At 42.2% G+C, this 259,145-nt stretch overlaps 4 long non-coding RNA genes across 6 annotated transcripts; 2 read left to right on the forward strand and 2 right to left on the reverse strand.

Annotated features, from left to right (window-relative positions):
- Positions 1-26,153: 26,153 nt before the first annotated feature.
- LOC141976067 (uncharacterized) lies at positions 26,154-115,086 on the forward strand. The gene is made up of 7 exons (XR_012636061.1): positions 26,154-26,355; positions 30,481-30,537; positions 94,370-94,499; positions 107,132-107,213; positions 108,711-108,819; positions 109,228-109,385; positions 113,069-115,086. It is a non-coding gene; the product is annotated as an uncharacterized LOC141976067 (long non-coding RNA).
- LOC141976070 (uncharacterized) lies at positions 63,935-67,622 on the reverse strand. The gene is made up of 3 exons (XR_012636064.1): positions 67,370-67,622; positions 66,515-66,639; positions 63,935-64,103 (listed from the first exon to the last, which is right to left on the reverse strand). It is a non-coding gene; the product is annotated as an uncharacterized LOC141976070 (long non-coding RNA).
- Positions 115,087-115,120: 34 nt separating the features above from the next.
- LOC141976064 (uncharacterized) lies at positions 115,121-242,901 on the forward strand. Of its 3 annotated transcripts, none has more exons than XR_012636056.1 (9): positions 115,121-115,251; positions 125,182-125,219; positions 147,390-147,516; positions 150,753-150,813; positions 170,000-170,080; positions 217,607-217,792; positions 232,274-232,426; positions 239,391-239,479; positions 241,750-242,901. It is a non-coding gene; the product is annotated as an uncharacterized LOC141976064 (long non-coding RNA). The 3 variants fall into 3 exon arrangements; XR_012636057.1 differs by having other exon boundaries at positions 147,407-147,516; XR_012636058.1 differs by lacking the exon at positions 217,607-217,792.
- Positions 115,165-127,388, reverse strand: LOC141976069 (uncharacterized). The gene is made up of 5 exons (XR_012636063.1): positions 127,295-127,388; positions 122,370-122,599; positions 119,572-119,650; positions 119,032-119,102; positions 115,165-115,220 (listed from the first exon to the last, which is right to left on the reverse strand). It is a non-coding gene; the product is annotated as an uncharacterized LOC141976069 (long non-coding RNA).
- Positions 242,902-259,145: the final 16,244 nt, after the last annotated feature.

Raw genomic sequence — 259,145 nt, forward strand, 5'->3', positions numbered from 1 at the left:
AAAGACACTCCCTCTGAGACTTCATTTTATACACCAGTACAAACAAGTTACGTATTGTCCCTCTGACATAGTTAGTTATTGCCCCCTAATGTGGGTTATCACCCATTACCTTGTATATATTGGTTTGATCAGAACATCTCTATCCATTATACTGTCATCCTGACTGTATCTTTGAGAGGTCAGTGTGTTCCTGGTTTGTTTTGGCAGGAGGAGTGGGGGGGGGGGGGTGTTTGTACCATACTTGGTATCGGGGTGTTCTGGCACCATCCTTCTGGAATGTGTTTTGTGAGTGTCCTGTGCCTAGCCTTTCTTAGGAATGTGTGTGTTTTTGCAATACCAGCCCTGTTCTTGCCAGGCTCTGTGAGTGTGTACGCAGGCAGAGCCCGACTCCTGCTCACAGCCTGTCTCTTGCTGACTTTGCTTTATATTAGCAAAGCTTTGACCACTACTTTAGCCCAGGCCTCAGGTCTCATACCAGGCCTCTGATATAAGGGCTTATGTCTCAGGCTCTCTTCCTACTACATTCCCCCATTTTTTGTCTTTTTATGGGGAGGATGTTTATTCATCATCCCAGAAAAGCATAATGCATGGATTGAATATGAGCCAGTGGGCTAAACACTGTTATGTGGTTACCTTACTTTACCACCCACACATTCATGCCCCATCAGTCTTTTAGTCTGCACATTCCCTCGTACGACTGATGGACAGATTTTATTTTCCAGTTGATTTTAGTCCCTTATGGTGGGCCTGGGAATGTTAGGCCCGGGACTTTGATTGAGGAATGTAGTTTTATGACTGAGCCTTAGAGGCACTCTTGGATAATTAATATATATGAGAAATATGGTTATGGTGCATATATTTGCCGTGTATATGGGCGTGTGTGTATAGTATGTATGTGTACATATGACACCGCCTTATATCCAAGCATAACAATTAGTTTCCAATTTGGTATTGTGGTTTGGCCCTTCTGGTACTGCAGATAGCAACACACTCCTATTAGGGCATTTACAGTTACCACCTGCATCATTATTGTAGTAGGCTAAGTGTTTTGAAATACTGGAATAGGTATTATAGTGTGTTTTACAGTGCTATGTATATGAGAAAAAAACCAGAAATTTGGAGTAGTTACATTACAAATGAGGCCTTTACATACAAATTTCTTGTGATTAGTTACTACACAGTACTATCCATCCATGTTATAGGTTACCCTTAGTGCTGGTTGTCACCCTCTGGTAAGCTTTACTGGGCAGGAAACAGAACAGTTAGTTTCTCTTTTCCATTGGTTGTATTGCTCTGTGATACACCAGTAGCTGATGTTGATCTAGTTATTTCTTATAGATGCTGTCTTCCAGATAATCTACTGAATGGACCAATTCATTAAATATTCCTGTGCCAGGATTTAGTATTGGTACCCAGACACTGAACAAGATTGTTTTGAGTAACATGTGCCTCACTTAGGATGCAGTGTCACTGACCCCAAATTATGACTAGTGCTAGCAAGGATTTTGTTTACCTAATTTGTAGTTACTGTGTAACTTAATGATTTCTTTACCAGTTTGTTTTTTCCTTGCCTTCATGTTGTTTGCTGCCATTTGTTTGTTGATTTTTACCTGTGTGTTGGTTAAACAGTTTAGCAATGTTATGCACATTGTAAACATTGTAGGGCAAAAATACAACAGTTGTAATCAAATGTTCTGAGTTACTCTGCTTGTGTTTTTGATCCCTGTGCTAATAAAGCCTAAATCCAGCCCTTGGGACAGGAACTTGGATGGAACTAAAGCTTGGGTCTTTGTATTTTTTCTTCCCCAGTTGCTGTCCCTGCCACTTTGCTTACAGGCGGTGATAATACATATCTCGGTGAAAAGACTCTGTGTAGTGGTGCTATGATCCCTGAACCAAACCTTCATGCCAATGTTTTTTTCTGGGCTTTGACTGAAAAGGTTAGATGCTGAACTCCCTCCTGCTCTGCGAAGTTTCCTTTTGCTGAGACTTGAAGGCTTGGTTCAGGCTCGTCTCCAGCATTAATATTGCTCCATGTAACCTCATTGAGTTTGGAAGATTTGCAGCCTTGTATGAAGTCTGTGAAGAACTGGGTGGCAAACAAATTAAGGGCTATATAAAACGGAGGTCAATTTGCCACAGAACTCTCACTGATGTCAATGGGAGTTCCGCAGGCTGGATGGAGGGCAATATTAGGCCCTTAGAGTTCATCTTGTCTTTATTTCCATTCACAGAGCCCCAGCACTTGCAATTGTTCTGTCTGCTCCAAAGCCTCTCTCCTCTATCCTCGGTGCTTGCTTCCATTATCACCCCGTTACCCAATTAGTACCTTGTTAACCATCCACACCTGCAGCATTCTCACTCTTAGACAAGTGTGCTGTTGCTTTTAACCCTTTGTCTGTACATTACTAAGCACGGACCACAACATACTGTGCAGCAATTGAAAAGGAATGTATGTCCTAGCATTTGCAAAATGCTTGCTTTAAATTCCTTCACAAATATATACAAAATAGACCACAGGTCTTTGAGAACCTGTTAAAAAAGAGGGGGAAAAGGCATTTGAATCTTCCAGGAGGCACTCCAGGGGTGGGGACCCCCATTACAGAAGACTATTCTATAAATGTCCATTATGGAGATTCTTGCACCTTTCCCAGAAGCTTCCCATCCTACCTCAGTGTTCATAGGTTGATGCTTACACAAAATTTCATGTGACTGTTCCGTGTGACTGGTAAAGAGTTATTCATGATGGGGCAGTACAAGCAGACGTCTTTTGCATTCAGAGCTCTAAACCAGAGATGATATAGAAGAGTATTTTATACACTATGATGTAGCTCCTTGGGTCCCAAAATGCTGTAATAAGGAACCCAGAAAGCACAAACAAACTACATGCGGGAATTCACCTCAGAATTGCAGCTGCTTCCAAGGTGACGCACAGCCGCTGTTTAACCACGCACAGCACCTTTACACAACAGCTTAGCACAATGGAGCCTTGGTCCACGACTGGAGCTCCTAGATGCTACCGTAATACAAGTAATAAATGGAAAAGAATACTGTGTCTCATTTAAACTGCAGGGAGGCACAGTGGAAAGAAATAGCAAGAGATAATGGAGAGCCATCAACAGGAAGCAAAGGGCACAGTTTCTAAGCCTATATCTGTGATTTAAACTAGAGGGCACAGTGAAAAGAACCTTTCCTCAGTTGTTCTATCCTAGCCATGCTTTGGAATTACCTGATCATCGTTGATTATCCTTCAAAGATTGTGTTCTCATTTTCCAACCTGCATCTGAAGGGAAAGATGCAATATCAGAAAGAGTAGCTATCCGATAAAGACGGGGTCATCCAGGAACTGAGTGCGGAGGGTGGGATGATTGTGCATGTCATTGCATTTTATTCACTGAGACACCCGCAAAGCAGTGGTGGCTGGATGTATGGTAAACTTTGACATTCCTGCACAGTGGACTGATGGAACCCAATGGAACCACTAAACACAAGTGGTTGATTAGCACAGGCAGATTCATAGATTCCAAGGCCTGAAGGGGCCATTGTGATCATTTAGTCTGACCACCTGTATAACACAAGCCATAGAACTTCTCAGAAAATAATTCCTAGAGCAGATCTCTTAGACAAAGATCCAAATTTGATTTAAATTGGTCCATGAGGAAGAATCCATCACAACCTTGGTAAGTTGTTCCAATGGTGAATACAGAGAGAGCGCACAGGAATCGGCATGCCATGGAAATGTGAAAATAGAGCAATATATGTGGCAGAGAAGAAAATATATTTTGGAGGGCTCCCCAAGGAGGATGTCTGAGACGGTGGAATGTCATCATCGCAGATGAAAGGAACTTCATCTCATTGCCAAGTACGTTGCCTTCTCCAGGCAGTGCAATGAAATGAGGCCATTTAGTTTGCATCCAGTGTGTTATACAGTGGCTGCTTCCCAGACCATCCATCCAACACACAGACAGCAACAAAACTGTAGACCACACGTTATATATATTCCACAACCATCCAATTTTCCAGTGACTTAGCTCTTGTCGTTACAGGACTTAAATATGGTGGAGTTTGGGTGTGAGAGGAACTATGATCTTGTGGTAAAGGCACTGAACTGGCACTCATGAAACCTGGATTTGCTTGCTATCTCTGGCACAGACTCTGTGTGACCTTGAGCAAATCCCTTGATCTTTCTGTCCTCCATTCCCCATCTGTGAAATGGGGATGATAATAGTTCCGGTATCCCTCCTTTGGTCTGTCTTGTTGGTTTAGATGGTAAGCTGTTTATGACAGGCTTCTTACCATGTATATATCCCTAGCACAAACTCAGTTGGGACCTGAATGCACTTCTGTAATAATAACTTTGGGGAACTGGTATATTTCAGGGGATGTAAACTTTGTGGAATGAGGGTCTCGTTTAAGTTCATAGTGGACGTAATCTTTTTCTCTCTGTCACCTAGCTACTTACATGGCTCCAGTCACTGTAGCTTGTGGATTCCTCCCAAATATTTAATCATAAAAGTACCAACAACAACTGGTATGTATTTGGCCCCTTGTTAATGTCTCTGTATAAATACCAAGGATTGAATGGGTCATGGAGATCTACTCGTTCATCCCTGGAGATGACCCCTCAAGGTCAAGAATAAGGAGGCACCGATAGGTCAATGTTGGGGGATGTTGGTGCTGCTGCCCATGCTGAGGTCTATTCCATGGATTAATGAAGGGTTTCAGTCTCCAGGGTTGTCAGCTGGCCCTTTCCACCTGCAGCAAACCTACTTAGAAATATGCCGATTCACTGTGAGGGCATGTGTTGCTGCTCTTGATCAAGCCTTGCAATTTTCACACTTAAACAGCTGATCGGTTTTCTGAACTCAAATTCTGACCCTAGTTGTCAAAGAGGAGAAGAGGGCCTGTAATGGGGTGGCCCGCCTCTTGAAGAGCCAGAGACCTGGAGCCAGCCAGCGTTAGTCCAATTAGCCTTGCCCACCACACCTGAGGGGGTTAGTTAGCAGAAACAGCTGGGTACAGAGGAGCTAATTCCCCTGTAAAGAGCAGCAAAAGGTGGAGAGAGGGCGATAGACAACCATTGTAAAACTGGTGTGAGAGATGCCAACAGATGCCTGCCAAGGCAGGGAATGGCTACTGAGAGTGCATAGACTTTATCAGGGAACCCTGAGCTATCAGGTGGGAATTGAGAGAGACTTCACAGACTGCTGGGAGCAAGTAGGCTCCAGCAGGGAACCCAGAGTTTGCAGGGGGAAAAGAGCTCCAGGAGGGGAAGGCCTGAGAGACCTGCCAGTGTGCAGAAGACTGGGAGTTTGTACTTGATGGAGATTTGAGAACTTTATTTTTGGAATGATTTTGTTATTTTAATAAATCCACTCTCAAGGGCGGGGGGTGTTAACCCAGAGTGGAGTTTGTTTTGGTAGTTTGATTGCAAGAGCCCTGAAAAGTGGGGGAACTGAGGCAACCTCTGGCCAGGAAGGGGGCGCTCAGGAGGCAGCTGACTCTGTTACAGAGCCCTTTAAATGTTAAAGTGGAAGAAAGTATTTTATTATTAGTTACCATAGCCTTATCACTTTCCCCTTTGGCTAATCGGTAAACCCAATAACTGCTCAATCCCCCTCCTCCCCCCAAAATAGTATCTCCTCACCTAATAGCTAAGATTTAATAGTAAAGCACTTTTAATGAGTTCTCGTTGCACTATTTAAAAGATTTCAGATATAGAACAGTACATTGACTGGTGTACTGTGAAGTGTCAGGATGAGAATACTGTATAAGAGGGAATGTGTTAAATGGCTAGAGCAAACCATCATTGTGGGTTACTGAACATGCCACCTTAACCTCTCTCTTCATCAGTGTTCCCATTCTTAAAATGGGGATAACAACACTGACCTACCTGGCAGAGGGCCTTATTCTCCCGTTTCAGGATTCAAGCTACTTCCATTGGGAGTTAACTGTAAGCTGCAGTGGGAAAACAGGACTCCATGGATGTCATGATTAATTAAAATGTATAAAGTGTGTTGAGATCCTCAGATGCAGGGTGCAAAAGAAGCCCCAAATATTATTATGACTTAATTATTATAGACCAGGTCTGAACTAGAACACCAAGGGTGAATCCCCTCGCGAGTTCAGATTTGGAGCCAAATCTGGATGTAAACTTAGCATCCGAGGCTCATCTCTAGTTTTAGTGATTTAATATATTAATTAAACAAGTCTGTTGGAATAAAAACCCAGCCCACGTTGTTCTGTGGCATCTTGGATTATATGTTCTTTTATCATGTTAGTGAGCATACAAACAGTGTTGCATAAATCAGCATTGTCCAATGGGCCCAGCTAGTCATTGCTCCGATTTAGCGAGGTTATACAGCCCTATGGTTTTAAATAATTTAGTGCTGTTTAAAATAGCTATGCTCTTTCCCGTATATAGCAGGCTGCTGCCAGCAGCTTGCCCAATCAGCAGTTTTCCTAAGTCTTTCGTCACCAGTCCTGCAGCCAATGAGAGCCCACCCTTGTTCCGAGACCTCTCACTGACGACCAGAGCAGTGAGGGCCTCAGACAGCTGATTGGCAAGCCATTGTCCAATCCGTGGCTTGAAAGCATCGTGTCTCAAGCACTGATTTGGCTGTGTTCAGTCCAGACTCTAAGCAGCCCCCCAAAAGCTGCAGGTATCTTAACAGCCACCCTCCCCAACCCAATAAACAGAGCAGCCTGCTGCTAACAAAGGAAGCTCTATTTCCATTCCCTAGAGAAACACACCCGTAGCCTTAGGAAACCAGTGGGAATGGCAATGCTAAAACTCACTGCATGACCACAGTGGGGTGAGAAGCTGGTGAATAGCAGCACCTTTTGCTCACATGGCCAGGAGCAAGTGGCGCCCGTTGTTGGGAGTGAACTATATAGCAGGCCCGGGCACCCACTGGTGTGATCCCACTATGTCACTATACATTAATAAGAGGATAATATCATGCACAGGTTCCTACCGTTATCTAGCCTGTTGGGTTGCAAACAGAGCTGCATCCTGCTTTAACTTCCAGCAATGCAGCATAGTGGGCTTGAGATTTGGGTAGTGGAGGGGAGACGGCCGGGGGGAGAAGAGAGGACAGTTCTGCGCATATGTCTTTACAAGCTGAGGAGCAAAAACTGTAGCCCCCGAACCTCCCACTCCCTTGACGGTTGGTTGGTGTGCCTGTCTCTGAAAGAGCTCGTCGCTTGTCCTACAAAAATGATTTGTTAGACAAGTACAGCAAGAGTTGAGAGCGGTGGGGAGGGAGAGAGGAGGCAGAAGACCTTGGGATGGATTCAGGAATGACTGATGGGCTTGACTGAGAATTCTACCCATTTGAAACCTTGCAGAGGGGAGGGAGAGGAGGGGAAAGAGGCTGGATGTCTGCTGCAGTGTCATTCTATTTTATTTCCCACCACCAAATGCAAAACTGGTTTTAAAGAGATACATGACAAGAAACACGAAGCATGCACCTTTCTCTTAAAACTCCCAAACAAAGGGATCCGAGGCGAACACCTCAAACAATGGGTAGTTCTTTCCCCTCAGGCCGTTGCCTTCCTCAGCAGCGGTTTGTTTCAGGTTTAAATAACATTCAGTAAAGGAATGAATTCAAATGATGACCTTGGAAAATGTGGCTGTTTTTTTTCTGTCTGACGAGGAATCGAGTTCAAATCATGTATCACCGGAGTTGCTGTGATCTGGGTCTCTTACTTGTTTCTTGGCAATAATAACATTCATATTAGAGTATGATATCATCCTCTCATCTTCTCCCTCCCTCTTTCTAACCCTCTCTTCCTCTTTTCTCATCCTTTCCCTTTCTCTCCCCCTCTCCCTTTTTTTTCTCTTTGCTTGCCAATTCAGGCATTCTCACATACATTACCCCTTCCTTTCATCTCCAGAATGACCTGAAATGACCTTTTGCCTGGCACTAGACGTGACTCAACTGATAATAGCAGATATTTGGGGGCCTCAAGCGGTAGATTGTCTGAGCACGTAGAGGGGGAAAAGAAAAGAAAAAGACCTTTTTTTAAAGGAAAGCATTAGTTTCTCTTTGTAGCAGCATTTCCTGCAAGGTAGTAATTAATGACACATTATGCTACTTACTGACTGTTGCATACAATCCTTCAAAAGCTCCTCTTATACTTTGTCTATCCCAAAGCTCTATTATATTTGAGGAAGGAGGGTCTGGGAGGGGGGCGGATAAATCTGTCTCTAAACGGTTAAAATGCCGTCACCGCAATACTTATGCCACCAGCTACTAGCATTCTGCATTGCGTCTCCTGTGTCTTTGTGCCTCCTGTTCCAGCCAAATACTTCTTGAAATGGCACAAATTTACTTTGGTCTGAAATAATCAGCACTTTAAGATGCCTAATCTTTGCAGCTGTTTATTTCTTTGTTGTCCTGTTGAACCTCACTTCTTTGTGTATCTCTAACCCTTCATCTTACGGACTCGCCTGCAGCCAGCTCCACTGATTTTTTTTTTTTTAATTTTAACTATTTATTTGGATACCCAGTGAGGTTGGGAGAGTTACCACAGCAACGACTCTGAGTCTTGAACATGAAAGGGCTCTTATTGTGCCATGTGCTGCCTCAGAGAGACAGAGAAAGGGAGAGAATTCCTCTTTAAAGAAACAATGGCAAGACATCATGTGAACTCTGGAGGCTTTAGTAGAAAATTTTGAATGGAAGAAGATGGTGCTACACTAAGCTGCATTTATTTTTTCTCGTAGTTATAGAACTTTGGAAATATATCTTTTACTCTCCCTTTTCTGTCTGCTCGTCCATTTGTCTAGTCTGTTTGTCCTGTACATATACTTGTCTATTAGAGGTGGACCTGGGCCAAAATTCTGGATCCAAACACCACCAGACTTGGAGAGATGTTCAAAACCCAAACCTAGGTCCCAATCCTGCAATCAGATCCATATGGGTGGACCCTCTGCACAGGCCCATGGAAATTAATGGGGCTCCACATGGCTACCCATGCACATCAGATTGCAGGATCCAGGCCCTCAATCTGAGTTTTGCAGCTTTGCTCCATCCCTTCTTTGAAGAGAAAGGGAAGGTAGAAGAGCTCAAAGGCCAAGAAATGGTAACAAACACAGTATGTGCATGCCACACTGTCAAAGTATATTTCCCATAAATATTTATTTTATGTATTATTTGTACTGTGGTGGCCCTAGGAGACTCTGTCATCGGCCAGGACCTCACTGTGCTAGGTGGTGTACAAACACAAGATATAAATATGGCTCCTGCTCCAAAAAACTTGCAATCAAAATACTGCCTACCAGTGGTCCCTGCAAAAATTTCGGGGCTTGTTAACAGGGGATGTTACTGGACCGCAAGCTAGGGTGTGACTCTACAGATCACTAGCTTGCCATGCAGTAACGTCTGCGTGGACACTGCTACAGTGCTCTAAAACTTCCATATTGTGCTCTGACATACTTCTGTTGGAAACAGGAGACCATCAAAGTGCACTGTGGAAAGTGCACATTCGCAATATCCACACAGGACGTTTCTGTGCAACAAACTACTGTGCTGTAGATTTACACTGTCCGTTACTGTGCAGGGACATCCCATGCAGACAAGCCCTAACCGTAGCTGGAGATATTCTGCATGTAGAATGGCCTTTAGAAAGTAGATTTATAATCCTTTGGATTTACATCTGAGATTCTCAAATGGATTGGAATGCTTCACTTGTATCTCACAGCATACTGTGGTGTAATTCCCGTTTAAAACCAGCCAGGTTATTTAACCAATGTTAATTTTAGCCCCATTTTTTCAGAAGTGGGGGAAAGTGTAACCTTGAACTCTGTGCCTCACAGTAGATTAGTGGCAGAGCTAGGAATAGAACCCCGGAGTTGACTTCACCCCTCATTGCCTGCTTTAACCAAAAGCCAGTGCATTTACTTTTGAAGAGTCTTTTGCAAGTGAAGTCAGTTTTTTTTAACTACTACTTTGAATTCAGAGTTTTATCACTGTTTGGGGTGAGGGGATAGAATAGCCATGGGGAGCTTGCTAAGGAAGAGCAGAGAGAGACTGGATCAAGGTGCCTTTCCAGGAATCTCCGCTCTTTCAGCTGGAAAGGTTTGGTTTTGTTTTGAATGGGTCGAATGTGAGAATTTGAATGTCGGGGTTGGATGAGCCTCAAAGCTCAATATGAAATTCCGCCAAATCCTCCAAAGTTTATGTAGTTTGTGCCGGGGAGACTAGGCAGACCCTCCCAAATTCCACATGGCTTCCACACTACGGTTGCTAGACCTGGCCAAAACGTTTTGAATTTTGCTGAAAAATTTCATAGAAACATCAAATTTTGACAACAAAATGTGGGAGGGGGCAATTTCATTGAAATTTAATGTTGTTCTTGCTGCATTAAGTCAACCGTTTGGCCCATGTATAGTATTTTCCATTCCTCTTTCCATTGTGAAACATAAACCTCACTGTTTTAATCTGTCATTAGTGTCTAATATAAAATAGGCAGGACTAGCAACATGGCTGAGTTAGCTCTGTGGGAGCAACTGTAACTTTGTGAATCCTTTGATTTCTGAGTGCTTGATCTCATAATCTTGTTACTACTCTGTGTGTGTGTGCGTGCACGTTGACACAACATCTGGGAGGTGTGATTCCCTGTTCGGGCAGACATACATGCAATAGGTCTATTCAAGGTAGTGCACTAAAAATAGTAGCTTGACTGCAGTAGCTGCGTCAGCAACTTGGGCTAGCCTGTCTGAGATCCCAGGTATGTACTCAGTCGAGGCATATGTTTTGTGTGTGTGTGAGAGAGAGAGAGAGTAGAGATGTTCCCAGAACATCAGTGTAATAAGATTACTTTTCTCCAGGGTTGTAATATATGTACTTTGAAAATGTTTAATATTTGAATAACATTGTCTTAATACTTATGAATTACTTTCTCTCTCTGAAATGCAAGTTCAAGCCCTACTCTTATTAATTACCTGGGTTTGCAGATCTTTTCTTTAAAGGACACTTACTAAACTGAGTCAAGTGGATTAAAATTACTGTTGCAGATGAAGGACAAGGCAAATCATGGTTTAGTGCCTGAAAAGCTGAAGTGATGATTGCATATCCCTAAGCATGTTAAATTGTCAGCTGTCTAAATGTCTGCTGTAGTGCTATTGTAAATGACTTCTGGTCTCTTTTTAATATTGCAGGACATCACTAGAAAGTTCGGTTCAGATCTGTTAGGAGACAATCAGAATTGAACTTTCTTCTAAAATTCAAATTAAACTTGAACCGGCAACTTTTCTTTGACTTAAATAAAAAACTTTGATTTAACTTTTATTTCTTTTTAAGTAAGCAAGTGTAGCACACTTGAAACTAAGTGTCAGATCTCCTACAGGCTGGTCCACACAGAGGATAATAGCCTACAACTGTCCACCAGCTAACGGAGCTAGTCCTTTAATTCAAGCAGCACAGGCCATGCTTTGGTGTTGAAGGTCCCAGGTTCGAATTCCTCTGATGATACGGAGGAATAATTCTGCAAGCTCTCAGTTTGTCAGGCTATATGTCAGAACAACAAAGTTCAAATCCATGCCCAAACTTCTTCAAAATTTGGGGGAGCAGGGAATGTCTGAAGATCCAGGTTTTTTTGCAGCTCATTATAAAGATAAGCACCAGATTCAGACCTGATGGGTACACTTCCTTAGAACCTATGTATGCCCTCTTGGCTCCTACCTACACCCTCCTGTAGTGGTTCCTGATGTACTCCTTTCTTCTGGTTCCTGGACATATGAGTTATACCAGTGCAGACTTCCATAGACTCAGTGGTCTGATTCAGAGGTGATGTATAATTGAGGGTTGTAAATCACACACTGGTAACTGGGAGTGGGTCTTAATCCAAGTTTGAAGGCGTTTAAAGCATGTACATGGTGGTATAACTTTGTGCTTTGAGGGAATCAGAAGAATTTGTACATTAGACCAACTCAGTCTCTGAATTTGTCTGAACGTTTGGAACTGTAGCATTTGAGGGTGCTCAAATCCAAGGCATTGGTTTGAGCCACTCTCTAATATTGTCCTTAAATGGAAATACTAAAATATAACAAGAGGCTGTTCTTACTTTTGTACCCTGGCAGAAATCAGGAGAAAGACTTCAGTGTTTCTCTCCCTTTGGAATATTAGGCTGCACAATAATCTATCCAAAAATATTGTCCACATAGATATATTTAAAAAATCAACCCTCTATTTATTTTCTTTGATAATTTCCTGGTGAAAGGCGATGGATGGGCACCCCTGGTAAGGGAAGTGCTATGGATCACATGTTCTATTAAGGTTCCATTTATAAATGGCTTATAAAGAGTAAATAATGATGGGTAGATGTTATGTGCATGTTACAGAAATGAATATTTTGACTCTAAGCTCTTTTGGAAAGGGGCCATTTTTTTTTGTCGTGTGTGTTTGTACAGCGCCTAGAACAATGGAGTCCTGACCCGTGACTGGGGCTCCTAAGTGCTATTTCAATACGAAAAATAATACTAAAGAGGTAGCATGTTGCTTGGCTCTATAAGAGTCCATAACAACTGATTAACTATTACAACATTTTTCATCATTTAACTCTTTCTATATGGAACTTAATAGGCAGAGTGACTGTCCTCTGTTTATCCAAGGAACTGAGATACCAGAGGTTGAATGTGCTTCCCCTTGCACACTGCCCCAACACATTGCCAGCCAAGAGGGAGTTCCGAAGCCTTGGCCTCTATGCTGTGATTGCCAACAAGTCCTGCAGAAAAGCCATGGTAAGTGGCCATCTGTTTGCTTGAAACTGGACTGAGACCCGCTAAGGGTATGTCGACACTGCACATAAACCTGGGTCTGTGGGATCCGGCGTGGGGACTTTTTTTCCAGGCCCATGATTGAGCATCCACATTTCATTGTAAACCTCGGCTTACAATGGCTGAACCCGGGTCTCACAGCCATGCTAATGTCTCTGTGCTGCGCTACACAAACCTTCTGACTCGGGTCTGTGGTTTGAGCTGCTCCACACGATCAAATGATAAGAGTTTGGACATAAGTTGCAGTAGGACTTGTGCTCTGACCCACCCTCCTAGCAGGGTCTTAGGACCCCGAACCTGAATGCTTGCTGACCTGAGTCAAACTGATTTGTGTAGGGTCAGAAGGGGGGGTTCAGCTCAGACCCGAGTCAGAGTCTTGGCTTAGTGTTCAGTGTAAACATTCCCTAAGGCACCAAACAGCCATCTGCTGCTAATGGTTTTTTACTACAATCACTTCAGATTCAGGCTGGATTTGAACCATTCACTCGGAGGCGAAAGGCGCTATAGACCATTACTGACGCTGAGGCATCTCGTCCTCCATAATCAAATACTTAACCTCTTAACTTCAAAATGTTTGGGGGGGCAAATTGCTGAGAGGCGCTTGGGTTATTATGATGAATTCTTTTTAGAGTCATTGAGCATATGGAAATGGCTGTTAGTAGCATTTGTATGGCTTAGTCATTTGGAAATGGAGAAACATAAAAAGGAAATTTTGTCCTCAGCGTGCTGGATTGTGTTTGTATGTTTTATGAGACATTGAGCTGGAAATGTCAGCATTACTTAAGAGTTTTGACCCTTCAAACTTGGGTCTCCTTCCAACTGGCAAGCGAACAGTGCTAACCAAACAACAGTGCTTGGGTCTGTTTAGCTGAGTTTGCAACTATTATTCTGTTTTCTTTAAGGAGAAAGAAAGAAAGGGTCGATCAGGAAGGCTTCCTCCTTCCTAATTAATTTTCTATCTTGCCCCTTCCTTGCATGCTTGACTTTAACCCTACTGTACTGACCACCTTGAGTGATAAAACTTGGAGTCTGTGTTTCTAACTGAGACCATTTTATTTGGAATGGGGAATTGGGAGTTAGGACATGTGGGTTCTGTTCTCAGCTCTGCTGTTAATTTCACTGCATGATCTTGGGCAAGTTACTCAGGTTTTTTGTGCCTTACTTTACCAATCTGTAAAATAGAGACAATGAGGGCTTCACTGCTTGTTAACTAATGCTTATGAGTAGACCGAGATCCTCAAATGGAAGAGTGACATAACTGCAAAACATACTATAATCCATCAGAGGCCCAAATCATGCCATTCTTACTGAGGCACCTCTGGGCATTGATCTTGCAAAGTGGACTGTGGGATTTGGATTTAAGAAGTTCCTTTAGAGAGCTGGTGAAAAAATGACAATTATTTAAAAATTTTCAGAGATTTTTCTGATTCCCTCCCCCCAATGAAATGATCTATAATGTAGCATTTTGTTTTTAATCAATTCAAAACAAATGAATGAAGTGTTTTCTTTTGGAACTGAATGGGATCAAAATGAAAACATTTCAGTTTTCCTTGGTTGGTTTTCTTTCCCCCTCTTTCTCTCCCTTTGGTTAGCCCCCTCCCCCAATCCTCTTTTGAAGGGGGAAAGAAAGGAAACCCCATATCAAAAACTGAAAAATGTTCATTTTGATTAATTTCATTCAAAAAGAAATTTTTTTATTTCTTGTTACATCATAAAACTAAAAAATTTCAGACATGAACATTTTTGTATTGTTGAAAAAGCCATTTTTCACGTACTTTTTTAAACTGGCCGTAGTTACTATTAAGGTAAACTGTGGTCCAGATCCTTACTGCCCATGGTCTTTCAGTGGCCTGCATGAAATGAGTTTGGTGTCTCAGTCCATTTTCCATTGGGCAGGTGTCCAAAATGAGGATAATGATACAGACTTTCTTTGTAAAGCGCTTTGAGATCTACTGATGAAGAGCACTATACAAGAGCTTGTTATTGATACTATAATAGCCCTTAAGTACTGTTGCAATTGGTGCCTTTGTTGGAAGTCTCAACAGGGAGACGAAAAAATCATCATAAATTCACCCCCAAGACTGATCTGCACTCTCTATCCCTTAAAGTCAGCGTTGAGGCACCTTTGCAGAGCATTTGAAGCGTGCATTGCTGCTTTCTGTATGCTGTAGCTGTTTTCTCGATAAAGAGAGGACTAGAGTACAGGGCTGTCGATCCTAGATCTTTCATGAACATTAAGTTCACAACAATTAATATGGTTTTGAAGCAATCATTGGGGATTCGTATATCCCCACATACAAGTGAAGGGTAAAGTTGGTACTTTGGTGTTGGCTGGGCTGGTGTGTTTAGATATAGGTAAAGATATAATATATATTGCTGAGTCAACTGTTGAGTCTGCTATGTGTGAATTGTATCTTTCAGAGCTTGTTAGGGGCGCCAGGCATAATCTCTCGTTTACATAGTTAGTGCAAATCTAAATAAATGAGTGACTAAAATAAATACTGTTTTAGGCTCCTATGAACTTCTTCAGGTTAGGTAGAAATGTAAATGTAGAGGAATTCTCATCTCAGTCACACTGATGCAACCCCAGTGAGATCTGGATCCTGCAAACTTTCATGCTTTCCAGATGTGAGTAAGCCCACTGAACCCAATGGGACTACTCACATGTGTTTGCCGGATAGGGCATGAGATGTCATCAGTGTCAGTGAGGGCAGAATATGGCCCACTATGTACTTGGAAATCGTTTTTAAAACTGCTGGGACAGATCCCCAGCTGCAGTGAATAAGCTTAGCTCCACTGACCCCTGCTGAGAGTGTGGCTGACTGCTTTTATTAAATATATTGGGGAAAAAACACTTTTTCTCTCAAAATTTACTTTTGCCTTTACCTGCTGGGTAAATTTCTATTGGAGTTCACAATGCTAGAAGCCCACTATAAGTCCCCTAGATGTGCAAACACCACTGCACGATATATGAAAGAGATCAATTGAGCCTTAATCATTTTGGTGGTTCAGTAATACAAGTAAGCTGTCTTAAAGTGTACAGGGTCATACCTTCCTGAATTCTTGAATAAGAAGAGTTGTAATGCAACGTGTATTGCCCTTGCGTCTTTGATATTTAAAAAGTAATTTACATAGTTGGCTTTTCTTCTTTTGATGCATAGGTTATTTAAGTGGGTAAGACCCATTAGTGATAATAGGCTACTTGTACAAATCTCCTGCATATTGGTAAAAGAACAGACGCTGGTCTAACAGCTCCAAACTATTTGAAGTTTTCTGCAGTGGTTTCTCTTCTGCTATTAGTGAAAGATCTGTTTTACAGCACATCAAGGTCTTTCACAAGTCAAGTGTGAACCATTTTCCCATCAGTCAGAGAGCTCCCTTTTCAGTAATATGATGCAGCAAAACACAGATTTGGCATTATGAATTGTATCCCTAAGTGATGCTTTTACAGCGTTCATGCAATCATTGATCATTGTTGTTTAAACAACAAAGAGTCCAAATTCTGCAAAGACTTACCAGTGGATTTAGCTATTAATACTGGGAGTTAATCTTACTGACTTTTAAAAAATGATGTACTTATAAAAGCAGCATTTTAAAGCATTTTAAAAACTCCTTCTCCATTGGGGCAACTTTACTGGGGTTACATTTTATAACTGAGATATGAATTTATTCCATTGCATTTACATTTCTAGTAAATGAAGGGCCACAATTCTATCCCTTGTTTTGTAGCAGTTTCATAGCTAGGTGTCTACTACTAGACCTAAAATGGAATGTGGTGATGTATGAAACCGCACAGATGTGTTAAAAATTCATCAGTGGGACTAGTCACAGTAGCAAGCATTGTACTCAGCAGTAAGGGGCACAGATACTATGGTCATGTAAGCAGTCAGAGAGAGAGAGAGAGAGAGAGAGAGAGAGAAAAGTGTTTGCAGAACTGAGCTCTTACGTGTCAACTTTAAATCCACAGGGCACTTCACATACAGTAAGACACTTACTTTGGCCCTTGGAGCTTGTAATTCAAATGGATAAGTTGCTGAACAGAAGAGAGAGGGTGTGGGGAATTATTGATGAAAAGGAGGAGGGAAAAAGGATTCCTGGAAGAAGTCAGATTTGAAGGGCAAGGGAAAAGTGTTGGATAAACAGCAGGGGATCATTCAGGTGAAATAAAAGCAACCCGGGCTGCAGACAGAAAAATTAAGAGGTGTGCGAAAGGGATAAGATTTATGGAGGAGCTCTGGAAAGACCAACATGGAGAACAGATGAGGCAGATATAATAGCAGGTCCTTCCAGATGGCAGGAGCTGCAGAGGGGGAGGCTTTCTCACTAACAGCGGGGAGGGACAGAGAAGAACAGAAGAACGGCCATACTGGGTCAGACCAAAGATCCATCTTGCCCGGTATCCTGTCTTCCGACAGTGGCCAATCCCAGGTGCCCCTGAGGGAATGAACAGAACAGCAAATCATCAAGTGATCCATCCCCTGTCGCTCATTCACAGCTTCTGGCAAACAGAGGCTGGGGACACTATTCCTGCCCATCCTGGCTAATAGCCATTGATGGACTTATCCTCCATGAATTTATCTAGTTCTTTTTTGAATCCTGTTAGAGCCTTGGCCTTCACAACATCCTCTGGCAAAGAGTTCCACAGGTTGACTATGCACTGTGTGAAGAAATACTTCCTCTTGTTTGTTTTAAACCTGCTGCCTATTGATTTCATTGGGTGACCCCTAGTTCTTGTGTTATGAGAAGGAGTAAATAACACTTCCTCATTTACTTTCTTCACATCAGTCATGATTTTATAGACCTCAATCGTATCCCTCCCTAGTCGTCTCTTTTCCAAGCTGCAAAGTCCCAGTCTTATTAATCTCTCCTCATACGGATGCCATTTTATACCCCTAATATTTTTTGTTGCCCTTTGCTGGAACTTTTCCAATTCCAATGTATCTTTTTTGAAATGGGGCGACCACATCTGCACGCAGTATTCAAGATGTGGGCGTACCATGGATTTATATAGAGGTAATATGATATTTTCTGTCTTATTATCTATCCCTTTCTTAATGATTCCTAACATTCTGTTCGCTTTTTTGACTGCCGCTGCACATTGAGTGGATGTTTTCAGAGAACTATCCACAATGACTCCAAGATCTCTTTCTTGAGTGGTAACAGCTAATTTAGACCCCCTCATTTTATATGTACAGTTGGGATTATGCTTTCCACTGTGCATTACTTTGCATTTATCAACATGGAATTTCAGCTGCTATTTTGTTGCCCAGTCACCCAGTTTTGAGAGATCCTTTTGTAGCTCTTCACAGTCTGCCTGGGACTTAACTGTCTTGAGTAGTGTTGTATCATCTGCACATTTTGCCACCTCACCATTTACCCCTTTTTGCAGATCATTTATGAATATGTCGAATAGGACTGGGCCCAGTACAGACCCCTGGGGGACGCCACTATTTACCTCTCTCCATTCTGAAAACAGATCATTTATTCTTACCCTTTGTTTCCTATTTTTTAACCAAGAAGCTGCTGGAACACAAGCGGAGGGAGCAGGAAGCAATTTTTAAATGTTCAGGAAGTAATGCACCTTTAAATGTGTAATTACAATGCATTTGCCAACGGTTTAGATGTCCTTGGTCACCTCCCTTTAAAGATATGTTGACACTGCAGTTAGGAGGGGTGATTGCAGCACAAGTAGGGATGCCCAAGCTTGCCCGCTAAAAGGAGCAGCATGAGCTAGCTGCCTGAGGACAAGCCCGCCTGGAGTGCTTGGTACGTACTCAGGTGGCTAGCCAACTCCACCAGCCATGCTGCCTGGCTTCACAGCTGGTTTTAGTGAGCTGGTTTGATCAAAACTAACTTGGGTTTGCCTACATGTGCTGAAATCATACTGCACCTGCAATACAGATGTACCCTTTATAACAAATACTGTGAAATGTATCGAGGCTCCCCAAATCAAGGCTTCAAAGGGCCGCTTTTGAAAACTTTGGCTGTAATTTCTACGCACCACAGTGGCTCCATTTGTGAAGACTAAACTCACAGGGGGGGTTGTAAGGCTAAACCAGTGAGGGCCAGATCATAACATCCCTTACTAACCTGAGTAGTTTCACTGTCTTTCATATGGCCCTTCATATTTATCCTGGGGTGCAAATGGAAAGGTAGTAGTAACATCTCAAGTAACCAACTTTTTTTTTTTTTTATTAAGGGTTGGGAAAATTCAGCCAAGTCTGATTGAAAAGAAGAGTGTTTGTGTGTATAGAAGCAATTTAGATTGCAAAATCATTGCAATAAAATCAGGGAATGGAGAATTTGGGCTGTTCAATTATTGTGCCTTTTCCCAGCTCCCTCCTCCAGAATGTGATGAGTTGAATACAGTGTTAAACTACATATGTATGAAATGTAATATGTAATTCAGGGTTAAAGCCTAATCATTTTGTAACTGCTGTAAAATTTGCTTTACAAATGTCTTTCCATTCCCCCTCTTTCCAATGTACTGTAAATGCTGGCAGTGACCATTTTCTTTTTCGTTGTTGTTGAAGTGCCAAAGTTGAACTCACCAGTGACTTAAGTGGAAAAAAATGAAATGGATCCATTTGTTTCATTAGGATGATGCATGTCCTGTGAAAAGCACTTGGAGCTGGAATGTAAGGCAGACCACACTGGCTTTGTGCTGAGAGATGACTGGGAAAATGGATGTTGCTCTTTGGTTTTTAATGTACTGGCTCTAGTTGTGAGTATATGAATGGGTGGAGAGTGTGTGTGCGACACTCTGCCCTGATATGGGACATGGTACCACCACCAGCTAAAGGGGTTCTGCTTTAGTTTAAGGCTAGAGGCATGTACATTCGGAGCTGACAGATTAGAGTTCTGTGCTCAGCTTCCCAGGTGGATGGGTGTTACCTATATAATAATGGATTTGTTATTGTTTTTGAGGCCGCTTTTAGGAAACGCACATCCTAAAAACACAAAATTCCCAGATCATATCAGACCCACGGCCCATCTAGTCTGGTATCTTGATCTCAAAAAATGGCAAGTAAGCGAAGCTTGTGAGGAAGGTATACAAATCCCCATAATGGACATTTATGGCATAGCCTTCTGTGATGGGTGGCCCCCATCTCCTGGCAGCACAGTGCAGCACTGCAATTAATTCTCTGCCTCTGCCCCATGTGGCTTTCAATAAGTCCAATGAGGCTTATGTATATGAACAGTGCCCCTTCAGGGGTCTAGTTTATTTAACCCAAAGACAGAACATTATACAAATAGGCCTCTACCCCAGTATCTTAGCTGGAGGGGGAAGGGGCTGAGTTAACCTTAGTCCATCAACCCCACTGTGTACAGGTCCCTTACCAGTGAGGCTTTCCTGATCTGGAACCCTGTTCTGGAGCCAGGGCCTCTTGTCATCAGCTGGGGAGGGGTCTCTCCTCTTGTGTCAAGGTCTCCACAGAGGTCAAACCATGACAACACAACAGCATATAATTCCTCTGATCTGGGGCTCCTGTTTCTGCCTGGTGAAGCCCTTCCATTAGAACCAAATTTTGCTGAGGCTTGGCTTTTATAGCTCTTCCCTTCTGGAGTCTCCCTAGTCTCCCTACTGTATTGTACCGCCATTTTTTGGAATGTATTTATTGTATGTACACACACCCCCTCTTGGGACACATCTTATGCCTGGAGTAGCACTGCACACTCAGTGCTCAGCTAAAATAACAAAGGTGCAGGCACCACTATCAAGTATTCCCTTGAAGAAGACACATTTGCTATGGCTTTCAGTCACCCCTCCTTCTTCATTCAGCTTTACGTTGCCTGGAGGGAAGGAGTAATAGGCTGCTGTCTCTTTCTCTATTACAGTAAATGCAATAACCTTGCAGAAAAATCACTGATAAACCACACTCTAAATACTTGTGAAATACAAGCTGAACATGATAGGTCAGATCCTCAGCTGGTGTAAAACGAGGTAGTCTCTTTCACTTTAATGGAGCGATGCCTATTTATGCTAACTGAGTATCTGGCCCTGTAATTTTGGCTAATCCCTGTGTGCGGTGGCATCCCACTTAACAATCAATAGTCTCAACAACTGGAGAGCATTCTTTAAGGGTTTTTTGAAACACCCAAACTTAAGTTGTACTTTAAAATGTTGTCTGTGGTACATCTGCACATAGACCTGCAGCACAGCCATGGCTAGCCCGGGCCAGCTGACTTGGGTTTAGGGCCATTAACTTGCAGCATAGACATTTGGGATCGGATTGGAACCCCGGGCTCTGAGGCCTTCCCACCCCATGCTCCAGCCTGAGACCAAATGTCTATTCTGCAAGTTTATAGCCCTGTGAGCCCGAGTCAGCTGACCCAGGCCAGCTGCAGGTTTTTTATTGCAGTGTCGTTGTACCCTGTATGGCAGGAAGTCCTGATTCAGCCAGGACATCGACAATTGCAAAGGCAAGAGCGGTGCCAGAGAATATTTTGTTTGCCAAGTTTCCCTTTGCATATGTAATTTATTCTCTGTTCTTGCTGTTAAAAGTTAACTTTGAATCTATTTGCTGTCTGTGGCCAGAGCTTTTTTGATTCATGTATATTGCCTTGGTGATGCGAAGTCAAATTCATCATAGCAAAACCCTTCTACTATTAATATCTGGCTCTTATACAGCACTTTTCATTAGTAAATCCCAAAGCACTTTACACTGGAGGTCAGTGTCATTATCCCCATGTTACAGATGCGGAAACAGATGCAGAGAGAAGTAAAGTGACTTGCTCAAGGTCACACAAAAGCAAAACCAGGAATAGAACCCAGCTCTCCAGAGTTCACAATCCAATGCACTATTCACTAGGCCACATACTTCTTCCCCATTGTAGCAAATCCTAAAAGAAGCTACAATAGACTTTCATTGGCGTTTGTCTGCACTTTAGCTTTCATGCATCCAGATGCATTCTGGGAATGAGGCAAATTAATGGGCTCTATATTAGTGGAAATATAGGCTCAATAAGTTAATTCAGTATTTTTTTTCTCTTGTTTGTGCACACTTTGTGTGATTTAAACAAACCATGTGGGCAGTGATAATCAGGTCTCATAAGTTAAATATGGTTGAGAGCATCTAGGGTGCTAAAGGAACTTGTCTTGGTGACTTGATAGGAAGTATTTCACCTACTGAGTTAGTAATGAACCAGTGGTGCAGCGTGTTGTGAGCAGGCACTGTGCTGTTATTAATACCCTGGCACAGTTCTTTAGCTGGTGTAAATATAAGTTACACCAGCTCAGGATCTGACCCCATGTATTAGATGAAAGATGATATTCAAAGCCAGAAGGGACAATTTTATTGTGTAGTCTGACCTCCTGTATAACACAGGCCAGTCACCCGGTTACTACTGTATTGAACCCAATAACTCATGTTTGGATGCCTTTCTGGCAGACATGCTTTAGTCAATTTTTATATGGATGTATGTCCTAGAGATTTTTTGCCATTAACAATTCCAAGGCATCTCGGTCTTCCGCCCAAATTCCAGATTGCGTGTTTTTCCTAAAATTCCTCCTGCAACTTTAATTTGGTATGATAGTCGTCGCTTCCTGTCCTGACATGGCCTCACCCACAATTCCCACCCTTCACAAAATAGCTTTAATTTTTATCTCACTAAAGAGCATAGCAACCAAAGTATCTGAGCAACCAGAACAATCTTCATAACGATGACACCAGCAGAGCCAGCGCTAGGCATAAGCCGACCAAGGCCATGTCTACAAGTTTTGCCAGCATAAGTGGTAGTGTGCACAGAGACATAGCTACTGCCACTCGTTGGGAGTGGTTTAATTATGTCGGCGGGAGAGCTCTCTCCCATTGGCATAGAGTGGCTACACGAGAGATCTTACAGTGGTGCAGCTGCATCGGTCCAGCTGTGCTGCTGTAAGGTCTCTAGTGTAGACATGGCCTAAGCAATTGCTTAGGGCCCCGAGCAGCTCAAGGGGGCCCCCCATTTGCTTTCTAGTATGTGTCATGTGGGGGAGGGGTCCAAAATATTCCTGCTTAGGGCCCCCAGTGTGAAAGCACCGCCACCAGAAATGGCATCTTGTGGGAAATATTTCATTTTTAACACCAGGCATAATTGTAGTGCCCAGCCTGGCCTCTGGTAAGCACTTACAGGTAGATAGATACAAGCTTCCCATATGGTAGTGCTGGCACGTTCAGTGGTGCCTGCTGTTTGCATATGGGAGAAAAAATCATGAAAGAACTCAAATCCCCCCGGCAAGAAGATGCTGTAAATAGTGTGGCCAAGTTTCAGACTCTCACAGTACAGTGGGACGGGATCCAGGCTTATCTGGTGTCAGGAGGAGGAAGCATTTTATGCATCCTAGACACACTGCCTCAGCTGGATTTACTAGCTCTGGAAGGGGCAGATGTTGGGCTCTCAACAGAGTGGCAACATCCGAAGCAACAATCGGTCCTTAGTGGATCTTGCTGAGTTGCGCTGGTGGGCTCTCTCACCAGCCCAGAATGAAGTGATGCCATACCAGATTCTGTTCAAGGCTCTTGCCTCAGAGCACAATTTATTGGTTAAACAGAATTTAGACATAATCTCAAAACAAAGTAGTTCCTCTGCCCAACATGGGCTGCTTTCCCCTCACCTCTCGCAGCCCTTCGGGGTCCTTGCCCTGACCCAGGGACTCCTGTTCCTTGCATTCTCACTCAGCTTGCCTGCCTGGGCGTCACATAATAGCTAGCTTCTTTCCCCAGCCACCAGTCCTAGTACAGGAACTCAGCTTCCTGCTCCCTGCAATTTCTCCAGCCCAGCTGAGTTCTTGCTGGCCTTTTTAAGGACCAGGTGCTCCTCAGGCTATCACCTGAACCCCTTGCCCCACAGGCTCAGCAGAGAGGCTGCTTATTAGTCACAGGTGGAGCTAGGCCCATTTCCCATTAATGGGCCAGTCACTGTGAAAACGAGGAGCACTTAGCTAAACTTGGGGTAGCATCACTGCCTAATTATAAACACTGCACCACTGGCCAACAGGGGGCTGGATACCTTCCAAATGCCAAATAATTCAAGAGAGAATCATTTTTTTGGACTCGAATGCCCCATGTTAGTTTTCTTTCAAGAAGAAAATTGGAGATGGAACGCATTCCACTTGGACAGAGGATTCGTCTGCAAGCTAGGCCAACGCTCTGCTGAATAGTCACCGTGCCAAGTGCTTATGGGTAATTAGGCATGAAGGGAATCGGCAGTCTGCTCCCTCCACTGTGTCTCACAGACTGCGTATTTGCAATGTGCCTTCAGAGTTGTGGCACTCAAATAGAAAATGGGCCCTGGACATACAGCCCCCACAAGGGACTCAGTTAGTTTATCGGTAACGCTACTGGAAAATCAGAGATCTTTGAGTGGCTGCGGCCTTACAGCTTGATGCCAAGGGTTTAATGGCACTATAGTAGGTGGCAACAGGAATTTCATATCGTTCTGTTGGATGGTTGCGATGCACAGCTAGGAAAAAAAAGTTGGAAAGATGGTCCAGGTATAGAATCCAGTGCATTTGTCTGCTTTTGTTGCCCTAATAAAGTCACTTGTGAAGGCAAGTTTCGTGGTGTGAAATGGAAATGTAGCAATGGGAAACCTCCTTCGTTTAGTTTTGGTGAGCAGATTGTAGATACTTCAAGCCATGTTAACATTTCTTGTTAACGTATGTTAATATTTCTTGGTTTTATACAGGCCACAAATACAGCAAGACTTGCCTTTGTTGTGGATTTTTCTCTTGGAACCGTGAACAAAACTAGGAAGTGCGGAGACATGTGAACTCAACTTCTGAAATTTAGTTCCTGTTCCAGGCAAGGGATTCAGATGAGTTCCTAGTCGATCCAAACTAGTGCACACCCAACACAACAGTGGGTAAAAGAGATCCCTAACTCTAAGCTGCAAAGTTCAGGAAGTTTTTGGATCCGAAGTTTTTGGTTCACCCAGTATAGAGTTCAGACCTGGATCCAATCTCTTCCAGAGTCTGGAGTTATTCACACACAAAGTTCAGGTTCAGGCCCATCTCCAGTTTCAAATGCAGGTCCCTATTCATTTCTAGAGAACTCCACTGAAGTTCATGGCGTTAATCAGGGATGAATTTGGACCATAGAGTTTGTAAAATCTTCCCAGCAAAGGTAGACACACATGTGTTTAGCTCTCCTTGAGCTAGCATGCTAAAAATAACAGTGTGGCTGTGGTGGCATGGCTCATGGTTTGGGCTAGTTTGCCTAAGTATGTACCCAGAGGGTTGAGCAAGGAACCACCGTCCGTGTGCTGTGGCCACACTGCTATGTTTAGTGCACTAGTTTGAACATACTTAGCACATCTGTCTTCTCATGCCTGTCCAGCTGCAGTGTAGACGTACCCTTGGTGGGAGTCTCATGCTATTTGGTGTTTTTACTAAAACCTCAGCTCCTGGAGTCATGAGAATACCAACTTTCATTTAAAAAAAGAGTAAATTTCTGGGCTTTATGGTTGTGGAGAAAAGCTGGAAAATGTGACCCAAGTGTAACCTAAAGTCTCAAAATCCAGACAGCAAATAAAAAGAACATCCCCCCCAAATATTATTTGTTTTTTTAAAATCATAATTTTAAAGTTGATTTTTTGGGGAGGGGAAGGGGTCTGATTTATGATATTTTGAACACTTGGAGATGGCAATATTGTAATTATTAAAGTGCCAGGAATGTGCTCCATCCTGTACAGGTTATTGAAGTAGACAGAGCTTGCTGTCTAAGACCCTGGTCTCATTTTCATTGAAGGTAATGGCAAACTCCCCTGGACTAAGAGAGGAGCAGGATTGGGCCCTAAATATTTAACTAAATCAGAAGGGAGTATTGTGTCTCTGGATAATCCATTACTATGCTAATTTAAGCAACGTTTGTAGGGGAACCTACAACTCTAACTCTGTATGATGCATTACAGCAGGAAATGTTTTCCTTATTTTAAAGTGAGTTTGGGAGGAATAGATTTGAAAGAAAATTGCCTTATGTTATCAGCACATTTAACCATTATTGAAATGCTGATCCAGTTTTATTTTCTTAGGGGAGAGTGTAGCTTTAGCTGAAGCATAAAAGCAAACTCTACCAAGTGTAGAAAAAAACTCACCCTGATGTGTCCTATTTGACAAACTGACCTGCGGGTCACAACCTGAGTTTATTGATCTGTGGGGCCTTGTCTGGGTATCGGGCCTGTTTTCTGGACTTTGGTTGCAGCTGCATTCCTGACTTCTGAAAGAGTAGGGGGTGTGGACTTCCACTAGGAGTAACCACTGGGAAGGAAGTAATGTTCATTAAGTGTGTTTCATGCAGAGGCAATGCAGGACCAAGCATGCTCAGTGCAAAAGCTTGTCTCCTTTGCCTGTCAAGCCCTGTGTTTGAACTCATTCCAGAATACTGGATTTACTTTTCACAAGGAAAGAATACCTGACTGGATTGCATTTTTCCTTCTTTCTTCTCTCTTGTAACCAGAAGATTGGAAACAGTATTCTTTTATGATCAGTTCAGTGTCAGTAATACAATGTGCTTGAATGCAAATATGACTATTCCAATGGAGAAAGAAGAGGAAACTTTGCTACCTGTGAAGTGAAGACTTCTTCTTAGGTCAGTAAAGAGGTTGAATAGAAACTATGTTTTCCAAGTATTTGTGGCAGTAGTTTAATGTTGTTTCCTACCCCACCTCACCCCCTCAAATACTTTAATATAAATTATATCAAACTTCTTTAAAAAGTTCATCTTCTAAGCTAAACAGCAGCTTTATTGTTGTTCAATATCTCTGATAAGATAAACCTGTTTTACATGAAATCGCTGCAACAAAAGTTTATTTTTTTGTTGGGCAAACTCCACTTTTGAAAACTTGATACTGTTGACCTTAGCAGGTTTTTTAAAAAAGTGTTTGCTAAGAGCTCTGTTCTTTGCTTCTATGCTGCATGTTTAGAGTTTTTAAAAGGCTAATCTCCCTCCCCCCGCAGCTGAAAATAGGACACATTTTTGAAGCATACACTCCGTCTTATCAAGCAATTCTTGTGGCTAGTTCATATGGTCATTTCCAATCTGAATGTAGATGTTTTACCTATTAATGTAAGGCTCTAGTTCTTTCTGTGAAATTTATTATTTGTTTTGTTGCCAGGAGGTGGGAGGAGATTTTACTTTAAAAAAACAGGTTTAGAATAGTGGATGCTTGCATTTTGAAATAATTTAAGAACTTTACACTTTTTTGTTTAAGAGCTTACTTAAAAGTTTCATCAACTGAGATTTTAAAACACTTTTAACTTTTGTAGAGGGGAAAGAACAATCTTTTTCTTGATATGTTGTACTGTCTAAGGGAGAGTTTTCTAAATATAGGCCAAGTGTTCCAGGAAGAAAATGACTATTAAATGAGAGGTAGACACAAATAATACAGAGTTTAAAAAGGTGTCTTTAGTCTATGGCTATCCTGGACAGATTAGAAACTGTGTTTTCATTTAGTTGCTCGTGCTGATAAATGCTCATTTCAAATGTACTACAAAGAGGAGATTTTTCTTACCAAAACTTAACATTAAATTTAACTGGGGAAAGTATGCACTGCACTGACTCTACAAATTATATGTTGGAAGTGTCTTTTAACTCTTGATATAATCCAGGAAATAAATGAGGACTATGCATATGCAGAAGTAAATTACTTTGTCGTAAACTATTTTTTCTGTTATCCAGTAGTACTAAGTGTGGAATTGTTTCTTCGTGGAAAAAAGCATAGCTCAGCAGAAGGAAGGTTATTGATAGATTAGGAATGGCATGTTCTGTTTTGGGGCTAGCAATGCACAGGTTTTACTACTGAGTTGATTGTAAGTGAAAACTCTGCAACTTCATGTACAATAAGTCAGCAGTTTTATTTTCCAATAGCAGGGGTGGGGTGTAGAGTGGGAATGATGGGGTTATCTGACCTGTTTCTTTTGGATCTTTCAATTGATTTGCATTGGGGTCACCTGCTACCTGCAGAACAGGAAAGAGGCAAGGATATCTGGGGCCAAACAAAAGGAATGTGAAAATGACCAGACCTGAAGCACTCTGATCCTTTCTCTTTTCTCTGTTCTTCACTTTGGCGTCAAGGAAGTGTTTGCCTGGAAGCAGGACAGGAAAACCCATCTAGATCTGCCCCCTCCTGTGGTTTAGCAAGCTACAGAGGATCATGGAGTCAGTGTGGTCTACTGGACTTATGAGACCTGGGTTCTATTGCTGTGTGGCTGAGGCAGGTCATTTCTGCCTCTTTGTGCCTCAGTTTCCCCCTCTGTAAAATGGGGATAGTGACATTTAGACAGTTTTTTGTAAAGTTCTTTGAGGCCTTTTGATGAAAGGTGTTTTATACTTGCAGAATAGAGAGAGGTTTACGATGCAAACATTCATAACCAGATTTGGATTTCAAATACCGCTAACTTTGAGGGTCTTAAGCTCCACAGATTTGGCTCAGGTCATTTTAGTGATAGGGACCATTCACAAAATTTTGATGTAGGCACAAACAGCCCCTCCGTCCCATCACCGCTCCCCCCTACAACTTGAGGGAGTTCAGATCCAAACATTCATGTTGGACCCACCTCTAGTGCAAGACAGAAACTATCTTTGGATGATTGCAACCCATCTCTCAGTCTAAGATTTAGCAACTGGTAGGGTTATAGACGTTATCAATGGAAAAGACCTATTAGAATATTGAGTCCATTCCCCCCAACAAGGGAAACCCCAACACTAGATGAGCCCCAATCTGTTTAAAGGGATACTGCCCATTTCCCATTCACCACAGTCCCCCAATGGAGGACCAATCAGCTCTTAACCTGGTCCTCCATTTGGCCTCACATCACCTTTATTTTTATCCCCAAACTTTTCTCTCTCCTGTTTTTCACACTACAAATGTGCTGGTGCTTTTATTCCGCATATGAACTTAAAGCGTCTGTTTAAAAAACGTGGCCATAATTTCGTTAGTACCCAAACCTTTCCAAGCTCTCACCCATATCCAATGCCATTCATAGCCAACAATGTATTCAATGTATGTCACTCTACTTGCCGTTCCTCTGCTCTCACACTCATGCAGTGAGTCTTGGATTGCTGAACAATTTAAAAGTGGTAAGTGCTATGATGCAGTTCTCTGCTCTGATTCCCATCTGTGATCCTGCTCATTCACCCTCCTTAAAATTTGGGACAAGTCTTTTGAAATGGCCACCCAGAACAATCAGACGTGAATGTTTGATGGAGGAAGTAGGAGTAGCAGACACACGGGACGTTCCATGCTACCCCAAAGCAGCAAGTTAGATTTGCTTCGAGAATGGTCAGCATCCTGGAGTGGAGTGGGACAGGACAGAAACACAATGGCCCAAAGTTTCAGGAGTGAGTAGCAATTGGGGGTGCCCATCCTCAGACACTTTAAAGGGACCTGATTTCAAGAAGGCCACTGCTCAGCGCTTTCTGACAATCCAGAGCCCTTTGAAGGGTCCCAAAAAGTGAGGCATCCAAAATTTCAAGTCACTTTTGAAAACCAGGCCCAACATACCTACATCTCTGGCGAGGTCCCCATGTACCACTGGTGCTTATGGAGCAGATCATGGAAAATGTCGTACTGTCAGACAATTGGAAACATACGGGAATATGGTGGAGGCTCTCAGTATCTCCAAGCATCCTGGGGGTAGACGGCATAGCTTTGCTTATTCCGTTTCGAGGCCGATACGGTGTAATCTTGAGCAGCTGTTGCAAACCGGCTCAGCAAACCTTTCTTTGTCAGCTGTGCCTACCCTCTTAAAATGGCTGGGGCAGAAATGCAGTGCAACATCTCTTATGACATCTAAAGTAGCATTGCCTTGCACAGTCCTTTTTGCAGTATTCAGGCAGGAATGTGAGATCTTGCTCTGTACTTCTGCCCTCGTTCAGAGGGCCCTTCTTAAGGCTCCTGAGCCAAGCCGCGGGAAGCATTTTTGTGTTCATTTGTATTTCCAGCCTCACTTCTGATTTTGATTGAGACTGATTATCCTCATCCTCTTTATTAAACCCATGAGTGTGCCCCTTTCCTCCATCACCCGCCCCCCGCGCCCCATAGGAATGCAATGGTCGCAATGACGGGGAGGTGGGGAAAACGTGGGAATCCGAAGCAGCAGCTTCAAGAGCATCCTTAGAAGGTTACATTGATCTATTCTGCCGCCCATTTACTACAGAGCCTAGCGTTTCCTGTGAAGGCTGCATCTCAAGTTGGAACATGTACGAGCAAAGCTTTTCTCCGAATACTGCTATGCTTATGTTATTGGCTTCCCCCACTGTAGCACATTTGTATAATTCGATTGGTAGACCAGCTTCACCGAAAGAGGAAAGAATTTATATCCCATGTCCCTCAGTTACTGAAATGAATTCCCCGAGCCAGCGGCATCAGCACCGCAGGACTAGCCAGAGCTCTAAGTGCTGCTGCAGATCAGAATAAAGTTGAGCAATCTCAGTTCATCGTGGACTAGCAGGAGCAAGGGGCATTATGGAGCCTTGTCAGAGGGAGCCTGTCCACGTTAGGAGACAGAAGGGGACAATATGGGACTAATCTCCCAGGGACATCTTTGTCTAAGCTGAAGACACTGATTTTCTTCCTGATGTTAGAGAGAGGCTGAAAGTATAGTCACATCACTGCTGTTGGGACATAGGATAGAGCGGTGACCATAACCAAAATACAAACGTTCAGTGCTTTATTTGTGTTGCTGTAAGAAGAAAATCTGTTTGTTTTTACAGGTCGCAGTGGCGATAAAGGCAATTACATTTACAGTGTTGTCCGCAGATGTCATAAATGTAAGTACCCAGTTCAGAGTTACATTATATTTCAATATGGGGAGAAGTTTAGATTCTACTTACCAAAGAACAATACACCTAAGCAGGAGATGTGCCCAGCTCCCATGGACTTTCAATGGGAGTTAGGTGTGTGACCAATTTTAGGAGCTTTTGAAAATCCCACTAGGTTCCTATCCGCATCTTTAGGTGCCCAAAGACCTTTGTAAAACTGGCCCTCAGTCTCATTGACCTTCCATAGATCTTAGACTCTTAAGTGCTTAAGTCATTTTTGAAGATGGGACTTAAGCTTCCCTAAGCCACATAGGTGATTTTCATGATTTTGCCCATCTGCTTTAAAATAACAAATTGAATGTAACACCGGTTTTGGCTGCTGTTAATGGCTTTTATGTTCAAAAAGGAGTTTGACAGAATAGTCAGTAGCACAGCAGTATAAACTAGGTACTGAAAACTAGAGCTCCAAAATTCAGGTTCCGATCTGTATTGCCAGAACCTGCAAAGTTCAGGAGTGTTTGGGATCCAGGATTATAGTTTGGCCCATTATAGCGGAGAAAAATAGTTGTGACATTTATTTCTGCCTCCACTTTGGAAATCTGAACCCCCACAAAGTTCAGGGCTCTGGGGCTTTGGTTTAGCCATTATAGAGGTAGGAACCCACTGCAAAATTTGGGACTAAATTCAATGCTGATGTTGTCCCTCTGCATCTAAAAGTTTGCAGGTATCTGAATCTGGGACTTTGATCTGGGCCATATCCCTAGCAGAAAATGAGTGGTGAAATATCCTGCATTGACACGTAAAGACTCTGAAAGAACAGGTGTCTTTGCTGAACTCCTTCTCTCATGCTCTCAGGGTTCAGGTGGTTGAATAAATGAGTATTGTGTTCACCAGGCAGCAGGGTTTAGGGTTATTCTCAAGTCCTTTGTTTGTGTGTATGTGAAGCCATCAATGCATCATTCCTTCTGCTTCAGCTGTTTGCGACTCCCATCTTCTCTATTGATTTTGCGCAGAACATAGTGCCCTGGAAGGTGTGACCTGTACCTCTGGCTAATTTATTTCTGTCATGCTTGTAGGATTTGGGGAGGGTGGCGGTGGGGAAGGGGACAACTAATTCAAGATGTGGAATATAAATCCAAGCTCTGAAACCCTCACAGACTTTCCAGTATCTCAAAGTGCCCCCTACCATCCCCAAATTCCTTAGTTTGTATTCTGTAGGGTTTGGGATAAAAAGGGAAATCAAATTCATAGAACTAATAAGGCAGATCACTCTGGGATGAACTCTTCTTGGTGACGTATGTCTGGGCTAATATTTATTCAAAGTTTGCTAGATTTCAAAACCATTTTTTAAACTGTCTAGTTTATGGGCTTGAACCAAAAGCCCGGATCTGAACTCCCTAAGCTTGCTTTAATCTGAGCATTGCTACTTGAACTCATCGGTATTTATTTCATGGAGCGTGGAGGACTTGGATTTTATTTGGTGCTGAAAATTCACTTTGGCCTAGAGTGGTGGTGGTTGAAAGATATGCAGTTGTTTTTATTTTAATATTGTAATTAGGATTGTTCATGCCATGGGCACAAATGTTAATCTTCTCTGTCCTGGCTTTCTTTTGTTTATAATCAATGAAATGACATTTGCGTTAGATATGTGAGTAAAAGCCAATGCTCCAAGTTTATAAATATTTATGGGCAGATTCTGTCCCCCTTGCTTACGTTGACTAGTGACTTTCTCTCTGAGTAGTCCCTTTGAAATAATGGCCCTTGCTCTCAGATGTAGTGCTGAATACCGCGACTTAGTCCCAGTGAGTTCCCTCAACTTTGCAAAAGAGCAGTGAACTTTTTGGCTCTGATTGAAATCATGTGACATTCATGGCAGTGTGTCATGATTTCAGCAGGCAACTGGGTGGAACTCAGCAATTTAGAGTAAGTTTTGCTTGGAGATTCTGAGTTGACTCGAACCCAGAATGCCAATAGAGGCCCCGTGAGTTTAAGAGTCAAAGTCAAAGAGTGAGCTCCATGTGAAGCAAAAGTGCTGCCTATCCGACAGCTTTAGGGACCAGTCCTGAGAACATTTGCTACCAGGCTTGGACCTTACTGCTGTGAGTTATTCCTGTGATGCCACCAATGGAGTTAAGTTTTCGATTAGATACAAAGTGATCCAGAGTTCAGGGTTGTTTGGGTCCACCACAATGCAAAGTTCTAAGCTGGCCCATGATTGCTGAAAGCTCAGTGAACCTTTCAGCAAACCTGGCGTGGGGATTAGGTTTGTAATACAAGACAAAACCAGGTGACCGTCACTTGGCTTGGGGTTCCAATGAACCCATTTCACATGGTCACATATATTTTGTTGCAAACATCTCTCACGATAAACTATCCTGTGCATTTCTAAAGAGCCTTTTGCTGTAAGGCTGACACCTGAGTGGGAAGCATGAATTTTGGGGAGAATTTTGAAGGCAAAGATGGACATTTGATGCAAGGTAAGATGGCTGTTCCTGGCATATGGGGACAAAAACAGACTCTTAGAGTAGCACAGGTCTCACTGTAGTTCTCTGCCTGCCTTGTGGCAAACATGACATACAGATACAAACTCTGTCAACACACGTAAGTTATGAGTCATATCACTAAGTGGCTAGGACCATGCATCCAAGTGGATAGGCTCCCAGTATCTCAGTATTTGTGTTCTGGGTTCCTCCTCCCCCCACCTGGTCACTGTTTAGGACCTAGTTAAAGTTGGTCTTCTCACGGTATTGCCATCATCCAGGAACAGAGGGAGGGAGGGAGAGAGAGAGAGTGACCCTGAAAAGAAAAGGTCTTTTGGTTCATCAGTGACTCCTTGGGTCACTACAAAGCCCATGAGAAAGATAAACGCACATACTTTAAATGAAAAATACTAAAACCCATGTGTGTCACTTTGTACAGCGTCTTGGGGCCGGATTCTTCTCTCCCTTTCATCAGTTCTGGATTGGTTTAATTCTCTCTTGACTGGAGTTACTCCTTGTTTACACCAGTATAACTGAGAGCAAATTCAAATTCACATTTTTCACTTAAGACCGTTGGAGAAGAGCTGCCCAAGGTTTTTCTCTCCATCAAAATATCAGTGCAAACTTTTACTGAAATTTTAAAAAATATAAAACATTGCGGGGGCAGGGGGAATAGGAGGAACTTCAGGGAAATTTTATTTTAAAAACAATTCCCAATTTTATTCCCCCTCTCAAAATCTGAAATTTCATTGAGAAAACATCAGAATTCAGAAAATTTTGGCCAGTTTTAATTGTTGTTATTTTTCAGCACTCCAGAGTGTGTTAAGCCGTTTGCCGAAACAAACTAATGGCTTCACTAAGGGCTTAATCCAATGTTCACTGAAGTCAAGGGAAAGAGTCCCAGTGACTTCAACGGGAGCTAGAACAGGCCATAAATTAGGACTGTTCTCTTTAAACAGTTATATTTGAAAGACTTGGTCTTGACAGTCCATATAGGGCAGTAAAGGCCCCTATACATGAGAGATTACTATTAATGTATTTAGTTGGGTTGCAGTTACACCCAGTACAGACACCAACTGGGGATCGGGATTCCATTGTGCTAAACACAGAACAAAAAGGCGGTGACTTCCCAAGGAGCATACACAACTTCCATTTGTTGTTGCCTCAATCTAAGCCATATGATAATACTGTCTAGCTCTTTTATAGCACTTTTCATTAGTAGTTCTCAGAGCACTTTATAAAGGGAAATAAGTAGATGGGGAAACTGAGATACAGAGCAGGGACATGACTTGCCCAGAGTCACTCAGCAGGCTAGTGGCAGGGCTGGGAACTGTCTCCTGAATACATTGTGGTTCTCGCTTCTCTAGGGTATACATGTGTGGTGCATCCAATTATTACTGTGATGGGTGTCATACTAAGGTGTATAATTATTAAATATTCTCATTTGCAGCATTTACTCAGCTCTTTTTTGTTTTTGGTGTGTGCGCTTTAAATGCATCTTGGTAATTCTTACGTACCATTCTCTTTGCAAACCCAGGCTTAGGCCAAACGTTGTGAAATGCATCTGGTTTTACTGTACAGCGTGTACTGTAATAGAAAACGATCATTCCCCATTGTGAACAAGTTGTGCTGCTTCTGGGGATGAGCTTCTTAGCAGCCTCAATGAGGCTTTTCACTGCTACAACAACAGCTGTGATTCTTGATTTTAGTCGCCATTCGTGTCAACAATGGTAGTGTACACAGTGCAGCAATCTCGCATTTGGTTGTGCTCTCTCCCTTTCCTCACCACAGGCATAACACAATGCTTGTAATGAACATAGATGCCTTGGATTACAGCAGCCTGAATCACAGATTATATAAAAGAGGTTGGGGGCGGGGGGCTGGAGCCTGATGGTGATTATGTTTACATGCCCCAGCGTAGATTGAGGTCTCAGTGTGCTGGGTGCTGTACATAGATACATAAGAGAAAGTCCCTGCCCTGAAAACCTCAAACCCTAAATAGACAAGAAAGTCAAAGGACGGAAGAGAAGAAATATTATTGTTCCCATTTTGCAGAGGGGGAACAGCGGCACAGAGATTAAGTGAGTTGCCCATGTCATATAGGAAGTCTGTGTCAGAGTCAAGAATCTCCTGAGTTCTAGTCCAGTGCATTGTCCACAAGATCAGCCTTTCTCGCAACCTACCCTGATCCAGCCTAAGTTCAGGCTCTGCTGCGTAGGAGCTTGCTAAACCATTTTATTGAACTCTCATGAATTCTGTATATATGATTGTCCATCTTCTTTCTGAGCGAATAGTGACTAGACCACAGTGAACCCTGCCAAGGTATTGTGGGTCACCATGCTGCAGGAGTTCTCCTCTTTTGAATGGGACATAAAACCAAGGTCCTGTTAAAAATCTTAGCTGTTAACTACAGTGTCTGAGTCAAATTCCAGTTTGGCCATTTACTGTCTGCCTGCCTAAATTCCACCTGTGTTTTCAGCTGAAAATGGCATTTTCCACTTCCTATCCTAAATTGATATTCATGTATCAAGTTGTAGTCTTGATGTAGCCTCATTTCAGTAATGGGGGAAGTGATTCCTAAAAAGTATGCCTTCACTAATCAAGCACTAGGAGTCTTAGAAATGCCACATATAGGTAATGCGTGTAAAGCGTGTTGAGAACTTCTGGGATGAAAGGCACTATAATAATGCAAATGATTATCATTTAATATTTTATAAACCTGAAACTTCAGCTGATTTTCTAGTGTAGATTATTTCCCTATATTAAATGTCGCTAAGAATCTAAGTCTATGAGATATATGCTTTGCAAAATTATTTATTTTACATGAGAAAGTGTGTCATATGTTTCACAGATGTACAAATCCCATATGTCTGTTTTGTAAGGCTGGTTATGAAATGCATTAATTTATGACTCGGAGACAGGGGGGAATTGGGCTGCCCACAGAATAGGGTGGATCTCACTATTTATTTGTGTTTGGTTTCAGCCAATATGTTAAAGATAATTTGCTAGATCCTCTACTAGGGTAAATAAGTGGAGCTCCATTGATGTCAGTGACTTATACCAGTTCAGGATCGCCCAATAATCTAGCCAATCAAACATTAGACATTAGGATTTTTTTGAAATAATATATTTTTTTAATCAAAGATTGTACATGGTTTAAAGCGTCTCTTGAATGTCCGAATTGTAGATGTTTTGACGATAAAGCCCCTTCGACATATTGTATTATTTCAGTTTGGATAAATTATATTAAATCATTGCAGCTTGTTCTACAGATATACCATCGGAATGGACAAGACAGACAAAGGGAATGTTATCCCTCAGGTTTAGAGATGGGAAACTGAGGCACAGAAGCATTAAATGACTTGTCCAAGGTCCCACATTGCCAACTTTGCTGATTGTATCATGGGTCTTGCAATATTTGGGGTTTTTCTTGAAGTCCCAACTCTTGGAGTTCCAAATGTGATAACTTTAGCATTCGTTCACAAACATATTCTAACCTTTGTGGTTGTGCAGAAAATCTTTGAAAATGTGAATCCAGAAGGCTCAAACTCCCACCCCACCCCCTCAAAAGTAAGAACTCAGATTTATTATGTTTAAAATATCATTATTTTTAAGCTAATCTCTTGATTGCTAGGGGCCTGACTCATGGATTGGCAAGGCTGAAAGGCCATATGGTAAGATTATGGCAGAGCCGGGAATTAAACGCTGATCTTCAGAGTAGCCAGCAGAGTGCCTCAACCCCATGACCATCCTTCCTCACTCCTTACATGAATAAAGTTGCTCCCATATGTAAGTTGTCTGTAGGGCCAGGTCCAGGGTTTAGAATTGGGTTGCATCACAGGGAGAAGTTGCGGGGCTACTGCCAAAGATTCCACAAAGTCCAGTAGGGACTTTCATAGATTCATAGATAGTAAGGTCAGAAGGGACCATTATGATCATCTAGTCTGACCTCCTGCACAACGCAGGCCACAGAATCTCACCCACCCACTCCTGCAAAAAACCTCACCTATGTCTGAGCTATTGAAGTCCTCAAATTGTGATTTAAAGACTTCAAGGAGCAGAGAATCCTCCAGCAAGTGACCCGTGCCCCATGCTACAGATTATTGATTTTTACATGGATGGTGCCCACCTACTACAGGGATGAGCAACAAAATAAAATCTTAAAATAGAGGTTGGAGCTCGGGACTAGGAAACACTCAGGACACCTGGGTTTTATGTCCAGCAGTGCCACTGACTTGCTCTGCTTCCTTGAGGGGCAAGTCATTTAACAGCTGTGTGTGTGTCTCATTTTCCTCCTTTGTCAAATGAGAACGACACTTGGTTGGCCTGTCGGCAGTATCTTTATACTGATGCTTTTACATGCTTGGTTGAAGCGGGAGAACTAACGTGTACAAGGCAAAAGGAAAAAAATAGGTGAGCCTGTCTGGGCTTGTCAGACTTATACCGTGTCAGCAAACTCAGTGAGACAAGAAAGCGGAGAGCAACAGATCAAAAGAATGCGTTAAAATGAAAGGTAAACCGACGAAGTTAAATTTACAAAGCAGCAAGTGGGGAGTCGCACAAAGAGACCCTGCTCGCAAGCAGCCTGCTCCAAAGCCCTGTTGTTCCAGCATGTGCGGGAATGTTCCCCATAATTATGCATACCGTGCTGAGCTGATCAGTGAATCCTCTCCAGCCCAGGGGAATTCCTGCAGGTAGCACTTTGTCCTGTGGTTCCAATCAGATCTCGCAAGCTAAGCAAGGTGGCATTGGCTCAACAGGTGGACAAGGGGTCCTCCAGGTGATGAATGGCTTTTTATTGGTAATTCAGAAAGTAGCACTGTTCTCTGTGAGTCGGTTTGGATCTGGAGCCCCAAACTGATGCTTGGTGGAGTATAGGTATTGCAAGAACTACATTGCAGCTCAGGTTATTACAGTCTGCTTACTTCGACACCCCCTTCAATTTCAGTTGGCCATAGGACTATTCTTTACTTCCGGCACCAGGCTGTTGTGCAGCGTTGCTGAGTGATGGTCAACAGCTGCTGTGTGTTGCAGTGATGGTTGCGTTTCTCTATATATTCCTTAGCTTCTTCACAGAGATGTTGAGAGGGTTAATTACTGCGTAAGTGGGGGAGATCCTGCTGAGAATGGTGCCAAAGCAGTGCGAAGAAGTAGTAGGTAGAAAAAGCATATAGACGACTCCGTTAGAACAAAGATTCAGTTTTAGAGGGATATACCTGTTAATTCCCTAGAATGGTGACTGCATGCCACTCTGTACCATTACTCTCATTTTACAGATGGGGAAAACTGAGGTACAAAGGGGTGACTTGTCTTCAGTCATGTAGTCAGTGACAGTTGGGAAGGGAAGCCAGGCACCCTGACTCCCCATTCCCTTTGCATCTGAAGAAGTGGGTTTTTAACCCACGAAAGCTTATACCCAAATAAATCTGTTAGTTTTTAAGGTGCCATCAGACTCCACGTTGTTTTTGTCCCCTTTTCTAACTATTAGACCTGCTGCCTCCTTAATCGGAGATGGTATAGTCCACATCAAGGCTACTAAGTCCCTTCTACGCGACTAATATAGTTTTAATGTGTAACGTAGATCCCTATTTATATAGTCACATCGCCTCTTTTCTTTTTTTTCTCTTTTTTCTTTTCTAACCACTTCTATAAAACGTGTTGATGTTTCCATGACTCAGTGACAAATGGCTCCAAGCTTGCAAGTGTTCTGGCAATTTTAGCTGGATAGCTATAACACTTATTTCAGGAGATTCACTGTCGTGTGCTAGCACGCAAGATGGGTTAATAATAATAATAATAATAGCAGTTAATGCTTCTGACAGTTTTAGGCACCTTTTGACTTTTTTATTCAGGCCAGGAACTGTCTATTACTTGGTGTTTGTGCAGTGTCTAGCATAATGGGGCCCCTTTCTTGGGTGGTCCCTTGGCACGACCATAATAAATATGATTAATAATAATAATAGATAATCAGGTGTGGGCTCCTCAGGCTTTTATTTGGTGGGGGAGGGAGCAGAAAAAATTACTTTCACTTATTCACCTCTTGTCCTAGCTTTCTACAGCTAAGCACCCACAGGTTTTTATTTCCACTGTGCCACTGGCTTGGGGCATTCGTAGCCTGATTCACCACGGGCTGGGACATTGTGTCCTCATCTGCAGCTGTGCAAATTGGGTGTAAAATGCACTGGATCATAACGGGATCTTTTGCCCAGGTGTAAGTGATGACACTGGAATGGAGACTCAGGCCCTATAGATTCACTACAGTCTAAAGTGTATGCCTTGTTAATCTTCTGCTACAGTATATCTGAGTATATTCCCTTGGAAAAGATCAGGGTATAGTTATCCTTGCTTTTCTGCCTGTTCCTTGCACAGATACATTAGTGTGGTATGTCCTCTACATTGTTTGTGCTTGGAATTAACTTACCAGAAGTTTTGAGTTATGAACGGTCAATATTATTATGATTGTTACTTGTATTTATTTGTGTTGCGATTGCACCTAGGAGCCCTAGTCATGGACAAAGACCCCATTGTGATAACACAGAACAAAAAGAGGGTCTCTGCCTCAAAGAGTTTACAATCTGTGCTTTACATTGCTACAAAACCTTTTGTCCAAGGATCTCAGCTATCCAATATCACATCAGTGGGGCAGGTACATAGCCTCATTTTACAGATAAGGCAGGAGGCGTTGAAGGATTTGCTCATGTCAACAGCAAAGCTGATATTAGAAACCAGGAGTCTGGACTCTCAGTTCTTTTTCTAGCTATTATAAATAGCAGCTTTAGAACAGGAAACTTCGGAAGAAGATTATTACTAACGATTATCATAACAAATGGCTACAGGATGATAAAGATGATGTGGCACTTAACACAAAATAGGCTGTTAAAGGGCAGCTAGTAACTCAGGTTTCAGAAATAAGTACAAACATTATACATATTGGAGAAGATAATAATTTGGCTTGTAACTCAGTAGTTACTAAGTCCTTAGTACCTACTGCACAAAGGAAAATTGGAGTTAAAATGTGAAACACTCCCTGCATCTTTTCTGTGATTATATCCATTAAAATATCTGTAATTGGTTGAATGTTAGTGATGCCATAAAACAGATGAAATCTTGAGCGATTACTGCCTTTTGTTCATTTTCAAGGTTCTCTGATTGTACTGTGTGTGTTGCTCCTCCATTTCAGTTTGTGTGTTATGCCATCACCACTTGAACAGTCTAGTTAGAGTTTGGCTTAAAAGACCTCTCTCTCCCATGTAAACCAATTAACAGCTACTTTCCATTTTACCAGTGGTGCCTAAACTGTAGGGAAGACTGGCCTCTAGCCAATTCATTAAAGACTCCAGGATAATAGTTTGCTGTCTAATGAACAGTCTGGCTTTAAGCTTCTCTTTTCAACTATGATGGTGCTTCTGAAGTTGACGGGTATTTATAAGGCAATGAGGAAAGGTCATTTGTTGGACATTAGCTTCATCGACTGGTCCAAAGAACCTTCTGTTCATTCACCTCTATGCTCCTAAGGCAGAATAGGCAAAAGCAACTGTCAAGAGGAAAAATTAAGTTTATTCTCTTATATTTGCTTAAAAATTTGCAATCAATCAGTGCTGGATGTACATTTTTCTTTGTTACCTGCAAGTCTTGGTCTGCCCAGTATTAAATATATAATATATTTGTTATGCATTACAGTAAATGAAATTGGGGGCCTTATTGTTCCAGGCTTTTTAAACATATATAGGAAGAGACACTCCCTGCCCAAAGAGCTTACAGTGTAGATAGACAAGACAGACAAAGGGTGTGAGAAAGGTTTAGTACCCCCATTTTACCGAGGGGAATTGAGGCACAGAGAGATTTAGTGACTTGCCCAAGGTCACACACTGGTTCTGTGGCAGTTAGTAATTGAACCCGGATCTCCTGAGTCCCAATCCAGTGCCTTAAACACAAGACCATCTTAATTCTTTGTCATTGGGTCTTTTGTAAGTATAACAAGAGATGCAATTTGTACAGAATGCATTATTTGATAACAGTACCTCTTCACGTATTTGCTATGGTCTATTGTACCAACAGAAAAGACAGAATATGCTCCCTTTTTTTGGTTGTTTGCATTTCACACATTAATACATTCAGCCTCACGGGTGCGTTGTGTAAGTATTTATTATTGCTGTTTTTAAATGGGGAAATTGAGGCAGCGAGTGGGTGCATTGACCAATGTCACCTGGGACACTAATGATAGATCCTGAATTGGAACCCATGACCTGACCTAAATCCCAGGTAGCTGCCAGACTGTCTTTCCTCCCAGCTGGAGTAACATTTTTATTACCCGATTTATTCCTTACTTTATCCTTGTGCCCCTTTAACAGCGAGTGCAAGATTGCCCATTTTTCCTGGCATTGGAACACAAGGAGGTCAAAAGTCTTGTCATGAAGGAGGGCTACAGTACAGAAATTGGTACTGCCAATGCCCCAGACCGTATTTTCAAATTTTTAAATAAATTGTGACATTTACTTTTCCTTTAGCTTTAAATTACTTTGTACTGAAGCCACTGTCGGGAATTGCAGGTCAGATGGTGCGTGCTCCACTCTCCTGATGCCCGAGGAAAATAAACTGAAGCCAAGAGGGACTTTCACTTATCTTAGGCCATGTTATTAGGGGATGACTCGCGTCTTCCAGCACTAAGCAGAGATGGGTTCAAGTCACTTAATTCTGGATCTGAATCTGCATTGTAAATTTATTTTTGCGGTTTAAAATAAAAAAAAAAATACAATTATCGAAAACAAATTTCCACTGAAAATTTCCTACCTGCTGGTGTCTTTGTGAGCCTATAGGAGGAGGGGAAGACAGGATTGTTCTGTGTTTGTACAGCGCCTAGCAGAATGGGAGATGGGGCTCTGGGTCTGTGATTAAGGTTGCTAGGTGCTACAATAATACAAATAGTGGATAATAATAATTAGTAGTGACCCCCATGGGGGGGATACAGTATTCCCTATGCCTAGAACAGGAGCATTTATACAAACACAGAGTCACCCTTGATAACTGTGTCCCCATGCCTGTTGGTTTGGTAGATGTCAGATCCTGAGTTATTCTCTTATATCTCCCTTTAGAAACTCATATTGCATGAGGAACGATCTTACCACCTAAGGTTGCCTGTATTGGTTCAGTTGGGTGCCTTCCTCATTGTCCTGGTCCCACAGGCTCCTGGTTGTGTCTGGGCACAGAGAGGAGAATCAGGTACTTGGCTGTTACTCCTATTTTCTTTTCACCCTGTATTCCCCTCCTCTGCCCACAAGGAGTGTAAGCTCACCCCAACCCTCACTGTTAGAGAGTGACTAGTGCAGGAATATAACTTTGCCCAGTGCAACAGGGAGAATCAAAGTTTGGAGGAGTTCACTGCTACTCTGTCTCTCCACGTTATTTGTATCTGCAGATTGGAGGATGCTGCTTCCTGAGGGTAGGAGTATTGGGACAGTGTCTGACTTCTCCAGCTCCCAGAGAACCAGCAGAGACGGGAGCGATGTGCCAGAGTGGGCCATAAAATGGACATAAATATTTCCCACTGTAGAAAAGAAGAGACTGCACCTGAGACAAAGAGCTTTCAGACTGGTGACGCTAAGTGTCTGAATTGCTGGAAGCTGGGTTGAGCACTTTGTTAGGAGAGGACTGAAGACAAGTGTGCACCCCTGCTATGACTTAGCTGGCTGATATTTAAAATGTATGCCTTTTAAGCAGAGAAGCACATAGAAGCCCCTCTTAAAAATGAAGGACCAAAACCAAATCTGTGCATATTCTCTAACAGGTGGCTGGTCAAAACAAATCTGTCAAGTGCAAGAAGTGGCTTCTGGAGGATCAACCATTTCCTGACTTTCTTTCTTGGTCTCTCTGTCACTCAGTTTATCTGAAAGCTTTAAAAGCCAAGGAGGAAATGGAACCATTTAGAGGTTTCAAAGCCCAGGAGTTATGGGATGAAACTGAGCAAAAGAAAAATTAAAATGAATAATAATACTAGATCTTTTACATAGTGCTTTTTATCAGTAGATCTCAAGGCACTTTACAAAAGAGGTCAGCATCATAATACCCATTTTACAGATGGAGAAACTGAGGCATAAAGCAGGAAAGTGACTTGCCAAGGTGACCAAGAAAATCTGGGGCAGACTCAGGAATTGAGCACAGATCTTCTGAATTTTAGACCAGTGCCCTAGCCGCTGGGCCACACGGCCTCCTCTATAGCAGGAAATGTTTCTTAAAGAGGGAGATCCATTAGACTGTGGAATTGTCTCCCATAAGAATGTGGTGAAAAACTTATCATGTGAGTCACTGAAAAGCATACTTGAGGATCTCTTGTAAGGAAACTGAGCCCTGCTCTAAAGCCCATTGAAGTCCATGGGATTCTTTCCATTGATTTCCATGGGCTTTGGGTCGGGAATGGACGCGAGAACCCCTGGTGGGCTGTTGTCCGCCTCTCACTCCTGCAATTCTGTGATAAGCATTACATTTAATTTAGGGCATATTTAGCTGTTATAGTTCCATATGCAAAACACCCAAACGACTTTTATTTTAGATTAAGGAAAAGGGCAACAACACAAAGTACACAATTGCAGTCTTCACGAATGGGGGAGCACAGCCTGAATGTCTCCTACTGCACAGCTGCATAGAAAATGGCTGCTGAACTCTACCACCTGGGAGAATTCTTGGAAACTTAAAGGCGCATTTCCCAGAAAACAAAAGGCTGCAGCCTCAGAACTATGTACATCAAGGTAGCCCTGTGGACTTAGCACAGCTCCACGCTTCTCAGTGTTTCTGTTGCATTGGACAGCCACCACCAGAAATTGAACAATTCGTAAAAATGGGACCATCCATCTATCAGATCTTGTCCTGCCGTTGGTGGTCAGCATTTTGCCTTTAGGCTGTTACAGTTTACCAGAACTTGTTCCATATTGCCATTTGATCCTGGGAGAAAGGGAAAAATCTGGTCAGTAAGGTTCTCATTAACCAAAAAAGCTGCAACATGCTGGAGTCATTAGTACTTTGTTGATTGAGTTAACCATGCAAGGCAGACTGCAATTGATCATCTGCATTCTCACTAAATATGCCACGGTTAAGGGAAGTTTGATATAAAACAGTTTGGATGATATTAAGAACCCTGGATTTAGCCAAGATCATCAGTTTCAAAACTGCCATTTGGCTTTAAACTAAAAATAAAGATTGTATTCATGCTAGAGGTGGGACCAAAGTGCAAAGCTGAATGTTAGATCTGAGCTCTCATTTTGGCTCACTGTGGAAATACGGTGCTGAAATCTGAATCCAAGTCTAAACATTTTTAACATTTGGAGGTCTTTGGATACAAGCTGTTGCCTGCTTTATTTAAAGATAATAAGCAAAAGTAAATACAAACCACCAGGTTCAGTTTAATGTTGTTATTTGTAACATAGACAAGATTCAGAGTAGCAGCCGTGTTAGTCTGTATTCGCAAAAAGAAAAGGAGTACTTGCGGCACCTTAGAGACTCACAGATTTATTTGAGCATAAGCTTTCGTGAGCTACAGCTCACTTCATCGATGAAGTGATGCATCCAATGAAGTGAGCCGTAGCTCATGAAAGCTTATGCTCAAATAAATTTGTTAGTCTCTAAGGTGCCACAAGTACTCCTTTTCTCTATAGACAAGATGTTCACCAAAGTTACATATATGGTATAATTTCTGGCTCAGAAAACGGGTGAACAGGAGTTGCTGAATGGTTGTACCTTGGAAATACATCATGATCACTTTAAACATTGTCTTTAACTTTTGAAATGCTGAAGATCACATCTTGAGGGAATTTGTTAAAGCCTTTGAAGTATTTTTATGTTATACCCCTATGGCAGAAGACGGTACAGATCAAGAAAGCACTGAGTAGATTTATTCACAGAAAATACTTTCAAATTATTCAGATCTATGGGGCATACATTCTTCATTTGTAGCCTGGTGTGTCTCAGAAACCTTCCCAAGAAATGGAGTTACAGAATTTTAAAATGAGCTTCTGTGTGCCATACTTTTGCCTTTTCAGATGTAATGCAGTATATACTGTGTGGTAAATTGGAGGGCATTCAGAGAAAAGCAACAAAAATAAGGGGCGGTAGGAACTCACACAGAAAAATTAAAAGTACTGCAAATTTATGGTTTCGTGATGCATTGACTGCAAGTCAATGGACTTTTCCTGAGCAAAGAATTCAAAATTCCTGGCCTTGTCTACACCTAGGGATTTTTATTTAAAGTAGACTTTGAGGCTGAGATCTTCGACTGGTGTAACTTGCCATAGCACCATTGAAGCCAGTGAAGAAGTTGACAGGTTACATCAGGTGAGGATGTGGCCCTTAGCCTTTTTTTACCTGGTAGGAGCAGAAATGGCAGCTCTAGTTTAGATAGGGAACCTGTGTCTTTAGCCTCGAGTTGTCTAGACCTTCTCTGAGCAAGGTTGGAATACATGATGGTTAAAATCCAGAAGGCTGCCTGGCATTTTGTCTACACTATTGTTTTCACTATTGCTAATACCTGTGGACCTACAACAATGGTAGCAAGTAGAGCCATTTGAAACATTTCAAAGTTTATACATTTCACAATATTTTTCATCTAAATCTTGATAGAAGAATTATTAAAAAATTGTGTGTGTGTGTGTGTGTTTAACCAGCTCTAGTAGAAATTTAAGGAAAAAAAGCCTAGTATAGGCATAGTCTTGTTAGGGGATGTAACAATGTGTGTGTATTGGAAGATTGCAAATGTAATCCTCTGGTGAGTGTGTGTCTTATAGTGTCCCCCTCTGTGCCACTTCTGTTGAAGGACAGGGGTTTGGTACAGTCCCAAGCAGAGAGTTTGGCTCTTTTGTTCAAGTTGTAGCAGTTAATGCTTTCAGCTTTGGAGGTCCCCAGTTCCATCCCTAGTGTGTTGGCCAAGATGGCAGCCATCACATAAACAGCAAGGAGGGGGAAGGAATTGTTTAGGGTCATTCAAGGGGACAGGATTAAGGTGAAACTGAGCAATTGAAAATATAGGCTTACTCTTTGGAAATTTCTCCTAAGAATGAAGTTTGTGGGGCTGTGGAATAATCTCAGGAAGGAAGTGATAGAATCTCCATTGCTCGGGACGTGGTACTTTTCACAAAAGTATGGCCGTTAACTGAAGTGTCCTGGCCAACTTCCAAAGGAGCAGTTAAATTCTGGTTTCAACTGAATAAGAAATTCTTCACTCACTGTCCTAAAGTATTGTGTAGCCTTGCTCTGTGGTGTTCAAAGGCTGCCTGGCACCCCAAAAGCAGCTGCATTTCAGAGATGCATGAAGCGGTCGAGGGAATACGAATCAAGTTAGGAGATTAGGATGTGGTTCCCTTCCAGTGGAAGTCACTATGTGTGTCAGTTATTGTTACTGGTTTTAGTGTTCCGACTGGACTGAGAGATTCTACTGGCTGAATATGTCCTCCTCACAATTAGCACTAATTTGCAGTCTTATTGCCAGCTGCAGCAAAGAGGCCAGATAGTGAATGTGACTCTGGTAACTGAACTCTCCTCTTACCCTTATATGTGGTCCCTCCTCGTCATGCTTGGGACAGTGCCGTGCCAGGGCCCAAACTGTCCCTCTTCTGTGGATAAACACATGAAAAATGCTGTACAATAATAAGACTGATGAGTAAAGCTTAGCCCCTCCCAACTGAATATTTGAAAGAGGCTTGGATTTTTTGGTGAGACAAACAGAGCCAGACAGGAATACTGAACATAGACGGGGGATGCCAAGGGAATCGTTTCCATAGAAACAAAAACATGGAGGATTTCAGGGCTCTCCCAGCTCTGCCTTACAAACTCGTCTGATTATCTTAATGGTCAATATCATGGATTGAAAAGATGTGGGTGACAGTGAAATGTGATCTGAATTTGCTGCAGGTGTAGAAAGCATTGCACTGAAATCTCTCTCTCATATGGGCTCTGAATGGCTCATACCCTGTGCATAATAGACCTGAGTCTGATATCATGATGGTGTAAATCAGGATTAACTCCATAGCAATCAGTGGAGTTCCATCGGTATACAACTGGGAGAGACTCCGTCCTAGTTTCTTTCATTGATGTGCAGAAAACAAGATCCTTGTCGACTTCTTTGCATCAGTCTCTCATCCATGTGGGCTGATACATATGTGCATGCATGCCTACGTACATAATCTTTTGCTTGTAAATCAACAGACAATCATGTGTTTCATGAAATATTGTTATGAAACATGCCGAATAGAGGCACATACCTTCCTGTCATTGGGCTTCTGAGGCTGTCTTGGAGAACAGCCTGCGGTTGTCTTTCTTTTGCGTGTTGGGGGAGTTCTCCCCAGCTGGGCAGTTAGGGCTCCTTTAGTCTGCTCTGACCCCTTTACCAAGAAAAGGGGCCAGAGAAGAAACTGACAGGAACTTTCTGTGCTTCTGCCCAGTGTCTCTGTTTTTAGTTTCTTTGAAGTACTATTTACCCATGATATCTGTGCACTAGGAAACTAGTGCTGCATGGCTGACCTCATGGCATGTCTGACTTCCTATTCAGAATCAGAAAGGACTGGAAATGTCATGAGAGAATCCTGTTAATAAAAAAGAATCTAATAGTTTCTATAAACTTCCAAATTTTGTATTCTTATGGGAAACATACTCCATGCTAGAGATGAGGCCAAACCAAAAATACCAGATCTGAATGCTTCCACATTTGGATCAGGTTCCAAAGTGGAGTGGAACTTTTGTGGCTTGGACTTGGCTCTTCTCTGAACCTTTCAAGACTTGGCCATCACTGGTCATTACTCATTATTATGTGTAGTGTTGGTTTAATGGCTACTTATGATGTTTTGTTTTAAGTAGGGCTGGGCAAACTTGTTCTGTCTGATTTTAAACCAGCATTGAACCTTGTGGGTTATAAAGTTCTAATTTCGTTATAATAGTTTGTGTTCCTCTTTAGAAGAGGCTGAAGGTGGGGGAGGGAATAGAAGAAGGGGAGTCAGAACTGAAGATGGGACAAATCCTAGGAAACATTCGAATGGAAAATGGGAGTGAGTGGGAAACGAATTGACAGAGGCAGGAAGTAGAACTTTCTAATAGAAAAACATTTCATATATTGTGCAGAGGCCCCCACTTGCAGTAGTTAAGCTTTTTGAGCCGTTCTCCCACTTGTAATAGAGAACACAGGTTGTTCTATAGCCAGAAAAACATAGGGTTGTTGTTATTTATTTCTGATATATTGAATCACCCTTGAGAGAGAAAAAACATACAAAATAAGTGCTTAAATTACGGGAAGATGGTTCACACCCTCCAGACTAGCTTTGCAACCCCACAGGATTCTTGGAAAATGTCTTGAGACCCTGAAAACCGCAAGCCTCTCCCATCTCAAAGGCTTGCCTCTCAACAAGCATACATAATGCTCCTGCAGTGTTTAAAGGAAAACATCACAGCTTTGAGAAGGGTCAGCCAGAGATGATATAACTGCAAATACGAAAGGAAATCAAAGAGCTGCAGGGTTCCGCCCATGAGAGAGAAGCAGAATTAGATTCTGCTAGAGCAGCCAACACTGACACAAACTGAACAGGAAGAGATGCCTGGAGAGGAATATTTTTCCTCTAGAACTTATGTGTGTGTGAATGCACAGTTAACCCTAACCAATGCTTTGAATTTTTAAGCTTCGAAATGCCCTCCCTGAACTAATTAGCAGGGCTACTATTCCGGTGTTGCTAACTCTCAGGATTTTAGTGTGAAGTGAGTGATATTTGGTGGTGTTCTTAAAGCCTCAGCTCCTGGAGTCATGTGAATATGTGATTAGAGCAATGGGCCCCCGATCTTGGTTGGGGCCCCTGGATGATACTCTAATACAAATAATAATGCTAGTAATAAAAGGAAAAAGTAAATATGTCCTAATGATTGGAACCATCAAGATGTGCACACAGCTTATTTTACTATTCTTTATCTACCCTCCCTTTTGTGTTCACTTGTGTATTGTTTCAAATTATGACAGTAACCTCTGTGGGGCATAAACTTTGTTTTCCTAGTTTTGTACAGTGCCCTGCACAATGGGGTCCTAAACCTACTGCAATACAAATAATAATAATGAATATTTTTAGCTGTAATGTTGGTTGGCAGTGTTTCTCCAACTTTTTCCAAGTGGTGATCTCCTTTTCCACACCAGAATCCACCAGAACCTCTCTCCCTGCCTTATTTAGCTGAGATCCAGGGTAAAATTTTCTAAAACACTTACGTCCCATTTTCAAAAGTGCCCAGGGACTAGATTGCGGATAATATTCAGGCACCTAAAGATGGAGACAGGCACCGGGTGCCTAATTCTCATTGATTTCAATGGGAATTAGTCACTTGGTGGAATAAGGTGCCCAGGCAATTCTTATCTGGATCTTTAGATGCCTAAATACCTTTAAAAATCTGGCCCTAAGTGACTTTCAATGAGACTTAGGCACTTAAATTTAGTTTACCCCTTCTGAATTAGCAAAATGGGAAGAGCAGATTGCAATGCCTGGCTTGAAAGCCACTGTTCAGTCTTTAATATTAACTTGCAATCCTGGCCTTCAAGCTAACCTAGTTTCCATCTGCTAAGGTGTAACATATCTTAGACCACTTCATGAAGTTCTTAATCTACAAACATTTTCAGTGGCTGAGCTGCCCCCTGATTCATGTCTGCAAAATATAATTGGACATCAACTCTCACTTTCCTGACAAATTTCCAATTTTTTTTTTCATTTGATTGTGTTTGGTCATCTTTTTTTTTATTTTAAGCTATGTCTAGATTTTTATCTGAAATCCATTGATAGTGGTTATGTACGCCCTTTCTGTGCTGTTCAATTGTTTTAATTCCAGGGAGTACTTTGAAGAGTTTAAGTGTGTATTAGATATCAACATTGATGGATCAGCCAAGCAAGAAACATTTGGAAATTCACATATTCCTTCTCTTTGACTTATGATATTTGAAATGTAAGCCTCCTGCATGCCATTAACAATTTGAACATCTATAAACATTTCTCAGTATGTTTAGATTTTGTTTTGGACTAGTTTGAATATGTGCATGTAGTTTTTTCCTTTATCCCATCCAAGAATATTAACTGCCCATTTGGTTTGCTGTTTGCCATTTATTTCATTTGTTTTTCTTCAAAGTAATATCAGAGCAGTTTGTATTGCATAATGTAGAGTAGCGGGAGGCAGCGTGGTCTAGCTGACTGTGCACAAGGCTGAAAGCCAGGAACTCCTGAGTTCCAGTACCGCCTCTGACACTAACTTGCCGTAGGGCCTTGATAAAGTCATGTAGCACGATCTCTCAGTTTCCCCAGCTGTAGAATGAAGATATTGTGAATGTGGTATGTTTGAATTAGTGCTTATGCAACACTTTGTGGCACTGAAGTAGAGTTCAGATGGCCTGGTGCTTGCGATGCTAGAGGTCATGGGTTCATTCGAATCCCCATGTGGCTGTTGTTTGGGGAGCTATGCTTTAGTTCAAACAGGAATTATTTCAGGGAAGTTCTATGGCCCGTGTAATGCAGGAGGTCGGACTAGGTTGTCACAGAGGTCTTTTCAGGCTTTAGAATCCAAGAATCTATAAAACTGAAAGTGCTAAGTTTTATTAGAGAGGAGATCAAAACTTTCAGAGGTGTGATTTGTATAAGCACTCAGATGTTTGGATCCTTATCCATACTTCTTTCTCCAAGTGATTAAATCACTTTTGAACTCAGGACTTAGACTCCTAAATAGAGCTGGGGAAATAACTGCTTTTTTTTCTGTCTATTCCAAAAAGTTGGGGAAAAAACTGTTTCCTTTTTGAGCTTTTAAAGTCCTTTTTATTTTTTTTAAAGTGACATTGAAATAAATTTCAAAAGAAAAAAATGTTTGAAACTGAAAAATCAAAATGTTTCATCTCAAAAATTTTGAAACAAAACATTTCAATTTTTTGTGGGGGGGGATTTTTGTTCAACAGAAACAATTTGGAAAATTCAGCTCAAATTCATGAAGTGTTTTGGTCAACCTGAATTTGTGTGTTTTTGTGAAAAAAAGTTTTGGGTGAAAGATTTTTCCCAGCTCTGCTCCTAAATCATTTAGATGCTTTTGAATATTTTACCTTATATCAATAATTATATTCTGCTTATCTAAACATTCCTTTTGTCGTCTTAAATGCATATGCTTTTTCATGAACTGTCCTGAATTGTTTCTTGTGTAGTGTTGCTACGTGCTGTTAAAAAGCTGGCTCGTTGCACCCCAGAGGTGTCGTCAATGCAGTGGTGGCTTAAACTGTCTCCATTACAGTATATTGCTTGGATGAAAAGCCTGTGTCTGTAGCTTAATGGCTAATTTGCAAAACTAAATAAAATCAAGCAACCTTTCAACACTGCATATGTTCTTGCAAGTTTCCCCGAAATACTTCACTGTGGATGCAAAAATGTAGCAAGCGAAGCAGGATGCTTTGCCCAGTTCTGCTGTGATTCTCTCCCATTTAAAGGAACTAGCATGTATATCGTAGTCAACAGATTGATTGGTTGTGTCAATATACAGCTGTAAATATCCGCTACACAGGAGCTGCAGCCTGTTTTTACTAGCTAGTGAGCCAAGCAGTCAGACTTTGGGAAAAGGGCTTCGTCGCTGTTTTCAATAGACAAGGAGGTCCAGATTCGTTCAATGGCACGGTTCTAATTTACACCAGAGATTTCACAATCCTGTTCTCTAGCTGTCCAGTACTTGAGCTTGCAAATGAGATTGTTGAATTAGTGCAATTCCACTGTAGTCAAAGGAGTTGCACGGGGGATGAATTTGTCCCACTGAGTCTGTTGGATTCTGTGTACAGCTCCAAAACTGGGCTGCAGTTAGAAGGGATGCCCGCTTGCTGCACGCTGCTTGGTTATGTTAACTTTACGCGCATTTGTGCGGGACTGATCCAACGCCCATTGAATTCAATTGGCGGTGGATCAGACCCTTAACCGTTGAGGAGAAGAGACGTAGACGGAAGGCCATGCCCTAAGCTAAAAGGACCTCAGCAGGACAGTTTCAACAAGGTTCTCATGCAAGTCCTCAGTTTCCCAGACTTAAATAGCTCTCAAGTGGTGACTCAGCACAAGATCCAGTCCTACGATTGATGGGAATTGGGGTGGTTCCATTGACTAACGCTGAGGACCAGACCCATTATCACTAGAAAGAATTCGACACCTCTTTGACTATTTAATTTGTTTGAAGTGAGATGGATGAAATAATGTACATCTCAAATTGGGGATTAATGGGCCTTTTCTCCAGTCTTGCTAGCGTAACTCCATTGAAGTCAGTGTCGTTATGCTCATGTGAAAATGATGTGAGTGAAAGGCGAACCAGACTCTGTCACTGTAAGGACACCGGCTGCCTCAGTCATATGTACACACAACATATAAAGAAGTTGGGGCAAGGAATCACAGAATCCAGATATGGAAAAACCTTTTAGGTCGCTGAGTTTATCCCGGTCGCACAGGATTATTCTGTAGTGTATGTTTGCTAAGAAATTTGTCCAGTCTAGTTCCAGCAAACAGGATCTCCACTTCTTCCTACTGGACACTGTTCCACAGATGTAATTGTCTAGAACTGTTGACTGGCATTCAGCTGGGTCAGGTGTACACGAGTCATTGGTTACTTTTTCTAGTTCATGCTGGACAGTGTACAATGCCAGTGTCCAGCAGGGCTCTGTTGATTTCTTTAATGAAGTGTGGCTAAAAATTCCCTAGGCCAGATCCGCTCTGTTATACTTGTGTAAACTAAATTCCACTGAAGTTAGTGGAGGTAATGCAGCTTTATACTGGTATAAATGGGAATAGAAGTTGGCCCTTAATGTTTTTTTATGGGTTGCATGGTATCACTTGGTGTCAGTAAAGATGTACAAGAATATATCCAATATCAGCTTGTGAAGGTTTTCCAATAGGCAGTTCAGAAGATTTTTAATGAGCTTTAATAGAAAAATAGAAGATTTCCAATAGAGGTCAGGATTTCTTGTTTCTATTCCTGATTGCCACTGACTTGTTTCATGATCGTGGGCAAGTAATAATATCTCTTCACCTTTTGTTTTTGCTAAAATCAAGTATGCTTTCAGTTTAATGTTGATTGCATCCTTTGATAGAGACGATAGCCTTCATTTTCAATGGGATGGACTCTATGTACCTGACTCACTACTGCGTTAGTCTAGTTTAATTTTCTTTTTGCGAATACAGACTAACACAGCTGCTACTCTGAAACCTTTAATTTGGGTGTAATTCTGTTAAAATCTGTGGAGTTACATCCTGGTAAAACTGGACAAATGCAGTGGTGAATCAGGATCTATAATCCTAGTAGATCTTGACCATCTCTAACTTGTATGAGCCATCTGTAAATGGGTCTAATGATACTTAAGCACCTTCCAGGGGTGTTATGAGGCTTAATTCACTATGTGTGTGTATCCATGATCCTTGGATGAAAACTAGAATATAAGTGTGCAGTACTTTTATGATGGTGATGAAGAATATCCCTCTCTCTGAGGAACATTAGAATTTTGAAAGCCTTTAGGGTCCCATCTAACTCCCACTGGAGTCATTAGAAAGACCCCCACTGACTGCTCCAGGAGTTGGATCGGGTCTTAAATGGAAAATTCTTCTTGGTTCTTCCAAAACACATCGCACAGGGGAAACTTTGCCTATATTTTCCCAGAAGAGTTTTCTCTTTCAGTTCAGAATTTTTATCAGCAATTCTTATGCTAACAGGGGTCAGGAGAGGAGATGTTTCTCACGTTACACTTGAAGCTTCTCATGAATAATGGCCTATATCTCTTCTATTGTCTGTCCAAAACATAAGCAACCAGACATAAGGCCAGAGGAGAAATTTAAAGAGTGCTGAATGAGCCAGCAGGATGGACCCAAGAGCTAAGATAGGGAATGAAATAAATACAAGGTAGAGCAGATGGTTATTTGGAGAAATGTTTGAGCAGATTAACTACTCAGCAACTAGAGAATTAGTCAGATTCTCTAGTTAAAAAGTACCTTGAATCTTCTGAGTGAGATTAAGAGAATTGCAGATGAAGATCACTGTATCCAAAATAAATTAGAGATCGTTATTCCCGAGAGAATTTTTTAAGTGTTAATTAGTGCTCACTGGGCTTTTTACAGAAATCTGATGGGAGTTGCTCATGCTACACTTTGGGCTGCCATTTGCTCCATTTTAGGAGCAATCTGTTTATTTCAAAGTACTATCTTTCCATCATCATTATCTTCAAGTTAATTTCTTTTCATTTTTCTGTTTCCTAAAAATTATGTGGCTAAAATAGTTGAATAGTTTCTAGTTTGAGCAGGATGAGTATTCCCACCTGAATTATATGGGATTTTGAAGGGAAATGAAATCCCCCTGAAAGCTCTCTCATTTTTGTTTGGTAAGAAAGCAACAGCCATCTGATTTTAATTTTTATGTATGCTTTTTTATTGATGTTGATGCAATAACAGAAAAATATAAAGCACCATTGGTACATGGAGTTACAATCTCAGAGCCCAATCTCGCAAACATCAATGCATATGACTAACTTTATGGATGTAAGTCGTCCATTTGAATTCAGCAGGACCACTCTCGTGCATAAAGTTTGTAATGTGTGTAAACGTTTGCTGTAACTTCAGACTCTCGCCATATGTTGATGGCAATTTGTTTTCTGGGTAGTGTTGGTTTTTGCAACAACAATGGAATATCTTCAGAAATTTCAAGTCTCTAATCAGGATTTGCATATGATTTTCAGCTAGATCCACCTCCCCCAAAGCTCATTGGGCCAGAGAACTTCAGACTGGTGTAAATGGGTAAAACTATATTGAGGTCAATGAAGCTGAACTCATTTACACCTGCTGAAGATTTGGCCTGATGGGTAGTCTGCAAGCATTTTCTTTTGGGTTTGAACAAACCCAGTTTTGACCCTTAGAACCAGCAAGTTAAATGAAGTTGCACATCAGGCGTAAACATTGGGTTCATACCCCAAAGAAATCCCTTCAGGACACTCTGTGAAGCAAACTCCCTGGGCCAGAGCTTCAGGTGGTACAAATTGGGCCCCTTTACACCAGGGGAACTCACTACTGCAGGTGGCCATTGAGTCAAAGGACAGTGGTTGGCTTTGAGATCAATAATCATAATTATGCAGGCTAAGATAAGAGTAATAAAATCATCATGCTTAGGTCCACAAGCTAACTACTGCAACGGTCAGGGAAAACGTTCACCTCCCTATGTCCAGCAGATTATATATGGCTCACTGTATTGTGCAAGTGAGATTTGCCTTCCTGTGAAATATAAATCACTGACTTAAAAGAAGAGTGGCAAGTCGGTGTTTTCTATTAAAGCTCATTAAAAATCAGCATAAAACAGCTTCTTCAGACTCACCTCAGTTCATCCTGCATCTCAATAGTTGAGTAAATAAGAATTGTTGATCAACCCGCTGAATTGTAAATATTTTTTGCTTCCGTTTATCCTTGCAAAATCTAGGATTAAGATCTTCTTTAGAAGAGTCATTTCCATACTTCTGAACCTGCCAAACCCCAAGTGTGGGTGTGTATATGGTTGGAGGGGCTTTGGGAGGGAAAGAACCAACTTAAGGGACACAAGAAAATGATTAGGCCGCTGAAAGTAAGATGGGATTCATTTCTGTAGCATAAAAAACATTTCCCATAACCTCACTTTCATGAGTTTGTGTTCCTGATGTGTATCATAGAAGTGAGACAGATTTGGGTCTAAAATGAAGGACAGCTGAGATGTCGGATAAAATTTTCAAAAGCTCCTGAGTCCCATTTTCAAAAGTAACTTAGTTACTATGCTGGGATTTTCAAAAGACCCTAGGAGTTTTAGGCTGCCAAATCCAAGTGAAAACGAATGGGAGTTGGGCACCTAGCTTCTTAGACTTCTTTGAATATCCCAGCCTAAGTCTCAGGATATTTAGGCACCTAAATGCCTAAAGACCAGATTTTTAAAGTTATCTAGGTGCCTGAAGATGTAGATAGGTGCCTAGTGGCATTTTCAAAAGAACCTAGATACCTGACTCCTAGTCAGATCAATGTAGGTTGAGCACCTACTTAGACACATTTGAAAATCCCACTAGGAGCTTATCTGCATCTGAAGGTGCTTAAATAACTGTGAAAATAAAAAATTTCCTTTAGATTCCTCAGTCACTTTGGGTAAAATTTTCAAAAGCATCTATGTCTCAATATGGCTTTTCAATATTATAGTTTTAATTAAATGGTTTAAGGGGGGCAAACATCACTGATGAGGGGACAAAAGCTAACTGCTTCTGTACGGGTGACTATGAACGTGGCTGTATTGTTGATTCCTTTCAGAGGCGCTTGGTGCCACTTTCCATCCCTTGCTGTACTCAATGCACTGCAGCAGATATTCTTACCCAAAAGATCAACCCGGTGTCAGGACGAAGGTGACGAGATAGCAACTGTTGAAAAATCGGGACCGGGAGGGTGGTAATTGCCTATGTAAGACAGAGCTCCTAATATCAGGACAGTCCCAATAATATCGGGATCTCTGATCACTCTAGTCAGGGCAATGTTTCTTCTGTCGTTTACTCAAGCTCATGATCATGTTATAGTAGAATGATGTCATGGGTGGAGCTGTGTCAAATCTCAGTGCTGGCCTAGGGGAAGGCACAAGTATTTATACTCAGTCAGTGTATTACACAAGGACCAGGTCTAATTTATACATACAATTGCATATTTTTTTCTTTGAAATTTTATGCCTCCAGTTATACGGTGCAAGGGCTGGCTTCCTTGGAGTTCAGATCAGCTGAGCTAATAGCTTCCAAATTGTATGGTGGTCTAGAGGGAGGACCTTCTGGCCTGCATCTCTGCTTTCATCTCTTACTACCTCCATGTAGATCCCCACAGTGCAGAATCAGGGCCTAAAATCATAAGCGCCTCAGAGCAAGGAGAGTCTGACTCCAGGATATGTACAGCCCTGAGCATGCTGTTGGAACTTGACCAGTGATGGATGATAATTATGACAGGTACTTGACAGGACATCAGCCGGATGACTTGAGGACGCCACTTGTGTGAAATGCAACCCTGAGGCAGCCTGTCTGGGCTATTAACACAGAACAAAGGGTGAGAGAGACAGGGGTTCTGCAACAGGGGTTCTGCCTCCTGCTATGGCAGCAGTGTCTGGGGATCATAAATGTCTTGCAAGGGGAGAATTCCCTCAGCTCAGGCACTGTGTTGAGCCTTCATAAGTGGCCGTATGCTGGCCTCCCACTGTAAGCTCTGGTGCAGAGGGTGTGCTGGAGGTAGAGCCAGGGGTGGCGTCGGCAGGGGCATAGTGAAGAGTGATCTAGGGGAATCTAAGTCTCTCTCTATGGTGGAACAGCCCATAGCAAACCCTGGGGTTGCTCTAATTTACACCAGAAGCTGAACCGGTCCCAGGAGCAGCCCAGAATCCTGAGGGTGCCAAGGAGGCATAAAATCCCCTTTCTCCTTCTTGTGCATTCTGCTTTAGACCTCCAGGAGATGCAACACAAAGCCACAGCCCATATAGCTCTTCCTGCCAAGCCTTATGTCTTAGAGAAGAGATCCCAGCAGGGGAATCAAGAGGCCAATTAATAAAACCCCTTTCTGTGTCTGCTTCTTCCGTGTGTGTTCTTGGCCTGTCTCCGATGATCCTAAAGACCAGGGCTTGGTCCTTAGAACGCCATGTGAACTAGGAGCAGCAGGTTCATATAAATTGGGAACAAAACTGGTCACCAGAGGATGAAAATCTGGCCGGCAGAGCCGATTAGACGTGCTCAGAAGAGTTCGCAATCTCCCTGCCGGGCGCCCTGTGGGCCCACAGTGGAAAACAAGCCTGTGTGCTGCCAATATTTAAATATGTGATTCTATTGTTTTATCTGCAAATGAGATCAGTTAGGAGGAAAGAGCTCAGCACATCTCAGTGTTTAATTTTTTCCCCTATGCCATCGCTAGGGATGTGAAGCATCAATCACCCCTCCTGCAAACATCTTCAGGCTGTCTCGTTCGCTGCCTCTTTGCCTTTTTCATGCCTGGAACCAATTTTCCATCCTAGGCTGCCATCCTCCCATGGGCCCCTCCTGCCCCTTAGTTGGGATGTATCCAGGACCCTCATTTAGCAATACGGCAAGGGCAGGTCACGACACACCTGGGTTGAGAACTCCTGTTCTATTCTATTCTATTTAGATTCTCTTATGCCATACCCATCATCATGGTATCTGAACACCTTCCACTAGTGCACTGAGTGATATGACTAGTATCTGGCCTGTCAGTTCTTTCTTTCCTTCTCCCAGGGGAGGGGGATTACATGTGCAATCTCTCTCTACGGCCATGTCTACACTACGAGCCAGGGGTGTGAGTCCCCTCATGTACACGTACTCACAGTAGCTCGAGGAGAGCTAGCACGAGTATAACTAGTAATGTAGCCGTGGCAGCAGAAGCAGTCACAGCGGTGGTGCAGCTTACCTGTGCCGCATACGTACCCACTGGTTTCAGGCAGGCGTTGTACTTAGCATGGCTAAGGTTGTTGGGTATAGGCTGGTGTTGGTGGCCTATGGTATGCAGGAGGTCAGACAGGATGAGCTGGTGGTCCCATATGACCTTCAATTCTAGGACTCTATGAATCACACCCCCACTGCATAATGTAGATGTAGCTTATGTATGTGTGGGTGTGTATATGAATGTGTGTATAATATCTATAGTGTATCCTTGTGTGTATAAACTCACACATGTCACAGTGAATTAATTGTATAAGTACTTGGCTAAATCACCGCTATCCTACCATCATACCCTTGATCTCCCAAGAAATTTCACCAGAGCTAAATTTGTCCCATTACATGTATTGGGGAATGAGATGAGATCATGTGTCTGATGTAGGATGCAGTGGTCCAGCCCGGTACCTGTACAACTGATTCTCCATGGTGTACCCTCTCGAGCAGTTGCCTTGCGTCTGCCATTTGGTGCTGCCTCTCCTCATCCCAGTGACTTCATCATTTATTTTAATTAAGCTCTCCCAGTTCTTGCTTGTGGGAAATCTTTAGTTTAAAACAGCGAGGGAGAGAGCTTGCTCTTCTAGCAGCTTTCTTCCCAAGCGTTTGAAGTTCTGAGATCCTCCGAAGTAGCCCAGGTGTACCATACTGTTGTTATGCTGTGAGCAGAAGAAAGGTCTCCTGGCTGGAACCCAGGAAATCTGGGTTTGATTCATAGCTTATTAACACACCTGCTTCCTGACTTTGAGCAGTCACTTAGGCCCAGATCCTCAAAGGTATTTATGTGTGTAGCTTCCAGGGAAATCATTGGGACTTAGGGTGCCTACATACCTTTTGAGGAGCTGGGCCTTTTAATCACTTTCCAGTTCCCCATCTGTAAAATGATTCTTCAAACAATGCTTCCCTGCAACTGTTGTGACGATAAATCCATAAATAATTGGATACTACCTTGATGGCAGCCATGTAACTCTCCAGCTAGGTAAAAAGTGAAAAGGTGACCTGGGGATCAAGAGGAGGAGGATGGTTTTTATTTCTAGATGGAGCTGGTTGATAGCTGTAATCTGTTTTGTGATGACCATAATTTGGATAACCCATTGCCCCTTCTTGGGGCACTGCTGCATATAGCAACGTTGACTCTACTGTACGGTGTAGTTATTGGCGGTAATGTTTCCTTTGCTTTTCACATTTATGCTGAAAGGCCAGGTGCTAAGATGTTTGCTAGGTTTGATCTAGTGATTATTAAACTACCTATTACCATTGTTGACTCAGGGGCAAATCTCCTTATTTCAGTATGGCCAGATTGTCTTTCCAAGAATGGCACTAGGGTCCCCCCCAAAAAGCATTTTCATTGCCATTGGAATGCTTTGAGTATTAAGGTGAGCGGGAAGGATATTAGATGATATGTAGGAACTGGCTAATCCCCACGCTCTGTACCAAGTTTGGAGCTACCAAATACTTCCAAGGTCCACTGTACTATACATTTCCCTTGGCCTTTTCTGGCTCACTAGCTACAATCATGCTTCTTCCCTTTTCCGCAGATGTGGGTAACTTACTAACATGGGCAGCTATGATTGCACATGGTTCTCTAGCAGAGTAGTAATTTACAGGTAGTCACAGGCTACTTCCGCATTTTAAAAGATGCATCTATTGTTGAGATTAGCATATCCCCTATTGGCTTTCCTTTTTGTTAATCTGTTAGAGTTGTTGCATCCAGGCCATTCAAGGATCCAACTTTAAAACTTGAGGGTCTGATTTCATCAAGTGCTGAGCAACAGTAACCACACTGGAAGTCAATAGCAAAGGCAGGTAGACCACATCTCTGAAAAGCAAGCTTTAAGTGTATACATATCTCATGGAATGAATGTTGGGCTCCACTAACTAGCTAAGTCCACCTGTCCTGAAAAACTCCCCACCAACAGTGATCGGAGATAAAACTGATAAAGTGTGATCTAATGGAGTGAAATTCAGGATTACTTGGTTCTGTTCTTGGCTCTGTTGTTGACCTGAGAGGGTGGTCCCCTGGTTACGGTGCTAGCCTGGGACTCTACAGAACCGCTGTGGATAATAACACTGACCTATCTTACAAGGGTGTTGTGAGGATAAATGCATTAAAGATTGTGAGGTGCTCAGATAGTACAGGAATGGGGCCATATTAATAGCCAAGATAGGCAGATAGTCTAGTGGATTGTATTTAGGAGTCCTTGGTTTTATTTCCAGTGACCTTATGCAAGTCACTTCCCCTCAATTTCCTCGTCTGTAAAATCGGGCTGAAGATACTCTCCTTGATTTATAAAGTGGTTTGAGGCCAGTGGATTAAAAGGGCTGTGTAAGAGCCAAATGCCTTTTTTGCTTCAAGGTTTGTTTATTTCAGTCTGATTCTCACACAGGTATAGCCTTCACACGACCCGCTCGGAAACGATGGCAAGAACAGCAAAGATTCTCTCAGGCTTGTGTGTATGATCTTTTCTTTTCTATCTTTTGCTTGGAGGCTCGAGAAGATTAAAGGGTTGTTGTATGAGCCCAACTCTGACCCAGGGGGGTCATAAGTAAAAGCAAGAGAAGTACACAGTGAGCACTTCAAAGTGCTTCAGAGCACAACTCTTACTTCAGTTCCATTAGAAATATCGAAATTGCCATGCCAGATTAGACCAATACTTTGTCTAGTCCTGCCCTCACAGTAGCAAAGAACTTAAGTTTCAGAAGAAGATTTAAAATCCTTCGAATGGACAGTTATGTAAATCATATTGGTGGGGGGCATTTCTTCCTAGCTGTTAGTAGTGGGCTCATGTCCCGAAGCATGAGGACTGGGGTCCTTTATAAATATTTCTCCTTGTTACTGTAACTGTCTATGATATTCTTATTACTGATATAAATATCTAAACTTTGAACCCTACTAAGAGCTTTGTCTCAATAATATTTTGCTGCAGTGAGTTCTGCAGGTTAATTATTTGTAAAATGGGGCTAAAGCTTTACCTACATTTACTTCAGTTGAAAAGTGCCATTGTAATGCTACAGTTCGATAGGGTTCTTGGAGATGCCTCTGGGTATGCTTCCTAGACAATGAAGGGGCAGAAAGGAGATTATGTAGGTGTCTGGCTGGCTGTGTCCCACTTGAGTTGACCATTTGAATGCCACTGAGATATAATTATATTGTGTTGTGTTGTGTGCTTGGGTGCCTAGAGCTTTGCATGGGCATCTTTTTAGTTATTGTTTATAATAAATGAAATAATGACGTTATTTAAACATTGTGATTGTTGGGAATTTGACCCAAGGCCCTACCTAGCTAAGAACATGAGCAAGAATAGATCCTCTAGCAGACTCCAGTCCTCTGTTGATCAGGCACAGAGGGGGATATACATAGGGGGAAAGTGTTGTTATAACTGTGATTTGTAATTATTACTTTCCAAAGCGTAGGGTTGGTCACATGTGTTTACAGCTCGGGTGGTTTTACTGTATGCCTCTTGTGACAGGGTCGGGCCAGATGGCTACAGGAGAATAATAGAAGGCAGATATATTAGCCCCATGTTAAGTAGGTCCCTTTTCCCTGGGTAAGGTAACAGGGAAGGTTCCAGAACCATCAGGAACCTTCTGGAGACAATTAAGACAGACAGGCTGATTAGAACACCTGCAGCCAATCAAGAAGCTGCTAGAATCAATTAAGGCAGGCTAATCAGGGCACCTGGGTTTAAAAAGGAGCTTACTTCAGTTTGTGGTGCGCGTGTAAGGAGCTGGGAGCAAGAGGCGCTAGGAGCTGAGAGTGAGAACGCGGACTGTCGGAGGACTGAGGAGTACAAGCATTATCAGACACCAGGAGGAAGGTCCTATGGTGAGGATAAAGAAGGTGTTGGGAGGAGGCCATAGGGAAGTAGCCCAGGGAGTTGTAGCTGTCGCACAGCTGTTCCAGGAGGCACTCTTGACAGCTGCATTCCACAGGGCACTGGGCTGGAACCCGGAGTAGAGGGCGGGCCCGGGTTCCCCCCAAACCTCCCAACTCCTGATCAGACATAGGAGGAGTTGACCTGGACTGTGGGTTCACGAAAACGGCCAAGCTGAGGGCTGCCGTGAAGCTCCAAGGCGAGCAAATCTGCCAGTAAGCGCAAGACCCACCAAGGTAGAGGAGGAACTTTGTCACACTCTCTATACCTCAACCAGACAGGTACTTGGGTTTTTCTGTTGACAGTGACTACCAGAGGCTCAACAGCTTTCGCAGCACGATAAATTTCCACAAGGCCAGACGCTCCCTTCCCCTACGCTACTGTGTGAGACAGACAGTTTTAGAAGCATCCTCTTTATGCAATTCATCTGCAGTCATAGCACTATAAGCTCTTTCGAGAGTGTTGAGGAAAAGCCCCTGAAAATTCCTCCCTAAAGCTTGTCTCAATTTATTTTAGAAAGGCATGGTTATTGTATTTCTCGAAGTCTGTCTGCAGCTATGGCAGAAGGAAACAGATGTAAGCAAGCCTATCCATTCCTTCCTTCCAAGGCTCTGTTAGTTCCTGGATGGCAGCCAATGTTCAAACCAGGGCTCAAGGCGGTACCGCTTTCTCTCCTCTCCCTGACCTGCTAATAGACAAGACATTTGTACATTGCTGAACACTGGAGTACACATTGTGCTTTGCAACTGGACAGTCTAGGGTACTCAACAGAGTTGTAAATCTCCAGTCCTACCTTTCGTCGCGGGAATCTTGGATATTGTCAGAAATAGTCCCTTGTGAGCTGCCCTAGATTTAAAGAAAACCGCCCTCCCCCAGTACACACAACGAAAGTAGCTGGAGTTGCTGTTGATACAAAGTCTCCTGTTAGCCAGAAAGTGATCAAAACAACCTTGTGACATGAGTGATTGGCTGTGTGTATGGCATCAGTTCTATGATACAGGGGGACTGCAACGTGTTTGTCGGGTTCTGTACTGCAAAGCTTTGATAATTTTTGTCATCGAACCAAAGTCTTATGCCAGTTCAATGATGTAAGGTCATTTTAATTCCGTCCCACAGTTGTTGGTGGGTTCCTCCCGCTCCTTTTCCCTGGAGGTTAATCACTGCGTGAGGTGATTGTCCCTGGCGCATTCTGTGATCTGGAAATTTGGTTGCTAATTACTGCCTTAGCACCAGGGAAGGAATCTGCAGAGTCCTGCTCTGTGAGTGACTGCACTGGTCCATGATTTGAACTGCAGGATTTTTCTGGCTAACTATGAGTCTAATGGGGGTTGACCAGTCTGCGTCTGGAAGAAAAATGGACTCCCCTTGTAATCTAGAGTGTATACCTAATAAACTCTTAGCACTTCACAAGCTTAGCAACACAAGAAGGAAAATACCTGTCCGGAAAGGGAGATAATCCCATTTTAGGAAAAGCATAGTTGACTTTCTTTTGACTTTTCTGGATTTGGGGGGGAGGAAAGGGGCAGACTTGTGTAATCGAGCCCAAACCGCCCTAAAAATCTTGCTCAGAGGATGAAATATTTCTTCCCCTTTCCCTTTCTGGTCACGTTTTACCTCTGGAGTTACTCAGCGAATTAATAGGTATAGAAATGCAAAGCTCTTTTCTTATTACACGCCATCGATCTGATTGCAGTGTCATTAATTGAAAGACTCGGGAAATGTGATGGATGGTTCGGCTCAGGATTCCACATTCATTTTGGCGTAGCCCTGCAGGAGAAAAGCTGCATGAAGCTGATTGAAGGGCTCTTTTTGTCTGACATGAATTATTCTTTCATTGTCAAATCTTGTAACAGCATTCAGACATAGGGAGATTTACAATGTGAAATCCTAAACGGGGTCTAGTCTTAAAATAAAATTAGGAAGGAAAAGGCTTTATCGTACAACATTGAAAATAGCTATATTTGTAAAAAAAAAACAACAAACCTATTTCTATAAATTAAATCTCTTCTGCGAAACCCAAGGGGTTAACTTTGCTCACTCAGTTTTGAATTTGTTCAATTTTAAGGCCACAGATGAAAAACAATTGCTTTAATTATGTAACTATTGTCAACGTTTTTATTACAGCCGAAGATGTTTGAAAGGGTTTGTTTGTTTGTTGGTTTGACTACTGTCACTTACCTACGATATTGATTTGCCCATTAATCTGTGGACCCCAGTTGTCCTATAAAATTATAGTTGAGATTATTTTTATTAGGTCAAAAAAGAAGCAGGCAATATTTAAATAATTAGTTTGAAAGAACTTGTTTAGAATTTGGGAAAGCAGGAAAATATACAATATCGCCTGTGCTCTCAACATTTCAGATTTCACCCAATTTGTCTCTGACAGCAAATCTTGTTAAATGTCTTGTGATTTTGTTCTTAGCTGATGATCCTGGAGAGTCCTACTGCCTAAATTCCTGTTGCTCTTTTGTCTGTTAAATATTTGTGCCATGCTACTGGGAAATGCCTACAATATCACCAAATGGAACAATAAAAATCCAGCATGAAGGTACAGTCCATCCCTTACTTGTAATTGATGTTACTGGGTAAGAGTTTTTAATGCAAAATAGCCACCCAACTTGTAGTCTTATTTGAGAATAAAATAGTGAAATAACATTATAAATTGTAAATATATGAATGCCTAGGGAGGGAGGGAGCTAAATTAGACAGATTAGATGAAGAAAAAACATTGGTTTAGATTAGTGGTGTCTATTCATCTAATTATTTTTTAAGAAAACGACTCATTTTATCAGCATGTGGTATGTTTTAAGGACTGAAGGTATTAGAAACCAGGCTGTAAACTCAATACAAAATGGGCTAGGAAACAGAAGAATTAGACATAAAATATAATAATGAAAATGATCTATCTCAGCCTACCTACTTGCCTAAGCAGTTATAACACATCCACTACAGGAATTCAGATCTTCTTCTGTTCTATTTGCCTGCGTGCCCCCCTCAAATGAGACAACACATTGAGTGTGATTATTTTGTGTTACAAACTCTTAAATAAACATTCCTTTAACTTGAAATATATATTGCAGGCAACAAATTGGTCCAATAAGGAGGATTAGTAATTCATACTAAAGTAGGAAATAGTCTATTCACATACTATGAAATCAAATGAGTTGCTGGGAATGGTTGTCCTGTCCCCCTCCCTATTCTGTATATAACACCCTCACGTATGTATATTAAGGTCTCATTCTTCAGTGAAGGGTGAGATTATTTTGTAGAATCTGTTATGCTTTTGTCTCTCTCTCTGATAGGACCTTTGGCAGAGGGGCTGAGAGCAGGGTTGTTTTCGTGGGACTGCAGATCCTTGCTAGTGTTCTCCTTATCGTACTAATCCTGTGGTGTGTCTCTTTCAGAGAGCACAGAGACTAGGATAAACCCTGCTCTTGGCATATTGGAAATCTGCTGTCACCATAGCACCTGCAATTCCCAACAGCTAAATTTTGAAATGAAGTGCATGGCAGGTCAGCACCATTTAAAATTTAAAAAACCCTGTTACTCCTTTCGTTCGTGCTGTACAATCTGCTCTGGGATTCTTGCACTCAGGGCTTCATTTGGTCAAGAAATTGTTTTACTGAAGCTGCCCTTTAATCGTGTTTCATTGAGAACACCTGCTGTGTGGTTACCAGCGACTAGTTATTCACTACTTTTTCTAGCCATTACTATTCTCTTATTGGGGAATTTCTCTTTGGGGATGTATTTTTGCTGCTTTGTTTTTTAAAGAGAGTTTTGTTTTTAAGCCTTCTCGGGCTGTATAAAGTTGACGACTTTTCAGGGTTACTGGGAGGGGAAAAAATGGTCTCGTGTCGCAAACAAGCCTTCCAAGGATTGTGATAAAAGTAGCAATAGAGCTAACGAGATAGTTAGGCAGCACATGTCTCCATGTGGGACTTTGTGGGCACATTATCCACAAGAAAAAAATGCTACTTATAAGTAACAAACTAATTCCATCAAACGATTTAATTTTTAATCTGTGCCATATTTCAAAACATTCCTTCAAATTAAATTTCAATTGACACTAGAGTTGTTCTTATGAAATCTCTGGACATAAAATTGCCCACAGGTTATAGTCGCATCTTTGAAATATTCTGCACTTAACAGACCGTAAACAGGGTCTTTCTCATCCTTACCTCTTATTGTGGAGTCAGGGTGATGGTGGATTTTTTGATCTGGGAAGGTGTCGTCTTTTTATTTTTGTCCTTCTTGATTACATAGCACTTTTCTGGTTTTCCTAAGATGAAATTCATTTGTCGAGCTTAAAAACAAATGAGGATAAAATGTTCTGTATTTTTCTTTTTAATTGTTAGGCTAACGTCTATAAACACATGCGGAAAACACCCTTAAAATGTCCTTAAAAATAACCGTTACTTTTAAAAAATTAACAGTTTCGGTTTTTAAGAGGGTATAATTTGCTCATTTTGCGGGCTTAACTTCAATACAGTCAACCCTCTTTTAGTCTCTTCTGAAGAAATTAAATTTCATACATATTTATATATTAAATTATCAAATACATATTTGTCAAATGCATCTTTAACTCCAGAACAGTTGATTAAAAAAAAAGTAAGGATGCACAGCTACGGATCAGAGAATCCCTTTTGTTAAAACCTTAAATTGCCATTTATTTGTTTGTTTAGTTCAGTTTCTTTTTATTGTGTTGTCCAAAGAAAAATATACAATGCCATGTCTAATTATGTTAGTATTCACATTAATAACCTGTAGCTTTACATAACAATGAGCACTAAACATTGAAAAGGCAGAAACAGATGCAATTATTTGTTGCTAGCTAAGTTACTGTACGTGACCCAGGTGCTGTATTATTATTTGCATGTGTTTCCCACCTTTGTTCACTCAGACACATGGGGATCTCGAGCTATTGCTGACTAATTGATAGTTGTAGTAGCTGCTATAGGCTCCTTAGATTAGAAATGCATGCAGACGTGTGTCTTGATTCAAACATTAAGGAACACACACTCTCACTTACTTACATGGGCAGAAAGTCTTCATACTAATAGAGGTGTGGGATGGAGATAGCAGGACATAAAACAGAAGAGAGAGAGGGAGAGAGAGAGAGAGACAGAGACAGAGAGATGGCATGCAGCATATATACCCCTACAAATAGTTCTAAAATGCGTTTGCAAATGCAGAAGTCTTCAGAACCTTCCAACAGTTCAGAACACCCTTTTTATCTCTTCTCTGCGGGACGTCTCCTCCAGATTACTCGAAAAAAGCGGAAAAGGTGAGAGCTCTGCCATCTTAGCTCTGAATTCATCTGATTTCCTTCCCCCCCCCACCCCCCTGTATTCCTCATGCCATTGTCCATTCTTATGATGGCAGCCGCCCTTGCTCTTGAATGCAAGTGTCACAGCGGGAGCAAAAAGGGTTCAGGGCTGCATTGTCAAAGCCATGGTTGCTTATTGTTTCTTAGCCTTTCACTGCTCTGCTTTTCCAAGCCTCTTTCCCTATCAGTGGCCCCTGTCAAGGGGAGGAGTAGGGAGAAAATTGCAAGAGTTAGTCGTCCTTTTTATTGCACACTGTTATGATAAACAGCCCAGCAATAGATTCCACAAAATTAGGAATTATAACGATGGGACGGGGTGGGGTGGGGAGAATTCTTTGTAGGTTTGTGTTTGTCGCTGTCCATCTGTCAGAAGGTTGGTTTCTTAGGAAAGACTTTTGTATTGCTGTTTTGGCCAGCCAAAAAGTAGAAGCAGCTGCAAAGTGAACAGTGAGCTATTTAGCCACAAGGTAAAAATTTCCTGTTGCTATTTGGATGCTGAAGCTTTTCAATCTTAAGGGGGAGAAAAAGCAAATGAAAGCAAATGAAGCAAATGAAGGGGGAGAAAAAGAAAATGACTGAAGGCATTTCTTAGCTGTGGTCCATCCATCTATCTATATTTTACGTATAAAAGCAAATTATGATGATTGCAACTTGGCTTCTTTTGAAAAAGGTTCAACAAAGAACAAGGTTTTTGTTTTAGAACATTGAATCTTGCACTGGAAAACGAAGAGGGGAGCAACTTTCTTGTTCTAGTCACAAGAAAGACGCCGGGTTGTCAGTTCATCTTAAAGTAAAATTGTGTCGTAATTTTTTCCTCCCCCAACAAAAATTGTGCTCAAGTGTGTAGTTGACATTTATATATCTGTCTGATTGTTTTCCACAAACAGGCCAGCTTTTCCGGTACCCCAACTTCAGGGAGGTTACGAAGTAATGGCCTCAAAAGTTTTTTGTTTAACTATGTCCTGGTATTAAAAACAAATTATATTTATAAAATGTGGCTTCCAGTAAGAATACAAATGCATTTAAGTATCCAAGCTATAAAGTTTTGTTGAAGATAGGCAGTCTGACCAAGAAGAAGAGAAGCAAGTGAAATTTGGGCTAGAGCTCTAAATTGCTCTACTAAATATCATCATTTTACCAATCCCCTTTTATAGTTAGCAACCTCAATGTAAATTAAATTTGCCCGGTGTGGAATTTAATTTTTAAAAGCATCTCTCATTACATTATATTGACAAAACTATTTTGATATCTATAATTATCGAGAGAAAACATTTAAAATCATTCAGATGTTTATTCCTTGAACTCTGAATATCTAAGTGGTTGCGAATGTCTAGAACTATTTTATCATGTCTAATAATAGTGGGCAGAGTGCTTTCTCAGTTGTAAATGTAGTTTAAGTCTGAGTGGGGTTTTGGAGAGAAATATCCTTTAACTGAACGTTCATACCTTGTTTTGGTTATATTTGAGAAGACCCCATTGTTTGACTGTCCAAAATGATAAATATTTCTTGTGAATTATTTTGAAATAAATGGGGAAAAATATTTCAGACCAACTTCCCTTTTTAATAGAAAATTTTAGAAGTTACTGATTCTAGTGTGTGTTAATGGTCCAATGAGCAAATTATCTTAATACATCCTGCAAACACCTTGACTTGCTTTGTGCAATAAGCTTTTTTAGACATATGCATTGTCTTGTATTACCGAGGTTTCGGTCAAGCATGTGTCTGTTTGAAATTTCTCTATAAATGAAACTTTTGAAGCAACGTTGAAAGAACTCTGGCCTTGTTTTCCGCCAAAGTCTGAATGCAATTGAGGCCACCCTGAGAGCACAATGTTTAATTTCTATTCCACATCTGCCTTATATTTGCAATTGTAGGCCAGTTGTCCTGGGCAAGGAGTACTGATCAATGATAAAGTTTAGTATCTTCTTTGCCAGGAGATTGTCATGTCTGCCTGGTAAATCTGGACTATCATTTTGGAAAATCTTCTTTAATGGGAGCTGAATTGATAACCTCTGATGATCCTTACTATGGGGAAAAATACAACTGTAGAACAGCATTCAAATATATTAAAAATTCTGCACACTGGCTCTTTCAGATACTATTGGCCTAATTCTGATTCTAACTCACTCTAGTGTGAATAAGGAGTCATTCTATTGAACTCAGTGGAGTTTTACCTGTGTAAAACAAGTAAGAGTGGTATCAGTATCAGGCCCAGTTAATTTCTTTTCAGTTCAAGACCATGGACCATATCTTTCAGGTCTTTCCCCATGCACAGCTCCTATTTACCACTTGTAATGACAGATGCTTATGAGCCAGGTACAATGGTCCCAATTCTGCTTTCATTTACATGGTGTAAATCTTTGACTTGGGTGGGTACTCCAAATCCACACCCACTAAAATAAGGTCAGAATTTGACCTTCTGGGGTCCAGGAATAAACTGTTGAATGATTTCTTTAGATAGTAAAATGTATTTCCAGTGTAAAACGAGAAGGTTGGGATTTTTACAAGTGCTCCGCATTGGCCTAACTCTGCTCTGATAGATGTCAATGGAAACTTGACCACTGAGTTTTGTTGGAAGCAGAGTTAAGTCAGTGCTGAGCAGTTTTGAAAATCCAATCCTGAGAGTAAATGAGAGGTTAGCCAGCATAAGGACAGCAGGATTTGGCTGCATAAATGTGTTTTACTTCAGCACAGAGCAGTTAATGGGGAGTGAATGCAGAGCTGTCATGACCCTGGGAATGGGAGAACTGGTTTGGATGTAATAAGAAAAAAACTCCCTCTAAGTGCTTTCAGCTGTATTTAATTTGAGGATAGAATATTATCTCCGTATTTTTGTGGGTTTTTTTTCAATAGTCAATAAACTTCTAATACAATAAATGGTTGTATCAGTCTCTATTCCTTGAGCCCTACTCTTACTGAGTGGAATTTAACCCCATACAGAGGAAAGACCTAACTCCCCAAAACCAAGCTTAAGAGGGACTAAAGTGGTACCAATGCCTTGTACTGGTCCCCTAAGTAGCAATGAATGTAATCTTCCTGGTGTTGTTGAGTAACTCTGTTACTTCAGTGGGAGTTATTCTGTATCCAGAAGGGAGAAGGGATCATCGGGGTCCTATGTGAGACCAGAATCTGAGCCAAAATCCCATTAAAAAGAACATAAGAATGGCCATACTGGGTCAGACCAAGGTCTATCTGGCCCATATCATGTCTTCTGACAGTGGCCAATGCCAGGTGCCCAAAGGGAATGAACAGAACAGGTAAACATCAAGTGATCTATCCCCTGCCGCCCACTCCCAGCCTCTGACAGACAGAGGCTAAGGACGCCATCCCTGCCCATCCTGGCTAAGAGCCATTGACAGACCTATCCTCCATGAATTTATCTAGTTCTTTTTTGAATCCTGTTATAGTCTTGGCCTTCACAACATCCTCTGGCAAAGAGTTCCACAGGTTGACTGTGCACTGTGTGAAGAAATGTTTCCTTTTGTTTGTTTTAAACCTGCTGCCTACTAATTTCATTTGGTGACCCCTAGTTCTTGTGTTATGAGAAGGAGTAAATAACACTTCCTTATTTACTTTCTCCACATCAGTCATGATTTTATAGACCTCAATCATATCCCCCTTTAGTCGTCTCTTTTCCAAGCTGAAAAGTCCCAATCTTATTAATCTCTCCTCATATGGAAGCTGTTCCATACCCCTAATCATTTTTGTTGCCCTTTCCTCAACCTTTTCCAATTCCAATATAAATAAAAGGGCTACTGGCACAGCAATGGGAATCTCACAACAGAATCTGTTCTCTTGAAATTTGTAGCCTTGTTTTGCAGTGAGGTTCAGGTGAGTCTCCTGACCATTGAGGTGCCTTTTTCTGACTGGAACCTGAACTCTGAACCTTTTGAGGTTTCCCCAGCATGTTCAATTATCTATGGTAATGAATTTAAAAGCCAGGCACTGTACTCCTTGCTCACAACACATACAACTCCCACTGACTTAACTGGGATTTACATACATATAAAGGCTGCAGGCTTAGAAAGTAACAACTGAACACAAGCAAAGCAGACTTTTTTGGATAGCAAGGTCAGGACAACATGACTGGCCAGTGGAGGCCAATATTAAATGTTTATTGAATCCACACCCCTATTTCATTGTCATTTGTGGTATATAGGAATAGGACAGTATCTCTTTAAATAGTACATGAGCCATCTAATAGTGTTCACTCTTCTGTGTTTTAGAAGCCACCAGAACCCAACCAGAAGTGCAATGTGTACATGTATCTAGGCCTTGCATGTTGTATCTAGGCCTTGCATGTTGTGTGTATTCAGTGAATATGCTGTGCCCATGTGGTTTCTTCATTTCATGTCTGTTGTGTAAAGGGCAAAAGACACAACATCATTGTGGCCCAGCTACTGATTCAAGAGAGTATGGAGTGAAAGACTGGCCTAGCAAGTTACTCTTCTAGTGGGCAGGATTGTCTTGGTTTTCAGTACATAAATGTAAAATTGTGGGTACTGTGTCTATTAGAGATGGTTCAGAATGGTAGAGTTGGGGGGGCATAGCAGTTTACACCAGCTGAGGATCTGGCCTCGGACTCATATCCTGATCTGAACTTTCCTAAAGTGGGAGATGTTTGCATCTGCTGCTTTGGTTCCTTTCTACTTTAGAGGTGCCAAATGGATTAACCAGATCAGAACTTTGAAAGCTATGGCCAGTTAGTGCAACAGAGAACATTCATGTGATATTAATGGCAGCAGAGATCAGGCTTCTTCTTACAGGCTTTCTAACTGGATTCATTAACTACGTTTTAATAGTGTGTTAGAAATATCTTAGATGTTCAAATATCAGGGTTAATTTGTATTTTACAACTAAACACAATTTCTGCTTTGCAGCTGAGACTGCCAGAAGGTGCCTTCAAAAGGGAAATTAGCCATTGCCTTGCCTTCAGTTTGTTTGATTGTTTGTTTATTTTAGCGTTGTCTACTGTCTAAGAACTGTGTGTGAAATTCCCACTTTTATCAGTGCATGTCCCATTTCTGGACCCAGCACAGTCACTGATGCAATGATAGTACCTAAGTAAAAAAGCTTGGGCAATATTCTGCCCTCAGAGACATGCCCACCGTTCCCAGTGACTTCACTAATAGTGGATCAGATCCTGAAGTGCTTAACTATGAAAATTTCCCCCTAAGGCACAAAATGAGAGAGAGGTGGCCAACTCCTGTTGGTTTTTCAATGGGAATTGGGCACCTAATTGTGCTTTGTACCTTTTGAAAATCTCTCTCTTTCGTTCTTGAAATCAACCATTGTTTAATCTGAGCAAGGGCTGAGTAAACATACTTCGGTTAATAACAGTACATACTTACCCTTTTCATAGTCTTCCATCCTATGCTCTCTAAGCATCTCAAAAATTAGTTATTAGAGTTGCGTAGATACAGCATTTGCAAGCACAATTTGACCCCTTTGTGTAATAAATACTAAACTTGCTATGGGAGGATTTGTCTCATGGGCCATGTGGCTGAATCTTGGTACCTTACTTTCAAAGGCCAGAAGTGGGCTCTAGAGCATGGGATTTGAGGTCAAGACTCCCACGTTCTGATTTCAGTGCTAGAGACTGACTGACTGTGTGTGGATTTAGGCAAGACACTTGATCTCTCTGTGCCTTAGTTTTGCCACCTGTATGGCAATAATACTTCCCTATATCTCTGGGCTGTTTTGAGGCTTAATTAATGTATGTAATATGCTTTGTTAAAAGGGACTAGAGAAGTACATATAATAATTATCATTTAAAATTTGTTCTGCTAAAATGGGTGAATTTGTTTAGTTAAAATTAGACCACTACCCCCCGCACACACACAAACACACACATTCTTTCATCAAAATCTCAGACCAAACCCCTTTGGAGGTATGAAAATATTCATTAAACTCTTTCCTTATTTGTTTTAATTTTCATTCAGGTCTGAAATTCCAGTTTCCAGACTGGACTAAAAACAGAAGTTACAAGATCTTTTGAGACAGGCTTTTTTAAAGGATGCTTCTGACCTGCCTGAAAGCAAGAAGTATTGGAAATCTAACCAGAGAGTCAGTTCTCATTAGATTTCAAACACTGGGGCAGATCATACAAGGAGCCAAGTGCCCTCCACTCACATGGATTTCAATGGAAGTAGAGGATGCAAAACCTTGCAGATCCCAGACTTGATTCCCAGTTGCTGGAGGTTCTGGAGGAGTATCCATAAGGTTCAGAAAAGCAACTGCTTATTCAAGTGCTTATTCCAATCAAAATGAACCTCCAAACTTATGGAAATTCACCCATCACTGATATCTACCCAGTTTCACATTAACTGGTGTGGCCGAATGCTAAAACACTGAGGATAAGGGCATCTCTCTCTGTCTCTCAAGTAGTTGTACTGGTGAATATCACCATAGTATCGGAGAGCCTAATGAAAGTGCTGACACAAACTCAAATGTAATGGCACAAAAATGCTAGAATAAGAAACCTCTTGTGTTTCATGTTCTTTGCACTAGAATTTATTGCAGACCCTGTTTCCTGTATGTTGCCCCTCTTTTCTATGATACTCACCTTGACCCCTCTACTTGTTTGCTATTCCCACTCCTACCTTTTTCGTTGCTCTCCCTGTGCATGGATCATCCTCCCAATTCCAGTTGGTCAAGTCACCGTCTTCTCCACATCAAATTCCTCCTAAATCCTCACATCTTCAACAGCACCCAGATTAAAAGAATTACCGTGTTAATATATGGGTGTGTGTTTGTTATGGATCTAGATAGATTAGCTAAAAGCTGTGCATATACCTAGACAAAGTAACCATATGGTCTTCCTACTGTAAGCTTTGTACTTCCTTCCCCCACGTGTTTATTAATCTCACTTGTGTGAGGTCTAGAATTAGACTGGTAAACTCTTTATGGGGGGCAGGGGACCGGGACAAGTCCTTTTTTTTTTTTTTGCTCCACAGAGTTCACAGCACATTTTGGGGACTGTGTGAATAGGTTAAGTGGTAACAATTCAGAGTTAGTTCAAGTACAAATCTTAGATCAGAAAAATGTGAGATCAACCCAGCTGGCACTAAGACCCATGCACAGACAGCAGGCGGAGCTTGGGTGGTAAAAGTCAATCAGTGGAACTATGCTGATGGATGCTTGCTATGCATCGGGTCCTGTTGTTCTATTGAAAACAAATTATGGGTCTGATCCTGAGAGGTACTGAGCATCTGAAGCTGTTGTTCAAGTCAGTGGGCATTGCAGATGCTGACAACCTCTTATGAAAGAAGACATAGACAGTCACTGGCTTACTTCTCAGTCATAAACTCTTATGTACCACCAGCCATTGTACTAACCGCTTGTTACTGTGATGTCGGATGATAGCAAAACCCTTCAGAGCCAGTCTAGTCTGTGGTGTAATCCCATATTCAGGACAAATGCCCACTAATCACTGTTATCAATGCACATTACTTCTTCATCTAATATTACTGATATTAGGGGACAAAGCACTCTTCATAGACGCTGCCTGAAGTTAGATTAAATTGCAAAATACAGAACCAGCCCTATCATTTGTTGGTCCCAGCTGATGGAGACTGGTAGAGTTGATGGTTTCCTCTGTCCCAACTGCTGGAGACTGGATGATATGGACTGGTAGGGTTGCTTCCTTCTTCTGTATTTGCATTGTTGGAGGAGAAGATATAATTATCCATGAATGGCCAAGTTTTGATGGGATGTGGAACCTCTGGAAAAGCATGTCTTGCTTTGGTGGTTAAAAATGCTTCCTTTACTTATACTGTGTATGTCACTGAGACCAGGAATCGTAGGCATTTTTGTGTGTGCGTAAAATTACACAAAACAAAATGTGACTTTCTTGAATGTTCATACCAAAAAAGACACTGACACAAATGGACAAATGTGGTTCGTACCAAGGTTACTATGCAGCCAGTCAGCTCCAACATGCAGAGATATAATATTTGTTTTTGTTTTGTTCACAGACCCTTTAATGGCTTGGAAAAACTTTCATGGGGTCAAAATTAACCTAAGGTGGTTATTTGTATTAGGGTAGAACCTAGAGGCTCCAAATGAGATCAGGACCGCATTATGCTAGACATTGTACAAGCACATAGTGAGGGACAGTCTCTGCTCCAAAAAGTGTAGGATCGATAGGCAGGAGAGACAAAGGAAGTATTTTGCAGTATTGTTGTAGCCATGTTGGTCCCAGGATTTGAGGGAAACAAAGTGGGTGACGTAATAGCTTTTATTGGACCAACTTCTGCTGGTGAGAGAGACAAGATTTCGAGCTCTGCAGAGATCTTCAAATCTGGGAAAGATAGTCAGAGCGTCACAGCTAAATACAGGGTAGAACTCGGCTAGACACCAAAAATCATGGACTCAGTAGAGACACAAGTTTTATGTCTCATTACAACAATCTCTATGTAACCCACTAACTCTCTACAATGTAATAAAATCCAATAATTTAAAGAGGCAAATTCATCGATTCATTCAGAATAAGGTTATTGCTTTGAGATCTTTGTTCACTGTTTTTGAAGTCCAGTGTTTTTTCTCTTCCAGTTTTAACTGTTTGAACTCACTCAATATTTGTGTGTGTAGTTGTATAGTGCTTTTCATGTTCAAAGCACTTTCCTAACCATGAGCTTGACTCACCTCTTGTGGGTGCACATGGGGCTACATTAGACTGGGGCACAACTCCATGGGGAGAGAAGGCACTGATGTTGTCATCATACTTCTCCAGTGGAGGGCAGTTTTATGCCCAGCTGGGGCTCCACAGGTGAATAGATTGCTTAGAAGACCGATTGAATCTCCTATAGGTCTTCTCATCTGGTCCTGCTACTCCTGGGGCTTTGTCGGCCATCTCTTAGACACTTGGCAGAGTGGGCAGGCAGGCGGCTTGCACTTCTGGGACTTTCTGTCACTGGGGAATTGTACCCTGGGCTTGACTGGTTGAACAAAGGCAGTGTTTCTGGCTTATGAAGCATTGCTTCATCGTATTTGTCCCCTGAAGTAAGGAAGTAGGTATCATTGTACCCAGTTTTGCACACAGGGAAACAGTAGCACAGGAAAAGTGACTTACATCTATAGAGGAGTCCGTTTCAGAGCCAGGACTAAAATGAAGTTCTGTGCTTGAACCTAGAGCTGGTCAAGAATTTTTGACTAAGCCTATTTCCATCACAATGCCAGTCTGTAGACACAGGTCAGTTTTGATGAGTTTTTTGTTTTGAAAAACTTTGGAAATTTTTTTTTAAGTTGTTGACACCCCCGACTTGACATTTTCTGAACAAGAAGTCTATTTTTTGTATTTAAAACGACTTTTCCTTTTCAAATGTAAGTTAACTAAAGTAAAAACAAATTAAAAAGCTGAAATTGAAATGAAACGTTTAGGTATTATCAAAACAAAATGTTCTGATTGATCCAAACCCACGTGTGATAATTAGTTCATGAACATTTTTGAGATTTTGACTTTTTGTCCCAATTTGGGATGGGGAAAAAACTCAAAATCTGGAAATCCTCCCTGGGATGGGACAAGTCTTTCCCACCCAGCTCTACCTGAACCACTGGACAAACACATGAGACCACACTTCAGGGACCATCTTTTTGTTCTGTGTTTGTATAGTGTCTAGCACAATGGGGTCCTGGCCCATGTCTGGGACTCCTTGGACCTACAGCAGTACAAATAGTTAGTAATACTAAATGGTAGGAGTCCTTACTGTCTTTATGGGAAACGTCCCTCTACAGGGGTAGTAGCATCACTCCTGCAAAGTCCCCTGGTAGCTGACTCCTGATACTTACAGAACTTTGCATATGCTTCCAGTTGAAGGCACTTACTCTGGTAAAGTGGATAACTCTATTAGAAGGTTTCAGAGTAACAGCCATGTTAGTCTGTATTCACAAAAAGAAAAGGAGTACTTGTGGCACCTTAGAGACTAACCAATTTATTTGAGCATGAGCTTTCGGGAGCTACAGCTCACTTCATCGGAAAGCTCATGCTCAAATAAATTGGTTAGTCTCTAAGGTGCCACAAGTCCTCCTTTTCTTTTTTCTATTAGAAGGAAAATTGGAAGTGGGGAGAGAGGGTTTAAGAAATGCTAGGATTCATTTGAACAAGTTATTAATCAGCTTTCATTATCTAATTTAGCTATATACTTTAGCTTTAAAATTAGCTAATTTAATAATGACATTGTGAGAATTAAATCTATGCAAAAAGGTAAAACCTCTCAGTAGCTCTCATGCTGTATATTTACTGCGTGTAGTGCAATACAGGTGACTATAGATACTGTAGTAATAAAGCTATATACACTGTTGGCCTTGTAGTCTCACTCTTTGAGAAAGCATGTCTGTTTCTAAGGGTGCACTAAGCCTGTAGCTTGCTATTTTGGATGCCTCCTTCTAGGAAATGATTCAAAACTAAACATTTGTAAAATGATCTTGTGGGCCATCTGGTTCTTGCATGTTTGAAAAGCTACATTCAGCAGGGTGGATCAGACAAGAAAGTCAGCGACAAACCCTCATTGTTCTGAGATTTAAAATTAACTTGTTGTGGCTAAAACATAAAGTGTTAGCTCTTTAGAAGGCATGCTGTCAGTCCAGTGCACTGTACTTGGTCAGTCAAACTGTGATTAATTGCAGCACAGTGGTTTACAATTTGAAAGAGACATAAAATGTTAATATTTCTTCCCATAATACCCAGATCATATCCGGGCAGAATATACACATACTTAGTCCCTGCTCCTACAGACATTTGTGCATGCAAGTGTATTACTTTGCTCACATAGTCTGACTGACATAAGGGAGGTACTCACTTGAGTAAAGTTGTGCACCTATGTGGTTGTGTTAACCACATTGGTCTCACTCTGTGTCCAGTGCACATGGGCTCTGAGTCTGTTGCAGCCCCAGCTAGGCACCCCAGTCTCTAGCTCAGTCTTGGGGACATTTTACGTTATCATTTCTGGAGGCTCCCCGTTCAATCCCAACATGGCAGCCATCACATAAGTGGAAGCTCATTTGGGGTTTGAACTGCTGTGGACCTCAGATGTGTGGATGGTGCTTCCTCTATCTAGAGGAAGTATGTAACCCACTTGACAGTATGTGTTATGCCTCTCTTCTGTGCCTGATTCACAAAGGATATGCATCTCTTACAGCTCTTAGCTCAAGCCTGGTTCTTTATTTCAAGCTGTAGAGACTCCATCTTTCAGCTCTGGAGATCCCTGGTTTAATCCTTGGTGTGTTGGCTAAGACGATAGCTGATACATTGGCAGGATCTGACACCTTAGGCTATGTCTATAAACGAATAGAATGGTTTGGCTATTATGAAATATCTGACTGACTGTACAAACCATCAAGGAAAGTTGCGATTTTAGATCTTTGTTTATGTACCCCCATAAAGGATGGACATTGTGACTGTGGCTGTTGATTTGCAAGAGATACTGGGCCTGGTTCTGGTCTCTCACTGTTTTCTCCTCATTGCAACATCTCTGGCTTCATTGGAGTACCCCTGATTTCAAGTGTGTGAGTGTAAGGGAGATCAGAATCAGGTCACAAAAGATTGTGAAATATAAAGTAACATGGGATGATTATTTTTTCAGCTGTTTTGTGGGTTAGACACTGAAAAAGGCTTGAGAATACTGTAACTAGCTGAAAATAAAGAGGGAGTTTTGGAAGGCAGAATGTCATTACCCAAGTTGGACTTTGTCCAGGACTAACATTCCTGCCCTTGCAAAAAATACAATGGCATTTTTAGAAATAAAATTTTTCATAGTGCTGCTATTATTATTTTTGAATCCCACACCAAAGACACTATCTGCATTCACAAGCTATCAGAATCTCTTTACAATTTGCTTAGCTAAGTTCACAGCATGCACGGTTTAACAATCACAAAGTGCTTGGTTTTAAAGTTACTGTAAGTCCTGAATATGTTCTCTCTGTATTTTTGGTCATTTCCTAGATGGAATTCAGTGAGCTTAGTGAGTCTGTGGAAGCCCGTCTTTTAGAAGAGATGGATTTACAGCGGTAAGAAAAGTGAATCATGTGTAAGAGGGTAGGATGCTTCAACCAAGATCTCTGCAGGGTTCATTTTCTTGAGCCAGGATATTTCTATAGGATTCTCTGCCCTCTGGCAACAGTTCATTATCATTAAGCTTTAAAAACATTGGGTTAGATCCTCCTTTGGTGTGCTTTCACTGAAGACAATGGAAGTACGCTGATGTACACCAGTTGAGGACCTGGCCCGTTGTATGTTTGGGAGGGAATAATCCCACCACTAGTATGAGTCACTGCTATTAGGATGGCTTGGATAAAATAACCACTGATTTTAGCTTTCACCTGTCCCTCACCAATCCAAATCTTGGCCCAAATTCTGATGCACTTACTGAAATAATCAAGCTTTTCTTAAGCAAAACTATCATTGAAAGCACTAAACCGAGAAAGGACCGTGAAGAACGGACTCAGGTTTTCAGGATTTAGCCTCATAAAGCCTGATGCAATGGCCAATAAAGTCAATGGGAGTCTTATTCCAGGGAATACTGGATCAGACCTTTGCTTAAGGTTCAAGAAGCTCTGGCAAACTTTTTATGCCTCTCTATTTATTTTAATGTTTTACCAGCCTCTTCGCTTTCTGATCTCTCATTCTAGCACTGCTAGGGTAAGGACATTATATTGTGGGGATTTAGTTTATGCTAACATTTTCCCATGATGTGGCAGGGTGCAGAGGCTTTACTTGGTTTCCAGCAAGCAGAGAGTTATTTCACTGCTCAGACCCTACATAGAAGTTCTGTGCTGATGGGACTGAGAAATGAAAGTCCCAGTGTTTACTCAAAAGCATCCTAGGAAATATTACAGAAACAGCCATTGGATGTGAAGGATAGAAGGAAGAAAGACCTTTGAAGGAGGGAGAGCAGCAAATTAAAAAAAGAGTAGAACCTGAGGGCTTATATCCCTTCAAGGCATAATCCAATTTCTAACTAAATGGAGATAGGAAGAAACTTTCCCTAGATGCAGACTATCCCATACCTATGTATGAGAGGGGTCAGTGGAGGAAGGGCATCCTTCCAAAGTAGCTGCTACTGGCTACTATGAAAGACAAGATTCTGGGCTAGACGAACAATTGGTTTGACCCAGTATAGCAGTTCCTGTATTCCAAAATCAAACCAGGTTCATTGGAATAGTTCCCAGAGAAGTCACATGATTTACATGACGGATGTGCTGAGCCTACCCCTTTATGGTCAGGAAAGTCACCATCAACTCAGCAGAAGTAATTCTTTACTGACTTCTCAGAGAGATTTATTGACAGACTCCATATGTTAGCTGAACTCTAAAGAAAATAGGGAAGAAAACAGAAGGACCAAAGCATTGTCCCTGTGCCTGTCTGAATCAGTGGCCTAGTACAATGGCACCTTCCCCCAGTAATTGTGGTCTGTCTCATTATTGCATTGCCTTTTATTTTACAGAATAATTATATCCAGTTTGTACAAGGGGAACATGTTTTCCCCTCTGGTTGTTGTGTCAGAGCAGAAGCTTAAACCCAATCTAGATCCCAGCAAACCTGTGGGAAAGGGCACGAACCCATTCAACCTGAACCCTGCTGATGGGTTTGCAATGAGAGTCAGTCAATAGGAAACTAGGTACATTCAAACTTCAGACCTATGAACGTATGCAAACAGGCCCTGACAAAAAGAAAAAAAAACAATTCAGAAATCTTTTTTAACTTGAGCATGGAAAGGTTTGTTTTCCAGTAGAATACCCAGTGCTAAAGCTTTGCAAGTTACCGAATAGCAGAAGCATTGGGTGGTCTCCTGACCTTGCCAGATTTCTAGTCCACCCATAAAGGATAGTTTTCTGGCCCAAGCATTACCTCTGAAATATGTGGACTGCCTTAGGCTGCAGATTCAAATCCCAGCAGGTGCAGCTCTGTCCTTTATTCTTTTGAGAAAGATATGCTCAGTTCAATTCCCTTTACTCTTTAGAACAAAACCTTGCTACAGGCCTTTCTACGCTACCTGGGTATTAAAAATCTAGTGACACTTTTCATAAGGCTAGGAATTTGCTGTGGACCAGTTGTCTTCCAGCACTGCAGACTGCCCCATTGATTTGTATCAGTTGGTTGCCACCCTTACCCCAGAAATGGCTTCATTTCATTGATGCTATATGAAGAATTTGCAAATCTTCTGGATGATGGACATTAGAAAAATGTAACGTTCCACAGATGTGCTGGTCATTTTGGATAAGCCTCAGGTGCTCATCTGAATATTGGGAGGGTGCTGATCTGAGCAGAAACCTTTGAGGGTCACAGATGTCCTTCCTCGATCTTCACAATTTCTTACATGTCCACCTCCTGCTCTGTGGTCCAGTAACTACCTCCGTCATTCTCAGCCAGAGCTCTTCACTGCCTCTTCACTCCCCTCTCCTCCTCCCACCCCCCATCCTATGCCACCAGGGACAGAACAAAGCAGTCACTGTTAGGAGAGAGAGAAGAAACACTGCAGAAATGTGATTCACCACCCACACATACATATCTGCTCTTCCTTTCTTTAGATAAGCAAGACTTTAACTATAACCATAGCATAGATAGGGACACACCATAATATTTATTATCTAATTTAAATTTTCATTATATTCTATATTAAAGAATGAAGACTTTGACAAAGGGCCTGAACTAATTGCTAATTATGCTATTTTGCAATCTTTTTACAATTTTGTTCAAGAAGGATTAAAAAATCTGCTCATTATTCGTTCCTCTTGTTGGCAACCTCAATACAGGATCTCTGCTCTTGTGCTTAAGGCACAGGAATGGGCCTCAGGAGAGTGGTGGCGAGCTGGCTCTGCTACAGATTGTTCATGTGAACTTTGTCATGTCACTTACAGCAGGATTTTCAATAGTTCCTAAGTCCTAGGAGGCAGAAGCAGCTTAGGGTTCCAGGTGGACCAAATTTTTAAAGGTGTTTAAGCTCCTAATTTCCATTGATTTCACTAAGAGTTAGACTTTAAATACCTTTAGAAATTTGCCCCCAAGTGCCTAAGTCACTTTTGAACATGAACTTAGTCACCTAAGTCACTTAGGCATGTTTAAAAAAAGTTACCCTTAATATCTCTGTGCCTGGTTCCTATCTGTAAAATGGGGAATAACGATACTTCCTTTCTTCTACCCGTTGTTGGTCATTTCTAGTTAATTTGGAAACTCTTCAGGGTAAGGATTGTCTCTTACTATGTGTCTGTACTGTGCCTAAGACAATGGTGCACTGAACTTGGCTTAGGCATCTCGGTACAAGTAATCATTAATTAATTACTGAATGGGCCATGGGGATGGGTGTGAGTCTTTTGCACCTACGCCTGGGTCAGAATTGAAAGGCATTGGCAGGATGAGGTAATGACAACCTTACAGCACAGCAGTGGAAATGAATCTGTTCTGTGGATAAACTGGAGGCTTGAGTCTGCCGACTGTTTCCAACCCAGCAGCTTTCACCAGTATTGTACAACTCCCACCAAGATTTAAAAACTATTAAAAAGAAATCAAACAAATAAAAATACACTTGTGGCTCCTGGGAACAAAACCCTCATTGGAATGCTCTCTGGACCTTCCTTGTGGTTTCTCTTGGGACCCATGAGCTAGTTTCAAAGCTGTCAGCTGTTCAGAGTAGAGCAGGGAGACATTCTTTCACTCTGGTTGACCTAGTGTCCTGTGAGTCACCCTTGCCGCTTGTCTCTTTTCATATACTGTATGCCAGTGACCAACACCGGGGGCGTTCTTGTCTGTTTCATGGCTGTTGCTGACCATCTTGAGGATAAATTAAGCACAAATCAAGTGTTCTCATGGATGAATGCGAGGAGCAACAAAGACAGGCTCCAGATGGCGGATCCACCTCAGTGGCCAAACTCAGGCCACTGCAGAAGGAACTGTTTGGAGACCAGATGTGTCAATATGATCAGAAAGCCACTGAGGTTCTGTCATTAGGAACTATGGACAGATGCCCAGTGGGAGGCGGCAATCTGAACACAGAATGCTACAGCGTCACAGGCTACATGAACCCATCAAACCTGTCACCCAGTCGCTACGCTGATTCTCCCAGAACATCATGTCGTAGGCGAGGTCTTTGTCTTGATCTTCAAGGGGCTCAGTGATGCGGGCTCCGGCTATCTAAACCATTGGCCAGGGCTCTGGGATGAGGACCAGAGTTGACAACCCCGTACCCCAAGCACACTGCAACTCTCCGCCACAACGATAAAGCTTCTCTGTGCAGGAGACAGAGCCTTCTTGGGGACTGGCCCAAGACACTGGAACGTTATTCCCACAAGAGCTAAGAACCATCACAAATCTCCATTCCAAGCACACGTCTTCAGTTTGCTTACGCTAAGAAAAAACATGGGCCGCCGACTTTTAAAAACAAAAATCCACCCACGATTTTCCTGGTGTGGGGAACATGGGAGAGAAGAGAGACCCAGGTGTGCTACATGCTAGTCACATCACTTCATACGACGCTGGAAGGCGCTCATATGCCACAATGATGGAGGCAGTATAAGAACTGGAACAGAATGGAAGAAAAGAAAGGGAAAAGTCTTTTCATCTGCTTCTGGGTAGCAGTAGCGTATTTTGAACTGCATCTGAGAGGTCACTATTTGAATCTGTTATTCACTAGCTCTATTTGCGATGGTGGTTGTTTTAGGTTGCTATTAAGTTTAATTTACGTAAAACAACACACGCACCTTTTTATACAATGGGAACATATCTCAGTAGGTAGCTACTGGACTCAGTGATTCCTTCTCCCTGCCAGGTGACAGCAGTATAACCATTTGTAACCCTGACTCCTGTCATATGAAGTGCACTTACCAGCACTCCTGTGTGTGTCACCCTTATTATATGGTATATTAAGGATGGTGAAATTGGGCCCACACTATTATGGAGCAAAGTAGAAAACACAACACCCAGCACTAAGTATAATAACGTAATAGGATAAGTGAGAGAGTGAAGCAGCAGGATGTAATAGATGCCTTAGGTACTTCAGTGATGGGGCGCATATATTTACCTAGATAACAGAAAGCAGGAAAACGAGGGCACAGGGGCACTTTCGTGCTCCAGGAGGTAAGTGTGGGTGAATTGAGAATGCAGCAATGTGGGACACTATAGAAAAAATAATAATACCCTGGGTTTAGCCCTGTTCATCCTGCAGTTTTGGACCCCTGGGTGCTTTATACACCTCATAGCATAGTGCTTTCCCCTAGCTGTCATCTTTCCTAATATGTTTTCCCATTGTGCCACTTAAACATCATCTCTGGACAGTGCTTTGTGCTTTGTTAAACCTGGAACGAAGGGAAGATTAGCATCATCTCCAGTCTAGTTTAAATGTCACCTCTCCACCCACCGACACTGAAATGCGGCCATAGCAGGGATAGAGGCATGTGCATGATTTACCAAGGACCAGCAATGGTCTGTGACATTTGGGAATGGAGCCAGCAGGGGCTAAAGCAGAACTGATGATAGTGAGCAGGGGTCTGAGGATGCTGTGTGCAGGGGAGTGTGTGCGGGTGTTGATCAGCCAGGCCTTATCTGGCCTCTGAACAAAACCTTCCCAAATGTCTTCTCCTTTGAGAAATGTTTAGGATATATTGGGTTCCCTATATGCTCAGAGGGGGCCCTCCCCACTTGAATCTGCCTCTGCCATGGGGTCGGTCGTCTCTGTGGCACTGTTTCTGTATGCCGTGCAGAGGCCTCTGCCAGGACCGGATGCCTGGCAATGAGGAAAAGCAACATGAGCTGTTGAAGTGAGGCCCCCACACTCTGGCACAAAGGCAACCCTCTTTACGGGAGGAGCAGGATATGAATCTGTATTTCCACAGAGCCGGAGGGTGAGAGCTGGTGGCCTTGGACTGCCCTTCATTTCATGGTTGGGACATCCCTGGTCTAGTCCATTGTGGGATGTCCCCCTTCCCCAACAAATGGAGTGACTGGGAAGAAACTCCCAGGGGGAAACCAGGTCAGAGCTCTCTCCGCTTCCTGCCCCACTGGCACCTCCCCCCCAGCAGCAGATGGAGGCAGTATGACTTCCCATATGTAGTTGTCATCGTGCTGAGCAGTATAGCGATGGCAAGAGGCTATGCGTTGAACTGCATACTTCCTCAGGCAAGTTCAGACGGTTTTCTTGCCAGCCTTTAGCATGTTTAACATTGGTTCTCCGTACCCTCCTTTGAAGCTGTTCTTATTTTCATGGTCTTTTTGCTGCTCTGAGTCTGGATTGCTTAGCGCTGACAGGGCTGCTCTTGGCCACTAAGCTTCCTTTACAGTTTTACTGTCAGTGGAAATGGATGCTTATCTTATTTGCTGACTTGGATTGAGAAAGGTGATGGCTCATATATTCTCCGACTGAAGTGAGAGTCATGTATTCTTTTCTGCTAACACAATGACTCAGATATTCTCTTCCTCAGTGGTGCTTAGGATCAGGTTAAATGAACCATTTAGATGAGTTGGAGATAAAGGCCCAGATACAGAGGTGATGTGTAATATGCCGTTATATCATTTCTCTTTGACTCAGGCTGCCTTACATTGAGTTAGACTCTCTTACACCCACCTACACCCACTTACTGATATCAAAGGGGACCGAGCTGGCTTCAGTTATAGTGAGGAGCTCAAAGAAGTAGTAAGAAGTGCAAGTTAAAATAGCTGTCGCCCTTATGTAATTTACACCTTACAACTTGCTTTTCATGCTATATTCTTCTCTCCTGACCCCACCCCAGCATGCGACTGTGGCCTGGTCTGCAGTACATGGTTAGGTTGACGTAAGCTACCTTGAGTCGACCTAGCTGGGGAGTGTCTTCACTTAAATTTGGCTCCTGCCTACGAAAGTGCCTCTCTGCACCAATTTAGTAATACCGTCTCCTCGAGTGGCGTAGAGTCAAGCTCGATGTAATTAGACCGAAGCGGTGTCAGTATAACTACTGCGTTGCTTACTTTGACTGTTACGGGCTTTCAGGAGCCGTCCCACAATGCCCCACACTGGCAGTGCAATTGATACAAGTGCTCCTGTTGTGGACGTGCACCGCCAACCCAAGGAGTCAAGAATGCACGTACACAAGCGATGTAATAACTGTGCTGGCTGCATGCTGACATAAGTTAGGGCAACGTAATTTTGTAATGTAGACATGGCCTTAGTCACACAGACTTAGACTCAAAAGGCCAAATTCCTTTTCTTTGGTTATAAGATTTTGGGGTGAGATTGTTTATTATGGGCCAGATTCTCAACTGAGGTAAATGGACGTAATGCCATTTGAATCAATGGAGCTATGCCAGTTTACACCATCTGAGGACCTGGCCCTATAATTGTTAAATGGACATTACTAGGGATAGGGGAATTTAGAGTGTGTGTGTGTAAGACCCATGACGTTGGTAAACCTTTCATTTGTTTTAAAGGGATTTGGGACTAACCAGCCTATGTTAAAAAAAAAATGTATTTTTCCTCTGTTTTGAGGGATTGAGGAAGGACAGGAGAGGAGACCTTTAGACTAAAAAGGGTCGAGGACCATACTTTGAACTCAGTTGCACCAGAATGTTAATCCATTACAGTAAATGGAGTTCCTCCTAGTTTAAACCAGTGCAAATGGGCATCCGAATTTGCCCCTGAAATTCTAAATGATTCCTTAACAAAATCTCTGAAGAGAAGTGCTACCATCCAGAACATTATCTGTATTTCTGAGTTGGGTGGAACTGTATTGGGGCCGTTAAACTCCAGTTTGCCCTTTATTTGTTAATCCATTCCCTTCAAACCGTGTTAGTATGTCAGGGTCCGGAATTTGTCTAGGGTTGATATATAGACTCAGATGATATTACTTGTCTTGTGTTAAATAAATGTCCGAAGGAAATGGATAATAAAATTCACACCATAGTTCAAAGGATTGCCAAGATGGAGAAATCTGTTGAACATACTCAGAAAGATGCACAGTGCAGTTTTCAATAATAGAATAGGGGACGTTCTTCTCCTCCCCCCCCCCAAAAAAAAAAAAAAGAGAGAGAGAGAGAGAGACCGAAACTTCTAAAAATTGGTATAGTTCTTTATTTGGAGAAAGTATATTGTTATACAGGAAAACAGAATTTTAAAAAAAATCCCATGGTAAGAAACTTAAAAATTTTAGAGGTGAAGGAAGCTTACAAAGGACACTCAATCCTTCTATAAATTTGTCAGATTTATTAGGGAAAAAAATCAATTTTAATCTTATTTCAACCTACACAAGTGAAATCATCTTGCTCGCTTAAAAATGGTCAAAAAAAGTTTCCTTGGAGTTGTACATTTGCTTTTTCTTCCCTGAGGAACATACACAGAATTTGAATCCAAATTAAGGAGAACTCTATCCTTTATTAAGGACAGCACCACTCCAAAGATGTAAATTTGAAGATTTAAAATCAGAATTTATTAGATCTGAGGGCAGTACTATAACCATATTTCCCCCCTGCCAACTTCAGAATTATTAAAGGTGGAAATAAGTATGCCATTTTAGATTATGTTGATACAACACATTGGTTGGGTGCCAAGTCCTTGTTTCCCAGGGATTAAGAGGATGATATTTTATAGAAATTTGTATTTACCTGAGTTTTAGTTAATCTTTGTCAAATTATTTGTTCATGAACTGGGTTACACAATGTAACACTGCTACTAACATTGTAACATCATAGGTGTTTATATGGCCTCCATCACTGTAATGCCTGAGCATCTTAGAGTCTTTAGTGTATTTATTGTCATAACACCCCTGTGAGGCAGGGCAGCCCCCTTTTATGGATGGGAAACTGAGGCACAGCGACTCTAAGGGCCAGATTTTTAAAGGTATTTAAATGCAAATACCATTAAAAATCTGAACCTAAGATGCTTACCCAAGGTCATATATGATGCTCATGGCAGAGCAAGGACTTGAACCGAGGTGTTCCATGTTCTGGGTTTGTGCCCTAACTACTGCACCATCCTTCCTCTCTACTAGGCTTTGCTACATAGAATAATAGAAATGTAGGACTGGAAGGGACCTTGATAAGTCATCTAGTCCAGCCCCCTGCACTGAGGCCGGACTCAGTGTTATCTAGACCATCCCTGGCGGGTGTTTATTCTTAAAAAACCTCCAATGACAGAGATTGTACAACTCTCTAGGTAATTTGTTCCAGTGCTTAACTACTCTTATAGTTCGAAAGTTATTCCTAATGGCTAACCTAAATCTCCCTTGCTGCAATTTAAGCCCATTACTTCTTGTCCTGTCCTCAGTGGATAAGAAGAAGAATTTATCCCTCTCCTCTTTATGACAACCTTTTACATACTTGAAGACTCTTACCATGTCCCACATCAATCTCCAGACTAAACAAACCCAGTTTTTTCAATCTTTCCTTGTAGGTCATGTCTTCTAGACCTTTCATCATTTTTGTTGCTCTCCTCTGGACTTTTTCCAATTGTCCACATCTTTCATAAAGTGTGGTACCCAGAACTGGATACAGTACTTCAGTGCTAAGTAGAATGGAAGAATTACTTCTCATGTCTTGCATGCAACACTCCTGCTAATACATCCCAGAATGATGCTTGCTTTTTTTGTAATAAACAGTATTACATTGTTGACTCATAAGTTTTGTGATCCACTATGACCCCCAGATCTTTTCCTGTAGTTCTCCTTCCTAGGCAGTTATTTCCCATTTTGTATGTGTGCAACTGATTAGTCCTTCCTAAGTGGGGTACTTTGCATTTGTCCTTATTGAATTTTATCCTATTTATTACAGACCATTTCTCCAGTTTGTCCAGATCATTTTGAATTCTAATTCTGTCCACCAAAGCACTTGCAACTCATCGCTGCTTGGTATTGTCTGCAAACTTTATAAGTGTACTCTCTGTGCCATTATCCAAATCCTTGATGAAGATATTGAATAGAACCAGACCCAGGACAGATCCCTGCGGAACCCCACTTGATATGCGAATGGGTAAGAGTAGTTTCAGCAGGTGGAATGTGATTCCAGCCAGAGTTGGAAGTAGGGACCACTAGCAGCCCTCTTTTTGTGGAGAAAACACCACGGGATATTTAATCCACAAGGAACCTCAGTTTTAGATCTCATCCAAAGATGGATAACAAATAGCCACGTTCAGACCTGCCTTGTGCGTGCTTCGAGCTTGAAAAGGCGTTTTACTGCAATGTGGGAACCTGAGTGTCAATGTCAATGTGTCACATGACAAGCTTCAATCAGATTTTAGGCTGCAGTGTGCAGAGCCCAGAGACCATTTTAACTGCATTTACACTAATTTGCTTCTTATAAGAGATGCTGGCTACTTAGCATTATTGATTCCTCTTGACTTATTGGGTGCATTAGTTGCCATTGACCCTGGCATCCTGTTGGAACAGCCTGGCGTCTCACGTGATGCTGTCTGGCTTTGTCCTTGCTCTGAGTCAATTCCTGTTGTACTCAGCAGATGTCTTTTGTTCTTCTCAGAAAAGAATTTCTCATCCAATTGCTCTGAGGTTTTACTGGGTGTGACCCCGTCAGACTTATATTTTTGATGCTATACTCCCCTGTAGGCCAGACTGTCTCCATCTCCCCCCACCCCACCCCCCCTTTAGTCAATTTTACTGCTTCTGCATAAGCCAGAAGGAGCCAACGGGTTGGCTGGATCGTTCCTGAAATCATCATAGTTCTTTTCTGAAATGAAGCAAGGGAATGGATTAAAAAATGACTGAAAGGGCCTGTCTAGTGTAAATCAATGTGACCCCATCACTGATTTCAGTGGAGCTATGTTGATTTACTCCAAATAAGGACTCGACCCTCAATGCAGAGGGTTTATGTGGGACTTAAATGGTACCCTGGCCATCTGAAGGCCCTCTTGCCATGGCTTAATTTCAGCCTATTTAGCTTCAAAAAGCTGCAGAATTCAATATCTTCTTCTAATGCCTATATGGAGGTAAGAACTAGGGTTTTGCCTTGGATTTTAAGATTTCTTTATTATAGGCCCCAGCTGCAAATTTCCTAGTATGCATAAAACTTTCACATAGTTTGAAGAGGGAGTGATGTAGGAGGGTCTATTTCTAGGGTTTTGGTTCTACCCCTGGTAGAGATGGGGGTCTGTCTGTGTCACAGTCTGAATTTCCCCAAAGGTCAGGAGCATTTGGATCCAGGATCCTAGATCACTGCAGGGGCATGTGTTCATTACACTGTGTAACTGCAAACGTTTCTGCTCAACAGCTTCTGTATGCTTGATTTTTTGTTTGTTTTAAATTGCAAATGTAAAAATGCAATAGGGTCTGATTGTTCTGCAGTTACTTCTGATTTGCAGCTGTGCAGGTGAAATCGGAAGCAGACCAAGTCTAGTCAGTTTCATTATCTTCCAGTTGTATTATTCCTTTTCTAACTTACTATCCCTTTGGCTCAGTAACGGAATATTGTGTTTCATTAAAATCTTACTATTCCTACTTAAACCACCATAAATTACTATGTTATCACCTTCCGCTACTGACTGCATCTTTGTTCGTATGAAACCGGTTTTGGCATGAATATATGTTTTTGATTGTGAGGTGGGGTGGTAAAATTTAAAAAAAAATCTACTAAAAGGAAAACTGATTCTGGTGGTAAAGGAACATACCTGTTATTACTATAGAGGCACTCCCTCTGCTGGATGTATGTGGAATTGACTGCTGATAAAAGTGTTTCAGACAATAGAGCTATAGTGAGTCCGGTTGCAATGTTTTCACTTTTATTTTCCTGATGAAAAGTCTGATTTTAATCTTGCTTTACATCAGAATTACACCAGCATAATTCCATTGTCTTGAGCGCAGTTACTCTTTCTTTGCACGGGTCTAAGTCAGCAGCATTAGACCACCATATTTTAAACCTCACTTGCAGTACGTCACGTCTTGCAACACAGACAACAGGGTGGTTGATCCTCCGTTGCGAGGCACTTTGTGCCATCATTTTCCCCTGTGCAAATTAGGGGTGAAATGCTGCCGTTCTGATTTTGTAGCGTTTCAGCTTCACTTTGTTCAGGTGAAAAGGATGACGAGGTGGAAGTTTGTTTAGAATCAGCCCCAGTGTGCCCGCAGGACCTGTTGTGTGGGGTGCAAATGGAAGAAGGGGAAGGCAAAGAATGCTCATACGTGGTGGCCTGAGTCACCTGTCATTTACACAGGTGTGAATCAGGAGTAACTCCACTGAAGCCCATGTGATTTGTAAAACTGGCAGGTGAGATCAGACTCAGACCCTGTGTACAGAAAGCAGACCCAAGATGCCAATTCCATTCCAGATCCTAACTTTTCCCAAGGTTATGTCGGTTCAGGTATGGCAGGGTTAGCTTGTCTCAAAACGGTCACCAGCCAAGTTCATGTCCCACTTTGGACTTCATTTTCCAGGATTTGGGTCTAAAGGCAATTGAGCTGGAGACCTGTTGCTGCCTAGTTGTCTAACATATGCTTTATTGCCCCAGAGCTTTCCTCTTCCTTCTGCAACGGTAATCACTCTGGAGCTGGTTACCTCCACCAGGCCTGTTACGGGAGGTGGGGAGGTATTTTGGAAACACAATTAGTTGCAAACTGGGGTGCGATCATGGTGGAGTGGGACTGGGGTGTGCAGCTCCCCCTTCTCTGCTAAAAGCACAGGGAGAGCTCCCCTCCCTGCCTAGGCTTGGGTCAGCCCTGTGCCCCTACAGTTCTCCATCCTCTTTGGCTGGGGCGATGAGAGCACTTCCTGCTGTTTCGATCTGCTTCAGCCCCGGGTGCAAATTGAGACTGAAATTAAAAAATATGGGGTCAAACCCAACATTATCTACAGGAAATTGAGGTTGGGAATCAGCTGGGATAGCAGGGACAGAACACACCCTGTAATTCCCAGAGCACGGAGGTTGTTGACTCTTACACAGGCCATGGAGGGGGGGGAGAAGTTTCCCTTCCTATCCTTGCCACTCAGCACCTGTAGAAGGGCCAGGTAAAATATGAGCCTCTAATATTGTGTCAGCAGGGGGGAGATGTGTCTATATAATGTTGGAATGGGAGGAGCCATCTATTAAGCTATGTATTGTGAAATTTAAATGATGCCAAGGAACGCAGAGCATGGGAGAGTGCTTTGTCTTATGAATCCATATAAATATTAAACCTGTCTTTGGGCAGAATGAAGTGGCCACATGGGCCAATGGATGAGGCACTCTCTTGGAATTCAGGAGACGGGTTCTTTTATTGGCTCTGACATGCTGCAAGGCTTTGCTTAAGTCTCTTCACCCCTCTGTATCTCTCTTTCCCCGCTCACCCTTTGTGCCTGTCTTGACTATTTGGATTGCAAGCTCTTTGGAGCAGGCACTGTGTCTTGCTATGTATTCTGTGTATGTACAGTGCCTAGCGTAATGAGGCCCTGATCGCAATTGGGGCATCTAGGCACTACTGTAATGTAGATGATAATAAGGCAACTTGCCAACTACTTAGTGTGCTGGCATTGAATCATCGACCCCCTTTGCCAAAAGAAGGAGGCTGAGCCACTAGGGGAGTGTTGTGAAAAGAGAAAACAATCTGAATATATGTGTGGAGATTTCTGATTGAAACCCCAGGCTGTGTCATAACGGATCCATCTTCCTTTCAGGTAGAAAGTTCCCAAAGAATAATAAATTCACTCCAGGTCTGAACTGCATGCAAAATTGATCAGACTGCAGGAACCTCCAGAAATCACTTGTGTGTGTGTGTGCATGCACCCCATCCGCAGCACGGCTGAGGAGTCTGTGTGTGCACTGAATATTTTTCCCTCTCTCGCCTGCTTTCTCCTGCACCTGCCTGCAGATGCCACAGAAAATTGATTTTTATGAAACTAAAAAGGTGAACCATGGCACGAGGCAGTTCGGAGCCATCTGTCTTGTCAGGACCGTAGTTGCAGGGAAGCCGCAGAAGGTGGTTACTTAGAATTATTCATGAATAAAGAGACAGCCAAACTCCAGCCACATAGCCATCCTCCTGTGTGTGGGGGAAAAAAACAAGCTTATTTTTCTATAAGAATTAGGCAGCGAGTCTGGGCTTTCACTCACACCAATTGAAATCTGGGCAAACGATACATCCAAGCACATATTTATGAAAGGCCTGGCATTGCAAAGGTGCTGAGGGCCTCCCCAGAGGGACTGAGTACCTGGAGCTCCCATTGACTTGAGCAAGAATTATGGGTGCTCGGTACCACTGAAAATCAGACTAGAAATGGATTTAAAAAATTCAGAGACAGATCCTGACCTGTGACCTAGCCCCTTTGTGGAGCTCTTGTCTCCCAACGGGGCTGGAAATCAGCTGGATCTCCTTACATGGGGACTCCCCTGGCATAGCCAGCTCCTCTGCTGCCGTCAGCGCCCCTAGTCGTCACCAGCCAGCACATATCAGAACAACGCTGTGCTGGGGCTGGGGTGGAGCTGGACCCAGACTCAGGGCGCCACAGCTAACTGTGCCCAGCAGAAGGTTGGTGCAGTTGAGAATCTAGTGCTTAAAAATCCCCCACTGTATCAAGCAGAGTATGAAGGATACTCCAGGCAAAAAATGGCCGGTTGCCCACGGTATGAGGATAGAGTTAAGGTGTTTTGGGTGATCTTAACTGTTCATGCTTTTCAGCACCTGTGTGTTTTGTAACATAGCCCGGGTTTCCAGGTATTTATATCTATTCTTCCTTTCACCTCACTTGGATTCCCTTTGTTTAGCTATTTGGCTTTCTTTGGTTTTAAACCGACTCCTCTTTATCATTCATTTTTATACTACTTTTCTTTTCAGGTTGCATTGGAATATAGAGCCAGATCATCAGCTGCGATAAACTAGCATAACTACGTTGAAGGCAAGGAAACTTCAGGTTTACACCAGCCGAGGATCTCGCTGATAGTTTTACCCCCTTGATCATGAAAAGGTGGGTTATCTTTGTGTTTTCCCAGTAACATTCTCTGTACCTTGGTTTGCTGAGGAGCTTTGACTTCCAGGCTATAAACTGTACTGTTTGGATTTCAAAGTGGGAGAGACTGCACCTTCCTTTGTTATTTCAATATTGTATCATGCTGAAGGCCTCTGTTTTGAGATCATGTCAGAGATTACAAAGCCCCCAGAGCCCTTTTCTGTCCCTGAAGAATCAATCAACCTAAACTAATTCTTTAATGATTACTTTTTCTACCAAGGAAACAAATTCAGGCATACACACACGCATCCACCCCCCAAAAAAAGAGAGAAAAGGAAAAAAGAAGCTAGTAGCTGAGGGGAACCTTGTCTGGTCAATGAAAGGAAGAGACGGATGTCTGGTGCCATGGCAATGGAATAGGGATTACTTTGCTCTGGGAAATAGGTTCCTTTTTTTTTTTTTTTTTTTTATTCCAGTGCTTTTTCTCAGGCAGCTAAGAGTTGTCACTGAGCCTGATGAGAGGCCCATTTAGAGGAAAACGAGGTTTTCTGAGTAGAATTGAATGCCTGCTTTCACAGACTGCTGCTTGAGCTGTCTGCTTTGCTTTTAAGGAAAAGAGGCATACCAGTGCCTGTGTTTGTTTGGAGCACTTTCACAATCAATGTATGTGTGTGTAAATGTGTGTATGTGCGAGAGAGAGAGAGAGAGCATGCAAGTGCAAGTCCATATAGATTGAGGCCGGTGGAAATGAACGACATTAACAAATTACTTGAGGATTGTTTTGATGGTTCAAAAATATTTCATGATGCTGGATATTGTGTAGAATCACATAAGTGCAGGCTTAGCACTTTACCATCATTGGAGCTGATCCTCAGATGGTATCAATTAGCCCAGATCCATTGACTTCAATGGAGCAGCTCCAGTTTACACCAGCTTGAGGGTCTGGTCTAAAGCTGATTGGGAATTTTTCGATGCAACATTTTTTGTTGGAAAATGCCAGTTCATTGAAAAAAGAAAAGGAGTACTTGTGGCACCTTAGAGACTAACCAATTTATTTGAGCATGAGCTTTTGTGAGCTACAGCTCACTTCATCGGATGCATCACGAAAGCTCATGCTCAAATAAATTGGTTAGTCTCTAAGGTGCCACAAGTACTCCTTTTCTTTTTGCGAATACAGACTAACACGGCTGTTACTCTGAAAACAGTTCATTGAAACTTTTTGTGGGAAAGGGTCTGGTTTCAAGCATAGGTGCTGGAACGAGGGGTGCTGAGGACGCAGCAGCACCCCTTCGGTTGAAGTGGTTTCCATCACAGATAGGGTTTACAGTTTGGTTCAATGGCTCCCAGCACCCCCGCTATACACATTGTTCCACCGCCCCTGTTTTCAACTTGAAAATTTTTTTGCAAAAAAGTTTCACGATTGGCGAAACATGTTTGTTTTGACTCTTCCAAAATGACAAATCCAGTTTGAAATGATGTCTCCTTTGGACATTTAAGCTATGTGAATTTTGACGTCATTGAAATGATCAGAATGAAATATTTCAATTGACCTGAAGGGGTTTTGTTTTTTTTTTTTTAAAACCAAATTTTCGGTTTGCAAAAAGTTTTGCTATTTTGACTTGCTGTCCTGATTTGGGATGGGAAATTTTTTTGTAGGATGGGAAAACTGCTTCTTGTCCAGCTTCAATCTGTTCCATTAGCTACTTAATCCTCCTAACCATATTTGTGAGGCAAGGAGGTGTTAATGGGGCCATTGACAGATGGTAAAACATGGTACAGGGAGGTTAAGGGACTTGCTGAAGTCATACAGGGAGTCTCCAAGCCAGCTAGTATTAGAACTTGGGAGCCCCTAAGCCCCCAGACATGCCCTGTGCTCAGCCCCATGCTGTTTCTCAAATTAGAATTGGAAAGGCCATCTGACTCCTCCTTTCCAAGGATAAGATTGTTCCCTTCTATGCTACAGAGCCGCTATAAATCAGGAGATAACTCCATGAAGTCAGTGGGCTTGACTTTCCATTGCTTTGGGCCTTTTGAAGTTATTAAAACTTGTGTAAAATGGGCCATGCCCTCAGCTGGTCTAAATCAGCTGAGCTCCATTGACAGTCATGGAGCTGTGCCGATGTATACCAGCTGTGGAATGGCCTAGCGAGTGACAAGTGCTGTGAATGGTACTTTGTTAGTAACTTATGCCCAAATTTCACTGGTGTGCATGACAGCTCAAGAGGCAAGGTGGAGTCAAACAGAAGGGGGGTGTTTATTTTGCACCTGTGTTCAGGTTGGCATTGTGCCCATACACAACTCCCTACTGAAGCAGGCCGCTTCTACTGGGAGGAGGAACAAGAGAAATGCGGGAGAGTGGACAGTATGGGCAAGTGTATCAGAAGTGCTTAAGCACAGAGACGACACCCCCTGACTACACCCACCATGGTATAGATTCTGAAGTTCATGGTGCACCAGGTTTGCAGTGTGTCACTTCTAAGAAAGGCCAGGATTAGGGTGACAGTGTTTGTGCTCCCTCCTTTCCTCTCCTAGCCATAATAATAATTTGAGGGGTATGTGTAGCCTGCTATCAGTTTTACCCACTGGGCCAAATTCAGCTCTGAATAAACCGGTGTGACTCCAACATCGACTTCAGAGGAGATGCAGTTGCTTATTCCAGGGCTGAAATTAGGTTATTATGCTTGAAATGTTTTAAATCATGTCCATCATGATGATTAGGTGTCCTGTAAGAAACCACTCTGCCCTGTGGTAGAAGGATGGTGGCTGGACTGGGACTCGAGATCTTAGCTCCTGGGACTCAAGATCTTAGCTCAATTCTCAGTGCTGCCACAGTCTCCCTGTGACACCTTTGGCTAGCCATGTGATCTATCTGCCTCAGTTTCCAGTCATCAGATTGTATGTTGAATCTTTTCCTAACACCTTTTGTCTGTCTTGTCGATACGTATGTCCAGCATTTAGCACAATGGGGTCCCAAACTTGGTTAGGACCATTAGTTGCTCTTCTAATGCTAATAATAATATTGTACCCTCTCTTTTTCCTGTATGTGTAGAATAGGCTTCATAAGCCCTAACACATTTACTGCATTTGTATGTTGTCTGTCCAGTCTGGAGTGAAAAAGAGCTCCTCTCTCTGATTTTCTAGGAAGCAACCGAAAATAAGCTCTCATATGGTGCTGTGTGGGGAAAATGCACCAGGACTAAAAACTGAATGTAATCCTCCTTTTAAACTGTTCGCAACTGTGAAACATAAAATCTCTGTCCAGGTAAAAATGTCTAGTAGTCATAGCAACAGCAGAACACCTATTTATTTGTGGATTTGCATTTTCACTGATTTATTTCACACATTGAAGATCAATTTGTAATAAACAAATAAATACAAATACAAATAATTTGTAATAGACCTTTTTTAAGGTCAGGCTTGACAAAGCCCTGGCTGGGATGATCTAATTGGGGATTGGTCCTGCTTTGAGCTGGGGGCTGGACTAGATGACCTCCTGAGGTCCCTTCCAACCCTGATATTCTATGATTCTATGAAAAACAGGAATTCGTTGAGAGGGTTTTGTTTTTGTTTTTAAATTGAGCAAAACCAGGGTTGGGTTACTTTAGTTTGTGGAAAATAAAAGGGATAAAACAGAAACCTCTGTTTCTTTCAGTGGCTTTTCTTCTTCCCAGAAATGTGTGCACTGAGGGAAGTGTGGGAGTGTGATAACATGACTAATATGTGTATTTGCTGCCTGGTAGAGAAACCTTAGAGGGTAAAGCTGAGCGGAGGTTTAAGCACAGTGAAGCTATGAGCCATCAGAAATGGATGCTCACTTTGGCCCATGCTTGATTATTTGCACACACCTGCTGCTAAGTAGACATACACAGCCAGTGCTGGATGGCTTTTGCTGCTGTGACCATCATACAGAGTCAGGGAATGCCCCTAGGCAGGGCTGATAAAGGTGAGGGATAGCGGGGACAGTTGTACTGGGCCCCCTAGCTTGGGGGAGCCCCAAAAGGTCTGTAACTGGGGTGAAATGGGAGGAGGCAGAGCGCCAGTGAAAATGACGGACCAGGGCCCCAAATTTCTTTCAGTAGGCCTTGGGCCTAGACAGTGAACAATAACCACTGGTAACTTCTTGCTTTTGACCTCTTAGTGATCCAGTTATTGGTGTGCCAAGCTGGCAAGAATTAAAATGGGGACATATGGGGCATAGTGTGTACATTGGACTAACTAATGAGTGTGCAGGTGTGCTACTACCCTCTGCTGGGCGGAATGAAGACTACTCAGCTGCACATCATAGGCTCTGTAGTGCCAATAGATTCCCCTTTAGCTCTAGTGGTAAGGGCCTGTGCAATAATAATAACACATTTTAAACTTTAATGACATTTCCCATCAAAATTTGAATTTTGAAAATAAAAGGAAAATCTTCATGAAATTTTTCTCCTGTTTTTCAGCCATCTCTAACTAATACTAATAGCCCACACAAAGATCTCGAAGGGCTTTAAAATGGGTAAATATCCCTATTTTAAAGATGGGGAGACTGCCTCTTACATAGTTGTTTGAGGCTGATTCCAAACATTTCAGGTGTGGCCAGCAGCTTTGGATACTTCCGTTTTTGGGTTTCCATCTTAAGACACCTGGGGCCTGATTTTCCAAAGTGCTAATCTCCCACACTTCCAGTTGAAATCAATGCTCAGCCCCTCCAATAGTCTCAAGTTGTGTGCAGAAAAAAGGTGGTGCCCCAAATCACTGGCCACTTGTGAAAATATTGGCCTAACTAACTTGCTGAAGGCCATAGAGTGAAACAACAGGAGAGGGGACAATAGAATCGAGGAGTCCTGACTCTGTTTAGTGCTCTGTATGGATTACTCTATTCTCTCTAACTCCGTTGCCTGCTGGTAAATCACCTTTTAGAGTTTACAGTTAGGAGTTATGCTAAAATCTGGCTATGTCTACATTTGAGCTGGGAGGTGTGATCCCCCGCTTGTGTGGATGTACCCAAGCTAGCGCACTAAAAAGAGCAGTGTAGCTACAGTAATAAGGGCGGCATCTCAGGCTAGCCACCCAAGCACAAGCCTGCCCAGACCCCAGGGTATGTACTTGGGCGGCTAGCTGCCCCTGCTACCCTGGCTCCATGGCTGGTTTTAGCATGCTAGCTCAAGCAGAGCTAGGGTAGGTATGTCTTCATGAGCTGGGAATCGCACCTCCCAGCTCAAATGTTAGATGTAGCCTCAGTGGTATTGATTCACAAGGGATTTGCCATGTGTGTCAAATTTCGGTGTAAAACGTCTGTTTTCCAACCAGATGTAGTCTGCTCATCTGTGAATTTCGCCTTCACTTTGAGTTTCTTCTTCAACCACTCTCCTGAACTCAGTCAAAGTTTGACCTTGCCCAAGCAGAATCAAGTGTTGGGCCAACTTTTGGAAGGCTGGAAAATATGGGTGTTTAAGGCGGGATTTGTACAATCAAGCAAAATTGGAAACCGAATAACAGGGAGCAAAACTAGACACACAAGTGTGGAGGGAGCCTGAGTATTTCTCTGATTGGTTACAAAAGCATCATTGCTTTATCATGTTGCTCTAAAGCAGGGGTCTCAAACACATGGCCCGCGGGTGGCCCACAGGGTTATTTTCTGCCGCCCACCAGCTCTCCATGCCTCCCCCACCTCCCCCAGCATTTATCTAGAGCGGCTCCAGCCTGGCGCGCACCGGGGTTTTGGAGAAGGGGTTGGAATGGGGGCAGGGAAGGGGTGGGACGAGGCAGGGCAGGGGCGGGGCCTCATGGAAGGGGTGGAGTGGAGTTTTGAGACCCCTTCTCTAAAGGTTGGTCCCTCTCTGTGCCAGGTTCCCTGTGATAGATGTGGGTGACTAAGATTGATGGCTGTAAAATAAATAGTGTTGATGACACATTATATAAGGCTCATTAAAAATTGCGAGTGTGACAGATGCTTGGGAAGGCATCAGTCATTTTCTTTTTTCTATTAATATGCATTTCCTTGGCTCAGGCTTGGACTGTATTCAAGAAATGTGTGACAAGGGGCCAGCAGCAGACCAGAGAAGGCTTTTTGCAATTTAGCAGATTTGAGCTGAAAAAAAAGTGCATTTTGCTTTCGGGTTGGACATTTTGGCATAAAGTGAGCTTAGGTTTGCGTCTTTAAATAAAATCAGACCTGGTTCCAGGTCAAATCCTGAGCTGGTGTAAATCAGAGTGTGGTTCCTTAGAAATCAGTGGAGCTTTGCTGATTTACACCAGTTGAGGATCAGGCCTGGGAATAATATTGGGGCGGGGGGAACTCAACAAAAACCCAGCCTCCAGCCATAAACACAATATGGATTAAGGCCGAAACATTATTAAAGCAACTATCTCCCTTCAGGGCAGGTTTGCTTTATAATGCTTTCTTGATTACACTTCCCCAAATCTGGGAGAAGTGAATAGTGGGCTGATTATCCATGGACCATGATCTAAATCGGGATGAAACTGTTCCCATTGTAAGCGAATGATGAACTTTGCATATTCATAGGAAGGGAAGAGTCACTTTCCTCCTTAATACTCCTCCTCCAGACCTGCTTGGGGCCTGATCCAAAACCTATCGAAGTCAATGGGAGTCTTTGTTTTGGCTCCTCATGTGATCCACATTCCCATATCTGACCATGAAAGATTTGTTTTATATATATTAAAAAAAAAAAACTTGAAGAAGCTTCTGTAATATTAACAATTAAAATGATCACAGCCCAAAATTGCTGCACAAGGTACACTGAAAGAACCCTAAGTAGCCAGATCAATGACTTCAAGTTCAGAATAGGTAGCCAGAGCAGATGAAGAAGAAAGCAACAAAAATGCTATTTCCATGCAAACTTCCAGCATAAGAAAATAAGCAATAGAAGATGCCAATTGTATAATATATTAGCAGAATTGTTTCCAATTGGTTAAAAAAAATCTGAGAGGTGTCCAAATCCTTTTATATAATGCTACTGTGGGGGTAGACATTGATAGCTTCACTCACATTAAGTACCCATTGACTTTAATAGGACTTCATATAGAGTAAAGACATTGCTTTACTGTGAGCATTACTGGCTGTTGGTGGATAGAGTCACAGAGAATCAGACTTCGCAAAGGGATTTGTTTTGGCAAATACACTTCATAGAGGGCCACACTTGCTTAGTATTGTCAGCATACCATAGACTATTTGAACAAACGCACAGCATGCATTTGTCTCGTGATTCAGCTATGACAGACTTTTCTCCCAGCTTTTTAATTAGCACTCATTTACTAAGCATTAAACCATCTTTTCCTTTAACATAAAGATCACCCCTAGGAGCCACACATTCCAAAAGATAATTGCACCTTGTAATTCCGATGCTTCAACAGTTTAGACTGAAATATTGATGGTAATATTCCAGTGTTGCCGGATTGGGTTTTTTCTGAGCACATTTACTAATCTTTTAAATATCTCTGTGTCATAAACTTTAATACAAACTCCAAATCCAGTTTGGCAATAAAAGTTTAGTGGTTTTGGATTATGCTAATCAATCAAAAGCATTTCAGGCAGATTTCTGTTTTCAAAGATGAAAGAGGCAGTTAACATAAAGTATTATAAATACAAATTTATGATGGATCTACATTAGTGATTGAGGAACCTCAAGAAAAAAAAAAGGGGGCTAGATTATAAACTTGTAACACTACTGATTTGCACAAGATTCTGTCTTTATGGCGACTGAAAGTTTTCATGAAATCTTTAGTAGGAATAGAATCAACTCTGAGCTGTGCCCCAGGAATTGCAAATGGGTATGTAAATCTAATGAAAGTATACGAAAAAATCGGGAAAATCACTGGAAAAGAAAATCACACTTAAACCCTGGCCTCTTGAATAGCAGTCAATGGCCAACTTTTCTGTTTGTGTGTTGGAGATGGAGGACCACTAAAAAGTGCATAGTAGAGAAACAGCATTCGGTCCTGAATTTATACAAGATCTGATGGTTGCTGGAGGGAATGCAATGGGGGAAAGCATATTTCTCCTCATTTGGGAGGGATTCCCTAAATTACAGTGAGTTGCCTCACAGATCACTGAATTAATTGATAGATAAATAAATAACTGACCTTCATTTACCTTTAACATTGACCTTCTATCTCTTAGTGGTTCTAATGGGACTTCCAGGAAAGGATTATTGTCTTTTGAAAAGCATCAAATGAATTTCACATCTTCTAGTCTCAGACAGCTGGTCTTTGGCACAATTATGGAGAAAGGGTAGAATTCTCAGCTACAGAATCAGACAGTCTTATTCTCACACAGCAAGACACAAGGGGCTCTCACTGAAATCAAGGGGAGTTATTTGTAGTTTATGCAGTGCAGTTGGGAGCCTTTGTTTTGTAGGATGAGCAATCTCCTGGTTATGGACAAAATGATGAATGATCAAAGAAAAGGGGGAAGCCACTTTGAATGGTTTGGTGTATGGTTCAGATACAAACAAAATGACTCTAGAGAAAGAAGTCTGAGAGCTAGCGAACGTTCCTTTATTGTGATACAAAGTTCTCTTTGGTAATGTATTTGCAGGACAACACCCTCTTGCCTTGATGTTCTGGAGGTATTGCTGCGTGTTTCATGAAGCAGTTTTCTGCATCACCCCGTTACGTTTTCAGTTGGTCTGTAGGCTCACCCACTAGATCTTTAACCTAGATTATTTTCGCAGTTTTATCCCATGTTCTATCTGTTGTATCTCGCATTGTTCTCCCTGTTTTCTCTGCTGAAAAATTAAATAGGACTTGTGAAGCTGGTAATGCTGCACCCTACCAGTTTGCCTCAATGCTATCCTGGAGGGACCCTTTCATCAACAATGGGACATAGTCCAGACTTTCTTCCCATTTGGCCTTCGGCTTCTCTGGCAAGGCTGCCAAGGAGGATACACACTGCGATCATATTGTTGACCTCTATCCAGTAGGAAATGGAGTGAGACCATCATTTCATTTCATATAGGTCTCCAGGGACAATCAGATGGAGATGACTGTCCATAGGTGTGGGCTGGATTCGAACTAGTGTCCTAAAATGAGTGTCCTTACTCCATTACCCATAATGCTTGCTGTGCGTTGCTGCAGTTTGCCCCTCAGAAAGGCTAATGCACAACCAGTTAGTGACCCCCCAGGACTATTCTACTTTGGCTGGTTGCCACCTTTTCTGGCAAGTGTACCGCTCATGTCTTGAACTGTGCCAGACATACTGTTCGTGGTTCATTTTCTGCTCTGAGCTTGGCTGCTCAACAAGGCTATATATACACCGGTTGTATTCATGTTACATACAATCTGACACTCACTAGATAGTCTTGGGATTAACAAGGCACCCATTGCTATACAACTTGTGTTGGAAGCCAGAAGAGCTGGTGGTGAATCCCATGCCTTCCTTTCTCCTGAAAGTCTTCAAGTTTCTTTTTGGCACGTAGATGCAATCAGGCACAAGATACTTATACTGCCAAGGCTTCTTGCGGAATAGATGACATTTATATTATTATACAGTTTACTGATCTGAACATACCATTGCCTTGCCCTTATAGCCCAGGGCAGGTTCTAATCAGCTTGTGTGTAGGCACCAGGCCATCTGAACGTCTAAGCATGAGTAGAGACAATTTGTGCATCAGCTGTGAGTGTTGAGTGAACATGATTTCCAGCTGAGGGCATCCAAATGTGTCTGCATCCTGAGCATGCATTTTGGTGGTTTAAAAGAGAAGCGCTGGCCCTAAGGATCTTACATTTTAAATAAAACCGATATCTATTCTGCAGTCACTTCAGGTGGTCTTCATTCTAGGGGTCAGATCCTCAGCTGGTGTAAATTGGAGTAGCTCCATTGAAGTCTTTGGAACTACACTGATTTACATCGGCTGATTTCCTTTTATTACTTCACAAGGAAATTGCGGTCTAGAACTTAGCACATGAGGCTAGGAATCAGGGCTCCTGCATTCTAGTCACACTTCTGTCACCGGCTTACTAATTTACCCCAGTAAAGTCACTTACTAATTTCTGTGTCTTGCTTTTTCCAGTTGTTAAATGGGAATAATAATACGTATTGCCTCATGGGGGTCTGGGGCAATTTGCTGTTGGCCGAAGTTTGGAATCATTGAGCTCATTGGATAAAAGCTTTGAGATCATTGGATAAAAGAAACTGTCTAAGTGCAAATATTATTTCTTTAGAAACATTCGTGACCCTACTGAGTGTAATCTGTACTAATCAGCAGGTGGTGTGAGGCTGTTGGTGTGGACATATGTGTAAGAAATAACATAGAGTACAAATCTTCCAGTTAGCCCTTGGACCTTATTTTGTTCTTACTGTAAATCAACAGTAGCTCCATTGAAAGAGGTTATCCTGGTATAAAACTGGTGCAAGCACAAAGAGGGTCAATCCTATTGGACCTGATTCTGATCTGAGTGTCAGCAGTGTAATTTTACCGGCTTCAATTGAGTTACCACTGATGTACATCAGAATAAAAGGCATCAGAATCACAATACTGCTACATTGCTTACTGTACTGTACATTGCTTATTGAAGTTCATTGTTTATCCTTAGATTTATTATAAAAATAAAATTCCAGGTTTATCTAATTATTTAAGAAGTCTTTAAAGTTCGCCAGCCACGGAATTTGGTTCCAGACACTATATGGATCCTGGGGTTTGATTTGGACCATTATAAATCTCTTTCTCAGTGTAGATATGGATATGATGCTCATCAATGCAGTATTGGAGCACTGCACATATGTTACTGAATTTATCCTCACTGAATTTATCCACCTTCTTGTAGGAAAGGAGTATGAACTCTACTTTACAGACCGGGCATGGAAGGGCCCAGATTTGTAAAGGTGTTTAGGTACCCTGGATTCTAAAAAGCTTTTGGGAATCCCACTAGGCAACTACCTGCATCTCTAGGCTCCTAAATACCTTTACAAATCTGGCCCTAAGGTATTTACCCCTCATCACCTAGGAAATCTGTGGCAGAGCCATGAATTCATGCAGATTTCCTGAGTCCCAATCCAGTGCCTTAACCAGAAAAAAAATGCGAATAAAAAGGTTACATGTGTAATTTGAATCCAAATTCAGGCTCGGAGTTCTGAACAGCCCTAAAGTTTGGAGAGCATTTTGATCAATCTCTAGTTTCTTTTGAATTGACTCTCAGTCAATTTCAATGATCTACAGTGATCTGTGTAGTAAGCAGCAGCTGCTTGTTAACCTGTTTCAAAGATGGACTGGGAGTAAGGGCAGGTAGGGGATAGAGGGGATGCATACACAGAGACACACCCACTGCCAAATAGGCCATCTCCTGTTACTATCTCATCAGGTACTACAGTGAATGAAGGTGTTGTGTGTCATTTCTAAGTGTTGCCTACTATCCAATGATGCAGTTAAGAAAAAATTCAGAAAGATAATTTACAAATTTGTGTTTAATATGGGACCTTGTTCCAGCTATTCTACTCCTGATAGTGCAGAAAATACACTCAGTTTGATCTCCTGCATTAAATCGAATATCCTTGTTTGACACCATTTTATTTTTCTTTCTCCCTCTACTTTCCTTTACACTATCATTTAGTTTGATTTTTCCTTCTCAGTTTATATTTTTCTGGCCAAAGTTTCAAGAAAGATTGCCCGATTTGCATTACATTGCACGTAACAAATTGCACTTGCAAGCTTCTGAATTTACAAGTGCAAGTGGTGCTTGCATGGGAAAACGGGGTATTTTCTTTGTGCAAAAGGGGCAGGTTCAAATTTGGAAGCTGTGTGGAAGTTCTGCTGACAATTTGGCCCCTGCCATTCAATAAGCATGTGATAATTTTCTTTCCAACAGGGGATTTTATTCACAGTAGAATACACATTACAGTATGTGCTGTACCATCATCTACACTTGGGCATAACAAATAGTGACATTTGCAGAACAGAACTATAGTGATGTTATGTTGTAAATGTGTTACATTTAATAAGAATTAAAGTTTTTTTAAAAAGGGGAGGAGGATAATTTTCCAGAGTCAAATTAAGGGACTTTTGATTTGATCTAATTGCTGTTTTCATGTAAGTGTGTAACTGAAACCAAGCATGTGATTCAAAGCAATGTATACACAGTATTAACTAGAGTCTTGGGTCTGATCCAAAGCGCATTTAAGTTGGTGGGTGTCTTTCCTTTGACTTCAACAAGCATTGGATCAGATCTTAGAAGAAATGATAAAGATCCTGTGATTTAAAACTAAACCAACACGAGCTAAGGGATGGGAGCTTCTGAGGTCTAGTTCTGGCTCTAATGCTGACACACTGGCCTCACGCAGGTCACATCCGCTTTCTGTCTCACTTCACCTGTCTGTAATCTGTCTGTTTCGCATCACCCATTGCTTTGAACATATACCAGTACCATAAGAAAGCTGGGTGTTATTACTGGAGATTCGGCATCTGCAACACACATGTGCACACGCACGCTATTTCCCTTGAAAAGACAGTGATGGTTGTTTTTGGTTTGGAAGATACAAAAATGATCTAGTCCGTGGCTTGTGCAAATCGTTACAGCTTCATTGATCTCACTGGAGCTGCACAGTTTTACACCATCTGAGGATCTGGCCTAAGATAATATCATAAGACTCTGTCAGCTCCAGTTATAAACCATTCACAACGCTTGAGTTTAACTTGTATTCATTTCCCTCCATTTAGCTGGATGTCACATGTCAACAACATAGAGCAAAGGAGTGGGGAAAAGAGAGGTGTGTTTTTAAGCAGGCCAATGGAATGAAATGTAAGTAAATTAGTTTTCCAGTAAATATATCCTGTAAGAATATTATTGTGGCATATTATTTTTATGTAATGGAGGATACGGTGGAATATGCATATGGAAATACCATTAAAGTTCAAAGAAGACACAAAGCTGCTTGCATCTAAAATATAGGGTCTGATTCTCCGCTCACTTCCATCAGCTTTGTGCTGGTGTATCTTTGCTATCTTCAGCAGAGTTAGTCTTGACTTACACTAACATAAGCTAGAGGAGAATCAGGCCCAGCAAGTTCTGAAGTAAGGCCCCTGATTCACTGAGGTAAGTATATGATGGATTTTATATAGGGCTGGCTGGAAAACAACTATTCTGTTTCATTAGAAATTTCAAGATTTTGGCATTTTCTTTAGTTCCAAAGTGGAACCCTGAGACTTTATGAATTTGTTTGAGAAGGGGAGAGAGAGCCCCCCCAACCCAAATTATCCAAGTGGTTCAGGCACTCACGTGTGATGTGGAAAATACAGGTTCGTCTTGATGCTCTTCCTGATTTGGGGAAGGGACTTGTACCTGGCTCTTCCACATTGCAGGTGAGTGGCTGAACCATTTGGCTGTTCTGGGGTGGGTCTCTCTCTCTCTCTCTCTCAAATTACATCCTGGTCTGGAGAAACCTTCCCAGCATTTTCATTGAAACCAATACGCATCTGTGAAACATTTTTCTTTTTGGCGGAATGGCATTTTCTGATGGGAAAAATAATTTTGTTGACATTTTTTCAGTCAGTTCTATCTATAAGTCCACATGTAGTTCCACTGAAGTCAACTGGACCATTTACATGTTTAAAGTTAGCTTAAATATGTTGGTGAACTGGGGGCTATGAGAATTGATGGGCCTGATGCTGTAAGGTGCTGTGGACCTGTACCTTTAATTGATTTGAAGCCCCTAGTGGGTAAGCGTCCGTGAGCTACAACCATCAACCTAAAACAGTTGCATAGTAGGGCAAGTCTCCAAGCATTGCTGTTGGTAGAGAAATTAATGGAAAAGAGGGAAATCATAAATTGTGCACCGGTATATAATATATTAGTGGTTTAGGCTGGATAGTCTCATCATTCAGAAACTAGACTGAGTGAGCACAGCCTGTCAGGGTTTGACATTGCCAGTTCATCCCCAGCTCTCCCTATTTAATCATCTTCTGGAGCTCCCTCAACAGAGGGCGGGGCGGCGGGGGGGGGAAAGACAGTCAGATGTTAGAAAATAAGTCAGGCTTGCTGTGAGTCATTGCAGGGAGTCTGTATAGTGGAAGCACATCTAGATTAGTAAAGCACTCAAGAGCAAGACGTCCAGCCACCCCTGCCCATAAGACATCAGCATGCTCTCCTTTACTAAGGGCTGCAGTACAAGCAGAAATCCAGCTTTTACTTTCTAGCAGTTTCTTTGGCTAGGCCCCGTCTAGCAGCATTATGGCTGATGAAAGTCCCAGAATGCATCTGGATTCCACCTCCTCAGGTCTGAGTTCCCCTTTCTCCTAGGAACTAAGAACACCAGTGAAGCCCACCTCTTCCCAAAACAGGAGCTGTGGCTGCGCAAGCTTCTTCCCACTCCCGACCTGCTCTGCCAATGGACCTAAAAGAACTAGCGGTGAGATGTTCAGGCTTCATGCTGCTTCAGTCAATTGTGACAAGTTTTTTTCCCTTTGTGATATAGATCCCTACCTACTAGGAATTGAACCAGCGGTACCAACTTTTTCACACCGGCCACTGAACAGCCATGCGGGGGGGGGATAGCTCAGTGGTTTGAGCATTGGCCTGCTAAACCCAGGGTTGTGAGTTCAATCCTTGAGGGGGCCATTTGGGGCAAAAAGTGGGGATTGGTCCTGCTTTGAGCAGGGGCTTGGACTAGATGACCTCCTGAGGTCCCTTCCAACCCTGATATTCTATGATTCTAAATCCATTGCCTATAAACCTGACTTGGATTAATACCAGTGACTGACAGATCAAAAGCTCCATAGCCTGATACCAATCTCACAAGTGTCTTATTTCTCTACAGTTATCCTCTTTTTCAGTCTTTTCAATCTGACCGTTAATTACCTCCTGCTGCATCGTGTGACTTTATGTGGTTAGAATTTCTCTCATCTGTGAATTTCACACCATACATTTAAAGGCACTGCTGGGTCTGTTGAAGGCATGTGAGTTGAATGCTAGAATGTACGTTGTTTAAAGAAAATGAGCCGTACGATATATGGGCAGTAGCATATTGAAAAATATCATAAAGCCAAGTATCATGGACAGGACGCTGTCCACTGTCCATGTGCAGAGCTGGGTAGAAAACAGATTTCCATCCCAAGAAAAAAACTGAGATTTTGAAAAAATGTTCATCACAAATCAGGATGAAAAACCAAAATTTACATTTTTTTCACTGAAACAAAATTCTGAACATTTCTGTGTTTCAGGTCATTGGCAAAGTTTGGCTTCAATACATTCAAGATATTTTGTTTATATTATGACTCTCTCTTTTTAATTTTTTTAAGTTTTAAATATAAAAATAAAATTTCAAGATTAAAAAGTCATTTCAAAATGAAAAATCAAAACTCTCGATTCTGAAAATGTTGAAATGGGACGTTTCAACATTTTGGAAGTGTTCTTTCCCCCAATTCTTTTTTCTAGTTTGTTGTTGTTGAAATCAATACAATTTCACAAAAAGTTTTGATTGTGTGGAAATGACATTTTTTGACAGAAAATTGACAGATTTTTTGACCACTTTTATCCATGTGTACAGTACTGAGGTAAATGCCACCCATGTGTCATTGCGGAACACTATCAGTTGTGTCTCTGTATACTACGGGTGCGCTTCATCATCTCAATCTTATCTCCATACACAGGACACTAAGGATTTTTTGGAAGAGTTACTCTCCTAAATGAAATAAAACTGCTGCCCAGTGGGACTCATCCATCATTTAACTAATGATTTTACATCACTGGAATGCAGAAAAGCATCTACAATGAAAAACAAACAAACCCTGTAAACAATTAATCTATTTCACTGAAGGCCATCAAGTTCTGCCAAAGATTAGTTTGGACAATCCATAATGGACTTCTGCAGATCTCAAAGCTTTTTCGATTTCCATAGTTCAAGTTTTTAAAGTGACCTTTCTCTGTGTGGGTCCTTTTTAATAGGAAATGGAGTTCATTTCTGAGTGCAGTCACAAAAGTAACTTTTTTCTGTGTTTTTGCAAAAGTGGACCCATTTGAAGCTCTTAATGACATGGAAGACATGCAAAATGTCAAGTACTTTTTGCGACTCTTTCACGTCCCTCTAGTTAAAACTGTGTTGGGCGCCAACGTTGCAGGATGTATTGCCATTGACCCAGCATCTGCAGAATCCTGCAACACATGTCCAGTGACTACAGTTAGATGAATCATATGTAGCATGGGCCAAGTTTCATCCCAGAAGGATAAAAACCAGCTACGGCACAGGAACAAACCCCTGAAAATAACAGGAATTGGTTTTGTATTTGGGCTATAAAAACAGGTTAGAACAGCCTGGCTATTTGCTTCTATTTTAAATTTAAGTGGTATTACTCTGTTAACCACTTTCCATTTTTTCTTCTTTTTACCATGACATAAGAACACGAGATATTTTAGAAACCAGAACAGGGCCATTTGCACCAGTATGGCCTGATGATAATTTCTGTCCATTACCTGAACTGACCCTCATTCCAGAGATGAACTGTCTGTTTCTTAACATAGGCCTCCCACAAAACTTCCCATCCCCTTTAACCTATGATAAACCCCATAGGGGTTGAGTGCTCTCAGAGAGGAGGATGGAAGGACTGGAGGAAAGCTACCTTTTGCCCCTCCTCCTGCTCCACTCTGATTGACATTGTACAACACAAGATCCTCTTGGTAGGGATTGTTGGTACAATTTTCAGTATCTTCTGAGTCACTTAGGAGATACTGAAGTCACATTTTCCAAAAGCACTTAGGCATCCAAGCGTCATAAAAAGTCAATAGGGCATAGGCTTCTAAGGGTCAGATTTTTAAACGTATTTAGGCAACTAAAGATGATGTTAGGTGCCTAGTGTGATTTTCAAAAGTGATGAGCCTAAATCCCATTGAAATAAATGGGAGTTAGGTGCCTAGATGCTTTTGAAAATCTCACTAGGCGTTGATCTGAATCTTTAGGTGCCCAAATACCATTAAAAATCTGATCCTTGGTGCCTAAATCACTTTTGAAAATGGGATTCCTAAATAGAGCTGGGAGAAATTTTTCAGATGAATCTTTTTTTTCACCGAAAAATGCAGATTTGTGTTGACTGAAATAGTTCACAAATTCATGTCAAATTCACCAAATCGTTGTAGTCAGAAAAAAAAAAATTCAAATTCAGAAGTCATCAAAACGTTTCGTTTACATCTGTTCAAAATGAAACGTTCTGACTTTTCAATTTGAAACAGTTTTTTAAAAGGTTTAGTTCATTTTTCCCCAAAGGTTAAAAAAACCACAAAACTGAAATGAAATGTTTTCTTTTTGGTCAAACAAAACGTTTTTGGGTTTTTTTTTTCATGAAATTAAACTTCTTTGACTTTTGCAGCTCACTGAAACATTGACAAAAATATTTTGAATGGTTCCCAAACTATTTTTGTTTTCAAGCTTTGGGTCAGCCACTGAACCGAAAAATTGGTTATTCGCACAGCTTTCCTCGTAAGCCGTGTGTCGGTATTTAGATATAAATATCAATATGTGAAGTTGCAACTCCATGCACACCCATGGCAGCATTATACGCAAAAGTTCAATAAGAATGACAGATGAGGACAATGCCTTCTGATGGTATGTTAGTGCTGCATTTTGTGGACAGACAGCGTCAATAGGCTCTTGGGGACCACATTGATTGAAACAGCTGAGGGTCAAGATAACAGATATTTAATTTGATGTATTTAAAGCTCTTCAGCAGGGAGTAGGACTCCTGTTGCTGAAGAGATAGGGTGGGGCACACAATTATAGCCTTTCCCTCTTGCAGACCCCTGTAGCTCGCACAAGGATGGTACAACTTTTCAAATAACAAAGGTATTTCCTGAGAGAGCCCAACCACAAGGCTATGTCTGCACTAGGGATTTGCCCCAGTTTCGGTCATCAGGAGTCCAGCCTCCCCAAGCGCGAAAAAAAAAAAAAAGCCGGAGTGCCACCGAAGCAAAAAAACAAACAAACAAAAAAGGCCAGAGTGCCGCTCCTTGCCACCCTAAGCACATGCTTGGTTTGCTGGTGCCTAGAGCCGACCCTGCCACCCGCTGATGTTATGGCCCAATGCAAACCCCTAGAGTAGATGGGATTGTTAAACTGCAGTCTGCACTGTTGCAATTTATCCTGGCTGGGCATCTCTGTTTTCCTCTGTTCTCCTGTATGTTTGGGTGTGGTTTAGTGGGTATGGCTGGTGGCCAGATCTAGAGAGAATCTCAAAACACATACAGTGACATAGTGAGGATTATTTTACAGAGGGGTAAACAAATCTCCTTTCCCCCCCCCTCCCCTTAACAGTAGGTTGGTAAAGCCGGTGAATTTTAATAGAGCCCTAAAAAAAAAAAAAAAAAAGCATCTGCTTGTTTCCTAGGTACACCACATTACCCACAGCGAGTCTTACCGCTCCCCGAGAAAGTTTGTGCAAGTCCTAAAATAATTTCATCCCACTGGCCCACAAATATTCCCATTTGGTAAGCCTTATATAGAGTAATTATTGTTTAACATGGCACCACAGCTAGGCCAGGGTTTATTTTGGGTTCTGTGTTATAAAAAGCCGTTTGTAAAAAAAAATTACTGTATTTTCCAATCTGTCATGTTGAACAAATGGGTCTAGAAACTTGTTCGTTGACTTTGTTGTTGTTTATTTTGCTTTAAGAGTCCGCATTCATCAAAGTGCTGGCATCAGTACCAAAGCCATCTCGTCATCGCAGCCCGGCGTATTTAAACGTGTCTGCACTTTAATTATAGAAATGTCTCTGGCAGGTAGCCGGTTGTTGTGGGACTATTGACCTATGTTGGTGGAAGACACATGTGTGGAAGAGGGGGTGAAACCTTAACAACCACAAATATAAGAAACTGAATATCATTGGCAGGTAACAGGTGTGACCTTTGAGGAGGAAGTTAAGCTAAAACTCTGACCTGCTTCCCTTTTCACTGTTTTCCAAATGGCACTTAGCACTTTAAATGCTCAAAGCGCAGCACGGCTGTTAAGCAGCTAATTCCCACAACTGCTTTGTAAGGTAGGTAAATGTATTAGTCCTGTTTTTCAAATGGAGAAACTGAGGCAGAAAGAGGTAAGTGAATTGCCCCAGGCTACATGGGTGAGTTAGCTTGGATTAGAACAAAGGAGCTTCTGGCTTCTTTCCTTATGCTCATTTCTCCAGACCATGCTGCTTTGGATAGCAAAGTTCTTTCTAATTTTAATAACTGGTTGTACAAACTACCATGTATATGTATAACAATTGCTTTGCCCATTTTTGAAATGCAGCTACCTCGCGGGTGGGAAACAGCTGCTGTTTAATGGTGCGTAGCAATACTTTGCAATATTTTAGAACAGGATGGGAAGAATATTACATTTAGTTATGTAATTACTCAAGTTGGAACTTGGCCAAGACCTCAAAATTAACACCACATACTCTTACAAAGATGGTCATAGCATCTTTAATGATCACAAAGGAGGCAAGTGTTATCTAGGAGTTAGAGCAAGGATCTCTGAGTTAAGACTCAGATTCAGTTCTTAATTTTCCCAGTGTCTCATTGCATGACTCAGAGGAATTCCTCTCACCTTTCTGTGCCTCAGTTTTACTCGTAAAATGGAGTTAGTGATACTCACTTACCTTGAATGGGGCAGGGTAGGGGCTAAATTAATGTTTGTAAAGCCTTTAATGACCTAGAGCAACACGTGTAACAGTATTATTACAAGTGGTGTGGATCTTGGCTTTATTAATGGTAAGTAGTACTAGGCAAAGAAGGCTGGGACCGAATGGAGGAACCAAATGTAGATAGAGTTCATTGTTATCTGTGGGGGAAATGATCCAAGGCACACATCGCAGTTGTGTCCACACACACAAAATGACACGTTCTTTGCTCCAGAGAACGTACAGTCTGAGATAGATAAATATACAGCAGATCGACATGTTTGCTGGACAGGTAGATAGTTGTATTGGGGAGTTTTTCTAAGTTCTCAGGTGCTGTTTTCTCTTCAGTTTGTAGGACATTTCATTGTGTAACTCCTCATTAACTTTTAAGAGGAGCTACCATTTTAAGAAGATTTTAAAGGTTTTTACCCACACGAATATGCTCCAAGGAGCCTCTGAGTTTCCAGATTATGGATTAAGGTGGGAGTTGGTTGTTTTGTCTCAGGATGCGTGAAGTGGTTGGAACAAAATAGGAACCAGACCAAACCTCCATTTTTAAATTTAAACCAAACTTGTCTGTGAGGCTTTTGTTCTCACAATGGCGTCTGAATTTTTTGTCATAGACCAAGAATACCAAAAGAAAAGCCTTTGCACATGGTACTTCAGGCGTCACAGGAAGCAGGTTGTGTCATGATATACGGAATGATAGAAAACAAAGACAGATACAGATTACCACACAGCTTGAATTCTAAACTTTGCCTCCTTTGTTTATCACAGACCACACCCTGCATGAAACTCTGTACAGCCCATAGAGACATCTAGTGGCTGAATAATACCCTGCAAGTAAACAGACAGTAGAAGAAGCTGAAGTTGAAGAGAGCTGCTTCTCCTGGTGTTTCCAAGCTGAAGGGAAGAGATGTTTTGTTTCCTTTTCTATATTTTCTGCCATGTCATGCCCCAATCCAAGTCTCCTCTGCATGCATTCTGTGCCGTCTTCCCTCTGAATCTTGATCTGCAAAGGAGGGAGGAGAAAACAGTTTTTCATGCTGATCTATTTTTGTTCATGTAGATCACTGCTGTTCAGACTTGGATGTGACGAGAGGCAGGCTCAAGACCACTCTGTCTTCCTTTGCTTGAGGAACGCAGCTACCGCACTAGCACAGGACTGGCCTGGGGAACACAGCAGAAAACGATTTTCAAGGTAAGGCAACAACATTTCTAACTTGTGCGGCAAAATGAGCTGCAGCAGATCAAAGGTTAACCTGTCATAATGCTGGCCATAGCAACACAGACAATAAACCCCACAGTCTCCTTATTCACCACCCCAGCCGTTGAGATCTGTTGGCATACTTTTCATAAAGACTATGCTTGTCTACAGTGTCTCTCTGTCGATGGGATATCTAATGGACCCATCATGGTTATATCTCAGCACCAACAACATCTCGGAGCCCCCAGATGTGGACTCTGTAGAGTTTCAAGGTCAGGACCTTCTCAGTAAGAGGGCCTCCACTACTGAATTTGCTTGCAACATTGGTCTGACAAAGCTTGAGTTGGTTGATCTGCAAGGCATGCCTACAAGTCCTGTATTTTCTTTAAGAAATGGCTGGCGTAAGCCAGGCTTTTGATTAGGAGCTCTTCTTTATATTGACTATTGTCATCTCGGCGGTTTCTAATTTGAGGTTTTACTACTCTATAATTGCACACAGAGAGCATAACGGGCACCTGTTTTACAGGTTTAAAAAGAGAGAAATTCTATTTCTTTGACATCGTCTATACCAGTCCTAGTCTTTGGCTGGGAGGAAACAGAACCCAAGCATTTGAAGTGGCACTGATGATCAAAGAGGAAATAGGAAAATTTCTCTTATTTCCTAAGCTTCTTTCTTTGTGTTTTTTCTGCAACCAATCTTGGTTATAATTCCTCCCAATCAAGCTTCTGGACGACGTAAAGGACAGGTAGCAAACTTCCCCCAAATAGCTACGCCAATGTGCATTAGGATATGTCTACATTGCAATAAAACACCCTCGGCTGGTCTGGGTCAGCTGACTCGGGCTTGCAGAGCGTGGCTGTAAAATTGCTGTATAGACATTTGGGCTCAGGCTGGAGCCCGAGCTGTGGGATCCCACGAGGAGGTAGAGTTGCAGTACCCAAGCCCTGTGTGCCAAATCAGCTGACCCGGGCCTGCCGAAGGTGTTTTTGATTGATGTGTAGCTGTACTTTTAGTCCTTGACTAAGAGGAGGGCTTATTTTAGAAATTAGAGGAGTTCAGTCTCCATGTTCCTCCAGTCACAGGCTCTCCTCTGCTGGGCAGTTGGCTGCCAGTAGTGATCTTCATGAGCAGTTTTAAAGCTGTATAAAATATCTGACTCTTTGTTTTGCTTCTTCATATCACATGAAATGTGCAGAATGCATGCTTTCAATGTGGAGCCACCTTTGCTCAAAATTGGCTTTTTTATGGAAAACATTTGCAAGCTGGCCGCCTTCTGCTCATCCCCACTGGGTTCCTATTTTACATTTCACCTTGGTCTTCAAGGGCATCAGATAGCCACTCCCTCTCTGGCGTGCTCTTCTGCCTGGGAATGGTCTTCTGCTGAGGCAGGAGGGACCACCCCACCAATAATGCAGCAAGAGCTGGGAACATTCCGAGTGAGCGCCGTCCCTGAAGCATGCTAGGGATTAAGCACCATCTTTGATGTAGCTCAGTAGAGCATTGGTGGCCTTGTTTAGAGCCAAGAGTGTTTTCCCACTGCATGGTGTGACACATGCGAGCTACCTGCCCACGCTAAAAGAGCCTCGTGAGGATTGGACGAGGCAGAGGACCATATCAAAAAATCCCCTCAAGGGTCTTGTGAGGAGAACATCTGACATGCTAGTGAAGCAATTGAAAGTTACTTCCCCTGCACCCCCATGCACCTCCTCCGTCTCATTTCCTGAATCTGCTACCCCAGGGAAAATCTGACCAAATTTTAGCTCAATAGATTAAATAGACTGCTAGCATGCTACAGTGTTGGGTGTCTCCAGACATAAGGCCCAGTCCCACAAGGCGTGGTGTGTCCTTGACTCCTGTTGACTTGTGTGGAAGTTGAGGTTATTAGCATCCTGCAGGATCAGAGCGCCGATTCCAGGTTTTAGGTGCTGTGGTGACTGGGGAGAAAGATGACTTTTCAATTACAGCCGCCCACTGTTTTGCTCTGATATCTAAATTTGCCATCTAAAAACCCCTGCAAGCACAGCCAATATGGCTGCATGGCAGCAGCCAGGGCTCCAACTTGTAGGATAATACAGTGCTTATCTGCATGCAGAGACATAGACGGCAAGAGATTTAATGCAAATGTAGCCTCTAGCAGCCTCGGTGCCTTCTTGCAAACTATTGATTAGGTGTCTGATTTACTTTCCCTTGATAATAGACCATAGGAATAAGCCAATAGAACGAGGAGGAAGAAAACCTGTCATGATCATTCGATGCAGCTGGCGAGCCAGTGGAGAGACAAAGCCATCTGATTGGGTTGGAATAAAGCTAGAGTTGGGGGAACTGTCTTAGCAACAGCGGAAAACAACTCCCCCACTTCTGCGCCCACTGTACAGCCACGCTGGAAAGTTCCTGATTATATTCCTTGATTCTTTTGTTTCACTACAGCCCTATTTGAACATGACTGGTTTGGTTTACAATGTGTGTCTGTTTACCTGGTCACTCCATGGTCCTTTAGAAAGAATGAAAGGGTTTCTGTTTTCCTGACCAATCTTATTCAAACCCAGTATTGATCTCCAGGTAAAATGATATTCCATTATCTTAATTACCTTCATTTTGAAATCCCTCCGTGTGGGCATTTTGGGCTAAAATTGAAGGTGGGTTTTTGTCTTTTGGGGTTTTCAGTATCTTACTTTGGATGCATTTCCAAAGCAGATGAAACTGTGCAAAACTGTCACCTCCAGTATGATTTGATTTTTATGGTACAATATTACATTCTAAGGGAGACAGCCAGCTCTTGTGGTTAGAGCTGGAAACCCGGTTTGTAAAAGCAGCTCTGCCAAGGTCTTGCTGTGGGAACGTGGGCAAATCACTTCACCTTTCCCTGCCTCATTTTCTCCAGATTCCATCTGGATCTATCCTGCAGCTCACACAGTCCACATCAGCCTGCAACATGGGTGGTGCTTAATTCTTAGTCTTAGAGTTTAATGTTAGTAAATTGTGTTGAGATCCTAAAATGAAAGATACCTTCTCTGCCAGGTGAATGCCACTGAATAACATTGAGTTCCCATAGTAAGGATACTCCTTTATTGCTGGATAGGTGAAATCTTCAGTTTCCTGTACTGCAAGTATACAATATGGGGAGCCAGCAGGGTCTGGTTCCTAGGTCACTGGTCTGGGAATAAGGAGAAAAGAGTTCTAATCCCAGCACGACCACTAACCTGTGTGATTTTAGACAAGTCACTTCAACTCCTCACACCTCTTTTGTCTGCCTTGTACTTAAGGCAGGGGCTGTTGTTATTATATGTACATACAGCACCTAGCACAATGGGGTCCTGATCAGACTCATGACCTCTAGGCACTATCCTGAGGTAATTATGAGGTGTTAGTGGTGGGGTTTTTTTTGGATAAATCAAGTGAAAATGCAAAGGGCAATTAAAAAAAAGTTGTGAATGGAGATAAGCTGAACATTTATTGGAAACCAAACTTAGGCATTTTGAGTCCTCTCTGGAGATGACCTTCATTGTCCTCTTCTCACCTGCTGCCTTGTTCAGCTCATAAGCATTCACACTTTTATCTCACTATTTTCATGCTGATAATAGGCATAGATTGTGTTAGTCCTGCATCTGTTGAGATGGCGGGTATGATAATAGAAGCACTGCCGCGACCAGTATATATTGGCCTTGTCTTAGGACCATGTCCAATAATGTCTAGGTCAGGGAGCATTTAAACTGCAGAGTCAGGGAATTTAGTCAGCTGTCATCACTCCTTAATTAAAAATAGCAGAGACTCACTTGCATTCCATTGCTGTGTGTTAACTCATTTGTCATCTGTCCTCTTCTCGCCAACCGACCACCTTCTCACCCTGAAAAAAATAAATGATGGGCACAAGCTTAGGAAGTACAAAGGCAATGTGGCAGGTTTTAAAAGAGAGCACATTTAAGAAAGAAAATACCTTTTCACGCAATACATAATTAACCTGTGGAACTCATTGCTGTGAGATGCTATTGAGACCAAGAGTTTAGCAGGAATCAAAGGAAGATTGGACCTCTATAATTATGTGGGATGTCCAGTTTCATGCTTCAGGGCATAAGCCAAACAATAACAACTTGGGGTTAGGAAGAAACTTTTTTTCTAAGGGAAAATTAACCCATAATTTTCCACTATGGGGTTTCTTGCTCCTTCCTCTGAAGCAACTGATCCTGTGCTGTTAGAGACAGACTGGACTGTCAATTTGATCCAGTCAGGCTGTTCCTGTGTTCCTATCTACATAACTGATTGAATTCCTCACTTCCCACTAAATGGAATTCTACAATATCTCTGCTTTCTCTCACCTCGCAGTAGGTTTCACTAATTTCATTGCGAAATTCCTGAGGGATCAGTGAGATGGCAGGTTACGCAAAGGTCCCGAAGCTGCAGGGAGAGATAAATAGTGTGTTGTAATATATTTATTGGCTGAAAATGCAGCCCCCTTTTCTCTTCCCCACCAAAAAAAGGGGGGGTGGAGAATACATTGCCTGATGGAGACATTATTTAACACTTGGAAGCAAGAAACAGGTCTGGCAGTGGGGAGAATTTTTCTGATTGCTGGTACTACAAATAAATCACTGGTGGAATTACATGATTCTGCCCATACTTACACCAAAGTCCATTAATTTCAATGAAATTACTCCTGGTATGCACCAGTGTAAGTGATAAGAGAATCAGGCCCAATATGTATCTGACCTGTTACCTACATCCAAAGAAATGTATGTGCAGGTCCATTTGATTGATGTGGCGCCAAATTCAATCCCTGGTGTAATTTCACTAAAGTTAATTGTAACATCGGGGTGAATTTGGCCCTTTGTGTTCAATTATTATTATTTAGTACATTTAATATGGTTGTGCTTAGGGACCAACCAAGAACAGGGCCCTGTTGTGCAAGGCACTGTACAAACATACAGAAAACACAGAAAAAACCTTTCCCCAAAAACACATGAACAAGAGGGAATGTTACAGTTTAGTAACTTAACATCTCCCAGTGGGTCAGTAGCTCAACTCGACTGGTTTCCACTCTGGGTATTTTAAACGAATTAGGTGCTCAACTCCCATTGAATTTTAATAGGATCTGGGCATCATACCGCTGTAGGTTCTTTTGAAAATCACAGCCTCAGCTACTTTGTAATCCAAGCAGGTATTGTGACATGGATTTATAGCTATTTGTGTTCCTGTTCACTGAAACCTTTGACCAGTCAGACATGTAGAGATCACTTTCAGTTGAAACCACTTGTCAGCTCATGTATCCCAAGAAGGGTTGCCACTTGTGGCTGCTAAAACAGAGCAGGAGTGATGCATGCAGCTCACCAGTTGTCTGGAATCTATTCTCAGCTTTTCCTGCCATTGTAAGGACAGCACTAGGCTGCTACATGGGGGACCTCTCCTAAAATACTTTCCGTAAAGAAATAGACTGAAACACAGCGCGTATGACAAGAACTAACAGTATTCTAACTCCTTCAGAGTTTTCCCCGGAAGTTTTCCTTTGACCCTCAGAGTGGAGGCCTAATATTGTGAAAGTGAAACCAACCACGCCATCCAGCCTCATATCATTCACCCACAACACCAGCCCACTATCCATCAGTTCTTTGAGTAAACCAAGGGCTGGTTTCCAGGGCGGTCAGTCCATCAGCCCAAATCTGCGAGTTGCAATAAATCGATGTGGTGCAAACAGCAGGGACAGCTATCACTGTATTCCGCATTCTGCAAGGGAAGCAGGATTAGAAGACCCATTGTCCTTTGGCCCCATAAAAGTAGGATTCTACTACTTGAGCTGGAGAAGGCCAACTTTAGCCAATAGCAGGGGCAGGTTTCATAGTCTCTCTGTGGCCTACCTGTTAGATTGGGACATTGCTCGCTCATGCACACAAAGCTAGCATGTTACAAAGCCCTCTTTGCATGGAACTACCATTGACTTCGCTGGGAGGTGTTCATGTGCAGACCGGTGACAAGATTAGGATACTTGGTGCCCTTCCTGGCAGTGGTATGATTCCTTTACAGTGGACATGCATGCACAGCCTGGAAATGGAGCCCCCAATTCATCAAAAGCTTCTCTAAATTGCATAAATCTTTGGCGTGAATCTGGCCCAGGGCTTAATTTGTGCCAGGGCTCACCAGGGCTGAGCCCCGGCACCTCTGGGCTTGGCAGTTCACAGCCCCGGCACCTCTAGGCTTGCCATGTCAGTTATGAATGTAACAATATTGCTTGAGCCCCAGCACCCTTTTCGTTACAAATTAAGCACAGATCTGGTCCCCTATTCAAAGAAACATGGAAGAGTAAATAGATCTGGGATTCTCAACCCTTTTCTTTCTGAGGCCCCCCCAACATGCTCTAAAAACTCGGCGGTCCAGCTGTGCCACAACAACTGGTTTTCTGCATATAAAAGCCAGGGCCGGCGTTAGGGAGCAGCAAGCTGGGAAATTGCCTGGGCCCCCATGCCACAGGGGGCCCCTCAAAGCTAAGTTGCTCAGGCTTCGGCTTCAGCCCCGGATGGCAGGGCTTAAGGCCCCAGGCTTCAGCCCCATGTGTTGGGGCTTCAGCTTTCTGCCCTGGGCCCCAGCAAATCTAATGCTGACCTTGCGTGGCAGACCCCCTGAAACCTGCGCACAGCCCTCCAAGGGGCACCGGACCCCTTGTTGAGAACCACTGTAATAGAGGAACCAGGGGAAGCTAACTGGTTTTGACTGAGTTTTGCTTTGAGAGTTTCAGTTCTTTCAAAGAGATATTCAAGGTGTGCGAATCCAGGGAGATTGAAATTTCAAGTCAAGGTTCACATGGACCCTTAGGAAGCAAAGTCATTCAGTTTGGGGCAGATCCAGGACAAATTTATGTTAAACTGTTGAGAGGGGTAGAGAACTATGAAAACATTTTAGAACCTCAAAAAAGTTTAGTTCAAGTTTGGTTCTAGGGTGATTCCAATCTTCATCTGAGGGCCTCAAAGCACTTTATAAAGATTAAGCCTCATAACGCCCTTGTGAGGTAGGTTAATCCCATTTTACGGATGTGGTAATTGAAGCACAGAGGTTAAATCCAACATTTTTTAGTGTCCACTAATTTTGGATACCCAATTTGAGAAATTAATTTTTCAGTGGTTCTTACCCCTGCTTTTCCGATTGACTTCAGTTGGAGCTAGAGGTCTCAGCACTTCCGATAATCAGTTCCTACATGTCTCATGTTGGACATCCAGTGGACAGTAAAGAAGCTGAAGTGACTTGTCCAAGGTCACACAGAGAATCTGTGGCAACGTTCGGGCTAGTACTCGTGTCTCCTGATTCCAAGTCGCCTGCTTTAACCCTTAGATCACACTTCCTGTTTGATCCGATGTCGACCTTAAAGAAAATCAGTCAGTTAATATTTCTCCACTGCTGGTCTTTCTCAAAACTAGAAAACAACACTCCTGCAATCTTTCTCCACTGTATCGAAGTCTTTGTCTCCTCTCTAGAAACCCTAGAGGCTTCTTATCTTCATGTCAGTGGAGACGTTTTCAGACTGCACCAAACTTTTTTCAGACTAATTAAGCTCTGATGACTTCAGCTGTATTTGCAGCTCCTGATTAAGGCCATGATACTAATTAAACTCTTAAATGATTAAAAATGCAAATAGTCAGACCTGTGTTCAGCAGCAGGTTTCCATTTTCAAGCTTCGGGACAGCAGAGTGAATATGTGGCAGAGTCTCTAGTGGAAACAGTCTATTTTTAAACAATTTTGCTACATTCCACTTCATGCAGAAGTAACATTGGCTGCTCGGGCAAGCGTCTCATCTGTCTCACAGCTAAAGAAAAAGATTTGATTAAAACACAACCCCTCACCACTACCACCACCTTGCCTATTGGTGCCCTAGCTGTGGCAGTCTCAGCAGAGAGGCTGAGAAACCGAATGAGCCATGGGCATTGAATTACCATCTTGACTCTAGGCTGATTCTGCTCCCACAGAAGTCAGTAGCAAAATTCTCAGTGGGTGGAAACTACCCCTGTGCAGAGAGCATACGTGGGATTCAAGAGGAGCATAGGCCCTGTACACAGAGGTGCATTAAACCCAGTGGCACTATAATTGGGTGGGCCTTAGGAGAGGTTCCATTAGGTCAGGATTGAGCCGTACTGGCTAGGTAGTATGAGAGACGCTTGCACTGCAGCTGCCAGTGCCGTATCTCATCTCATCTGGACCACAGAGAAGGCTTTCCTCTCAAGGGCTGAAAAGTCAAGATATTTCATTGACATCACAAACCTAGGAGCCTAGGGATTTCCATACTGGATCAGCAGAGGGGTTTCTATACTCAAGTATCCTGTCTCCGCCAGTGATCAGTACCTGATCCGTCAGAGGAAAATGTAAGAACCCTGCAACCCGCAGCTATAATTGTAATGTGCCCAGAGGGAAAGTTTCTTCATAATTCCTGTTAGTTAAATTCATAGTAAAAGAAATACGTGAAAAAACAGATGGGAGGACGCCATATGGATGCAGCTAGTGCTGGTCACATCGAATGAGCCAGATCCTCAGTTGGCAAAAATTGGCGCATATCACTTGGAGTTGCATCTGTTTACAATAGCTGAGGATGTGGCCCCATTGACTCCCATGGATGATGCTGATTTCCACCAGCTGAGGATCTTGCCTATTATCTCGACCTGGTTCCAGTCAAATAGTTCCGGTGATGTTAAATGGTGTCTCTGTCATTTAGGTGACGACACTTTTTCTTGCAAGACTCTCCTTTTCACAGACTAAACCAAAACAAAAGAGTAAGAGGTAACTACTCCACGTACAAATGGTAGATTTTATCCACCCAGTGACCGTGGGATGCAGGTGTTTCACAGCCGGCACAAGTTAACAAGGACAGACGTGTTGGCCAAATGCCAGAATGATAAAATTGTCCAGGGAGGAAAAATAAAAGAAATCACAAGAATTATTCCATGCTGAGGTTTTGTACTTTTGTGTCTCCTGAAATGAACACATGGGTCAGTAATCAAAGGTTTGAAAAGTCATTCGGCCCCTCCAGCGTGCTCTCCGAATTAGAATGCAAACCATCTGCACCCCACGCTACAGCTCTCCTTAAAGGCTGCAAGTCAGATTCTGATCACCGTTCTACCAGTGTAAATCCAAAGTAACTCCCTTGAAGTTAATGGAGTCGCTCTGGATTTCAGATTCTGACCTATGCCAGAATAACATCTATGCCAGAATAACATTTGGGGCCCCACCTTTTTACACTGTATCACCATATTAATGGGCTTCTCTGCTCCAGAGCTGATGAGAAATCTCAGAGGATAGTCTCATTTTAATCAATCCCACTCGGCCAAAATTTGCTCTCAAAGGAAATAGAAGCTATGAAGACAAGGCAGCCCAGTTGCTGATCTGCAGCCTCCCATCATCATTCACTTCAGGGCCAGGTCTGTGGTGCCAGTCCCAGATGCCACAATAAATCCTATGCTTTGTCTAGACATTGTAACGTTGATGGCAAGTCAGCGGGAGGAAGGATGTGCTATGTATGTACTGAAATATCATGCACGTCCTGACTGCTTTGCAGATTGTGCTGCTTTGGAAAGCTCATATTGTGAAGCAACAAATCTAAGATGTTATGTATATGGATGTAAATGAAATTGCAGCTTCTGAGAAATGGATGCAGAAGTTTAAAAGAAGAGATGGGCCTGGGCCCTTGAGTTTGCATCCAAAGCCAGGTTCAAGGATTTTGTTCAGCCCGTTGTATAGATAGGGGCCCAGACACCATGATTATGGGTGTATCTGAAATAGATTTAGTTTTAGATTTAATACAGTTGGTCCCAGTCACTAATTCTAGATCCAGGAAAGCATAGGGCTGTTTGGATCCAGGGTTTGATTCAGGTTCTTTTCTGTCCAAGTGATTTTTTTGTATTTTTGGCTTAGAAGAGGAAAGCAATAACCAATGGGTATGTTTTGTTTCTCTTAGATCTCCCTTGGCAACTGAGTTGACTGGACTTCCACCAGGTGAGAATAATCGTAGAGGCAAAGTTAGATACAGAGGTAAATATTTGCCACGCATCACATTGCCACATTGGAGGGTGTAATTCTGCTCCTGCTGAAGCCAGGGGGAATTTTGCTGTTAACTTCAATGGGAGCTGAATCAGGCCCTAAATATGTATTTAATAGGTACTGAAAATTTTTCCTCGATAATTTACTAAATGTCATTTGAATTTAAAATGAATTGTACTGTATTGGTACTTGGTTAAATGTTTTAAAATGTGCATTTACATTGAAGCCAATATGAAACCAAAGATTTAAAATGCCTTCCTCTGAGTGTGGAAACTTCTTGATACATTTTGGTTTCACATGTGAGCCATGTGCAGTTCAATTCTGCATGACGTTGATGTGAAAGTAGAGGAAACTTTTTTGTTTTTGCCAGAGTTTCACGTTAGGCCAGATCTTCAATTGGTGTAAATCAGTGTCTCTTTTGACTATGTCCATTTACAAAAGCTAAGGATCTGGCCCTTTGAATTTGGGGGTTCACTCAAAGCACAGCCCCCAACTCAGGGTTCACAAGCCCCAGGCAGGGCAGAGCTGAAGAAAATATTCACACAAACATCTTCACAGTTAACAAGTTCCTTGCAGTTCTAGTAATAAGGCAAAGCTTTAATCTGAGGATTCTGTGGCTTTGATCATTCCTTTAATTGACTTCAACATGGGTTATGTACATACAGCTGCTGAGGTGATAAGGTTCCAGTGTAAACCTCACACACTTTACGTTGGTGGCTTATTTTGTATCCAGAAATTCTGAATAAATGTACAGCTTTATAGTTCCCATTTTCTTTCTCATTCCCATGTGTACACACTTTAAGTATCATAACTGTACATAAATGTGCAAGCATGATATGCCATGAACTCTGTTGCATAGAAATAAACATGATCTCTACATTTAGTGTTTCAAACTGGCCCAAACGCTGCAGACCTTAATCCCTTTGAAGTCCGAGTAAGGACTGAATAAAAACAGTGTAAGGGCTACAGAATTTGGCATAAGCTTGTGAATTAGAAACACAGTTTCTCCCTACCGTTTAAGAATATAAGGCTCTGATTAGTGGTCAAAGATCCTGCAATATAGTTAGGGCTACATTGTGAGTTGGAGTACACGTCCGTTTCCCGCCCCCCAACATTTCTCATAGCCTGTTTGCTCTTTGTGCTTCATTTCAACATCTTGAAAATTGAAAATGTCATTCCCAAAATTATTTGTTCATTGCCATTAGCAGGCGTGCTGCTTCCAAGACAAGAACCTGCCATATAAATGAACTCAGTGACCAACTGGAAGTTCCAAAGTGCCACGGAAGTAGCTGTTCTGCTGGTATTTGCAGACATGACTAGGAGAGGAAATGCCAAAAATCTGATGAGAGACCTTGTTCTTTTTGTCCTATATTCTGGCCTCACAAGTTGCACATCGGGGTGAGGAAGAACGTGTGTGGAGTGTAGGGATGGATGCAGGTACCATTAAGTACTAAAAGTAGCCTTCCATATGGAGTGGTGGTGTCTCTCAGGCCCCCTGTGTGCCCACCCCATTCCTTGCTACTGTGCAGAGAAAGGTGAAAAAAGAGATGTGGAATGGGTGAAGACATAGGCTTAACTGTGATATTCACCACGCTTGGTGGTGGTGGTGGTGTTATTAGTTGTATTGGGGTAGCAACTGGAGGCCCAAATTATTATTTATTATTATTATTTACTGTTTGTATTTTAGTAGCAGCTCAGTGCCCCCGCCATAGACTAGGATCCCATTATGCTAGGTGCTGCACAGAAAAAGAACAAAGAGCTGGTCCCTACCCCAAAGACCTTACAATGTAAGTATAAGACAAGAGACGACGGATGGAGACAGACAGGGGAGTGCAAGGAAACAGTGAGATAAGGTTGGCCAGCCTGGGCCATATTGTACTAGGCGTGGTACGTACACATAACAATACGATGGTCCTTGCCCCAAGGAGTTTACAATCCAAGTCACAGCAGATGGAAGAGAGGACAAGGAGACAACAAAACAGTTAAGATCACCACAGCAAGCAGCAGTCACAGCATACCAGCTGCCTAACCTGTCAAGAGTGTTGTAGGCATCACAACAGATGGTGACGATCTAAGGAGAAATTTGAAGGAGGGTGGAGCAGTAGCCTTGTATGTTCTTCTCTTAGGATTTTCTTCTGCTACTCGGCAGTACTCTCGTTAATGCTAGGCTGGATTCCCCTGCTCTCAGCTCTGCTTGCCACATGGTATATGTGCAATGCTCTATACCTATCGGCAGGATCAAGCCCCAAGTGCTGGAATGGAGTTTAAATTTTAAAGGGCCAGATCCCCAGCTGCTGTGACTCAATGGAGCTGCAGTGAAGTCAATGGAACAGTGCTGGTTTACACCCACTGCGGCTCAGCCCTGTTGTCTTTCAGAGGTAGCCTTTTCTGCCTGCCTCTGTCAAAGGCCAGCAAGTGTCTTCCCAGGAACCCCTGTGCTGTTTCCTGCCGTGCTCCTGAGTTTCATTGTGTCGACGTTGGTCATGTCGCTGTTCTTAATCTACTTCTGCCACACTTAGTTTTTGTTGTTTGTTCTGAAATTTGGTCTCATTTGCTGTCGTCCTTGTGCCAGAAATCAGACAAAGTCAGAGGCAAGGGAGACTCGTCTGGTTTATGTCAGACTGCACCACTCTGGAGGATTGTTCCTGCTGTGTAGCTCCACCTGCTGGAAACAGCTCAAAAAGTGGATCTCACAAACCTCTAACACACCCCTTGCTTTCCATCCAAGAGTATAGATTTGAAACTGAGCAGACAGCTGGTACGCTCTAACACCAACCCATGTGTCTGGACCTCCATTGTTCTTGTCAAATCATATCTGTTCCCTATCCAAAGACTCTCCAGTCCATAAAACCAGGTGCTGTGATTGTATTCATGCCTAAAATACCATCCTCCTATGGTCTTTGGACAGATCTAAGTTTCATTTCAAATCTGTGATGGATTTTGCTGTGATTGAAGCATTTTAACTTTCCTTTGTGGTTTCCAGAGACAAATCCATTTTGTCCAAATCAACCCTAGATCTTTTTCCTGGTTCACTAGATCATCTCTCACTAGGGCATCTAAACTGTTCCATCCTGGGTTGCTGTCTCTGAAACATGATTGCTGTATCCAGCCTTTGAACCTCAACCTTTTCAGGTTGGAGTAAAGCTAGCAAAAAGATGCGACCACCCCTGTGGTTCTGCAGCTTCATGAGTTTTTCAGCATGCTCACTCTCCTCGTGGGACTGGTGCAGGAAATACTTGGCAAAGTTCTTTAGAGCCACATCATCCCGGTCAAAATAGAAAGACATGCTGAGGTACATGTAGGAGGCGTAAAGCTCCAGGTTGATCTGGCGGTTGATAGCCAACCTTCATTGCCTCATGCTTTTCTACTCTGCTCAGTAATTACCCTGAAAAAGATTAGCAGAAGGACTTAAAGATTGGGGCTGCCTCTGATTCTCACGTCAGTTCTTCATCTTCACTGAATTTGCAAGAACTGAGTACATCATCCTCTATACCAGCCTCCATACAAAAATTAATAGCACTGGCACCAAGGCCACAGAGGGTTTCCTGATGCTGCCAAGAAGAGGGGTGCTAGCTGCAGAGCAGGGATCTGCATCCTTATGTGCTGGGGATCTTGCAAACTTCAAAATGCATCTGCTTTATTTCAGGTCATGTACTGTCCTGAATAGTTCTTTGTGTGCTCTGCGTCCAGCTGCTGGAACTGGCTCAGGAGAACCCTGAGATAAATATATGACACCTCTCCCTTGGTACCATGTCCTGACCCACACCCACTGCCTATCTTGACTTTGTTAGTACTACTGTTTGTATTGTTATGTCAACTTCATTTCTTATCGGGTAACTAGAGATGGGGCAAAAGAATGTGGAATGCTTTTCAGTACCTCTACATACAGGGTCATTTGGAGGTCCACAGAAAGGACGGGCACTTTGCTACTGCACTAGTTACCCTTGGTGAATGCCATGATGTTCTGTATATCATTGAAGAGAAAAAATGATACATCTTGGAATGACAGAACCACAGGACACTTGAGGGCTGGTTGGCATACTCACAGCTGGACAAATCTTCCTTCCACAAGTATGTGCTGGTATTTTGAGACTTGCATAAGTAGTGCCTGGGCATTTTTCACATTGGGTCATTAGTTTCTAAATTCATACAGATTCTCCCTGTAGTTTCATATGGTTACAATAGTCTTTGTTTCTTGTCTTGAACTGGTTTGCGTAGGGTTGACGTGGACTGTTTAACAACTCTCATTTTCCATCCTTGACATGCTTGCATTTCAATGGCGGATGAAGGGATTTTATATATACACAACTATACACAGAGAGACAGGCACTATCTATCTCTGAATAGGTTATATATAGCATTCCACCTGCCAAGCATTTTCAGATGTAGCCCCTGGTTTTGAATGAGAGCTGTGGATGTCAGTGAGTGTGAATGGGACGTGCAGTTGCTCTGAAAAATCAAGCCCAGTGTGTCGCAAGTTGGGCTTCCAAAGACCAACTCACCCAAACTCAATGGCCACTTTGACCGATTGTGAGTGTGTGTGTGTGTGTATACACACACAAAGAATAGCATAATATGAAAAGTGTGACTTCTACCTCTGATACATGTAGTTCCATTCCTGGAGTGCCACAAGCACAGCACTTGGTGCAGTTAGACACTTTTGGAAAATGTTTGGTTGCATTGTTTTTATCTTTTTGCCCATCTGTGGGAGTCAAATCTTTATACTGAGATTGCACAGCTTGGCTTCTAATGTGTCCTGGTTGACTAAGCCAGGCTCAGATAGAAGGCAAAGAGGGAGGAAAAAGGTGTGAATGGCGACTGCCACATTCTGTAGGTCAGCAGGAAGTTTAGGTTCATTCACAACTCAGAAGTTGCTCAGGACACAGCCATGGTGACGTTGCCAGATCCCCTCTCTTCGTCTGGTCTGGTCAGTATATCTTTCAGGTATAGAAGACAGAAGGTCCCGAGATGTGATGGTAAATCACAAGCACTGGTGATCATCAGCTTGCTGATGCCTTGTGCAAATGGCCAAGTGTTCCCTCAAAACAAATGTCCAAAAGGAGTGGCAATCTTGTATCAAAATTAACTAGTCACAGCAGGTTTCCAACAGCCCATTTATAGGCACTTCTTTTCTTCTTAAGGTTCTGATCGTTTGTTGTGACTTTTTCGTAACCCTCCCTCTCCGCCATCCCTTGAAAATGGCTTAACAATTCTCTAAACTGAAACAACCTGCACTTATGTTGTTTCTGGGACTCTGTTCTGTGCCGATTCAGAGCCCTACTGAGTTGTCAACATCCTTTGCTGCAATACCTGGCTTTTCCTTGAAAGTCTAGTTCAAGGGAGAGAATGTGTGTGAAAAGCTCACTGGTGAGGAGAGAAGGATAGGAACGGTTTCCAGAAGCTGAGAGGTTGTTCTCGATGGATGTACAAGGGGAGATTGTTCTAGGCATGGACAATACATGAGATGGTGTGCAAAGCTGGCAGAGGGTGAAAGAGAAAGTGAATAGTAATGCAAGAGAATCAGGAGTGATGGATGGACGGATGGATAGATAGATGTCTTTTTCAAGCATTTTGGGATCCTTCAAGATAAAAGACACCACATAAATGTAAGATGTTATTATTTATCATTATTAGTGTTGGGGGGTCTGCTTCAGTATTTTAAAATCAATAGTCCCACTTTCTCAGACCAGGTAGGACTTTGAATCCAAGACCCTGGTTGCATGTTTCAGTTCTTTTAGATTTCGATTTGATCTTTTCCTTTTTTCCCATTCAAATCGGTGCATGGCCCTTCTGGCTGGCTGTCCCACTCGTGAGCAGCAGGTCACGTTGAGTCATAGGGGGTCAGTCAGTAAGGCATCTCGTCAGCCTTTGAAAAAATAGATTTTAATATAGAAAACAGTCTTGATATCTTAATTTGCTTCTGCCTCAGGCCAACTCCTTCCTAGGGTAAAACTCTAAAGGAAAATCAAAAAGGAGCTAACCCAGCAAGCAAAACAACAGAATCATCTTGTCTGATGGATGCTCTCAGAAATGGGGTGTTTATGATGCCTCAAACCCTTTATTTTATATTCCAGTTGTCACCTATTTTCTTTCGATTGCATTTTTCCTTTCATTAAAATTTTTGTGATGATTAGGCAAACGTATTGTCAATGCTTCATTATCATTATTATTTATTTATACTGTGGTATCACCTAGCAGCCCCAGTCATGGACCAGGATGCCATTGTGCTAGGCGCTGTACAAATGCAAAGGAAAAACACTGTCCTTGCCCCAAGATGCTTACAATCTAAGTAATATAATAATAGTAGTAATCATTTTTAATAGAGACAGCCCAAGCCAAACACTCCTGGATTTTGTGGGCTTTTGAAATCCTAAACCAGCTCCGGATCCATATTTTGCATATGGCCCATACATTTATGATCAGTGGAACCAGCATCCAAAATCCAAACACTCTCATGCTTTGAGATGTTCAGAAGGCAGATCAGAATCCATATGCTGTGGGTTGTTGCACTGTATTAGTACTTAGGGTTTGATTGTTTCTTGGACTGTGTGCCCAAGTAACGGTGTTCGAGGAAACAGTCTATTTTGACCTCGTGTCCAGGCATTCAGGAGTAAGCGGACATGGCACACCAGCTATTCCCCCCACATGGTACCAAGCAGGTGGTTGGAGGATTGGTAGAGGATCGATTATTCCCCCATTATGCACTGGCCAGAATAGGTGAGCCAATGCAGGTATGTCATAATTTGCAACTCTCACAGTGCAGCAGCAAATTTCTACCCCCTGGAGTAAGGCAGGAACAAGGTGCTCAGATACTATAGTGATGAGCACAATGTAAGAACCTATACCTAAGAACCTATAGATTAGAATAGAACAGATGGGGCTGGACTCCCGGAGCTAGGTTTCCTTTCCTGAGATGCTAGCTCAGCAATCCACTGCCCCTTTTTGTGTCCTGTATCCTTGTGGCAGTTTCTAGCCTTTAAAGATCATTAGCATAATCTAATGTGGTACTGGCAACACAGGCAAGGGGGAAATGTGGGTTTTTTGGGGGAGGGAGGGGAGGTTGTGTAAAAATAGGAATCTTTTATCCTGTCAGTATCGCTTTGAAAGTGGATACAGAAAGGAAAACTTGGGTAATATGGTTGCATTACTGCCCCTAGGGGCATTGGGTATTCAGTGTGGTGGTGGCATGCCCTTAGTCGCAAACTAGTTATGTGACTCAGTCCCTTAAAAATCACACAAGGAATTCAGTCGAGGTGAAAATTTCAACCTAGGGAGGGTTACCAGCTCCTTTCTCTTCCCTCTGCCTGCTATTACAGACCAAGCACTGGCTTAAAATAAAGACAGATTCAGATGTCCTGCCTTCCCTCTCTTTTGGCCTTTGTGTAAACGGCATTATATCTTCCACCTTAAAAAGAAAAAAGAAGGGGGGGGGAAGCCCACACTGTGCAGAGAAGGAGAGAGCTGCAGAAAGTGGGCCCCCTGCTTTTTTCAGAGAGGGAATGTAAGCAGATCCCAGCTGAAACTGCTTCGCTCAGCAGTCTTCAGCTTGTTTTAATTGGCCTGGCCTGAAAGAATTCTGAATGCTGTACCTGTGCCAATGAAAATGCAAATGTTTCCCCTAGACTGAGGCGCTCATATTGGTCAAGCCCCGGCTCTGATAGCAGCAGCAGGGCATGGCGACGTGTATCTGACGGGAAACAGGGAGGCTATGATCTAGTGCAGCTTAAAAAAAAAGAAAACAAAGGGCTGTGGAAAGCAAAGAAATAATAATGGAGAGAAGGGGGAAATGCAGTGGTACCTTTTAGAATTCCCTTGAAAATAGGAGCTTCTCCTTAGAGCAGGACAGATGCAACACGAGGCTTTTAAAAAAGGAGGACTTGTGGCACCTTAGAGACTAACAAATGTATTTGAGCATAAGCTTTCATGAGCTACAGCCCACTTCATCAGATGCATCCGATGAAGTGGGCTATAGCTCACGAAAGCTTATGCTCAAATAAATTGGTTAGTCTCTAAGGTGCCACAAGTGCTCCTGTTCTTTTTGCGGATACAGACTAACACGGCTGCTACTCTGAAACCTGTCAAAAGGCTTTTAAAGGTTCTTTTTTTTAAAACTTAAGGGGGAGCTCTGTCTCTGTGTGAAGCCACTATTGTGGGAGCTTTCTCACCAAAAAGGAAGCTGGTGTTTTCAGACACAAGAGACACCATAGTTCAGAGCAACCCTACAGCCTACTGATGTGGACATGTTAGGCACCAAATTCTGGCCTCGGTTACCCTGATTGAAGAGCATGAAAATGCACTGGAATAACTGAGGTTACGATCTGAGTTAGTTTTAAAGGCCCAGGCAGCATGACAGTGATGGGAAGTGGGATGTGAGAGTAGGGGAAATATACAAGATATGATTCTGGTACTTGCTGGCTGCCCTTGAAGTCAGCGGGTGGCACAGCTGTAATTGGGGCATACATTGATTTACAGTGCCTAGTGTTTGTTTCCTTTTTGTTTTGTTACATGAATGATACTGTGCATATTGATTTGGGCCACTTTCTCCCCCCACTTCTCCCCTCACACTTGGATCATTAAGAGCCAAATTCCAGTCCCTTTTCCACAGCTGCAAAGGGCCCACGGCACATCTAAAGCAGCGTGGTTCCGCTGTACGGAGCAAGTAGTATTTTGGGAGCCAGTGCAGAGAGGTTTGCACCCTTTGCCTCTGGAAGAGCCTAGCTGCAGAGGGAGTCTCTTTGCAGGTGGAATCAGGGGGGCAGGATTGAGGCTGGTGTATCAGCTAATATATAGATATACTAGCCAGGGCCCATAGAGAACTGGAGGGCAGGAACAGTGCGGACTACTGCGCTCAAGAATCAATGTGGGCTGCGTATGGGCCCCTAGAGTTCTAACCCCACCTCTGCCACTGTGTGTCCTCAGGCAAGTTACAGGAAGCTTCATATTTCCCATCTGTGAAGTGGGGTAATATCCCCCATTTAGAGATGTTGTAGGGTGAATTGATGACTCCATTCCTATAGAGGCCTTTGAAGCTATAAAGTGCTAAGAGGGTTGTTCTTAGAGATGAGCCAGGTAGGTGAAGTTCAGTCCTGGAACTGGCTGCATGTCTAAAGTTCTCCAAAGGTCAGGGACATTCAGACTTAGAGTTCCCAGTTCGGGGCCATAGTAAAGATGGGTCTGAGTCAGAAGTTTGGTTCCTAACCCAATGTCTGGTGGGGAGGAATTGGAGCTGCTGTTATAGGTTTGACTCATCTCGAGTTATTATGTAGAGGCTTCCTTGAGGCTCGCAGTCTCTGTTTTCCTTCAGGGCACTAGTACAGATGGGTACAGTTCAAGTGGCATTCCTTCCTGAGCTCCATTTCTTGGGTAAGTCCTTATTTGGCTGCTCCATTCATAAGGCACAGCCCCGCTTAACCTTACAACAACACTTATTCCCTACCAGAGCAGAGCAAGGGGGGGCTGATCAAGGGAAAACTGTGCTAACCAAATCCTGTTGCAATAAGATCCCTGGCCCAACCTGTTGTTCAGAGGCTTGCTTAGCTACAGGCTGATAGGTTGGACCCTGAATAAGCTTTTAACTTAAAGCTTCAAACTGGAATCCAGCATAGACCATAGAACTGCAGTGGGGGAGTTAACTGGAAGATTGAGAGGGGAAGAACTAAGAAGGATGGGTGGATGAACAGTTTGGGACAAACTAGGAACAGGCCTTAATCTTTGTCAAGAGATCAAAACAAACTCAGAGACTCATTTTAATTTTTTTTAAATAATAAATTGCACTCATATGAATGGATTTTGAAATATGAATGAAGCAAATGGGGTTTGTTCCCCTCCCTTTTTCATACAAACACCTACAGAATGTTCTTAAATATAACACAGCAGTTATACTTATAACTGTATAAGATACAGGACCATATGTCTCTGTGTGTGTGTGTGTGTGTGTCTCTCTCTCTCTCTCTCTAAGAACTTCTGTAGTGCCCATCACTGTGGTATGTAAGTATGTCTTATATGATCTTTATACTCCATGGGGCAAATTTTCAAACAGACAAATTGTACTTTGCAGTCCTCACCATTCCTAGGTGACACAGGTACCTGCACACCTTATGACCAGTTTGAGCACCTTGGTGTGATATTTGGGCATCCTGTTTCATTGCTTGCATTTGAAAACTGAGTTCTGTAGACATGATTGATCAAGGCTCTTGTTTTTTCTTCCACATGGATGTTTTCTTGGTCTGTTGTTCATAATACCTTGCACATCTCAGAGGAGGATCTCAACAGGTGGGTGTGATTTGACCATATTTCTAGAATGAGCAGCTGAGGCTCAGAGAGTAAAAGTGACCAATCCAAAGCAACGCAATAGGCTGGGACTAGAGCTTTGATTTCATGATTCCCAGTTCCCTGCTATAATCTCTAGTGTAGTCTGATTTCCAAGTTCCCCAGCTGCCCCTGCTCCATAATAGGCCAACCAGAATCCAAGATCCAAACATCCTTGAACTTTGAGGAAGTTCAAATCCATATTCAAATCCAAATTTTGGTACTAGAGTTCATCTTTAATTGAGAGTTTTGATTATGGTACTAAGTAATTGATCTCAACCAGTGGTTGGTTTATCTGCCTGTTAGGGGCTGTGTAATCCAGTATTCAGCAGTACGCAGACATTTCTGAAGCTCCCGTATCATCCCTACTTTCTTCTAACTCTTGTCTTCCACCTATTTATGCAATCTGCTTGTTGTTTTTCGGTTCCTGCTGGCTGCCTCATGGTTCCTCGTGTCTGAGTTGGTCCAGTTTGTTGGATATGATTCTGCTTTGTCCTAACAGGATGCAGCACAAACCAGATGATGCGCTGAATCAGAAGTACAATAAAATCCTGCGTTGGCTTCAGATAATAGGTTTCCACCTACGGGGCTTGTCTCACCACTTGACAATATCCGAAACTAGGAAAGGTGTTGGGCTTTTGGTTTGTTTCTTTGTTTGAGGAAAGGTTTAAATTTTGAGTGTCTGCATCAAGTGGAAAAAATGTTCAAGTCCTACTTGGATTTGGCAGTAAGTCATTCTGGGTGCATAATAGTTAAACTGTGGCATGGGTGTACACACATGGACACAGAACTTCCCCAGACATACTCATACCTCCCTTTTCCAAGCATACACGTCAGCCCCACCAAAATCATGTATACGCTTATGCGCAGCTCATTCCCCTAAGATGCCACCACACACACACACAATCTCCCACACACGACTGTCTTACACAGGCACACAAATCTCCCATGCACACACACCCCACTAATACAACACACATGCCTACATGTACCCTACAGACACATCGTCCCCATGGATGAGCACACCTGCACACAAATCGCCCCTATACACAAACACATGTCCTCTCCATATATACACATATTTATGCACAACCACTCCATACACAGACATCTACAGATTCCCCACAACTACCCATTCTCCCTCCCCCCTCCACAGCCATGCCAATGCCTATTGTCAGCATCCATAGACACAAATGTGCATCGATCCAAAAGCCCATTCAAAGGAATTACAGGGAGCCATGGGAAACCAGCCCCTTCGCTTACCTGGGTCAGCGTACGGTCTGTGACTACTACTCACTGCCTCCATTGTGTATTAGTCCTGTTGTCAAGGTAGTGAATTTAGAAAACAACTCATTTTTAAGAAACTGTTGATTGATTTTTCTGATCTCTCAGCCCCATATCCAGTAATGAACACAAATGATTTCCATTTTCTAGATAAATATCCAGCATCTTAAGGTATCTAAAATTAGATTTGTATACATTTATGGAGCAATGATTATTCTGAATCTCATCCATGGCAATTAAAAGGCATCATGATGACATTTAAGGTGATATTTTTCTCCCTGACATTAAATAATTATAAATAATAATGATTAACAAATTGTTCCATTGTTCCCACTCTAGATAAACCTTTAGGTTAATGATCCAAGCCATTAAAATTCATCTTTCTCAAAGGATTGAGCAGTTAGAAAAATGAGAGGAATCTTTGTGCATAAGTGTGATTGATATTATGAAAGCAAAGGCCATTCATGGGATACATGGGTAAAAATTATGAGGGGTCACCAGCTCAGAGGTCTGGTTAAGCTAAGCACCCGTAAGGCTGAGGGGCCGAATCCTCAGCAGCTGTGAACTGAAGTCAATGGAACTATGCTGATTGACACCAGCTGAAGATCTAGTTCTGGCTGCATAGTTGAACTTCATAGACCTGATATAGGGCCACAGTGGAATCAGCTGTGCCAAGCAGACCTCAGCCACAATCTAGTCCTCTGTCTCTAGAGGAGTTCCTCTTGATTTACACTCACGTGAGAGCAGAATCGGGCCCCAGTTGATAGGATGGAAATGTGAAGCTTCCACCCGCAGGGTTTAGTGGGTTGTGAACATCTCAAGTATTTTGTGGGTTTCCAAAAGTTAGTCAGGGATCAATCATCTTTCATTGCTGTTGAAGAAAATAATATTTTGCTAGTGGAAGGTCTTAAGGAAAGACTCCTTAAAAACTGATCTAGCATAAGTAGGCTTTCTATACAGAATATAGACTAAGTCAATTAAGCCAGTGTGGCTGAAATCAATGGAATTATTCCTGATTTAACTGAGACTAGAATCTGGTCCTGTGTTCGTTAATTTCTTTTCCTTTTTTTTCCTTTCCTCCAATTACCACTGAAACTGGAAGAGACTCATATTCCAGGGTCTAGTTTTGGGCCAGCCCTATGTTAATCTGAAATGGACTTTCTTAAAATTCATTGGTTGAAATTTTAAAGCAGTCTATGGTATATTTCAATTTAAACGGAAGCTGTGTGGCTAAATCCCCTAGACGGATTTGAAAATCTGAAACAGTCATTAGTTTTCACACAGTGGCTAAAATGGCTGATAATAAGGTTTTCCAATACAAACGAAAAAATACTACAATAATTGTCCAGTAAAGTGTAGTAACACTTTGTATCTATATTAATATTGTTGTTATTTATTATTATATAATAATAATATTTGGTTGCACATAGAAGATCTAGTCATAACCCAGCACCCCCTCCAAACACAAACAAAAAAAAATTGTACCCCAAATTTGAATTCTCTCCTTTGATGAAGTCAGTGGGAACGTTTAGAGGTCCCAACCAAAACTGGCACCCCATTGTGCTGGGTGCTATATAAACACATAGTAAAAGAGACTCCTGTCCCAAAGAATTTACAGTCTAAACAGATAAAGGAGGGAAAAGAGGCACAGAGAAGTGAAGTGATTTGCCCAAGGTCATCCAGCAGGAATTAGCAATCACGTCGTCTGACTTGCAATCCAGTGCCCTTTCTCCCACACCACCCTGTCTTGCAGAGATAAAGGTCTCAATCCTGCAATCCTCGTACGTATGTGAAAGTCCCATTGAGTTCAGTAATAGGTGAGACTTTTTAGAGGGTGAGTACCAAAGACATCCATCCCGTATTTATCTACACAGCCCATCATTGTCACTGTGCAACTGAAGGTACAGTTGGGCACATAGGATTTTGGGTCATTACTGCAGAATAGTGTAGTGCTGTGCACTTTTGTTTGTTTTTGGTTATTTACATATATATAGTAAAACACAAATAACATTTATTCATGAGACAAAACAGGGACACGCTGCCAGAAACAGAGGCTGCGGTCAATTACACAGGATGCTGCTGTGGTGTTTCATGATTCATCCACTATGAGTATGAGCAATTCTTAACCTAAGAGCGCTCTTACTTTCGTGTCCTGTGGCACATGTACCAATCAGTGCAAAAAACCCCAGATATTAGTAAAACAGGAGGGCTATGATTTTAACTATTCAGAGTCATCACATTTGCTGTTAAGAGGCCACTACTTATCATGCAGACCAGTACTGCCTCAGTGTTCACCTGTACTCCCTCATCTGTCTATATCTGTTGTCTCTTATCTTATACTTAGATTGTAGGCTTCCTTGAGGAAAGGACCTTCTTTTTGTTCGCTGTTTGTAGGGAACTTAGCAAAATGGAGTTCTGGTCCATAGGGCTCCTTGGCTCTATGGTAATACAAATAAATAAATAAATATGTTTCCTGTGTGACCCTTAACGCTGCCACCTTGTGCGTGTGCATTAGGATCAGAGGGAGGATTTTTGACTTGATCATGTAAGCAATGTGACATGTTGTTTGGCAAATACTGGTTGACTATTGGCTGAGTGTGCATATGTGATCCACACATCTTTGATGTAACTCCACTGAAGTCAATTACATAAGGGATTAATTTGGCCCATATGGCCCAGTGCGGGTGAACAGAGCTGACTGGTGAATGATTCCCAGTGAACAGTTTATCCAACAAAGTTAGAAATAACATGGCTAAAGTGAATTTATTTAAAAATTTGAAAGAATTATGAGAAACTTCTGTGCATTCTTTACTCAGCTCTAAACCGATATAGAAATTCTTAGCTGGTGTAAATCAGTGCATTTGTGCCAATTTACACGGGCTGAGAATCTGGCCTTAAGTTTGATATAGGCAAATGGCTACATATTGAGTGTCACTTGCTTTGGATAACAGCTAGATAATGGATGTGTCTAGCCATGAACTAATTTCTTTTGCCTAGCTCTCCTTTTTCTATGTACCGTAATATGGTATAAATTATTTAGCTTCTCCGTGAATATTTGAGGCACAACAATGGGCAACTTGTCCCTTCCAGTCCTATATCTTATGTCCTAAATATCAAGCTTCAGGGCTTCAGACAGTTGCCTGTGGGAGTCAGGAAGGAAACTTTTCCCCTCCATAGTTTCTGGGTGTGTTTTATTTTCTCTTTCCCCTGAAGCATCAGAGCTGGCCATGGCTGGAGATGGGACACTGGACACAGGGCGTTGGTGTGCTTGCAGGCTGTACAGAGAATTCTCTTTCTCAGATGCTTGGTTGGTGGGTCTGGCTTATGTACTCTGGGGTCACACTGGTTGCTGTTTTCAGAGTCAGCAAAGAATATTCCCCCAGCTCAGATTGTCCGGGGTCTTTTTTTTATCTCCCTCTACGGCATGGGCACAGTGTACTTGCTAGGATCATCTGGAAGTATCTCACCAAATCAATTTCTGGCCATTGCAGGAGCCTCAGGCACTGATCCCTTACAGACCTAGGACCAGATCCTCACTTATGCACTGAATGCTACATCTGTTGTCACTAGCTGTGAATATGGCCTGAACAGTTCTGGTGCATGTACCTCAAAGCCAAACTTTCCTTGAAATTTGGGTGTCCTCAGTGTTAGGGCTAGTGAAATTTGGCCAAAAAAAATTGTAAAAAACAAAATTAATGGTCTTTTATCCAATTTTGCATCCGATGAAGTGAGCTGTAGCTCACGAAAGCTCATGCTCAAATAAATTGGTTAGTCTCTAAGGTGCCACAAGTACTCCTTTTCTTTTTGCGAATACAGACTAACACGGCTGCTACTCTGAAACCTATCCAAAATAAGTTTCTGCCCCGACCTATCTCTAAGTACCAGCACATCATTTCCAAATTGATTCTCGTTTTAAGTTGTTAATGCAGCCCCAGACTTGGTGGTTAATAAATAAGTAAATATTTAAGTAAACATCAGAGCTTAGCAAGCATGATTCATCTCTGTGCAAAGGATCAATGCAAAGGCTGTGCTCCACTCAAGCCCTGTTTTGTGGTGGGAAGCAGCACTTAAATGGTGCATAGACCTTGAGCTGGCTCTGTGCACGGGGTTACTTGTACCCTCACTGACTGTATAATAAGAGGGCGCTCAAGTGGGTAGGGGTAGTCGATTAGCTCATTTGGGACGATCATAATGAGAGGAGAAAACGTCACAACAGGGATAAATACTCATGTCAAATAACAGTAACGAGTATGGAAATGGTAGATATAGAGCCTCCATCTAAATGGAGGGTGCGTCCTTTTGACATCACAAAGACAGCTGTTGGCTAACTGAGGTTTGGATCTTTGATAGGAAACATTGTTGCTGAGACGTCCGTTGTTTGAATTTCTCATTTTGCTAAACAAGTACTGCGATCTTCTCATTTGATTCCCCCCACTTTTCACAAGCTAAGCAGGGTCAGGCTAGGTCATCCTTTAGGAAGCAGACTTACTAGGAACAGCCATGGTCGGTACCGTAGGAAGTGTTACTGGGGATTTGGTGGGTGATTTTCAAAGATTATAAACCAGAAGGGACCTTTGTGAGCATCTAGTCTGACCTCCTGCATAAAACAGGGCTATAGGACTTCCCTGAATTAATTCCTGTTTGAAGTAGAGCAGATGGTTTAGAAAAACATCCAGTCTTGATTTAAAAGTTTCCACTGATGGAGAATCAACCACAGCCCTTGGTGAGTTTTTCCAAAGGTTAATTGCCCCCCTGTCAAAATTTTGCACCTTATTTCTAGTCTGAATTTGTCTAGCTTCAACTTCCAGCCATTGTATCTTGCAGTACCTTTTGTCTGCTAGATTAAAGAGCCCTCTACTATTAAATTTCTGTATCACAGGTAGGTGCTTCTAGATTGTGATCAAGTTGCTAATGCTCCACTGTGATATAAGCAACCACCCCTGCTATCAGAGCTGTCGTCTTTAGATGAGATGTCAAACATAGCTGCTGACCACTTGTGCTCATTTAAAAATTCCCCCATGTGAAAAAACTGCCAAGAGAGTTAAGCCCAATGTCCTGGCTACATTCCAGTTGTGTTAACTATATTTTGCCTTCCCAAAAATTGCCCCTGCAATTTCTGTTAGGCATGACAGTCTTCAGTTCCAATCTGAAATTATGGCCAACACACAGTTTTTGTTCCAGTGTCACAGTGTCAGGTAGGGGTACAAGCCCTCGTGCAGGGGTAGTTATACTGGTATAAAGGTGCCTTATTCCACTTCCCATACTGGTGTAAGTAGATTTACACTGGTATTATTTGTCCGCCCTCGGGGGACTACACCACTAAAGCGGCACAGCACCTTTTTGTACACAAATCCTCACATTATTGTGTAGTGTCACTAGTCACTGTGATGCACTAAACACACCGGCGATGTATGATAGGATCATTTGGCAAAGTGCTTTGTGATGCTTCAGAATGTAAGGCGCTATCATACATGTGCCCAATCCAGTGTCTGTAGAAGCCATTGGAAGCACCCTGATTCAGTGGGCACAGGATTAAGGTCCATGATGCTACTGTTAGGCTGATTCTCTCTCACACACGCTTTCTCTTTGTATCATTATCCCTCCCTCCCTCTCCCTCATTCTCTTTCTTACTCCAAGGACTGTCCTTGTCTTTCACTGACTAATAGTTCAGATCTGCTCGGGAAGGGGATCTCCCCTAGGATAGTACATTTCCACCCTCTTAACCACCTTTGACTCATTTCCTTATGAACATGCCTTAGTTGATCTTTAAGCTTGAAAAGTCCTTCCACTCAGTCTTATTCATTAGAGGGCCTGTTCTGCTCTCGCTTGTGCCAGTATAAATCTGAAAAGACTCACTGAAATCAGTGGAGTCACACCAGTGTAAATCAAGTGTAAAAGAGGAGAACCAAACCCTCGGCTTCCTGACTACATGATTTACAGGTGCAGCCAAGTGGTTAGAGACCTGAAGGACACAGGGCTAGACTGTGATTGGACTACACACCTGTGCAGTGGAGTACGAGGCAGTACAGACCTTACATCTCTATGCAGCCTTCCCAGACATTGGTTCTGGGTGTGCAAAGGTAAGCAGGGATATGCACTCACTCCTTCCCTGCGACAGGTGGATTGGGAATCAGCTCCCCCCAACCTCCCCTCCCACACACCTACATCACTGGCCAGCAGAGCTGATGCAAAAGATGTCGTAATTTATTGCTAGTATAGGCCAGCAGCAAATTCCTACCTCCACCCCCGGGAGCAAGGAGGAAGCAGGAAGGCATCATGACTCAGAGGCATGTGACTGAGTCACAGCGTACACTGCTGCTGGGGTGGTGCCATTTACACACATCTTTTGTTCAAGGCTATGACTGAAGTCACAATCTAGGCCCTGAATTTATCCTGCAATTGTTTGCATGCCCACAGTTATTTGCGGGTACAAGTGAGAGCCTGGGTCTAAAAATCCAACTTCATTAATACCCTAACAAACAGCTCAAGGCAGGTGTTTAGCAATATCATGATAATCAACCAGCCATTTATTACAGTTCAGGAAATATATTAATTAAATGTCTCTCCACTCAGTACAGCATGTGTATGTCTTCAGTTCACTGTGTCTGGAATCCTTGAGGTTGCATGGGAGCATGTACTGTTCAATTTCAGGTAATAAATCAAGCGGCTGAACAGATTGCACTGAAAGGGCACAAACTGACCAAGAATTTCGCTCAGAAAAGTAAGCATCAGCACAGCCAATGTGAAACCTTCCAAGCAAATTTGCACTTACCTCAAATCCAATTATTCCCTCAAGGCAATTGAGTCATCTGAATAAATGCAGGTCACTTTACCTTGGCTAAACAACAGCTTTGCTATTATCGGAGCCAGACACATAACAGTTACAAAATGCACTTGAAAGTCTCACTGGTAACAAGATGTCAGGTTAAATGAACCAGCTAGTCTGATGTGCTCTGGGTAGGATTCAGGATGCTTAGTTAGATGGGGCCAGAGGTCTGCTCAGCTGGTTCAGTTCCTTCAATAGGATTATGGTATGCAAATGAACAGAAGAGTTTAAGGAGGAAGAAGATGAGGAAGTCAGGGATAAGGGAGAAGAGATGACTTCCTAGTGATATGGAAAAAAATCCCACCCTTCAACCTTCAGCTGCTCATAGGACAACAGGAGAGAATAGTGAATGTGGAGAGAGGAGAAATACAGGGAAGGGGCCGGCTAGTTTCTCTCCCCATTTCTGATGCTAACACTTTACACTGCAAAAGCAGATATGGGGCCTTAACTCACAATCCCAGATGCAAACACCTTTCCAAATGTCAGGAAAGTTCCAGTTCAGATATTGAACTGAACTATAATGCAGGGGTGAGTCCTGTCTCAGTATTGAAGTCATCCGATAGTTAGACATTCAGAACAAACACTTTATATAATGTCCTTGTAGCTCACTTTATGGCACTTTGTTTTACCCAACTGCAGTTTGCCAGACAATGTATGGGCTTTCAAAAGGGCCAGTGGAGTTAGAGTGAGTTATTTTGTTAAGAGGAAAGATGGTCCAGTGATTAGGACACTGGACTTGTAAGACCACAGTTCAGTTCCCTAAGAGAGAGCAAGATAGTTGTCCATCTGCCTTAGAAATTCAGTGGGAGTTATCTATCTATCTAAATTCCTTCGGTACTTATGTGATCCTATCATTGCAGTATCTGAGTGCCTCACAATCTTTAATGTGTTTATCCACAACACCCCTAAGAGGCAGGGCAGTGCTATTAGCCCTATTTTAAAGGTGATGATCTGAGACTCACAGTTACTAAGTCACTTGCCCAAAGTCATACAGTGAGGCTCCAACCCCAGAAACAATGTCTTGCGTTTTGCAGGTCTGATTCTTTTGGTGTCAGTGGAAAGCTTCCCACTGATTTCCATGAAGACTGGCTCAAAACCCAATTTACATTTATCTCTTGTACATTGCTGTGTCTGCCATTGCCTTCAATCACTCTTCCTCCACCAAAAAAATCTCCCCACTAAATAAATAAATCCCCACATTTTTGGCCACAAGTGGTTGCTCTAAACAAGTAATTAGGTGCTGGATTTAAAAGCTTAAATCCCTCTTCCAGTATGAGTCAAGAATGCATTTTGTATTAATCACTCCATTACTCTATATGGTATATATTTCCGTAGGAGATGAATCAGAGGAGAGGAACCTTTGCCTCATCTCCCCTCAAACCAATGAAGAAAGAGAGGTGGTTTTTTTTCAATGGTGGGTCAGTTTACAAATGTGTCCTTTACCGGGTGACTCATAAACATTGATACATTTCACAGCAATGCAACCACAGAAGCATTTCTAAATCTAAGCCAGCCAGAGATAAATAGAGGAATGAATGTTCATGCCTGTAATAGAAAGAAGAATGGAAATGCTACCTGCCTCCATTTAGGACCTAATCCTACGATTTCCTGAGCACCTCTTGGGATCAGTCCCCTAATGTACTTCCTGCACTGTGTGTGTTATGTTTAATTAATTTCACCTGCATCCTAAGTACAGGAGAACCCTTTGTTCCTGCTTAGAACCTATTCCTAAATGTGATTTGAATGTTGTTGGATTTGTATTCTGTTTAGGAGAGACTGTGAGAAAGATGCAGAGTAAAAATTTTGAGTGAGAAATGGAATTTTTGTGGGGAGAGGGGAGTGGATCGTCATTTCCCTTGAGGTGATTGAAAAAACAATTAAACAAGCAAAAAAGCCAACCCTTTTTTACTGTTTTTTCTCTGTTTCCAAATTTTTGAAAAATTCCATTTTTTTTTTCAAATGAAAATGTTTCAGCTGTAAAGCTGTTGGGAATTTGTTTAAAACTTGTGCACAGAAATTGTCACCGGCATTTTTCAATTTTTTTGTCAAGATTTGATTTTTCAGCAGAAAAATCTGGAGTCAAAAAATCAAAATTTGAAAAATGTTGGCTCTTTCCCCAGAGCTGACAGATGGGGGTCTGTTAGTCTTCAGTGCAACTGAAATCACTGTATTTATTCCTAGGGTATTAAGGGTTAAAAGTTTTAAGCATGGAATCAAATGTATGGGCCAGATCCTCAGCTGGTGTAAACTAGTGTACATCCTTTCAAATCACTGGAGCAATGTCATTTTACCCCAGCTAAGGAACTGGCTTCATGGTTTTCAAAGAAGTTTGTAAAGAACCCAACAGCTGATGAGGTGCAGTGACTGTTGCTGCTAAGACCAGTGTCCATTCCTGTAAGGTTCTTCCTCTAAACAAATTCTTAGAGGTTTTGGTAGTATTTTTATTAATAAATACCCTGCATTTAGTTGTCATCTGTCAATCTGAGGGCTCCCAAAATGTTCATGATCTTTCTAACAGGAACATATGTTTTTGTTAAAATAATAATAATTATAAATAATGCAGCTTTAGAGGGCATGGGAAGGAAGATTTAGGACAATGCTGTTGTTAATTAGTAACTATTTGTACGGCAGAAGCGTCTGGAACAGCTGGGATTGGGCCGCTGTTGTGCTAGGCAATGTACATATATGTAGCAAGGGACAGTCCCTGCACCAAAAAACATAGTCTAAAGGGCAGAATTTCTTAGTCACAAAGGGCAGGTAGGTGCCAGGTTCCCATTGAAAGGAAATGAAAATTGGGTGCCTACCTCCCATCCGAGCCTTTGAGAATCTCCCCCTAGATCAATGAGACAGACGAAAGGGCGGGATAAAGGGGAAGTACCATTTTCCCAATTTTATATATTGGGTACTCAGGCCCAGAGATATTAAGGGTGAGCTCTTCAAAGGAACCTAAGGGAGTTGGTTGAAATTCACAGAGACTGGATCCCTAGATTCCTTTCGAAAATCTCAGCCCCAGTGACATGTCCGAAGTCACACGCTGAGTCTGTTTTGGAGCTGGGTTCAAACCCATATCTCTGGAGTTACAATCCATTGTCTTAACCATAAGACCATTTTTCCTCTATTTCATCCTTTAATATAGGATTAAAGCTTTAATTGTCCAAAAAATGGTAGGAGATCTTCAATGTCCATGCAAAGCAGACAAGGGCTTTGGTTTTTGTCTGCCACATTAATCTGGATGAAGCACAATTTAGATTTTAAAAAAATATATATCTAAATTTGCAGTTGAGATGTCGAGCCACTTCTCTTTCTTATCCCCAGGCAGTTCTCCCCACCCTTCCTGCCTCCAAAAAAGGATCCTGCCTAATTCTTTGCACCAAAAAAGTGTATTTCAGGATCAATGTGAAACAGTTACACCAGTGATCTCTACACTTTGAGGAGAGAACTGAGTAGCAGTAGCTCTGCTTTGACAGGTCTTTGGAGGATTTCAAGGAAGTTACACCCACTTCATTCATCATAATCGGCTGTTTAACGCAGAACAGCTCAGTGTTATGAATGAACGGGAACATGTTTTGGCTTGTGGATCAACTCAAAATATAACGCATCACTCATCAAATACCCAGCGAGGTAAAAGTCTGACTTCATTCTTGAAATAGAAATTAAGAAATGTAAGGATCTTTATAAAAAAAAAATTTTTTTTTTTTAAATTGCAGCTTTTGTTTCTCTAAAGATGCAGAAACGTTTTCCATTTCCTGATGGTGGACGCGTGAGTCACTGCGGCTGGAGAACGTGGAAGACAAATCAGAGCCTCTGAAGCAAATTTGATGCAACTGAAATCAGGTTGTGGCAGGGTTTGTGTGTTAGTTCTCAACATGCCAAACTCCGGGATTTCATAATGGCGGGGGCGGGGGAAGGGGGGTTTGCCTATGAGGAATGAGATGGGATGGAGCTGCTAGATTAACTGGTTTCCACTCCACTTGGATAGGGAGATAGGGAACATGCTGGCAAGGTCTGGGTCATATCCTGTGTTCCACAGTGGCTTGGATATTCTTGGAGGCCAGAATGGCCCCTAGGGAGCAGTTGCAGCCAAATATAGGTTGGAACGTGCCAATGTAGGGAGTCATGAAAGTGGTTTAAAGCTCCCTTTGGCCCACCCCTTATCCCCAAATCATTCCCGAGCTGAGAGAAGAATCTGTCCCTCTCTGTTACATGATTGCAATCTGCTTATGCTTTCTGTTCCAGGCAGGAACGGGTGCAGCAATTTAGATCCAATAAACACTCACAAGCGATGGCTAAAGCTTGAACTGAATTCGAGCTGAGCCACTTTTTTGGTAGTTTTGAAAAAAAAATGTGGATAACCATTTTCTTTCTGCTTTCTTGCTGCTTTTCTTCTGGCTTTGGGACAAAATGACCAGAAATAGCAGTTAGCCCTTTTCTTCTCCCAAGTGCTTTACGAAGCATTAACTATTTTCACCACTCCCCTGTGGTGCAGGGAGACATATCACTACCTCCGTCTTAGAAAGGTACATTGAGGTACAGGGAGGTGAAATGACTTGCCCAATGAGACAAGACCTGAGATTAAGGACTTGTCTACACTACTGCATGGGGTCTATCTAAGATACACAACTTCAGCTACGTGAATAGCGTAGCTGAAGTCGACGTTCTTAGATCTACTTACCGCGGTGTCTTCACTGCGGTAAGTTGACAGCTGACGCTCTCCTGTCATCTCCGCTTACACTCCTCATTCTGGTGGAGTACCGGAGTCGACGGGAGAGTGCTCAGCGATCGATTTATCGCGTCTATACTAGACGTGATAAATTGACCCCCCCGCTGGATCGATCGCTGCCTGCCGATCCGGAGGGTAACGTAGACAAGCCTTTTGATGTATTTATCCTTACGACACCCTGGGGAAGGTAGGTAGGGTGATCATACGTCCGTTTTGCCCAGTCCCTTTTTTAAGCCCTATCCCAGCCATCCATTTTGCTTTGGCAAAAAAGGGTCTTTGTCCCCTTTGCTCTTGCCAGCTAATCAAGTTGGCAAGAGCAAACGGGACAAATGTCCACTTTTGTCAAAAAAGTGGGGTGCGCTATGGGGGAACGTGCAGGGGGAGGGAGCGGAGATGCCAATGCAGGGAGAGGCTGGGCTGGAGCGGGGGAGGGAGGAAGGGTTCCAGTGCGTGGGGGGGCAGGCAGGGTTCCAGCGACAGCCTCAAGTGGTGGGCTGGGAGGGTTCTAGTGACCAGTGACTGTCAGAGGGGGCAGGCCTCTGGCGAGCGGCTGGGGCAAGCCCCGCAGAGGGGTGGGGGGCCTTGGGTCAGCCACACACAGTGTCCCATTTTTCCTTTGGGAAATATGGTCACCTTAAAGGTAGGGAAGTGGTGATGTCCCATTTTACAGAGGGGGAACTGAGGCATAGAGAGGCTTAGGACACACTGAGGCAGCTTATAAGGGCAGTGAGTCTCAGAGCCCGGTCAACTGACCTGGGCTTGCCAGGTTCAGCTGCAGAGCAAAAAATAGCAGTGTAGACATTCGAGCTCAGGCTGGAGCGCGGGCTCTGAAACCCGGCGAGGGGGAGGGTCTCGGAGCCAGGCCTCCAGCCAGAGCCCAGATGTCTACAAGACAACGTGTAGCCCTGCAGTATGAGCCCTGTGAGCCCCAGTCAGTTGAGCCCTAGTCAGGCTCTGAGACTCACTGCTATGGGTGTTTTTTTTCCTCGGTAGTTCTACCCTAAATGATTTGCCCAAGGTCAGATAGGAAATCTGTGGCAAACCCGGAAAAGCTCCTATTGACTTTGATGAGCTTTGGACCAGGCTGTATAACTTGGAGTTTCTAGCTCCCAGTGCCACGTAGTTGTAATAATAAATAATAATAATAATAATAATAAAAAAACTAGAGCAGTAAAAAAAAAAGAATATTGCAGTAATGAATCCTGCCCAAGCTTTTTCATTCCTAATGCTACTAGAAATATGAGCTTTGGGAATGAAATAATGAAATTTCAGTGAAAACAGTTTTTTGGGTTAGGCTTTAATATTCCACTGTGGTGTTCTTCCCCCCTGCACTGCAGTGTGTTACAAATGGATGAGTTGCTTTGTGCTCATGCAAGGTAACCTGTAAGGGATTGTGTAACAAATATGAAAGTGACTGGCTTTCTGTTTTTCATACTCACTGAAATCCACAAAAGGGTGCGGTTCAGCCCTGCACTGAGGGGCCAGCATGATGCCTCCGCTCCGCTTAAGTCCTCGAAATGAGGCTTAAGTCGAACTAAAGTGGCCCATAGACCTGGTGCTGGCCCTCTGAATGGGGATGAATGTCACCCATAGAAAACAGACAAAATAAGTGGTGAAAAGTCCATACGATTTAAAATTCTTGCATTAATTCCTTTTTTGTGGGAGCAGTCTGAGTTTAGATCTGGGCAAATTTTTTCCTTTGAAACTTTCAATGAAAAATGAAGCTTCGGAAACACTGAAAAGCATTGCAAATTCATGTCAGTTTCGATTCATCTTTTGATTCAAAACAAAACAAAAATATGAAAATGACATTTTTGAAATGAATCGAAGTTTTTGGGGGTTCAAAATGACTTTTTGATTCATGATCTCATTTATTTTCCTTTCATTTTATTTTAAAAAATTAAGAAGTTATAAAAGGCTTGAAATCAGAACAAAACATTTTGTTCAATTCAAAAGGATTTTTTAAAACTTTTTTGATTCACCAAAAATTTTGGAAAATTTCGTTTTCATTTCAACCCAAAACAACTTTAAAAAAATTCAGAATTGCCACTGAGCCAAAAAATCCATTATTCACACAGCTCCTTTTGAGCAGCAGTTCTCAACCTTTTCCATTTCACCACCCCCTTTTCCGTACCAGGATCTCCCAGAGTTACCCTCCCCTATGGCTGGGATCTAGCCAGAATTCTACTCCCCACATTTAGAAACATGAGAAGAGCAGATTGATTGTGACCCCATGACCCCTGTTTGCGACCTCCAAGATTAGACACCCACAGCTAGAGTGAGGCAAAGTGGTGGTGTTATTAGGAGCTGTCATACACTGCATAGACTAATGTCTGTCTTTCTTTTCCAGGACTGTATTTGAAGAGATAAAGAAATAGAGAGCATTTCTTTTTTCCACTCCGGTGTTTAGGGTGAGTAGAATGCCTGATCGTGTACACTGTGCAGTGAAGAAGCATATCTGTATGGTCAGAGGAACCCCTCCCTTGTTCTATCTTTGCTAGGATAATGCCAGGCCTAATTTAGCAGCAGCGAGGCAGAACATTTGGATTTTGTCACCCATTTCCAAAACTATTGTTCGCTTCCTTTTGGCCCCCCCATTTTTCATTTTAGCTGTATGTTTTCTGGTAGGTTCCAAAAGATGAATTAAATGCCAACCTGATGACTAATTAATATTTTCTTTGTGCTCTGAGGATGGAAAGCCTTTATCGAAATACTTATTAATTATTTTATTTATTATTACATGGGCACATGTTGATGTATTTACAAGTGTAACCTCTTGAAAAATTTGAGCGAGGGGTATAACTAGGAGCAATGAGATAAAACATAACGAAGGAAAATATATGTTAAATATTAGGAAACATGTCCTAATGGTGAGATCTAGCTGCTATTATTATTAATTGTTATTATTTATTTATGTGTATTACAGTAGGACCCAAAAGCCCCAAGCAAGATCAGGACCTCACTGTGAAAACTGATGTGCAATGTTCAGTGCTTGGGCTTATCTAACTTAAGACCTGAAAAGGGGCTGATTTTCAGAAATGCCAATAACCCCTCCTCTGAAAATCAGGCCTCTCAAAAGTATCTCAGGTTGGGCACTCGCGAGTCGCTTGTGAAAATATAGGCCAAAGATAGTCCCTGCTCTGAAGGCCCATACAATTAAGGGCCCAGTTCAACTTCCATTGAAGTCAATGGGATTCTTTCTGATGACTGCAGTGGGAGTAGGTTAGGGCATCTAATAACTACCTGTAGCTGTTTGAAGGGTGTAATAGTCAGTATCACTTCAATGAGAGTTTGGGCCAGGATCCTCAAAGGTATTTAGGCTCCTGACTTCCGCTGAAAACCATGGGAGGTAGGGACCTAAATACCTTTGAGGATCTCGGCCCTTGTCTTGTTTCTGAGAATGGATTTCAGGATTGACTCCGAATGAAGAAGAATTCTTACTTACGATGGCATCAGTACATAGGCACTCAGACCTTGCAGTGATGAGTATGATGTAAGGGCATAGATACAACTAGAAATACTGGAATGAAATGGAGAAAGAAGGAAATGTGGGTTGAATAGCAGGGCAGATTTCCTGATGGTGAGGTCTGTATTACTTGATGAATAGACTTTCAGTGGGAATTGGGCTCCTAACATAATTTTGGCACATTTTGAAAAGCTCACTCTCAGGCTAAAATTCATTGATTCCAGTGGGGTTCCAAAGATGTGAGGGCAGAAAATGGACCTTCTTTTGAAATTCACCCTGTGCCTAAAGCCCCCAAAGCACTTGTGCACCACTTAACTATGCACAAGTAATGCATAGAACTTGTATGAGCTTCCTACACCAAGGTTTTACCTTCAGTCACAATAAGTCCATATCTAAAGTGTTTGAGAATCAGCTCTACGATATTATATATTATCTGTAGACCATTTCTAACGGATGTCTCTGAGTGTTACTGCAATATAAATATTAAGTAGATATATACCTACCGAATACCACATATGTAAATAATATAAGACAGTCTGTCTATAACATGTGGGTGAATGTGTACTCTGTGTGCATGTGTGGAACACATGTGCTATTGACGTCTGGCAATACCCCTATTGATTTCAATAGGCACTGGTGGAAGGCTCCCTGGGTCAGTCTCATAGGCACCCAACTGAAAGTGGCCTGATTTTTAGAGGTCCTGCCGCCCTCATTGTCTTTAGTGGGAGTTGTCAGGGCTGAAAACTTCTTAAAACATCAGGCCACATATATCTGAGACTGCTGACTAGATGTGGGGGCTTCACATGGCCTGTTGGTATAGCATAGAATTTAGACATGAGAAAGAGCCGCTAGGTCATTTCTCTGCCTTTGGCAGTGTTTATGTACCTGGGTGGGACGGACGGACGGTCGGAGACACACACACATAGTGTTTTTGTGGTTAAATTTCCTTCCTTTCTTTCTAGAAACACTAAGGGAGGGATTCTCACTTCCATGCCATGACCTTTTTATAGAGCCACAGTGTACAGGGGCCATAGAATCTCCTTAGGTGCTGGGTGACAATTTCCATGGCGTAGTCATTGGATGTGGGATGCTGCAATCAGAGGTGTGACTGCAGAACATCTAGACATACCTGAGCTAGCTTTGATCTAGCTAATTTGAATACCAATAGCGGTGACGCTATGACTGCACCCGTGGCACCTTGGTCCTGGGTGGGGCTGAACAGCCTCTGCTAGCTTTGCTGCTATTGTTACTTTAGCTAGCTAGATCAAAGGTAGCTTGGGTGTGTCTACACATGCTGCAGTCACACCTCTGATTGCAGGGTAGACTTACCCAGAGGTTGTCCTACAAAGGCTCCTTTGCAAGCCCAGAAATGGAAAGGGGGTCTGTATGCAGCAGCTGGAGAGTCCCTTTAATTTACACTGCTATGGAGATTCTTGGCAGCTGCAAAGCAACCCATGGGCAATTGCAAGGCTGCACCATAATTTAGAGCAGCTGCTGGCTGTTCTAAATTATGCCGGTGGCCGCACTGGCCCCTGCAAGCAGCCCAAAACTGGGAGGGCGTAAAGCCACCTTTGTCCCATGTCCCCTGACTGCACCTGCTGAAGAATCCCGGCCTTTGATTATTGTTGTTCAGTCCCCGACTGTAAGAGTCAGCTAACAGCAGGGTCACGAAGATCCATGACTGAGTAAGAGCAATTTATGACTGAAACTGAAACAAAGCTGACTCGCTGTCAAACTGATGTTTCCCTGGTGCATGCTCTTCGCTGATATTATTCTTTGCTTGTAAATTCTCAGATTATTGCAGGAAAAAGGGCATGCAAAATTAAAACTCTACTATATAGAGGAAATATGAACAAGGTGTGCAAAAAGTTAGAACCAGCTGGGTTTATGGTGGCGAATTAGATATATCTTGCAGAAACATAGCTGCTTTGTATTATGTGCTCCCATCCACGAAATACCGTAACTATGCTGTCTCTGTGGCACTCAGAGTTTAATCTGTTTCGAATAATATATCACAGTATTGTGGAATTCTTTGTAATCTAGGGCCTTATTTGCTGGAATTTTTACCCCTTTTCTACACGAATATTATTGTTTTGTTTTGTTTAAAACAGAAAAAACACACAATGGGACTTTTTAAAGATGAGGACCTGTTTTGCTTTAAGTGTGAGGCATAGTAAAGTTTGGCTAAGGCCACAACCAGCATCTTGATCATAACTTTCACAAAGGTCGGGGCCAGATCCTCAGCTGGTGTAAATGGTAATAATTAAGAATAACTCCACTGAAGTCATTGGAATTCACCAGTGTAAAACGTGAGGAATTAAATCACTTAGTATTTTGCTCTGAAACAAGTTCCCTGAGACAACAAAAATGCCCATGAAAAACAGATTGGCAGAGGCCCTGGGGTTTTTTCACCTTCCTCTGCAGCATGGGGCATGGGTCACTTCCAGTTTAAACTAGTGTAAAGGGTGGATTCTCTGTAACTTGAAATCTTTAAACTGTAATTTGAGGACTTCAGTAACTCAGCCAGAGGTTAGGGGTCTGTTACAGGAGTGGGTGGGTGAGGGTCTGTGGCCTGCAATGGGCAGGAGGTCAGACTAGATAATCATGATGATCCCTTCTGACTTTAAAGTTTCTGAGTCTATGAGACATAAAGATATAAGATAAAGACATACAATGCTATCACTATAACCCATGCAGAGTCCTGATGGAATGAATCTCCTAGGGGTTAGGAGCCACAAGACAAAATGAAACGGTCTCCCATGTAAATCCAGGTGGTTGTGATATGGATTCCTGTGGGACCTTTTCCATGGAGGCTGCCTCCGAGAGTTGATGTACTGCATTTGCTGCAGCCAGGGGAATAGAAATCTCTATTATGACGCTTTGGACTTACTCCATGCACTCCTTTTTTTTTTTTTTTTTTTTTAAGGCATCTATAGCAATACCAGTCATCTGAGCCTGTGTAGTCATGGTGGCTTAAACTATGCCCCTGGTGGTGTCTTGGGGCAAACAGAGGGTTAAAAATTGGGGGGAAAGGCCTGGGGAGAGATATGGACAGGGTTAGTGAGTAACCAGAATCATCTGTACCTTGGTAGAAAGAGGATGGGGCTGAGATAAACTTGGTCCCTCCATAAACTACAATCAACTGGGAGATGCATGGGGCTTGGGCATAATATATTTGTTCTCTTCCTTCACATGGGTGGCATAGAATCATAGAAATGTACAACTTGAAGGGACCTTGAGAGGTCATCTAGTCCAGCCCCCTGTGCAGGACCAAGCACACCTAGGACATCCATGACAGGTGTTTGCCTACCTTGTTTTTAAAAACCTCACAAAGAGGGGAGAAAGTTCGGGGTCATACTGAGATCAGTCTAAGTGGGAACCTATACTCTTTCTCTAAAGCAGTGATTCGCAACCTTTTTGATACCAGGGATTGGCTTGCTGTCTTCCTAACCTGTGTCAGGGAGATCTCAGGGACTGGCGAGGAGGTTGCCATGGACCAGCATTGGTCCACGGACTGGTCATTGAGAAACACTGTTGTAGAGAGCAACAAAGCATATGCTAATAAGGTTATTTGTGAGCAGCTCAAGATTGTAATATTTAACATGTTTGTGTAAGAGAGGGGGTCTCAGGTACAGCATTCCAGTCTGGATTTCAAATTCCCCAATATCTGAGGATGTCTCGTTGGGATGGTCTGTAGAGAGAGGTCTTTATCATAACTTTGGGATCAGGGTCGAGATTTTGAAGCATACACAAAATTTGCATGCATCCACATTCAATATTACACTCTGGACCATTTAGTTCTAATGTTTGAAACTGCTTCTCCCTGAAGACAGGGGAGTTAGAGTCCAGACTTCTGCTCTGGGCTCATCTCAAAGTTTATATGTTTCGTAATTTGATTGCTGGACCCAATGAGCACACCAAGTATCTAAGATTATTTTGTATGGAGTATTAAATGTCTGGTGTGGTATACTGGGATACTTTGGATATATCCTTCTAAAGACTGATATGCCAGAGTAGGAACCTATAAACAGTCACTGCTGTGCTCGATGCAAGTGCATAATAATTGAGCTTGCATGAGGCCAGAAAAAACCCAGGAGCCTTTTGGTCAGACTCATCCTCATCCCCTAGAATATTGATTCTCTCACTGATGTGTTGGGAAGGGCTGTCATTAGCCAACTCTTTAAACTCACCCAATAAACTGAAGGAAGTTTTGGAATGATGTTTGCCTGTCATCCCATCTCTGGATACTGCTCCGTCATCTATGCCAGAGATTCTTTGTTTCTGGGGCTCGTAGGGCAATTGTATTAGATTGTACTGTGTGTTAAAATCATTCTCTGCTGCCCATCACCATAATGGCAGAGCACCTCCCAAGAACTAAAAATAACAAAACCGTATCAGTATTACTCTTTCACTTCCCAGCAGATACTCCTATGTTCCTTGATTAGACTATTGGGGCTTTTGTGGTTGTGAGAGCATCTTAAGTAGGAGGAGCCAAATTGGTTTTGCGTTACCAAGCATGTCCAGTACTGTCAAAAAGAATTCCCTAACAATCCCACCCAGACCCTCCAACACGGTTTTCAGACACCTTGCATTGCAGAGCGCACAAGCAGAAGGCTGTGCTGCACTATCAACAAACTCTTCAGGAACAAAGTATCACCACTTCCAGCAAGTGTGGTGGACTTAGCGTGACTGTTTGGCAAGTAGTGTTGCCTCCCTCCTTGGCTGTGCTGATGAGAAAGCATTTTTGCTTTGAATGGGAAAATGCCATGAACAGATTCCATGAATAGATTCCTGGGCTGGGACTCAGGCAATGTAGGTTCAATTCCTGGCTCCCCTATCAACTCCCTGTATGGCCTTGGTCAAGTCACTTAATCACTTTGTGCCCCAGTTTCCTTATTTGTGAAGTGGGGCTGATACAGAGGTGTTATGAGGATATATTCATTAACATTTGTGAGGCCACAGATACCATGGGGTGAGGGGCTACAAGAACTTAGATCAATGAAATCTCTCATACACCCAGGTATATATGAATTTTATGCAGATCTCCTGAGTCCCAACCTCGTGCGTCATCACAAGACTGTTTATCACAAGCTAAAGAGGAGATGGTTATATATTTATGAGAGTCCCTTGTTATAATGTTGGCACCATATTACTAGTTTCAGCTCCCATTTGTTTTCCTTCGAGCAATCAATTTGCCGTTGTCCTCTTTTCCCCCACCCATCTAGTAATAAACACTCCAAAATACCATGGATTGCCGTTGTGGTGAATCCCTTACTTGACGTGAACATTTGCTAGTCTTGTTTCTTTCTGATGCATTTCAATGCAAAGAAGAGAGAAAAGTATCCCTTGCTCCTAGTGAAATACTGCATTAGCATTGGTTATTTTATCGGACGTGTCACTTTAAACGACGCCTTTGCCATCTGTTCTGCCTGCTAATTACAAATGCAAAGCAAATGTAACTCACATCTGCTTCGTTTAAAATAAGGGAGACTGCAGTGACTGAACTGTTCCTTATTTGAGCATCACATGCTTCTTTATTTCCCGTTACAGGCCAATGCCTGCTCTTCCTTCCAGTTTGCAGTAATAGGAATTGCCATAATAGATCAGATGAGTGAGCTCCACCTACCCAGTAACTTGTTTCCAACAGTGTCCTGTACCATCTGCTTCAGAGAAAGGTGCAAGACACACTCTACAGTGAGCATTTATTGAGGTTTTATAGGGGACATTCTCCCACTTGCAGAGAGATGAACAATATGACCTAATGTGTCAGCTGTGAGGTTCTGGTTCTAATCTCACTTACAGGGTGTTGATCAGGAGTAACTACTTTGAAGTCAGTGGAGATACCATAGTGTAAAATCTGTGTAAGATCAGAACCAGTTCCTAGGTCAGTTCCATCTCTGTTTTCTGTGGAATGAGGCAGGTTTAGTAGCAGGGCCTCTCCAGTAGCCATGGCAGGAGCTGCAGCAGGTAGTAGGTTAGTAAGAGTTGGTGCAGTATTCTGCTGCTGCTTTGTCCATCAGAAGAAGAAATGAATGTTCCTGGCTTCTGAATACAGGCTCAAAGGCTCTTATCCTTAGAGTGGTTCACCAGAAGAAGAGCCATCCCTTTCCTCCTGTGAGTCTGCAGGGGCCACATTGCAAGAAGCTCAGAAAATCACCCCCTTAAATAGGCTCTGCCTACCCAAAGTGTGAGCATTGGCAAAGCTATTTCTGAGTCCATTTCCACCAAGACTGGTTCATGAGACTAGTTCCTCTTTCGTGTGCATCTCAGGTTGATATGTAGATGGTTGAGCCATCTAGCTGCTGCATCGTCGAGGGTAGCGAGGTGTTGCAGTCTGCCCTCCAATCTTCTAATTGTGCACTCCTCCACAACACGTTTGGTTGTCTGCAGCGCTGCCCTGCAGTGACACTGAAGTTTGGGCTAAGCCAAATTCCTGCATTTCAGCACCCGCTTGGCCATTCCAGTAAACAGCCTTTTAAACCTCGTCCAGAACCTGCAACCCAGATTGCAAACAGGTAGGTGTAAATGAGGGCTTAAGTTCCTCCGCATGCCTGTATCTCTAACGCAAAGTTACTGCTACTCTGCGAGGACATAGCTGTCGGCCCTGATGTGCCCTTGTTCATCCAAAATTAGCACTGGACTGGCAGCACTGGACATGAATGCGTGAATGGCTGCTGTAAAAGAATGTCACAAAGTCAGTGGTGGCAAGTCAGCAGGGACCGCAGGTGTACGTCTTTTCTTGTGGAGACAGGCAGAGCTTCCTGTGGGAAGCTTATTTGTGCCCGTTGGCACCATTGTCAGTCTTGTGCGCAGCAGGTGGTTTTTTCCCCTCTTAGCCCTCTGTGCAGTTTTAAGGCGTCTCGTCAAAGTTTTGAGGGAGCTAAATAAGCCAACACGTGTAAATTAGAGGTTAATCGTGGTGATTAAGGCAACCACTAATGATCTGGGTAGCTATGTTCATCTCAGAATCAGTGAGATGTGTATGCCAACTTCTGCCCTGGACTGCTGCACGGTATTCCGCTGGAGTGAATATTGTCACCAGGTCTGAGGTTTGTAGGACATTGGCCTCTGCTCCCCAGGAGGTCCCTGCTAGATTCTGGATCAATGCAGTGCAGGAGGTGATCTTCTTTCAGTATTCTAAATGGGACCAGTATGTTAGACTATGCCCTAAATAGGTGACAGCGGGCTGGAGAGGGAGCGGATGATCCTCCACACAGACTGTAAGATGCTGAGTGGCCAGGTGACTGTTCAGACAGAAGGGTGTAGCCATGTCTTACACTCACTTAACTAAGTCTCCACTGACGAAGGTGAGTGGCCAGAGCATCCATGTCCTAGCTAAGCAACCCTTTATGATCATAAAAAGAAAAGGAGGACTTGCGGCACCTTAGAGACTAACCAATTTATTTGAGCATAAGCTTTCGTGAGCTACAGCTCACTTCATCGGAACCTTTATGATCATGTAACTCATTACTAACCTCAGTGAGATAGATGCCATCCTTATATACGTCCTCAGTGGCTTTAGCTGTTGGTCGGCAGTGAGTCTATACGTTGAAAAGAACAGAGGGGCTAGTTGGGATCATTGCAGGAGTCTGGAGTCCTAAGCCAGCATCTCTGGTGTCTCCGGCATCTCTGGCTGAGGCATCTCTGTAATGAGACTAGTTGCAAAAGTATCATTGGAAGCACAGACACAAATTGAAGTGACCTAGATTTTGAAAGCTGAGATGAGACGAGACGCTCGCTGTGCTCTGTTCTACAGGGACATGAAGCCAAAAGCTAAGCAGTGAAGCAATTTCTCTTGCTGCAGCACTGAAGAAAAGGAGATTTAGTTCTTTCTTTAAGCAGCTCCTTATCTTGAGCCCTGTTGACCCCATTTGTTTCACCCTTGGTACCTTCAGTCTCTTTCCCATTACAATCTCGAGAGCAGACGTAGAAATGACCCTGAGATATTTTTCCTTTCCTAAAAGTAGTTGTTGTTTTAGAAACACACCTGCTTGGCTTCTATCCTCCCTGCTTTGGTATTGAACATGTAGGCACACGGCTCTATCCCCCAGCCATCACTCTCACTATCAAAATCAACGAATTCCTTTTAACTTTACTTTCAGGGTGGAAAAGAAGGGGGTGGTTATGGTGTTTATTCCTACCAAACGAAACCTTCAGGTCGGTAGAGCACTTTTTCCTCTTCATTTTAAAGCTGATGTGCAATCTTGCCTTCCCTTCCAAGAAATTTAGAAATCCTGCAAACTTTTTTTAATAGGAGTTTTCTTAAAGTATTAGGGCAAAGGTCTTCATAGACAAGTCTGCACCTATGCATAGGTAGTTGTGAGTGGGGGGTGGAAATGGTTTTTTTTGGGGGGGGGTTTTAAAGATCACACTTGGAACACCTATGCCTCCAGGTTCAAATCTCAGCTGACTGACTTAGCCCTTCATACACCTGAGGCAAATACACTGGGTGCCATGCAGTTTATGGTGTGTGGGACTTTCAGATGAGACCTTAAAAACTAGATATGGTAGCCCTGGTAAAACACAGGTCCTAAACCTTCCTTAACTTCAGGGCAATGAGATCTGAATCCAGATCCAAACTCTGTGATTTGAGATCATCTCTGTTAGAAAACAAGGTTCCAGGGCACTTTTCATAAGAGTAGAAGCTTTTGTCTGTATCCTAGGTCTGAAGAATGATCTTATGATTAAAGCATTATAGTGGAGCTAGGAAACCTGGGATAAATTCTTGGCGCTGTTGCACACTTCCTGGGGGTCCATCTGAAAGTTGTTCATTCTTTCTGTGCTTCCATTTGTAAAACACAGTGTTGTCACCTCTCATGAATTTATCATGAGTCTTAAAATATTTAAAGCCTCAGCTCCTGGAATCATGTTATTTTGCAAGAATCTCAGCTTTCATATTAAAAAATAGAAATTTCTAGCCCTCATGGTCATGGATAAAAGCTTGTACATCTATCTATACTACCATTTGTACTAATTTTAGGGCATTTTATACAGAATAATATACAAAGCCAGTTGTACTAATTTTAGGTCATTTTTATAGATCCAGTAACAGGAACATAGGAACATGATAGTTTTTTATTAAATGTGACTTTTCTACATTATTTAAATCTAATTTTTGAATCCAGTCAGATGTCCATATATATATATATGTATATATATAATATTACACTCATAGAGGGTTATATTTTTTATGTGGTTGCAATGAATGGGTGGCCGGAAGAATGAACTTCACATTCTTTTCGCATTACCCAGCATGTAGGTGTGTACATATATTCTCCCCGCAAGGCACATTGCAGGCAGTGGCAGCTCTAGGCCTAAAGATTGGGTGGGGCTCTGGAACTTGCCTGTAACTGTACGTGTGCTCATTAATGGGCTGAGCACCCTCAACCCCCCTTGACTTTAGTGGGAGTCGAAGGTGTTCAACACCTTTCAGAAGCACCGGGCACCTTGTAGAATTGGGTCCTATAATGGAGGGCACTGTCCAAAAAAACCCTTTAATGCTCTCCTGCGTCTTTCAGGCTATTCCCTGAAGTCCCATTGATGTTGATTTGGAAAATTGCTATCCTGCACTATGTAGCTGTCCTTGCATTGATCTTTCATGGAAGAGCTAGTCTATTAAATAAGCAGCTATGAATAGCGTATAGAGTTGGGATCAAAGAAATTAAACATGGGAAAGATCTGTTATTTCCCATCCATTCTATCTCCTGGTCAGTGCACAATTGTTCCACTGTCAGGAAGCTTTTCTTGATATTCAGCCGAAAATTTCCTCTCCCTCATTTCATCTCATTACTCCTAATTACAGCCACGCGTTAGGGATGAAAGGCAATTGATTTTACTCAAGTCTGTTGGGGAGAGACTGCAACTCCTTGGATGAAATTATTTGTACAAAGCCAGGGCAGGTACGATACCACAAGCCCACCCCATGCGCATCCATTTGTTCTAATTCTTCCAGTTCTCTCCATCCCAAATCCAATCCCAATGCAGTCCCAGGCTCAGCATAATTTAGAGGAGCCTACCAATTCATGCTTTGGTCTGCTTCTGGGACAGCACACCTATGAATCACCCCTTACTCAGGGCAGAATATCGTTACAGTCTAGTCTGTGGTGTCTGGAATATGGCCACTGCTCATCAGGAGATGAAAGTGTGCTTATCCCATGGCCAGTCCTCCAAGTCATCCAGTCATCTGCCTTGAAACTGAACTTAAAATCATACAATAATTATGTCTTTCTCAACTAGACCTGGATTATCTCCTTCACTCTTGGTCTCCCACTGCACCTGCTGGTCCAAGGTAGCAGCATCACATGCGTGTCCCCTTACAGGGGAACCTTATGATGTACCTACGACAGCAAGCAACAATGCAGGTGTATTTTGTCCAGCATGCCTGATCAGTTAGATCTGTGCAGCTCTTATTTGCCTGTTCATCACTTAGGTACTTCGGTGATGGACACGATAGGAAAAAAAATTACGCTACTCTGAGGGTTAGCAGCATCAAAGCAATGTGTTACTGTAGAGGAGGCGCGCTCAGAGAAAGTGACTTAGGCTCCATCCACATCACATTACACAAATCCTTGAGCCAGTCAGAGCCTCCCCTGTTGTCAGACTGTTCTGGTTGTGACGCCAGGTAACTTCTTACACAATATTACTGCATCCCATTAAGAGAGCATGTGCTAAAACTTGATAGTCTCGGACACCAATACTTGGATGCCAGCTTGTATGGAATCATTCAAAGTTTTCTTGCTTTCTACTCCATTTTAGAACACAGGTAATTGATTATATGTTATTTCTGGTGGGGGCAGAGGGACCACATTTTACAGCTTTTCTAGATAATCAGCCCTTAAATACAATGCTGGGAATGTGGGGAGCATTTCCCTGCCTCTAATGGGGGTTCATCCTCCCCAGTTTGATACTTAAAAGCCATCCAGCAGCAGAGATGGTTTGCAGCCATGACTAATAAATGTGTCTCTGTTTCTAATGTTGGAATGCACCAGCTTGCACCGAATGGCAGGTAGTATCCAAAAACTTTGCCCAGGGGGAGGTTACCCTCAGACCCCCTGCGAGGGTTTTATCCCCTCATCTTCAAATTACACAGTTCGAACATGTTGCTAATGATACATGTAATGATGATAAAATGTATGTGTGACTGCAAAGAATAACATTAATATAATGATATACCTCTCACTAGGTCCTATAAAAGGAAATCTTAAACATCTGCTTTCCTCTATCTGGGTAGAAACAGATGTTTTAAGGCCTTGAGAATGAATAGAGTGGCTTTTAAAAGTTCTGGCTTAGCTCACAACCAAAATGAAAACCTGGTCTTGGTTCAAGCACACCATGGATTAAAAGTCACTAGAACCTTTTGAAAATATAACACAAAAGGGTCCCAGAATTCAGTGTGTCTGTGTTTAAGTGCCTACTATGATGGGTCTCTTATGTAATTTAGGCCTCTAGGCACTGCTGGAATGCTGTTACTAGTAAATCTCCCTTCTTGTGAATTGGGTGAAGATCATGCGGTTAACAAAGGAAACTAAACGTTGAGGTCACTAAAGATATTCAGGGGTTAAAATATTCTGTCACTGTGCAGACAGTGCCTGTTTCTGGGTCCTGATCCAAATCACATTGAAATCCACGGACTCTGAATTACACCTTTGCTGCATTCCCTGACTTGTGGAGGAAGGAGGTGGCTGTGGGGTCTTCAGAACAAGGGGTTATGGCACTGGACAGCTTGGAAGAGGTTGACTGAAAGGCATTACTAGCTGAAGGCTTTTAGTGTTACAGTGCATGAGTGGCACAATGATAATCCCAGTCTCTCTGTTCTAGTAGACAAGTGTCCAACACGTTATAGAAACCACTATCACCACTGGCTCCCTTATGGGCACTGAGGCCACTAATTAACTGTACATGGAACCTTAACTGCCGTCTTTTCCGAAGGTCCTGTGTCATTCAGGTTGAGACACATGAGCAGAGAGATACAGGCAAAAATGCTGCTGCCCGGGTTGTTTCTTTCTTTGGGTAAACTCCCGGAGTTCTCCCTAGTGGTCAGTTCATCACATTTCAAAAGTAGGAAATGTGCATGACAATTTAATATAACCCTAAAAGTTAAGGTGGAGAAATCTGGTCTGAAGGAAATAACACCTGCCTTGAACCCGTGTCTGTTGCTTGAATTAGATTGGACTCAGACATTTCTGAAGTTCAGTCATTTAAAAAAATAAATGCAAAATCATCCAACTTCTAGGCTTTCAGTTAAAACAGGAAATAGAAATATCAAAATGTTGAGACCAGATTCTCCTGATCTCTCACAAGATTCACAAAACAAACATGGTCAGTGACGCTTTAGAACTTTTTTTTTTTTAGATGTTTTAGCCAAAGGAAGCCAAACCTCCGAACCTTTTGATGTTCACCCATCGCTGTCTCAGATCCAGTTTAGCGGTTGCTCTAACTGAAATTAATAGGAGAGATCCAATTTGTTAGTGTCAATGGGGGCAAATTCTGAGCCTGCGGACAAAGCCCAGGTATAAGAGAGAGAGTGAAGCGGGGGACTCAGTCCCCAGCCGGAGCTCACAAGCAGTGGAGTCCTTGTGTGTGCCCCTGCAGTCAGACTGAGAGTAGATACTCTGTTTCACCCTCCATAATAATAGGTAGAAATTCTTATTCATAGAGCTCATTGTGCTTAACAAAGGTAAGTAAGTAATATTATCCATGTTTTATGGGTGGGGAAGAGAAGGCACAGAGGATACATCTACACAGTAATTAAACACCCGCGCCTCCCCAGGTCGGAGGGTTCAGGCTCATGGGGCTTGAGTTGTGGGGCTGTAAAATTGCTTTGTAGATGTTCGGGCTTGGGCTGGAGCTCAAGCTCTGGGACCCCGATGAGGGGGAGGGTCCCAGAGCCTAGGCACCAGCATGAATCCAGACACAGAGTGATCTACTTGGGGATCTGTTTGTCTGCCTCAGGATGATGAAGGGCTGAATCCACCCTTTGGTTTTTTCAAAGCTGAACCATAGACCTCTAAGCCATCCTCAGCACACTGCAAGCATGTGATCCAAACACAGGTAAAAGTATTATAATTGTGGTCATTCTTTGTCTGTAAGAAGTTCATTCCAAAACGTACTCATGTTTCACCTCTTACATTTCCAGGGTTTTAAAAGTGCAATAGTGATAATTTCAGCAAGTGAGCTCCTACCTGTGAAAAGTCCCATATCCAAAGCCCTGCATCCAAAGTAGAGCTGGTTGGGATTTTTTTGACGAAATACTTTTTGTCGAAAAATGTCCATTTGTCAAAACCAAAACTATTTGCAGGAAAAGGTTGGTTTCAACTAATTTCCTATTTCGAAAAAAATTGGGGGGAGGGGGTTTGGAAATTGTTGAAACACCATCTTTCAGTACTTTCTACATGAAATAGGGTAGTTCTTGAAACTTTTCGTTTCAAAATTGAAGTTAATGTGTAGTAAAATAAAATAAAATGAATAGATCTAAATGGAAATGGAGTGTAGATGTAGCTGTGTCGGTCCCAGGATATTAGAGAGACAAGGTGGGTAAGGTAGTATCTTTTAAATAATAATTTAAAAGGTATTGGCTGCATGCATGGAACTGAAAGAAAATGTTAATTTCGCCCAAACCTAATGTCAGCACATGCCGGCTACTGTTTAAAGTGTGTGACAGAGGGGTAGGAGAATGGATTGTGTGGCAAGAGAAAAGTCACCTTCAGTGCCCCATTCCCGAATGTCCCCGTTTATTTATTTATTTATGAACACTGTTTTCTCTTTAATAATAAAAAAAAAGGATAAAAAATGCCTTTTCTTTAAAATGCAGTTTATGAATCTGCACATTAGAAAAGAAGAAGCGTTGTTTAATATGTCTGTATGACTTCACAGAGATGGGAGAATGAGCTACTTCATGATGCAGGTCGTCTGGTGGCATAGACTGGGTCCGACATTGTTAGATCTGGCAGGGATTCAGATGCCTCAGACATCTGCCAGGGGATGTGGGATTTTGTTATAAGGAGTGGGAGAGAGAGACACACACACACAAGAAAGCTAAGGGAGGCTTGCAGCTTTCTACATACGCCCATATAACACTTCCTCTTTAAAATTCCCTTACTACACTCGAATCCTGTATTTTTATATTCAGAACGAAGTGTCCCGCCCCCCCACCCCTCCCCACCCACCGCCACCTTCTCTGCCTTTAACTTGTTAAATTTGAAAGATGATATATACACACGGTTTGCTCTGCCAGTCAGCCTGTTTAAGGCTAAGATTAATGCAGTGGATTGGTGCAGTGGTGTCGCAGTGGTGCGTGATCAGAATACAAGATGGAATATAGGGGGAAAAGGCCAAGAAATGTGCCTGTGTTCCGAGTTTACACAAGTCTCCTTAGCAACTTGTCTGAATTTTTTTTTAATGTTGTGTGTGTGTGCCCCAATTCACCGGTGAATAAAACGTTCGTCCAGTTTTTAAATAGCCTTATTTTTTTCTTTCCCTTTCCCTTTTGTTAAATTAATCATTTAAATTGGTGGCATGACTTTTTTTTCTTTTTTTTTCTTTTTTTTTTTTTTTTAGGGGAAGGTGCTGGGAGAGGGGAGAAGGGAGGAGTGGGTGCCTTGATAGTTTTTATTGTGACTTCTGGAGAGTTGGTCTCTTTCAAGTTGTTCACATCTCAGCATGTGGAATTACTGTGCTTTCTTCCGATTTGCCACAGAACTGACAGTAGCCCGACACCAAAACTTATTTGGGTTTGATTTGATTTTTTTTTATCTATGTATTTCAGACCAGGGTTTGTAAAAAAAAAAAAAAAAAAAAAAATTGTGACAAATTGTCTTCTCAACCCTTCTATTCCTCCCCTCCTTTGCCCCCAATAAATTTTTTTAGTTGACTACTGAAGAATAAAACCCCCCATAGAAGGGAGTGGCCTTTTAGTGATCAAGGTATGTTGGATTTTTTTTAAGTTGTGTGTTACTATGTTAATAGCATGAGGAAGAGACAGGACTCGGGGAGGTGGGGGTGAATGAATTACCCTGGAAATGCTATACCTTGCAACAACTCAAGGGAAAACAGGTGCTGCCTCCCTTGAGCTGCTTTCAAAATCTTGCCGTGTGCTTTTTTTTTTAAGAAAAGCTTTCCATAGAGGGGAAAAAAAAAAGGAAACCAAGCCAGAAAAATTTTGAAGGCTTGATCTTGGCTTCTATACAAACAGATGTTGCCTGTCATTCCGTTGTTAAGCAGGCACCAGATTGGAGCAAGCAGCAGTTTAGGAGGAACTGCAGCGGAGTTTGGAAAGTGGGAGGGAAATATATGTATATGTGATTTTTTTCTGTACTGCACATATATATTCCCCCCCCCCCCGGAATTAACTTTAATTATAACAAGTATATTTTATTTTTTATTTTATTTTTTTATTTGTTTTTTAGTGGGAAAAACAAACCCAAAATAAAACGGAAAAGCACTAGCAACTCTGACCCAAATTTTACCAAAACAGCTTTTTTTTTTTCCACGTAGGTGAACATGTATAGAAAAGGGGGTTCTGTTGGAAAATGCTTAAGGCATTCTCGGTAAGTGAATGTTTCTAATGGACTAGGTCAGGATTCTGTCGTGGTTTTTCTTTTTTTTTCCTGCTGCAAACCCCGTTTCTGATGGGTTTGCCACTAAGTTCTCTCTGTAAGTATAATTGTGAAGGTTGAAGGCCTTTTTGTCGCCTTTCCAAGTTTTAGCAACATTGTAAGAACAAGAATCACATTGTTTATACAGTAGAAGTTCTAACGAAACATGGATGCTCTCCATATTGTCGCTCTTTTGTCTGCTGCATGCGCTCGCGGGTTTAATCCCCCTGTTTCTTATGCTTTTTTTTTTATTCCCCCTTCTTTTTATTTTCCGCTTTCTAATCGAATAGTGGCATGCTCAAGAGAAAACATGAGGGGTTTTGAGCCGAAAGAGTTAAAGGTTTCTTGGCACCAGAGCAGCAGTTTAGCAACAGATCAATTCATTTAAATGAAAGAAATCACCGACCAAGCCATCTGATTTTGAAATTTCGCATCTTATGCTTCCACTTTGGAACAAAGCTTCCATTTTCTTTCCCCCCTATTAATCTTCACTGCTTCTGTTTAACTCTGTTGCTTTTGATAGGAACTTTAAGTTATCAGTCATTTTTTTCCTTTTAAAAAAATGTGTATATTTATTTTTTCATTTGGCATTTGTACATGCTGCACTTAGCACTTCTGTAAATAATCACCCTTACACCTCAGACGTCCAATAACTGTTATTTATGGCAGAGTATTTTTTCTACATTCTGATTTTATATTTGGAAATAGTCAATTTTTGCATGATCTAACTTTCAAACTATATAAACTATCTGCCACCCAAGTACTATGTAAAATATCCGCCTGTATCTATCTATCGATTGCTATACACATACTGTATAAATACAACTGTGTGTAGATACGTCTGTAACTCAAGAGATACCTGAAAGATTATTTGATGGTGAGCAATATCTTTATATACAGAGCTATTTTATATATACTCGTATATTTCTCCAATATATCTGCCTGTCTATACCCAGATCTATTTATATTTTTACCATATATGTGTGTATGTATGCATATGCCCACACAGACAGGAAGGGTTATATCATTCAATAACTAGATTACTATATATTCAGCATATTCCATTGAGCCATTTCTTTCACGGCTATTTAAAGCTTCAAAAGAATGAAAAGCAATTTTTTGGTTCATGTAGCATATTTGATCATAAATATACGTTCTTATTTTTGTTGCTATATTAAGTAAAATAAAATAAAATAAAAGATCGGGGGGGGATTATTTTGTTTGCTGTCATCCTCGGTTTACACAAACCTACCATAAAAATAGGGTAATTCCACTCACAATAAACAAACACATTTGGTGAACGAATTTGCAGCCCCGCATTGAATTTTGAAGGTGGCTTCCACGCTGTGATGCTGAGTCTGTTCGCGGTGGCATTGCATTAAAAAAAAAAAAAAAACGGGCCATGATGCTTGGGCAGGAGCAAACTCCTATCAGCGAAAAGCAACAGAAGGGTGGGGACAGGGGAACCTTCTTTTGTTAGGCTAAAAAAAAAAAAAAAACCCAAACCCAACCTTGAGTGAAGCTTAAAGAGAAAGAAAGAATGGGAGCGAGCGAGAAAGTGGACAAAAAATACAAGTAGCATCCCTCCCCTCTCTCCCCCCCAGCCATTACATGACTAGGGTGGATCACAAATCTGGACATTTTATTGTCTCTTGTTCTTTAACTAGTGTTCCCAGCTGTTTTGTAGGAGAACACCAGGGTGTGGAGCAGAAGGAGCACCCCCAAAATATCAGCAATATTTCTGTGGGTGTCATTTTGGCTACATCACGGCGCGCTCCTTCCCCGGCTGTGTTCTTGTGCAAAATTCAAATAATTTTTTCCCCCTCTTAGCAGCTGTGCATGGGTTTAAGTCAGTCTTTAACATTGGGAAAGGAACAATAAAATGAAAGGCAAAACCGGCATCTTAAAACTTGGCAAGGGAAAGCAGCTTGGAATGGCAGCCAAGAATCGTGCTGTGGTGCAAAAAGAATAGCATCCACGAAACCACCACAATCAGGGGTTTCTCTTCTTTTACCAATACCATCGGCAGACAGAAATAATGATTCCTAGAAACAGTGTTAAAGAGTCAAAAAAGTTAAAATGGTTGCTTGATGAATCTACTCAGATGCAGGTAACGATCCTCTTATTTGAATTTGATTTACCAAACTTTAATCATATGTGGATCAGTACATGATAGCTAATCTGTTTAAGACGTTGATGCATATAACTAGCTACCCAGGAATGTACTTGCAGTCGCAATCTCTGTGTTTGCTTTATTTTTATTGACTGCTTTGGGGTATTAGAATGATCCTTTGTTTTATGTGCTGCAAGAAATGTGTTTCATTTCCAGATATTTAACTCTTTATGCTGAGGGCAAATAGCACAAAGGCATAACATTGACATCACCTTTTATTTTGAACAATCAGTCTTGCTTTTTTGGATCTCATCTCTTTCTGTCAGGGTCTGTGCTACCAGAGCTACAGAGCTTAATGTACAAAGGCAGAATCAGACCATTTAAAAAGACCACCAAAATATCTGAAAATGTTTTTTGTTTTCTAGGATATGTTTGTTGAAGAGTTGGGCCTAGCAAGATGGGCAGCGCACGTGCAATAAGTATTCACGTGAAGTACCACTGCGAAGGTAAAGTCGTTTCTATCAGATTTGTAAGTTACTCTGTTTTCCAAATAATTTTTTTTTGCATTTGAAGTATATAAATCTATTAATAGATTGATATAAATATAAAATGATTTTTAAAGGTCTATAAATTCAACAGTTAAAATAGGAAGGGAGGGGGAAGAATTATTTAGGACTTCTGTTTCTGATTTCTCTCATTGTTATGATTGAAATATGAAATGGCTGCAAACAGCTTTTACACAGGCACACAACATGTTCCACATTGATCGACAATTTTCTTGGAAAATGCATTTGTGCAGTGTGGTTTGCTTGAAAACCACATGCAGACCCAAACCAATGTTATGCCTTTGGAGACATACATACATACATTTGTATATATTCCCCTATATATTCCTTTGGCTGAAAGACTGGAAAATGCCAGCCTTCCAAAGGGTTAATGCTAGACAGGGGCATCTCTTTTTTATTTTTGTCATCCCTAGTTTCTGGAACCTAATGTTTGTTGATATTATGATCATTTTGAACTTACATGCTAATCAAAATAAAAAAGACGAGGTGAAGTTCATTATTTATAAGTTAAAGTTACATGCAAATGTATCACAAAGACAATTGATTCATTTGTCTATCATGGATTTTCTGCCAGTGTTTATCTCTTCATGAGGTTTTCACAAGGTATTAACAACTGCATAATTAATCTACAAGGGGAAATTTTTCAAACCTCACCTTTCTGTGTAACCTATAGTCTTTCCTCTGGCACCTCGAATGCATTCAATGGACGTACAATGAGATTTTTAAAAAACCAATACTTCAGTTCAGAAGAACGTTTGTTGCTTTGTATCTTGTTTATTTTCATTTGCTTCTTCTTTTACAAGTTCACTTCACTGGACATTCAAAAGTGTGATGGTGTTGGGGGTTTTGGATTTTTTTGGTCAGTTTTTTACAAACACTAGGAATTGATAGCTTGGACCTGGACACTTTGTTACTTACATCATATAGATGCCACAAAATGAAATGTGTATATCTACCAAGCTCCCTTCCTCTAGCCTCAAAGGAGTGCAGAAGCAGTTCCATAAGATTTACGGTGGGAATCCTCTCGAAAGCTAACCATGCCAGTTTGACATATAAAGATCCATTTCTAGAAAGACCTACTGTCACATTTAACAAATATAACCATGAAAATTAATTCTTACCCTGAAACTACTCACATTCCCATCCCTTTTCCTTTTTTGCTTTATAGAGCCATTATTGTGTCACGGGAGCTGTAGATGTGAGGTCATTTAGGCATCTAAATAAAGGGTCAGTTTTTCAACAAGGCTTAGCACCCTGCAGCTCCCAATGCGACTGGGTGCTGAGCTCTTGGAAAATCGGGCCACTTATTTCAGGGCCCAAATGAGAGCTGAATTATATTGGAAATCTAGCCCATAGTGCCATGGTGTGCTGCGTGCCCTTGAAACCAGTGAGAATTGAGGGCTCACGTCAACCAGAAGAGGTACTTCCGGGCCACCCAATCCCAGTCAGGATGCTAGTGATTATAGAAGTGAATGGGAGATGAGAATATTAGCTTTCAAGGAGGGAAGTTTAAGAAACAAGAATTTTAGTAAACATTTATGCACTTCCATACATTATATACCCTTTCAGTAAGGTTATTAAATTCCTACCATGCACAGGATAGATGAACCAAGATGAATTCTGGTACAAAGAGAGTAGCGTTCATTATGGGCTACTGCATTGCATCCTTGGAGGGACTTGCAAATGTAAAGCAAAATTCTTAGCAGTCATACTAGGTTCTCAGGTCAGTAGCAACAGTTGTAATAATGCCTTCTAATTATATGGTTATAGGGAAAGACTCTTAGAAGGCACTCTGTATTTTAACCTAGATTCCCTTAAAATATATCACTTTGGTGGTGCTTGTATAGTAAGGCAAGGTCTTCCATATTGAATTGGCAATTCCCTTATCTGAAAATATAACTATGTATAATCTCTGGTCAAAGCTCAATAAAATGTATGTACTGTCCCCCCTTGGTGGGTCACTGCACACATTGATGGATCATAACTATTCATGCAGGGGGCTCCTAAATCCATATTTAGGCTCCTCCATAAAAGTTGCCCTGATTTTGAAAGATGCTAGACACCTGCAGCACCTGCTTCCAGTGGGATTTGTGGGTGCTGAGAACTTTTGAACGCCTGGCCACTTTTAAGTAGATGCCTAAGTATTGATGTAGGAGCCTAACTTTAAGCAACCCAGTTTGCAAATTTTGGGCTTAGTTAGTATCTAGACTTCTGGATGGAGGATGAGTAGAGATTCAAGATGAACCAGTACCCATGAAGGAAAGCTGTCATTCATTTAATTGTGTCTGTTTACCAGGCTGGAGAGATTAAATATTTTTTATTTTCAGAACCTGTACGAGAACAGAAGCAAGCACTTAAAGTTATGCCTATATCACTATTACTATACATGAGTTGACTGTATCATATCGGAAAGAATAATACTCAATTTTGCAAATTCTTATCTGTTGTCTGAGGTATAAGGGAAGGTAGAAAAGGGAAGTTTCTATGACTTTGGGTGGCGGGGAGTAGGGGACGGAAGGCAAGCAAGTATACCTCAGTAGGTTTAATATTCATATTTATAAGTTACAAATAACTTAGGGCCTAATTCTCCTCTCATTTCCACCAATTGCACATATTCAGTGTAATGCCATTGATTTCAAGTGCAAATTAATTACATAGGAGCGAAAACTTTGGAACTTCCCGGATAATTTTTTTGTTGCAATGACAAAAATTTACTCCTAGATGAAGTCGAATCTTATCAGAAATAAGAAAACATTCGCATGTTTTTTGTCTCTATTTCTTTTGAAAGACATTTAGCTAGTATTTGGCAGATTTTCTGGGGGGCTGGGGAAAGTTATTAGATTGCTTAGTGGAAGGCAAATATATTTGCTACAGTTGAAATTTTAATTGTTCTGTATTAAAAAAATCTAGACCAACAATTACTTCTCTGAAAGTTAATGCAACCCATATTTTTCTTTTGCTTAGTTATTTTTTCCATCTGTTTAGGAAGACTGCCAGAATGAAAACTAGGAAGATCCTTAAAAAAACTAATTTTTTTTTTTATACACACACATACATACACACCCGCACACGTAAACTCTCACTGATCTATTTTGGAGCACACCTGTATACACAAGCAAAAAGTCTTTGTGGTAGGTTGGTTTGACATGCTGTTATCAACATACCAGTAATGTTTATCGCTGGTCATTTAGTATCACATCATCAATAATCTTGTCTAGCAAAGTGCTTATCTGAAGGAAATACAGAGTGTTACTTTTTTGGTTCAAGCGATATTTATAATGTATTTTGCTGCTCTAAAAAAGGGGGGTGTGGAAGTTATATTGCAGTGAAAGAAACAGTAGTCACACAGGTAGTGTTTCAGTACTATAAAGAAATAGTTATTCCTATAAGTTAGTGTCTTTAACGTGTTAAATATTATGAACACTGCTATTTACTAACAGCTTTGCAATTTCATTTGCAGAAATGTTTTTTAAAAAGTTTAAAAAAAAAAAAAAAAAGGAAGAGATCAATGCCCGTTGCCACAAACCCGTAGATCCGAACTTGTGGTCATATTCCACACAAGCTTGTATCTATAGGTATGTGTCTGCATGGCAAATGCACAAAACCTGGATATGGTGGTGTTTATGCATTTAAACTGAAAATGTCCAATGTTGCTACTCGCATCTCCCTCTAGCCCCGCTCCCCCCTCTTAGGAAATATAAAATTAGAGCTGCAAATCTTGTTCCGCAATTATCATATCAGTTTTCAGCTTTGGTTATTATTAACATGTACTCATGGTTGTACAAAACCAATGGCTCATTTGTGCCTGAATAAAATGGGACACAGAGAGTTATTTGACATCAGGCTGAAGAAATTAAATCTCGGGTGCATTATGTGTGGGTCTGGATATTTTTTGGTTGTTTGTATTTCCAATCCGGTCTGGGGAAGCAGAAAACAAAAACTTATTTCATTTTTAAAATAAGATGGATTCATTCTTACATTGATGAAATTGTATCCTCCTTGGAAAATGACATAAGAGTTGTGTATGGAGCAATATAGTTTAGTAGTTTTTGGCTGTATAGATTGGCAAGCTACTCTGAAACACGGATTCTGCTCATCCGAAAGCCAGTGTAAATCTTGAGTGATTCTACTGAAGTCATTGGATGTAGTCTAGAGTAATTCTGTAGACCTCTGTATTATTCTCAGTATGAAATTAGCTTATTTTGAAATCCTTTCCCTTCTCCACTTTGTTTTACTTCAGTTTAGATGTACTATCGATTTCTTTAATTCTTAGGGGGAATGTAGCAAACTGCACAAAATCACTAAAGGAAGAAAAAAATGTGGAAGCAACAATATAATTGAATATAAAAAGCTGTCATGTTTTAAGTCGTGAAAGGAAACAATTAGTTTTTAAAAAATGAGGAACATTTAAAAACAGCGCAATATACATATTTTACACATTAATACTTAGAAACTGTGAGGACTCAGAATAAAAACTTACTGACTGGCGTCTTCTCTTAGCTTTCAGTGAAAATTCAGTTAAGGAGTTGGCCTGAGTTTCCTTTTTAACTTCCACTTTTGTATGAATTTGGCTGCATTTACCACACTGCTCCAGTGCAAGACTGATTTTCCCCCCCATTTTAGATTGCCTGTTTTGTATTGTATGAGTGAAAAATAATAGCAAATATATATATATATATTTTTAAAGATTCAAATGCTTTTCTGTGTCCTGGTTACTAGAAATCAGCTTTATATTTAAAACTATATTTAAAACAGAATGTTTGTTTATAATGAGACTATGCATTTGGATATCAGCCTTCTACCCCCCGCCCCACACACACACCCCGCTTGGAACCTGAGAGTATAAAACATGTATCTGCCATATATGAGTAGTTACTACAAAGACTTTTGCACAGGATTGTGTACGGATCATACAATATTGTTATTTTTCAGGTGCATGGTCACGCCCTCTAGACAGTGCAACCTAAGCTAAAAGCCATTGTTCTGGTCTATTGTTTTCAGAATCATGTTGACTAAGGATCTTGTGTGATAGGTAGTGGCAAGTTATACTTGGTTGGCTCTTTAGAGAGACTTTTGATACATCCCTTTCCATTTGGCCGCAGCTTGAAGGCCCCGTTGAAGCATAGTTATAAGAGGCCTCCCAAGTCATGAGCAAGTATCTCACCTAGGGCTTGGAGTTAGTGGGAGATTTGCTGTTGGCTTTAATGGGAGCAGGATGAGATGGTATCTGATGTTGTCACAATGGGCTGTGTTCCTCCTATGGAGGCTGAACAGATGGATTGTTTTTCAGATACAAAATAGGACTTTTAATTCCTAGCTGTTAAGGCACCCTTAGATCAGCTAGTCTGACCTTGAAAGAGAAGGGACCTGGATGAGAACCCTGATCCTAGCTCTCCCAGACATGTAGGTGTATGGAATTCAGCTTCTTTTCCAAATTTGCTGGCATATACCATTTGTAGACATTACCCTCTGGTAGCATTTACCAAGAACTCCCAGGGTTTACGACTGAAGAATTTCTAAAGTTGCTGAAAGCTGGCATTTATGGTGCCATTACTTTAAAGGTTCCAGAAACCCGGTCGTATGGGAGCTGTGTGGTTCTGTCTGATATGTGAGTTGCTGCAGTTGGATTTACAGATTTTATTTTTAAAACTATTTTGGGTTTAAAAAATAAATACACATACCATGGGGAAATTCCCTTCCCCCTCCCCCGATTTTCCAAATATTTTTGTGCAGTTTTATTTATTTACTGTACTGAAATCTGTTTATAAACATCACCATTTTTGTGGGAAACATCATCTAAAACTGAACAGGTGTCTAGAAAGGAAACTTGTAAAATGTTTTTTCATTAATGGGTACTGAGAATGTGGCACTCTGCTGCTGCTGTGTGTGTGTGTGTGTGTGCGTGTGTAACATCATCACATGATATACTAGGGCTAAGCAAGGCATCTGACTAGGTGGGCTGTGGACCTGGATCCAGAAGTCCTAAGTTCTGTTCCTGACTCTGCCACCTACCTTCTTTTTGACCCTGGGCCAAGTCACTTTCCCTCCCTGCTCTTCAGCTTCAGTAATAACAATAACAGGACCCTCCTTTGCATAGTGCTTTGGGATCTATACATGAAAGGCCCAATATAAGAGCTAAGTATTATTATACTCCATCTTTCATTCCCCATTCGTGAGAGCCACATGCCATATATGGTACACATTGGCCTGCACTGTTAATTATGAGCTTGATTTTCAAAAGAATTCTGCTATTACTCGGGCACCTAAATAAAACGGCATAGATATTCAACAGTGTGCACATTCAAGCTGACCTCTTTGGAAAACCTGGCCCTCGTTGTAAGGTGCTGAGCTGTTGTAAGTCTGGGTCTGAATTCTTATGAAAACCTGGCCCCATAATCCTTAGCGCTACTTCCCTGCAAAGTGCTTTCCAAATAGGAACAAATCACCACTTCAGGTAACTACAAGGCTTTTCTCATACTTGGCTGTTTTCCTTTATTGCAGATACAGGGTTGCAGTTTTATTTAAAGACTGAGTATAAAAATATAATTGGAAGAAAGCATGCTCATTGTCACCGCAGGCTGGTGAGGTGGATAAGTCTAATTATATCCAGAGAGATGATGGTCCTGATTTCTCCAGGCATCGAACACCTCCTGTGAGTTGCCGAGTGCTCTCAGTAGGAGTCGAGAGTGTTCAGAACCTCTCAAGACTGAGCCCTAGTATCAATTGCTCAAGACTACAGAGAAGCCGTGTCCAGGCTAGCACAGTCTGTACAGCGATGGGTGCAGTTGTCCCGGTGCTAACAATGATTTAAGTGTAAGTGTAGACATAGCTGACTCCTTTTTCAGAGCATTGTGAAGAGGACTTGCTCTGAGCAAGCTCAGTGTCCGCTTCTGAAACAGCTCTGAACATAGCTTTTGTCCCTGCGCTTAAACCAGTTTCAGCACCGGTTCCGCTGAAATTGCTCGCTTGGTGTTGATAAGGCTGAAAAGCCAGAGGCAGGATTAGTACCTTGGAGTTCCTGGCCCCAAATCCTGCATTCTGGCCACTAGGCCGCATCCCTGTTCTTTTCTCTCACCTTTACTACATATTTCCTGCAGCTCCACTGAGTGTTCTCCGTTTGTTTTTGGGTTTTTTGCATCTCCTGCTCTCTCTTCTCAGCTGTAGCCTCTGACCCCCTCCCCTCCCACAACAGGCTGCCCCCCAGTTTTTCAACTCAGCCTTTTGAAGGACAGCTGTGTTGTGTGTTCTACATTAATGTTGTCTTTCTTTCCTGTTGGTTGTATTTCCCTCTACTTCATTACATTCTGGAGATTAATTTGACTGTGTGAGAAACCTTGAAATGCATCTTTCCTGTAGGATGGCATGAGCAATGGGAGTCTGCGCAGAGCCCAACCCCTACCTTCCGGGGAAGGAGCAAAAGTGTATTGATTAAATTTCTCAGCTTTGTTGATAAGGATCTTACAGGTCTACATTAGCTTTCATGCTGGTTCCTTACCAGCTACACAAAGTTCACTTCATCTGCCACTGAGCCATAGCGTACAGACCCACTACGTAACAGTTTAGGGCAGGAAGTAGAGACTGGTTTACACAGGTTACAGTTGGAGGTGGAATTTAGGGAAATAGACTGTAGTTATCCTGCTTGGAAATACTGTCAGAGAGAGTCCCATGGGCTCCTTAATGACAGGAAAAGATCAGGGTATCTTATCCAAAAGATGACCATGTCAGGACCACAATGCCTCTTCCCTTAACACCATATTGGATCACTGGTTTTAGTTCCTACTCATAGATGAAAAAATACCCTCTTCCTGCAGCACCTGTATGGTTTATAGAAAGGTGTCTAAGCAGTATCGAAATATGTCTGCATCGGCTATGGCGATTAATAGAATTGCATTTCACTTCAGCATCGTTACTGTTGTGTCTAGAAGTAGTTGCTCTTGTTTAAAGGTACAAAACAAAAACTATCCAGAACCTGGCATCTCATTCTGGGTGCAGGTTAGATCAAGTCACACCTTTTCCCCCATCATAAATAATAGCAGAACAATTTCTAATAGCTGTACATTGCACCTTTCATTGAAAAAGACCCCAAAGTCCTTTTCAAATCAACACAGGCATCCAAGAATCACTTCATCCCCCTCTGAAACACTTGTTTCTGTGGGGGGACACAGAAGGTGTTTATCAGCACCGAGCAAAACTACACAGTCATTTAGGACAAGAGATGGAGAATGCTTTATCCAGTTGCAACCACAAGTGGGAATTTAGGGAGGCAGAATTGGAATTTGAAACAGATTCAGATACCCTAGTTCAAAAAAATCTAATGTGTTTAAACTTTGCAAATACAAATCCCTATCTGTTGCAGTATTTGGCCTGAGGCTTGGTTATCGTAAGTCAGATAGCAAGAAATATTTTTACCAAGAAGAGAAAAATAGGTGTGGGGGAAGATAGTTTTGTGGTTAAGACATTGGACTGGAACTCAGGAAATCCGACTGGGTTCCTACCTCCATCATAGTCTTCCTGTTTGACCTTAAGTCACTTACTCTCTCTTGCCTCTGCTCCCCATCTGTAAAATGGGTGAATAATTACAGCTGGTAAATAAATGGCAAGTTTAAGACTAGCTGTCGGACCAGTGACAGTTGAACATATAGGGCCATATCTTGTTCTTGATCTAGGAAGTCCCCATGAAGTGTAGAGAGAGCTGTCTGCAGATCATAGTGAGCTGGAGAAGAAAAAGGTGATGCACGCTAGTGGAACAGCTGCCTCTGGGTGATATCCTGTTATGGCAAAATGTGGTCTCATGGTGCCATTCCAGCATTGGCATCAGGTTTTGATGCAGCATCCCAGTATTCAGTTTCAGCTTTCCTTCTCTGAGGAACCAATTTCTGCTCTGTTGGACCCACACAGTCCACAGAATTTAAAATGCTACCAGATGCTAAAACATAATATTGAGCAAATCAGAGAACTGGTTCAGGTCAAATGACCAACTGGAACCTTTGCTAAAAATTCAACCTGAAGCTAAAACACTTTTTTTTTCCTTTGTGGTTTGAAAAAGTTTGAATAACTTTTTAAAAAATTATTTTTGGGTAGCTCTGCTCTTCTGAGTCCCAGATGAACCCAGATGAGATTTCCAGCCTAATATTGGCAATTCACGATGTCCTAGTATAGTTTGTCGCATCATCCAAACTTTCAGGTACATCCAAACTGAGTGAACCTCTGATGCTCTTGAGGTTTGCTCATTCCATCAGCGAAGTGACAGTGACAATATTTCATCAAGCAAAACGGAAAGATTACTTACTGCTTGGTGACCAGACCGCTAACGATCTTGTCAGCATTTCCACTGTAAATTCTCTTGTGCCTGAGGTTTTCAAAAGTCAGCTGTTAAAATAAATAAATAAATAATCCCAGGCTGAAACTTGAGAAACAAGGTCGCAGACCTCAGACTGGAACAATATCATTTGTGCGCTTTGGTACTTTTTTTTTTTTTTTCAATGACTTAAGCAAATTTTTTCAGTTCAAAATATTTTTTTCCCTCCCTAACAGCCAGAGCCACAAGGTCTGCTTGGGATCTGAGAATCAAGTTGGGCCCTTTCTTCTTCTTTACCTCATGCCCAGCAATAAATATTCTGCAATCAAAACTAAGCTGATGATTTTGCTGATGATGCATGAGACAGAATAGAATCCAGCTCCCTCTCCTGGAGCTGTATTGACCCTGCATTACTAATGCGAATAACATCTTGCTTATGTCAGTTCAGTCTGCAGAAATTATCTGCAGACGCATGGGAAGTGGTTTCAAGCTGCAGGGAACTAGTACAATTCTTTGGGCAATATTTCCCATTAATAGTTTTACCACTTTGAGTGTTTTCACCCTCCAGAAACCCTGCTTTTCTGTGGATTTTGACAAAGCAGCTATTTTTGCGTTGAAGATGTGTTACAAAATTGAATTTTCATATATTGATGAAGTTGGAAATGTGCCCATGATGGCTCAGAAGTGGGTCCGCTTCCTGCTTGTAAGGTAGAGTCAGAGAAACTAAATCCCAATTTTAATTTTTTTATATTTTTGGAGGAAATAGGACAATTTATGTGTTTGTAAATGGGGGGAAAGATCTAGCATTCTCATAGTTTCAACAAGGGAACCCAAGCCACAAAGCTCCGAACCAGAGTTAAACATCCCCAAATTCCCAGGAATTTCTATCTAGAGTTTTGATTCATCTCATTGTAGAACTGGGAGCCAGGCATCAAAGTCAGATCTAGACCCAAACTTTCCTGAAATCTGAGATAGGAAGAGTTCCTGTACTGTAATCAGCCATGCATTCCATGGTGCCTTACCAAGACCAAAGTCCACTGAGATTTATGGAAAGACTCCCATTCCCAGCACAGCCTGTTAGTCTTGGAATTAGTGCGACAGGTTCTGATTTTGTCCAGCTCCCTCAATGAATTGTCCCCTCTGTATGCATTACAATTGAATCCAATCTCTTCTCTGCTACGAGAGACTCTACAGTCTCCATCCAGGTATTTGATTCAGACCGGCCGCCACAGCTACTGTGTATATGTCATAAACCATAAAGACAGATCTATTGAAGGTGCCATTTTTAATCAGACATTTCTGACTATAAAATTGCTTTAAAATAATTTTTCAAAAAAGCTGATCCAGTTATTGCTGAGATCTCGTTTGTCAACAATCATATGAAGTTGCTTCTAGGATCCTTTTTTTTTTTTTTAAAGCAAGCTTTAAACTCCCCTGAGGTGCATAAACTTTATAGGAGCTCTCTGCTTCCCACACAGAGCTCTTTTCTCCACCATTGTATTTAATAAGCATTTTTATGACATCAGTACATATCATAAGTGAACCTTGTCATTACAGGACTGTACATATTTACCCTAATAACCAAATTAGCTATAATTGCACTAATTGGGTAAATACATAATTGACTAAAATCACTGTAAACAAACAAGGACATTCACACAAGCAAAAGAAAGCTCATTAAAAGACACAAGTTCTGTGAGTCTTACTCCCCAAAAGCAAGGAATATCGCAGGGAATGGTTAATTGTCAAATACCCAGGCATGGCAGGGTGCAGAAGGGTAATGCCAAAATGAAATGTGAAGTTAGCGGCAGCCAGGGACTTTAACTGTTTTGGGATGACCAGGGCAATTCTGTGCATGGGGACCATCTTTCTGCATGCCGTTGAATTTGCCTGTACCTGCCCTAGGTTAATCTAGAATTGGGGGGTGGAAACCAAATGTCTGTGTTTCTCTGATGCGAGGTCCACAGAGACAAACACCTGTCAGGAATGATCTAGGTAATTAGTCCTGCCACGAGTGCAGGGGACTGGACTAGGTGACCTCTCAAAGTCCCTTCCAGTCCTATGATTCTATGATGGGGAAGAAGATTAGAATAATCTGTCCTGAAGGGGCCTGGAGTTTCTAAAAATTCACTGGGAGCAAGTTAAGTACCAAGCGCTGGGACGGAGCCTCCCTTGATGTTAGAGGGCTTGATTCTCATTGACAGTAAGACCTCTTTACACTGCTCTGTGAAGGAGCCTTAAAGTGGGTGTAGATGACAAATGCCCACTTTAAGGCCTTTTTACACTGTCCGAGTGGTATAAAGGCATCTTAGTGTCACTGCAAATTCAGGCCAGAATATTTTCTCGGTGCTCTGATGATGTTGGCTGGATCCAGCAGTCCTTGCTCAGTCAACACTTCCACGGATCTCCTGAATAAGGACTGAGAGTCAGGCTCATAGTGTTGGAGCTGGAAGCATTTCTCTTAAGTGGAGCTGAACTCTTATCTGGCAGCAGGGAGGCGGGAGAGTGTTCTTAGAACTGCGGTGCTTCAACAGAAGGAACTGCTGACACCAGAAGGGTGTTCAGCACCCAGCATGAGGTACCTGCCACAGGTTTAAGGGATTGCACAATGCTTTGGTGAAGGGTGGGGTGCAGGTAGGAGGGGAGAGTGACAGAAGTAGAGGTGTGCCAAGTATTCAAAATAAAACTTTAAAACCTCAAAAATGGAGGCTTTCTTATTTCCTTTTTTTGAAAACAGTCAAGTTTGGCAATAAAAAATATAGCAATTTAGCAGGATCGCTTACAAATGGGTCTGTTTGTAGTTGAAATGTAGCCATTCTTTCTGTTTAGGATCAGCTCCCCAAACATATTCATTCAAAAGTATTCACTGAGGACCTGATTCTACCACCTTTACTCCTGTTGATTTCGCTGGGAATACTTGCGTGGTAAATCCAGCACTGATCAGGTTGGTTTAGTGGGCAGAATCCAACCTGGAATAATTTCTCCTCATAATTCTTGGTAGGTAGCAAGCCCAGGAGCAATTAGTTGCAAGTATTCATTATTCAGTACCTAAGCTGTGCTGTGGTTAGTTTTGACTGAACACTTAGGTCCCCCTGGTATTGTTTCCTTTCAATCTTTCAGTGACCAGATGAGCTAAATTCTGAGGGTATGTCTACCCTGCAGTTGGAGGTGTGATTTCAGCACAAGTAGAATTACCCAGACTAGCTTTACTCCAGCTAGCCCGTGTACCGACAGTAGTGAAGCCATGGCAGCACGGGCTTCAGTGCAGGCTGTACACGCCCACCTACAACCCTGGGTACGTACTTGGCTGCTTAGAAGCCCCAGCCCAGCAAAGCAGATGCTCCCTGGAAAGTCCATGAAATCCTAGCTCCTCCACTGTTGTTGATCAGCGCCGCTCCGTTAACTTCAACGTTGCTCTGTCAGTTACACCCACTGAGGACCTGACCCTAGATATGAAGTCCAGTGGTCAAGAATGAGAGTGTTGCTGTCACCTATAAAAAGTTGGGATGGTTTCAGCACAAAACCAGACCCAGTAGTACCTTGTAGACTGTTACAAGGTTCAGTGGTCTGCGAGTGGAAAGCCATGAGCTTCTGAGTTCTAACATTGACTCACTGTTATAAGTGATAAAATTAAAATGTGATTGACATGTTTCCATTTGACCATACTATTCATTAAGTTTTAGCCCGGATTGGGTATCAACTAGAAGTGACTTCTGAAATGTGCACTCAGTGGAAACTTGAATAACATTGACAACAACTTATAGGTTTAAATCTCTATAGATCGAACAGTTTTCAAACATACATTAACAGGTGCATACTGGGGAAAAATGTCTTCTCTCTAGAATCTGTTTTGTTAATATGCTCAGATGTCAGGGTAGGATACTAGCTTTTTGCATAAGTCAGTACCATTACTTTCTGTTGTCCTAAGACAAAATATGTGTAACCAAGAGGCTAGTTGTTGTGCACAACTCAGGATTCAAAGCTTCTGATTCACTCTTAATCCCCTTCCAATGCTGTGCAGTTATGCCTGAGGAGGCATTCGCCTGAGAGAGACAGAATCCAGGCTCTGAATCAGTCCCAAGTCTTGACGAGCATTTTTTTTTTTTTTAGGATGGAGCTAATCCTTGTTTGCAAGCTGTAATAAATAGATGCAGAACTGCCTTAAGCAATACCTTGGTGGTTGATAGGAATGCGTCACAATGATAACATCCTGCCCTTTTGACTACGATCTAGTAGAAGTTTAATATGTTCCCTATAAGAAGACAGTACCTTACTCGTGCTGGTCTGATGGTGAAAGTATTTATATGACACCTGACGTCCCATGCGATCCCAAAATTGCTTTACAGTCGGCGCACACAGAGTTTCTATGCTGAAATGCAGACACCTCTAGGGTGGATGGGAAGGGAAATTTTGAGCAAGAACAAACCCTCTCTTGTCTTATGAAAAAGTGACAAGGGATCCTATCTACACATAGCAGTCATGATCTGGATTTATGAAATCTCATCTCTTAATCTATGGTGGCATGGGGAGCTATATTTGTCTGGGTATCTTCTGACCAGCAAAGCATTTAATACTGCTAAATTAGCAGATGAGATGATGAGCGCTTTTAGATTTTTCTGGAGAAACCCTGGCTTTGTGTTGGCTGTGACTTGGTGGGTGGTTTTTCAGCATTTTTGACTGCATGCATCCAGGTTGAGGTAGTAGGTTGTATAGTTTAGAATTACACCAAGGGAGATAACTGTACAACCTCCTAGCTTTCCTTGGGTCTTGCACAAAACGGCGTGGTGAGAGACCGTAATTCCTCAACACTGTTTTCTCTGGACACATGGAACACGAAGGAGCAGGTAAGAGTCCGTTGGAGAAGCTGTTTCACTCATATGGAACTTCCAAATGTTCATTCTCTCACCATTTTTTTTTCACCGTATCAATGGATATTTAGCAAACTCAGCGGACTGGTAACACTTGTTTCCCCTTGTTAGCATTTGATCTGCTGAAAGTGTAACGTGTGAAAAGCACCATGACAACATGTCAATGGTATTGCCTTTATGGTCAACAATCAGAAGTCTCCAAAGAACATGAAAAGCATCACATACTCTGTCAGCCCTGGAGGTGGATGAGTGGGCTGCCCTTTATGTTAGCCTTTGATTACAGGTCAGTTACCCTGTACAATGCCCAAAAAACTAAATTATGCCTCACTTTGTGACAGTGCATTAGAGGAGAGACGAGGTGCAGCCCAGCATACTTGTACAGGAGCTAGTTATAACTGGCACCCAATACCAGGGAGAAGGAGGAGGGTAGCCAAGGAGTGCCGGTGGCTCCAGATAGGGCATGCCAGGGTAGGACCATGCCTGGCACCCCCAACATGTTAGAACAGCTGCACAGGGGAGGTGCATCAGCTACGAATCGCATAGCTCAGGGTGCCAATCCCTTGGCTTTTTCCAGGTGTGTAGGGATGCGTTACACCTTTCAAGGGCACAAAGCCTCCAGCCACTTCCCAGGCAGGTGATGCACTTCCTCCTTTTCTCTGACTATGCATATTCTGATATCCAAAAGAGAGGCTATATGGAGAATGGGTACATGCGGAGAATGCCTATGCTGATCTAACTTATACTAAGCAAGTGTCAGTCTTTGTCCCCCAATAGTGCCTGGGACCTCATAGGAGGGTTCTGAATCTGAAGCTCCTTCAAGCATTAGACCAAGGGCCAGATTTGTTAAGGTATGTAGGTGCCTAAAGTTGCAGATAGGCCCTTTGTGGGATTTTCAGAATGTCTTGGCACGTGACCCCATTGCCTCAATCTGACCCTGAGTCTCTTTGTTCAAGCAGCACAAGCTCAGGTGCTTAGCTCTCAAGGTCCAGAGTTCAAACCCCAGTGGTGAACCCAGTGGGGTTGGTTATACCAGTGCTTAACCCAGGGCCAGAAGAAGTATTTGCCAAAATGGCAAATTATGGCAAAAGCTTGCTAATTCACACTAATGACTGGGACTCCCATTGCTAATTACTGAATTTTGCAAAAGTGTGTAAACGAACAAATACATGAAAATTGAGCAAAATGCACCTGGTTTGACAACTGTAAGTTAATTATTTAGGATAGTATTTCTCAATATACGAATAACTTTACAAAAGTATATTTTGTAAACATAATGGCGTTTGAGTCATGAGAGACTTCAGTGCAACTCTGCTGTTGAACGTTTGCAGAATGTGGGGAAAGATTGACACTTTCTTGAGTGGATTATAAAGCATGCAGTTAACGAAGAGTGGATTAGTGTTTTCAGAAGAGATATAGATATCATTACCATGTTGTATTATTCCACAATTCCCTAGATCAGGGCTAGAACAATACTGGGTGTGTATTTTATCAGGGCATGTGCATTAGACAAATGTTGCCAGTTTGGCAAGTTGGCAACTTCAAATGTATTATACAACATTTTGTGAAGGTTTTTTCCTGCTCTTTTTTAAAGATTGAAGTCCAGATTCTGAGCAGGTATCAGTTGACGTGCTACAGTTGCAGATCTGTTCCACAGTGCTCAATTCTCCACCGTCTTGCATTTCAGGTCATCATTTATACCTGTGCAAATGGATGTAAAATGCTACCAAATCAGAATTCTTCACTAACTTAGATGGTGGTGGTGGTGGTGTTTTACACCCACTGAAGCAGTAGATAAATTAAGCTTATATACCTATTTGCTGTTTAAACTTTTTAATTTTTGGACAATAAGGTGTCACTGTTATGTACCAACCAGATATTCAAGTCAGTAAACCTATCTTGCTGCAAAGAACAAAAACGAATTAAATGGTCATTTCTGCCGTGCAATTGACAACTGTCATAATCCAAGATGCTCATTTTGTTATTAAAGAAAATAGCATTCCAGCTCTCCCCTGGATTAGAGTATCATATTGTCAATTAATTAGGCTTTCATCATATGTCCTCATATGCCCTTCTATCATATGTCCTCCATATGTCATATGTCTTCCATATGCCCTATATGTAATTAGTCTTCCATCATATGGCTTCCATCATATGTCATTTAGATAGACTTCCAGAAGAATATGGCAGTGTTACAACTGTGGACCTTTTGCACTGGGTATTGGAACAGCAGTTCTGTACCTCTCAGCCCCATGAGCTGTAGATTAAATGAGGAAGAAACAGAAGGAAGGTGGCTAGTTCTGAGTGGCCCTTTTAATGGGAAGATTAATTTCTCTCTCAGCTTGGACAATGAACAAATGAGAAACTTTCACTTCTGCTTATACTCAATTCCTAGTTCATTTCCCTGTCGAGTCTGAATGCAGTAACTCAGTGCATTGCAGGAGAATATCTGTATATGTTTAACAAACTCTTTCATTTGGAATTTAAAAAAAAATTCTGCTACAAAATAATACCACCTAAATTTTAAGCACAGTTTTATCCCTTTAAAGCTGGAGTCTCAAGCAAAGTCCAGAAATTTGCACTGGTGGCAGGTGAAAAGGAGACAGTAGGTTCTTGGTGAACAACAGAGTCATTGTGTGCCTCTTACGGACAATGAATACAGTAACACTGTGCATTTATTGAATTAGGTGGCTCTTAGTAGGTAGAGTTTCTGTGCACAGGAATGTGTATCAGTGTGAGTTCCAAACTTGCCGTGGCTTATTACTGCTGATAAAGGCCACAAATAGCTATTGACGCATCTACCCATAATAAGAGGAGGAAAGCTGCAACTATCCAATGACGATGCAGTTTCAGGATCACTTTTTGTAATCACTATGTGTAAAAAGGGCTTTTCACATAGATTTGCAGAATGCATCTGTAATGGTTTATTTCTTTTTGTTTTCAACCCTCTTTTCTATGTAGCTGGCCCCATTCCTCTTTTCAAAACAAATCTCTCCAGGTTAAGGTCTAGACTATCTAGAATGTATTTTGGAGATTCAGACTGTGGTATTAGTCCACCATTAAAGCTGGTATTGTTATGGGCATAAATGTATTGTAAATTCTTTAGCCCTGTGCTTCTTCCACAGCTCCTTTTGGCTAGTTCATTAAGCGGTGGTGGAAGAGACAGGGCCAAAGTCTGGAGTTCTCTTAGACTCTTGTTGTCTCCCAGTTGGCAGCCAACAAGAAGGTTCTTGAGATGGTGCATTGCTTATTATTTTCATTTTCTTCTACATTTTTCATGTGAATATAGTGCTGGTGAAAGGTGCCAGATTAACAGCCCTGAAGAATGAAGAGCTCTGTCTATCCTCAGAACAGGCACCTTCCCCCTCCCGCCCCCCCAGGTTGCAGCAGGGCAAGCTTCCTTCAGACAGCTCCATCAAGGTACCTCAACCCTGACATTGGAGGGCTCACCTGTAAGGGTGAGAAGGAACTTCAGTCTCCATTGTCCATTAAGTCCTTGGTCTCTATGCCAGCAAAAGGGGTGGTTTCTTATGCTGTGGACACTTGTCCCCTGGGAAGTGGACTGACACCCACGAAACTCATTTGTTCACTACAGTCCTTAAATGGGGATTTTTTTAAAAAAATATTTTCATCCATGTGCACGGCCGGTCTAAGCTGTGCTGCAATACTTCTTGCAACACTTGAATCAGATACATCAAGTAGAGCCCAATTTGTACATAAAAGTTTTGTGAGAACTTGGATGAAATAGAATGGAATCCCAGAATGATTCATTGTTTAATGAATAGGGCCCTAAGTGTTCTACTGATGCCATTTATAAATCTGCATAAAATGTAGAGAATTCATGTCATAACTGGAATTCCAAGAACAGCAACCTTGTGAACAAAATTATGATGATGGTAGGATACTGCACAATATAATATGAATTCTGACACGCTCCTGCTTGCAAGCTACTCAGGCTGTGTTAAGAATAAGACCGTTTCTTTACATGGATTCAAAACCCAAACCTCTGAGAGACTGATATTCTTCCCCTTTGAAGTTGTAAATTACTGAAAAAGGAAGTGGTGTGTGTGTGTGTGTGCGTGCAATTTGACACCTTATTTGCACTGGTTCAAACTGAAGGCAGTGGAATGACACTGGTGCAAATCAGCTCAGAATCCAAACACAGAGAGGAGTTAAATGACAGCTCTGAGGTCACAAAGTGACTGAGCGTCAGGGCTCAGAACTGAACCCAGCTGGCCTGACTCCTGGTCTGCTGCTTTAACCATGAGGCCATCTTCACCCTCCCTTCTGCGTGGCCTTTTAGGGTTTCATCTGTAAACCAGGAAAGCCTGGTGGTTTCACATGAAACCAGGTGAAACTCAGCACTTGGAGTTTTGTGGTGAGGTTTCTGGGTTCATTCAGGCATGAGCCAGAAGCAAACCCATCCGTGTGTGGAAGCCGCAGAAGAAACTCTCCCGCCCCCCCCAGTAACCAAACCCACCGCATTTCACACAGCGCCGCTGGCAGCCTGGCAACTTACCAGCAGCCCAGGGCTGCCCCCAGATTGCTTATAAATAGGTATATATATTTTAAGTAGAGTATGCATTGCCCAGGGGCAAAATGATTCGCGACAAATGATTAATTTTTCCTTTTTCTTTGCGCAGTGATCATGTCTCTGTCCCCTACTTGAATGAGCATAACTTTTCGAATCAGGTTTCTGGTGCAAATATGGATACAAGCTTGAAATTTAATTCTCTGATGAGCTGCGTGCTTTCCTCCTGCCCCTAGGGAACACGGGGGATCCACTTTAAAGTTAAAAAGCAGGCCAAGGCAGTACCAGCTGTGCTGCAGACAGGCTAACACCCTGCTTTTAGGAAGGGTTCAGAGCAGTCACTCTCTTAGATTGAAACAGAAGGGGGAGCTCTCCTTGCGCAGCTACAGAGAATGCCACCTAGCTGTGGGGAAGTGCTGCTTACCCTAGGCAGTGCAAGGAGATAAAGCTCCCCTCAGTATTTAGGAGAGGAGGGGGAGACAGCAGCACAGGGCTGGGCGGCAAAGTTGAAACAAAGGGCCTCCACCCTGATTCTAGCTTCTGGCAGATTCTTGGGTTCAGGGAGCCAAACGAAGGGCCCATATGGGCACAAATGCCTGCTCCCAACAAAATGATGTGGTGCAGAATTTCCTGGTCCTTTTGCAGCTTTTCCCCATAGAGGAATGATCCAGCCTTTCATTAGAGAGAGTGACTCACCTTTCGGCCTCTGTCGGTTCTGCCCTTTCCCATGGTCTGTTGACAAGACAGTGATTCTCTGAAGTTTCTCTTTGTTACAGGTATGATATCTACCATTTATAGGGTTTCATTATTGCTTTCAGAACATATTAGCGAAATGTCAGGATCAACTCATTTATAATTAACAGTGACATATAAATGTCATGTCTAACAATAGTAGTATTAGAGCGTTTTTGTGAATGGGCCAGATTTACACATGTGGCTGATGTATCCAAAATGCAAACACCCTTCGGCAAACAAGAAGATTAGATTGTTTGCAAAAGGCAGCTATTTTTTTTTACTGCAGGTCAACATGGGTTTACTCCCTGCCTGGTGTAACAAAAGCAGTTAAAAATACCTCAAAGATATTAGGCTCAAGCTATCATTGCTGTGTCTTTATTGCTTTTAGGCCCTGATTCTGCAATGAGCTCTGAGCAGGGAAACCACTGACTCTAAGCCTGTAGAGAGCTCATTGCACTATGGGGGCCATAGACGGTGAGCTATTTGCAATAGGAGCTGTACTGCAGAATTAGAGGGTGTTCAGAGAAGGGCAACATGAAGGATCAAGGGCACAGGAAACCTCTGAGATTGAAAAGATTGGGGTTGTTTAGATTAGAAAGGAGACCAGTAAACCTAACTTCAGTACCAGGCAAATTGGTTGAAAGTATAGTAAAGAACAGAATTATCAGACACATAGATAAACATGATTTGTTGGAGAAGAGTCAGCACGGCTTTTGTAAAGGGAAATCATACTTCACCAATCTATTAGAATTATTTGAGGGAATCAACAAACATGTGGATGAGGGTGATCCATTGGCTATAGTGTACTTGGACTTTCAGAAAGCCTTTGACAAGGTCCCTCACCAAAGGCTCTTAAGCGGAGTAAGAAGTCATAGGAAAAAGCGGGAAGATCCTCTCATGGATCAGTAACTGGTTAAAAGATAGGAAACAAAGTGTAAGAATAAGTGGTCAGTATTTACAGTGGAGAGAGAGGTAAATAGCGGGGTCCCCCAAGGATCTGTATGGGGACCTGTGTTGTCCAACATATGCATAAATGATATGGAAAAAGAGGTAAAAAGTGAGGTGGCAGAGTTTGCAGATGATACAAAATTACTGAAGTTACAGTAGTTCAATCCAAAGCTGACTGCAAAGAGTTACAAAGGGATCTCGCAAAACTGAGTGTCTGGGCAACAAAATGGTAGATGAAATCCAATGTTTGCAAAGTAATGCACATTGGAAAACATAATCCCAACCATACATAGAAAATGGTGGGATTTAATTAACTGTTACCACTCAAGAAAGAGATCTTGGAGTCATGGTGGACAGTTTTCTGAAAACATCTGCTCAGTGTGCAGTAGCCGTCAAAAACGCTAACAGAATGTTGGGAACCTTTCGGGAAGGGATGATAGCAAGATCGAAAATATCAAAATGCCACTATACAAATTCATGGTATGCCCACATCTTGAATATTGAGTGGCGTTTTGGTTGCCCCATCTCAAAAAAGATATATTAGAATTTGAAAAGTATGGAGAATGCCAACAAAAATTATTAGGGATACGGAACAGGTTCCATTTGAGGAAAGTTTAAAAAGACTGGGACTGTTCAGGTCAGAAAAGAGATGACTGAGGGGAATACATAGAGGTCTATAAAAATATGAATGGTGTGGAGAAAGTGCATAAGGAAGTGTTCTATATCCATTCAAATAACACAATAAGCAGAGGTCACCCAATGAAATTAATAGACAGCAAGTTTAAAACAAACATAAGGAAGTACTTCTTCACACAGTGCACAGTCAGCCTATGGAACTCATTGCTGGGTATGCTGTGAAGGCCAAAAGTATAACTGGGTTCAAGAAAGAATTAGATAAGTTCATGGAAGACAGGTCCATCAATGGCTATTAGCCAAGATGGTCAGGGATGCAACCCTGTGCCCTGGGTGTCCCTAACCCTCTGACTGCCAGAAGCTGGGAAAGGATGATGGGCTGGATCACTTGATAAATTGCCCGTTCTGTTGTTCTGTTCATTCCTTGTGAAGCATCTGGTGCCAGCCATGGTTGGAAGACAGAGTACTGAGCTAGAAGGACCACTGGTCTGACCCAGTATGGCCATTCTTATGTTCTTACAACACAAATAGTAGTGGCCATACTAAGGTATGTGAAATAATGAGGACGTGCATTGGGAACTTCTGTTCTCCCAGCCTCATAACACAAGAACGAAGGGACATGCAGCAAAATTAAATGGTACTGCAAATTCAAAACTGATGAAGAAAAAACTTTTGCAAAATGCTGTGGAACTCATTGCCACTGGAAGTTGTTTAGGCCAAGAACATAAAGATTAAAAGAGGGATTGGACATCTATATGGATATCAAGAATATCCAGAATTATAATTGTTAATGCTAGCAAAACTTTTGGAAGAGAAATAAAACCTCATCCTTCAGGGCTTTAGCCTGTCTCTAACTAACAGAGACTAGAATGAGACCTAATGCGGAGGGGCAGGTTATCCAACATCTGCCTACTGCAGAGTTCTTACACTTTCCTCTTAAGTATCTGGTACTGGCCACTGCTGGAGATGGGCTGCTGGAATAGATGGGCCTGGGCCTAAGATCTGATCCAGTCTGGCATTTGCAAGCTCCCTGTATCTTTTTGTCCTCTGAAAGACCAAGCATATAGTTAACCCTTTAATAAAAATGATGATGAATAAGGAGAGATTAATCAGAAGCCCTCTGTAGTTTAAAACTGCATTGAAAAGGGCTTTCCTAATGGAACAACATGATGTATAAGTGGTTGTAAATATTCCTATAGTACTTTCCATCCAAAGATTTTAAAGTTTTTTATAGCTGTTAATGTGAGGTGGGGCAATTGACTTATGGTTACCTTACAAATAAGGTGCTAAAGCACAGAGAGGTGAAGTTACTTATCTATAGCCTTGCAGCGTCTCATTGAAAGGGCCAGGACTAGAAGCCAGATAAATTGGCTTGCAGGGCTGCAGCTTGACCCCATGCTGTGACCTTTTACCATCTCATTAAAAACATTTCTTGAAACCCCAATATTGTGAGGAACTTACGAAACACAGAGAAATGGTGAGAAGGCATTAGGGCCTGATTCTGCCCTCACAGCAGTCTTTTGGGCTGGATTCAGTGCGACTGGTATCTGTTGACTTCAGAGGGTTTTCAGTCAGGCATACGCGTGGTATCTGACTTCAGTGGACTTGACTGAATTTGGCTCTCTCTTTATAACCAGTCATTTTAATTTTTTTTTTTAAGTTTGGTTTCTTTTCCTTTCGGTTGTTCTTTCATCTTCTGTGACACAGAATAACATTTGTGGCATGAGAGGACAGCTTGCAATAAATGGTTATTGCGGTTTGTCCAATGCCACAGCTTCCCTTTAGCATTCCCTGTCCTGTCAGAAGAGAAGCTGGTACCAGTTAAGAGCAAAATTTAAAAAGAAATGAAAAGAAAAAGAAATTGAAGGAAGAGGGGACGGTTGGAAGGAAGAAGGAAAGACACGATTGCTGTCTGTAATACAGAAACCAGCATTAGAGTTGATTTTGGAACTTGGTGTCTGTTAGCAATATCTCTTGCAATACAAAAAACAAGCCTATTTTATTATCCAATAAGGACCCAACGTTATTTGAATAATGCATTTTTCCTCATTTATAATGTAGCTATTTAATAAGAAATCCCAACAATGTAGGAGTACTGTATGTTACTGTAACTTAATACATCAATAATGTTATAGCAAGACTGCTAATTCATTATTTATTGAGCAGTGTCTAGAAAATACTGAATACAGCGGATAGTCCTCAGATTGCAAGGAATAACCACAATACAGTAACACATCCATGGGGACTTTGTGGTTGTCACTGTGCTTCATAGCATGGCTCCTCAGAACTTCATGACGGTGTCTCGGAGATCTGTGGTCCTTCTTCAGTGTAACAGACCCCATTACCTCTTGAGCAAAGGCAAAATGTCCTTGAGCTGTTAACACTGCAGGGCCTATGCCACATAGTTCTAATTTTTGTCCTGTAGAGGGCTGTTGTCTACACACACACAGAAACACACCCCTCCCAGCTCATTATAATGCATATGTACACACACATTTGCCAGCTCATTACAATGCATTTTAGACTGAGGCCAGGCCTACTCTCTAAAGTTAAGGAAACCCTGCTACGTTGCTCAGGGGTGTGAAAAATCCACACCCCTGATCGATGTAGTTAAGCCAACCTAACCCCAGGTGTTGAGAGCGCTAGGTCGACAGACTAATTCTTCCTTTGACCTAGCTACCACTTCTCGGGGAGACGAACTAACTGTAGCGAGTGAGTGGCTACACTGAAGCATAGACCTTGCCAACAAGAGGGATGGCATGTCATCATATCCATTCTGTCCTGGATTGCAAAGGACCTTTAAAAATTTTATTCTATTTTAAATCAATCCATTTCTTACTCTTAGGAGTAGGATCATGTTGCTGATGGAGGCATTGATTCAGCAAAGCACTTTATACACTTGCTTAACTTGAAGCCAGTGGGACTTAAGCAAGTGTTTAGGTGCTCTGATGAATCAGTGCCTGAGACCTGCAGGGATAGTGGAGAGGGAGAGAACGGTATTTTCAGATGTGACATTTCAAAATATACCCTCTCTCTTGCTTGGATGATAGAGACTTAGAATACAGGACGGGAAGGCCCCTCCTTGTTACTGCAGACAACCCCATCATAGAATCCCTTTGATAAACTTATTATGATATTATTATCATTATGATGATAAGCCAGTTAGGTTTCTTGCCTTACTGCTATTGGAAGCAGCAGCGAGGAGAATATTTTTGAGGACCAATGGAGGACTTCAAACTCTCCCGTGGCTGGGTACCTTGGAGAGCTTTCAAAATGTGCTCAAGAGAGACGGTTTACTTGCAGAACTCAGCTGAGTGTGTAAAACAGTGCCAGCATGCCTTTGTAACCTACCCATTGTGAAAGACCTCGTTCTTAACATAGATGTGGCCTCCAAAACCCTAGTGTGAAGAAGTCAAAATGTTTTATATTTTTAAATCTTTACCAGGGTATTAGATCAATTTGCCAGGGACTTACGTCGACAAGGAGCATGACACCGAACTAAGCTGGGAGGCCCTAACATTCTTTGAATAGTCTATGTTTTCCTGGAACAATTGAGAAAAGGCTTCCGAGACACTCTCAGCAGGTTTTCTAAGTGGCTGGCCAAGTCTGAAGCAAATGTGGATAGTTAATGCGTGTAGACGGCTCCGATTCCAAGTGCGTACATATATAGCATGCATCTTTATTTCAGACATCCAGCCTCATAGAAGAGCAAATGCAATGTTAATGTATCTTCCTATTATAAAATAGCAAAGAAATACTCAGTCTTCTTACAAAAGGATCCATCCCCTTATAATACTTTAAGGGACTTGAATTGGTATCTGAGCGGAGAGAAGGTGGGAAATACAATCAGTAGCTATGCAGTGGCTTTCCCATGAGGGTACGGTGTTAATCAGGGATGGCTTGCATAGCAATAGATCAAGTCTGTGAAGAAGTTGGAAATTGCTTGGAGAACAGATTTCCTTGCTAGAATGATTTTCTGTTGCTGCAGTTACCATGCATGAAGGGCAAATAATTTTAAATTGCAATTAAGCAGCAATGCAGTCAAATGATAATGCTTTGGGCCCCGATCCTGCAATTGGTTCCATGAGGGTAGATCTTTCAGTCCACTGAAGTCACTGAGGCTCAATATGGACACAAGAGTCCATCTGAGCAGATCTAGTTGCAACACTGAGGCTTTGATTATTAATATTTTCAGCAATAAGGTGTTTGGACAAGGTGCTTCTGCAATTGGTATGGCGGGTTATTGTCCTTATTTTCCAGCTCTGGGAGATTTGAGTTCAGATTTCTCCAAGGCCACAGGTGAAATGTGTGTCATGGTTTCAAACTAATCTCCAGTGGCAGGAACCCTTGTTCATGTCACAGAACTAACACACACGGCCCAATCTTGTTTTACCACTGACTGGATTTGGAGCAAGATTAGGCCCAACTTGTGTCTGTTTTAGATATTTCTGAGACAAGGTGGGTGAGGTAATATATTTTATTGGACTAACTTCTTTTGGAGAAAGAGACAAGCTTTTGAGCTACACAGAGCTCTCCTGCGGGTCTGGTCAATATGACGAAAGCAGGTTTGGTGGTTGAAGCAGAAGACAGGGACTTGGTTTTTTCTGCCTCTCTCCCTCCATTCCCCATCTACAAAACAGAGATTATACTTCCGTACTAAGGGTGTTTTGAGGGCAAATGTATTAGTATTTGTGAGGTACTCAGATACTATATGATAAGTGCCATATAGAAATTATATAGTATGAAAATGCTGAGCTAAAGATGAACAAATACAAATGGGGCAATATCTATAATTAAAAGTTACTGTTCCACAAAGCAAAATCCAGTTACGAAGGATATTATTACACTTTTAAATTTCCAAAGTAAATGACCATTTATTTACTTTCTTTATATAAGTTAATTCAAGTGGATTGCTTGATTTGTATTCCTGATTCAATCCCATAAAAATGTTCTGTTGTCACATTGTATTTTAAAATGACTTAATTTAAGCTTTGGGTGTAATACAGCCGGCACTACAATATTACAGTAATGCAGAAGTATAGACTGGCACCAGCAATACGGAGACTGGCTGCAGTATTCATGTCCCTCTGCTATTTCCAGCATGGAGAGACTCCCAGAGAAGTGTCTAACAGGCCAAATTTAAGTCCTCAAATGTTGCAGCATCTTATTTATGTTCTACCCTTCATGCCCTTTAGCATGTGCCTCTGACATGTTGATTTTCATTTTTTTAAATAGACTCTGACCATCAGTGAAATAATGGAAAACAACTCATTGAGCTTTCGTACATTGAGACTTACTTTCACATCATGTAGCATGATTGGTTAGGGTGTATGTAATTGGACCTAACCACAAAAGTTCAGACCTTAATCTGAACTACCCCAGACTGAAGGGGGATCTAGTTCAGGCCCATTTCTAGACCTTGGCCCTATTATTTATCTTACAATACTGCCTAGAGTGCTTGGTGCTGTACATATATATCAGGGGTGGCCAACCTGAGCCTGAGAAGGAGCCAGAATTTACCAATGTACATTGCCAAAGAGCCACAGTAATATCTCAGCAACCCCTCATCAGCTCCCCGCCCTCCTGCTCCCAGCGCCTCCCACTCACCGGCAGCCCCACCAATCAGCACCTCCCCTTCTCTCCCCGCACCTCCCAATCAGTTGTTTCATGGCATGCAAGAGGCTCTGGGGGGGAGGGGGAGCAGGAGCAGTGAGGGCACAGCGACTCAGGGGAGGGGGCAGAAAGGGGTGGAGTGGGGGCAGGGCCTGTGGCAGAGCCAGGGATTGAGCAGTGAGCACCCCCCGGCACATTGGCAAGTTGGTGCCTGTAGCTCCAGCCCCAGAGTCGGTGCCTATACAAGGAGCCGCATATTAACTTCTGAAGAGCCCCATGTGGCTCCGGAGCCCCAGGTTGACCATCGCTGATATATATGATGAAAGACAGTCAGTGCCCCCCAGACAGCCTGCTATCTATATAGACAAGATGGACAGAGGGAGGAGGAAACTGAGGCACACAGAGGCAAAATGTCTTGCCCAAGGACACCCAGCCAGGTAAGTGTTAGAGCTGGGAATAGGCAGGGATCTTGAATCCTAATACAGTGCCCTAGCCACTGGGTCATGATGCTTTGGTCATTTCTGTGCCAGACTGTGGATGGGAGGACCCCATAAAATCAGAATCCAAGCTAGCAATTACAAAATAATTTAGTCCACTACATTCAGATGTTTCTTCATTTTTATTTAATTCCTGAGCAATATTTGAGTTCCTCCTCTGTCAGAAAATATATTGTCCCCATGTTCTTTATTACTGAAGCTGAAAGGGGTAATTGGAGTGCTGAGAACCCGAAAAATAACTTCTGTTTTATTTTATATTCCTTTTTAAAGTTCAGTCATTGCTTATGAAAAGTGCTGGGGCCGGGGTTTGAAAAATATATAAATATGATAATGCTTTGTGCTTCTTTAGCCCCTATAATCTGAGGATCGCAAACATTCATTAAGCCTCGAAGGCATAGCCTCTTCCCCATGTGAGATGGATATTATATCCATTTTACATATGGATAAACTGAGGCAGAGACAGGCTAAGCAACTTGCCTAAGGATCCACAGTGAATTAATAAGAGCTAAGAATAGATCCCTGAATTCTAGACAGTTTGCTCTTTACTGAAATCATTAGATCCCATTCCATCTTTTCAATATGATCCTAGTGCTGCCTTGCCTATTGAAATGCAGGTCTCTCCAGTACTACTATTAATCACAAAATCACTGCTCATTTTACAGCTTTGATAAAATAGTGATGACAAAATCATTTTTCGTAAATGTTGTACTTTTCAAGGGCAGAAAAAAGTTAATCATGCTATTCACCGAAATTAACTTGTGTTTGTTTGTAATAAAAGGGATAATTTCTTGTAGCAATCACAGTATCCATAGATGCTGGGGTTTAACTGGGACCGACTGAGTCATCTCCAGTAGTCCAATCCTCTACAATAGCAGTAAATATTGAGGACAGATTCTCACCCTGTATAAACTGGCATTATTCTAGTGATAGCCATAGAGCTACACTGATTTGCACCAGCTGAGAATCTGGCCATATACTTACACAATCTGAACATGAATGCCTGTACTGGCTTTGCCTTAACTACTGCACCTCTTTAACAAAACTTTTCAATTTTCTGATTACCTTAGTTGTAAGGACAACACATTTTTCTTTTCAAGTTCCAAGATTAATTAATTTCTTCTTATTATTAATTAATTATTATGGTAGCACGCAAGAATCCCAGTTACAGATCACAGCCTCATTCTGCTAGGCACTGTGCAGAAAAGTTACCGAAAAAGAGTCTCAGCCCTGAGAGCTCATGATCTGTTTGAATTTGTCCTTTTGCTCTACTCTGTCTATTATGTTGATGGCTTCTGTAGTAAACACAGCAAATTAGTAAAAGTCTAAAGGTGATGTTTTCTATGTCTGAGTGATACAAATTCAACTGGGTCTTGAACATTCAGCAGTGTTCTTTCTGCCTCTTCCACCTGTACAGCTGATAAACATTCTTCCATTTGAAACATACATGAGAATTTTAATGCTGCACGAGGCAGAATAGAATCCATCTCACCTGTCCAGAGCTGAATGGATGAGTAAAAAAGCCAGCAGCTGTGATTAAACTCTTGTGTTTGTCTCTAAATAGTAAGGTGAAAAAGAAATAAGGCTTTTACAAAGTCACTTTGCTAAGTATAATTTCACTTTAAGCCCCTTTCTCTGTGTTTTACTACTAGCATCCTGTATTATTTAGCTCTTCTCTTACTTATGTTACTGCCACATCAAACTCCAGACACATCTGAAGTTTGGAGAAGTTTGGACTTGGGTCTGTAGCTCAGACCCATCTCTAGTTTTACAGAGTCTCTCTCTCTCTCTCCTCCTCCTCCCCCTGCCCCACTCAGTAGAAGTAGAGCTGGTTGAAAAATGCTGGAAAATTTTCATGAAAGATTTCCATTGAAATTTAAAATTTTCAAAAACATTTCAATCAACTATAGATGGGAGTCCTTCCATTGAATTCAATAGGCTTTGTCTTAGACCCCAGGTTATATGTATGGTACTATGACCATTGTATCTGAGAGAGGTTTGAAATTTTTGTTATGAAAACCCAAATCACAAGAGAGTCACCCGACTTGGGGTTTAATTATAGATTCCAAGCAGGTCAGATTCACCTAAAATTTGGCTGAGATTGTCAGAGCTTGGGGCAAGTTTTGAGTAATCAGGGCTGATTTATGCTTTGGGGGGCCTAAAGCCATGTGAAATGTGAGGGTTTTCCGATGCTTATAAGAGGCATAGATGGGGCACAGCTTTGCTGGAACAGATTTTCAGATGATTTCATCTGAAACGAGGCACAGTTTACTTTCACGTTGAGTTTCAGGCATAGGTGATGGAACTGTGGGTACTGAGGGAGCTGCCGCACCCCCTGGCTTGAAGTGGTTTCCATTACATACAGTCTGGTTCAATCGCTCTCAGCAGCCTCACTATAAAAATTGTTCCAGCACCCCTGGTTTCAGGGTTCAGTTAAGCCTAGAACTTAAACAGTTTCTCAGATGAACCCCCTACAAACTGAAGCCAGTGAAATTTACATAGTTCTAGGTAGCATGTCCCTGCTGTTAACACACTCTCTTTGAGACAACTTCATTTCCTTAACCTTTCCTCTCCAATCCCTCTGTTGTAACAGTGGCCTCTCTTTGAACCTTTCCATTCTTCTCAATCTCATTTTAAATGAGGGCACCTGAACTGTGGGCAGCGTTGCAGATGTGGGCTAGACCGCTGCAGTGTCAAGCCAATGATACTGCAGCACCTTGCTTCTTGCTTATCCTAGGCATCCCAGAATAGAAGAGTTTCATTGCTCTGTAGCCCTATCACTCAGTACTGTACTTCCACCATGATCCATGATTGATAATAGTTAGAGCTAAGAGACCTTGGGCAAAGCTGTCTGTTGAGCAAGAATGAAAATGGACACCCTCTAAGCTCTTGAGCTGTCTGGTGGAGCTCAGTTAAAGTGATCTGCTACCATGAATAATATACCTTGTTGTGTTTGGAGTGGAGAGTCAGCAAGTGAGTAAGAAAAATAACAACTAAGTTTTTTAAGAAGAGATTAAATTGAACTGCCAGTGACGAAGAGAAACTTCCACCCAACTCCACCCGGGCTGTTCTCCACAAGGGCATCAAATGAGGACAATAAGAACTCTGTGCACATATAGTGCCTTTAACCCAAGGATCTCTAGGCACTCTAAGAATGTGGGTAAGCATTACTGTATCCATTCTATGCATGGGGAAATTGAGATCGGAAGAAATGACACGATTTGGCCAATTTCACACAGTGACACGCAGCACAATAAAACATTGAGTTAGAAGCATGAAATCATCCTTCTCACTGACCACTGAGGTGTGATGTTGATAGCAGTGAATTCTTAAAGCTGCGGTTTCCAAAAATCACCCTTTTATGGGCATTGTCCTGCACCTTGATTTGCACCCTTTTTTATGGTGATTGCAAGATGCTTCATTCATATTCATAAATAAACTTGTCACAGCCTGTCTTACAATTGAAACAAAATCCTCCCAAATGCTCCCTGATTGTAGAGCACCTTAGCGTCGCTTAAGATCGGTGGTGATGTTCAGCACCTTTCTGGATTGGGCTGTCGGCTGGATCATGACGCTGTCAATGAAAACTGAAAGAATCATCGTGATTTTTCTTTCTTCCAATCAAAATTCTCTCTCACGTTTCCTTTTTTGCACCGTTACCTAACAAAGGGAGTAAGACTACAAAATAATAGGCCGCGTTCTCTGCTGATGTGAATTGGTATAGCTCCAGTGACTTCAATCTGGCCTAATATTCTTTCTCCCCTGTAGCGCAGTCTCAGTGTGCAATCCTGATCACCAGTGTCAGCTGTGATGTGTTAAAATGTAACATTCCTACTTTGTGTTCATTTAGCACCTTACTTGGGGAAGGATTCCAAAGTGCTTCACCAGCTACATACATACATACAACAGCATTGAAATGCAGCCACATCTGGGGCTGGCAGGTTGTAACTAACCGATTCGTAGCAGTGGAAAGAGGAGACAATTTTGCTCAAGGACACCAAGCCTGAATTCGTGCCTGCAGAGGACGTTAACTGTTCATACAGAGTAGATAGGAACAGATGTTTTAAGGTCTCATGTGAAGGAACTACATGTAGTAAATTGTATGGGAGCCATTTTATTTCCTGTGCCACAGGACGATGAAAGGCCTCAGTTAGCCCTCAGTGAATTTAATGATCTGTATTTTCGAGACAGCTTGGTAAACCTGGTGCTTAGACCACCGTGCCATCCCCTCTGGCTGAACATCCCTTCCCCCATCTTTTTTTCCCTGTTGAACCGCTGGTTCCTATCTAAGTTCCCATTTGGACTCATGAAAAATGAAAACTACTTGCTCTTTCTTTGCCTTCCCTCTTCCATATGCCTAGCCCCATACATAGTCCCTGCTCTGGACCATTGTCCATGATTAAAATACAGTCTATCATTCCCTTTTATTTTCCACTCTTCCGGCCTTCCTCCTCAATCCTTCTCTCATCCCATTTTCAAGCCCAAACCAGAAGCGCTTTTCCAAGGGACTGGATCACAGAGGAGATTACCAAGGGGACCATTCATGTCACCTCTGGCTCCAGCTGAGGTTGGCAGTGACCAAACACTGTTACCGTTGCTGGCTTGTGAGGTGGCCGACAGCTTGCAAAATGAGTTTGGTTGTCTCAGTGCAGCTACTACTGAACAAGAGTCCACATCAAAGCTGCTATTAACTAACCCCTCAGGGCTAAACTTGCCGTCAAGACTCACCTAGCCCTTTGTTTCAATACTTGGTCTCTATATTCCAGGTTCGAGGCACACTAGGGAAGCAACATGGAGGAAACTTGTACTGACTTCAGAAAAGGTGGCAACAAAATACAAGATTGTGGTCTCCAGCTGTGCTGTTGTGGGGCCAGGTCATACCGGCACATGGGGGACACGATTTTGTTCCCAACATGGCATCCTCCGCACAGCGTGACTCGCACACATGCAGAGCGGATGCCATTTTTGGAAGAAAAATGGCTTCCTCTGCAGAGTGGGTGCGAGGTCACACTGGCGAGGGCATTCCCACGCTGCTGGGGCATTCTGGTAGTTGTCCATTAGGACTACATCCCTGGTCTCCAGTGCTGTCTTTCTGGAACCTTTCAGCACCATTTAAATTCACTTAAAGATATGCGGGTGAGGAAAACCCAACCCTTCTCTTTTTGAGCTTCAAATCCTGGCATGCCAAAATGCTGGAGGATGTTGACAATTGTCTCTCCCCATATTGCCCTTGATTTTGAACAGTCCCCCCCAAACTCAGTGCAAAGGAACAAGCCAAGCTAAATGCAAACCTAACATACAAAGAGGGGGACTCGCTTTTATGCTTTAGTCTCCTGAGTTGAGTCTTTGAACAACAAGCTTACTTCAACCCTAGTAGGTAATGCCTCTGGTGTGAGTCAGAGAGAGTGTGCACACGTGTGTGATATAGCAAATAGTGGTCAGTGACATAGTGACCACTATATTTAATGTTCCTGGAACGGTGTCCAATATAACTTCTGTTTTTCACATCGTCATAATGTTCCAAAATGTTCACTTTTCAGGTTGAAATTTTCCATGTTTGGTCTCTGCCTGAAGGTAATTCCCTGCCCCCTAGAATTGTGCAAAATCCCACTAGTCATTTTTGACTTAGGGGACAGTGGTGAAAAAAAATACATTATTCCCACTGGAAAATGATGTTGAGGTATGCTTTTTTTTGGGTGGGTGATGATATAACAAGAGTTTGACTCTTTTAACCATATTACCAAATCACAGCTGTAATGTGGTTCATTAACATGACTTTCAAAGAGTTTTGACTCACCTGCAACAAGCAAGACTCAACCATGTTAAAACATGATTGGGGAACATTTGTTCTATGGAAAGATTCTGCAATGTGGTCAAAATGGCTAAATGAGAATCAGGCCCTAAGGCACAGGGTCAAAAGGGGGTGATCAAGCTTCTCCCTACAACAATTTTCTCAGTTCATCTTAACCAACCTGCTGGTGAATAGTCCCTGTTATTCCAGTGCTGCTCCATTCTAGAGCAGCGACTTCTAGTCTTGCCAGCTAGCACAGGTGAATTTGATGTCTCCAGTCTGATTTCACTTGGGACTGAGGCATATTTCAAAGCCAGGTTTCCAAAGGTGAGTGCATTCATTCACTTTACCATCCAGCCTGCCCTAGATTAGATTGTGCTATTAAGCGAAGGGAAGCGCAATAGTTAGCTGATTTATCACAGATCATTATATGTAGTAACTGTATTTTTAAAACATCACCAGTACAGTTACAATAATTAGAGATGTGCTTTTGTTAACATTGCCAGCCACTACCCACTTGTACAGTACCCTTGGGTACTAAATAATTACCCACTTTGTGTGGTTATCTAGCTCACTAATTACCCACAGAAATTGGGGTCAGGTGTTAACTGCTTGAAATAAGTATCCTCCATAGGTTTGGCTAAATTGTATAAAGAAGTGATGTGTTTGCAGCAAAACTTTAAAATGTCAAACATTTTTTCTTTTTCCTTTTCCTTTTTTAAAGCACAGACAAGAAAAGGAGTGTTAGTTTCCTTTGATGTTAAATTCATGCAGGTTGCTACAGAGCTGCAAATCATCCAATAGGTCTCAAAGGATGGGCTGCTAAAACAGCTTCTTTTCTCCTAGTCTGCTTTTTCCCAAAAATTAGATTCTTTGGTACATAGGGCCTGATTCTTCTCTTACACACACTAGTGTAAAGGAGGAATCAGGAGTAACTCTACTGATTACACTGTTATAAATGAGAAGAGGTTCAAGCCCATGGATTTTTAGGTCAGTATAATCACCTAGTCTGCTCTGCATAACCTCAGCCATCACTCAGTGGTTCCTGTGCTGTGCCCAATAATTTAGTTACATACTATAGAGTGGTACAGTTACTTTTCCATGTTTATTTAACTCTCGTGAGCCTAACATGCATGCAGAAGGAGAGTCTATTCCAAGGCTGGGGATGATCTAGTTTGCTTTGAGTAATCATTAATTCCTGTGTTCAAGGGAGGTACCCCAGTGAGTCAAAGATTTCTGGACAGCCCCACCCACATCAACTTCCTGAACACTTATTCTGTAGTCACTCTCTGCCAGACCTACACAAAGCATCCGGCTAGCCAGCAACAGCTCCCTCCTTCACACACAAGCTCAGGCAAACAAAAAAAATCCCCCCAGCCATAAGGAATTAAACAAGCCAAAACCCTTGAAATATTCCTTGCTTATAACGAAGGCATGTTTGCACTCTGGCATAGCTGTTCCTGTATATTAAGAAGAGACTGATTTCATTGGGACTTAGGTGCAGTTAGGTGCATTTGAAAATCCCACTAAATATCTATCTGCATCTTTAGGTGTCTAAATACCTTTAAAATCTGGCCCTGAGTGCCTGTGCAGAGCACATCCTAAATACATAAGATCTTTGTTTTATTTAGGATTAAATTCTCTTATCCTTGCACGGAATAGCAGCTTGCTCCTCAAGCAGCCCCATTAGAATCAGATGGACTTCTTGTGGAGGATGCTATTACATCAGTGTGATCTCTTTTGGGACACAGTGTTACTCAGTCTGAGTAATGGCATCAAAATCTGACCCTTTTGCTATCCATGTAAAATCAGGCATTACCACTTACTAGCTACCCACCATAGCCTAGACAAGTGAAGTGGTCCATGTTTGTAAGGCATTACTAGCCACCGGCGGCATGACTAGGTGTAGGGTCTCCGATAATGGGAAGTATCTGCTTTCTTGCATCGTGTTGCACATCCCTGGGAAGTGCAGTGGTCCGCTTCTTAGAGAATAATGCAGATTTAGACATCATCTCTGGCTTTTGTTGTTGTTGTTGTTGTTAACAGTCTGTATTATTATTTAGCATTATCAAGGGATTTAGTCTGATCAATGGAGTGTATATGCAACTGATGGACATGTGAAGAGGAAATGCTTGGAGAATGAGAAACATGTCTGCAGTAGAGGGTGTGTGTCTGTGTAAGGATCAGTATTAGAACCACTGACTGATGAGTTCATTTTAAAATCCAAGGGCATATAGCTGGTAAATTATCACAGATTGCAAATATAGTCTGGTGTGAGAGAGAGAGCAAGGCTGCCATTGAGCAGAGAGGGGTGGGTGTGGAGGGACTTGGGGAAGGCGGGCGGGGAGAGAGAGATTGTCGGCTTTGAAGTCATCACAAGCATGAGACAGAGAGTCTGTCTGCCTGACTGCCTTCCTGCAGGCTTCAGAGCGTTGCTGTTTCCACGAGATGCTGCTGGCTGCAGTATGGGGGGGGGGGGGGGTGAAAAGAAGCCAAGAGAGTAGTGTTTAATTTTATTCTTTTAAGATTCAGATCCAGTGAGAGATGTTAGGTACACTCCCCCCCCCCCCAACGGTTTCCCCACCCCCTATGATACACCCCCCAAAAGAGGCTGGCATACCTGATGTATGTGTCTAGCTGTCTGGGAGGGTTTATTATTATTATTTGTCTAATAAGTGTCTAGCCTTTCTCCCTGACCCGGCGGTGTATTTTTGGTCTCATTAGTAGTCAGGGAGATGCTTTAGAGTATCCGGTGCTGGGAGTCGGGGATAGCACACTGCCGGCAACACGGAGGGAGAGGGGAGAGAGGGTGGTAGCAGAAGGGAAGCCTTCTTTCCAACTCCTGTCTCCCAGATATGGAAGGGGAAATGAGGAGTGGTGCGACTGGCCCCAGCGTTGGATATGTGATCAGTGATTTGGGGTGTGTGGGGGGGGGATGTCTTAGCAGAGCTTAAAAGAAGGGGGGTTGCTAGGGTGCGTATGGGGGGGGGAGTATTGATTCCTTATTCTGCTAAAGATTTTAGTAGGCATGCAAAGAATCTGTAGGGGAGTTGTAAGTGGGTGGGGGTGGTGAAGAATCTAAAAGAGTCTGTAACCAGATACTGAAGCTTTCCAGGAGTGAGTGAGAGACAGACAGACAGACAGCGAGAGGAAGAAAGGGGGCAGTGTGGTCTAGTACATTTCATCTGGTCGTTGATTTGAGCCTGATGCTTGCTGTCCCTCAACAGCCTCCCTTGCTTGATTTTTTTCTTTTTCTCCCCCCCCCCCCCTTCCCTCTCTCCTTTTGCCTTCTACTTTGCTGAAGCCTAGGGGAGCCAGTAAAGATTAAATGTGCTTTCTAAAAGGCAGCCACTTCATGCAGCTATGTCTGCTTCCCCCCCTACCACCACCACTAACCCCCCTTTTCAATGAGAGAGAGAGAAGGAGGAGGAGGAGGAGGAATATAGTTTAATGATGCCGGGACTGGCTGATCCAGATGGAAAAACGGAGAAAAGATCTGAGATCCCGGACGAGGAAGGACCTTGGTGAATGGTCGGAGACTCCAGAGGTGAGAAAAGACCGGAGTGAACGATTATTATTGTTGTCGATTATTATCCCCTGTCCCTTTAGCTTGCAGTTGGGTCTGATCCTTGATGTTTCTATTCGGACCGATGCTAGTGAAAGGGGGGAGATCGGGAGGCAGCCGGAGCTTGGCTGTTTCTACGAAAGGGGGAGGAGGATGGGGGGGGGCTTGCAGAGAGGAGGAAGAAAAATCCAACCCAGCGCCCGAGGCGTAAGAAATGTTTTCAGCTGCGTGGGGAAATGCAGGGCTAATAGTCCGCATTTTAAACTCGGGGGCCCCCGGGTGCATTTTCCGACGCTGCTGGGGCCTAAACGGACTCCAGAGCGGGTGGGATTCGCTTTGCTGGGGATTACTGTGGAGAAGGGCCCCATTCGGAGCTGGGTTTTGCACCAAGCGGCGTCACGCACCGCACCAGGTGTAAAGGCAGCGCCGGATCGGGCCCTCTGCGCTTTCCGGGCCCCCCCTGCAGCTGGGAGCCATCCTGGAAACGTCCCGTGGGCTCGCGATGGGGTGGGGAATCCTTGTCGCTGGCAACAGGCGTGTAAGGTGATTATTCTCCAGGTTTTCCCTTCAAATACTGGCATCAGAGTAGGGAATGGGGGGGGGGCTTCATCAGCTCCCTGTCTCTCTCTCTCCCCCCCCCCCAGCTCTTTTCCCAGTGACAGGCTGGAGCTTGCTCTGATTAGACTGGCCTTGGCTGCCGCCTCCCCAGCTGATGTATTAGTTAGCAAGAGAGGGCCGCAGTTTGCAAAAAAAAAAAAAAAAAAAAAAATGCAGAATCATAAAGAGAGAGAGCAAGGGGGAGGTTGGAGGACAACAAAGAGAGCCGCTGCTGAAGGGAAAAATAATTTTTTAAGACAAATGTTTTTTAAAAATGCAAGCAGGTCCCCCTATATTTCCCCTTACCTTCCCCCCCACACACACACACACCTTTTTCTGTCAAAAAATGCAGAGGTATGGTTGCTTTGTTCTGTGTGATAGTCCTTTCCCTATATACTCTGGAATCACTCGCTCAGCCTAGGATCATTGAAATCCATATATTCCCCGCCGCCCCCCGCCCCCCTTGCTTTTTCTTGCTGCTGCTTCTGCTGAAGGCTGGAACCTTCCCCACTTCCAAATGGTGAGTTTCTCAATTATTTTCTTATTAACACTGTAATATTCCTTCACCCCTCCCCAAGTTTATATGGGGAGGAGGGAAGAAAGCTTAGCCTATATGCTATGCATGCTTTGTGCCAGACACTTGGAAAGATATCCTGTCTATTATTACTATGATTTCAGCATTATTTTTCATTGAAACAATGAAATAATTCCATCCCCACCCTGACCGTTTTTTTTTTCCTTAACCATTTAAATATATAGAACTTCATTTATTCTAGTACATTGTTCAAAGCTTTAAGGATCCTGCTGTGCGTGGCTTGAAATTTTGATATAAACTATTTAAACAGAATGTATTCTCTCAACAGAGGAGGTTCCTATAGAGTCTCTTTCCTTCCACCTGTGTGTCCTGTTTTATAATCTTGAACCTTGATGTGAATTTGCCTGCCATTCTTTGCCTTTTCTTTTTGATCCTTGTTGTGGCAAGAAATAGTTTGTTGCGCCCCTCTCAATCCCTGAGACCCTAACTTGTGATGTTTAGCTTTTAAATCCACGGGTTAGGCTCTTGGGAGCTGTGAGTTGTGCTTTGGCATCTTTTTTTCTTTTTCTTTTTTTTTTGTTTGTTTTTTTTTTGTTGTTGAGCATTTAGTAGACCCTTAAAGAAAAGAAACTTTTAAGTAAAGCGGATCTCTCATCATTAGTTCTAATCAGCTGACTGTAGGGTACTGGTGCCATTTGTTGGTGGCCATTTACCTTAAAATATTATCTCAAATTAAAATATGAGCGTTTGCGAGTGTGTATATTATATGTGTGTGATAAATATGTACATATAGGTATGTGTATAGATTATATATATGTATATATAGATAAACATGATATAGATGTGTATGTATATATAGATCGATATTGATATGTGTGTGTATAGATACCGAAATAGATGATTCAGATGTTTGTGCATGAATATGTATAACGGTGGACCTAAAGATCTAGATGTGTGCTATCAGTGTGTATATAATATATATGTGCAATTTCAGATATATATATAATGAGACAGATTTGCTGCAGGCCAGTGAATATAGCATCTATCTATTTTTCTTGAGAGCAACACACAGTACCCTGAGAGCGTAACTGTAACAGCTCGGTACATTGGTGCTTGACCTCAGACCATCGCAGCTGAAATCCCAGCATGCCTCTTGCTTCCAAGTTTAAAACCTGAACGATTCATCTTAGAAATGTGCTTTGTGGACAAAAAAAAAAAAGGGGGGGTGGGGGGGAGATGGGTTGGATTTTTTTAATTGTTAGATCTAAAAGAAACCAAACAATAAAATATATATGTCAAATATATATGTATAAATAATTCCAAAATGCTATTCTTCTCAGCAAACACTGAAGTTCGTTTTAGTCCTTAGAATTTTAACCTCTCTGGTTTTAATATCAAACCTACATGTGACAGATGAAGTAGAAATCAGAAATGTGAAAATACTCCTAGTTCTGTTTTTTCTTTATTACATTTTTTAATGTTGTAAAATTCATTATGGTTGTGATTGTATTTATTTCTGTTCTGTAAGGCAATTTTTAATGACGTTACTGTACCTTTTTATGGCACTGAATGCTTGTTTTATATTTTAATACAAATGCTTTAACTTAAAATACAATGCAACAAAGAGATATTAATTGGTGTAATATTTCAGTACTTATATCAGTTTAGGATATGTCTGACAGTTCTCGATATTTAATATTTATCTGAACTAGAAAAGCTTTTTTCTTTTTATTTTACACTACAATTTCAGAGATTCTTTTAGCTCCAATTAAAAAAAATCAAACAGAGCATTTTACTTCTGAATTGTAAACTATTCCAAATGTACTGTAATTTAATTATGAATATAAAATTTTCCCGTAGATTATATTTATTTTCCATTACCTGTTTGGTTTTTAAATCCAGATGTAATATGCGAACATCTACCAAACCTTTGTACTATCCTGCTATTGATTTTACACTTGGATACATGAAACACCTTGCCTTTCCTTCAAAATATATTACTAATCAATTTGCAATCATTATTTTCCAAATGGCAGGGAAGAGACCATTTTGTTTGTGAGAGTTGATGATTTGCTTATAACTATTTAATATCTTTGTTGATTTCCTCTGAAGCATGTCAGTGTGAACAATGCCTTATAATCTTTGGAAGGAGAATTTTTAAAAAAGGAATTATTCATATTTGTATTCTGGATAAGATAGATGTTTTCTTTTGAACCTGTTTCTGTAATCAGCATTATTCTATCACAAATGCAGTTGTGTGGAATGTATATCAATGTTGCAGTGTGATACAGGGCCTGATCCAAAGCCCACTGAACTCAAGAGAAGTCTTTCTATTGATTTCAATGCATTTGGATCACACCCTGAGTTCTATAGTAAGAAACAATACCATGTAGTGCATGTTTCATATATTCTGCAGAAAGTATACCGTCTTTCCTCTCACCTCTGTGTTAATATTGGTGCACAAGGATTTCTGCTCTATTATTATGAGGAGAAGTAGATGAAACAAAGCATGCAAAAGACTGTACATTTCAGAAAGGTTGCTTCTGCTGCAAAGGCAGGTTCCTCACCCCTCCCTCCCAGAAGCACATCACTGAAGTTCAGTGAAATGAATAACATAATTGGTAGTTGGTTCAATCACTACCAGTCTAGACTAGCCCAGACACATCAATTAGAGAGGGCTGTCTTTTTAAAGGGACAGTGCAACCGAAACGAGCGAGGCCTTATCTCAAAGTGAAAATCCAGCTTGGCAGAAATAAAAAAAGAAAGAGAGAGAACTAAATTGGAGCTTTTGGGGAACATAGAAGGCAGGAAGCTTGAGAGAAGAGGAGGGAATAATAACTGAAATATAATGCACTCCCCACCTCCCATCGCCCCAACCTACCAGCGCAAACTCATAATTCAGTGCACCAGGGACACAGGTTCAGTGGCATTTCTTAGTTAGATTTGTGTGAGTGCAATTTTAGAGATGGCAATGTTATTGAAACTTAATTACCTTATAAATATCGAGTCAGAGTGATTTCCATGTAAGCAAATAGAAATCAATGCTAAACTATCCTGCAGCATTTTTTCACCCTCCAAACAAACAAACAAAAATCCAGGGTGCATATATACTGGAAAGCTCTGATTGTCTTCTCTCTGATAAAATTATAAAGGTAACTACACAGCCTGTCTAGATCCTAGCACAACTATATAGAAAAGTAAACTGCGAAAAGCCAGCTTGTGTTAATAGCAAAATTGAGGAGAAAATAGATTACAGAATGTCTTGATTTTTATTAAAAAATTGAGGCGGTAAATAAAGCAGGCTGTGTTTGAGACTGCATCCAGCACTAAGAAAAGAAAATGCTTGATTAGTTTCAATTAAAGCATATCTAATATAATGAAATTTAACATAACACATTCCAAGCTAATCTTTGTCATACCTATATGAAAAAATAAAAGCAAAAAGCATGAGCATCTCATTTATTGCAAACCCCTCCCCATCAATAAATGCTAATTCAGCAAAATATATTTGGCCAGATCTTGCAACTGGGAGTTTTGCCTGAGTAAGGACTGCAAGACTGGGCACTATGAGTTCAAACTCTTTATAATCTCAGCAGAACTTGCTTTCCCAAGCTGAAAGAAATGATGTTTGGTGGTGGCAAAGGGGGGAAGTCCAGGACCATCCTAAAATCTTCCTTGTTGCTCATTTATTTCAAGAGTTATAATATACAAAAGGTTGCACAATACTGTATTTGAAAAATGGAGAATGATTTTACTACCCTTCCATTCCTAATTCCTTCCAGGGCACTTAGGGATTTATTGGGCTAGTTACCAAATGATATGACATACAATTAAATGGCTGGTGCTGATTAGCTGATTGATTAATTCCTAGTTGATTTCTAATTATAAACTTTATTCACATTATAAATTCCTGACAGTAACATGCCAGTTTGGTGGAAATCCACTTGGCTTTCTCCTATTATATTGCTTTGCAGCCATTTAACATGTAAAGTCAGTTGAAAATGGCATAAAACATTTTTCTATAGTTTATTTTAAACATTAACCTTTTGATTCCCCTTTTAAAGAATGGCCTCTTTGACCACACTTCAGTTCTTCTAACTGTTAGGACATTGGTATATAATGTGTACACACACACACACACAGAGTAACGTTGGAAACTACTGCATTATACAGAGAATAAGTAACAAACTATTCTTTATTTTAAGACTTAACTTGGTGTGTCGTCAAATAATTTATACTGTTTTGTGGATATTTTTCTTTTTTGCTGCCCATGGCTGTTTATATTGGCTTAGTTGCAAATAAGCTGCTATGCAAACATCATATTAAAAGGTTCAGATGAAGTTTATAAAACAAAACACAAAAGGCACAAGTTTTTAACCGTTATCTCGCACCTCTGAAAATGCTTGTGCTGACATTGTCTAGAAGAGATGCTCCTGAGCTAACTGGACTACATGGCTGCTGGCGCTGCCCAGCCTTTCCCCAGTGCTCAGAGTGAAAGAGCATCCCAGTTCTTCTTCACTCTTGAGAACACACACATTGTTTCAGTAATCCCCGCAATAAATGCTAATTAGTAATGCGCCAGGACCCTACCAGCCAGAGCAATTATCATAATGTACCTTTTCCTTTTAAACACATTCCTTGCTGATTTACATTTTTTAAGCAATAGTGTATTTGCCTGTTCCTTTGAAAAACCTTTCCATTGCATTAGCAGTAAGTGTGTGTGTGTTATATGTAGCAACATTGAAACACACTTTGATTATTGCACAGGGAATTGCAAAAAGAAATGAAAGTGCGTACAGAATTTCCCACATGTGAAATTTTATTTTCAAACCCAGATTTTTTCTTTCCCCTCCCTGTCTGCCCCCCTTCTACCACCACCAAAACCCACTTACTGAGGAGAACAAAGGAAATCACTAACTATAAAGGCATCATTAAGTATGAACAGCAACAGCAAGATAAAGCGTGTGATATGACAACATATTTTATTGCACAAAAGTCAAGATAATTAAATAATTCAGTGGTATTCTTAACTAATTAGCACAAAGATCTTTCAGAAGCCATCAGGAGAATGGATCTAATCAAATCTAATAACATGCTGCATTACTCAAAGATCACATATTTTCCAATGCTGCTAATATTTTTCAAACTGATAAAATAACAGGAAGGTTACAAATATGTGCACGTTTAATCAGCCTGTATTTCAATGTGCTCCTTTTCTGCATGAAGTGATTAGATCTTTGTGGGAAGTGACTATGTACGGCGGGAGTTTCCAGGGCTAGTCAATGATAAAAATCACAGATTGAGAAAATCAATTCAGTTTTAACTAATCTCTTAAAAGGATTCATTATCGGGCTAGGATTCATTATTGTGCTGAACATTATGGGGCTGACTCACTTGGATTGATGGTTTGTGCACGTACGCTGGAGTTTGCCTGAGATCTTCTAATGTGGCTCATTGGGAACCTCATTTGCCCATTTTCTGCTTTCCCAACCTTTAAAAACATGTCTACCAACCCGAAGAGAGACCGATGCGTTTTAATTCAGAATCCAGTTGTGAGGCCAGATTCTGATCTCATTTGACTGGTGTAAAATCCGGACTAACTCCATTGAGATCAGTGGAATTGATTTAGATTTACACTGGGGTAAATGACATTGCAATGACCTGTGCTCGTGGGGAGATGCTTACTTTTTCCTCTAGGTGCATGAGTCTTTAAGCAAAAGCCAGAGACTACGTGTATGAAGCATGAGCACAATAGGGGCAGACTGTCAGTGGCTACTGTACAGAAGAGCAGACTATACACTGAAGCACCTGCCAAGGCACTGATGCTGCTATTGGAAATCTCTCCTGGTAGAGCTTTTCGGCAAATAGACATCAAATACATCGAATATTATTCATTATATGCAATTATACTGCAGTACTGACACATGTGCATTGTTTTATGTAGTATATTTGCTGACTCACATTTGATCATATACTGCCTATATATTTTACATAAGTAAAAGTGACTCATTCCTATACTAAACAAAGGCATATTTGGAAAATCATTTTGTCTGATGGAAAATTAAGCATTTATCCTTTTAAGGAAATGTCTGTATACTATTCACCATTAAAATAACAGAAAAGGGCATACGTATATATAATGAGGTTTAGATGCAGTGTTGCCTACTTTTCTTGCTATGAGCCCAAACCTTTTCATGTACGAGCAGACCTAACTCCCACAGACTCCACGGATTACTGAGATGAGGCAGTGTTGTGGGGTAAGGCTCTACGTTTGGTAATTCTTTGTGTTTCACGTAGCAAGGTAGTGCCTGAAGACACAAACTGAGATTGAAGCCCCGTTGTGCCAGGCACTGTCCACACACACAGCATGAGATAGCCCCTGCTCTAAAGGGCTGGCTGTCTAAATAGACAAGACAGACAAAGGGTGGGTGAGGAAAAAGAGGCACCGAGAGGTGACCTGCTCAAGGATACATAGCAGGTCATTGGCAGGGCAGGGTATAGAACCCAGCTGGCCTGACTCCTGGGCCAGTGCCCCATCCACTGGGCCACACCACACCTCTGGACATGCACAGTTTATGAATACCGTCACTGGTATGCAAGAATGTAAATTCAACATAGCAAGTTGCATTTCTAATGCACATTTGGCTGTAGTTGTGAAAGAATACATGTTACTTACATGAGCGCGTTACACTCCTTTCCTGTATGTTCTGCATCCTATTGTTGCTATTCACTCCATGTTCAGACTATTGTATTTGGTCTGAGATGAGTGGCTGGCTGATTTAAATATATATATTTATATTCAAGGAGAGCAATTACTCTCCCTGATTTAAGAGATTCAAAACATGAAGGTGATCATGGAAGACTGAGGTCCTGCATGTACAGTAAATTAAAATTGCTTTTATTTTACTATAGCTATTCCAGTACTGTATAATCTACTCTCGTCAGATGGGTTTGACTACTGACTTCTCATCCTAGCATTTTGTTGTGTTGGCTGTTCTGTCCGTGCTATACGGTGCTCTGCTCAGAGAGCTCCAAGGTAGGTGTCCAATCTACAGCAGCGTCTTCAGAGTGCACCACTGACACACTTAATTTAATCATCTGTTTTTTAAAAAAATAGGCATATAAAGGATCAGCACCGGCTGTGCTGTGCAATCAGCGCTTCTTGTGCTATCCTGCAACCAAGGGGGAGCCTCGAGCAACAGCTACTGAACAAGAATTGCTTGGACCCAACAAGTGGTAGATTGACCTCGGCAGAAGCAACTTCTTGCTGCCGCCTCTCAAATCGTGACTGCTAATGTAAAAAAATTAAAAACCCAAATAGCCAGCCAACCAACCAACGCCGATGCTATTGTACCAGCTGCAACGTGTTGCTGCTCCATAACCTTAGAATATGGGACAAATTACATATGCCCAAGAGGAGGAAAATTCTAGTCACCTCCTAAGAGGAGAAGAGAGGTCCCAACAGCTCCTTCTGGCCACCACAAGAAGCTGACCTGATTGTCTACATGCCACAGAGAGCTGTGTTCTGATGATCGCAGGGTGCAGCATACTGCTTGTTTGACCTGTGCGCCTCCTGTCACTTCACCCACAGGAATGAGGAAGTGCTACGAAGCAGCAGAAATTCTAGAGCTTGGCAATCAGGAGAAGCAGCCCTCCTGTGAGCTCTTTTTCCGTGAAGCTTGAGACTTGCCTAAACTCCAGCTTCTCCACTAGGAACAAGAGTTTGTTCAGAATATGGCGGGGGAGGAAAATTTGGCTACCGTGTATGTGCACTTGTTCCATGTCTGAACTTGCTGAGTATAGAACTATTATTCCCAAGGAATCCAGTAAATGGTGAATCTGCAAACCAGTTATCCATTTGTGTTTGTCTCATTTGGTCATCCCCTAGGGCCTCATCTGGCCTTCACAGCATCTAGTCCCCCACAAGAGATTAGGTTGTTACAGTGTTGGGATCCACGGGAAAGTTAAAATGAAAGAGGGACAGGAGAGAGAGGCTAATATTTGGGGAACCTCACATATGTACATTAGAAAAAAATGGACGGATCAAAATTTGCCTTCAGTTATACTCATCTACTCCATTTTCACTTCACTGAGGCTGCATGGGCATAATTGAGAGGAGGCTGTGTTAAAAATTACTCTCTCTAGCTGATAGCCTATAGAATATCTTGTTTAGTCTATTTGAATTTGTATTAGTTGCCATCTCTAGAGAATACAATACTGTAGATCATTCCAGAAAGTACTGTACATTTTGGGCATGATTCTCAGAGTCCATTGGCTCATGTGTAGAGGCATCTGTGCACACCTTTCGGGTGTGGTGGCACCTGGGCCTGCAGATAGAATTTTTATGCTCAAAACACATTTGGACAAAGGGAGGCCAACTTGAAGACATTTTGGCTCTTTATTAGTTTGGCATATTTATGCCAAAGTGTTTGGTGTCTGTCCCGAACACACAAATAGATCTGTTAAAAACAAAGCAAGATCAAAACCAATAAAACCATGCAAATATGCTGTTGTGTTGTTCCAAAGCATTTGGTGGGTGTCTAATGCCCCTTTTGAAAGAGGCCAAATCCATGGTGTTTCTAAAGTCATGGGACATAACCTGAATCAGCAAGGAAATGTGTTAATTGCACCAGTTTTCCCCCTGTTCCAGAGATGAATTTTGCCCACATTCCAGTTGCCAAATAAGGCACTGACACTGCAGGAAGTCCATGTGAGTGGCTCATTATGCTCGCATGGAGCCCCATCAGAATCGTGGGGTGTGAAGTCAGTGGAGCTCCGTGCAAGAGAAAAGGGATGTCACGTTGAGCCAACTCCACTCTGGGGCTTGGACACTTAACTAGTGGCACTGTAGGTCACTCAGCAGGAAGAGTTTGCCATACTCATCTTTCAGTTGAGCTATTAAATCCAAGGTCCTTTCTGCTGCTCAGGGACAGATGTCCAAGGAGAAGTTAAGTTCCTTTGGCACAATTTATGTGAAGCCTTTTTTTTTTTTATTTCTCTTTGGATTTAATACACAAACAAGGAGAAACAACAATATTGCAGGAACTAATTCATTACTCCAGCTTCTGAGGACAAAATATTATGAAACATATTCTGTCCTCACCTGCAGCCTGCTAGCAAGGCTTGGCTTTACACGTACACCGGACAACACCACATGGAATAATAACCAGACAGGGGTAATACAGAAGGGTATGACTCATGGAAGACCATGACTCATACATCATAATTTAGTAATAACCCTTTGCACTTCTGCAGCATGTTCCATCGGGGGATCTCAAAGCACTTTATGAACTTTACTGAATCAAGCTGCACAAACCCCTTGAGGGGCCAGTAAATAACTGTTCTTATCTCCTATTTACAAATGAGGAAAATTAGGCACAGAGAAATTAAGCCCACATTTCAAGATTCTGATCCCCTCACTAGCATGAAGACCTTACCACTCCAGAAGCCAATGGGACTTTTCTAAGAGTGGGGTACTGTTGTAATGAGCAAGGGTGGATGAATCTAGGTGTAAATGTCCCCTGGCCTTGGGTGCCTCTACTTTTGGGTGCCTGACTCCCAACATCCTTTTCAGAAGGGCTGAGCACCTGTCATTCCAAACCAACCAAGTCAAGGGGTGCTGTGGGTGCTCAGCACCTCTGATAATCAGACCCTTAGTGTCTCAAGCTGGGCACCTAAAAGCAGTTGTCACTTTTGAAGAGTTTGACATAAGTAACTAGACCGGCAGAGCTGGAACCTGAACCCAATCTTTTCATGCCTGGTACTTTGCTTAAACCATTAGCTCATGTTGCGTCTCTGGATGCAACAAAAGCTACAATCACTTGTCTAATGTATCTTTGTTTCTAATATTTTGCTTTGCAGACATTTCCCTACACATCTCCGAGGAACGTACTAAGTTATGGCAAAAACAGCGATTGAGAAATAGCCAGCCCCTCAATCAACTCATAATGCCTAGTGGCACTTGTTGAGACAAGGAAAAGGAATAACTCCAATCTCCTACTCAGCATCACCTCTCTCAGGAAAACAGCCTCTAATGCTCAAAGCTAGGTGAGCTACTTCTGGGAGCCTGAATTGCATTTACATTCACTAAGGTCCTGTCTGCACTCGCCAGGGGGACTAGTTGTGACCCAGCAGAGACCCCCCCCCGACTTCAGATAAAGTTGCAGTGGAGATTGTTCCTTAAAGAAGTCGTATCCGAGGTCCTGACCCTGCAAAGATTTATGTTTGTGCTTAACATGAATAGTTCAGTTGAACTCAATGGGACAACGCACTTTTGTAAATCCTTGCAGAGTCAAGGCCTAACTCACAGATCTATAAAGTTCTTGAGCTCTCTTGAGTATGAAAAGTGCTGTATACACACTGAGTGAAATCCTGGCTCTATTCAAAGGCAAAACTCTCACTTCAGCAGGGCCGGGTTTTCACCCGCAAATTCTATTCTGTTCTTTAAATTAATCCTTTATAATATGGTTACATCTAGGCCTTTTTTGTTTTGCTATCTCTCTCCACTGAGGTGAAGGGCCAGGGGTCGGAGGAAATGAGATGAAAATAGAAGGAGAATAAAAGCTTTGGTATCTGAAGTCTGCACCTTGCGCCACATCCTGGTCTCACACTGCTTTAAATTTGGTTCTACTCTACTATAGTCAGTGGAGTTATTCCACATTTGATTCCCCATGTGACTCATATTATAATCTGGCCCCATCACCATTAGCAGAGTAATATTTGAGGGCTTTGTTGCTGGGATTGTTTTTCTTCCTCCTCCACTTTTTATTCAGTTGGTACCTTGTCCATTCTTTTCATTTTGTAGGATTCTGCCCCTGATTTTCACAGCTCAAATGTCTTTTGCACAGTCTCCGGCTGTCCTCTTCTTCCATTAAAACAGAAGGGAAAAAAAGTTGAAAAGCTCAGTGGTAAAAACAATCATCAGACCATTTATTCTTGAAGGCTTGGATGTTGCTTGTGCAGCTATGCTCGATCTTCAGGATCAGTTGGGTTTTCCACTGGTAAAGTAACAGCAAAAGAGCATGTGGCTAATAAATAGACTGATCACTGAAATATACTCAATGATTTTTTCTTCTTGATACATTCCTGATTTCTTATGCTCCTTTCATCAGATTAGACATCACCATCTTCGTAGCCCCATATTTTTCTCTGGTAAATGGACAATGATTGCAGTAGAAAGCCACACATACAATGGGCCAAATCCATCTCTGGTGTAACTATTTTAGTCAATGGAATTTCATCAGGGTATGATTTTGACCCAGTGATAGTAAAACCAGATGTTAAGACAGTAAAACAAGAACTGATCTGCTGGCAGCTTTGATCCTGCTGACTTTAATCCTGTTCCAGTGGACTTTTTTTTTTAATGCTAAGAGAATGTTTGGAGCTAGATTTAATCCATTTCCCAGAAAGCACTGATGCAATGGTATAAAACCAGAAACTTGCTGGTCAAGACAAGAACAAATAGCTGGATGTTCAATAAGCCTTCCTTTGCCTGAAGCATCTTAGAAATTGATGCAATATATGATGACCACTCATCTTTGTTTCTGTAATTTTTCCCTGACATCAAATTTCTTTTTTCGTTTACATTCAATGCTACATGGGTGAAAGTCACCCATTGAGCAGAGCACAAGGCCCATACACCTCAAAATGGGACTTAGTGCTGCAAAGATCTTGGGCTGGCCCTCTGCAAAAGGGTGAATTTTTATCTCCTGACCATAGCAATTACATAGCCTATGGCTTCCAGAACCATTTTTAACCCTCACTGGAAATGAGTCACCCTTTACCAAGATTGGAAGCTCATCGGGGCAGGAAGTGTGTCTGGTGGTATTTGCCCCTAATGGTCCAGGTACACCCATGATGCTGTAGAAATAAAAATAAAGTCACGCGTCTCGGGCTAAGAGTTTCATTGTGAGAGCCAGGATGGGAACTCAAAAGCTGCTGGCTTCCCATCCTTTGTCCCACACCAGGAGTACCATTGACGATATAACCTACTTTGAAACACAGCCCAAGACTCAGTGAAGGTTTTGAAGCCACAGAATAGTTCATTGCAGTTCACTATTCAAGTTACTTCATTTCATACAATGGCTTAAAAAGGTCTCAAGCCAACCTAGTAACTAGTCTGATTCAAAAGCCACTGACATGCTTCAGCCCAAAACCTTCATCAAAAGTCCAAGGATCAGATCTTCAGCTGTCACAATTCTGTAGCTTTCAATAGTATTAGGCTGATTTACACCAGCTGAGGATTTGCCTGCATTGAAAAGTTTGGCCATTTCAGAGTTTGTGACTTCATCCCTCACATTGATCGCTGAGATTTTGGACTAAGTTCAGTGCACGTATCTTCATGATTAAGATGTCAAACAATTGGAAAGCAATTCTGGAAACTGCTAAGTATCAAATTAAAAGGTTATTTTTGTACCCGCTGTTCATTATTTCTATTTGCTTTAACTACTTTGAAAGTGTAATGGCAGATATTCATGACAGCTAATCTATTTTATGACATTCTTCTCTCAGGAACAATTTTGGGTTTTGCCAGTAAGGGTCACCTTGGGACAGTCCTCAGGAACACCTTGGATTCCTCTGGTCATTGTATCAGTTTCTGCAGATTTTAAGCTTTCATTTATTTCATGTTTTTAGCTGTTATGGTTGCAAAGATGACTTTTAAAATCTGGAACTGATGCACGGTTTTCTGCAGATAGATGGACAAACAATAGATCAGACAGGTGTGAAATATCCTCAGTCATCTCAGTGAAGAGCTCTGAAACATCATAATACCAATTTAAATGCCAACATTAAATATTTTACTGCCAATAATTTTGGCAATAAAAATCTAGTTCGTCTGGGATAGTAGCAGGGCCTGGGGATTGGGGCTGGAGAGCAGAATTGTTGGTGGTTCTTGAATAGAGTCCCATTGTTCGTTTTTTTTTAATGCCATACTCTGATTCATGTTACCTAGGGTAGAAATATGATTTGAAAACTGAGCTAACCTAATCTAAATTGTGCTTACGTACCATAGTGATAGGCACTTTAGATAGATTAAAGTATAGGTATATGCCATATATTGGTGGTTGGGAAATGCATTTTATTTTCCAGAAAAAAATTCAAAGAGAAAAGTTTTCATTTTTTTGTCATTTTCCTCCCTGGTTTTCATTGTAAAACCAACCCCCTCAAAAATTCAGTTTTGGAAAACTGGAACATTTTTGCATTTTGTTTTTTTTTTGTTGCTGTTGTTACGAAAGCCTGAATTTTCTCAACAAAAACATCATTTTTCTCAAAAAAATTCAGTTGATTTAAAAAGGCATTTTTTCATCCAATTTTTTTTTTTGAATGAAAAATGTTTGACAAGCTCTAATGCAAGATAACTGATTATGGCATGTGTGTCAGTACCTGTAGATATCCCTAGATTACCTGGGGAGTGGTAAAACATTCGTGGACAATCAACCTGTGGAACTCATTGCCAGAAGATTTTGTGAAAACCAAAAGTATAACTGAGTTTAAAAAAAAAAATTCGGTACGTTAAGGGAAAATAGGTCCATCAACGGCTAATAGCCAAGATGGTCAGGGATGCAAGCCCGTGCTTTGGGTGTGCCTAAACCTTTCATTGCCAGGAGGGAGCTGAATGACAGGGGATGAATCACTCAATAATTGTCCTGTTCTGTTCATTCCCTCTGAAGTATCTGCTGTTAACCACTGTTGGAAGACCAGATACTGGGATAGATGGACCATTGGTCTGACCCAGGATGTCTGTTCTTATGTTCTTATGATATTGTATATGTTAATATACCCAGCTGTCCCTGAGTTCTAGATGAGCTTAAAGACCATGTTTAATGCTGAAATTGGAAATAAACAAGGATCATCTGAGAGCAAAAGAGACAGGTGATATTGACCATGAAATCGCACTATGTCATGTAGGGAGTTGTGGGGAAGAAGGCAATGTTTGAGCCATGTGATGTTATATTTCCAAGTTTGAAAGCAAAAAGCCAGGCAGAAAGTTTCATTACCGTCTCAGACTGTATTTTATAGTGTGTGGCTGGTAACGGTGCAGCTGGCTCCCTCCCACTGAATACCACGTTACAGATGCCACATGATGCCTGACATGGGGTAGCAGAGAAAAGAAAACCATGAGTCTATCCATGGAGTCACATTATAGTCAGAGAAACACTCTAGAGCTTTTCCATTGACTGCAGTAGCAGCAGGCTTTCTCAAGAGGCAAAATGACTACTCTAAATTACTACAAGGCATAAATGGCTTCCTGAAACTACACACACTGCAAGGAGCCTCTCCACCTGGTGCAGAACTGATGTAAGAGCTCCATGCGTGTCCTGCTCTCAGCATCCCGTGCAGGGGCGCATTGACTGTCCTGCTCTATGGTTATTCTCTGCCTGCCAGGGCCCTTAGAGAGTCTTGGGAAATGGGGTGAAAGATGGCTCTGGGCTGCTGTAACTTCAACAAGGACAAACAGGCACCTGTACCTCTCCAGAATACAGGGAATCCAAAGGTGATTTAAAGCTACCTTTGCTCCCATGCTGTATCTCTACCCCATGCTCAAGAACAGAGTAACTGAGACTCAAGCTAGTAATTGTTTATACAGAGATCCAGCTGCATCCATCAAAAAGAGTGGAATTAGCCTTCCTTATTGGCGTTGAGTTTGGAACTTTCCCCCTTTGGCATATGCTATGCTATGCTAAGCAACCCAGCATAACGACGCCCAAAGCTTTGACTGTTGTGCAGTGTTACTCATGAATTGTTTCAGTGTTTCATGGTTATTTTTGTTTTGTGGCTAGTTTTTAAATAATTCGAATCCAAAAACAAAAGAAGAAGAAAAGTGTTTTCCACTTCCTGTGTGTCTGTCTTTCTAGAACACCAGATCCAAATCCCTTCCCATGTTGGGGATCTAAATTTTAATTTATGGGCTCAGGACCATGTCTATAAGATGGATGTAACTCCGAACATGGAATCCCAGCACTTCCTGAGTACTGGGCAAATTTTGGTTTTAATCTGGATATACACTTCTCATCGCTGGCCCATCTCTGTAAAATGCATTTAAAACAAAATATAGGCTTCAACTCCCTTTAAACTTTAGGGGAAGATCTAGATCTGAACTTCTGAGATCAGTCCTATAGACCAATTTCTCTTATAGTCATAGGCCACAATCTGGCCTGAAGAGAGCGAAACCCAATCTATAATGGATCAAATGCGGGGCTGACTTTTGCCACATGTATCCCATACAGTGCAAATTTTGCTTCACAGATTTGCTGGCTCTTCGCTCACAGATCCTGGAGGTTACTGGGAGAAGTAGGATACGAGTAAGACAATGTCACTCTTTTCCTAATTCCATGTTTATTGGTTGTCCAGTGGGGAAGTGAATCTACTTTCCACCACTACCTTGCATGCCTTATGTCTGACTCTCTTTGATGGAAGCAGTATGAAGAGTCTGAATGCAGCAGGTAACCATCTGGGGGGCTCGTGGAAAGATGATCCCACCTTCAACAGGTGATTTTGGATGGGATGTGGCATCCTCCAAAGACTGTAAACCGCAAGCCAATGTTCAGTATTTCACAGTGGTTCTTAAATGTATCGATTGTTTAACACTCAAGGGCCGCCATGCGTGTTTAAGGATAGGGATTGGATCATGAGTAGGGGAGCTACAATGCAGGGAGAAAATGGCCTGTTACTGGGAGCATGACTGGGTAACGCTTGTATTAAATCTTGGAGCATTCCAAGGGCAATTTCCAGGATCCTGAGCAAACTCGGGCTGAGCTGCATGCTCCGGCATTTGTTAAAACCTCTGTGCCTTCTCCTGACCAGCCCGACTCTTGGTTACTTACTAAACATTACAAGGTGGGTGGGCAGTGAGTCATTCAAAGCGCCTACATATCTAATACACAGTATATCTACACTTACCACTGCACCACTGGGGAAGAAACTGCTTGGAGTGACCTGGGCTGATACTTGAGATGCAGGATTTTACTGGATTTCAGTGGAACAGGATTTCCTGCCATGTCCGGCTCAGCACATAACACAAGAATATAAACCCAGGAAGTAATATGAAGCAGTATTATGTGATGAGGAAGATTCCCCCTCCGGTACCAATGGATCAGTCCATCAAATATTCCATTGCACAAGCTGACATGTCTCTTCTAAAAATAGACATCTGAACATTCAGTCAATGGAGTAATCCAATTGACTGAACATTCTTGGGGGCTTTATCATTTAAATTGCAATAAATCACGGTATGCCACATGCTGTATTGAGTTGCATCAAGTTACACTGCAGCCAATAACATGTGGTAACCAGATTCAATCAGAGTGCCATGATGTAACTGCATTGAAAATTCAGTGCATGCACTGTTTTGTCTAAAAGCTGAAATAAAATGGCCCTTTTTTAAAATTAGAGAAATTTTATTAAAATCCCTGCTGGTGTCGCATTTTGACTTAACTGATATTTGTCCTTTCTTATGCTTTAATTAGTGAGCCTGTTCCAAAGCCCACTGACGTCAATTGAAAGGCTCCCTTTGACTTCAGTGGACTTTGGATCAGACCCATAGAGAGATTTGCAGTAAGATATAAAAGAATCTCTACAGAGCTGTTCTTAGGACAGCTGGACTTATGCAAGGAGACTCTCAGCACTTCCTTGGGGAGACTGTTCTGCAATCTAACAGCTCTTGCCATTAGGAAAATTCTCCTGATATTTAGCCTATTTTTTCCTTTTCTTAACGAAGAGTAATGGAATGACATTATCCTGTGTCTCTTAGGTACCTCCGATTATTCATAATTACATCCCTTTGGACCACCTTAAATATTTTCTCTCCCTCCTTGGTTTAGCATCAGATATTTGTACATAATGGATGAGCATAATCATATTGCTTCCAACATTGTTGTTCCTTAAACAGGAGAGAAACGTCTAAACATGATTGGACCCGATCCTCAGCAGATGTAAGCCATTGTAGCCCCATTGAATTCTACGATGAAATCGACATGTGCCCTTAGCTAAAGACTGGTTGCTCTAGAAAGGGACATGGGGGAGAGAGACTCTTATGAGGATGTAAAACCTTTGAAGTCAATGGAGCTATGCTGATTTACACCAGCTGTGAATCTGGCCCAGTGCATTAATATACTTGTGTAAACCCAATATAGTTCCGTTGACTTCAGTGTGATGGTAACATTTACAGTGGTGTGAATGAAACCAGACTCGTGCATCCTTAGTGGAATTGTAGGTTGACCTACTGTTGGGGTCAAGAATCAGAGAGAAGGGGGGAAATGAGATCTGGTCACCTTCCCCATTATAGGATCCTTCCAAAGGAGGCACTTTAGATGAGGGGAGAAATGCAGCAAAAAAGGACAAAAGAGAAAACGAGCAAGCGAACAAAGAAAAACTCTCGTATTATAAAAACTGAAATCAGCAGTTAAAGGGAAGAAGCTGGCCAGTTAACTTAGCTTAAAGAAAGCTGTATCAGTGAGGGGGTATTTGTAGTGACCCCCTCTAGGAGGCATCTGTGAGGGTAAAAGATTACTCACTTGCACAGGTGCAGTGGGGGGCAGGATTTGGCTGCAGGGAGACACTGAGGGTCAAGTCTGTATGCAATAAAGGAGCTGCTCAAAACAAGACAGTTCACCCTTCTGTGGCCTCTTTCTCAAAGTGCCGGAGAAGTGTCAATCAACAAAGTCTGGTGTCTTAAAGGGGTTTAAGGGAGAAAGTCACCCAACTCCTCTTGGCTTCTAAGTGGGAGTTGGTAGTTCAGCCTGCTTTGGAAAGCCCAGCCTATTCTGCACAGCATCCCTGGGAGGTAAATAACTATTATTAGCCCCATTTTACAGCAGGAGACACTGAATCGCAGACAAATTAAGTGACTTGCCCAAGGTCATCAGAGCGAGGGAGAGGACATGGCAAAACTCCCATTGACTTCAGGACGGCAAGGAGTTCGCCCCAGATCTCCAGCCTCCCACCTTTGTGCTCAAACCACTACTCCAGTATTGAAAGCAATACTGGAATAATCATAAGCTGAAACACAGCGCAGTGCATCCAGCTCTCCTGTGGCTACACGGAGATGTCTCTGCATTGTTGAAAATGTGTTTCCCTGACCTTTACAGCTTGTAAAATCCTAGATAGCTGTAACAGTCCAAGTGACAGAGGCAAAATCCTTGAAAAATGGAGCCACGGGGGAAAAAGTGTCTGTAATTCTTTTAGGCAGAAGGCTTTATGGTGAGCAGCAATTTGAAAGCCTCCAAACAAAAGGGAACTCCATAGGACTTGCTATGTCTTGTGCTTTTCATATTTTCAGGGCAAAAACACCAAGAGAGAAATGCTGATGCTGTATCTTCTCTTAGCTTATTACCATAATGGCCCAGCATGCTAAACTGATTGATTCTGCTATTGCATAGAAGAGAGAGCTCCTCATCTTTCACTTTGTTTTCAGTGATGACATTCTGAGTCTGGGACAGAGGCCTCCACACCAAACGGGCTGAATTTTCAACCGCTGGCACTGAGGTTGAAAACTCTCAGGTTCTTCAGTGCTTAAAATCCCAGTACAAACTTTGATTTTTCAAACCAGATTTTTCAAATTTTGATAGTCAGCACTGAGAGTCCCATTCACACTCAACTGCATCTCTGCACCACTGGACTTCCTCTTCCGTGACTGACGAAACGTCTACACTGCAATAAAAAAACCCTGCGGGACTGGGTCTCAGAGCCCAGGTCAATTGACTCAGGCTCACAGGTCTCAGGCTGCAGGGCTAAAAATTGCAGTGTCAGCTTTCAGACTCGGGCTAGAATCTGGGCTCTGAGACACACACCCCATGCAGGGTTTCAGAGCCTGGGCTCCAGCCCAAGCCCGAACATCTCCACAGCCATTTTATAGCCCTGCAGCTTGAGCCCAAGTCCGCTGATCTGGGCCAGCTGTGGCCATGCCATGCATCTTTTACTGCAATGTAGCTGTACCCTTAGTGACCTACTTATCAAAGTGTGATAATGATCTTTAAAAACACCAGCTCAGACGCAGGAGAGTTGCCTGCTGGCGGGAAAGCAGATCAAACTAACTCAGCAGACTGTTCCTTTCAGTCTTATTCCAAAATTTGTGTTCTCCGTGATTAATAGGTACCCTCAATTCTCTTCAATATCGCACCTGTCGCCATCGTGTCTGAATGCTTCCCATGTATGTGTGTCTTTCTTTTCAGCTTAGGCTGTCCAGATGTCCCAATATTCTTGGGACAGTCCCAATATTCGGGGCTTTGTCTTGTGTAGGTGCCTGTTACCCCCCACCCCCCATACCGATTTTTCACCCTTGGTATCTGGTCACCCTATATCAGCTTAGTATATTTCTGTGAATATTCCATCTTTGCGCCTCTCATTGGGGGACACTATCATTGAGGGATGGAATAGCAATTGCTATGCTCCTAACATACCTACTGACTCAGGTGAGATACTTGCTGTGGCAAAAAGAAAAATAAAATGGGAACAGTCATGTCAAATAAATGCCAACAGTCACATGATCGATTACAATGAGCACTGGAAATTATTTAAAACCAATTTCTTTTTGTAAAAAACAGGTCAGTCTCTCATACTGCATTCTATTAGACAGCCATAGCATAACCTTGGCACCCTATTTGATAGATCTAATATCACTGTATAGTGTTTCTCTAACCAAAAGTTCACTGTTGTAACAATTATCCTTTTGTCTCTGATGATTTGTAAATCTGTTAAAACTTCCCAAATAAATAGATTTTTTTTTAAATCAGAGAGGTCTTGTTAATTTGTAGCTAGACCCAGGACCTAGTTCCAACATGGATCCTGACCTGCCTTCAAGTACGGTAAGTGGATGGAGGGTGCCGTTTCATTCCGTTCTTGCATTCCTGGGCTTGTCTTGGTGGTGGTGGTGGTCTTTTTAACAACATACAAAAAAGAAACGGAAAACACTAGTGCTACCCTGCAGTAGAAATGAAGTGAATCTATGGGAAAGTCTAAAGAATCTCTGAGTGCTAGATTAGATGTTGGATCGCATGCTCATGAAGGGGACTAAGAGTGATGGCCTATAAAGACCTTAAGCCTGGGTGAGCAGGACTAAATGGGTGATGCACCTAGTTCCTCCCTACCTGGAGGAGGTGGGCAGACAAGAGGTAGATTCTTGGCTCTGCCCCCCACGCTCACCCCCAATGCAGCAGCTAGTACATCTGAACTGGGCTGGGTGGTGGTATAATTTGCTGCTTGTATAGGCTACCTCTGACCCTCCCTTTCACTCTCCCAGAGAAGGTGGAAGCAGGGAAGGCATTGAGAATCAGAGGGACATGTATGAGTTATAGTGTCCTTTCAGGGTCACTCCTTTGCTCAGTACTGTGCCTAAAGTGATAATCTAACCCTTAACATCCACCTTTAAGTAACCCATTGGAACGAGCACACTGCTGTACAAAATGCTACAGCTTTGTGATTTTTCTGTGCTACCCTTCAAACTTGCCATGAAAATGATTCCTTTAGGTCCAAGAGGGGATGGAGAATGAAAGAAAGCAGGAAAGGGGAAAAAAATAGAGATGGAGCGTAAGGAAAGATTGGTTGCTTCAGTTCTACTGATTCTGATCACACTGAAGCTGTGACGGAGTGCTGGGAACCAGTAGCTGAGCTAGCACTCTGGTCACTTAAGCACAAATTCATTTTGCCCCGGGTTGACCTGACAATGCCTAATTAGTAGATTAGAATGGGGTAGGGGTGAACTAATGAGCAAATTGGCTCATTAACACAGGAGGTATAAGAAGGCAGAGGAAGTGCAGGGGAGGGAGGCAGGCTAGAAAAGCCAGAGCCAGGAAGGATCTCTGGGTAGAGGTATTGCTTCCCTCCCCTTGGCAGAGAACTGAAGAGAAACTGAAGCTGTACATGAGGTGGCGTGTGGATCAGAAAGGTGGTGGGAAATAAATAAACTGCTCTGGGATGTTTAACAACTAAAGGTCTCAGAGTCTGTGTAGCCAGAGCAGAAGTCAGGAGCAACGATGTCGGCCTGTCACAGAAGCCAGTGGCCAAATGTCCATTGATTTCCGTAAGAAAAAAAGCAGGGCCGAGCCCTTAATCTACAGTGTTTGAATTGTTTGTTAAATTTCCAGAAAGGCTCCCGTGATATCTTGGAACTTTGTTGAATTTTCAAAATGTCAATGGACGGCATTAGGTCCTTGAAAGATGCTGTCTCCCCTGCCCCTTTCTAGAGAAACTAATCACTAGCTCTCAGTGCACGTGGGTTTTGGCACTGGGTGCAGCGATATTCTCTTTGTATGTATTATTTCTTTAGTTACGTGGAGAGAGAGGCTATAGCAGGGGTGGCCAACCTGTGGCTCTGGAGCCACATGTGGCTCTTCAGAAGTTAATATGCGGCTCCTTGTCTAGGCACCGACTCCAGGGCTGGAGCTACAGGCATCAACTTTCCAATGTGCCAGGGGTGGGGGGTGCTCACTGCTCAACCCCGGCTCTGCCACAGGCCCTGCCCCCACTCCACCCCTTCCCGCGCCCTCCCCTGAGCCTGCCGTGCCCTCGGTCCTCCGCCTTCTCCCCCACCCCCAGAGCCTCCTGCATGCCACAAAACAGCCAATCGGGAGGTGCAGGGAGGGAGGGGGAGGCGCTGATCAGCGGGCCTGCCAGTGGGTGGGAGGCACTGGGAGCAGGGCTGGGGAGCTAATGGGGAGAGTTGCTGACGTATTACTGTGGCTCTTTGGCAATGTACACTGGTAAATTCTGGCTCCTTCTGAGGCTCAGGTTGGCCACCCCTGGGCTAAAGCCACAAAATTCAACATTCAGATATGGATCAGAAATGTCTCCTAACTTTGAGGTGTTGGGAACTGGGCTTTTGAAGCTGTGTCCCGATAGGGGGTAATATTTAGGCTGGCTTGCAATGTTATGGTTATTATCTGGCTGTGAGGACTCCCAAGGCACTGAGTGTGTTTGGGGAAAGGGAAGTGTTTTACGGATGTATTTAGCTAAGCTGCACTGATACTATGCTATTTTGTGTCATTGCTGTCGTGACTACCATCCCGTCCCATAAAGCAGGCTCTGGGTAGAATAATAATAGTAGTTTGTATTTCTGTAGCATCTTTCAGCAGAGATTCTCAAAAACCTTTGCAACCGGTTCTCCCCAAATCTCTTCCATGGCAAGAAGTAGAAAATTATCCCTCTTTTGCACACCAGACAACTGATAGATACAAGGGTTAAGTGATTTGCCAAAGATTACACAGTAGGTCAGTGGCAGAAGAGACTCTAGGTCATCTGATGCTTTGTCAAATACCTTAACTCATGGGAAGAGAAAATGCTTGTATGGTTATGTCATAAAACAAAAAATGAACTAATTGTGCCAAAAAAAATTAGACAAAAAGGTGGATCCGGTGGATTATACAGTGTAATTCATTTTGCCTGCATTTGTTGATCCACGGTTGGATAGGTAGATTTTTTTCTGTAGCTGCATCACTGGCAGCCCACTAAAAGCTGGCTAATAGTTTGTCATTACCTTTGATGGTTACTGAATGACCATACCTGGGAGTTAACTCTCTTGTATGGTCTTCCCATAATGATAAAGTGGTTCTTTTAAGAATTCGATGACTTGCCAAAAATCTATTATTGCACAAGTCTACAGCCCTTTCCAAAATAATTTATAGGACAACTGTGCTATGAGTGACTAAAAAGCACAAGAAAGACTCTCATTTAATATCAGCTGTCCAATCCATTTTACCTGTCTATGCATTTTTAATGTGCCCATCACCGTAGTATAGAGATGTCATAGATATAAGAGCAGCATTTATTTTCTTTTAAAGAACCATATTCTCCACTCCTCCTATTTTCAATGCTGCTGTCTTCCATGGGTAGTTCTTGTGTGCTTGTCTCCACCACACGTTCTGCTGGACAGCCTGCAGCCAGCTTGCACAAGACAGATGTGTCTAACCTTGCTCTCTGAAAATGGTGAACAAGAGTTAGATTCAGCCTGAACTCTGGTGAAGAGGAACTCCACAATCAAGAGCCTGACACCAAGAATGTCTAGTTCCCCTGACTTTGTGTTTCGCTCTGGGCTCTATCTGCCCTCATGTGATGAGCTGTATTAGGTCTTGTGCATGTTTTTGTTGGTATAACCTAGGGTGTGAATTTCATCTGATTATATCTATATGTTACTTGGGAAGGAATTTAAGCTAAACCAAAAAAAGCCTAATTGTTTTCATTATTAATATAGATGAACTTTCCATGCAAGTATTAACAAACCTTATTCGTAACCCACATTTGTTACTTTTGAAAGGTCTGTTTCCGTTTGGTCTACCTCTTATCATTATCAGCATATTAATTTTGTTCCATTTCCCCAACTGGTAACCAGAGGTTATAAAATCTACATCCCCCCCACCTCCTGATTGAGAGAATTTCCCATCCTTTACTTTTCCATCTCACTAATGTTGGAAGAATCCGTCCTTTTCCAAAACAGAGCTATTACAAATCTGGCTGTTACTAGTAAGTGCTATTAATGGGTCTTTCCTCAGGTCTGTCACCTCCTCTGGACCGTCAGCTAACAGAACTGCAATGGGTTGTATGTGTGTAGCTTAACTTTAGTTAACTTGAAAATTCTCTTTGTTGTTTTCCACCAATATGCTATTATCTTAGGGCATTTTCACCATATGTGTGGAAAGGTCCCTATTCCTTCACATCCTCTCTTTTTTTATATATTTTCCTTAGCTTGAATGGAGCGAAGTACGATCGATAAAGTACTGTGCTCTTATACCGGAAAAAGTGTGTCCACATGGGGATTTTCCTGGTATAACTTCTATTATCAACAAGGCCTAAGCAGGATTAGATCGACAGTCCTTAGTACAAAGGGAGAGTGATTGTCTAGTGGTTACAGCAGGAAATAGTCATGATCGGGTTAGCTAGGTTACCCAGAGTATTATGGGATGAAGATATGCTCCACCCTTCCCTTACTTCCTGTTTAATCAGTCGGAAATTCCCCCCTACACACACACACACACACACACACACACACACAGTTGTGATGCAGTCAGGTAAAGCAGCATGTTCCCAGGTGATTTGTTATTTTTGTTGCACTGAGCTGTCTCTTTACAAAAGCCAGGATTTTGGATTCTTGCTTTCCAACTTCAGCTCTGCCTTTTAAATTGCCTTGGGGCAAATCGCTTCGGCCCAGATTGTCACTAGTAGCCTCGGTTGTTGGGTGCCCAGCTTTGGACACCTGTGGATTGCCTCTCAGAGGTGCTGGCTACACTCATCGCTCTGTGTCTTTAATTAGCTTTGATTAGCAGGCCCAAGGAGTCCTATACTGGACACCCAACAAAGGAGGCTCCCAACATTTGAGGTGATTTTAAAAAATATTTCCTTTCCTTTCCCCCACATTTTCCATCTTCAAAAGGTGATATGAACACTTCAGTCTCCCCCACAGTGGTGTTTGTAAGGCTGAAATATTTACCGCTAGCCATTTGTAAGGGGCAGCATGTAGCTGTGATCACCCAGATGCTGACCAGGGAATGAATTGTGACTCAAAAAGCCCCATTTTGGTCTGTGATTCCTCCTTTGCTTCAGGGGAACAGTGAGCTGCATCCATGTACAGCACTCCTCTGTACCAGCTCAGCTGTGCTGACCAGCAAGTGGGAAGATGGGAGTCCACTGCCCATCCATCAGCATGGAGAGGCTGCCAAAGGCTAGTCTTTCTTCCCCAGCCATCCTGGGATGCAGGTAAGCTATGCAGGGCAGAAGGCGTGCATTACACCTCCTCTTACTCTGCTGTGCTGGCAGTAGGGTGAGTCACAATCTTGCCCTGAGTAATTATAAAACTCTTTGAGATCCTTGCACTCTACCAATGGTGAATATTATTGTTTCAGATATCATACAGCACGATAATTGTTCCCCACCTTGAGCTCTCCTTCAAGCTTAATGCATAAAAAGATGACAGCCCTGCTTTCTAGTCATGAGCTGTAATTTTTTGAAGTGGTCTCTCCCCATTCTAGCTCTTTATATCAGGTGGTACCAGAGTTCCACGTTTGCTAAAGAGAGCCCCCAGTCACGAAGTTTGGGTCCTCTGGCATTGTATCTAAATGTGGTCTCCCCCATCTTCCAGGGTGGTGTCACAGGGCTCACTGACGGCTAGCGGTGCCTCCTGTAGGCCGCCTGGGAATTAGCTCTGCCAGACATTGCACTCCCCCTCCAGCAGTGTCTTCCCCTGTGCTGTCTCACCCTGCGGCCCCTCACAGTCAAGGGACTGCAGTCACCTCTTTGTCACTTAGCCCTCTGGCCAGGTCACTAATGTCCTTCCCTTCCGGGGAAGGCAAAGTCCTTCCAGACCTGCTGTCTGGCTAGCATCTCCAGTGCCCTTGCCACTGGCTGGTAGGGGACCCCAGGCCCACCCACTACACTGGGTTCCAGCCCAGGGACCCTGTAAAAAGCAGCCAAAGTCTCTGCAAAGTCCCATCCCTTGCTGCTGTTTCCCTGGGCTTCTTCCTACTTATCTGGCTTCCCCTCTCTCTGGGTTTGCAAGCCTCCCAACTGACTCACTCCACTCAGGGAGTGGCTGCAGGCTACTACCCTGGCATGCCAGCACAGCACCACCCCCTGGTCTGTAGCCAGCTTCCCAGCTTTATAGGCCCCACCTCTTCCTGCACAGGTGAGCCTGCATGCAATCAATTAGTTCCCTGCTCCCTGGCTCCCCCTCTAGGTGTACCCTGGGAAATTAATTGGCCGGCTTGGCCATCTTGACCCCTTCCAATCCTGTGTGGGGTGGACACCCCACCATGGGTGGTCAGATGAAGGGAAAAATTCTCTGCAAGAATGAGTAGTCAAAACTCCATTGAAGTCAATGGGTTTGTGCTCATTTACGCCAGCAGTCAATTTGGCCTGGTGCATTCTGGACTGGTATGAGCCGTTTTTGAGGAAGAGAGAACAAATCATAACATCTGGAAATGGACCAGACCTGAATTTCATAGGAGTTCAGATATGCTGTTTGGGTTTGGACCCATTTCTTATACGAAACAAATTATATATTTCCATGTCTTTTTCTCTGTATCAAACCCGCTCGTTTGAACACAGGATCAGTCATGAATATTTTCACTTTCATAACAGAACGGATCCAATAGCTCCTAAAAATTAAAAACCCACCTACCATAATTGCTTTCTTTTTGAACTCCTTGCAGTAGGTCCCAGTAATTTAAATAAACATTGCATGAGTTTTGCAGCTCATAAAGACTAGAGGTGGCATTCTTTGTTTGGTTTCTGGGATCCCAGTGTCAAACTTGTCTTCTTTGTTGGAAGATTAATAGAAGTTTGGGTTTGGCAAGGAATCATGATATGAGAAAGGACATCACTTAGCAGATACTTAAAGTGCGGTCAGGCTCTGAAAATTGACTCTTAGAAATGACATTGTGGTTTTCCATATTTATTTTCTCTCCATGACTTCCAGAAACAATCTGCTGAGTTAACAGATCTAAAGGTGATTTGTCAAACTGCCAACCCTACAAACTCAGTCTGGGGTCTGAAACCCCAACCCTCTTTTTTGGTGCCTCTTCCATTGTCATCGGTAAGAGGAATTCCACAATCTGAATTGAGTTGACAATTTTGTTGATAGACGCGTGAGGCAGAGTAGACTCCAGCGCGCACTCCCACAGCTGCATTGACTCTTCAGGGCTATCAAGAATAACAACTTGTTTGGGTCATTGGCAGAGGTAACGCAAAGACACCCAGGGAGAAAACTGTAAAGTAGGGCTAGGATAGGACATTGGTAAAGACAGTGGCCTGATACTTGGTTCAATTCCCAGCTCTATGACAGACTTCAGTATGACCTTACAAAATCATTACCGCTCTCTGTGCCTCAGTTCCATCACTGTGAAGTGGAAGAATATTTCCTTATGGTCACCTTTTGCCTACCTTCTCTTTCTACATATATGTACAGCGCCTAGCACGATCGGGGCTCCAATCTCAGCAGATATTATAGTACATGGGTACAGGAGTGGATTTACCATGAAACAAACTATGTGATAGCACGGGGCCCCCAACAACAGGGTGGGGGCCCAAAATGCAGGACAAATATCTGACTAGCTGCCCCTGAGTCCTGGCCGGCGGCGCAGGAGGGCTCAGGAATATGAAGGAAAAAAGAATGAAAAACGGGGCGGGGGGGGAGATAAGAGGGAATGTTCCTTTTCTTGGCTGGGTTTCCAAGGGGGGACCCTGAAAATGAAGCTGCGCACAGGGCCCCACTAACTCTAAATCCGCCACTGCATGGGTAAGTTCCACAGAGGCTAAGGTGGAGGAAGCTCCAGCCCCAAGCAGTGGCACCGAAGGAATGCTACGCCAGCAGTAGCCTCCTTTGCTCTTTCGGCCGTGACTGGTGGATCTATGCAGCAGTGGCCCCAACAGCCTCTTCTCTTTCCCCACCTTACCCTGTGTGAATCTGCCTTGTCCAGGTGGGCTTCACGCCACACATGGGCATGGCTCTGCCGCATGGACTCCACAGATCCATACTGGCTCTCCAGAGTCCCCACCTTCAGTCCCTCAGCTAATGCATCTGGTGTTCTCATGAGGCTTGGAAGAGTGGAACATATATATATATATGGGGCAGGGGAGCAGAATTCCACCCCCCCATTTTAAAGCTCGGTAGATTCTTGAATTCCGTACATTAAATGTATCTTTGAAGCTACTTGAATATTTCTGAAACAAAGACGTGTAGTGAAAACAAAGATAAAACCTCTAGGCAAATGGCATCTGGAATTACAAGAGACAGACAGACACATACGACACACTACTGTAATTTTAATTGCCTGCAAGCTAACCCCCTTTTCCCCCCACTGTCTTTCTCCTCCCCCCCGCCCCTTCTCTCTTCCCTCCCTCCTATTCCTCCCTCCCCCCCCATGCGAGTTAATCTGTTGGCTACATTCTCAGCTTTTCTTTTGCTTCTGGTTTCATTTTCAGATGACAAAATTCAAGGCACACAGCTCTGCTGTCTGGTTGCCACGGCAACGGCAGCCTATTATCGTACCTTGTCATTCATCAAGAAAGAATTGCACTTGACAGAGATAGACCAAAATGCTTGCAGTTTGCAGCATTAAAAAAAAGAGAGAGAGAGAGAGAGAAAGAAAGAAAAAAACTGTTTTCTTTTCTTCCAAGTGTGTAAAAGGCCTTTAATGCCTATTTAGTTACATGTTATATTTAACATTGCTTATTAGACGCAGTGGTGATTGTCAATACTTATAGAAATAGATCTTTCCTCTTCAAAAATATATTTCAGTAAATTTCACAGATCTGTCTTACTTCATTCTTTCAAGTCTCCCCCTCAGCCCTGATGCAGAATATAAAAGGAAATGGTTAAATGATACCTGTTTTGCATGTTGAATTCTGAGTGACCACACAAATGCTGCTTTTCTGCTTAATTATGCCTTGTGTTGGTTAGCCTTCTTTCTCTCCTTCTAATACTCAAAAATAATTAGCAGGATACATAATTGAATTTTATCTTGAATTGATTTAATTCTTCAAGTGCGTGATGCCTGTGGAATATAGGAGCTTGGAAAGAAAATACGTGTGCATGTGTTTATATATAATATATGTGTCGGTGGAGATTGCTCTGAGCATAAAATCTGTAATCACCCTTTCTAAAGTTGGACCAGTCCCAAATTCATTGTTCTTCAAAGGCAGGAAAAGGTAATTACGTGTTGTTTTGCCTACCTCATCTTTGCCATTTGAATTAACCCAAATTAATTCCTGAAATATGTAGCCTAATACCTTTTTGTTATTGAATGCAACTTATATGTTGAAACTCCTAGAATTATTATTTTTAAGTCTGACTATATTCCTATTAACTATATGGTGGGTTCAATATCTGTAATAGGGTTTGCTATTTTTAAAAAGGTTTTGAACCACAGTGTTCTCTTACATTGGTCAATTTGCTTGTTAAAGGTGGGATATGTTGTAAAATACTTGTATTGGCCATGTGGTATTTTAAGTACATATCCTCTTTGCTTGAGTTTTGAATCTCGGATTGTTGAATCTTTTGTCCCAGAGATCAGAAAAAGAGGAAAGAGAGATAGTGAAGGAGGAAGATAGAGTGCACTTAAAAAAAAAAATCCTTGCACAGATTCTCCTGTGAGCTCTGTTTATTTTCAATAAGTGTTATAATCAGCCTTCAGGTCTGAGGTGCCATGAGCTTTTGAAGATCACTTTCTGCTCCTCACCAAAAAAGAAATCTGCGTGCTGCTCTCTTTTGATATTAAAGCCTTTTCCCTACACCAACTCCCACATGGGTAAGGGATACAAAGGAAAAGTACACAGTTGTGATTGCCCAAAATCAAATGCAGATCTTTTCATTAGAGAGGTGCTCAGTGCATGCTAGCTGGGAAATTCTCCAGAGGACACATTCTTACCATTTCAAATTTACAAACCTAGGACACTTCTTGACATGGATCTCAAATTTATTTGCAGCCCCAAAACAAAAAAAGGCAGAGAGAATGAGATGCACTTAAATGGTTAGTTCCTAGAGCCACTTCTGAACTTTTTAGTTTAATATTGCCACAACACCAGTGTTCATTTCCTGTTCAACTTCAGCCCTACCTTTTGATTTTTAAATCTCCCTTAGGCTAGTGGTTTCAGCAGACAAAGAAATGAACAGGCAGAAACAATTAAACTAGCAGATACAGTGAAAACCAACACCACAGCACTTTCACAGAAATTGCAGCATATGAACAAATTCTGTCATGGATTTGATGTTCTAGCAGTCAGTCTTATCCTTACTGGTTTTTCCAGCCTTCCTTTTGGCTAGAGGAATTCTGTTTTCCCTTAGGACCTCATAAATACATACAGGCACTGAAAATATTTTATGTGTATATTAATATTACATGATAAACTTGGGGGAGAAGAGAAAAATCCTAAATCTAGATCTTCTTAATTGCAAAATGGCTCCTTAAACCCTTTTTAAATGTCCACATATGTCTTTAAGAAAAATTGGAATTTGGAATGTTTATACAGCCCTGCACAGTGCAAGTTAGCTATCCTTTAAATTAGCGATTCAAGTTGGTTTACAGCCTGAAAAGTCTGTAACAAGACACAAGTGTTATCTGTTAAGAAAGAAATGGATTTTTTTTATTGTCTGTGTGTCTGTGCTATTAGACAGACTGGCAGCCAAAATGCCAGCTATAAAAGCACTTTCAGTAGGAGGGGGAGGCTACTGGGCATTAACAAAGAAATAATTAACTCACTCAAAAACTAGCCTTTATCCATCACTGCTTTAGACTATTTATTTATCTTGCCCAAGTATTTATGTATCTGTTGATCAACTCCTGCCACACTTAGGGAAAAATTCCATTTAAGTCAACACATAGCTCTTTTATAGTACTTTTCATCCATAGATCTCAAAGCACTTTACAAAGAAGGTCAGTGCCATTATCCCCCATTTTACAGATGGAGAAACTGAGGCACAAAGAGGTAACGTGATCACACAGCGGACCGGTGACAGAGCTGAGTCAAAGTCCAGTGCTCTTATCTATGTTACTGGGTATTCTTAACTCTACATTTTGATATGTGTACAGAAAAGTTGTCCTAACCATGCAGCTGGTAATGTTAATAGATTCACAGATGTTTTTAAGGCCAGAAGGAACTACTATGATTATCTAGTCTGACCTCCTGCACAACCCAGGCCAGAGAACCTCACCTACCATCCAATGCTGTGGCAGCCACTTTAGTTTTATTTGAACTCTGGCATATGGGAGATGGTTGATTCTCCGAAGTCAAGCTTTGAGAGCACATTTGGCCCTTCTTCCAGCTTTGAAGTCAGCCTTGATCTATGAAAACGGTTCCAGTTGCAGATATGCTTTATAAGGGTCCGACTCAATAAAAAGCCAGTCCTGTTCTGGCAGCGTGGCGGTCCCATGCAAGCCTCTAAAAATGGACTTTCCAGGCGAGGAAAGCTGTTACAGGAACTGAGCTGAGGTTGCACTGGGTGAGAGTCAGATGGAGTTTTACTGAATCCAGCCGCCGCTGTCGGCACAATAAACCACCTCTTGTAAACCGAAACCTTTTTGGCTGGTTTTCTTTCTGCATTTTAGTGAGGGTGGGTTTATTTATTTATCTCCCCTCCCCTCCCCCCCCCGGCTGTTGTGAAAATTTGAAGGCTGCTGTTAGTAAACTTAAAACACTATATATAAAACCACAGCATGATGTGAGCTTACCTGCAGTTCAAAGGAGATGGGAGGTGACAGTAGTACTTGAGTGTGTCTGAAATTAAAATGTCATGGCCCCGATTCTGACCTTTACTCATGATGAGTAACATCTTACTCCCTGAGTAATCACTTTGAAATTCCTAAAGCTACTCTGAGTAAGGTGCTACTATAGGATTACTCACAGGGGGATCATCCCATTCTGATCCCTTTTCTCATGCTACACAGAACCTTTCTCTGCACATAGTCTCATTAATTTCAGTGGGACTACTTGTAGAATAAACTACTATTCAGTGTGAGTTAGGGGTGTCAGAATTTGGATCCAACTATAGTATGATTCATCTCAATTCAGTGTTTCACAATCAGGGTCTTAAGAATTGATCCACTGAATTTTGCTGCAGGAATGACTTTGGGATTTGGCCCAATGATAATATTTCACATTCACATAGCACTTTCAATCTGACCAGATGTCAAAGCACTTTAATAAAATGAGTATTTTTTTTTATGAGCACAAGTAGGGTGGAGACAAGGCAGCGATGAAGCTGGTGGGCCGAGGAAGCAACGGGCATTACGGAAATGATCTCTCCTCCACCACTGAGTAAGTAGCCTACCAGTCCCCTTTGGCCAAAAAAGTTGTAAATGTAGGGATGGTTTTGGATCCCAAATAGCTCCTAGATTCTTAGGTTGCATTAGTGGCTAGTGTTAGCTTTTTTTTTAAAGGGGAATGTGGCCATTTCTCTCTGACATGCATACCATGCCTTGGTGACCTGCAGACTGGATAGCAGCGATGGCTCTGCATGGGGTTAACCTTGAAGACCACTGAGCAGCTACAGCTTATGCAAAATGTGGCTGCCTACTTGCTTGCTGGTGTTAGCCAGAAGGCACATCTCATTCCAGTTTCCTAAAGACAGCCCTGGCTCCATAGTTACTCCAAATCAAAGTACTTTCTCTGGGTATTTAGCTGGGTCCTGGATGCTTGAGGGAGCCTATCCCTATAGGCCCTCTATGGTGGCTGAGGTCAGCTGGGACACTTTTGATGACAGTTCCCCAGATATACTAACCCAGGAACTGTCAGCAAAAGTGTCCCAGCTGACCTCAGCCACCATGGAGGATACTGTCAGTGCAAGTCCCCCAATTCACTTCCAATCCTGGTCCTGAGTTCAAGATAGCCTTTTTTTAAAAAAAAACCTCAGACTTGTGCTTGAGGAGGGCATTTGTGGGATTAGTGTACATTTTGTTGGTAGGTGAACTCCGTTAAAATCTAGGAGAGGCTTTTTCACACCATGCATAATTAATCTGTGGAACTCATTGCCCCAAGACATCACTGAAGACAAAAGATCAACAGCATTCAAAAAGGGTTATGCATTATATAAATAATAAGAACCTCCACAGCTACATAAGAGTTTAAAGCTTCAGGTTTGACCTGCACAGTCTTTAATGACATAGGACCAGCCTAGATGGGATACCAGCTTTCCCCCCATGCAATGCTGCACAGCTGAGGTCAGCACAGGCCCTTGGTTTAACAAAGAGGGAAGTGATCGTCGGGCATTCTCTGTGAGGCCCTTTGAATTGAGAACTCGGTGGTCCAAAATAGCCCTAACCCCTTGACAGTTAGGGATGCAAAGCTCATTGATTCTCCCTAGCTTTGGGGAGGGAGGAGACAGGAGGGAGCTGAGCAGTGATGATAGTGAGGAGAGGTGGTGCTGCTTATTTTCTATTTGGTCACTGCAGGTTAGGTTTGAGATGAGGTTAAATGAGTGGATTTGTAATTCATCAGAATTTTTGGCAAGGGAAGGTGGCTAGGGCCTGGAATGGATATTTGTAGTGGATGTTTCTGCATTAAATAAAATAAAATGGGCTACGGATATGTAATGGTTTTAAATCCTGCAAGCATGAGGCCCTAAACCAGTCCCTTCATGCTTGGCGTTAGGAAAACCCATCCCCGAAGGGCAGATTATTCCATTACTGTCCATTATGGTAGTCTCTTGCTCCTCCCTCTGAAGCAACTGGTGCTGGCTAGTGCCAATGACAGGAGATGGACCATTGGTTTGATTGGATATGGCAAGGCTTGTGTTCCAAAGTCTTGTGGGTTATTTTTTTCAAAACTGTACAGCATCGGAGCGGGGCCCCTCGTTTAAATTAAATAAATTATTGTATGTCTGTCTTAATCACTTCATCAAACACTAAGAAATACAATGGGATGCATATTCCAATCTCTGTCAGTGACTCATTGTGTGACTCTGGAGTCAAATCCCGTAAGTCAACTTTAAATTTAAAAACTATGTCTAGTAATGATCAAGTCAGGTACTCAAAAATTAAGGCACACAGATTAATGGACAGTGTGAAATTTTTGACCTCAGCCTTAACTGAGCCTAAGTTAATACACACATAAAATGGGTCTTTTTTTTTTCTGCTTTACCATTCCTCACAGATGGGTGCAAGGCTCATTTGAATTCATGCTCATAAACATTTACAATTAACCGAACCCTATTTTTATACTGGGGCAAACCAACCCACCACATTCAAACATCCTCAGATTTTTGGAAAGTTTGCTTTGCAGTTTGGAGCCAGATCCAAATGTCATGGGTCAGGAATCAGTTTACTAATTAGATGCAAAACTATTTCCAGACAAAATATCTACAAAATTTTAATGAGGCACCAGAGTGGGTTGTTGTGGTCTCTCTGTCTCTTTCTGTTTTATAGCTATCAGTTGAACCTGTTAAACTGTAAGTAACTTTTTGTTTCATCATCATCATCAAAGCATTTTGGCAGCTATTCCAACTGGATTTCAGAGCTTCTCCATCTTTTCCTCAAATTCTTGTTCTCACTTTATTGTTGTGTTAAAAGCCTGTATCTGATTCCTCCTAGAGGGACTCTATTAGCTCCCAGAAAGAAGATGCCTGATCAGAAGAGGCGGCTGGTTAGACCCACTAGTAACTGCTGGATTACCACACGCTATACACTTACTTTAAAAAGATCCTACTGAAAAAGCGACACAAGAGACAGAACTTGGAGGCTTCAAAAGTGAACAACCGAGAGAATGAAAAGCCCTTCACTGTCTTCTATACTCTTTTTGTTTGATACAACCTGACTACATTAAGCACCTCTGCATTATATTAACATGTTCTTGACTAGGAGTGGGATTTTTCAGAATAGCCTCCGGGAGTTACGTGCCAATGGGAATTGAGTGTCTAACTCCTTTAGGCTTATTTTAAAACCCCAGACTTCAACTGCTGTATTAATTTTCTGACTTTTGATTTTTGTTGCAATTTGGGAGTTAAATGAAGAAACCTGGAAAAAAGTCAACTGAAGTTTGGTATGGTTTTTGACCAGTTCTGTTATTGATAAATGTTCCTCTATGCAACCCAAAGAAAAGAGTAGCCATAACTGCTGTTGTAAATGCCCTTGTTTCGTCCTGTCTGCAGTTTTAATTTTCAGGACATAGTGGGCTGCTGATCTTGCTCCTGTAGTTTTGCCCTCACAGATACCTGCAGGTGCACTTTGTACTACTTAGATGCCTATGCATTATTGCCAGCCTCAGGCCTTCCAAAACTGTGAGATTATCTTAAAACTCATGAGATTTTTTTTTAAATACACATTTTGGATTTGCTTTATTTGCCTTATAGTTTTAGAATATTTAGGTTACACTTGGGTCACATTTTCAACCTTTACTCTGCAACCATAAGGGCTAGAATTTTTTTTTTAAAAAATAAAAGATGAGATTATCACATAATTACATGATTCCAGGAGCTGGATTTCAAGAAAAACACCAAATATTGTCAGACTCATGATAAGATCAAGAGACTTGGCAACACTGTCTATGGTATCAGATAATTAGACATCTAGGGACTATAAAATGTGTCTACAGAATTACATCCAAGGACTTGAGTTCACAATTATTTGTGGTTGCACCAATGCTGATGCTAAATAGGAGGCCAAGTTGAGGCCCATCTGATGATCAGGGTATTGGATATTTTTGACATATAGATGTATGTTTTTGTAACATCAGAAATGAATTGTTTTGCAAGATTTTTGGTATTATTATTGAAATATAAAACAATAAAACTATGTTTTGTTTACCTTCACAAATCTCCTTGGTCTTGTTTTTGGGCTTGGCCATTTAAATTGTATTTATATTAAGGTAGCATCTACAGATTAAAGCCCCCTTGCAATATGCATACTATAGACATAAAGTAAAAGACAGTTCCTGCCTTAAAGCATTTACAGTCGATCTGCAAGGAAGGGGGATGGGATGCATGTGCCTACATAAGCCTCGTTGCTCTCCAGTGCATGGCTGCAGGAACCCTTCATGTGAAGTGTGTTGCAGTATTAAGGCTGTAAAAAAACAGGGTGAAATACCAAAGTCCTTACCTATAATTTACTTAAGCAAAATTCCCATTGATTTCAGTGGGCATTTAGATGAGCAAGGACATCAGGATTTGGCCCATGATCAAGTTCAGATTTTGTGAGTGAGAATCAAAAGCCACTATCAAATCAGTGTCTTAAGCAAAAAACAAAACAAACAAAACCCAAATGCTTGGTGTTTTAAAATGGAAAATACATGGAACAATAAATATTTTTCTCCAAGATGACAGGTATGCTTTCCCCCCTGCTCCTCCCACACACAAGTGCAACAGCAGAATAGTTACAGCACAGATGGATTTTGACATTGCCCACCCCTCAGGGCAGAATAACTTTTCCTTCCAGTTCAGGAAAAAAAGGACATTCTGTGGAATAAACAGATTTCTCTAAAGAAATCCTGCACCCAGGGCAAAGTCCCTATTGATTGCAAGGAATGCAGGATCGGCCCTCACCTCTTACATGTCTAGAAAAACACTGACTTCACATCTCTTTTTTATTTTGCCTTTAAAAATGCCTGTTAATTAACAAGTGCTATTAAAAGCACATGTGATTTATTAAGAAAGAATTTACCCTGCAGGGCTTGGGAAGGCTTTAGATTGATTGTTCATTATTGGCCAAATCCTGAGAGGTTCTGAGCACCCACAGTTCAGTGTTCACTCAGTGCATAAGGTGCTTGCAAAAGATTTGCTTTAGTCTGTGTGTGGTTTCAGCTGGCCGAGTACCACAACAATAGCTTTGCAGCACCCCGTCCTCGCTGTATGGGGAAGCTCAGCCCTTAAAGGCACTGCCCGTATTGCCCCACACAGTTTCACCAGGAATCCTATTGGCATTATTTGCATAAATAGAGTCTACTCACATGACGAACAGAATCAGGCAGGCAGGTAAAATACCCAATGAAATCAGTTGAAGTTTTGTCTAAGGGTGGAGTAAGGGCCCATTGTGAATATCTAATTGGTCAGTGGGTCTGACCTCAGAGGTGCTCCAGCTAAAGTCAAAGTTACTAAGCAATTCTGAAACGCAAACCATCCAACAGCTGTGGTAGCAGGGAGAATTGGTCACTTGCGTATCAAACTAAAAAGGGGCCAGGTTCTGATCTTAGTTATGCTGATGGCAATCCATTGCCTATAAGAGTGGTACCCTGGTATAATAAGCATCGAGAAGATGATGTGAAATCTTCTTCATCTGCCCATTTTTGGTTAATAAAGAGGTGAACAGTGCCAAAAGTTGCCTCTAATCCTGCCAATTAATTATTGGTGGTGTCACAAAACAGTCCGAACTTTCCCCACCCTAGAAATCTTGTATATCTTCACACGGGCTGAGGTTACTGTGCTTATTGTGCCTGTAAACCCACAGCTCAGCTGAAGCACTGAATGAAAAACCCAGAGAAGTCATTTTCCCCCATGTATGTCCAGACCGTTTTTTCCTTCTTAGTTTTTTTTAACCCCAAATAGCCTGTGCAGAAAAAAAATGACTATGTCAACCATAGAAAGAGGAGATGTATTAAGGAAATGCTTTTAAACATAAGCGTATGAGATAATGAAACTGGCTACTAGGATAAGCTTATTTATTGGGTTTGTTATGTCGCAAATGTAACAAAAGTAAAGTGTCTGAACAACTCCATGTGTGGTTCTTTCACACTCTTTGATCACACAATTCCCCCTTTAATTCAGATGCAGTAGAGCTTAAGTGGCTTCATTGATGTGTTAAGTGTGGAATGATTTTTGTATAAAATTAAAAAAAAAAAAAAGACCCCATTATGTGGCCAGAAAAGACTTGTGTGCATTTGTTTATTGAGACAGGAAGTCGGTTTCCCACACCAATAACTGTGCCGAGATGCTGAAAGATTGTGTAAGGAAGAAAAGTAAAAGAAACTTAATTTTCTACCTGGCAGAAATCAGCCTCTGGGAGAAGATGTAGACAATGAGATTGGGCTTAAACCAAATAATAGAGTCTGATTGATTTCAAGAAAATGCTCCACACCATTTGTATGGAGGATTTCATGTGTTCCTTTCGTTCGTAAAATGCTGGGCTTTGGAATAAATGGCTTTGTCGTCTGCCTGGCCTTTAAGTGCTCCTTCCACTATTACACACCCCAAAAGTGAAAGTACCAAGAAGAAAGGCTGTCAGGTGAAAACACAAGATTGAAATACATTTAAAAAAAAATACTTTATTGCTAACGTGACACTGGACTCTTTTTTTTCGCTTGTTTTTAACCAGATTTTAGATGATCGTAGAGGAAATCAGTGGGAGGCCCTTTCAACCCAAGCCCTAGCTCCTCAGCAGGTGCAAAGCAGCGTAGCGCCACTCATTCAAGTCGATGGAGCTACGCTGCTTTGCACCAGCCAAGGATCGGGCCCACTGAATACAAGCTGCAACAAATGGGGGCCTGAGTCTCCTGTTTAAAAAGGGGTAAAGGGAGGGGAATAAAATACAGCTTTTTCAGCATGCTGCTTTAGGGTTAGAGGTAACAGTGATATATTGTCATTATTAATTTATTATATTTATTTATAAATAAGAAAATATAATAAGGTATACATTGCTCTCTGGCACTGGTCATACCCAAGGGTGTGAAGATAATAATTATCACTATTTAGTTCAGTAGCACCTAGTAACTAAGATAGGAGATCCATTGTACTAGGCACTATATACACACATAATAAGGGACAATCCCTGACCCAAAGAGCTTAGTCTAAATAGAGAACACAGACAAAGGGTGGGAGGGGAAACAGAGGCACAGAAAGTGACATGACTCACTCAGGGCCACGGGCAGCATATTGGTAGCAGAGCCAGGAATAAACTTTAGAATTTGGGGGTTCCACATTTTGTTCCTGTTTCACGGAAAGATTTCACGGTGTTTGCTCAGCATTCATGGCTTCCACCTAAAAAGACTCCTGCTTTTGTGTGAAAACTACAAAACTCCATGCGGGTGAATTTCATTTTGTTTTCACAAGGAGGCAGATGAAGACGTGCAATTTCCAAACCTTCCTTTCTAAACCCACGTTTGCTCAAACAAACAAACAAACAAAGCCCTCCGAAATACAAATTGGGCAGGTGTCAAATTAGCCCCCAAATGAAATTTGTGTTTAAAGCTCATGGGGGGGAAAAAATGTTCTTGGCCTCTCAGGCCATCAAGGGGTTAACTGGTTTACTCAGAGTATTATGGGTTGGAACCAAGCTCCAACCCCCATTACTTCCTGTTCAGTGAGTGTTTCTTCCCCACTCTCTGTTGTTTAGCATGCAGCATGTTCCCAGCCTGCGGCACTGTAAGTGGTGTGTGTTTCTTGTGCACTGAGTGGTCCCTTTACAAAACCTAGAGTAATGATACTAGTATCATAGTGTCACCATTGCACGGTCCCTTTGTGACACCAACCGAGTTGTGGAGAAATAAGTTCCACAAACTTTTTTTTTTTTTTTAAACTTTGCCGGAGTGGCAAGTTCCTTTTAAGTGTGGGGGTTGTGGGGGGTGGCAGTCCACGCACATGGTAACTGGTGCCAGCACTTCGGCCCTTTTTGTTGTGTTCATGGCATAGGCAGAAGTTAGAGACAAACTTAAGATACCATTGCTGGAAGGTAACAGCATAACACTACTTTATTTCTGAGAACTCAGAACGCTAACACAAGCCCCGCCCCCCCCCACCGCCCCCAAAAACAGACAGAAAAGCAGGCTGCTCCCCAAAACAGAGAGGCACGACCCACCCCACTTTGTTGTCGTCCAGCTTTGTGCAGGACAAGGAAATCCCTTGGGATTTAAAGGGAAATTTGCAATTTTAACACAATTCACCACATTTTTTGCCAGCATGACCCTAGCTAGGATGAGAAGGAGGCTATAAAACCAAAGTGCACACCTTCCTAGCTCACTCCCCCTTTGTGCTTGCTCTTGGCCTCCCTGACACACAGCCTTCCCTTCCATTGCCCAGTTCTTCCCTCAGCATTTTCCAAGCCCTATTACACTCCAGTTCCTTCCAGCACCATCTCCCTACGCTCATTCCGTTAGGGTGCATTACACAACGGCCTGATCGCATGCTCTCTTCTTACGAAATGCATGGTATGTTGCTGCTGCGTGTGAAAAGCTGCAGCCAGGCAGAAGTCACCGGACTGCTGTTATTTGTTATTTTAGGGCCTCCTGGATAAGTGCAGCCTTATTCCTTGTTCCATATAAGCTGGAACTGGGGTTCTTTCCCCTACACGTTGCCCTGTTTTTCCTTCCTCGTTATGGGGGCGGGGTGGAGGATGGGTTGAAATTATCAGTAAAAGCACAAGCTGTCACCTACTACTCCTTAAACACCCATAATAAGGATAGTGCTATGTAAACAGGAAGAGAAGGGACTAATTGCCCTCTACTTCCATTGACTGCCATGGGGTCTTTAGTGATGACTCAAGGAGTGGCGGGCAATAAGCGCTTTGAAGAATCAGATCCTTGATGTGGGGGAGAGGGAGTTTACACTGAGCTTAGCTTTCCAGCATTGAATATGTATCAGATCTGAAATGTTACTCTATTCATTTATCACTACACAGAGACAGCACCGTCGAGTGGACTGAGCGGAAGACTGGGCATCGGGGTTCTGCATTCTGAGTAAGTCAGGCCCTGCTCATTGGGGCAGGACATTTCAACCGCTGCACTTCACTCTCAGATCTGTAAAACAGGGACAATAACATCAACTCCCTCTCGGTAGCTGAAGTAAATGGGAGCTGCAGGCACTCAGCACTTGGCCGGATCAGGTTCTTAAACAGTCAGACATTTGGGGCGGCATTTTTGAAAGAACTGAGCATTTCTCTAACTTCCACTGAACTTGACTTTGATGGGAGCAAAGGTAGGCTAACACATGAATGCTTTTGAAATGAACACCCTTTAAATACTGTTAACTAGAGAGTTTCTTCTAGATTTTGCAGAAACGGCCTGAAAAATTATTTAAAAGAGCAAGTTATTGTATTTTAGCCCAGGCTTCAGCTCAGAAAAGTACCAATCTCTACCAGTATTTGTTTCCTTCCTTTGTTATTTCCTTTTCCTCTCCCACCCTTTGTCACTCCTTAGCTAAAGAAAATTTGGCTTTTCTGATTGAAATCAAGATCCAGCCTGATGTAATTTGAAATGCCTGAGTGCTAAACCCCCTGAATGATGGGATTTTATCTAACAGAGTCTTTTCCTCCAGCATGGCGGCATCTAAACCCAGCACACTAAATCAACTATAAAGATTAAATGTATGTCTCTTCCTTGAAAAGCGTCGTCATCCTGCAGCCATCATTTGGCCTTTTTAAGGTGATGTGAGAAATAATATATTTTGAAAAAATTAAGCATGTATTTTGCCAGTGCATATGACATAGTGCTTATAGAATATCCATTTCAGACACTCTCAGTGGCCACCTTCAAACTCAAGACTTGGGGTAAAATTTTCAAAATGCTTATGTGATTTAGGCTCCAATGGCCCAGATTCTCAAAAGTATTTAGGTACCTAACTCTAACTGAAATGCAGGGCTGGATTTAGGAGCAGGTGACCCAGGCGAACACCCTGGGTGCTGGGTGGGCATGGAGGGCGCCAGGCTCGGTGTGCTGTTTTTGTTGTTAGCGACAAAAGGAAAAATAGAAGGTTTGTAGTAAAATGTTTCAGGTATTCCGTATGTGGATTCATTTTTCACTAGCCTCCTAGAATGTTCTGGACCTTTTGTAGACTCTCATGGAACCTTCCAGACTTTGAGAACTATGTTTTCCTTGAATGTTGATAGCCAGGCCCTCGGAGGTGGGTAAGGGGTGAGGTGTTGCCAGTCAGTCAATGAGATATAAGAATGAAATGAAGTGAAGTGAGAGCCCAGCTGTGATACTGTGAAACTTGTTCTACTGTGCAATTGTGTGGGTGGGACACACTGAAGACGTTTCTCGCCTGGGATGGCATTTGGTCTAGGGCCGGCCCTGCTGAAGTCAGCGGGGGCTAGGTGCCTAAATACCTTGGAGGATCTGGTCTTAAGTGGAGTCAAATCGTGGAACTTTGTGCACACAAACATATTATTGGATAGTCTCTCCATTGTGCGGCTAACTAAAGGCTAGGTTGTGACCAGCCCTAATGCGACTGTAGTGGGGAGGAAAGATTCCCCCACCACCTTTGCGTTCGTTGGGGTTATCTGGATCTTGCATCTGACACCTCAGTGCAACAGAAGACCTCTTCCTCCGGTGAGCAAGTGAGCAGGGCTGCGAGTATGCAGAACCATGGCTCCGCCTCCACCCATATGCACCACCCACATGCACTACCTGGATGCTCGAGAACAAGTATGGTAAAGGGCTGCTAATACAGCTTGTTGCTGCAGAGGAACTGTCCCTCGGAGGGGTGCCTCTGAGGCAAAACCCCTCCTAAGGCTCCCTCAGGTGGTACACCTGTACAGGCTCCATCTCTTGCCCAGGGCTCTGCTTGAGAGCAAAATCTCAACCTAAGAAGCTTGCTTCCCATCTCTTCTTATTTTTAAGGGCCATACTGGTATTTACTTTGCAGTTGTCTAAAAAAATGAGGGTCTCCCACAGTATAGCATGTGTGTTTCCTACTAAGAAGGCAAGCCCAGGTTAATAACAACTTTTAATGGAATTGTTGTGTCTTACTCTGAACAATATCAGTTATCAAACTATGAGCAAGGTCACGAAGATGAGAAAATAAGAAGGAACCCTGTGCAGAAATTCCAAAGGGAGGTTCCCCAATTTGTTGCTGTAACCCCTTCTGGATCTGCAGCCTCGTTGCTGATGATGATAGAACTGTGACTTGCCAGAGATTTATCACCACAAACAATGGGTCTGATTCTCCTTTCACATAGACCACCTTTACAATAGTGTAACTCCATAGACTTCAGTGATTTACCTGCTGTGAGTGGAGAACAAGGGCCACTGAGACTTACAACAGTCATTTTAACTTGGTAAAACATAGACCTAGAAAACCGGATGGACTGTGATCAGCCAATCCTTCCAGCAGCTGCAAGGAAATTCAGAGGAATGCATCCACCTGGAGATAATGCCAGGTAGGGGTAGGTGGAAGTTTCTTAACCCTTGTGCATTTGACCAAGAATATCAGTGGTTACAGGGTCTAGTGTTGTTTATACAGTGTGATACCATTGATAGCTAAATAACTGCTCTTTATTTTGCTTCTTGAATCCTAATGTAAAGTTGGTTTTATAGAATGAATTTGGGGGATTCTTTATACAGATGTCTTGCAATTTAGGGGTTGCATTGTACAGATCCCTGGTGATAGCTTCCCGCTCCTCTTCCCAGTGGAGCTGAGGTATGAAGGCCATAGTAGAGCTGGTCCTAATTTTCCAAATTTCAAATTTTGGGTGACATTTTTTCATTGCATTTTCAAAATCTGATGGAGAGGATGAATTTTTCACAATTTTTTTTTTTTTTACAATTTGTTTTGTTTTCAGCCTCCTTTAAAACTAGTTGATATTTTCCAAATTTTGAATTTCCATGGAACCCCTCCCCCCCCTCCACAAACGCTGTTGTGTAAATGGGAATAGCTCCACTGAATTCAGTGAGGCTATGTCAGCTGCGGATCTGGACCACGAGTTGCATGAACAGGTCTGCAATTGTTTTGACAAATATCCTCGTAACAAACATCCCTTGTTTGTATTTTACAAACTTCATGCATCAGCTAGATGTCCTTTTGTGTCAGTACATTTTGGGTAGAATCCTGGCTCCAGTAAAGTCAATGGGACTTTGGCCAATCACTTCAGTGGGGCCAGGATTTCACCCATTGTTGAATGCTAAAGCTGCTGTACTGACTCTGAACTTCATCTGCCTTATGTTTTATTGTGCTTGAATCTGAGCTCACTTGCACTGTTGTAAGTCAGGAATAACAGCACTGAAGCCAATAAAGATACCCATGGTGTAAGGGAAATTGGTGTCAGGCCCTTGATTTCCATTTTAAAGTGGCATTTTAGCTCTGAAAAGATGAGGTGGTTAGAGAGGTTTTCCCTGGCATTTCAGAATGGTGTGATTTTTCTTTCACAGCCTGGGGAAGTGCAGATTAGAAACAAAGTAGCATCAGCAAAATTAAACTGCTTTGTTGAATAGGGCAAACAGGCCTCTGTAAAGCCAAGCACCTGATCTCAGAGCTCATGTAGATGTCATCAGGTGCAATGGTACCATTTAGTTCTGTTGCAGGCTTTTTAAAAACTACCCAGTGTTGTTATTGCTTCTTATTTTAATAGAAATTAGCCTGAAATGTCTGTGAACATGGCCAGGTTGGGAAATCAGGCTTCCAATTCCCATCTCACTCTGGCAAGTAATGGGCGTGAACCAGAGGCAGGTTTGGCTGACCTAGCAATGTGGTTTAAATTAGTTTTAGGTCCTGACTGCAAGTTAAAAAAAATTCAAAACAGCCTGATGGAATTGGAGCAAGTCAAATTTGGTCGAGTCCAAAGGGTTTTCAGTTTACTTTAAGACCATGACTAAAAGTTTTAAAAGTCCCAAACAGTTTATCGTATTGGCAAGTTGTGCATCCACTAATACAGTATGGAAAGCAGCAAGTTTTGCCCAAGAGGCCCAGTCTTACAAAGAAACTTACATTGGAAACTGAATGTGCTGAATACTGTTCAGTATCAAACCCTAGCTATGGGGCGTGTGCTTCCCTGGTGTAAATCATCCCAGTTCCATTGAGTTCAGTGGAGCTATGGAAATTTACAGCAGCTGAGGATCTGGCCCTGTGTGTCTGAAAGCAACTGTATGAATTTGGCTGATCTTATGACAAAATCCATATTGATTACCCGGTTACGAGGGTTCATACTGCTCTCTAAATGCACAGAAGTATAACTAACGTTTTCTGCGGCAATTAGCCCCTTCTGCAGTTTGTACCATGCTGTTAAAATAGGTTATACTCAGAAGGAATGTAGTGCCAGTAAATCAATGGAGATTAAGAATATTTAAAAAATTCCCTTTGGCCACAGAGCTGTTTATCATTCAGGCCTCAAAATCCTGATTTGTTTTTACAGAGCTGTATACTATTAAATCATGCAGAGAAAAAAGGAGAGCTGTGATGTTTCTGGATACATTTTAGGGTGTGCCCAATTCTGTGTGTGCTCTGTGCATGGAACTTCTGCTGACTTCATTGCAGAATAGGTGCAGGGCTGGCCTAGTGAGATTGTACCCGGTTCTGTGGACTCATATGAGAGTTGTGCATGAGTACCAGCTGCAGAGTTGGACCCTTGAAGTGGGATGTTTCCTGTGTAGTAATTTCAAGTACAGCGATCGCATTGTTTTTTGAGCATCAGATATATATAAAGTTCAGTCATTTCAGACTGGAGGTTAATTTTGTGTGGTTGGCTTTGGGATCTCTCCTGGGTGTTTCACTTCCTGGTTCAGATTTGGGTTTGAATGAACCTGAACTTCACAGCAAAATGCACCACGTTTTGCCAGATTTGGAGTCAAATGGTGCCAACCATCAAATATCTGGTGGTTTGGGATTTGGTAAGGAAAGGGTCACACAGCTCTACTTAGGAAGCATGGAAGCAGAGAAGCTAGACTCTCCGCTAATACAAGTCACCAGAGCTCCATTGAAGTCATTGGAGAAAGACTGATTTACATCAGCTGAGAGTCTGTACCAAGAATTATAAAAGTCCTGACTCAGGCTTTACTATGTTTGTATACTCAGTTGTTACTCTGGCAAATTCCCATTGGGGTCTCCTCTGTCTGGAGTTGGACACTGTTTGGCTGCTGGACCTTACTCTTTGGCCCGTCGTTATGAAGAATAAGTAGAGAGAATGGTAGAGAATCCCTGATGTAACTTGTTGCTTGTGAGGTAGGTTGGTAATACTATCCGGGGTTTGGTTTGAATTTGGAAAGCTTGAGGCACAGAGAGGTTACCTGGCGCGTCCAAAATCAGAGCGGAAGTCTGGGGCTAAGCCATGAACCAAACTTCGTACGTACATTTAAAGGAGAGCACATTTATTCTTATATTATATATTTACTTTTTTCTATGCTACTTGAATGTTTAAATCCCCATGTTCTCACATTTCTGTATCACTAGCAAAAGCTGCTATGTGGAATGGATGCCTCCCAGTCCTGCGAAAAGCACTTTTCTTCACAAATCTTTTCTGCAACAGCAATTCATTATTCACCAGAAAGAGCTGCCGTTGAACACTTGTTGAACAGCCCAAGAGGCTATCGTCTGGCATTAAACAAGCACAACTTATGTTAGCAGGACTGGACCAGAATCCTGCAAGTTTCTCAGTAGAATTCTCCTTCTGTTTTACCAGACACATAATCTGTTGCGACTCTTAGGGCTGCTTATCTTTTGGAGCTTGGATTTGTTCCCATGCACCATTTTGTTCTCCGAGATGCCGAAGCTGATTCTTCAGTGCTAGCCAAAACAAATGAGGATCTTGGCTGGCTGTTGGGTAGCAGCAGCTGGTTCGACTGTGCCTCCCCACACCTAACACTGGGGCAGATTTCACTTTGACAGATGAATATTCTCCCCTCCCCCACCCCCACCCCCCGTTTTATGAGACCAGGAAGCACTAGAGAGTGGATTTTAAAAAAATGAAATATTTTAAGTAGTTTTGTTCATCTTATTTTTGTGGAACTTTACATGCATTTGTTATCGGATTATTGCTTGTAGTTCTGAGCCAGTCGTCACCATAGTCTATTGAGAGAGCGCTATCTAGCGCACAGGGCATTGGAGTGGGCATCAGGGGACCTAGACTCTATTCTCAGCTCTGCTGCATGATTTTGGGCAAGTCACTTTGCCAGTGTTTCACCTTCCATCTTTTGCCGTCTCCATTTAGATGATCAGAACTTGGTAGTAGGGGCTGTCTCTTGCTATGTGTACATACATGCTAACGCAAAGGGGCCCTGAACTCAGACGGAGCATGCATATACGATAGAAATAATATAGATTGTCCAATGTATCTAGCCTAGGGTTTTAGATGGGTATATTGGATAGTATAGTGTCCCTAGGCATTTTTTAATTCCAAAAACTAACCACAACTTGAATTTTTAAAAAAGGGGTGGGGGGGGAATGAGCTGAAGCAAAACACAAGATCCCAAAACTTTTGAGCTTTTCAAAAGTTCAGATCTGGATTCAGTCCTGAGTTTGAACTTTTCAGCTCAGTCCTGTCTCTATAAACAAAATGCCTTTTGATCGCAGTTTTGGCGTTGTCTGGAGAGCTGGGTTAATGTCAGTGCTGTGAAGATGAATTAGGGCTTATATGGTGCTTAGACCTAGTGATGGCTCTCTAGTGACATGGGGTGAATGTCACGCAGATTGCGTAGAACATAACCAAGAAAAGAAACTGGAAGTCAGCAGCAAAAATATCTAGCGGCAATGGTGAAGATGCAGCATATGTGAACTCAGCTTTGACAGACAGTTTTGAAAATGTAAATCTCCTCATAGTGTTAATAAAAGAGGTCCTGAAACTGACCACCTATGTTGACATACCCTGTTCATGGGCTAATTGATAGCAATGGAGATTAGCAAAGAAAGAGCAGAAGTCTGAGGCTATGTCTGCCCTAGAAAGATTCGCTGGTGTAGGCCATAGACAGAGGCAGGGGATAGGGCACTGGAGGGGGACTCTAGAGAGCTGAGTTCTATTCCTGTTTCTTTCCTGGGCCTGCTGGGTAACCTTAGGTAAGTCACTATGTGCCTCAGTTTCTCCATCTGTAAAAAAATTGGGATAATGATACTGACCTTCCTTGGTAAAGTGCTTTGAGATCTACTGAGTGAAAAGTGCTATATAAGACTAGGTATTATTATTATTATACTGGTTCCCCAAGCAAAATAAGCTATAACAGCAAAAGCACTTTTATGCCATTATAATTGTCTAAACTAGGGCTTTAGCCCGTATAGAAATGTCAGCCAAAAAAAAAAAAAATCACACCCTTACTGGCAAAGCTATTGTGGCAAAAGCTTCTTGGGTAGATCTGGCCTAAATAGCTAGCACTTCTACAGTACCCTTCATCTGAGGCTCTCAAAGCACTTGGTAAAAATTAAAGGGTCGATCCCACAAACTCCATAAATAGATCTTCCTTTGGGGACTTCTGTGTGCCAAAGATTTGTAGGACTGGGCCAATATTTAAGGGTCCTCACACTCCTTTGAGGTAGGAGTGATCCAGTGACGTGTGTAAGGTCGTACAGCTAGTCGGTGGCAAAGCTGTGGTTAATGCCACAGAGTCTGTTTATTTATCACAAGGGTTCTCAACATTTTTCCAAACTGAGACCCTCTTTTCCACACCAGTCCCTCCTCCCCTCTAACAGAGATGAAAGTGTACAAGAGGAAGGACAGCCCCACTGTTAAGTTTGCCTGGGAGTTGCGAAACCAAAGATGTCTTCTGCTCCACCACAGACTTCTGATATGACCTTGGGCAAGACACATCAGCATCTCTGTGCTGCATCTTTACAATGGGGTGATAGCAATTCCTTACTTCACAGGGAGGGCCGTGAGGATAAATACATTAAAGATTCTGAGGTGCTCAGTTACTGCCGTAACGGGGACATAGAAGTACCCAAAATAGATGGATAGCTGGGACTCCGTTCCTGCTTAGCAACATGGGAAGGCCAGGGTGGTCGAGAACCCCGAGACACTTTTGCCTGTCCTGAGTCGAAAGAACATTACGTCACCCTGAAATGCCATGTATTTCATTTTAAAAGGACGTTACAGCAAGGCTATAATCAGGTCTCTGAGTGTCTCAGACAGCTTCAGAACCTGATTCAATAAAAACATGGCTGGACTCCAGCACTATGAAGAGACACAGGCTATCAATGTAGGCCTATCTCCTCAGTAATACCCTCTTTCAGAACACAGTTTGAACCATTGGGTCTGGGTTTCTCTTGTTTGTTTCTTATTGAACAGAGGGGATGCAAGGAGATGGAAAAAATATAGCAATCTTATATTGTGTTTGGGTGGGGTAAGCTAATTGATTTGACAGTTAATCAAAAACTACTAAGAGAAAATCAATACAGAGTAAAACAATCTAGTCTTCTGTTCTGTATCCTATTCCCAGTGGCATTGTTGATTGTATAGCATCAATGTCATCTATTTTAGATGGAAATGTTACCAACTATAATGCCGCTGTTGATGTTCCAAAACGATTCTAATCTCATTTCAATAATAGCTTCTGTCTCTCTTAGTGACACACCTGCCACAACATTCTTGGTTAAATTGACAGCACTGATAACACACTCAGTTTTTATATTATTCGGACCACTGTCTGCATGTCTGAGTGTTCACATTATGGTGCCATGTGAAGAGCTTGCATCTTCCTTTGAAAGCTTCATATAATGAAGTGCCAGGGGCTCCCATTGACCTGAGTAGGAGCTGCGGACACTGAGTTAGCACCTTTGAAAATCAGGCCGCTCACTTAAATGTGGATTTAGGTGCAGAAATTTAGGTATCCAAGTGTGAAAGTTCTGTCCACAAGTGATTTGCTCAAGGTCACAGACTACAAGTCTTTGAAAGAACAAAGATTAGACCCGACATCTAGCAGTTAAAGAACAGGTCTGGGCTCGAACATGCTTCTTCTGTTTTCTGATTTTTCCAAACAGCTTGAGTCTCCCAAGTTGGGCTAAAAATGTCACAGGGACAGATTTCCTGGATAGATTTCTGACCATTCTACTTCTGCTCAGAGCCTGAAGTTACCTTCTGACTGGCATCTCTCATGGTTTTGCAATATATCTTGTTCCAACCTGTTCAGAAGCTGGAACTTGAAATATACACCCATGAGAGTCTAGAAACGATGATGGGCAAGTTAGCAATGGATAGATGGACGCATAGATGATTGCATAGCTGTGAAGCTCAGATCTGCTTTTGAACCAGAACATCCACAAAAGTGGACGTATTCAGTTCCTGAATGTTTTACTCAGATCCAACTCAGTGTACAACTCATAGCCCTGGTTCAGATTTACCTTGTAGTGGCCCTAGGTCAGAATTTTAGGAGGGCTTACTAGCTTGTTAAGGATGTGGTCTTTATTTGCTGGGCTTTTGAATGAAGTTCTGCAGATAGAGGCACCAATCAAGCAAAGCACGTAAGCACTTGCTTAACTTTAAACACAGACTTCAATTCCATTGACTTCCATTAAAGTTAAGCATTAAAGTGCTTTGCCAGAACGTTGCCTAGAGCCTATCTCTAGATGGTACCATATGCAGTTGAGGGCACAGAAGCCAAATCTCTCCTATGGATCCTTCATTTAAAACAGCTTTTGTTTTCAGTTAGCAGCTGTGGATTTAATCGTGATGAAAGTTTATTAATTTCTCTCTGATTTTATCTTTGCTGTTTTTAAAAAAAAGAATTTTCCTTTATTAATTTTTCAAGAAAAAATGCGGAATACAAGTGAACAAACATAACCTGGAGCAATAAGCAAGATATTTAAACTAATTCAACAATCCTTTTCCTGACATCAGGACAAAGAAATGCAAGAATACAAATCTGTTGCTGTAGGCTGGGATTTTCGAAGGAGCCTATGGGAGTTAGGTGCCCTAATCCCATGAAATCCCATTTATACTTTTAGCTTCACTTTCTTTTTTATGTATTTATTTTGGACATGGGAAAGGGCCAGTGCATGTTGTTATTTGTGTGTATTATTATACTTACGTGCATTACAGTGGAGCCTAAGGACAACCCGAGGTTGAGATTCGTTGTGCTAGCCACAGTACAAACATAGAGCGATAGACAGCCCCCGACTCAACAAGCTTACATTCCAAATAGACAAGACAGACAGAGGGCGGGGTATAGAGATAGGACATACAAGTAAAGGGAACAGAGTGATGGATTCAAACATCAGGTTACTGTCCATTTTTCTTTTGTTTTTATATTTTTTTGGAGAGGGGATGTTGGAAGGGGCTAATCAGAAAAACAAAGGAAGGGTGTGAGGATATAGAAGAGTGGGCTGGGAGAAAGACAGGGCAGAAGGAGAGGAATCATAGAATCATAGAATCATAGAATATCAGGGTTGGAAGGGACCCCAGAAGGTCATCTAGTCCAACCCCCTGCTCGAAGCAGGACCAATTCCCAGTTAAATCATCCCAGCCAGGACTTTGTCAAGCCTGACCTTAAAAACCTCTAAGGAAGGAGATTCTACCACCTCCCTAGGTAACGCATTCCAGTGTTTCACCACCCTCTTAGTGAAAAAGTTTTTCCTAATATCCAATCTAAACCTCCCCCATTGCAACTTGAGGCCATTACTCCTCGTTCTGTCATCTGCTACCATTGAGAACAGTCTAGAGCCATCCTCTTTGGAACCCCCTTTCAGGTAGTTGAAAGCAGCTATCAAATCCCCCCTCATTCTTCTCTTCTGCAGACTAAACAATCCCAGCTCCCTCAGCCTCTCTTCATAAGTCATGTGCTCTAGACCCCTAATCATTTTTGTTGCCCTTCGCTGGACTCTCTCCAATTTATCCACATCCCTCCTGTAGTGTGGGGCCCAAAACTGGACACAGTACTCCAGATGAGGCCTCACCAGTGTCGAATAGAGGGGAACGATCACGTCCCTCGATCTGCTCGCTATGCCCCTACTTATACATCCCAAAATGCCATTGGCCTTCTTGGCAACAAGGGCACACTGTTGACTCATATCCAGCTTCTCGTCCACTGTCACCCCTAGGTCCTTTTCCGCAGAACTGCTGCCTAGCCATTCGGTCCCTAGTCTGTAGCGGTGCATTGGATTCTTCCATCCTAAGTGCAGGACCCTGCACTTATCCTTATTGAACCTCATCAGATTTCTTTTGGCCCAATCCTCCAATTTGTCTAGGTCCTTCTGTATCCTATCCCTCCCCTCCAGCGTATCTACCACTCCTCCCAGTTTAGTATCATCTGCAAATTTGCTGAGAGTGCAATCCACACCATCCTCCAGATCATTTATGAAGATATTGAACAAAACCGGCCCCAGGACCGACCCCTGGGGCACTCCACTTAACACCGGCTGCCAACTAGACATGGAGCC

The sequence above is a fragment of the Natator depressus genome, chromosome 22, assembly GCF_965152275.1.
Source record: "Natator depressus isolate rNatDep1 chromosome 22, rNatDep2.hap1, whole genome shotgun sequence".
In the NCBI taxonomy this organism is placed as follows: Eukaryota; Metazoa; Chordata; order Testudines; family Cheloniidae; genus Natator; species Natator depressus.